The following is a 288,358-nucleotide window of genomic DNA, read 5'->3' on the forward strand; positions in this document are numbered from 1 at the left end:
AGGGTGCCATGGCACCCAAGTTGAGAATCACTGACATAGAGTTTCTGGCACTTCTTTCATTTTGGGATCTTTAACTAGTACTTTCCTATGTTTGAAAATCAAATAAAATAGCTACTGGTAATACAGTGATTGGCTGGCACTCTTAATGCACCTGAGGGGTTCTGTCGTGTATGGAATGGTGCCACTGCAAGCATCCTGTCTCTCTGCAGATGGAACTTGCTGGGTGCTCCTTGATCTGGGTGTACTGTCACATGTGAAGGATTGAAAGCTATGCAGTATTTAATGCACTGGGGGTTCTGATTTTCCTTGTGTTACAAGTCCCGTGCTGCATCAGGGGATCTGGTGCATTCACCTCAGTTGCAAATCCGTTTTGGGAATAAAGGAGCATGGAAAATTTCAGACAATTCTCCTTACTCCTCAGAACACCAAACTGGAGAGGGATGACACAGGCCAGACATCATGCCCCCTCTTGCCATGCCAAAACTGAACAGGACACTGACATGAGACAAACGGCCACGTTATTAATGTTTGGCTTTTGGGATTGCTATATTTCCAAGTCTTTCTAATATAAGATGGAATTTAGAAACCCTGCTGTAATATTCCCCAATGTGAAAGGCTGAACAAGAATGGAATAGTGTAGGGATGGAGCATCAGGACCCCTCAGTCCTGTTCAATCCTGGGGTCATACTATAAGCAGGGAAGGTTACAAGCCCCACACACCAGTCTGATGAACAGTGCTTTTGAGCTGGGAGGAAGCAGTAAGCACAATCCACATGGATGGCACCTTCTCTGTCCCTGTGACCATTGGTTCTATGGTGCTACAGCATAAAAAAACTCCCATTCTGCCCTGCGGTAAGATTGCCATGATGGAGATGGCCAGGCTGTACCACATTTCTATGCAATTCAGGACACGCACCCCAAGCATCAAATCCAGACATTCTTCAATTAAGTTCTGATGAGAGATTTGCCTGAGTAATGCCCACAGGATTTGGCCCTCAAACAGGGATTCCTTACACTGCAGTTCTAGGACTCATTATTTATTTAAATCTGCAATTTTCTCTCCCTGATTCTCATGTATCTATTTGTGCTATTGGATCATGGTAGTGAGAGATGGAAAAGCCCTATTAAATCATTAAGCCCAACCCCTGAGGTGCAGGCTGTATGCTTCCAATCAGATAGTAAGCTGATGCTACAATTCATCTTAGTCAGAAGCACTGTGAACACCCAGATAGTGCCTCTCTCTTAGTCTCTGCTTCCTTGCAAATGATGCCTTCTGTTTAGCTGTTATTTCAGCACACAGTTTCTGGCTTTTTCCAACTGGTGGAACTGGAAAGTCCTCAGTGCTTAATGATGGCCACATTTTTCTATGTCCTGTTTTCTGTCCTCTATTTCTATCCAGGGAGTAAGCACCAGCATCCAAGAACTTAACCCCCTCCCCCCCCAACAATTCAGCCCTAATTCAGAGGAATGAAGGGATGAAAATCCAGTAGAAACTGCCTCTTGCCAGACAGATATTTCACTCCAAAGGGATGGTACAGCAACCGTGCCATTACTTCCATAGTTGTCAACAAGGTCTATAGCTTTCTAGCTACGGAGGTAATTCTTTTGTCACGTGGCATCATGGTGTTAACAGGTTCTTGCTCTCCTAGACACTTCCTGTAAGTGTTCTTCCAATAGGGGAAACTATTCCTGGGCCTGCCATCTCTAGAGTGAGCTAAACCTCAGTGAGCTTATTGTTAATCTGTTTGTCTAATGAAAGCATCAATTCCATGCAGTGATAGCTGTCATTAAATCAATAAGACATGTAGCCTATTATTCTGATGTTTGACATGAACACTTGAATGGTCTGTTAACAAGATTCACCAACACTGAGATCCTGCAGTCCAGGAGTTAGCCAGCTTGCTTATACTGTACATAATGATACTTAGCCTCCACATATATATAGCAACGTAGCCAACCAACCAACAAAACAAACAAAAAACCCACCCCTAAACCCATCAGTTTCCTTCAGTGATATCTATTTTGACCAAACTTTCCATTTCAAAGTTTGAAATGTGTTAAGCAGCTATGAAGGTCTAGTTAAGAGCAAAGGAATCATTCATTGTAGACATCATGCATTATTTCCATGGTTATTCAGATATCACCAAAACAAAAACCTTGCTTGTTTTACTGTGTTATCTTTTTATTGGGAGAGATGTTAGACAAGCTTTCAAGCACAATATTTTTCAAGGTTGCCCTTGTCATCTGGGAAGGAAGCAGGTACAGCCAAGGTAAAGACCAGGTAAAACAATAGCTTGTGTTTAACTCCATACCTAAAAGAGAACAGGCACTTGAAGGAGTGGAAGAGGGCTCTAAACTGAGAGGAGAGAGCAGCTATATTAGAAGCAGCTTCAAAGAAAGAGAAGTTAAAGTGAATAGATAACCTAATTCTGTAAAAGAACAAGACCATTCAGAAGAGAAAAAGGACCATTATTACCTGGGGAGTACTGAGAGGTTAAAAAGACATGCCAGTTAGATTGTGATGAACCACAAAACTACCATCGGCTACAATACTCCAATAAAACAATAGCTTGCCTTGGAGTCTGTTTTCCTCCCCAGTGAAGCAGCCTTGTAAATCTGAAAGAACCCCGCACCATTTCCCACTCACTGTTTTCCATCCCTGATCCTTTTCTCTACTGACATTATTCATGGTTCCTCTCTGGCCTTTAGGGCTCATGACACCCAGAGCCATTAGTGATGGCAGGCCTGCCACAAGCAATCAATCCACAGCTATTCTGTTTGAGTAGTCTCAAGCAGCAAAAAGGGGTAGCTCTGTGGTGTGAGGCAGGTAGCTGCATAGTATGAGGCAAGTTAATATAGTGGACTTAGCCTTGGATTTTGAGCACGGGACTCCTGTGTTCATATCCTGGCTCACTCCATGGCTTTGATTAAGTTAGGCTTTCTGCTTTTCTACCTCAGAGAACACATAATACCAGCAGAGTCTCCCAATGGCTGGAGAAGGATGTCTGAGCCCAAAAGCTTGCAAAGAACTTTTTTCCAACTATTTAGTTGGTCTAATAAAAGTTGTCACATCTACCCAAAGAACCTTGCCTGCCTCAGGCCCCAAACTTGCAAAGACTGACATATTTTAACTAGGCACAGTCAGGACTTGCAGGGTCAAAGCTTTAGCACCCTTAAATAGGGTGAATAATGACTGTCCCTACAGGTATGCTATTGTGATTTAGTTAATTAGTTTATATTTGCAAAAGGTTATAACAGCTACCTGTTATATCGGTGTCTATTTGCACACATACAGATGGAAAGGGCAGCAGAGATATGTTAGAATACAGGTGGAAGGAAGGGGGCCAGGGAGATAAGTGATCCAGAGCAAAGGCAATAGCAAACAAAGGCAGGGGCAATGTTCAAGGACAGAGAGCAAGAGAAAGGGAGAGACAGCAGAAATCACAGTGGGTTATGAAAGAGGAAATTCTGCTTTTTCAGACCGATAAGGGGAGCACTAAAATGAGAGACAGCAGGAAACTGGAATAAGTAAAAAGAAAAGACCAATAATGACTGGGAGTTGGATAAAAACAGGGGAAACACGGAGGAAAAGGTGCGAAGAGGTAAAAGTAAGCAGAGGTGTATAACAGTGGAGCTATAAATGTGATTTATGTCTGCTGCTTGGCCTTCCATGGCAGATGGTCAAGAGCTGGTCAAGAATTTCTGAGAGGGGATTAACCCCCCCCCCCACACACACACAATTTGGTTGAAAGGAAAAATATTTGATTATAAAAGTCCTGCTGTAGGATCTCATGGGAGCCATTTCATGGTGGCTCAGACTCCTCACAATCCTACTCACTTCTGTAGGGTTCGGTACTCTGGTGAGTCTGCATTTTCCACAATGCTACACAGCCATCCCCTTGAGGACACAACACATTGTAGGAGGCCTTGGCCATAGTATATCATGGGGGAGATAGTCTGACTGGGTAACTTCAATAATTGGGGCCCAAGAAAGGACATGAAGGAGAAACAATGAAAAAGGAAATCAAACTGCAACTCCCCCAATGGCATGACCACAGCATTACTGAATCAACCTATTTCCATCTGCAGGCTGTTCCACCACACTGAAAATGGCTCATAGCCATTACTGGGTGTTGTGTTGAGTGCAAGATTCAGCTGGCAACAGGTTACAGAAATCTACCACCAGTCTCTTCCTAGCATGGATAATAGCTTTGATAGCCTCTGGATCAGATGATGAGACAGCAGCAGCAAAAGCCCCAGGCCAAAGGCAGCCATCTGGGAGCTGGCTGTAGTTAGAAGGGCCAGAAAACTTACAAGCTGGGACTAAAAGCCTGAGATCTGGAGCTAGAGGCCCTGGGAGTGGACTTTGCAAGACCTGAGAGCTGGGCAAAAACACAGTTATTTTCAGTAAACCAGCAGCAGCTACAGCAAAGGGTATAGCATCATGACTTATAGGCAGAATGATGGTGAAGACCTTGTTCCTGTCCTGAAGGATGAGTTAAGAACTGTCTGACTGCTACTATAACACTTAAAGTTGTGCCCAGGTGCTTGCACATTTTTTCCCAGGCAGCCCTGGCTCAGCAACCCTTTGTAATTCTTTAGAATTACACATCTGCAGCAAGAGCAGGAGTCTGCGCTTCGAGCCTCTCAGTTCTTGCAGTCAGGGTCAGAGTACACCCAACAGACTGCTAGTCACCTTGGCTAGGGACAGAAGTTACACAAACCAGTTTAAGTGATCAGAAACTGGTTTAAACCTGCAATAGAACAGCTGTTCAGTGCACAACCAATTTAAACCAATTTGGAAATGGTGGAAACTGGTTTGAGATAAACTTGGTTGAATGTAGACTTAACTGATTTGGCTCAAACCAGTTTATGCAATGTCTGTCTTGGACCCCTTGCTGGTTTAAGATAAACCAGACACCCCCAGCATCCTGGCATGCTCTCTGAGCTGGGTGGCCCTCTCTACTCCACAGCAGGGCTGGCCCCTCCCCTCTGCTCCCTGGCTGCAGCTCCAGTAAGAGTGGGGGCTGCTCCCTCCCCCTCACCACTCTCTGCTAAGCAGAAATTCCTCCCTGCCCTCTGTCTTGCTGAGGAGGTGTCTGTGTATTAGCTAGCAGACCATATGCTGTTATGGTCCATGATGAATCAACAGGCAGAATCAACAGGTAGTTGGTAATGTCCCTTTGTTGTTTTCTTAATGGGGTGATAAGCACTGAGTTAGGAGGTGATAAACACTGTTATCAATTCCCTGCTGGGCTAATCAGAGCATCCTGCTGGGCCCTGACCACAGCCCCCCCTTAGCACAGTGCTGTGGAAGGGATGGGAGGGCTGCTCTAGTGCCCCTAGCTTCTAGCCTGAGCCACTGCAGGCATGCATCTTCATGTCTGGGATGTCTGAGCAGTTGCAACCTAGCAAGATTAGGCTAACCTTCAAAGATTGAATCAATTCAGGCTTAGGCTTTTTGAATATCTGTCCCTAGCCTAAGAGAACAGAAACTCAGTGCACATAAACCAGTTTCAAAATGGCTGAAACTGGTTTAAGATAAACCTGGTTAAAGGTAGCATCAGACTTAACTGATTTGGGTCAAACCAGTTTATGAAACTTCTGTCCCAGACCCCTTCCTGGTTCAAGTTAAATCACAGGCTCCCAGCATCCCAGTCTGCTTTGTAGCCCTGGGCTGGGTTGGGCTGTCTGCTGCGGACAGGAGGACCTCTCTGCTCCTTAGCTGGAGCAGTGAAGGCTGGCTGACAAGGCGGTGGGGGGAGGGGCAAGCCCAGCTGGGGGGTGTAGCCCAATCTACAAGGTGGGGACTGTTCTCCTCCCCCCCAGGCAAACCCCAGCTGAGGTCTGGGGCCAAGGAGGGGGAGTTAAACACTCCTTCCCACACTCCAACTTACTGCTGGCTGCAACTATAGACTACAAATCCCAGAGGCACCTGGAAGCAGGAAGAGGAAGTGATGAACAACCCTGAAGAGGCCTGCTGCTGTAATTCTAGACTGCAAAGCCCAAACACCTCAGGGACAGCAGGAAGAGGAAGTGGACACTGCCAGAGAGCCATGCTCTAGCACCCCACAGGGTTCTGGCCTGAACCACTGCAGGCATACGGCTGCATTTCCTGAATCAAAAGTAGATGTCTGTTCACTTCTGTTTCAATTTAATCTGTGCAGCTTAGACTAACCTGCAAAGACTGAATCTATTCAGTCTCTGGCTATTTGACTGGCTGTATCTAGCCCAGAGGTGGGCAGAATGCAGCCTGTGGGCCAGATTTGGCCTGCTAGGTCATTCTATCCACTCCATGGGGCCCCTAAAAAATTTAAGAAATTAATATTTATCTGCCCTAGCTGCCTGTCATGTGGCTTGCCAAAACTCAGTAAGCAGCCCTCCACCTGAAATAATTGCCTGCCCCTGACCTAGCCCTTAGAGGAGTGGTATATCTCAGTATCCATTCTGAGGTACAGTGTGCTCTAAGACCACCAAACCTGCTGGGATTTTATTGTATTAATAATGCGTTGTGTGGACACTTACCCCCTATAATAGTAGTTTAAAAAGACACCTATTTCAAGTTATATTAACATAAGTTTATTAACTCTCATACCTTCCCTTCACCACTGTGCTACTTCACTGTTGTATAGTCCTCACAACATTTATATTTGGAGTAAAACACATCCTGATAAATCACTCCTAAGTAGCTGGTGTCTGCTTTGTAGACAGCATACTGCAGCCGCACAGAAAATAAACTGGCAACCTAACCTTCCTGAGCAATATAAGTAAACTGCTTATCAGACAGCCTTTGGACTGGTATATTGCCCCCTTTAGTCTGGTTTGATTGCTTCTGTTTGCCATCCTGTCCTCTCTGTCTTTCCTTGAGACTGTAGCTATTCTCCTGCCAAATAAACTTAATAGGTGTTAATGGGAAGAAGTGTCAGGTTCATCCTATCTGAAAATCTGAAGTGAAGAAAAGCATCTGTTTATTGCAGAAGCATTAAATCGTCAGGAGAGCATTACAGTGCCAAATACCTGAAATGCTATCCAGTAGGAGGCAGTGTGCCATACATTCACAATACTTTTTTAGCTAGGTAACAAGAAGTCAGCACATAAGGACAGCTGCAGTCAGAGGAGCAGAATATTTGTTCCCTTTTAAAACTGCTTTGTACACATTTTATCTTCTTAATTCTTTCTCATCCTAGCTGCTTGCTATCCCACTTCTATTTGCAAAGCGCCATAACAGCTAAATACCATGTATATGTTTGTTTATATGTGCACATATGGAAAGGACAGCTGAGAAGATGCTAGAATACAGAAGGAACTGTGGGGGCCACAGAAAGAAAAACACATGGAGCAAAGGAAACAGCAAAAAAGGGGAGGAGCCTATAATGAAGTGTGGCCATTACCGATTTTTAAATGAGAATGAAATATCATTTTTCTGTATTAACTCACTGCCTATCATGAAGAGCAAACAGTGCATTTCTAGTGCAGTTCTGTCTGGAGTGGGGCTCTGGATAGAACTACCTCTTAGTATTGTGGATAAGAGATTGGAGGGGAATTAGAAACAAAACCAAGCAATGAAACTGCACCTATGATTTAAATAATTCTAAAAATGCCCACGCAGTGAAACACACCCAGGCAATGACTTTCACAGGCTCTCACTCACTTATTAGCTGCTAATCACATGCACAACCACATTGCCCTCAGGTGGCAAAGCTTGTAAAAGCAAAATTGGACTAGGTTATATTGAAAGCACATTGGTATATTGGAGCGAGGTGATTTTCTGATGGCCCCTTCACTTCCATTTCTCCCCAGAGGCCCTCAGAGTAGTAGCGAGTGGCAAGCCGGAATGGATGGGGCCTCAGTCCAACAGTGCCTGCCCTGAGACATGCTGGATTCAGTGATGTAGAAGAATTATTATGAGGTAGCTATTTAGATTTATATACACGCTGTCCATATGTTCAAGGCACTCTGACAAATGTGCAGTCTCCAACCAGGAAAAATGTGGCTATGTCAGGCTATTAATAATGGTGCAGATGCCTGCAGAGGCCCAGCAGGAACACTGAGGCAACTAGTTGCTTCAAGGGGAAGCTTTCTCCTTGAGGGACAAAGGAGAGATTGTTCTATCTGCCTAGCTCCTCCACAGGCTACCTCCAGGCCCCAGGCAGCCATCTGCACTGGGCCTTACTGGTGTGGCCTCTCCTTTCATCACAGTCTCAGCCCCACAAAAGAAGTCCCTCTAGTGCCATGGTGATTGTCAAATGTGCCATGATAACCTAGGTCTTTGAGGTTTAGGCCCCAGACTTTTGGGCTAAGTACAGACAGTCAAAAAGCCCAAGGTTGAATCAGTTCAGTCTTTGCAGTTTAGTCTAAGATGCAGAGATTAAACTAAAAAACAAATGGACAGACATTCACTTTTGATTGAGGAAATGCAGCCACATACTTGCAGTGGCACAGGCCAGAAGCTGGAGGATGCTAGAGCATGGCTCTGGCACATAACCAGAATGGACTGTGCATTTACTTCCTCTTCCAGCCCCCAAGGTCTCTGGGATTTGCAGTCCACAATTACAGCAGCAGGATTCTGTGGGGTTGCTCATCACTTCCTCTTCCTGCTTCCAGGTGCCTCTGGGATTTGTAGTTCACAGCTGCAGCCAGCAGTAGGGTGGCCATCATACAGGACATTCTAGTTTTTTGATACTCTGTCCTCTATTGATATGAAACCCAATGCCTTTATGTCCTCTATTTTTCTCTTCAAGAAAAAACTAGAGGACATAAAGGTGTCAGGTTTCATATCAATAGAGAACACAGGACAACCAGACTGTCCTTTATGATGGCCATCCTAGCCAGCAATAAGTTTTTAGCAGGGCAGGGCACCTCTGTACTTAGGGGAAGGGAAGTTTAACCTGCCTCCTTGGCCCCAGGCCCCAGCCGGGGTTTGTCTGGTGGGGGGCAGTCCCTGCCTCTGTCCCACCCAACACTAACCCTTCTCTACTAGAGCAGACAACACAGCACAGCCCAGGGCTGGAAAGCATGCTGGGATGCTGGGGGACTGTGATTTAACTTGAACCAAGAAAGGGTCTGGGACAGAAGTTTCATAAACCAGTTTGACCCAAATCAGTTAAGTCTGATACTACATTCAACCAGGTTTACCTTAAACCAGTTTCAGCCATTTTTCAGGCACAAGTGCCAAGGCACGGTTGCATGCCTGAGCTCCCTGACCCTGGGCTGGGCATGTGCAAGTGGGCCCGGGCCCCAGGAGTAGCTAAGCTGCCAGGCCGGGCAGTTGGTCTGCACCACCCCTCCACCCCTCCTGCACTGCCTTGGCATAAAGTAATGGCTTTGAGAGCAGGCAAGCAGATCATTGTATTTCTATCTGCTGGAACACTAGTGGGACTGGAAGGAGGCTCTTGTCATTGTCTTTGCATTACAGAGTAGCCCAGCGAGCCTGTGGGGTGTCCTGCTGCACAGGGAGGGGGAGTTTTTGGCAGAGGGCCCTCCAGGCTCCTGGGCATCTGGGCCAGCTCATTAAGCCATTATTTCTTCTTGGAGACAGGCAAACCTGTCTGTCTTCTGGGGAAGGAAGGGAAAGTCCTGCTGGGCAGCTGCCTGCACTGCCACAGGCATCCAATGCCTACCGACCCCATTGAGGCCAGCTCTGACCAGAATGTGGCCAGGGCAGATTTCCAGGTCCCCTGTGTCTGTGATGAATGTTGATCGATGGCGGGGAGGTGAGGTACCTGTGCAGTGTGTGCCCCTGACTCCCAAGCATGGAGTGAGACTGGATCCCAGTGAGGGGAGGGGGTGCTCAAGCCTCACACCTGCTGTGCCACATTTTCTCAAGGCTGGACTGTCTGGAGAGAATGGCAGAACTGTGGGATGTGTGAAACCATGATGCAGGAAGAGTGAGGCAAGGCTAGGCTCCCTGCTGGCTGAACCACAGAGGCTCACAAACTTGCTGCTGAACCTAGCACTTGCTCTCCGTCATTTCAGAGGGCATCACGTGTTCATTGGTGTGTATTTCATGGACTGAATAGCAGGCTTTTTGTAGTAGCCCTGCCCCCTGCTGCTGATTGGCCAAAGGGCCTGGTGACCCCACCCCTCACTGCTGATTGGCCAAAGAGGGGCTCTGCCCCTCACCACTGATTGGTCAAGGCGGCTGGTGGTCCTGTTCCCCCCCACCGCAAAGAGATGCCCCGTATTCTGAGGATGCATTAGTAGTCACTTTAATGAAAGTGGAGCAGCCAAGTAGCAACACTTCCACTCTTGAATTTTCTGGCAAATGTGTCAGGGAAGAGAAAAAGGGCAAGAATTAGCCTAAATACCTCTAAGGATCTGGACTGAAGTCACTGACAATTAGGGGTGTACGAAGCAGGCCCTATTCAATTCAGATTTGGCCTGAATCAAGGACAGTGATTCAATCCATTGATTTGGATCACTGTCTCTGACTCAATTCAGTCGAATCCAAATCTGAAGATTGATGCTGATTTGGAGAATCAGCGATTCGGCCATAGACACAACTTTAAATGTTTTTTCTACATACCTCGAGGTACCAGCACAGCTTGTGAATGCTGCACTGCTGGCGAGGGGTCCCTCCACGTGCTTCCCAGCAGACCTGGAAGTGGACCAGAAGTGCTTCTAGTCCACTTCTGGGTCTGCAGCCCAGCGCTCTGGGGAGCCCCCCACGCTCCCATGGGACACTCCACGCGCCCCAGCATCACAGCATTCATGAGCCACCTGGTACCTAGAGGTATGTAGAAAAAACATTTAAAGCTGTCTCTAAGTCCGAATCGCCATATCTTTCTGAATCTCTCTGATTCAATTCGGAGAGATTAAAGGGTTCTCTGATTCAGTTTGGATTCAGAGATTCAGCCACCGAATTGGGTTAAATTTCCACTGAATTGAATCAGGAACCAAAGTTTCGCACAGCCCTACTCACAGTGCTAGTTCAATTGGACCTGAAAAAGACCTTGGGTGCTTCTGCAGCAGACAAAGCTACACTATAAATCCTCCTTCTACTCTGAGGAGTCAAAAAGCCTCATTTCACTCATGACCTGAACCAGTAGATAACCCACATTGAGAACTCTGGCTCCTCACTCAAAGGGAGGCATGGAAAAGGATTTCCTAGGTGTCTGGGTTGCTGTAGATTTAGTGGCTTGCAAATGATTTCTAGGTTTTTTATGCGCTAATCCTACATGAGTGCTATAGGCTGACAGAAACATAATCCAGGCTCCTTGAATGAATCTCATGGAGTTTTGTTCTTAAAACAGAAAATGAATTAGGTTAAGCAGGGATTAGGGATGACACAGTGAATGTTTGGTTTGTCCCCAGGGATCAGGATTGTTTATATAGTAAGTGAAAGAGAAAAAAAAAACTGTTTAGAAATATTCATTAAAAAATAAGTTTTTCAGAAGTGAATTAAAATTAAAAAAAAGAAATCCAACAAGATGTGTGATAATTCAGCAGCAGCTTACTCAAGTGACAGCCCAAATATGTCTCTGATAGCCAGGAGTCAGAAGAAAGTGTGAGCTGAGCTAAAAGACTACAAAGTGAAGCCAGCGTCCCTGGAAAAATGGATGAGTGTGATGCTCATGGTGTGTGATCAGATCTAATTATCTAGAGAAAAAAGGGGCCTGACATTTCAGAGCGAGAGTACCTTCTTTTTTAAAGGGTCCTAAAGGGTTATTTTTTTTATCTATTTTCCCCCAAACATACAGGACCTAAGGATTTATGTTTTGTTGGGCAAAGCTCCAAGTGAAATGCGGGGTCAAGCAGGAGTAAGGTAACATGCTGTGGTAGTTGTTTAATCACAGGGGGCCACAGGTTTGCCCTTAAATGCCCAAGGAGGCATACATGGAAGTGAGAACCAAATTAGGCTTTTTGTCTGTGATATTGGAGTAAGGTTTGCTGAGCATTTGGTGAGGTGTAGATTTTTTTAATCTTCTATTTTAAGCCATCTCTGTCAGAGGTAGGGAGTTGAAAGTTGCCATGCCAACAGAGAATTTCAGGCCCTAAAATAGTCAAACTTGTTCCTATCTTCCTGGTGTGTGCATGTGTATATGTGTGTGCGTATAGTGAAAGAGATGAGCAGGGAACTTGTGGCATTGGTTTGTGACAAGGATGCTGTCATTCCTCTGTAAGGAAAAGCATGTCTAGTGAAAAGCAAAGAAAGACAGGCAACTTTCCATTCAGAAATGATCTCCTGAGATAGCGTCACTATAAAATTGCTGTCTTGCATAGGTGTTTGTAAAGGATACACAGTATAAGGCAAATACAGTAAATAATGAATCTGAACAATGGGTTGCGATTGTTTCAATGAAACTTCACTATTGCTGTTATTGTTATTACTACCATATTATTACTACTATGGTACCTCAGCAAAGAATGGGTGCTGCATTGTATTATGCATAGAGCTAGCAAGCTACAAAGCAAACAGTGAAGATCAGAGGGGTCAGGTCAAGGGCGGGCACATTGGCAATGCAATGGGGGTGCACATGGGCAGGGCCGGCCCAAGGGTAATTGGCACCCTAGGCAAACTGTGTACCTTGGCGCCCATACCACTTCCAATATAGAGGAAAATAAGAAGTATAGAATGAACATTTATGGCTCAGTGGGGAGAACAGCCTGGAGACCAACCCCTGCAGCCCCAATGCCAGCCCCAGCTCCAGCCCCATGGGGTGGGTGCACTGGGCAGGAGTGAGGGGCACCGCTGGCCGGCAGACAGGGGCTGCAAGTTGGGAGTGAGGGGCACTAGCAGGGCTGGGGACAGGGCTAGTCCAAGGTGGAGCTGTAGCCAGCGAGGACTGTTATTTAGAATGATATTCCTGTTATTTTGCTTGGCATAAAATTTTGGCACCTCCCAAATTTTGGTGCCCTAGGCGACCACCTAGTTCACCTAATGGTTGGACCAGCCCTGAATGTGGTTTCACTGGCTCTGCAATTGGCTGCTGGGGGATCTCCCCCCACACACACACTGGTCAGCAATCTGGTATCCCCCAGACTTGGGAGGCACCAGTCTCCCATGGGCTGGCAATTATTTTGGCTGGAGGGCCACTTAATGAGTTTTGGCAAGCTGTTGAGGACTGCATGGGTAGCCCCGCCCCTTGACAGTTGCCCCACCCCCAGGTCACCATATTAGGACCAGAAGTCTGGCCCTCCCCAACCCCTGACCTTTGCCACCACAGAAATACTCCTTTTCAGAGGGGGTTTTGCCATCAGAACCAGAAAAAAAAAACAAATCATTCACTAAAAGTCAAACACCTACTAAAATGTATTTTAATTTTATTACAAAAAATATTTGTCATGATTTGTGTTTGTGTAGTGTATATAGAAGGGACTGCATAATAACTAAAAATAAAGTCTTACTCTTATATATTGTGTGTGGTGGGTGTAAGGAGGTGTGTGTTTAAAGTGGAGTGTGTGGGGGTGGCATAGGGTATGTTAGGGTGCATGTATATGTTGGAGGGGGTTGTGGGGGAAGGATGTGGGTGTATGAGGTTTGTGGGGTGTGGGAACCCTCCACACTCCCCCTCATTGTGTGCAGCTCCCACTGCAGGCAGCAGCAGCAGCAGGTGGGGGGGCTCAAGGAGCTTGTGCCCAGCGCAGGCACTGGCACCCAGTGAGGCATGGCTCCAGCCAGCGCTGCACGCGGGGGTGAGGAGCACAGCCTGGCCTCTATCACACAGCTGTGCACCACACCCCTGCAGCTCCTACACTCACACAGGGGAAGCCCTGACCTAGACTCTGCAGAGGAGCAGAGGGTAGGGTTCCCTCCACTCCCAGCAGAGTCCATGGACCTGCACAGCAGGGGATGGGAGAGGGCCAGGTGGGCTCCTGCTGCATTCTGCAGTCCCAGCATTGCAGCTGGGAACCAAGCATCATGGCGTGGAGCCAGTCAGATCAGCCAGGCACCTCCAGGCAGCATGCTGTTCCTGGCTGCAATGCCAGGACCACAGAATGCAGCAGGAGCCAGCCTGGTCCCTTGTTCCCAGCTGGCTCCTGTTGCTGCCAGCCCTGATCCCCAGGGCCCTGCGCTCCTGCCCACTGCCACTTCCCCCCTGTGCCTGCTGCCACTGCCTTTCCTCTGCCTCTTTCCTTTCTTCCCTGCTCACCCCACTGTTCCCCCCAAACCCACCACTCCCCACCTGGAACTCTGGCACCACATGGTTCCAGCTGCAGGACTGGAACCACGTAGTGCAGCAGGAGCCACCTGGGAACCATATTGCTGGCTCCTGATGCACTGGAAATCCTCCCTCCCCACCCCGTCTGCCCGTTCTTATCCGAGTTTTCCTTTCAGGTGGAGGGAGGCAGGGAACAGCTCCAGGGTCCCAGGCCAGAAGCCTCTGCTAAGGCAGAAGCTGGGGGTGGAGCACGGCCCACAGGCCTTGCTGCTGCTCCTGTTGCTGCTGGGTCCTGCTGCTGAGACCTGTCATCTTTGAGAGGCAGCCACGGGCAGATGAATATTAAATTTGTAAAAATTTTTAGGAGCTCCGCGGGCTGGATAGAATTGCCTGGTGGGCTAGATGCGGCCTGGGGGCTGTATTTTTCCTGCCCCTGGTTTAGGTGGAAATGCCGTTGCACTGTTTGTGCTGGGGTTTTAAGCTAAGTACACAGAAGCAACCATGGCATAACGAGTGGCCACAGCTCAGCGTTATGGAACTAATGCTATGCTATGTGTTGCGACGAATGCTGAAACATCTGTGAGCTGGATCGTGTCCCTGTGAGTAGACTTCAGCTAGATCATCCCAGTAATCTGAGGTACTTTGTTACAGCTCATTTGCACTCCCATCAAAGTCAACAGCAAAGCTCCCAAAATTTAGCCACGCAAGACTGAGTCCTTAATACTTTTACTACTTACTCTAAACATTAAATTTGATGGCAAGTTTACAGTAGAATTTAATCTTCTCCAAACCTTGCAACAATTAACTTCCTTGTGTAAGCTGGGTGGTACTCCAAGAGGTACCCCCTCTCCAATTGAAAGGATCAAAGCAGGTGCACAAGCGTTGTGGGAGGTGTAGGGACTCTCCTCCCCCTATAGAGCAGAGCCAGACCACCAATGGGGACTTAACCATATACTTTTTAATACTGGGAACATAATAGGCATAAATCAGAGGGTATAGTGGACACTACAATGCCCCAAGGGGGCAGGATTCAACAAAGGTTAGACACTTACAATCACTGACAAAACAGGATTAACAAAATATAAAACTCAAAGAGCAGAACAAACAGTACGGGTTGGTGAAATATAAAAAGGCACAAAATGCAAAATGTCAAGTGACAAGGAAATATAAGGCCTTGGTACCTGGAGGGGGAGAAAACACAATGGCCCCTTTCTACTGCAAGAAGATTTGCTACTTGTTATCTTGCTTACCCCAAGTCACTTCAGCTGGGACTTGAACCCAGCATTCCCGTATAGTAGGCAGGAACACTGCCATACAGTCACCACTGGTGGCACTATACCAGCCTGCTAGGGGTCTTGATCTTTCTGGAGACCTGGCCTCATGTTGAGCTGCCTGGCCTCTGATTGGAGGAGCTAGAAGCAGAGCTGGGAACTTCTCAGGTCGGTACTCAAATCCTTCCTGGACCAGGGGGACCAGGGGGAGCCTCTCCTGCTGGCTGCAGTTCCTCATAGGGGATCCTGGAGCCCAGTGGGGAGCTTTTCTTGCCGGCCACATGCCACGCTGCTGAGGGTCCCACTACTGCCTGCAGGTCCTGCTCTTTCAAGCTCTTCTGGGGCACTGCTCCTGCCCCACTGGCTTAGCTCTTGCCAGCTCTGTGAAGCTCCCTCCTTGTTACCCCTCACTGGTCTCTCCCCTGAGTCAGCCCACCCTGCCCCTTTTATCCCCCTCCAGGTGACCCAAGGGGCCAATCGGGACACAGGGGGTGAGTCTCTGGGGCCTGATTGGTGCAGAAAGGGAATCCCAAATCCTCCAATCATCGTTTACGCCTTCAAAACTCCTGGGCCAAATCATTACCAGATTGGTGAGGAAAGAGAATCCCAAGTCCTCCAATCATCTTTTGCCCTTTCAAAACCCCTGGGCTAGGTCACTGCCAGCTAGCCCATCACACTTGTAATGTCATTATTATCAGGTACATTCAAGTAGCCCCCAGAGCTCTCAGTTGAAAACTGGTGCCTGTTGTGCTAGATGCTGTATGAATACCCAGTAGGGCTCTGCCCCACAAGCTTACATTTAAATAGATGAGACTGAAAGGAAAACCAGAATGAGAGGTAACTTGCTTTGCTTGTTATTAGCAGGGCTAGGAATAAAACCAATATGTCCTGGGCCATAAGCCAGATCTTATACACTGGGTTTCCATGCCTCTCCCATCTGATGACTGTATTACCTCCCACTAAGAAATGTTAGAGATAGTCACAAGGTTACTGAAAGGATGAAAGAACTATCTAAAATACCAGCAACTGGTGGATCTCTCATAGGACGGTGTGATAGCAGTGCCACTGGTCTCAGCCAAAAGCTCAGGAAGAGAGATGAGAACCTCTCAACTCTCCTTTTATCACCTCCCCTAGCTTGCACAAGAAAGCCACATGCACGAAGTGGTAGCTTTCCCTGCCCAGGGCTGGGTCCTGCTGGATGCTGCTGCCCTGCTGACCCCTTTCTTTTTGCCTCTCTCCTCCCCACAGCTGACTCAGTCAGTTCCCTGTAGGGAGTTATAACCAGCCATAAGAACTGAACTTGAACTTCAGCTGAGTAATCCATTGACTTGACCTCTCTGAGAAAGCTTCAGGGAATTTGACACAAGAAGGGAAGGAATTTTGACTCAGTATTTGGGGGATGTCATAGACTTCCCACCTACCAGTTCAGCACTGCCAGTATTAATGTTGACCTGTTATTTAAAAACAACAGGTCAACATTAGAACATTTGAAAACTGTTATTTAAAAACAAGCTAAATTTCATTATCAGATGACAGAATGGTTAGGGAATACAGCTAAGTTGTGTAGCAGTGAATAACCAGTCCTCTAGCTTTGGCTCTGATACAATCAGCCATGCTGTTCTGATTCTCCACCACCTTACTCCTCATTTCTTTACTTATTAAGGGTGTTAAGACCTAGCAGTAATGGGAACAGAGAGTTCCACTTCAGCAGTGATTTACAACTAACCACTTTGAATGGCCGGCCTCTGTGTGCTAAAGTCGGGCAGCGGAGAGCCAGCCCTGTAATGGCTCACAGCATAAAGCTGAATGAGCCATAGTACCTGCCCCTCAAACCTTTTCTCAGTTCAGAAATTATAAAGATCTACCTGTCAGTTTGATGTTTTAGCTGCCCAAGAAATTCAACACAGTTCCCTGTGAAGCTCTTCTACACCCATCCTGCCATTTCTCCCCGTCCTCACACTGATATCCTAAAACAATAATCTGTTGGCAGCACAGTGCCCAGTCCCCCTTGATTTATAATCCATCTCAGCCGCAACTGGTTTTTCCTTCTCTTTTTAAAGGGGACAGGTGTTCCAGTGAGATTGTACCTTTTCTTAGGGACAGAAATGGAAATACAGCTTAGCCATCTCTGCAAAAGAACAGAAGCAACTGCAGCCCTGATCACAGCCTGGCACTGTAGACATTTAGCAGACACTGATTTAAAATATTAACGTTTCCTTCGCTGGCAAGTGTGGATAAAAAAGCAAGATGGATCAAGGCGTATTTGAAGTAATGGGTTCACCTTTTGGTTTCATGTCAGGTAGAGTGCCTGCAATCTGCCATTCTTGGTGTCTTGTTTCCTTTGTATTTAGCTGCCTTGCCATGGTCCAAGCTTTAAACTTTAATTCTATTGATCTGTGAATAGAACGCCCTCTAGCTCTTGTACACATGGTAAGAGGCTAAGCCCTTTAGGGCTGGGAATTGGATTGAAGGACAATCTGAATGATACAGCTTTTTTCCTGGGACAGCTCTGAAATAAGAATATACTGCAATCCCAGAACTCATTGTGTGTTATACTAGCTCCACTATTGTTTTCAGCATAAACTCTTCCTCTCTTTCTCTTTGCCTTTTTTTATGTCTGGCTGTTCAATAAGCAAATATATATGTACCTTTTTCAAAATATGCAGTTTAATCAATTTTAGGGCAAGAAAGAATCCTGATGATTATCTAGAGTAGCGCTCAACTTTTTTGCTCAGCAAGCTGGATGGGCAGTAGCTGGTCTATCCCCAGGTGGATCTGGTGCCCAAGGCCCCATCGGGGTATGGAGAAGAAGGGGGCTTGGCCTGTCCCCAGCTCACTGGGTGGGGTGAAGGGGCATGGCCAGGTCCTGATGTGGGCATGGTGGGGGAAGCAGGCATAGTTTGGCCCCAATTCCACCGTGTAGGGGAAGGGTGTAGCCTGGCTCCAACCTCTGCCTGGGGTGTGGGAATTTCAGTGTAGGGAGGGTGGCAGTGTTAATTGCCCCCACTCACCCACTGCCAAATTTCCCAAACTGTGGGAAGCCCCAAGTGCCAGATACCATGGCTCCATGCACCACATTTGGCCCCTCAGCTGGAGGTTGAGCACCCATGATCTAGACTGATCTCTGGTATATGAAAGACTAAAGTGCCTCACCTATCACATGTTCACTATCATAGTTGAATGCATGTTATATTACTTCTGTTTCATTATGTCCACTTGTTGATCGGGTGAAGGAAATTAAACACAATTTCCCCAGAAAGAAATCAATAACATAAACAGAAAAGGATCATTTTGTTGCCATTTCCCAGTTGGTCTAATATAAGGTATCATTTTGGAACCAAGAATTCTAGTTTTTTGTACAATAACAAAAGTGATTTTCAATTCCAAATGATAAATATACATTAAACTTCTCTCCACTCCTTTTCACTATACATAGCACAGATGCATACAGTGACATGCACTTTCCTTTTTCTCATATGTACATAACCTCCCCCTCCCCCCACAACACACATAACAAAACCTGTCGTACACAGAGTATGCACATCAGGTTTCCAAAAGGTATATTTGAGTTCATTAGTTTTGTGGTAAAAACAGCCTTCGCTATTCAAGACTTGCCCAGAGCAGTCTGATTTTTTTCTTAACGGTTCACACTTCCCTGATGCCCCCCTCTGCCCTGTCTAATACCTCTCTCTCCAACAACTGTGGTATGGTTCCTCAACTTATTGTCTACTTCTTTGCTTTCTCTCTTCATACAAGTCAAGTTGCACGTGTGCTTAAGTGTCTGTAAAATCAGGACTTAAATCTTGCTCTCCTTATCAGAGATCCCCACTGTATATATCTGCTTTATATTTTTGTCTTGGGTAATTACACAATAATTTCTCTTAAAAAAATAGATACCCCATCTTGCCTAGCAGGGTGCTATATCTTTCTCTGACACTGAGGGGTGCTGTGCAATCAAAATAGCTTCCCTTTGGCTGGCAAGCTCCACGGTAAAAGGATGTTTTTCTACACGATTTTCAATGTCTGCTATTCATCACTGATTACACCTGATAAGCACAGTTAATGGGCGGGAGTTAATAGGGCTCACGGTGGGCTGACAGGATGATATTTTTCAAAGAAAATGTGAACTGATGATTAATAGAAGGATTGAATCATGTTTGTGCTGTGTTTTGCAGGATTTTTTTTCTAGGAATAGGAGGTTTCATTTGGGCAAAGTTAATAATGCTGTTGTTCAATGGTGCTCAACCTTTTTTTTCCTGGAGGGACTGGATGGGCAGTACCTGGTCAGTCTGTGAACTGGAACCAGCCACTAGGGTAGGCACAGTGGCTGTCCAGTTGTGCAGAGGAGGGTGTGGAGGCAACTTGGCCCCACAGGGAAAGGGAGCTGAACCTACCCCTGCAGGTGGATGAGGGTGGGGAGAAGAGAAGAAGGTGGCATGGCCTAGCCCAGTCCCATGCGAGGAGGGAAGGGCATGGCCTGCCCTGATACAACTGCAGGGGGATGAGGCATGGCTCAACCCCTAAGGCAAAGAGATTGCAGCCCCACTCAGCCCCAACTGGCCATGCGGGACTTGGGGTTTGGAAATTTGGCTGGCGAGTGAGAGAGTGAGAGAGAGAGAGAGAGAGAGAGAGTCGGTCAGTCACAGCAAGCAAGAGGCTCACAATAAGTGAGAGAGAGAGAAAGAGAGACCATCAGTCACAGTGAGCTAGAGTCACGGTGAACAAGAGAGAGATGGTGAGTGAGAGAGTGAGAGAGAAGGGGAGATTGTCAGTCTTTTTTTTTTAAGAAATGTTTTGTGTTTCAAGCCAAATCAGCCAAATCAAGTCCAAATCCATGAGTCAGTCCAGAACCATAAGTGGCCCTACTACTGGCAAACATCCTTCACCCCCACCAGGAGCTTCAGATATTTCCAACGTGTTTTGGCAGGCATCCTATGCACAGGCCCAAGCCCAGATGCCCCCGAGTTTCTCCTGCCCTCAGCCATAGGGCTGCAGGAGCAAGCTAGGGAGAAGCCTCCCATTTCCATAAAGTGGGCATTAAGCCCCAACACCTCAGTGGGTACTAAACTACACCAGGAGAAGTTATCCCTGGCAACGCTTAAGGAAAACTGCCTTCATGGACCCAGATACATGGTGTTTCCCCTGCCAGGCAGTATACTTGATCTGGGCCAAAGAGAGAGTGTCCATCACAGTGAGCTAGAGGGTCATGACAATAGAGAGAGAGGGGGCGAGTGAGAGGGAGACAGAGAGAGAGAAAGAGAGAGTGTCAGCCACAGTGAGCTAGAGACTCACGGAGAGAGAGAGAAAGGGAAATGAGAGAGGGAAAGAGAGAGAGTCAGTCACGGTGAGCTAGATTCATGGCAAGCAAACAAGAGAGGGCGAGTGAGAGAGAAAGAAAGAGAGAGTGTCTCTCATGACGAGCTAGAGAGTTACTGCCAGTGAGAGCAAGGACAAATGAAAGAGAGAAAGAGAGTGTCAGTCACAGCAAGCTAGAAAGTCACAGTGAACAAGAGAGAGGGTGAGAGAAAGAGAAGAGAGTGTCAGTTCTGAGCTAGAGATTCACGGTGAGCAAGAGACAACGAGTGAGAGAGAGAAAGAGAGCATCAGTCAGAAAGTCGTGTGGCTCAAGAGAGAAAGTGAGTGAGAAAGAATGAAGGAGGGTCAGGCACAGCGAGCTAGAGAGACAGGGTGAGTGAGAGAGAAATAAAGAGTGTTAGCAACAGTGAGCAAACGAGTCACAGCGGGTGAGAGAGAGGGCAAGTGAGAGAGAGATAGAAAGAGAGAGTGTCAGTCGGAGTGAGCTAGAGAGTCATGGAGATGGAGAGAGAGAGAGAGAGAGAGAGAGAAGCAGCGCACGCAGAGGTAGCACTTGCTGTCCAAAACCAGAGTCTGGCCTGCTGAAGCGCTGCCAGCCAGGCTCTGAGCAGCAGGATTGCTGCTGCTGCAGCCCCAGGAGGCCCCCAGGACCCCAGGTAAGGCTGCTGGGGCTGGCCCAGTGCTGGCCCCAGCCTAACCTACCCCACCCAGGGCAACCTGCCATGTGCCAGAGGGTGCACGGCACAAACGTTTCTCTGGGACAAGTAGCAGCGGCACAAGGTGTGCCACTGCTTCTTATCCCCAGGGGAAATAAACATCCATGCTCATGTGGACACGGCCATGAGGTTCAACAAGGACAAGAGCAAAGTCCTGCACTTAGGATGGAACAATCCCAAGTACCAGTACAAGCCAACTGGCTAAGCAGCAGCTCTGCAGAAAAGGACCTGGGGGTTACAGTGGATAAGAAGCTGAATATGAGCCAGCAGTGTGCCCTTGTTGCCAAGAAGGCTAATGGCATACTGGGCTCTATTAGTAGGAGTGTTGCCAGCAGATTGAGGGGGGTTACGGTATTTTCTCGCGTATAGCCTGCACACTGATATTAGCCCGCACACTGATACAACCTGCACCAATGTATAACCCGCGGAAAACTGTATTTTTGGAAAATAGTCTGTGTACAGACCGCATCCATGTATTCCCTGCACCTGATAGTGTCGGTGCCGGGGGCGATTTTAAGCCTATTAAGCCTGAGAGGTGCTAGCCTCGGCCGCGGGTGCTCGCTGCTGGCGTGTGGAGACCAGACTCTCACCACCCACCTGCAGCTGCCCCCGAGACATGGCCTCAAGCATAGGCACCCCATCAGAGCTCAGGCACTGCCCTGCTGCATGGCTGTGGAGGAGCGCAGTTGGGTGCGGGGCTCCTGCAGGGGGTGGGAGGGAGGCAGCGCGGGCTCTGCTGGGCACAGCTGCCAGAGCCGGAGCTGGAGCTGGAGCTGGCTAAAAGTGGTGTTAATTGCTGCAGGGGAGAGGAGGGATGAGGAGCTGCAAGCCAGGGGGAGAGGCAGCCCCGCTCCCTGCCGCCCGGCTTGCCGCCACCACAACATCAGCCCGCAACCAGGGATGGGTGGGCACAGCGCAGGCAGCAGCGGGGCAAGGGGCCTGGGCCTTGCAAGCGGGGTCTGCTTCTCACCTTGACCCCCATCTCGGGGCTCCCCTCAACAAGTCCTTCACCCAGGTCCTCTGCCCCTGGCCCGCAGTGCCCGCAGCCCCGCAACTGCGCAGCCCCTGCGCCTGCCTCGACAAGGCGGGTTTTTCACACCTAAATCTGATTTTCATTAAAGACTGTTCTAAAGACTCTGCATAACCCGCAGCCTTGTATAGCCCTCACCCATCCATCATGTCTGTAAAAACTTATATAGCCCATGGCCTATATGCAAGAAAATACGGTATTAGTCCTGTCCATCCATCCCTCCCCCCACCCCATATTCTGCACTGGGGAGGCCACATCTGGAGTCCTGTGTCCAGTTTTGGACCCCCCACTACAGAAAGGATGTGGACACGGAGAGAGTCCAGTGGAGGTCAATGAAAATGGTATGAGGACTGAGGCACATGACTTCTGAGGAAAGGCTGAGGGAACTGAGTTTATTTAGTCTGCAGAAGAGAAGACTGAGAGGGGGTTTGACAGCAGCGGTTAACTACCTGAAGGTTGGTTACAAAAAGGATGGAGCTAGACTGTTCCCAGTGGTGGCAGATGACAAAACAGGAAGAAACGGTCTCAAGTTACAGCAAGGGAAGTTTAAGTTACAGATTAGGCAAAACTTTCTTACTAGGAGGGTGGTAAAGCACTGAAATGAGTTATCCTGAGAGGTGGTGGAATCTCCATCCTTGGAGATTTTTAAGACCCAGCTTGACAAAGCCATAGCTAGTTGGGGATTGTCCTGGTTGAGCAGGAAGTTGGACTAGATGACCTCCTGAGGTCCCTTGCAGCCTTAATTTTCTGTGATTTTAAATTTGCCATCTAACTGGGTAGTGTTTGTTATATCTCCAGTATTTTGGGGGTCTGTTGAGGTATCTGTATACAGGGACCCAAAACTGTATACAGATAATGAATGCTCTGCCTGACATAGGCAGAAGTACGTCCAGAAGAGAGGTGAATGGGGTGTGCCCTTTGTCTCTGTCAGAGTGCTACTTGTGCAGTGAGCTCTATGAGCTTACCAGCTGACTGGCATGATCTCTGGCCAGAGCTAATGCTTTCACACAGCCCCAGAGCCCAGGGGGTGAACATTACTGGCACATTGGGTCAAAGCTCAATGTGTACCATGGTTTATGCAGTCATCACCAGCACATTTCTAGATTTTAGAACCACATTTCCTATAGTTCACTGAATTGTAATTCCTATAGCATGAACACCATGTGCCCCCAGAGGCTGGGGGGGGGGGTGCAGTGAGCTCCCACAGGTAGTGGTGGCACTGTCAGCGGTGAGCAGTGAGCTCCCGCAGGCAGCCACACCACTGTTGGGGTTCGGGGGGTGGGGGGTGGCAACCGCCGGCCAGTAGTCAGCAACCACCCGCAGATACCACCAGCAGTGTTGGCAGTAGCCAGCGGCAATCGGGGACCACTCGCAGATGATGGCAGCAGTGTTGGCAGTGGGGGGGGGTGACTGCCCACAGGCACCACTGGCAGTGTCGGCGGTGGTTTTTGCAGGGGGTGCACCGCCAATCTCAGGAGGCGCACATGCACCCTAAATGTTGCCAATTTCCTATACTTAAGTTAAAGGACAGTTAAGTGAAAGACTGCCAATTCTGCTTGTACACACAAAACTTCTCTAGGAAGAACAGCTCCAGGAAATCAATGGTGCTTAGCAGGTATGGATTAAAACACTGTTCCTCACCTAAGAATGCTTCTCAGTGTCCAAAGCACAACAAACATCAAGTTGCAGGTGATTTAACAGTGTAAAAACAGGGTGGAGATGGCTAACTGCTTAGCAAGGGCTGAAAGACCCAAGACATAGCGTTATAAAGAGTAAAATCCTTCATAGGTTGCCAAGGGCAACAACATTCACATTTTAAGACAGTGAATAGGGAGGGTGCAGGAAGCAATGTGGGGAAGTAGCAGGTTCATCGCACCCACTCTAGCATCCATATATGTGCTTGTGCCCACATATGCCTATGGGTGTTGTCCCTCCCTAGCTGGCTTTGCAAACCAAGAGAAGCCAACACTCACACAGCCTGGAATGCTAAGCCTCCCCCAGGCTGTGTCTTGTGATTCAGGCCCTTCTGCCATGCCTTGCAATAGCAAGAGTGCCTCTATTAATGATGATATTGGGCCAAATGCTGTGTAGGACTCCCTGTGAAGGCAGCCCCAGCTTGGAGCACTTGCAGATGGAAGGGATCCCTTTAATAACGCACTTAGCCGCACTTAGCTGCTGGGCTGCTTGGTACATGTCATATGTCACCTAAGACAGGCAAGGTTCTTTGGGTTTATGTGATGTCTTTTATTAGACCAATGGAATAGTTGGTTGGTCTATTCAGTTGGTCTAATAAAAGATATTACATCTACCCAAAGAACCTTGCCTGCCTATGTCCTTAGACCGACCTGGCTACAACCAACAACCCTGCAATATGTCACCTAAAACCCCTTGGGGCAGTATGCTGGCCTCATTTGAATGTGTTTTGCTGTTGACTCCAGCAAATCCTGGATTTTGCCCAGGATCCATAAACTTGTAAAAAAGGTATGTGTGTGTTTGATTAAATGAGTGGTGACCCCACCAGGATAAATGGATGATTTTGGAATGAGAGACAGAGTCTCACCTGGATTCCATTCTAGGTTCTCCAGTCTCCTCTCATAGACCTCACTTTGTGACATTTGGGAAGTGGACGTTTGGCTTAACACTTTCCTGTGGCAGAAAGTGATGGAGTTTAATTCTGCTACGGTTACTATGAGGTGAGAGTAACACCTCAACTTGAGCTAAAAAGGACAATGCCAGCATCCTGTTCAGCTTCTGTACAGTGATGACTTGACATGCAGAATATATATCCACAGTTTGAAGAGGGAAAAGGAGCAATAGCAAAACCATAGACAAAAATTTACTCTCCTCTTGAATTTCCCCTTGTTGACAGACATGTAAATTATTACTGTGTAGGCAGTGTTAATTCTCTATGCTCCTATTGATTAAGAGAGGACAGAAACAGTAAAAATAGATGTCAGATTTTTCCCAGACCGATTGTCTTGGCCATTAAAATGGGGGGAGAGCAGGAAAACCTGGTAGAACTGGTTGGTGGTTGTTTTCTACAATAGACAGTGAACTCAAACAACCTTGCCTCCCTCATGGAGACAATCATTTCAACACCAGAGGCAGAAGTTGGGGGCCATATTTGAGATCCAAGGTTAAATTTGGGAGAATTTTCTCATGTCACTCTCATAATACCTTTTGAAACCACTTTTTCCCAAATTAACCGTTCCAAGCACATCCTATATATATATGCCACATCTGGGACTTTCATGTAAAGATCGCTAGATCAGGTATACTCAACAGTCCAATTCCTATCTTTGAGTTTACATCTTTTTTATATTATGTAGTATGTAAAAATCCCAGTCACCAGTCATATGATACTTTACACATATCATACAAATCTCGCCATGTCTGAGATGCATCTGTGTGTCAATTAGAACTGTATAAACTGTATACACATATGCCTTTCATTAATAATTTGAATTGTCAGTCCACTCAAATTAATAACATATAAACAGATGAATCTGTGTAAAGTGCATTCTTTGCCATGCAGAACACAGGTCACTGTATTTCTACTTGTTTGTTCAGTCTAGACTGGCCAAAGTCCTACTCATTTTTGTGGCAGATATTAGTGCATTTAATGGTCAACGTTTCAGGTGTTACGGTACATTGGTTAAAAAAACTGCAGAGGAAATGTATATGTAGAGATGAGAGGCCAGTGTCTTTGCTGAGCCATGTGCACAATTCAGAATGATATGAATGAAAGGAGACCCATGTGTGCATCTCATAGCTAGATATCTGTATTGTTATTAAGATATAGCTCCAGACATGAGAGGGGTTGTTGATTAATCTTTCAGATGTGTAATGTCTAGATCACTCTGTGACAAAATGTCACAGTCCAAACCGTTCAGAGCCTGATTCTGTGCTGCCTTGAATGCAAAGTTACTTCAATTGTGACAAGAGGGCAGAAAATTTACTGGCTCTTTTGCTGTGTTGGCACAGTTACAAGTGACTGCACAAGTGCAGGACACAAGCAAATCAGATCCTAAAATGCATTTTTTTTTTCCATTCTGCAGTAAGTTAACCAGCACTGAGCACATTCTTGATGATACTTGGTGCTGTGTCTACCATGGGACTTGATTCACAGATTGCTGAGTCCAGGGCGAGTTGAGGCACTAAGTCCTTGGCAAGATCAGCGCTATAGGCTCAGTTTAGAGCATGTTCCCATGTTAAACTGTGGCACGTGTCCATCAACTCACACTTTATGGGGGCAAAGTTATGCACTGCATGCCTTGCAAGTGCTCTTGCCTCTTTACCCCTGCACTGTGCAGGCCTATGTGTGCACAAGCATGTGTGGGCTGAAGCTCACTTCATCAGAAAAGACCACAGTGTAGAGGGAGAGAAGAAATTTGAATACAAAAGACAAAGTGGGGGGGGGAAGCAGGGGAGGGAGAAGGGCAGTGTTGGAAGAGGCAAACAAGCAAGCAATAAATTCGTACAAACAAAGGCGTCACAAAAACAAATCCATATAACAGGATAAGAATTATAGTTTCTGTTTAAACCATACTAAATACAATCCAGTTTATGGGTGATTTCTCTTTCTCTAATTTCCTGTTCAAACTGGTTTTTAAAGGTTTGTTGCCTAAGAAGAGCTACTCTCAGGTCAGCAATGGCGTGTCCAGTGAGGTTAAAGTGTTCTTTCAGATAGCTGACATATTCAGGTTTTGGTCTTTCACTCCAGAATGCCTTGATCTCTATCTTTAATTTCTAGTACTTACACTCTTACCACTGACCAGATCTAAAGTCTGGGGTGGGCTTTTGCCCATGTTGCCCCATGGTGGTGGGATTCTCCAGCCAGTATTCTTCCTAGTTCCAAGAATTAGCTTCCTACCTTACCTGCTGAGGGCTAGATTATGCAACTTGAACCCTTGTCGGATGACTGTGGGTCCAGGTGGGAGCAGTCTCCACCTATAGGGACTCCTGTTCTGACTTGTCCTTGTGCAGGTCAACCAAGAACACAGATAGTTCCTTCCCTCTCACCAGCACCTCCACATGCAAGAGGCTGAGAACAGTCTATCTCCAAGAGTGCGAGTTCATCATTCTTTGGGTAGATTGTGGGCTTTTTGAGGGTTGAAAGGATAAAAAAAGAATAAAAGCATTTTCTGTTTTAATTTTAAAAGCAATTGTAAGGAAAAAAAGAGAGGTGGAGGCTAAGGAAAAGATCAGTGGATAGAAACCTTTCCCCTCAGAGCCAGTGCCTTCCTGTCAAGTCCAGGGAAAAATGACAGGGCCTATAGAAGTTGACTTATAAGGAGAATTGATGGGAATGAGACAAAGGTGGGCAAAGGGAGGAATAAGTGAGGCAAAGGGACAGTAGGCTGCTCTATTACCTTTATCGGCCATGGAAGTACTTTGCATTGCATTCATTTCCCAGCTATTCCCTGGGGGAAGATACAGCCACAAACCCAGACCAGGAATTCCAGTATTCTAGTTATAAATCATTGCCTGTCCTTAACATCCCTTCTTCTTTCTTGCCTCTTGTCTTACAAGGATCATTTCCTGTGCCCCTGGCTGCCTACAGTATGCTCAAGTGAAGTGATAATTTGTAAAAGATAAAGAGACTAGTAATAGCCAAGGTGCCAACACTTTATTTTCCCAAAAGGGTCAAGTGCAATGGTATGTCTACTGTGTAAATGCTGACATTGTACAGCAATTTGGAATTCCTCTCTGAATAAGCCTTCATAAAATGTTTAAATAACCACTGTGTGAGTGACCTGTCAGGAAGGATGCCCGACATTCTCGTGTCCCTTCTACTTCTTAAAACATTCTGTTCACTTCTTTTCTCCCCATTCTTCTTGGCCAATAGCAACATATACCCCCCTGCTATGTTCACCAAATACAGTTCTCTATTTTCTCTTGAACTAAATATTTTTCCGAGCTCTTTTTTCTTCCTTTCACAGTGTTGGCCCTTTCCCCAAATTCAAAGAGCAGGCATTTTGTTTTCTATAGTTTTGCTTCAGCTGAGCATAGTTATTTAATGTTCTTTCTCCTTTCCTGAGAGGTTGCTGAAGCTGAAAGCCAGCCCAGTCCCTTGGCATTTTTTCCTAGACATTAAGTTTCTCTATGTCTTTCTTCTTTTTCGCTTTGAATAGATCCGATTTTATCCTTTCCTCCTCTAGATTCCTTTTTTACATCTACATCTTTTTAATAGCTAGTGTTAGATTCCCAGTGTCCACTAATAGTACATCCATTTGTATTCTGTGTCTATTGAGTGCCACAGTTTTGCCAACTCTCATGACTCAATTGTGTGTTCCTTAAAGCTCCAGCCACAGGAGGCATCTGATCTACTGAGAAATTTAGCTTCCCCTGTGGAAAGTAAGTTCATTTCTAGCCCTCAAGGGCTGTGGGCAGAAACTTGAACACATTATCCAAGTGTACCCCGGAGGCTTACAAAATACACTTCAAACAAAAATCCAGTTTATTTCGTCTTGTGATTTTTAGCCAGTCTCATGATTTTGGGTGGGAATAGATGTATGATTTTTAAGTTCTTGGGGCTGGAAATACCACCTTACTGCTACAGCTTAGTGGTCAAAAGATGACCCTATCAAGCCAAGTTTAATGGGATGCTACTCTTGAACCCCTTTTCAAGTCAGTCCTGCTGAGACACATCTGTGCCATTCCTAGCATCTGACAAAATAAGCTGTTGCCCATGAAAGCACATCCCTCTTCTGAGCTGTTTAGTCTCTAATAAGGTGCCCCCCTGCCCTACCTTCTACCTTCCACATGCCAATGAGTTCTTCTACAGTGCTACCACCAGGAAGAGTTGAAATGCTGCTGTGCTTTCTTTTTTTAAATATGCAGCACAACATGATAGAACATAAAAAAGTGACCTGCCTGACCAAGGGGATACAGAAGGGACACCAGAAATAACACAGGCAAAGGAGAGAAGGGGAAAGAAAGACAGAAAATGAGGAGGAGGAGAGAAGAAGTAATGGGGTTGTGAGAAGAGGAGTAAACAAGAGAAAACAGAAAGAAAAGAGACATTCTCAGTGGCCTTCAATTTACATGAGGTGCAGGTGTGGGAAGGCATCTCTAAGCCCATTTTTGGTCTCTGGATCTGGGAGCCAGGACAAGCCCCAGTGTGTTTTTAAAAAGCCAGAACTTGTTTGCTGCCAGCTCTCCCCCTGCCTTCATTCTCTGCGCCTCCGCCCCAAACTTCTTTTTCTATGTGGAAGGGAAGAGGTGGCCTAGTGCAGATATTCACTACCTGGGGAAAGCTACTCTTTCCCCTCTTAAAGCTGTGCTGGCAGAGTACCCACAGGACTTCTCTAGGGTTTTGGGAAGTAACAGGATACAAGACTACACTAAAGTCAAAGCCAGTCAAAAGGCCTGGAGGCTATTCCTGGCTCTGCTACTGACGTACTATGTAACCTGAGTCATTTCACTTCCCTGTGCCTCTGCTTCTCTGCCTCCCACCCCCTACCAGCTCTTTGGGACTAGAACTGTTTCTCACTATGTTTGTATGGGGGCTGGAACAGTGGGGTTCACTCAGAACATGCTCTCATAGGAATAACAACAGGCCTCACTTCCCACCCTGCACAAACTTCTATGTCCTGCAAAATCCACCTGAGCTGTGTCACCTTTTAGACCAGAAGCAGTAGTATAACCGAACATGGGTTACTGAGCTAAGATGCCATGAGTACTGCCTTTGTTGGGGGTGGGGGCACAAAAATAGATAGGAGTGGCTGGTATGATTGGCATTGTGGCAGTCCAGCACTGCCCCATGAGTCATGACTGCCCCAGGCACAGAGCTACCCTGTTACACTTCTGACCACAGGGGGATGCTCTGGCTCTCCATAAGCAAGTTCTAGGGCTTTTGTCTGTGGACTCCTCTTCTATAAGCCATTCCACAAGGACTCTCCTTAACCTGTTAAAGTACCAGAGGAAGTTAAGTGGCTAGAAAGGGAACAGTACAGAAAACCTTTCCTGCCACAGGCAGTGTTTTGTGACTGCCAAAGAAGGTAGCTGCTGACTCAAGACAAGATGCTCAGGCTGTCACAGATTCAAAGGCTGTAGGGATAATCTAGTCTGACCTCTTGCATAACACAGGCAATAGGCACACAGCTGTGATGGGACAGGACTGAAGCACCTGCCATGACGTAGGGAAATGAAAACAAAAGCAAGCACCACCCCTATATGGTTTCCATGACAGTCATTTTCCCACTGACTTTGTAGGGCAGGCCATCAAGATTCAGTGCATCCCTCTTTCCCCGATGGCTCTGTTTCCTGCTCTCCCCCTCCTCCCTGGTTTCATTCTGAACCAGTTTACAGTGTCAGTGTTCACCTATGGCTCCTAGGTTCCTGTGTCAAGGAACAACCCAGAAGCCGAAGAGCACCCTCTCCATAGACTACTATTTAAAGTATTTCAATAGGTGGGTCTAGACTAGAGACATGTCCAAAATCACCACAGCCAAGGGGGTCTTTGCAAAGGGCTTAATAACCTTCTTGTTGCTCTGCTTGGCAGCTCCAGGCAGGCATCCCACATGCTTTAACAGCACTTTCCTTAGCAATGAAAGGGCTTTCAGTACTCTCTAATAATGAGCTTTTTCCTGTAGCCCTCACAAGGCTTTCAGCCTGCTCCAGCTGCTGCCTCTCCTTATCCGTCAGAAACATGAAGCGGTCATGCTCAGCATATCTTGTGCCTCTAATGCAACCACTCTGTCACCTTAAAAAGGGAAGCCTGGCTTTGCAAATGTTGGCTGTTTGGCTTTCTTCTTTGCAAGCACTGGGATACAAAATGGAGGAGAGGACCTTTGCTATTCCCTGCTCCAGGCAGTGTGGCATGTGGGTTAGCAGCCCATTCTGGTGTCTGGCATGATAGTGACGGGTCAGGGACTCAGTTTTAGTTCTACCTCAGTGCTCCATGCTCCCTTGGGGATGGTTGGTATGCCAGGGTGTACCTGTACTCACCACAGTGTATAGCCTGTATCTCTTCCTCACTAGTCTGAGCAGCCAAGAAGGAGGCACAATGGTGGGGAATGTGGCTTCTACACTTGTGTAGCTGCCAATCATGATTTTGCCCTGAGTTGGGACCCCCATTGCCTCCCTCTTAGACAGTACCTCACCTGAAATGACCACAGGATGCAGGATTGGGTCGCTCGGTCCAGTTCTCCTTTATTTTTCTGGCCCTAATCAAAATGGCTCTAACCCAGCTGGCACATTTGCTCGAGGTCATTGTGACTATTATGGAAAGGATGAAGTTTTGCCCTGATTCCTTTCCCACCCACTGCAAGCTCACTGATGTGACTGGGGCATGAGTTGCCCTCGTCCCATAATATTACACCGACTTTAATTTGATAACTGAGAAACTCCATTAGCTATGACCTCTGCTGATTTCCATGGATTGAAACTGTGCCCTGAGTATTGAAATCAGCAGGATTTAGGGACACAGGTGTTTCTGAAATCCCATTGGGCACCTATCTGTATTTTTAGGCACTTGAAGAGCTTTGGAAATTTGGCCCCAAAGCATGTGACAACCACAAGCTCACCATGCATGGGAAATGCATGCTCAAATGCTCATACAATTTCTCTTCTGAACTGGAAACATCTGTGCAGTACTATGGACAGACTGAGAGGCACTGCTAGTTAACCCTCTTGCAGCACCATGCAAGCTATACCAGCTGATTCAGGAAGCAGCAATGTGACACAGCACAGTATGTTTGAGCCTCCCAGTCCCTGACACACTAATTTTGTGGTGCAAACATGCTGTTAGGCATCAGAGGCACAACAACCCAGCTGGCACCAATGGCAGAGTCCAAATCACAGACTGGGTCAGGGTCCAAAAATCAGAAACTGAGTTACCAGATCCAAAGGGAATTTCCTAAAAAGCCAGAGTCCATAAACAGAGCCAAGCAGGGTCAGATGCCAGAAAACCAGCACATGATTTAGAGCAGACCTTCAGAAGAACTGCTAGCTGGCCTGCAACCTGCTGCCACAGGTTGCACCTGAATGGGGAAGGCTGCTTTCCCTAACAGCCAGTCAGGCCCTACCAATGGCTAGCTGGATCATTAGCTGGGGCAGGGCTGCCAGTTAGAGCCCCAGGCAGATGTAGCCAACTAGGCAATTAGCAGAGGCTGAGCTGTCTGCTAGTGGTGGCAGCTGGGATTTTTTCATGCCTGCCCCTGGCCCACCTGCAACTCTGCCTCCATGTGTCCACACCCCCATCACCTCCCCTCCACCCTAGTTACACTACTGTTAGGCACCATGGAAAACCATGCTATCAACAGCAGTAGGACAGGGCCCATAACCCCTGGCTGCCATGGCTGTGTTTGAAGAATCAACAATACTTTCAAGGTTTAAATATTAAAATGACAGTTTGTTTACAGTGATGAAATGCTATGGTGGGGACACTGGCTCCTACGTGACACGTTATTGTGACTACAAGTCTTCTCCTGTCCTGTTACTCTGACACTGCTTTGCATTCAGGTATCCCCTGGCTTGTGTGCTCCTGCATTTCATCTTCCTCCCAAATATATTCCATTCCCAAGGGCAGCGGTGAGCACACACTCCTTTCTCCCTATCCCTGTGAACAGATTTTGATATCCAGAGTGAAGACATTCATCCTTTATGGATTTTTAAAAATGATTCCTTCACAGAAAAAAAGAGAAAATGCTAAAAACACAGCCTAGGGACAAACATTACACATAATAGTAACATGTAATATCATATTATATATCAATGTAATATATTAATTAATTAAGGGGTACACATAATATAATATAATATAATATAATATAATATAATATAATATAATATAATATAATCCCTACGGCTAGGGACAGACATTACACACAAACCAGTTTAAGTGACCAGGAAATGGTTTAAACCTGTAACAACGTAAGTTCAGTGCACATAAACCAGTTTTAAAAATGGCTGAAACTGGTTTTAGATAAATCTGGTTGAATGTAGTATCAGACTTAATTGATTCGGGTCAAACAGGTTTATGCAATGTCTGTCCCAGACCTAGGGCAATGGTTTTGGTGTTTACATGGAGACTAAGGGCAGCAGGTGGGTGTTTTGTAAAGCATAGTAGTAGTCAGCAGCTCCAGATTCAAATGCAGCCAAATAGCTGGTGTGCACTGGACAGGGGTTACTCCAGGGTGCCCATAAGGCAAAATGCACATTCTGTACCCCTGTGTAGCTCCCACGCAGACCTGCCTATCTGAGTAGGATAGGAATCAAGGCTCTTACTGACGTGGAAGCACGTGGGATCTTGCTTACTGAACCAATTATCTGCCCTGGCTGAAATGAGAGCTGCTTACCAAGCCCTTCTTCACAAACTGATGGCCTGGAAAGTACACCTGCCAAAGGCAAGAACAGCCGTGTGTGATAGGGACAGTGGCAGCTGAGATAAGCAGGGAAGGCCTCCTGGCCCAGCAGGGCCCCCTCCCCCTCCTACTGTGTACAGGCTGCCAAGGCTCCATGTTATACATGAAGGTACAGGATATAATAATGCACCATATCTTATACCTGCAGGTGTAAGTGGGATAAAATACACACAGTGGGTGTGCCTACATGAGTTATTTACTGTGGGGATGCCTCCTACTGTGTACAGGCTGCCAATGCTCCATGTTATATCCTGCAGGTACAGGATATAATAATGCACCATATCCTGTACCTGCATCTGTAAGTGGGAGAAAATACACACAGTGGGCATGCCTACATGAGTTATTTACTGTGGGGTTGCCTAATTAGCTCTGCAGTGAATGTCTTGGCATCTACATGTGTGGCCCTATTAGGCTGCAGGAAACTGATAAATTCCACAGCAGGTTAGTATTTGTAAATACAAGTGCTATCCTGCTGCAGAGTTTTTTACTACACATGTAGACACTGACCCATCTGGCTGCCCGCTGGCTAGCCCTGCTCTGAAACACCTTTGTGCCCCAGCCAGGCCCTCTACACAATGTTAAGCCAGGTCAGAGCAACCCCGAGCTGACAGGTTGACTCCCTGGACCCTCTGCCAGCCAGGGCTGCTCTGACCCGGCTCATGAGCTGTGGTCCTGGATGTACATGTAAACGCGATGTACAGGAGCAATAAACTCCAGCACAATATGCACCAGAGTTTATTGCTTTGCATTAATATACATATACATGTGTAGACATGCCCAGTAATCAGTTGCCTCCAGAAACTCCAGTGTAATCTCTAGCTGGTTTTCTGTCCAGTTGTACAGTGCTGTGTTGGACCTATGCCTGGAAGAGGGAAAGCAAGTGATGTGTGCAAGTTGTTGACTTGTCTCGGCCCCTTCCTGCATTCTCCAGCGCTCGGAGATGGATGATGACTGCATAGCTATTTCATCCACTCTCTTGCCGTGTCTACACAAGACACTACTGCACAGTAGCATCGGGGGGCACTAACTGTGATGCAATGCTGCTGCACAGTAGTGTCAGGAAAAAAACGTGTGGGGATGCTACTGTGCAGTAACACTGGTTATTGTCCAGTCATTTAGTACTTGGTTATGCAAGTACTAGATGATTGTGCAGTAACAACTGCACAGTCTGCCACTCATGTAGACACGGCCTCTGTATGCTAGCCTGCCCAGTGTCTTGCCCACATAACCTAGAGCAGGCTAGAGGGAAGGAGTGCTTAAGGATCTATATAAGCCTTTCAGGGACAGTTTGTCAAGTTCTCTTTGATATCCACATGCCTTAAAGTACTCCACATCAGGGTGGTCCTGGTGATCCCCAGCACACAGGCCTGTTTAACAAGGGACCAGCTCAGATACAGTGCTTGCTGCAGACCAGTGTCTAACATTTCTGGGTTGAGTTAAGCAGTCATACTGCCTAGTATTGATACAATTCTGTGTTATGGATAAGTAAAAAACTAACATTTTCTGTTACTGTCATCACACTGTACCTGCCCTGCCCCCCTTCCCGCCCCCCCCAGCATCCTAAGACATGTTATAGAGGTGCTTATTTTCCTTTCTTTTCCTCCATTTACATTTCACTTTTTCCTTTCTCTGCTTTCTGTTCCTTGCTCTTACCTTCTCATGTACCACAGCTTGAGACATACTTCTTTAGACCTACAGTATATAAGAATAAATATTTCATTTGCCACCCACAATTACTAAATTACACACAAAACCATTTAAAAACAGCCCATAGTATTTTCCCCTAATATAGCTTTATATGGCATATTTTATTCATCTTATGAAAGTCAGGCTTATCAGACACTTTCCCAAAACACATTCAGCTCTTATATTAGTTGAGGTTGTATGGGTCCAAACTTGCACTTGGTGTCAGTCCTCACCTTCTGCCAACTCCAGATGAATACAACTACCTCCTTCTTACCTTAATCCCCATAATGTCAGTGACTTGAATGGGGTTTAGCCATGCCCCTTACTTAGGGGCTGATAGTTTCTCCTTTTATGATATTGCCCTGTCCTGTCTTTGTCAAACTGCATCTTAGTAAAAACCACAGCATGTCAAGTAACAAAGCACGCTCGCTTAGAATTAAGTGCAGTGATTTCAAACCTAACCCTTGTCACAGCCCTGGCAGCATATGGTTCACCTAGGCATGCCCCAAGGAGAAGAAATGACCCCTGTTCATCCCCACTTTTGCCACTCCCATGTTCTGTACTCTCAAAATGCTGAAACAACCATGGCTCCAGTAATAGTTGGAATTGTCTGTTTCTGTTGCAGAGCTACAGGGCCAGCATGTAATTTAAGAGCTAGTTTGTTTTGCAAACCCTCCATTTCTACTACGTGCTGAGGACTGCATACTCATTGGGAGGGGAGTGTGGGCCTCACTCTGCCAAGGTTTTCTCTTTTGGGATGCTATACTTCCTCTTTGCTCCTCTTGCCTGTTCCTTTCCAGTTTCTCCTTGTCTATGAAGGAACAATCTAATGAAAATTCAAAGAAAACCTTAATCCCTTGTATGGCTTTTGCTATGAGGGAGCAGTTGTTCATCAGGACCCTTAGAATGTCCAGTTCTTATTTACACTGTGACCCTTTTACACCATTCAAGGAGGATTAAACTGGATTGCAATTGTAACCCCTTTCCTCCCTTTTGGATTGTTAACGAAGCATAAACGAGCATAAGTGTAAATGCAAGTTAAGCTATTAATATTTCTCTAATGTAATTTTAATTTTTTTTACCAGTAAAACTGCATGACTGGCTAATAAAGTTAAATATTCACCCCTATATCAACTGGCCCTGTCTGTAAAGTTATTATGTAGTTGGAGTTTGGGCAATCAAGTGTTATTTGCAAAGCTACAGTCTGTCTTTGTGTACAATCACCAGCATATTTTCCCAGAACCTTTTTCAGAACGTGTGTGAATACATGGAAAAAGGGAAACCCGCATGTGTCATCATGACTAAATTCCACAAGAGGTGTATTTTAATTGTAAGATGTGTCCTTATATGGTGGGACATCAGAAACGTTCTTGGGACTTCACTTTACTGGGAGTCAGGGTCTCATGGATTCTGTGGCTTCAGATAGCTGGTAACCATGCTTAATCAAATAGTTTGGGTCATTGTGCATGAATAGCTGTCCTCTGTAGATAGAGTACAAGGAGGGCAGGCGGTACAGTGGTACTAGAAAAGTGATTGAAGACAGATCCCTTTTAGGATATTTCCTGCCCTATTTGGGAGGATACCCTTAGGTACCTTACCCTTAGTAGGAAGAGCTTGCGTCACATGTTCAGAATCCATCTGTGGCAGGGCACCTTTGGATGCCTGCCACTTTCAGGGCAGAGTCAGGTGGCTACCAGGTGCCTGATGGCGGCAGCTGTTTTGGGAACCAGGTATAAAGATGCTGCAGTTTGCTGCTGCCAGCCCAGGCAGAAACATTGCCTGGCTGAGCTGCAGCAGGAACATCTAGAAGGTAGGAGCTGGAGGCTCTTGGCCCTGGGCATGATATAAAGCTGCACCCTGCTGGGGATGGGTGGTCTGGTGGGGCTCCTGGTGGTGCAGGAGTCCCCAGGGAATGCCAGGTCAGTTATCTCCCTGGTGGAAGGCAAGTCTGGGCACCTTAACCCCAGCCCCCACAACTTGGTGGGTACAAGGGCCAGGCACAGCTGAGGACACCTGAGCTTGCAGGGGAGGAAAACCCCAGAGGCCCCTGGTGGGGGGGATAGGTGTGTGGCCCTGGGGAGAGAGGGCAGGTGTGAAGGCCCTGAGAGAGCAGGGAAGTAGGGGGCCCTGCACAGAGTAGGGTTAAATGGGAGTAGGCCTGAAGAGCCGTGCATGAGGGTGGCTGAGTAGGGCTGAACTGAGAGTAAGCCTGAAGGGCAGCACAGGGGCCAGCCCCATGAGTAGTTGATTGTGAGGATGATGAGAAGGGCATAGTGTAGAGGTCCTAGAGTGTGCATAGAAGGAACCTCATGTGAAGGGAGTAGGCTAAGGTATGTTTTCAGATACCTGAGGCCATAGCTGGGCCTGAGGCCGAATAGGGTGGCTCAGCCAGGAAGCTAGGGGCGAGTCCTGACCCTGGTAAGTCCTCCACTGCAAGGAGGCCGAGGTGTGGTCAAAATTTACAGCGAGAGCACAATAACAGGCTGCTTCAGGGAGGGAGGGAGTCCCTGTGAAACCTGGGGCACCAGTCATGGTGTAAGGGAACATCGTGTATGTGGTGTGCCATATGCAAGGCTTGTGATGCAGTACAGGGGTGGTTGGAGCTGCATACATAGGCCCAGGAGAACAGGGCCACCAAAGAGCAGCCTCCTGCCTAACTAAAACACCAATTATTTAAAATCAAGGCATGGCAGGAAAGAAAGGCAGGCAGCCCAGAAACAGGTGGGCAGGCCAACTCCTAACCAGTCCCAGGAAGGCCCCCTGTTACACCATCCAAATGTTTTGGCATCTCAGGTAACAATATTGTCTTTTGGCCAAGCTAAAGTCTATACCTTAGGAAGTGCCCTGGATGTTGTCCAGCTTTTGTTAGGTCACTCTGCTAAATCTCCTCTGGGGAGTTGAATTTTCCCCATTTAGAGATCACTGCCTTTCATATGGTCTGTAAATGTTCTCAGCAGTCTCACACAAAGAAATGGCCCCTGGGGGTGCAGACTTTTCTCCAGAACAACTCAAGTTACAGAGCTCTTCTATTCAGGCTCCTTTACAGAAAAATTTTTAGTGGGTAAAATCATCAAACAGCTTCAGACTTCTAAAATGGTCTCAGGGAACGCAAAGCCTGAGCCAAGACAGGTTTGTTTATCACATGGTACTGCATTCTTAGTTATGCCTTAGCAGCATTAAGGTACCAGAGAATAGCTAGGCATGAACAGCTCAGACTTTCTTTGGCATAGGGCAGCTTCCAACTGCTGCAAAACCAGTTTTGCTTGCCTCAGTACATGGGGTATACTGGGGCAGGAAAGAGGGGAGGAGACATGGTTAGAGTAGCCTGTACCCCAGCTATATACAGCTGGCATGAAGTTATGTAGGGATTGTAGACAACTGGCACAGATGAGAGCAGCTCCTAAGGTGTTCTAACCTGTGCCAGGGTGGCACAAATTCATCTAGGGAATCTGGGAACATAAATTCCCCCCTAACAGCTTCCATTCTTTCTTTAAGTGTGACATAGTAGAAAGTCCCAGTCACCTTTCTTTCAGTTTTTGAACTAATTTCATCAAAAGCAGAAAAAGAAGTGCTTTTTATGGAATCCACTGTCTAGCTGATCTCCAACAGAGCTTGTCAATGTATCAACAAATTAAAATCTGGATATGGTCATCGAAGTGATTGTGAAAAAAATCACTCAATTGATCTGCTCACTTCCCTGAACCTAAAACCGAATACTTAAAATGGAGGAAAACTTAAAGCAGTGCACTTAGCATCTCGTGGGTATAGGTCTGTAAGAAATATTTTCCTCTGCCAGCACTGCATAGCTAGCACTCCTTAGGAGTTGTGGGGATTCTTTTCTGTGGTGTGTCTAGCCTTAGCTAAAAACACTATAGATAAGTCAGTACACTTGCATATTTACTTAAATAAAGCAACAAACTTTTTTTTCACTCAATACTTTACTTGATGTACTCCACTCTTTAAAATGTTTATGATTTAAAACACCATGAAGGAACAAACTGAAGTCCATTCTGCCTCCTCCATCATCAACAAAATTGCAAATTAAGTTCTGGTGTATCATTACTAGTTAAGGCAAATAGTGCTGCAACGTTCAAATTTAAATCACAGTATCAAGAGCAGCCATGAAGTTTAGCTCTAGAGCTGGATATGAACTTCCTGTCAAGGAATTTTTGAATCAGGAAATTCAGGATCTAGGCCTTCCCCAGCAGAGTTTGAATTTACATAATCTATTTCCTTGCATGCTTTTCAAACCACTAGGTCATAGGTTAGGCATTATGCAGTTCATTCTCCACTTGAATGGAGGCCTCTAAGCTGAGAGGATATGTGGGGCCAAGAGGAAGAGGGAGCTTTGTCATAGAATACTTGTCATGACCAGAAATTATGAGTTAGACTGAAGTGTGTGGGTGTGCATGCAGCAAAATCTGCTGAAAATCATCTGGACTTCCCCATCCATTCTCTTTCCCTCACCATCCCTAACCAAATACCTGGGCGGAGGGGAGGGGGAGTTTTTCCAAAACAGAAGGAAGAGTATTTTGTTATAAGCAGAGCTGTTCTTGCAGCCTAAATCAGGTACCACCTCATGGACCTGTTGCTGCTTTTCTGGGAACAGTCATGTGCTGTTGAAAGCCCCCTGAGCCAAATAATTCCTTATGTGACCACAGAGAATGTATAAATCCAAATTTAAAAGAGCCAGGCCGAGAGACGTAGTAAACTCATGAACTCATTCACTGGAAAGCTGTCAAGATCCACAGGCACTGAAAAGACAACATGGCATAACAGACTGGTCAGTCTTACCACTGAATAAATCAGCAGGCTTCAGTGCTAATCTCTGCAGTCATCCATGGACTCACACAGAACATAGAGACACAGATAACTTTGGACTTCTTTGGGATTGCACTTGTTTGGATGAAAAAAGGGGCAGCGTGTTTCAGTATTGAAAAAATGGGTGTATATAACTTGTTAGATCAACAATAAAAATGGGGGAAAAAATCATATCTGAACCATGTTCATTAATGTGTTTTTCATTTAGAGCTATAAACTCATATACTATACCCCTACTAGTGAAACTCGGAGGAGAAAAAGATTTCCTATGATAAAATTTGCAATATAGCAGGACAACAGTTGCTGTCCATTGTAGAATAGTAAATCTCTCATCTAAATCAGCTTCCTCCTTGTTTAATCCTTCTTTGCTTAATTCTCCCTTACAATCTCTCCTCACTCACGGTCCTTTGATTATTGTCCCAGGTTTTTGTCTGTCTTGTGTCTCGCTCATCTCTGTGAGCACCGGCTTACAAGAGCAGCCTCACTTAAGTTCCTGGGACCTCTGTCCATGTGCGCCAGGACAAAAGGCAACAGCGAATTTGCTGCTTTTCCACTGCATTTAACCAAAGAACACTGAAGAAGGCAGGTTGATGTAAATGACACATTCCCATTTGGAGATGAAGTTTCATGCTTTATCTGTCTTTTGATCTAGTCAAAATGTATTGGCTGAAAAATGTTTTTTCAAACATGGAATTCTGGTGGAAGATTTTTGTTCTTCTGAATTGTTTGTTCTTTTAAATAGAATCAGAGAATAATATCATGAACCTATTTGTGTTTTCTTTTGGTGCATCATTTTTCCTTCCCTCCATTCTCTCCCTTTTTTTTAGAACAAATGGGAAGAAGGAAAAGTTGAATGGAGGGAAAAAGGAAACAAACAAAATTGAATAAGCAGAAAAAATTAAACGTGAAATCTTCATTAGTATTGTGCTACAGTTAAATGTATTGGAAAATATTAGAAGATCGAATGTTGTTATTAAGTGTATTAGAAAACAAATTCTCCTAAGAAAGTGTACATGTTGGCAGTGGCAGCAATCCCTCAATTTGAGGATGATCTCTACCACTGCTCATCGCTGAGTCTTGAGGTGACTTAAGAGTCCAGTCCATGAGCCGCAGACCTGTCTGCAGAAGTTGCAGGTTTTTCTGCAGGGGAGAGTAAACCATAGGCCAGGATTTCTCCCTTTTTCCTTCCTATGCTCTCTCTTCTTTGCTTCAAGGGTGAGACGCTTTACCTAGAAATGGGCACCTGCTCAGCTGAGGTTGCGGCACCATTGGCAGTGGTGAGCAGCCAGCTTCTCCCCAGCTCTTGATGTTGGCATCTGTTTTCTTGAGATATGCCTTCAATGTATCCTTGCAATGTATCCTCTGGCCACTGTGAGATCTCAGGTCATTACTAAGCTGGGAGTAGAGTACCTGTTTTGGGAGCTGAGAGTCGGCATCTGTATACACTATCCAGACCAGTAGGGTTGGGGCTTGAGGATCATTGACTCAATGCTGATAACACTGGCTTCAACAAGGATGCTGGCATTTGTGTGGCAACCTTCCCATCTGATGTAGGGAATTTTCTAAAGGCATTGTTGATACCTCTCCAGGCTGTTGAGATGATGATAGTAGGTCACCCACATTTCACATTCATAGAGGAGAAGGGGGGAAGATGACTGCATTGTAGACCTAGATCTGGATGTCTTTCCAGATATCACACTGAATAAAGACATGCTGAAGCAATTTTCCAAAGGAGGCACTTGCACACCAGATCCTGTGCTGGATCTTGTCATCAATGTACACTCTCTGAGAGATGGGAGGGAAGTGGTCTACTAAGTCCAGGCTCTTTCCCTCAATGGTAGTAGGGGGTCATTTCATGGCTCGGGGCAGGCTGATAGACCACTTCAGTCTTCTTAACATTGAGAAAGAGGCTCAAAGATTGGTAGGTGTGTAACTTACTTGAGTTGGTGGAGAGGCGGGAGGACGCCACGCCACGCCAGCAGCTGATCATGGCAAGAGTGAAACCACAGCAGCTGGAGCTGCTGCAGGTGAAGATCAAAGGGAAAACCTACGGTGCAGCCAGGAGGCACTGGGAATGCCTCCCACATTTGCCTGGGCGCGCTTTGTAAAAGCGTACCGGGGTGATTGTCTGGGTGGATGCCTGGCGCCAAGATAAAAGGCCCAGCAGGAAAGAAGCCAGGGGAATTGGAAGCAGTGTCTCCAACTGGCTCAGAGGAGCCAGGATGCCAAGACTCTCCTGACGAGGGGCGTGGTGGCTCCCATGCAAGGGCAGCACAACGGGGACACCGGGCCAACAAGGGCCCAAGGAGTTGCTCACGGGACTGGCGTGGACTGAGGACGGTGGCAGCAGTGACTGGGACACCAGCAGGAACAATGGAGATGGAACTCTGATGCAGACGGCAGATGGCAGGTACTGGACCCAGGGAGGAAATGACGCAGCAAGGGGGGTTGAAGCCCGGGCGAGTCAGACACCGCATAAGCCGGAAGCAAAGGGGAGCCGTGGGAGACGTGCAGTACAAATACCATCTTTGGCCAATGACTGCAGCCCCTAAGGAACTGAGCACCAGGGAGGGCCACAACATTGACCCTGACAGACAACACCATGGTTGGCATTAAGGCGGGTATAGGGGAGGTGAAACCCCGAGAAGAAATATCATGAGGACGACCGAGGGAAAGTAACAGAGGAGGCAGGACCAGACATTGTCCTCCTGATAGGAAACTATTTACCATCAAAAACATGTCCGGTAAGACCTCTAGGGGAACTGACCCAAGGTCACTCCCAATAGCCTGGCTGTGCAGCCCAAGACGCCATGGCGAAGTTCGAGAAGAACTCAAATGCACAACGCTCAGGGTATAGGCATGGAAATTTACAGTAGGCTTCTCCAAAAAGATCCAGCATGGTTTCGAGGTTTTCCTTAGTGTGCATAAGAGTAGCACACTTGTTGGTATATTGAAGGTCAAGGGTGATTGTTTTGAGTACTTTGGTCTTTGACCAAAAATGTCCCAGATTGAGTAACTCTCCATCCATTTGGTATTCTGTGTCAATTCCAGAAGGAGTTTATGAGCGTCTTTAATGAGGACCAAGATGACTGCCAAAAAAAAGGGGAGAACAGAGCTGGGGCAATGATACATCCTTGCTTCATCCCAGTTCAGATGACAAACATTCTCTGATGTGCTACACAGAACTGATCCACCTCAAGCACAAAACTCATACATAAAATATGAAGGTTTTGCCATCTGATACCAGCACCTCTTGGTACATCATATCAGACAGGGATTTGCTTCTTGATGTCATTTGGGATTATTGTCTTCTCATAGCCAATCATTTCTGTCTGTGTAATAAGTCTGCAAGCATATTGTTGTTTTTATGTTGAGTTTTCTGCTACTTTACTGTCTCTGCTCTTGCTTGTACTATTTTCTGCATTTTGCTGACATGAGAGGAAAAAATTAACTTTTCTTAAACTCTGTTGCCCGAACCTTTTAGCTGAGTCTGCAAACAAGTACTACAGCACGTAAATGAACTCCAAAGTAAATGTGCGTGTAAAATCCAAAATTGGTTTAGACTATTTTATCAAATCAGAAAATATTGACCAGTTCTGAGGAAGGGAGGTAACTTTTGAGCAAACTAAAATTTATTTTTCAATCTGGGTTCCACATATATTTGCACGTAGTGTTGCATTATAGACCAATTTGAACATACGCAAGGAACAATAGGCTTTACTTATCTATATGTATGCCAGTTCTATGAACTATTTAAATTAATGAAAGCTTCATTTATTTTTTAAAATTGGTGGCCATGTCTCAATGTCTTTAAAGCACTCCATATATTAAACAAGGCCAAGTAACAAACTGGGGCAGTAAATTAATAATAAAAGCTCTGTTACCCAGTATCCCACCACTCATGCATCCTTGCCTGTTCGGGCTGCCACTTCGCCCGCTGTATGCAGGGCATTGCCACCCCTCCTGTGGCATCACTGATCCTCCCGCAGCATCACCCACCCTCCCACAGCATCTTCGACCCTCCCGCCGGCCCTGTGGGCCCCATGGGGCAGGAGGCGGGCCCCGCGCAGCCTGCTATGCCCCCAACCTGTGCGGGCTTAGCAGAGCAGGCTGTTTTGCCCTGAGCTGTGGGGGCTTGGAGAAACTGGAAGTGCAATGGTGGGCACTTCCGGTTTCACTTTACCTTACAAGCTGGCATGCTGGCTTGTAAGGTGCCAGGTACTCTACTGTGACATTGTCAATCACACATTTTTTTAAATGTTTAGAATAATATCTACATATTTTTTTAAATCAACCAAAGCCTCATTCTTTTCTACAAATTGGTGGAAATGAATGACTCTTAAATTTCTCACAGAGATTTTCTTCCATCTTTAGACTAACTCTTGTATCTGATTTCTCATAGCTGACTATCCCAAGTTATATTTTGCACTCAGCACCAGAGCCTTTGACAACAATATATTAGTATTAGTTATTCATAGAACGAACTCTCGAAAAGATGACATTTCAATAGAAGAATACCAAACAGGTAATGTAGCAGTGTCCTTAGTGAGATTCAATTTACAAACAGTTCCATATTAAATATTTTACTGTGTGTCTAAGGCACCAACCTGCATTGTTCCTGTTATAATTTACAGATATAGTTACATTGTGCTAATGCTTAGGGAGCCCAGTCATGAACCAGGACTGCTTTATGTTAGGTGCTGTTGTGCTAGGTGCTTCTGAGATGTGTAGACCACTGGAGTTCCCAGACACACCACTCATGCTTTATGGAGTTCAACAAATAATAAAGCATGTGCTGCTCCTGCTGCCCTGTACCATAGCTCAAAGCAACGTCCTAGAGATGATGTGGGCCATCTTTAGTATTTGTGGAGAACAGCTCCTGTACTCCCTGCGAGGAGGGCAGGCAACTCACAGGGAATGCAGCTAAATAGGGGAATACTGTCTAATGCACAATACTGTTGCCCAGTACTGCAGGCTTGTATATACACATCGCATGCTAAATCTTTGCTGCATCTGCATTTCAGATACAGCCCTGACCCTTGGGATCACCTTACCTTTATGTAACTCCTTTGATTTTTGCACAAGAAAGGAAAAGGGGAGAGTGAATGCCTAAGGCTGTACCTACTGACAAGAGCAGCAAAGTGACATTTCTGATGTTCAGACAGCACCCTGATCCCATTGGAAGTCATTGAGGAACAAGGGGCTTCAGACCCACCTCCGCCAACCACTTATCTCCCTTTGTTCACTTGCCTTCAGTTGAGAAGTACTACTTCCACTCAATTAAAACTCCTTTTCACATTGACTTGCTTACTTATTCTGCTCCTGGCCTCTTGCACCAGATTAATCCCTATTTCATTTGTGCTGAAAGTTTTTTTTGCAAATGGGTTGTTCATTACTACAGATATGTGGTATGATCCTGCAATAGATTCCTTGGGTAAAATTCCTGCTGAAGTCAATGGATCTTTACCTGAGAAAAGAAAGCAGGGTCGGAGCAACATAATTTGAAGATTTGTATGTTGCACTGAGGTGTCCATTGGTGATAAAGCCCTAGCATTTTATCAAAATCCATCCTGGTGGTGAAGAAGAAGAATTGCATTCATTTGGGATTATGCTTCTCTCATAGCCAGTCATTTCTGTTTGTTTAATAAGTCTATTTGAAAAGCAAGCATATTATAGTTGTTTTTATGTTGAGTTTTCTGCTAGACTGCATTTTGCTGACATGAATGGAAATAAAATTTAACTCTTCTTAAACTCTGTTGGCCAAACCTTCCAGAGCTGAGTCTGCAAATAAATACAACAGTGCTTAAATTGGTTCAGACTGTCTCATCAAATCAGAAAATACTGACCAATTCTCAGGAAAGGAGGTAACCTTTGAGCAAACACATATTTGGATTCCACATATATTTGCATATAGTGCTGCATTATAGATAGACCAATTTGATCAAACATACACAAGGGAAAATAGTGTATATCTTTATCTATTGTCAAGTTCTAATGAGAGTGCTTTATCAGAGGATGGGTTATTACAACACACTCTAAAAATGATCAGACATTAGATTAGTCTTGTTTCCTTTGGCAGTTTGTTCCACAGTCATGCATTGCAGGGTTTGTAAGTTGTATTGTCTTAGAGGATCTCAGCTATCTGGGAGACAGTTCATAAAAGAGCAGTCCCAAGGTACCAGAAATTTTGAAAATTCCCCCAGAAGTCCTTCTTAGAATCAAGGACATTGGAGCAGTCCAAAACTGGAAAGTCCTCTGTGGACCTTGTAATATGGATCTACTTTACCCAGTCACAGCTTAGCTGCTACACTGATGTGAGCATAACAGGAAACCTTAAGTTGCCTCCATGGTCAATATCCTTGGGTTAGTCTAACATGTAAGGGGCTAGCTCATAATTTCTGTGTGTCACAACTAATAATGGTAGTGTTTTTGTTCCCATGATACCTTGTCTCTGAAGTTCTCAGTATGCTTCACAAGCATTAGTTTAGCCCCCAAACAAGCACATGAAGAAACAGAAACACTGTATTACAGTCCTTCCTATTTATGTTCATATTCTATATCCCACAACATGTATGTCGACATAAACGGTTGAACCAAAATGAAGAAAGGAAGCACTGGAAGCAAGATAATCACATGAGCAATAGCTGCTTCACTGAAAGCTTACTAACCAGTATGCATATTTTAACAAAACAGTTTCAATTATATTTTTGGATGTTCACACTTGTGTACACTTTCTTTCGAGCATTTATTTTTTAATGCATATAATATCTACTATTTTCATATTCTAACATTTTCCAATACATTTAATAGTAGCTCAATACTATACTAATGAAATAAAAAAGGCAGCAAAGAAACTGTCACCAATTTGCGAACAATACTATTTCTTGTTCAAGTTATTTCAGGATTGTCTGTTTTGTATAGGAAATATATATTTTTCATAATAGGTGTCATTAACCTGTCCAAATGCTGATCTGCTTCCCTCATAATACGACATAGCTGATACTGGACAAAAAAAGACATGTAATTTTTCACACATGCTGACTAGATGAGATATAGGCTTCACAACATAATCCACCTTCTTGCCATTGCTCTGTTGTTTTTCATCTTGTTGGCACTCATCCTGATACATTTGCACTGAAGCAACAATATCCTCATGTGACGGGGCTGCTCTGCATTGTTCATCACTGTATTAGCAAAATCAACAAACTCATCCTTTTCCATACTCAGAACTTCAGATGGGACTGCATCATTTTCATAATGTTGAATATGATCAGGTGAGAACTCAAAAATCTTTAAATTAATTCCTAAAAAATATGCCTAAAACAATTTTGAATGGTTCCTTTTTTCACCAGCAACCAATTTTTCTCAGCTTGTTCAAAGTCCCAAGCTCTGTGAATGCCTCACTTCAATGGCTGCCAACATTTTATGGATGAGAAGTTTCCTGTAATGGTATTTGACATTCTGTGTTATCCCTTGATCCATCAGCTGATTTAAGGCTATAGTATTTGGTGAGAAAAACAACCCTTTAATAGCCCAGAAAGTGTTAATTTTAGATACAGACAAGGTTCTTTGGGTAAATGTGATCTTTTATTAGACCAACTATATAATTGGAAAAATTGTTCTTTGCAGGGTTTTGGGCACAAACACCCTTCTTCAGGCATAGAAAGAGTCTGCTGTTGTTTTGTGTTCTCCTGAATGGAATAGAAGCCAATATGCAAAATGCAGGTTTGTGAAAATGCAAATGCTTGGCAGTAAGGATCAGAAGTGATGGGAGACGATAGGTGTAAGATAGGTAGGTGGAGAGGGAAGGGGGAATGTTGACCTGGTGACACAACATAGCTGGTAAAATGTAGAAAGTTTACCTGGGGTTACTGGATGGCAGGCAGGTTTTAATGTGCCATAAATCCAATGTCTGTATTTTGTCCATGATTTTTTGTATCCAGTAGATTTATGAAGTGAAGTTCGTAGGCTCATCTACATAAGGTGTCTTGCAAATTCCTTTTGAGGATTAAAACTGAGAGCTTGGAGAGAGAGTGGTTGTCTTGTGAGAAGTGTGCACCCGCAGGGAATTGGGTATTCTTGTCTTTGATAGATTTTCAGCGTGTGTTCATTCTGGTGCACAGTGGTTGTTTGGTTTCTCCTACATATTTTCCATCAGGGCATTTAGTGCATTGGATGAGATGTATTACATTTCTGGATGTGCAGGTGTAAGATCCAGGAATGCTGATGGTTCTGTTGTGGGATGTAGTTATTGTGGGGGTGGTGGAGATGTGTTGTCAGGTTTTATGTTTCTTGTTCCAGCTTGGTCTGGATCCATTTGGTGTGCTTTGGGCCATAGACAGTTTGCTTCTGGTGATGAGATTGGCAAAGTTTGTTGCTTGTTTAAAGGCTAGGATGGGTGGTTCTGAGAAGATCTATTTAAGAACTGGGTTTTCTAGAATGGGTTGCAGTTATTTGAAGCTTTTCCATATAGGTTCCAGGGAAGGATGTTATGTCATAACTAATGGTATATGATTTGTGGGGATTTTCTTTTTGTACTGCAGCTATTCTTCATGTGGTATCAGGTGGGTCCTTCAAAAGTGTGATCTGGAGGTGTTTCCTTGTTGAGTGAAAGCCCTTTGTAGATGGGCAGAGCAGGTGTCAACAACTAGCAAAATGCATTAGGCAGTCATTGCCACCTTTCCACCCAGTCTTTGATCTGGTGAATTTCATTTGGTGAAATTTTCACATCACCCCTGCTTTGCTATTCTACCCAGAACTGGTGGATAGGCACCTGACATTTTTAAAGTAGCAAGATTGTTCCATTTGTCCATGGTCCTCTCTTTACATTCTCTCTTTCAGGGTCTCCTTAGCTTACATGATCTCAGCTTGATGATTAACAGATCTACTTCTCCACCTTTGACTTTTCCTGTTCTTCAGGCCTGCTGTCACAGACTATCTCTACACTTCAGTCACTGATGGGATTTCAGCAAATGTACATATACTGGAGTCAGCTGTTCAGGCACCAGTAGTTGCAGCAGCATAGGGTTTACCTAGCCAAGTACACAGCTAGGGTTCATAGTCAGCTTGAGTAGCTTGCAGTGAAGCCCATGCTACTATGGCTTTTGAAGCTGCTGGTAGCTGAGCTAGGCAGATTGCAGCAATCCAGAGTTTGTCTCTACATTACATTCATACTTCCAGTTGCCATGTACAGGTAGCCCCTGAATGCCTTTCTCATATCTCTTCCTGGTTGTTGTCTCATTAACTTCAAAACACTCAGGCTGGATTCCTGACATTTCACCTGCTTTCATTTCTCACATTCTTTGTCTCTTTTGATAATGATGTTGTATACCTTCCTTTCACTCATGCATGTAATTTAGGGGATTATCTAACTCTTCCCTCTCTCCCACCACAGCAAGCCATGAACAAGCATTGCAGTTTCCTGCTGCAGACACTTCAAAGAACTGTCTTCCTCTTTTTGTCCAGACAGCACACAGCAGACCACCATTTAAGGATTCACCGTGTCTGATACCCTCCTCACCTCCAGATACCCATGTCGGACCCCTTGGGTCTGTGCACAGTATATAGTTCCTCAGATGATGTAATATCTTTAGCCCCAACCACCTCATATCCATCTTAAGTTCCATCACTGGTTTCCACTATTTTACTCCATCAAAGTCTGTCTTTTTGTCCTCACTTCCAAGGATCTTCAAGGTCCATTCCTTCCAGCTTGTCCTGCCTCATACTTTTTGTCTTCCACTGGACCATAAGAACATAAGAATTGCTATACTGGCCCAGACCAATGGTTCATCTAGCCTAGTATCTTGTCTCTGAGAGTGGCAGGAGTGCATGCTTTAGAAGAAGAGCCTAAGAACAGGATATATCTACAGCAGGGGTGAGCAAAATATGGCTTGTGGGCTGCAGCCCACCAAAGAATTTTATCTGGACCACCACGGGCTAGGCTCTACCTGGCCCAGAGGATAGTCCAGGCTGTGGCATGTGCAGCTGATCCTATGCAGCAGGGCTGGGGTGGTATGGCAGCTGGACTCCATTTCCCAGTAGCCCTAGTGGCAGCAGCAACTTCCAGCTGCCACTGCCAATGTCACTGTCACTACTACTACCAGACCCAGCCCTGATACCTGGGCATTCCAGCCTGTCTGCCCCGTATCCACTGCCAGGGCTGCCAGATGGAGTGGACAGGCAGGCAAGAGACCATGGAGACCAGTTGGCACCCCTGCGGACAGGGAACGCTTGGCTGGGTGGACAGCATGGAGCCATGGGTGGGGAGGGGGCAGTGTCCAGGAGTGGGATGGGTAGGTCGGGCTGGGATAAGGATCATGGGGCCGTGCTGGAAGCAGGGAGTTTCAGGGGTCCTATGCTTAGGTGAGTGTTTGCAGCATTGCCCCAGCCTTCCAGTTCTCCATTATTTCCACCATCTTGGTGTACAAACATTGCCACCATTAAATGTGGGCTGTGTCCCTGCAAGCTTCCGCACTTAGGCTCTTGAGATCCTGAGTTGTTATGTATAGCAGAAGAGGGTCCTGGAGTCTCTAACAGTTACTTGGCTCCACTTTATACTCTGCTCTATGATGTCTTTTTATAGCATCCCATGAAATGAACCTGGGTTTCTGAAGTTTGTGCTCTCTCTCATATATCTTTTATTCAGTTCATCTGTATGGTGTAATCTACCTGCCTTTCTCCATAAGTGCCAGGGCTCTGAGGGGCTCCTTTGCTGCAGGGCAGACAGCCCGGGCTTTGGGAGAGGGCCTGGGCTGGGCGCCCCCAACACTGCCCAGCTCCTGTCCCACTATACGGGTATCCTGGCACACAGCCAGCAAATCTCTCCCGGTGGCCTTTTATGGTGAAGGGGAGTTGGCAGGCAAGGAAGGGACATGTCCTGAATATGCCCCAGCAGCAGTGTGGAATGAGCCCTGCTTCCCCTCCCTGCTCTGGCCTGTTGTCCTCATACAACAGGCCATTCCTGTTGTCCTCATACAAATGCACCAACCACCACACTGTCTTCCTCATATACATGTACACACCCCCTCTCCTACACCCACATGCACACACCCCTCCAGACACACACGTTCACACACCCCTCCATACATGTACACCCCCCACCCATGTACACACACACACACACACCTCTATACACACATGTATGCACACCCCTCCATACAACCCCCTCCACATGTACACCCCCACTTCTCTAGACACTTGCACACCTCCCTCCACGCACATATACATACACATCCCTCCCCCCACACACAAATGCATATATGCACACATCTCTCCAGACACATGTATGCCCACACACCTTCACACCCCCCTCCCTCCATGCATATGTACAAACACATATACACTCCCCTCCCCACACACACACCTTCAGACACAAGTGTATGCACACACCCCTCCACACCCATACAAACCCCTCCCCCCACATGTGCACACCCCCTCTCCATGTACACTCCATACATGTACAGCTTCCTACTCAGATGCCCTCCCCCCACACATGTATACAACCCGCACACTCAGATGCTCCCCCACACATGTATACACACAGCCCTCCCCCCCACACACACGTAGACCCCCCCCACACACGCAGCCCTCCCCCCCACCTCTCCACACACACGTACACCCCCCACATGTGCACACTCGGAAGTCCTTCCCACATATGCACAGCCCCTTCCCCACTACATGCACGTCTACACCCCCGCGAGAACCTCCCAACACACACATACTAGGACCGTACTACGTACATACACACACACACTCACTCACTTACTTACTAGGACCGCAGTACGTGTACACACACACACACACACACACACACACACACACGGACCGCATTACGTACACGTGCATGTATACACACAGGGACCGCACTACGTACACGTACACCCCCCTCCCACCCCGTACACATACACGTACACACACACACACACCCCCACCCCGTACACGTACACGTACACACACACCCCGGGACCGCACTACGTACACCCAGCCCTTGCACACGACTCCCCCGGCGCCAACGCCCCGACCCCGTGCCTCCCGGCAGCTCAGGAGCGGCGGCGGCGATTGGCTGGGGCGGGCGCGGGGGCGGGGCGCGCGCGGCCTTGCATCATCCCGGGCAGCGCGGGGTCTTGCTGCAGCCGCTGCGGGTCGGGCTGTGGGGAGGCGGGCAGCGCGGCGGCGGCATGGCGAAGCCGGGCGAGAGCCTGAATGGCTACGCGGAGAGCAGTTGCGCCGTGGCGGGGCTGGGGGAGCCCGGGCCCGGGGCGCTGGGCGCGCGGCTGCGGGGTTGCGGGCGCTGGGCGCGCAGGAACTGCCTGGTGCTGCTGACCGTGGCCGGGGTGCTGGGCGGCGTGGCGCTGGGCGCGGCCGTGCGGCGCCTGGAGCTGGCTCGGCCGCAGGTGGCCTACCTGGCCTTCCCCGGCGAGATGCTGCTCCGCATGCTCAAGATGATCATCCTGCCCCTGGTGGTGTGCAGCCTCGTGTCCGGCGCCGCCAGCCTGGATACCCGGGCGCTGGGCAAGCTGGGTGGCATCGCCATCACCTACTTCTTGGGCACCACCCTGCTGGCCTCGGGGCTGGCTGTGGCCCTGGCCTTCATCATCCGCCCCGGGGCGGGCGCTGCGTCCCTCAACACCAACGCCCTGGGGCTGGAGGACACTGTGGCCACCAACAAGGAGACTGTGGACTCCTTCCTGGACCTCACCAGGTGAGCGCAAACACATGGGAAAGGGGTCGTGGGTGAGCCAGGCGGCTGCCCCGGGTCTGGATAGAAAGGGGGCCTGAAAATGGTGAAAATAATGATGGTTATTATTATTGTGATCTCTAGCAAAGGGGGGCATAGGCACTTCACTGAAAATTCAATTCCCCTTATATACAGAGATGATGATAAGCAGACAAAATGCAGGCAGGAAGATGGGAGAATGATTGCATAATAAAAGCAAAGTGATCTGAAAATTCACCCAGGGCCACCAGGAGTCTAGGTATGGTGCTGATGGGGTGCTTCCCCACCCAGTGGCCTGCGCTGCAGGGCTCTGGTGACACCCGTGGGCATGTTGCATCAGCCTTGTGGTCCAGACTCCTGCCTCAGGCTCCTGCCTCAGGCAGCATCAGATGCTTCAGAGGAAGGTGCCAGGCTCCTGAGACAGTCAGGAGAAGGTATTTTTCCTCTTTCCCATGAATTGGAGCCTGACTGATGCTTGGCATCTCAGCCTTGCTGCAGTAGCTGTTGGGTTTGGGGTTTCCTTTGTTTTTAGTCTTGACTCTTGTGCCTCAACTCATCATGCAGCTTAATGTCCAGTCCTCCGGGGATCCTGCTGAACTCAGGGTCTCGGAAAGAGGGCTGGATCTCAAGCAAGGAGTACTGCAGCACAAATGTGTGTGGCGTTTTAAATGTGACATCTGTCTGAGTCGGCAGAGGTGCCTTGCATTATGAATGGGTGAACAGAAGCTTCCGCTCCACCTTTCCCCCACCATTCATTATTCTGGGCGCTGCTCACCTTTTCTCCGCTCATTATGCTCATCCCCTGTGGACAAGATAATGAGACCTGGCCTTTTCAAGCTCTGTATAGAAGATAGTTCCATGCTCCTTCATGGTTCTCAGTACCTGTGTCTGAACCAACTCTAACCCAATCATTTCCTTTTTTGAGACAGAGTGACAAAGACTGAGCCCCACAATCCAGTTAAAAGCATATAAAAGCATTTCTAGTCATCAGTACGTTCTCAGTGACTCTCCATCCTGTTCCTTAATGCACTGAGTAGCTACTGCTCATTAGAGGGAAAGCAGCCACCTGCAAAGTTCCCATCCCCAGCACAGCTGTCTTCAAGGCAAAGGCTCCCATATCTGGTTGCATCAGAATGATATTGTCTTCTTGCAGTGTAGATCTTTAAGCAGAAGCTCGACTGATCTGACTCGGAGGCATTTTAAAAGCTCTTAAAAGACTCATAAAGAGAGAGACTTTTAAAATACCTCACCAAAACAAAGAGCCAACTTTTAACGCTCTCCTATAATTGCTTCCAACTACAGTCTCGTACTCCAGAAGTCGGCAACCCACAGGCCAGTTTGGATCTGGCCTGTGGATGTGGGACTTTGGCAGCATTTTGCAGCAGGTGCTCTCTCTATGCTGGAGACAGTGGCAGGGTCCGTGCACCTGCTTTCCATCACCAACCCGAGCGGGTCATTCCACCCCACAACTGGGAAAGGTTGCCTACACCTGTCCTACTCAATGGCTAACCTTTGTTCTTCATTTGGAACTATGAAGACAGCTACATATTAGTGTTATTCATAACTTGATACTGCCATCTTATTTATACTGAGTAACTGTTTACTCTGCACATAGTTCCTGGTAATGGGACAAAGTTAAATTACTATATAACCTGAGAGAAGCTGCAGGATGAATAAGAATTTACAAGTTGGACTGTACTGTAGTGGCCTCAGATAATTGTTGCCCCATATTATACATATTTATATAGTACCATTACTATGCATGGAAACTTCACTAAAAACTAAATTCCCCTTGTATACAGAGATCATAATAAACAGACAGAATGCAGGTGGGAAGACGGGAGAATGATTGCAGTATAAAAGTGAAGTGATCTGAACACTTTTAAATTTAGCAAGCATCTTACAAGTTCTCAAACTCCTTTTTTTAATAGACATTTTGTTATTATTGCAAGAAATATTGAAACCCTGGATGGAACTGCTGTCAAATCTGATTAATACTTTTGGGTTCTCAAGCTGTTTCTTCTTGTGTTATAAATATGGACTTTTATAGTTTCATAGTTTCTAGGGTTGGAAGGGACCTGAGCAGATCATCGAGTCTGACCCCCTGCCATGGCAGGAAAGAGTACTGGGGTCAAACGACCCCAGCAAGGTGTACATCTAACGGGCTCGCCCATGGCCCATGAGTAGTAATAGTTTGAGGCCGTGAGCAGTAATAGTTAAGGTAATTCTATAAACAGAGATGCTATCCGTACAAAATATCTCGGTAGTATGCCTGTTAGCACCTTTGGCCATGTCCCTGTGAGCAGGAACGTGCAGTTTATGGCACCTCAGAGCCTTCTGAGATGCCATGAAATGCACATAGTACTTGTGAATCGGTTTGCTGTGCTGTATATTTGCAGTGGAGTGGCAAAATGAGATACTGGGAAATCCCAGAATCTAAGTGGGGTGCTGCATGTAGATGCAGCATGTGCCACCAGAAACCGGAGCCTAGCTAGCCATGTTCTGGCTGCTGGCCAGGCTCTGCGTGCCCAAATCGCTGCTGCTGCTGCTGTTGCCCTGGGGGACCCCCAGGACCCCAGGTAAGGCTGCTGGGGCCCCACCAAAGTGTATGTGCAGGGGCGTGCCTGGGGACACCTAGCACAAATATGTGTTGCTGCTAGTTGTCCCTGGGGAAACACACATTCCCATTTATGGGGATGTACCCCTTGAGTCTTTGTGCATCTCGTCCTCTTCAAGAACTAAACCCAGCAAATTGTGAGTGTCTGAATTAAAAAACAAAATAACGGACATGGGTAGAAAGACCATTGAGAAAATTGAAATTGTTGGGGATGGGAGTGCAATAGAAAAGCAGTTGCTTTAGAATATAGAGAGAATATACCTATCTTCAGTAAAATCTGAGAGTCAAGAGGAACTTTATAAGAGTGTGCACTTCAGGTTGCACACTTGTGTGGACTTTGGGCATGGTATAGACTGGTGATTCTTAGCCAGGATGCCGTGACACCCTGGGATGCCACGGGGTGCCATTCAGTGTTAGCACTGTTAGGTAGACAAGCATGTTTCACAAGATAAACCCACTGAATAGAAATTCAGAGTGGTAAAAACCATTATGATCCACTGTGGTCTTTTTGAGTTCTCTGCAACAGCAGATCTATTCTTGTCTATTCTTGTCTTGCAGTCCAAAAACAAGTGAAAACTAGGAGGTGGCATTTTCTGAGGGGAGCCTTGGGTCTTAAGGGGGAAAAAAAAAAAAGGTTGAGACCCACTGGTGTAGACTATAGTAGGGCCTCAGCTGCTTAACAGCGTTTGCTTGACCAAAGCTAGTTTAAGAGAAGAAAAGTCAAAGGAAATGATCCAGCCAGAGGATGTCAAAAGTTGCCAGCTATTTTAGAAAATTCAGGAAAGATGGAATGAGGAAAACTAGGCTAAATGTTGCTCGAGGACACCTAGAGCAGGGGTTGGCAACCTTTTTAGGCAGGGGGCTGGATTGCCCCAATTCAAGTCAGAGGTAGGCTTGTGCCAGTAAATCCAGTACCAACAGGTAGGAGGACCCAGCCTCTGCTGCCACTTTTCCCAGCAGCTGCACAGGGAAAGTGTCTGCAGCCAGTGCTTGCCTCTGGCTGCAGAAGAAATCAACTGTTCCCAAAGCTTCCCAAGGCTGCAGGGAAAAGAACTGGCTGCGGACACTCTCTCCATGGCACCGTGGGGAAAAGCAGTGGCAGGAACTTTCGCTGAGCAGCTGCAGTGGGAAGTAGCAGCAGCAGCAGCTGGGTCTTTGCACCTGTCCACCACGTGTCCCCCAACCCAAACTGGATCCTTCTGGTTACTGAAGCCCCATGTCTATGGGCTGTTTTGAATGGTACCGTGGTCTGGATTCAGACCATGGGCCATAACTTGCTGACCCCTTAGCTAGAGGTTTGATGCTAGATGAGGCTAATTTTAGACCAGATATAGCTCAGATACGGAATAAAAAATAGCCATATGAATATTAGTTAGAGTAATACCTATTAGAAATGCTTTTATGCATATATATTTTACCTTATTTAGAAAATATTTTATATTGAACCAGGCAATAGTGTATACAAATCTGGGTTCATTTCAGAATCTTTGCCCTTCAGCCTTGAACTACAGTCCTTGGTGAATTGCCCATCTGCATGTAACTTTAAAAATAAGCTCTATTTTAAAATTTCATTTGAAAGCCAGGTGAGAAGTCCTTTTGCCTAACAGGCTGGCCACCTGAGAGAGGCTTTTTAAAACTTTTTAGACCTTTAAGTCATTAATTTTTTTAATTCTCTCAAACATTAACCAGATTGTTATTTTTTAAATATTACACATTTTATAAATTTGAATCATTTGCTTGATATACGTTATCTGTACTACTTAGCCATTTATATTGTTTCTGTATTTTATTATTACATTTGACATTAAAAAATTAGGCATCCTTAAATTCGTGAGCATTCAGTGTTGGTGAAACTGGATCTTTGAACCTTTCATGGATCTCATAATATACCTGAGAGTCAACAATGGCTAATAAATGTGGGGTTTTCTTGATAGGCGATTTTGAGTTCTGAATGTGCTGATTTGCCTTTCAGGATTTAACATGTACACTTTTAATTTATACTTCCCAGTATTTTCAAAGTTCTACCTAAGGTTGGAAACAAAATAGAAATTCTTCCATCATTATGTAAATACTAATGTAGAGTTTAAGGGTCATGGATATAATTCAGTTTTCTGAATATGAGGAGGTAAATTGTTAATATAATTTAATCCCTGAAGATAAAAAAAGCCATATGCAAACTTCTAAAGCCCACTGATTTGCACATCAGTGCTACTTGAAGAGAAAGAGCATTGACAACTTTCTCTTGCAATGGTTATACAAATATAAACAAGTGCCCATTTCATACTCAAGATGCCATGGCATCATTTAGTACAATGACATATCCTAATATAGTGGACTGCTTGTCCCACCCTAATGAATAAATAGCCACTTCCAAAAACTGTCCAAAACAAAACACTCCCTAGCACACAGGAAAATACCCCCTTTGATATCTCCACCTGGTGTCATATGTCCAGGAAAAAAACATATTCTGTGTATCTTGATGATGACAACTTGCAGATCCAGGTAACTGATTAGCAGATCCATGCTTTGGTGAATGGAGGAAGGTACAGAATCATAGAAAATTATTGTAGGAAGAGCCTTCAGGATCTAATCCAACTCCTGCTCAAAGCAGGACCATCCCTAACTGTATCATCCCAGCCAAGGATTTGTCTACCCAGTATCAAGCCCCAAAGCCAGTGACCACTAACCCCAGCTGTGCTGTGTTTTCACTTTTTTTGCACTCTATCTCAATGCAGTATCCCACTCAGAAATTTGCAAGCACTATCTCAAGAATATATTCTGGCCATTTGCCATATGTCCAGGAGACTAACAAAAGTGGTCTGTAGCTGACCCAAGGGCATGACTGAATTCCAGGGAGGGACTTCCATAAAAACATCCAAACAGAAAACCCCATCATGCCTTATTATTCCATTTATTAATGTGCCGGGGCTGTTGCTTGAACATCAATGCTGATCTCAGCTGTGACAGTATGATACCGGACAGGAACAGTCAAGTCAGTCTGAAACTGTCAAGGTTTGGATTATTTAGGACAGGGGTCAGCAATATATGACCTATGGGCTGAATTCAGCCCATGGCAGCAGAGATTGGTGGCATGCAGTAGAGGAGCACTTTGCACTGTGCCATGCATTCCTCTGCCATGTGCTGCTGCTCTCCTACACAGTTTCTAGCAGGCAGCTTCCCCAGCCCTCCCTGCTCTGTGCTCCGGGCTGTTCTCTCAACCCATTACTGCAGCCTATGCATACCCTCACTGCCAAATTTGAGACTGGTGATGGAAATTCGTGGTAATTGATGGAGATGGTAAACAGAGGATCCAGTGGGCCAGCATGAGAATAACCCTCAGCATAGAGCAGGGAGGGTTGGGGTACTATGCTGGGAGTCAGTGGCTTGTCGCAGCAACCAGGTCACAAAGGGCAGCCTACTGTTCTTAAAGGGGAGTGGAGCTGGGGCAGGTGTGGGTGTGGGAGCATGATGTGGGCAGGAGTGGGTGGGCTTAGCCCCACGTGGAGCACCATGGGGTGGTTACAGGTCAGGTGGGAGAGCAGACCTCATCTGCACCTGCACTGCCTGGGCAAGCTCAGCTGCACATGGCCTCTGCCGCTGCCCCCCCCCTCCCCCCCCCAGCTGGCTCTCGGGACCTTGTGTGCAGGCAGCCTCCCCATATGTACAACCCCCCCACACATGCCAACTCTCCACATGCCCCCCTAACACCCATCTACTCCCCCCACACACAATATATATGAGTAAGACTTTATTTTGAACTATTATGCAATTATCTCTATATACACTACTCAAAAACGCATAAATCAGGACAAAAGATATATTTTTAAATAAAATTAAAATATGTTGTACAGTAGTAGATGTTTGGGGTTTCTTTTGTATATGCTTTGTTTTTTATCTATAATTTGTTCAGGTGATATCTTGTGGAAGATTTTATGTGGGCGGCCCTTGACAGCTGACTAAAACTCATTATGTGCCCCTCCAGTCAAAATAATTGCCCTCCCCTGTGGTAGACTGACTAATTCGGAGGTGCACAGGTTTTTATGAGCAAGCGCTCACTTCATCAGATGCTAGGCATGCATGGTGAACTCTTGGTGAATGATGAAGTGAACCCTTAATCACAAAAGCATATGCATCTATGGTTCAGTTAGTCTGCCAAGAGCATCTTTACCCTGCCTTCTGCTTGACAATATTCAAAAGACTGGGCATGTCTAAAAGAGATGCTCTAGCTCAACCAGAAGTTATGACCTTAATTCAGGAGTTAGAGTAAAATTCTATAGCTTGTCTCACGTAAGAAGTCAGACTTGGTGATTTGTAGTGGTTCCTTTGGCCTTAGAATCTATGACTCTGACAGATGAAAGATGCATAGATACAATGCAGAATGGCATGATAAGCAATGCTCATACTCTTAATGCATTTTTAGGCACCTGGTAGCCCCGCAAATTAATGTAAACCTTCCTGTAAATGGAAATAATAAAAGGGGAACAGGAATCCAGATAGACAAGTTGGTATGCAATGTGGATTTCTCTAGAAATTAGAAGGGCTATCCTTCAGCCTAGCATATAGTTCCGCTTTTGGAAAGTGTATTGGCTTGGTGGCCAAAGGTAGTTTATTGTATTATCACATTATAAACTTAAGCTTGGCTCAATTCCCAGTCCTGGTCACTCATCTATTCACCAGGCCAGAGCTCTGAAGGGGCAACACATGCACACAAGAATAGTTCCTCAGTTCCTGGGAAATGAGTAGGTCTGTAGTTCTGTAGCAGTGAGGTGACACCTGACCTCCATCAAGCATGCACAGACGAACAGTTACAGAAGTGGGGGACTAGTACTCATGATATTGTCCTTTTCTGTATCCCTGATGCTCCTATATGGACAGGAAATTCAGTTGGTGGGGGCATGCCAAGGGGGAGCTTGTGCTGAGTTAGGCTGATCTGTTTTCACATTTCAGTTGCGAGTGTTCTTTATTGGGTCACTTCAAATCTAATCGATTCGTTTCAAATTAAGAAAGAAGAAAACAGTGGCTGTGGAGGTGAGTCTTCGGTTCATTCCCAGTGTATTGCTGCTGCAGGAATGGGAGCCCAGCTATTCGTTGAGGGACCTGGGTATAGTTGACAGTTTTTAGGCAAGCTCTGTAAGGATGACAGTTGCAGGAAGGTAGGTACAAATGACAAAAAAGTAGATAAAAATCTCATTAGGTTAATGAGCCACAATGGAACCCTAGTATCTTTTATGATAGAAGCCTTTGAAAAAAGGCTTCTTAGTCACCTAGGGCTAAATCCTGTTCCATGTCTGCATATCTAAATGGCACTTACATAACCTCATAACTACAGTTTTTGGCACTTACACATACTTTTGATGGTATATAGCAACACTTGTCTGACACTTCCCTGTCCTAGAGTGGAACAGAATCACTGGGCATATGCACAATGCTGGGTTAGTCCCAAAACTTCAGGCACAGAAAAAATATGACTAGCTGGTGTTTGGAGGAGGTGGTAGCCCCCACCTCTTAGCCCAGTCCCCTGTTTAAGCCATTTGCCCATGGATTGGGACACCTTTAGGCCCCCCTACTCAGAAGCAATTTGAATTCCCATCTCCTGTTTTCTAGGAAAGTACTATACTCACCGGGCCACAGACTAGGCACTCCACTTGAAGCTAGTCCACTGAGCAGGTAGGAGACATGAGAGCAGGTCACAGGGAAGGTGGCTCAGTGAGACGGATCCTTGTGAGTCTTCTGCTCCCTGGGCTAGTGTCCAACTAGGCCAGTGGTTGTCAACCTGTTTTAGACTCAAGGCAGTCCTTTTTAGACTCAAGGCACCTCTCGGAAAATGCCAGCTTTTAGTTTTCTCTTGTTTTTTTTTGAGAACAGAAAAATAATAAAGCAATCCTTCTATTGCAAAGAACTCAGAAAGACCATAACAGGGTAGAATGTTTGTAACCCTATGGATTTCTATTTGAAATCTCTGGTTTAGTCTGGTGATTATGTTTGCACACCTAACAGTACTAACACTAGCGCTGTAATATTAAGGCTCTTAAAAGGATCTCAAGACACCCTGGTTGAGAATCGCTGAGCTAGGCTATGGTTGCAAAGGGGCTGAAGCATCTCACAACCTGCATTTTACTTCCCATAAGGATTTCCCATACCTGGACAATCCTATTCCACCACAACAGAATTCAGTCTCTACGTAAGTGCCAAACACTGCAGTTAGTTAATTATGTCATTGCCACTTAGGTAGTTAAAGATGAAATAAGATTTTGCTCTTAGCGGTTTAGACACTTCTGTTCTTGGCAAAGTTAATTGAAGTAGGACTGGATCTTTCATGAACCCTGAGTCTGGTACAGTTAAGCTTCAAGTAAAGCAAGTGTGTCTGTCGCCTTTTTACTTAACATTTGAGCACAGGCTTAAGTACTTTCGTGAGCAAGCATGACTGGTTGGATCAGGGCCCAAAGAGCAAATGTAGTTTGCCTACTAAGTGTCAGCTGAAAAGTTTCCTGTCTCTAAATATATGATCTGAGTCATAGTTAAGTGGAATGTGGTATTACGAAGCTGTTTTCCATTGGAATTGAATCCAGTTCCTGGAATGAGAGAAGTACAGTGTTCTTTTCTTGTTTGTCCGACAGCAGTGTTTGATTTTAGTCGTATTTGATTTCCTACCATTATTATTGCTTCCAGAACAGAACACCGTATGACAAGATGTGGTGATACTTACCTATTAGTTTGGGTTAAGAAAGCAGTATCTCTTAACATTATTGCTGGATCTAATTCTTTGTAATTATTAGAAAATAGGACAGAGGTTGCTTTTACAAGGCAGTGCATCGGCAATCTATATCAAAGCTTCCAAACAAGGGTCTTTGTTGAACGGAGAAAGCCCACATTTAAGTTCGTCAGTAGATGTTTGTCTCCTTACCGAGTTTCTTTTTTGAAAGGGTTTAACTGAGTGGCAATACTTGCCTTATGGAGGTGTTTCTGAAGCTTCCTTACTATTATAGAGAGTGCAGGTGGAGCTGTTGTATCCTTGCGCAGCCATGTGATAGCTTTTTCTTTTATTCAAAATGTACTGTAGGTTGCAACAAGCGAACAGTTCTCTGCCTAGTCACACCAATTAGCCTGGGTTCTGGTTAGGAAGAGTACATGTGAGATGAAGGAATTCTTGTTGTCAGACCATGGAGTGCATAAAGGCTGAAGTGGCTTTCATTTGAGTAATGCATTCCTCTCTGCTGGGAAAGGGAGGATGTGTGTTATCCCAGGTCCTGTGGTCCTGTAGGAGCAGCTCAGCAGCTAAGTCAGGCATGCACTATCCATTTGGTAACTCTCTTTCTGCATCCAATACACAGCAAACAGTTCCTTCCCCATGTATCATACTGTGGTGCACATTAGCAGAACTAGGAGAATATTTATAATCAGTAGACACCAGGGCTTTAGGGTGGGATGTGTGATGATAATGCACACACATCTGCCCGGGCAAAGCTTAACATGGACTGTAAGGGGTTTGTTCTTTGTTGTTGTTGTTTTCTAAGCAAACCAAATTTTTAGAATTCCAGGTTCAAATAACCCACCAACATAACCCTATTCTCCAAGGTCCCCCCAACATTGTTCACTGGCCAAAGAAATGAGGCGGAAATTGTCAGTTCCCTTGCTGGTGTTCTCTTGAGTTTGCATTGACCCTTTTTAACAGGTTTCTAAGGGCTTGTCCCATGTGGCTGGATCCCAAGTCAGACCCAAATGGCTAGATTGGGCCCTGGCTGGGCCATTGCCATGTGGTGGGATCAGGCCCCTGCAGACCAACTTGGCACCACTTCTTTGGCCTGTGGGGTGAAAAGATTGGGCACCACAGGTACCTATAGATGTGCAGGGAGGCTGCTCCAATGTGCTGTAATTATAGTATGTTGGAGAAAATTTAATTAAGAGAGTCTGCTGGAGCATTCTACTTAATGCATCTCCGGCAGCGTCTGTATCTCATGTATCAGTGTCCCTATACTTCAGAACAGCAGTTTGTTCAACAGGCTTTAGTTAAAGTGCCTCTGCTGCCATTTTGAAGTGCAAGGATGCTGAGGTACAAGATGCTGTGGTGCTTAAATTACAGGGGCTTGGAGCCGCTCTGATAAAGCCTTCCCTTACTGGAGCATGTGTAAAAACACCACTCTGTTCTAAACATTTAGGTTTAACCCTAAGAGTAAAGGGTCTGATCCTGATCATATTTACATCAGTGTAAATCAGGAGAAACTACTGAAGTCTAGAGCCACTAGAAGCAAAATCAGGTCCAGAGTATAACAAAGAAGTTATAGTAATGGCTGTATACTGCACAGGTTACATTACACCTGTCATACAGCGCATTGTCATTATCAAACGAACATGAAATTGTACACTTTTACAAGTTCAAGAATCAGTTATTATAAAGGGTCAGACGCCACGTCTACGTATGTGCTTAACTGTAGAGTAGACTAATTAGCTGAGGAGTAACACATCGCTGTCTACACATGTGACGGTATTAGGCCACAATAAACTAATTTATGCCAAAGTAAGATAGTACTGGGACAGCACTATGTTATGCTGAGATAATTTACTGAGATTAAATGCACATGTAGACACTGACTGCGGGTGTAAATTGCACCTGGTCATCCCAGACTCCTGTCTGCTGCCTAGGCCCATAGGTCTGTGCTTTCAGCACCCTCATGGCCTAGCCAACCCTTCCACCCTGCAATGCTGCCACCCAGAGCCCAGGGCTGGCCCCTTTGCCTCTTGCCTGCCCAAGCCTGCTCCACCTCAGCTCAGATTACTGCTGTCCTGGGTGCACATGTAGATGCTGCACCTGGGAGTAGTTTACTCTAGCTCAAACTGCTCCAGAGTTTATTGCTTTCATTAATTGCATGTGTAGATGCAGCCAGAATGGACTAAGATATGTGAGACCCAAGCTTTATTCCTAGATCTACAGGCTTGGCAGTAGTCTTATGTAGAGTTTACATTATGGATTGTTTAGGATGGTTTGGATAGGAGTGATCTTGCCTCAGGGGACAAGTTGGACTAGATGACTTCTAGAGGTCCCTTTCAGCCCTACTACTTTATGTTGTATGCTTTTATGATGTGGCACTGATTTGCTGGGTGAAGTTAGGCAGGACTGTTTTTTTTAGGTGTTTAAGCAGATTTTACTTGTTGTCGATTGATTAATTGAATTTTTCAAAGTGTGCCTGTTTTGTGATTATATCACAAGTAGAAATTCTGTGTAAAAAATACTTCTAGGGAGGCAGTGTGGGTAGTACCTACTGGTACAGTTCTGAACAGGTATTCTCAAGACCTGGATTTGACTCCTTGTTTTGGCACATGCTGGCTGGGTGACCTTGGGGACTTCATGTCTCCGTTGTAACTTGATTTCTGTATCTGGAAATGAGGGAAAATGATAATTACCTCATTTGTAAGGCACTATATGGACAAACTGAGGGATTATTTATTTCACAAAGACCCATGGAAGTGTGCAAAAATAGTTTAGGAAAAGTATGGTCCAATACCTACATTTGACTTGTCAAGTGCAATTATGCATTCACTTGCTCTTTATGCTGACACACACAGACAGGATCCATATCTGCGCTTTGTTTGTTTTGAAGTTTCCATTCTCAACTGGGGGCACAGTGGACATTGACTCGTAATGACAGAATTGTGTCTGGCTTTCCATGGTGTCTTAGCTGTGCTTTGCTGATCGTGATGGATGTGATCTGTGATAGAAACACACAGTCAGCACAAAGGGATAACCTGTACATTTTCTGACAGCATTATCCATTGGAACGTGCTGGATCCTGAAGTGTTTGCTACATTTTGTGCAAGAGTTCGTCACGCATTCTTCTCATGTTGAAGTTATGTTGTGCAGTCTGAGCTTTAAGGAACAAAACATCCCCATTCCTGACATTTGATAAGCCCTGCTATGCCCATTGTACTTCCAATACTGCTTACTAAAGCAATAGAGAGTTGAAAGAGTTAACACAGCCTGGCTCTTCTGTGAAAGTTTATGTACTTTACAGTATCACCAAGGCTGTGAGAAAGTCCATGTGCTGCAGCTGGATAAGGGAACTCTGTAAATAAAACCAATCTGCAGAGCAGATAGGATAAGCTGCCTTTAATTGGCTTCTCTATACTTAAAAGTTTCCCTGTACAGCCAGACAGGCTGAGCTGAAGTGGCAAGCCTTTCTTGTGTCGATGCAGTTATAGATGTATAAGATGTAGTTATATTATAGATATAAGCATTATATTATAAGCATGCAGAGCTTTTAGCTGTTCATTAAGAGCAGTAGGCTATACAGCACTTTTTGCCATGACACTTGCATCCACAACAAGGGGTTTTGTTAGCATAACTACATTGTAAAATGTCATGCCAATTACTGATATATTGAATTAGCAAAGTTTTTAAATGACCTGGCCAGAAATAGACCCTTTGACAATATTTGCCCACAAGCTCTGACTCCTGGTCCTGTCCTAAGAGATGAGCTCTGCCATTCTCCATCTGAGCTCCTGATGCCATGGGAGTAACTTGGGAGGGCTAAGTGTGCTATGTGTTAGCTGTCTCAAACTTCCCCATAGGATCAAGCCAGTTGTGAGCAGTTCTTCATAACATTGAACCAGAGAACAAACTTATTTCTAAAACTTTACTTCAAAATGATCATTTGCAAAGAGGTGAAAGATCAGGCTAACAGTAAGGGTGCAGACACATAACACATTTACCGTGCCGTAAGATGACTTTACTCTATAGTGAAAGTGAAACAAGTTACACTTGAGACAACCATTTACTTGGTCTCCCAGTTGGTTTAATCCCATCTTGCTGTTTGCTCAATGCAAACTGCCTCCCCCCCCACCACCTAATGGCTGGATGCTATAATAGCACCTATTGAGTGTGGCTGGCATCATAGATGGGGACCTACCAAATTCTCCATTTTCACAGACACTGTGAATTTGGTAGGTCTCCCATGAAAAAGCCCGATCCCTGCAAAAAATGTGGAGACTGCAAAAAAACCCAGTAAAAGAGCCTGCAAATGGGGGGAACAAAAGGAGCTGCAAACAGAGGTGTGAAGTTGTGGTGTCCCAAAGCACAGACGGGGAAGGAGGGAGAAAGGGAGAGAGATTTTCATGATGGCAGCCCCTCCTTCCCCCGTGCCTCTGGCTGGGTTCCACCATTTTTAAACTAGTCTGTGCGCTGAACTTCTGTTCTGTTACAGGGGTACACTGGTTTCTAATCACTCACACCAGTAAAAATATAATATCTGTATCAGGCCTTAGCCTACAGCTGAACCTCTTACATTGGCAGAGTGTAGATAGGTTGTTAAGGAAGAGGAGACCTAGAAACATCCTGTGTCACCATTTTAAATACACCATCATTGAAGTTTTATCTGGTAAACAATTTACAAATGTTCTTGGTGAAGAGAAAGTCACAAATTATCTTAAAGCCATTGTGATCTTCTGGATTTGACCTCCTGTACAACACAAGCCCTAGCTTTCACTGTGGCTTTAGGCTTAGGTCTAACAAAAACCCTTATTGTACACAGATGGTTAACTGATACAACTGGGTATGGAAACTAACAACCATGAAAAGTTATTAACCTTAGGTCAAAGAAGTTGGCAAGATATTAAGAGACATGGAGACCAGGATATAGAATAATACTGAAAGCATTAGGATTTTACTGGATAAACCAGCGGTCTAGGATTTTCTGAAATATTTTGTATGGTCACTCCAATAAAAAGATTACAGAATTAGATAGGGCACAGAAAAGACCAATGAAAATAGAAAGTTTCCTACACAAAGAGACAATGAAAAGGTTGGACTTGTTTGTTTTGGAAAGGAAATGAGTAAAGGAGACATGATAAAAGTACATAAAATAGTGTACAGTCTAGAGGAGGGAGACTATGAGGTTTCATTCAGCATGCAGAGGATCCAGGGGAACACTTAGTGAAATTAAAAGCTTGTGAATGCCAAACAATAAAAGAAAATACTTTGCAACACAGCTTTGGAACTCACTGCCACAGTATGTTGTTAATGCTAAGGCTTTCATCCAATGCAAAGAGGAGCTAGATAACAAAAATATGTTGCATGTAGCAATTGCTCGTGTGCATATTGAAAGAGATGCTAAACATAATACTCCAGGGCTTAAGACAGTTTCTAACCATTAGGAATTAGGAGGTTACTTAAACCCTTCTCTAGACTGAGCATCTGGTACTGGCCACTGTCAGAGACAGGACAGTGGTCTAGATGGACCACGGATCTGATGCAGATAGCTATTCTGATTTCCATATAACATCCCAGAAAGAAAGGTGTCAAGCAACTAATCAGAAAGCAGGTTCAAACTGGGTAGCTTGTGTAGACTTGACCTTCTGTAGGTTATTTATCTGCTGAGAGAACAGAAATGAAGTGTAACTGTAAAAACAATTTGGGCAGGTATAAAATGTAACAGAGGAGTAGCTTATTCTTACATGCTTAGCCAGCTGCTTTTCCTATTATCTTGCTTTGTTTCACGTACATGCACCTACACTCTTGAGTGCCAAAATTAAAACGTATTTTACTCTCTTTCCAAACCTGACATGCAGTTTACACTACAGTGAGTGCATCTACATTTTCATTACTGCACCATAGGTACTGCGCATTTTGTTTAGTACTTCCTTAATGAAGTACTAGCTGAATGCACAGTAACTTTATTTACTGCACAATAGCCTAATAACACTGTGCAGTAGGTTATTTCCACAGTTTTTTATCAGCATGCTATTGTGCAGTGTTATTAGGCTACTGCGCAGTAAGCGTCTCATGTAGGTGTGCCCAGTAGTAAAGCGAGGCATGGTTGAATCTGGAGTATAGGTTGTCACAAGAGTTGCATCTGTTTACACCCAGGATTTTTAACTGTTTGATTGCTGCAGACAGGAACTGTCTTTAGCATTTGTCATGTTTTATGTTTGGATTTTAGGGAAGCAGATTCCTGGAACAGCACACCTCTAAGGTGCATTTTTGTCAATTAAACATTTCTGTGATGTTCTTGCTGTAACAAAACTAATTGCCTCAAAGGTTTTGTATTAATTTAACTTAAATTCAGCTGTATGCTATTCTACAATGAAGAAAGTAACTCCATGTAGGCATAAAAGTAGTGGGAGCTACTGTAACATACTACACTTTAATGCCAAAATATTTGCCTTTGCTATTGTTTTCTCCAAGTTGCCCTCATTTTATAACTTATATGTTTGTTTGTTCTGTTACAGAAACCTGTTTCCATCAAACCTTGTTGCTGCAGCTTTTCGATCGGTAAGACAGTAGCGGCCTTAGGGGAGGGCAAACCGGGTGGCCACCCCAGGCCCCACACTTTAGGGGGCCCAAATTTTTGAGGGAGTGAAGTTTTTTAAGGAAGTGGCTCTATTGGCATTTTAACACTTGACTATTTATTTGATTTCCCCCCAAAAATATTAAAAAGATCCACAACACAACTGTGGTGGGTTAATATAACTGAGTACATACCTCTAAGGGACCCCAAATTACTCTCTTGCCCGGGGCCCCAAACAACCGTAAGGCCACCACTGGGTAAGACTCAGGTGACTTTGAAAAATGTGATGTACTCCGCAGAAGTGCCAAATGCCGCCTTGTTTCTCATAATGAACCTTGAGATGCGTCACTGTAAATAAACACATATGATAAATATAAAAACGACAATTGCAGTGACTGGAATTTTTAAAAGTGTGGAAGATAACCTAAGCATTTAGTTTGTACTACTGAATCCATGGAAACTCAGTGTCTTCTTGCCTTAGGTGTCCTTGAAAATCCCAGCTTGTGAGGATATAGGGTCTACATTGTGGCTAAAATATGTGTAATGAACAGCTGTTTGTGTGGCCTGTAGTTAACAGCGTGGAACTAATCTTGGATTGGACAAAGCTAAAGACCTAAGGGCTGTGTGGGCAGAGAAGAGTTTTACTTGTTGCTGGCTTTAATGTCATGCCTTTCATTATATGACTTGCCTCAGACACAGGTCAGTCAGACTTCTGATATGCTGTGCTGCAAGCTAAATATGATAGTACATTAGCGCCAGATGGTATAGGCTGAATTAAATTAGATGGATATGAACTGTATATTTTGGAGAAGCTATTGGTAGATGTAATTTTGGATGCATGTAAAGGATGGACATTGCTAAAGGAGTTGCCCTAAGACAGGACAATTATTTTAGTTATCTGAGCTGAAATATAACCATTGTTAGTTCCACTGAACCTTTTTTGCTATGAAAGCAAGAAGCATATAAAAATATCAAACAGGGCAAGTCGGTATAATGGATGAAATGAAAATGGATATGACAGCAATAATGTAACTTGGGAAGCTCCTTACTCAAATGCCTAAGTAGTCTATGCTCAAGGCTTCAGTGGGGAAAATCTTACTTCCCTTTGTGCTGTCCTTGACAATTCACAGTAATTTAAATTATTTTTCTATTCTATACAAAATAAAAATTAACAGCCTTGCCCCTACAGTGAGTTTAATTTAGGCATCAAAATTCATTTGTGGCCTTATGTGTTTTAATTCATAGTTTTGACATCTCTCGGCAGCTTACAGATCATCTCAAAGGCTGAAATTTCTGGGTTTTGGGTGGCATCTCTTAGGCTGTGAGCCCTTCAAATAGAACGTAGGTACACTGAGCTGGTGCTAGGATGCACTGCAGCCCCTTAGAGCAAGGACGGGCAGTTGTTTTGTGTGGGGCGCTGCTTACTGAGTTTTGGGAAGCCATCAGGGGCCACATGACAAGGAGCCGGGGGCAAATAAATATTAATTTTCCAAATTTTTTAGGGGCCCTGTGGGCTGGATAGAATGGCCTGGCAGGCCACATGCAGCCTATGGGCTGCATTTTGCCCACCCCTGCCTTAGAGCATCTCTGCTGACTGTCATTTATCTTAACTAGCCAAGCCGTTGCTGCACACTTCTGAAATAATTCTAATCAATTTGCAGTCATAACACCTGGCTGAAATGCCAGCAAAGCTCCATCCCTGTCCCCAGGTAGAGATTGGCTTAGAAAATTTAAGTCCTGGTTCTTCATTTAAAACAATTTTGTTTTAAGCAGTAGGTGTTTTATAGGAAACCTATTGTGAAAATGAGATGGCAGCTCTTGGGTCTATAGGCACAGTGTCAGCTTGAAAGGGGTGGAGTGGAGGTCTGTGCTCCCAGACACTCTGTACACCATTGTACACTGCATGTGTACAAGAAGTGTTTACCATACATTTTGTATCTTGCATCTGGCCTTTCACCTAGCCTGCAGAGCTGTTTTCATAGTGGAAGCAGTTGCATTGGTCTGTGGTTTGGTTGGTTTTTTTTTACTTTTGTAAACAACATTTAAACATGAGGTCGAATTCAGGTTGGCAGTGTCCCTTAAATGGGCCCAATTCTCATCCCCACTACACTGATATAAATTGGGATTAACTCCCATTTATATGCGAATACAGTTGCGTCTAATTCACATATGTGTTGCCCCCCTTCTCTATACCCTCTCCCACCTTTTATGTTTATGGTAATCGTGTTTAAAAACCTGATAAATAACCTACCCTAGATCCAGCCAGTGTTGCGAAATCATACATATGTTAACCCTACAATAGTGAAATGAGATTCTCGTACAGATTTGGTCATGTGGGTTATTTTACAGACGGAAAACTTTGTGGTGTTTTTCTTACCCACAGTATGCAACAGACTATAAGATAGTATCCAGAAACACTACCGCTGGAAATGTTACAGTTGAAAAGGTAAGGCAATCCCTTTCTTGCTCAGAAATGTTATGCAACCAGATACATAAGCATCCTGTGGTTTTTCATGTGTTTATCCTCATAACACCTCTGTAAAAGAGGGGACTGCTGCTATCTCCATTTTGTATATCAAGACCTGAGGCACACATAGGCAGAGTGACTTGCCATATGGTATTCAGGAAATCTGTGGTAGACCAATGAGTCCTAAATGAGTGCCTTAGTTATGACAGTTAATTCTCACTCCATAGTTTCTTAGACTCTTTTCTTTAATAATATGAGAGAAATGCTTTTTTCCTACTTTTTTTCCTACTCTGTAACCTTTAAGGCAGTAGGTTGGTTGAGAATTTTCCCTATTACAACTTCGTTGCGTTTATATTTGATCCAGTGTCTAGTTTAAGGTGATTAAAATGTAGTTCCAGGGATAAATATTATAAGTAAAATGAAACAGAAACACATCTGTGAGTTGCCAGAGCTCCATCTGGTGTGCAGGTGCTGAGGAGCTTTGTTTTTAAGACAGCTTGTAGGATTTCCAAACATGCTTAGCGTGTACCTAGCTGTGTTCCCATTCTCACCTGAAAGGTGGGAATTGCAAAAGTGCTTATTACTGGCTGAACTCTGGTCATAATCATGTTTGAAATCCCCTCTCTATAGGCAAAGTCCCATGCAACTGAGAGCCTGTGTCCCCTGGCACACAGTTAGCTTATTTTCAACAGTTAAGCCCCTGCCTTTCCATGGGATTTGGGGAGGAGAGTGCATATTAGGGATTGGTGTGGGAATTCCTTTTAAACTTATTCATTTTAAACTTTAAGATTAATATAAGAAACTGGAGCTCTGCTGCATCCTTTAGTGATTGTGTTGCTTCATGTGTATTAGAGGCCCTTAAAGCATTGTTGAAATTATTATGGATACCATATTATCTCATACGTGCATGTCCCCAAAGAGAAAGCACACCTGGTTTTGAAAGGCAAAATACATTAAAGATTTTTTGAGAGACATGTTTGCATAGAGCAGGGACAGAGCCTAATATTCAGTTAACTCAGCCTGCCTTTCCTGCATAACTAAAGCCAGATCTTTAGCTGCTACTGAAGACCAGTCTACGCTGTTCATAAACTGGATCTATGATTTTGAAAAAGGCTAAAGAGTTTGAGCTACAAAATTAAAGTGGGTATGAATTAGAAAGACTAGCAGCAACAAGCAGACAGCAGAATTTCCCCAAGAAAGGCTGGCTTTGTTTAGTGGAACAACAAGACCAATAAAAAGGAGAGACAATTGTTAAGATCTGTAGAGTGAAGAACACTTGACTCCCTCAGCCATCTGAATAGTAATACCACAGCTGCTGCACCATGGAGCAGCAATCAAACCAGGGTGCTTCCGTCCCCAGCCAGAAAATCAGCTTCCCCACTTAATACACGTACCCCAGTTTTGGGGGCCTGATTTTGAGGAAAAGGTGTGTGTTGTGTATGGGAATTACTTCAGTGCTCTAAGGTGGCAGTCAGGGTCATGATTCTACTATGATGGGCTCAGTAAAAGGAAGTCCATGTGCTGCAGGACTCCCTGGGTTTTGGCCATGGGTGACTGGTGCCACCTCAGTCAGGAGGGGCACATGTCCCCCAGTGACCGGGGGGGTGTCCCCCATGGCCAATCACGGGACAGCCAATTGCTGCAACCACTTCCGGGAGTGGCTGCAGCTGCTTCTGGGAGCGCAATGGTGCTCCACTCCCCAACCGGTGCTTGCCGGGGGGGCACTGCTGCTCTCGCCTGCTCCTCCGCCCATCGTCTAAGCGGTGAGCGTGGCTGGTCAGGGGGTGCACCAGCGCTCTCAGGGGCTGCACATGCACCCCCGTGCATCGCCACTGGTTTTGGCTAATGTGTTACACTTTCACCGTTCCTATAGGATGGCATTAATTCAGCTCTGAAGCACCTTACTTGACACACTGCAGGTGGGCAGTGAGTGGTCAAAGATAATGTGATTTCAAAGGATCGCTTTCTCCTCTAACATGTTATCTCTGCAGGCAGTTCAGCCCTAAACTGTCATGCCACTAAAGACTTTATTCATCCCTTTCTCTCTACACTTATACATGTACCTTTATTCACATGAACAATGGAATGACTAATAACTTAAGCTGTACAAATGAGGAGCAAAGCAAGATATTAGTGGTAATTTTCACTGTCAAGCTAAGTTCCACCGTAGGTCAAAACGCTACTGAGCTGCATAGGCATGGCTTACCATGCCTGTTACATTCAGAGATGGCCATAAAGGACATTTTGCAGTGTACTGTCAGAGCTTTGATTCTTTCTTAGCAAATTTGAATGTATCTTTTGGCAACTGAAAGTATGGAATTCTTTTCTATTTTCTTTTTATACCTTCCACAGCTCTTATTTGACTGAACAGTGTGCAACTCTAGGACACTGTGAATTATTCCTGGTCTGACACTTAAATCTAGTTGTTATTGCCAATGACTACTTCTGAAGATTTCCCTTCCACCCATTGCTTATGGGTTTTTTCCAATTGTTTGAACTATAGCAGGATTGATAGTTTTTAAATCTAGTGGGCACTCCAAGTTCTCTAGATATGAGTGATCTAACTAAACAAAACATGGTAGCCTGTTAGTTTGCAAAACTGAATTTCAGTGTGGTTTCGTTGTGTGTGGATGGTAACCATAATAATTTTAATGTTGCACAAAGATGAAGTGGTTTTCAGGTAACATTTTAGGAGTGGTATCAAGGTGATACCAACATGGATTCCATGGGGGGAAAGTATGAAGGTGATGCATTGCATACTGGAGAGCAGTAATCTTTGTCATCAAAATATGAAATATTTGATTTAAAACAGAGCAGTCTTTTTTCTTTTGCTCATTTATGCTCTGATATTAATTGCATTCTTGGCTTTTCCAAAGTCCACTGAACTCAATGGAAAGCTCCTCATTGGGTTAGGCACCAGATCAGGCTCTGTATTATCTCTTGATTATGCTTGCGGGGAGCTGAGACATCCGTGTTTCTCCAAAGTTGTGTTTGTTTTGTTGTCATCTGCTCTTATGTCCAGCCCATTTTTTGTTGTTTTACTCTTGAGTCCTGTCTGATTGCCCGCTCTCTAGGGCTGGCACTGGCTTCTTGTTCCATTCCCAGTACTGCTTAACATAATGGGGCCCATGACTGATATCCCTGGATGCTCCTATAATATTGATTGTTAACCAGGGTAACATGGCCAAGTGGTAGATTTGCAAATACCTATACGTGATTCACAAGATAAACCCAGAGATTTCAAAATAGGAATCTAGAGTGTCAAAAACACTCTGACCTATTGTAGTTTTTCTGAGGTCTTTGGAACAGAAGAGTTGCTCTCTTACTTTTTTCTGTAGTCAAGAAATGAGTGACAAGAGCTGGAATTTTCCAAAGGATGCCTTGAGTCTGATGCGGAGTGCCCTGAGTCTACGAAGATTGAGAGCCACTGTTCCAAGTATAAATGATACCAATAATACTTTTAATTGAATACTTCTTGTCTACATCACATTGTGCACCTGCCACTTTCCTTAATGTTTAATTTTATGCAAATATGTAACTGGCCTGAATGTCTATAGCCCCTTTCGGTGAGATAAATTGTGTTCAGTGTGCTAAACTATACCAGGCTCTTCAGAGAGATGTGAGAAACAGAGGAGGTCAATAATGTTTCCACTAGTGCATAAATTAAGACAACATGATAGAAGCCTTGTAGTTTAGCATGGAACAAAGTTCTCATGAAAGCCTTTCTTGTTTTGTTTCATGCCTATAATGCTGCTCTCTGTTTGGCAGTTCCTTAGAAGCAATGCACTGCTGTTAGAGTACAACAGACATTTTAGTGAACTGACTGAAAGGACTGGTTCTAGTAGGAATTGTGAGGGTCCAAATTTGAACTGGCCAGGAATGGAGGGGCCCATTAGACTCTGCTAAAAATCACTTGATTTAAACATTCAACATGATAAAGAAATCTCTAACAGAATGGGTGTAAAGTTTTGGAAAATGACTGAAAAATATGGTAGCACCATGGAATTTTGTTTGTCTTCTAATAATGCCCAGGTTAAATATACTTGGCTTACAATAATACTTGACCATTAGAACTGATTTTTATTTTGAAAAAAATGGCATTTTCTTATGCAAACAAATTCCAGTAGAAGATTTTTGACCAATGGTATTGACAATCTCTGTTTTTACTGCTTGAATGATCAACTCAATCCAGGATTTATGAATCAAGTTGGATTCTTTTTGATTTGTGCATCAACACTAGAAAATATGGGTTCTCCAGGAAATAATTGGAAAGTTCTTAATAATTCAGCTGCTGGTGCTGCAAGGCAGACTAGAATCTCTCAGAACAATTTTGGATCTGCATTACCAACAAAAATAAAAAATAAAAAAGCATATAGCCCCTTAATGTCCATGTGTGGATCTGGGATTTTTGTAAAGGGGTATATGAGACAGTGACCAGTGCTGCAGGGGGTGCTTCACCCCTGCTCCCACCTTCACTTCCCGTCCTCGACAGAAAAACTATGCCACGGGAGCAGCAGCTGGGGACTTTTTTATGTCCCTGAATCAGGTAGGAATCTTCCCAACTGCTCTCTCAGCACTCCTTTGCCTTTTCCTTCCCTCCTGTTTTCCTCCTCCCCTGCCCACCACTTCTGTCCCCAGCTGCCTTCAGGTGGGGGGAGCTCCAGAGCTGCTCCTGCCCTCCTCCAGCTGGGCTGTACATGCTCAGCCAGGGACAGCAGCAGTGGTAGCAGGCAGGTTCTGTTTCCCTGAGCCTGCTCCCAGGCTGGCAGAGAATAACAGGGAGGACTGGAAAAGGAGAAGGAACCCACCTGCTGCTACTGTGCCCCAGTTCTAGGCTGAGCCTGACTCTCTGTGCAGCCTGGCCTGGTAGGAGTGGATCTGAAGCTTTTCTTATCCCAAAGCCATCTGGAGACAGCAGCAGCAGTCAGTAGGGGAGGAGGCTGATGGGAGAGGAGGGAACATGCTGCTGAACATAGAGGGAAAGGGATGGGGGGGATTCTTACTTACTTCTGGGACTTGGAGTTGCTGGTGCTTCCAGAGTGTGGTTTAAAATGACAGTGCAATCATACCACTGTACCCCCTCTGGATCTGCCCCTGCTGATGTCTCATACGCAGACAGATTGACTTTTATTAGTAGATGTTTTGGATGGGGAATCCAGGAAAAAGATGACAAAGTTGAGATGGAAATACAAAGTGCCCGAGCGAGGGACTAACAATCGAGGGATGGGGGAGAGGCGGGGAATGCGACTAGGTTACATACCATACAATGTTAGCCAACTAAGCCTGGGGGTGGGGGGATGTGGAAGGGGGAAGGGAAGGGGGGGGGGTCGCGACGCTTAGAGGGAAAGGAGGTAGATAGATACACACATACCCGTTACAGTGGTCTGCGATGTTGAAGGAAGTGGCTCGGAGAGAGCGTCTCAGTCCATAAAGTCCGATCGCAGGGGTCCTCTTTGGGTGGGGGTCCTCTCGACACGAAGCGGGGGGGGGGGGGGGGGGGGGGGGGCGGTTCAGGCAGCGGTGTCCTCCAGGTCCGGTCCGGCGGCAGCTGGTCTAGAGGGGTCAATGTATTGGCGGTGGCCCGTGATGTGCTCCACGTAGATGTCGCGGGACCAGCGGATGGTGTCGGACACCATGTAATACATGAGTAAGGAAGTCCAATTTTCTAGTTACCTTTTCAACATGAGAAACTTTTAGGTCTTTTAAGGTGTTTGAAACTTACAGAACTAAAGGGGACAAAATATTGATGATACTAAACCTTGGACATGCAGAAAAGCACCATATGTTGTTGTGTTTGGAGATAATATAGTCTTTTCATAGTTTATTTAATTTTGAAAGAAACTGTGTCCCAACATTTTTGTCCCAGGTAAATTCCCCATCCTTCAAGTTTTAAGTCCAATACTTAGGAATAAGTTAGAATAGAGTGGGCAGTGATTGTGAAAGATGAGATATGAAATCTACTAATTTTTCAGTTTGAAATGCCCAGGTGCTCAATTGGTGTATTCATGAACTCTTAACAATTTGTGTTTCCTGCTTATATTTTCTTGTATGTAATTGATGTTTTAATGACTTGTAGATAACACTTTATTTCTGTTTCCAGTTATAAAGAGGCAATTGGAAACTATCAGTTCAGCCCTACACTTTTCTCTAGGACAATAATGTAATAACGGTTTTATTGAAGTAAATTGGTGTTCTGAACTTTTGTACAGTGTTTGTTGTACATTTTAAACTTTTATCTGAGAATATATTTATCTTTCTTGTGTTGAGCCAGCGTCTACTTCAACATCCCCAAGGCCTGAAGCTTCTCTAAATCATCTATCTAATCTGTTGCATAAGCTCATCCAAGTAAAATAAAAATTTGGGACATTTAAGCATGTACTGCCAAAGGGAAAACAGGGTTTGTCAAAATGATTCTATTTTTATTACGTCACGAGAGCAGTCAGTCGGAACCAATTTTGTTAATTCATTAAATGAGTCCTCGGCTTTTCTGGGAGAAGGAGCTGCAAAAGATCAGCAGGGTGGGCTTGTCAGCACATTGTGAACTCTTAGATGAAAATTGAGGTTAGTGTTTTATCCTCTAACTCACACCAATTAGCTGCATTATTTCTGGGAAAGTGGAGCATGTGTTTCATCTGCTGTGCCTCAGCCTGCCTTTGTTCATGGTGAAAGACACATTAAGCACCTTTTCACTGTTTTCTACTTTTCCCTCCCTAAACACCAAATGGCTTTTCTTGTGTTTTCTTCCTGATAGAAATATTTCTCAAAAAAGTGAGGAACAATCTACAAAAAAAGTACCCATAGAAAACAAATGGCCTTATATTAATGATTTATCGAAAGAAGCAGAATAGATATGAGTAACTTTTAGTGCCTCCTTCAGACTCTAATGTTGTTTGGTAGCAGCAGTAGAGCTGAGTAAGTAGCTATGGCTCATACTTGCTCTTCGAGAGTACTTGAGTAGCCATGGGGTTTGTGTTCTTTCCTGAGGAGACATGATACAAACTGATTTTTGACTCATCAAATGACAAAATAAAATACATGGTTGACGTTATTCGCTCCACGCCCCAATATGACATCTGAGAAACACACTGTTTAATTTTTTCACCCCAGGTTCCTATTGGCAGAGAGATTGAAGGGATGAACATTCTGGGATTGGTACTTTTTGCTCTGGTTCTTGGAGTGGCTTTGAAAAAGCTCGGCCGTGAAGGGGAAGATTTGATTCGCTTTTTTAACTCATTCAATGAGGCAACTATGGTCTTGGTGTCCTGGATTATGTGGTAAGTGTAGCTGTAAATACATTACTGCTACAATGTGACTTGGTTTAGGAATGTCCATTTTTCCCCCGTCTAGCTGTGTTTTAGATGCAACATCACCATCACAAATAAGGAGTTCTATGATGCTCGTGTGATGGATCTTCCGTGCACATGGGCAATAACCAGGTCACTCCAATGCAGGGTAATGGCTGCTTGAAAATATCTGAATATCCTCTCAAAAATCACTGACAGGGCTCGATTTCGATTACCTAGAGAAAATAAGTCTTGATTTCTCAAAGCATCAGAAGCCCTTGGTTGTACACAATTGCATGCCCGATTTTTTTTTTTTTTTTTTTTTTTTTTACGTGGAATTACTATGACTGCTTAACCAAATTAGGAGACTGGTGTTAAAACCTGATTTGTGTGCACAGTTGCAATATTGAAATGCAAAACTCTAAAACTCTTGGTTCAGAGACGATACCTTTTATTAGAGCAACTAAGACTTCGCAAAAAAAATCAGCGTGTGCAGATTAGCTGCACAGTTGTGATGGCACTTCTCCATTCATCTCATTTTCTTTTGCTTATTTAAAAATTAGGCCCTAAGAAAGGCAATAGGGCTCATGAAAAACAGACCATGTTTAAATATAACCCATTATAACTTGAGTTCTAGAGAATGTCCTGGCCAGCTAGAGCAGTGTGCTGTCCCAGAACACATGACATTAGTTGGGACAGAAGTAGGACTGAAAACTTCAGTCCCTTTATATAGCAGAGATGGTAGCAATTCCTTTTTGAGTGGCGCTGGGTGAGATCACAACCCTGGTGAAGTCAGTGGGAGCTTTGCCATTAACTTTAGTAGAAGCCAGGGTTTTACCTTAGACCTGTTTCGCCTTGGATCTCAATTCATGTAGAGAAGATCTTTTTCCTGAGTGGGAAAGGATTGTGGGAGCCAGAATTTTCAAAATGGAGATCAGCTGCTTATTGAGGTACATAATTTTCCTAAAAACCCCTTCCATAGTCCTTCTCCCTTTCCTGCGGGGTATTTGTGTTTTCTAAGTCTGAACCTCTGATAAGGGCTTTCTTTAGAGTTTCACAATCTGGGGTACAGTTTCCCCTGAGGGTATACACTGAACTTCTACAGGGTATGTGAAAGGAAGGAATGTGAGAGCAGAAGAAGAAAGACGAAATATAAATGGAGGAAAAGGGGAAAAAAATTAAAAGCAAAGAACAGCTTTCCAGTTTAGATAGTGTGGCTTAATGATATAAAGTGTTACCTTTTTATCATCCATAACACAGGATTATAGGGGTATACAACAGAGTTTAACCAATTAATGAGGGGAACACCACCCAAAAGAGTTTGAGACTCACTGGTTTGCTTTGCCTCTTGCTATAGGCTTAACCAATGGGGCCTTATTTTTACTCATTTCCTCAAAGTCCAGCCACTTCTGCTAAGAGAACACAAAGAGCAGTAGCACCTCCATTTCAGTGCAACACTTGCCCTTAGAATCTAAGGTCCTTGCTATGGCAGGAGGGAGACATAATGCTCCAAATACTAGTGATTTTTTTTTTTTATGTTTTTATGGTTACAATACAAGATTAATGGGACATGGCCAACACAGATTTGACCTGACATTTTACAAAGGATCAGCTCAACTCTAAGAGTTTCTAAGGATCTAGTAAAAAAAAATATATTTCAACAACTGCTATACAATAATTATTACCATGTAGGAGTTGCAATTTTGAACACTGCGATTTTAAAGACTCTGAAGGAAAGTGAAAGCAATCCAATTTTATTTTCATTGTCTGAGCTAAAGCAAAACAAAAGGTAAAGGAACAGCAGAAAGAATAAAGAGAAGTTTTAAAAATAAAAAAAATCTAAGGGTTTATAATTGGCATGGGAAATAGAAGACGACTGTTTTAAGTATGATTTTCAAGATGACACTGCGTGTCTACATGTTCATTTAGTTAGTACTTGCTTAATGAAATTCTAACGAAATGCACAGTAACTACAGTTACTATGCAGTAGCACCAGCACACGGGTTTTTTTGTGATGCTTACTGTGCAGTAACTTAATAAAATGGCGCATATTAGCATGTTTTTGACCAACACACTACTGAATAGTGTTATTAGGCTACTGCACAGTAAGCGTCTCATGTAGATGTGCCCACTGTTTGTCAAAGAATGGATAGATCGGTTGTGATGGTGCAAAGCAAACAAATGGTAATGGATTTCCATGTCTGAAAAGTTTTGCAGAGTGAAAACCCAGATTCTGAGATCCCCGTGTTGGTAGACTAGCATGTTTTATACCAGGGCTAATGGAATCAGCATTGGAGGCCCAGTGCCAGACCTACCAATCATTACTGAGGTTGATTAGGACTGAATGCTTGTGGAAGAATCACGAGGCATTAAGCCATGTCATATTCTTCTTTAAATCAAGCAGCGCTTAGCCCACAGCATCCTATTGTAAGTGTCAGAAGTGCTGTGGAGAAGTCAGAACTGGGGGTTCAAGCAGGGCAAAACGGGAACACAAAACAGAGAGTTTGGGTCTTATTCTTGGTCCAGCTGAGCAGCAGCAGCTTCTCCCAGAGTTGCTCCAAGAACTCTTTCAATTGAGGCTCCCCCCACCCCCTTAAGTTATATATATATGCCTCTTCACAGGTGCATTTTTCCCTTAAGCTTGCAGGTTTTACACTTGCTTTTTTTCTTCAAGGAGTGGAAAGGATTTGACAAGACGTGTGACCTTGTACATACAGACCTTTACATTAGTTACTGTCAGAAGGGATTTACATTTAAAAGTCTCAAAGCTGCTTAAGGCTTTCACTCTTGAGTGTAATTCCTGGGATATCAAACTCTGATAGGTAGGGCTTCTCATACTCCACTCATTACAAAGCTAACACTCCAAGTTAATCAGTCAGTGTGTAATCCTTTGCTTTGTGGATTACTGGAATGCCTTGGTGCCTCGCACAACAGTGTATAGTAATTCTCTCTCCTCCTCTACCCTTCTGTAATACTATGTTCTCTTGTGTCCTCAGAACTACTCAAATCATTCTGGCTTTCCAAGTGGTGGTTAGGGAAGGGCAAAATCATGCTTACACCATAAGAACCTGCTTGCCTCTTCATCCTCATCCAGGAACCAAGCCCTGTGGGTTATGGGCAGCCAATCAAAGGGCCATCCCAAGCCTGTCAGGCTCTCATGGCTCAGGCCCACTAGTGTCTGTAGCTAGTGGCACACGGGAGTGGTGTGGCCACCATCTGATTTACCACTTTTGATTCTTCAGCCTGAATGACTGGAGACTTGTGGACAGCTGAGGCAACCTCCAGCACAAGTCTGGAGTGAGGCTCGAATTCATGCTCAAACTGAGTGGCCTCACAAGGAGAGGAGCTGACACTGAGTGAAGTAGGATACATGTGGAGAATGATGGCAAGTGAAGAGCTTTTAGGATTGGATATGTTTTCAAGCTGTCGGAGGCTTGGCCAAGCTTCCTCAAGTTTAGTTATGCCCAGAGGCAATTGGGGAGATAAAAACATCCTTTAGTTCCTTTGCTCAGTATCTGCTAAGCACACAAGGAGATCCTCCTCCTTCCTTCCCAATGGAAGGTCCCTGTGAGTGCTGTCTTGCTGCACTGTATGTATTGGAGGCAGGATCAACTCTACAAGAGCTAAACTCAGGTCAATGGCTGCAGCTGGAGATGAGGTTTGGACCTACCTGCAGAGCTTCTCCCTTTGTTTCTGACAAAGGAGGCCCCAACGCATACCTGGCCTCCGAAGAATTTGGGTGTCTACAGAGAGAAGAGGCGGGGGCAGCCTTTTGGCTTCAGTGCGAATCGAGAAGCTTGAGGTCTGTAGACTAGTTGCTGAGCTAAATGCTTTCTGTGTGCACCCAAGCACTCATTAGCAGCCTCTGCCATTGTGGCTGACGCAGCTCTTTCTGTCCCGTGGTGAATGGGCTGGCATGCACGTGTCGCTCACTTTGTTCAACAGACTTCATCAAGCTGCTGCCATCAGTCTCAGCTTGTTGGCAGCTTTCCTTCAGCACCCTCCTCCTCTGTCACCACCCCCCTCCTTCTTCCCAGCTCTAGATGTGGCACTGCTCCCTGGTACCTTTCCAGCTCCAGCCTTCCCTGGAGAGACCGTGCCCCTTCTTAGAACTGGGCATTCGCCTGGCATCCTTCCTGAGGGAGTAAATCTCCACATTGCAGTCTCCTTTTACACTCTCCCCTATCAGCATGCTGTCTCCCTGACAGCTTTGGCCAGTCCACACCCGGCCTGGCTGCCTTTCCCCAAGGCACAGGCCTCCTTGAATGTCTTTTTTTCCATCTGCAGGCCAAAAACAGCTTATCCAGCTTGACAACATCCCTTCCAGCAACCAAGAGGTACCCTATTAGTTTCACAGGAGCATGTAGGGCACAGGGCCCTGGGTATTCATTGGTTCTATGGTGGTGGTATTTCAGCAGCAGGGCAAAGCTGGGTTGCTGGGAGATACTTATGAACAGGAAGAATTGGTCCCTAAACAGAAATGTCGTGTCTTTTTGAGGCTGGTCTCTCATGTTTCTTCCTGCTTTGTCTTTACACAGGTATGTGCCTATTGGCATCATGTTCCTTGTTGGGAGCAAGATTGTGGAAATGGAAGATATAACACTTCTGGTGACCAGCTTGGGGAAGTACATTTTTGCCTCGATTCTGGGTCATGTCATCCATGGAGGAATCATTTTGCCACTTATTTATTTTGCATTCACACGCAAAAATCCTTACAGCTTTCTCTTAGGACTTATAATGCCATTTGCAACAGCCTTTGCTACTTGCTCCAGGTGAGCTATTGTGCTTCTTTCTCATACGCAGCCACTGTAAACTAGTTATATTCCATATTTTAATATTTCATATTTTAATTTTATTTAGACCCACATATTGTCTTTGGGTTTGCATAGGATAGTGCCTGGGCATACAGTTCCTCCCCTGCAAAGTCAGTTGGACACCGTGGATGCCTACAGATGTGCTCATTCGCATTCAAATGAGAACATGTCAGAGCAGATTCGGTTCATCGAGTCTGTTCTGCATTCTAATTAGAACGCTCTAGCGTCGCATTACCTGCATGTGTATTAAGCTCCATGTGTTTCAAAATGGCTGCGGACTCGCTTTATCTAAACCTTGCTGAATGAGCTTTAGGGTTACCATATTTCCAGTTCCAAAAAAGAGGACACCTGTTGGGCCCCACCCCCCAAATGTCCTTCACTTCTAAGCTGAAGCCCCCCTGCTCCCCCCAGCCCTACCAGAGGGGGCTGCCAGCTGCCCCATCCTGACTGGGCCGGAACGCAGTGGCTGCGGCGACTCTGATTGTGTGAGTGGTGGCGGAGTGAGTCTGGCCTCAGCACAGGCTGGAGGAACGAGGAGTGGTGGCCTATGGAAACCCTGTTCTGCACTGGGGCTCCTGCACTGTGCCAGACAGCCTGGCCACGACCCCCCTAGGCAGCATCTCCCAGGTGCCTGTCCCTGCGACCATGGGCACCAGCCACTGATGCCACTAGCCCAGCCATGCAGTTCCCTACTGCCCCTGAAGGGCCTGCCCCTGCCCTGTTCCCCCACTGGAGGGGCAGGCACTTCCCCCCTGGCCCTGTGCCCTTCCACAGCCCTAACACCTGGACAGCATCCCTCAGCACTGGCAGGCACCTGCCCTCCTCACACACCCTGGCCCACCAACTCTCCTCTCCCTGACAGTCTCCAAGCTCTGGCCCTGCAATCCCTACACCCAGCTGCCAAGGCTGCTCCCACCACCGTGCCAAGCTGCATGCTGGACACGTGTATGTGCGTGTGCAGACGCATGTGGTGCCCCCTGCCTCCAGTTGCCCTCCCCCTGCTCCGACCAGTGGAGCAGAGCAATATCCTGGACATTTGTTCAGATTTAAAAAAAAACCTGGCAGGACGGAGATTGGAGGACACAAAAAGGACATGTCCTGGAAAACCTAAACATATGGTAACCCTCACTTTAGATAAAGCATGCCACAGCCATTTTGAAATGTGCATGGAGCTTAATGCATGTGACAATAAGCTGCTTTAATTTAATTAGAGTGGCTGTCCAGGAACCACTGTAATTAAAACAGCCTTCTCCCATGCCAGAGCATGTGTATAGGCAGCCCATGTGGAGTAATTTTATGTCCAGGTGTAATTTTTTCTGGAGCTTTTTGTCAGCAGCAATATATTCCATGCACCTCAACAAAAGGCTTTGATGCACCATCCCTTCCTTTTGACTCGTATGGACCTTGGGTTCCAGGGGTGCACGTGCTTCAGCAAATGGATGCAAGACTAATAAGCTGTTTGTTTGTATTCCCGTGTGGGGAAAAAAAAGTACTTTACTGATCATAGCCAAAGAACATGGCAACCTTGTTTTGCCAACAAGGTGTACTTCAGCTGGAAATAGTTAAACTTGGCTACAAGAAATAAGTAGGGACCTACTAAACTCACAGGCCCTGGCGACCAATTACATGGCTGTAACATGGCCAGGGCCCCCGATTTCATGGCTGTATGATGGCCGGGCCTGCCATTTTGAAGAGGGAACAAAGCAGGGCCTCTGATTGGCTGAGGAGCACTGCAAGTCCTACTCCTCCCAGGCACTGATTGAAAGCTGTAGCCCTAACTAGAGCTGCCTGGCTTGTTAATTCATTAATTATCACCCTTCTCAAGGGGGGAAGGGTAATAGTTACTGAGTAAACAAACAGTTTAATAGTGGCATTAACCAGTTCCCTACCCAAATAAAGTATAAAGCTAGCTAGCTATCTGGCTAAAATAAAGCAGGACTTTTCCCTGCTCCCCCACCACTCCCCTTCTGGAGACCAGAGACATGAACTTTCCAGCCTCTCCCTCCACTCACTGCCACCCTCCCCACCCCCCCTTCAGGAGATGGGCACTTTGCCTTTATTTTCTTGTTGCTTCTTTTGCTATTCCCTAGCCCTTCTAGGGGAGAGCTTTTTGCTGGCTTTTTAAACATAGTGGATTCCCCGCGCTTTTTCATGGGGAACCAGCTATTTCATGATCGTGAGAGACTGCCAATTACACGATTTCCATTAAATTGTGTATTTGGTAGGTCTCCAGAAATAAAATCCTGAGATGGCTATTGGGACAGCATAGTGCTGACTAGGAAACACTTGGAGTGACAGAACAACAAAAGAAATCCTCTCCACCTGCCCTTCAGTTGTAAGAGGGGTAATACAGGTGTCCAAGCTCTGTGAAGGTGAAGAAACTGTGGTTCAGGGCTGTTTTAATGTTCCACTTAAGGTCCATCTCTCAGTAGGGAACTGGATTATCAGCTGGTATCAATTGATGCAGTTCTATTACCTTCAGTGGCCTAGGCCAGTTTATACTAGTGGCTTAGGCCAGTTTATATGAGTTATGGGTCTAGCCCCATAATGTTTTATTCTTGATGACCCACAACTGTTTGACTAGTAAGTCTGTTATCCATACCTTTCTTCCCACTGTGAAAACTACTGCAGGAACTTCAGATCAGGACCCATACCTGGTGCTATGTTAGTGCAGGTTTGTTGTGATAAGAGCAGAAGATGTATTGAATGAGGATGTTGTCTGGATTCAATTAAAAATTAAACCGAGGGTTTGCAAAGAAATATAGGTAATTTGTTGAGGCTGCTGCTACAGCACTTTGAGGCAGGAAACTTGAGTTTTAGATTTGAAAGTCATAAAATATACATATTTTCTTCTTTTATAAAAATCAAGAGACATGTTAATTCAGATAAATGCATCACTGTTCTATTTCATGCACGTTTGTATTTATTTTCAAACTACAGTAACACCCAAGCGGGACTGAAACTCCATTTTGTCATGCCCTAGACAAAGTTCTTACTCTAAAAGCTTCTAATCTAAATATACAAGCAGTACCATAGCAAAGGAGGGGTGAGTGGGGTGACCCCCCCCAGGCACTGAATCAAAAGGGTATCAATAGGCGCTGCCTAGCCGAGGTGGGTTGCGGGACAAAGCTGCGAGCGGCTTGTTGGGGGGGGGCGGGTGCAGCTTCCACTGCTGCATGTACTCCTGGGCAAGTGGGGGGGGGCAGGCATGTGCCCCCTGATCTGTGTGTGGGGCAAGGGTGGGCTGCTGCTGAGGGCTTGCCCTGGGCATCAGACTTCCTTTGTACAGCACTGTATATAAGTCGGTCAAAAGTTGTGCATAAGGAAGAGACAGATAAGACATAGAGATGGGAAATAGGTTGCCTGTAGTCGGACATCAGATCAGCGAAAGCCAGGAATGGGCCTTGAACTCTAGCCTCCAGTCCTATGCCCTACCAACGCAACTGGTCTGTACCATAATGTGATTGTTATAGCATGAAAATCAGGAGTTGCCTAAAATTGTAAGCTTAGAGTGCTATTAAAATTATTCAGTATAAACCAAAACCAAGATACATAATTTTCCAATAGTGCCTTGGTAAAAGGGTGCAAGTCCCTCTTGTGTTCTAAAATGTTTGCAAGATGAGTTCAGTGTCTGGGCCAACCAAACCTCTGTGGTGATGTTGGGAAGACTTATGTCATTGCAGACCTTTTAACTGGGCCTCAAAGCTGATTTAGTTCAGCTGTACTATTTCTTCTCTACCAGCATCTGTAAACAAAAAATGTCTGAATTTTATATCATTGGAAAAACTAGCCAGTTAATCCTGAGGCTGACCAGAGCCTTTCCCTTTGGCAATTAAATGACACAATTTAAGGCTCAGATTTTCAAAATCAACTAACAGTTCTGGATAAAACTGAAGCCCTTTTCAGATGTCTCATGTCAGTCTCAAAGCTACAAGTCAATTTTGAAAATCTTGGTATGGGACTGGAAAAGATAGCAATAACTGGAGATGTACATTGAGTCACAGAGGACCTGTCTGATACATGATTTTTTTTTTCTCTTATCTTCGTAGCTCAGCTACTCTCCCATCGATGATCAAGTGTACTGAAGAAAACAATGGCGTGGACAAGAGGATCAGTAGATTTATCCTTCCTATTGGGGCTACTGTGAACATGGATGGAGCTGCTATATTCCAGTGTGTGGCAGCTGTGTTTATTGCTCAGCTGAATAATGTTGACCTCAATGCTGGACAGATCTTCACTATTCTGTAAGTTGTTGACTATTAAGACCACATTGCCTTGGCTCCTAAACACAACATTAAACCTGTAGTCTTCCTGCTTTTTACTGTAATCATTTTTAGTAACTAGCAGTTCAGATTCTAGCCCTCTGGCTATACTGTATAATGATATAGCAGGAGTGTGTCAGGCTGTATAGACCTTGTTTTAACAGTTATTGTATCAATTTGGACACTTAGAAATTTGGAATCTTACATGGTTGCTAGGGATCACAAAACCTTTTCTCCCTTTCCTCCCTCCCATGCTCCCTCCTTTGCTTATTACCAGACTTTGGTAATTGCATGGCCAAACTGACATTACATGTGTTGGGTACCTCAGCAGAGGCTAAGGCAGAGGCTCTCCTTCCTCCCATCCAGGCACTGGATGACTTGCACTGCTGTTCTGTAGATATGAGCTCACTTAACCCAGTAAGTTGGTGTGGGGCCCTCTGGAGTCTCTCTGGTTGCTCTAAACAAGCCCTTTCCCATTTCCCTATTCTTCCTCATTAACCCCTCATTTGCCTTTACTTCCCATATTGGAAGCTGCCAAATCCCATAGTTTGTTTCTTTACCACTAGTCCAAACCCTTATTTTCCTTTCCATATTTATGTTGACATCTGGGTCCCAGCCTTGATAATTCCTGAATCTACAGTGACAGCAGAAAGAGCAGAGCCCGTACTTTATGAACTAGTTAGAGGCGTAAGAATAACAGCACTCGGGACCCATTCTTATTCATCTCCATTTTTGTGCATCAGCAGAAAAAAAAATTACATGTCTGCTTTGGTTAAAATTCCTGCTTTAGGCAAATATATGCTGTGGCTGGTGGGTGAGCATGCTAACCAAAAACTGTGCCAACCTGTTTGAATGCACTTTCAGTGTCACTGCCACTGCATCCAGCGTCGGAGCAGCTGGAGTCCCATCGGGTGGAGTTCTTACCATTGCCATCATCCTGGAGGCCATTGGACTTCCTACAAATGATTTGTCTTTGATATTAGCAGTGGACTGGATTGTGTAAGTACTTCATACATTGCTTACCTGCTGTTGCCTATGCAGGGAAATTACAGCAGTAGTCTTAAAAAATAAAAGCCCAAATCACTCACTTACCAGAAATGTCAAAGAATGATATAAAGAGAAAACCCTTCTCAGTTAAATAAAAGCTGTAGGGCAGATCATCAAGTCCATATTCAGATTATACTATACCTTTGACTTTAGTTCCCTTAGTGGGCATTATTGTTAAGAGTTGGACAAGAGAGTATGGCTAGAAATTAGTTGAAAATTAATTAGAAGGAAAAAAAAAACAGATGCTGAGAACTGGGGAGATGCATGGTTCAGACAGCTCTCTTGGAGAGATTATCCTTCCCACAGCCTGAAAGAGTGTATCCTGAAATTCAACCTTCTCAGTGCTCCTCAATTTGACTTTGTATCTCACTACAAAATAACTCATCCTTCTCCTGGAAAAGTTAAAAGATGTTTCATAGCTCAATTGAGTGACGTGGGAATAGATACAAACACCTAAGAGGTATAAGCAGCATTTCCAGCTTTTTTTCATGGCACTGGAGTAAGCTCTGTGGACCTGGGACTCCCAGCTTGTCCTCTCCAGCACTCATATAAGCCTCTGACCCTTCCCATTCTTCTCAGCAGATTTATAACTAGAGCACGTGTGCAGCTATAGTAAAGCTTTACTTGCTGACTGTTAATCCTTGGAGAGCAGAAAGTTGAATAGCCAATCTTAATATGCCCAAAAGCTCAATTTTAAAGTACTTAGACCCTGACATTTAAAGAGCTAGTGAGATGATCTGCATTCAAGACCACTGACTGGAGAAGGCTGTTGGACCCAATCCATTGGCTGGATTACCAGCGAGTGTACAAGGTGAGGGAAAAGAGCAACAGGCTTTCTGCCTTGAGCATACTTGGCCCTTGTGTAGTGCCTCTTGTTGCCTGGAGCCCATGGTCTGCTCCCTGCTATTGCCCCCCGGGGCAGGAGCCACCTCAAAATATGCAGGGAGGAGCAATCAGAGCAATTATGTGCTGCTTCACATTGGGAACTGCTGTCCTTGCTTCTTGGGGAGTGTGACATTGGTTGTGCTTTCCCATGTACCACTGGGAGCCCCAAGTATCATGGAGTACAGGGCCATGTGGCTCTGAGCTCCAGTTAGTTAATGCAGGCCACCTTCCCTTCCAAGCATTGTGATCAGTGCTGTGTTCTAGTCATGGATGTCAGCCTTGTTGTTGCATCCTGCATGATTGTAATTATAGGAAGAAAAATGGTCCTGTGACATGTCTGCATATAAAACATTAAGTAATCAAACAGTACAAAGTCACAAGTTAAGCACATGATGATATAATTAGACCAGAAAATGACTGAGTGTAGATGAAGAGAATGTACATTTTCTTACCAGCCACCCATCAGTTTAATTATCTCTACCACTTCAAAGTAACCAAATGGCCTTTAAACCTTCTTCCATTAAATTGTATCCATGTTACATTATTTTGTGTGGTATGGCCAAAGGCCAGTGGGATATGACATGGGGCCAAGCTAAGACAGAAGCTCTAGTGTCGGGCAAGGACTTTCTGCCTGGTTTTATGCTTACCTGAACATCAGGGTCTGCAAATTCAGGCAAGACTATTACTAGGTTTCATTGTACAGAGGGGAGACAGCAAAGGCAGAGAAAAAGGATTATGAAAAACTGGGCACACATAGACGCCAGTGAAAATTAGCTGAGTGGCAGAGGAGACCATGAACAAACAAATCCTATTTATGCTCTGTAAGAGAGTATCCACATCCATGTGTGCATGATTGAGCTTGTTATCCCTAATGACAGGCAAGCTGTAGGGCCTGCCTCATCCATAGGCACACTTGGCAACTCGGTGCTGCTTGCAGTTTTGATGGCAGGACAGCAGTGGAATTGAGAGTTTCCAACACAGAGATCAGGGTTGAGAATTGGATTCAGGGCTCTCAATTCCTGTGCTACTGGAGACGGGGAGAGGGGCAGTGGCGGTATTGATCAGTACAGTAAAGGTGCTTGATCTTGAGGATCCGGAAACACAATTGGCACTTGCTTTTCTATGAGATAGGCCAGGACACCTGCTTCAGAGGAGACCACTTGTGCTTCCTCCCCTGCCTGGGGGAAGAGCACTGCACTGGCAGGAAGTGTAGAAACCAAGGTGGGCTTACCCATAAAACACTTGCACTGCACACTGCTTAAACTGTGGTAAGGCATAATGAGAACATCTAATGCCATTGCATATACAGCATGAGCCAAGCATATCCATTCACTATCTCCATTGACTTCAGGGAGTTATAGCAGGGATGCATTTGGCCCTATACACTGAATTGTGCCTCTTAAGTTAAAAGGCTGCCTGTATGCTTTTACCATTGCCCAGGGACCGAACCACCACTGTTGTGAACGTTGAAGGAGATGCCCTGGGAGCGGGCATTCTTCATTATCTGAATCAAAAAGAAATGAAGGACAAAGAGCAGGACCTAAAAGAAGTCAATGTAGAAGCGATTCCAAACTGCAAATCTGAAGGGGAAACATCACCTCTGGTAACACACATGAACCAAGCCTCCAACCCAGCCAGCACGGTGGAGCCACCTTCTAAAGAATCAGTCTTGTGAACTAGGGGCAGCTTGTGAATGCTCATTGTAGAGGTGGACTGCAGACTTGTTAACATGCCTGGACTGTTTGCACTGCAATCTGGGGCTGGATGGATGCTAAATGTTTCAGTTTTGACACGTTTTGAATCTTGTTAGGCAGGTGTGTGTTTGTGCGTGCTTGTTTTTCCCTGGTAAGAGCAATCACCTTGACATGGTATTTTGGGGTTTCATATTGTGTGTGTGTGTGTGTGTGTGTGTGTGTTTTGTGCATGCATACACATGCACACACATATACATATAGGAAAACAATACCATCTGAACTTTTAATTTAAAAAGATAGTCAGCAACAGAGCTTATGGGGGTGGGAAGGAATGAAGTAACCAGCAAGTATTGATGGTAGCTGGAAAACATCCAGGAGCAGACAATTATTTTGGGCAGAGGGATGCTTACTGAGTTTTGGCAAGCCATTGAGGGCTGCATGACAGGCAGCCAGGGGCAGATAAATATTAATTATCTATAGCCATGAGCCAGATAGAATAGCCTGGAGGGCCGCATTTTGCCCACCCCTGTATCACTCGGTATTGTGCTATACAAGGCTGAGGTCTAGCACATCCTTCAGTTGTATTTAGGTACCAGTACTTACTGTGAAATACCAGCTTAGGACTCTCTAGTGAAACAATAGAAAGTGCCATTTTGGTCCCCCAGTCTGTTAAAAACATTATTGGAGACATATGCTGGAAACTTGTTTTGTTTTGGGGTATTTTTTTTTTTTTCAAATTTAGCATGAGAGCCTGATCCTCTTTCCAGTCTCATGCTGTATTACCAGAACATTTGCAGGAAGGCAGACCTCACAGCAGCTTTCACTCTCTACTCCCTCATTTTTGGTGGTGTAAATTTTAAAGGCAAAAACACTGGCCTTTAAAATAAGAGGTCTGGTTCCCAGCTTCCCTTCCAAAGAGGCAAAACAAGCCACTTATAAACCAGTTGTGGTACAGTAAGTACTCTGGGATTGAGAACTTTTATAGCAAGTCACAGAATTGGTGATAACAGACTTGAGACAAAAAAATTGTCAGCTATGTACATTTAAATGTACATGTATGCTCCTGCCACTGCTGTGTTTTCTATTTGTGTGTCTTTAATGGATCAAGCCAAATGTGGTGTGAGGTGCAACTTGCACCATACAAGGTGTTGTCTTAACTCCTCCAGGGTACTCTGCCTGACACTGAGCCAACTGCTTTCTGACTTACCCTCCAGGCTTTGTGAATTTACAAAGCCCACTGAAGGCACTGTAAAGCTCCACTTCGTTGTTGTGGGTCTTGAATCAGGTCCATAAAGCCTCAAAATGAACACTGTTTAAACGTTGAGGTCTCATCTGACTTGTGATGGAAAACAAGCATGACACCTTGCCATGACTTATTTTAGGGTGAGCTTCCCAGGCACATTTAGCACAATCATTGCATGTTTGTGCTGTCCTCACTGTGCCCCTGAGAAAAGTCATTGTTGGCTTATCTCGGCAAGATACATTTGTAGAGATTCTTTCCCTTTTTCCTTCCTCCTCTCTGTACAGGAGAGACAGAGAGAGAGAGAGAGAGAGGAAAGACTTCTATTGCTGGAGTTTCTCATTATGACAGCTCAGATTTACTAAGAGCAGCAGCTTTGGCTCATAAAGTATCTTTCCTCATGAAGGAACACAAAGTGCATTGCAAAAAGACATGCAAAATATATACAGAGGTTACTTCCCCCGTCACTGGAGGGCATGCCAAAGTCTGCACCAGCTTCCGTTTCTGCATAGATGTATGATGTAGCTTTCTATAGAGTGCATTGCAATAATCACATGTAGCAAAGTGATTATATTTACCTGAGTTGGAATTTAACCAAGGCTAACACTCCTACCCTTACGAAAAGATGCCATAGTATTTTAATGGACCAGAAATGTTCAGGACCAATCTTTGTGTTATCCAAGAAACCTGGAATCTTGCAGGCAGCTAAACTCTATTTTAGGCTCATGTGAAGAGCCTGTTCTTTTACATGTGGGCACAACTACACGTACACTTTAATGTTCATTAGCCTATTTTAATGTGCATTAAAGGATCACAAAAAATGCCATGCATTTTTGCTAATGCACATTAAAATGGGCTAATGCACCCTTTTCTAGTCCCTCATAATGGAGGTACTGAATTTTAATGTGCATTACCAAAAACGCATTAATGAACGTGTAGACACATCCCGTATGTATTATTCTTACATAGCAAATATCATGCCTGGGATTTCATGAAAGTTGAAACATTTTTTCCTATCAACACATCGTCTTATGAATTATTTTGTCCATCATCATTGTCATAAGCAATATTTTTATTGGCTGCTTAATGTAGTATTATTTGCTTTCAACACAATGCAGGCCTGTGTGACTATGTTATTTCTGGGTTCTTCCATCCCATTTGTTCTTCGACTTGAGTAAGCTATGCAAAATCATAAAGGCTTCAATGTTACAGTATCTTTACTGCAAAAAAACATGGTATGTGTTAACAGCTGTCCATGGGCCCTGATCCAAAACCTTTCTGAAGGGCAGCATCTTTTTCCATTGGATCAAGCCCTTAAAATAAGGGTGTGAGTTGAAAAAATAAGTGTGTGAAGGATCTTCATAATTTTTATAGTGTAGGAATTGCAGGAATGTTCTGCTCCTCTGATATGATCATTGTCATACAATATGCAGAGATTGCCATGTTTTAAAGCACTTTATGGGATCTGTAGCAAAGGGGCTGCCTATGGGCCAGCCAAGCTGCCACTATGCACAGCTGCACTGCAAGGGAAGCCCATCACAACTGCACTGCTGTCAGCGCAAGTCACCAGGATTTCTTTGTAATATGGACACGATCTCTAAAAATAATTTCAGTGACTTTGAATTAATATATCATTGAGCTGAAAAATGTTACTGCTTCTTTTCTTGGTTCATCTCTAGGCTATCAACGTCCTTTGTTAATTGACTTCCCTTCCACAAATAATATGGATTCCCTGATGAAATAAGACTTTTTTTATGCCTTTGATTTGGAATAGGCAAATCCTGTCTTTTCCTCCTGGTACCAGAATACAGGAGTTTGGTGCAAAAGTACTTCCTGGGGATTGAGGGGTTTTATAGCCCTTACAGACCGTGGGCTATGACAGTCTCTTTTGTGTGTTTGCTTTGCCTCCTTGTTGTAAGGACAGGCCAGTGAGTCTGCATAGTCGTAGACTCGTTCTAACATCCTCCATAAGGCAGCATGATCTCAAGGTAAGTATGGACCTCCATGTTGAAGATGCTTTGATAGTTGGAAATTTACATGAAGGCTTCTTTACTTAAATCTGGCAGTGGAATTTTATTGCCCATTTAAACTCCCAGCGTGGTGAGAATCTGACCCTCTGTCTTCACTTCCCATCTGCAGAATGGAGACTACATAGTAATAATCTACAGCTGTGGTCAGCTGTTGTCACATTGTTCCACAGGTCACTGCAAGATAAAGGGTTCTCTTAAACCATGTAACCCACTGGGTCAGCATATTTAAGGAACACCAGTTTTTGTAGCCACTGACATGCAAAGGAGTGACATGGCTGGCATTGTCTGGCCACTGCTCCCTCACAATGTAAAGAATGAGCCTGAAACACAACTGTGACACAACGGGTGCCTCCTCTACAGCCCACCAAGGTGTCCTTCTGCTTCTCTAGTTAAAAACAATTCCTGTACTACTTGGATCCATCTTCTCCTTTGGCAGCAGTTTTTTTGGTCCTGACAATGTTTTGCTGATCATGTTGAATCATATTGACCAGTTTACAGTTCAGTATTTTGTTGTAAAAGTGGTGTTTGGATTTCTAGCAGTGTTGTGACTGTGGCTACCGGGTGCTGTTGCAATAATAATAATGATTATTATTGCCAGAGTCCCCACCTTGCTGTTGAAAGAGCAGCTTGACACCTTCCTTTGCAGTCTTTCCATCTCCATGTTCACATTGCCCACAGCATTCCCACCCAGACCCTTCCTCTCGTTCATTCTTTCCTCCCTACCCCTCTTTACCACATTGCCATAGGATATTTGTCCATATCTGGGAAGAAGACCCAGCTGTACGCAGTTGAATACTGGTGTATGAGTGTAACTTTCTTGAGAATGCCCAAGTGGATCTTAGGGATGTAGCTTTAGCTAATCTTTTCACAGTTGTAGGCTGAGATCCCCTGTCCAGCCGCCACTTCCCAAGGCTCAGTTAGTACATAAGTTGCCTTGATCAATGACACTATGTAATACCTATGGGTGCCTATAACCATGCTCCTTCGCATTTGAATTAGAACAGGTTGGAGCAGACTTGATCAATAGCGTCTACTCCAGGTTCTAATTCGAATACTGCAGCATCATGTCTGTTAAGCCCCTGCATGTTTTAAAATATCCGCAGGGCACTTTAAATTTAATTTGACAAGGTTTAGTTAGATTCATAGACACTAGGGCCAGAAGGGACCTCAAAAGATTGAGTCCAGCCCCCTTCCCCAGGGGGAGAAGGTCAGCAGGGGTCATCGGATCCCAGCAAGATAAACATCCAAATGTCTCTTGAAGGCATTCAATGTAGGTGCTTGAACCACCTCCGATGGCAGTCTGTTTGAGACCTTGGGGGCTTGGACAGTAAAGAAGCTCTTCCTTATGTCCAGCCTGAAACGGTCATGGAGGAGTTTGTGACTGTTGGACCTTGTCATCCTTTGGGGCGCTCTGGTGAACAGACGTTCCCCAGATCCTGGTGAGCACCCCTCATAAACTTATAGGTGGACACCAGACCACCCCTGAGCCTGTGCTTTTCCAGGCTGAAGAGTCCCATGGCTCTCAGCCTGTTGTCATACAGTCTGCTTTCCTGACCTCTGATCATGCGCGTGGCTCTTCTCTGGACTCCCTCAAGCTTCTCCACATCCTTTTTGAATTGTGGAGCCCAAAACTGGATACAGTAATCCACCAAGGCCGAGTACAAGGGGAGAATGATGTCCTGGGATTTGCTTGAGAAGCATCTATAGATAAAGCATCCCATGGCCATTTTAAACACATGGGGCTTAATACATGTGACACTGTGGCATTTTAATTAGAGTGGATATCCAGGAGCCCCTCTAATTGAAACTTGTCCCCTCCCTCCCACCTCCTAAGCACATGTATAGGTAGCCTATGTCATTATCCTAAGGAAAGAGACTTTTTCTTTGCCTGGGGGTGTGACCAATATTTTCCAGCAATCTTCTGCTGTATCAGGCAGAGGAAGTGCCCGCACATTTTCTCCTGTTAGAAACTTATAATGAAAAGGGCTGTTATTCTGAGTAACCAAGATTTAACAGAGCCTTGCCTGGTGTAGTTGGGCTGTGTGATCCCAGGCGTACAGATATCTGTTCATTGCTGAGAACTTAAAACCCTCTTGAGATGTCTCTTGCAGTTACTGCAAACAGCTTTGTCTGAGAGCAGGCTGAGAACAGACTAGGCTCCTTGGGTTGTGTGAGGCAGGGGCTGTTCTTAATGTGCATTGTACGGTGCTCAGCACATTATTCACCTTTAACAAGTAACAATAAGTGCAGCCAGCCAAGGCCAAACCGGCTGATTTAAAAAAAAACTCTCTCCCTTTTTCTCGCTGGGTAATTCAGTTCTCAGGGAGTAAGTATGCTTATCTGGTGAATCCTTTCTTGTGAAAGGATCTAGGCTTCAGCAGGAAACAAAAAAAGGGGCAGGGTTTTAGGCAGCTATTGAAGGGAGAACTTCCTGCATCAGGCAATCCTTCAACCAGACCCAAGGGCATGGCAGCTTTGTTGCCAGTTACCCCTCGTATATTGCAACCTGTGTCCTTGTAGTACCAGGCTCCTCTGAGGCTCAGTAACACAGCTGCTTTCTGCAGAGAAGCCGAGACTGTGACTGCCCCAGCAGCCTAAGATTCTAGGAGAAACCTTCGCTGAGCTGAGCCTATATTCGTTACTTCCCACAAGCGCAGCACATTTCTGCCTGGCACAGCCCGCTGACAAAACTCCTGATGTTGGAATCCACCCTGGGTCTCCCAGCCTCTATAGATCCTACTCCTAAAATTAGTTCTTCCCTTGACTGTCAGGAATAAAGCCACAGAAGTGAGGCTTAGCAAGAACCAGGGACTGGTGGAGATGTTCATCTATGCATTGACTGCAGTGGCACAATGACATGTTATAGGAGAGTGTTGGGATGGTGCTGGTTACATACACATGTTTGGCAGCTTGGAAAACATAATCCTGATCTCGTGCGTCTCCTCAATGGTCTAATTACAATGGGATAACTGCTGGCATAACTGGAGGGACATCTTAGGAAAGAACTTGAGGAGCCTCCCTGTGCCTGAGACAATAAGCACCCTAAGTTAAACATATGCCTGTGGCCAAAGATGTGATTGATGGGAGATATAAAAGGAAGAGGAGGGTAAAAGCTTTACTGCTACAAAGCTAAAAAGCAAATTGTTCTTTGGTGTTATAGAAAAAAGGAAAAGGAGTGGGATCCTGGGGCTTAGGGGATTAGGGAACACAACAACCAGTGGCAACATGCACGGGATGCACAGGGGTGCATGTGCACTCCCTGACAAGTCACATGGGTGGGAGGGCAGGTGGGAGCATGGTGTCCCCCCTGCAAGCGCTGGCCGATTGCTGCAGCCGCTCCCAGAAGTGGCTGCAGTGATTGGCAGGGATCAGCTGTGGGCAGCAAGAACGGCTGTGGTCACCATCCCCCCTCCCAGTTGGCGGGATTGGCCGTGGCGGGGACACCCCGCCCGGTCAGCGGGATTGGTCGCAGGGGGGCACATGCCTCCCCTAAGGCAGCACCAGTTGCCTGTGACAACAGATAGAGCAGGGAGCAAAACAGAACAACAGATGAGACTGGGAGCTTTGGCAGGGAGCAGAAAGCGAAGAAGCAGATTGAGCAGGGGAAGGAGTAGCTTACCTTGTGGCTTGCTTGCCAGAAAGGTTAGTCTCCTGGAGCAGGGAATGGGATGAGAAGCTGAAGGAAAGGCATACTTCCTTCATGCAACTGGACAGAAGTTGTGAGAGCTACAGTGAACAGTGGCTAAAGTGGTTTGCAATGTGTATAGTAGAGGAAAGGCAGATCCCTGTACTCTGACTGGCCAGACGTTGTGACAGGCTAGTCAAAGCCCCAGGATTTGTAAAGTATAGTTACTGATAAATAAGCATATGATATACAAGCTCCAGGACTCTGAGTAGCCTATACTGGACATTAGCCATGACTACAGAGACATAACAGTACAGTTCTGGGTCAGTGACTGTCCTACATTTGGTTTGCTCAATGGCTGAGACAAATGGTTTTCAATCCAATGCACACTGGTTATTACTATATGAACAGAAAGCAGAGTGTGTTGGTATTACTATTTATGTCAGTGTATTGGTAAGAAACATGTTGATTTGCCAATTCATGGAGGAAAGAAGACGATGAGAAATTACTTCAAATGTTGGACCACAGGCTGAAACAGCTTTGCTTAGATATTTTTCACATCACTATGCAGATCCTTAATCTAGCTACACTATTTCTGTCTTCATACCTCAGCCCTTGGTTGTTAAATTATGCTAAGGGTAATGCTGATATAAATCCTTTACACTTCCATAGTGCTTTTCACTCATTATTCTTTACAGACTTTTGACAAGGTGATGATATCAACCCATTTTACAGATGTGAAGGAGAAATTAATGCACAAAAAGATGAATGACTTGTCAAAGATGACAGCAAAGGTTGGTGGCATAACTTGGGAAATAGTGACCCAGTCCTGATATATGTGACAGCAGATATTTCCTGACATCCAGTCCCATTCACACGCAAGCCAATTAGTAGATGGTGGGTGCATAACTCATTGTCAATCCTTTGCAGTCAAGGAACATTGTCTTCCATGATTGTCTTATCTATGGGTCCAAAGGTGCATAACTACATTCTGGGGATAATAAGGTGTTTGGATGTAAAATGTTCGGGATTGAGGGAGGGTATCACTCTGTTTGTGCTTGGTGGAAACTTAAAAGTGAAGAGCTCTTATGTGAAAATTCATCTTTCCTTCAGGATGGATTTTGTACAGGCTAAGAATCAAATAAGATTCTCTCTCATTTAGCATTTGCAGACTTGGTTGCTTCCTAAGGGGTCTAATTCTGTTTAGGTGCTGAACATGCTCAACAAGTATTAGATCTTGCTAATGTTTTACCACTCACTTCAATGGGAACAGAATCAGGCCAGCTGAAGTCCACAGGAGTTGACAGTCTTCAGCACCTCAAAAAATCTGATGCCATGTACCTCACTCAACAAAAATGCAAGTTTGTCTCCCTGGTTATTCAGGATCTCAAAAGGCCTGTTCTCAGAAGTTGGCTGCAAGGCAGAATAGCTGACTCAAAGGAGATCAAACCTAGGAATGCATAGACAATTCTGTATTAATGCAAAGTTAATGTTATGGTGTAAACCCACAGGCCACGTCCATATGTGCATGGACATTTGGTTCCCTGAGACATCCAGCAGTGGTGCACCTCGGGTTCTGTGGACCACCCAGGGCTGCAGGAGCAGTGATCCTGCCAGGCTCTAGTTACGAGCAGCACACACTGCCCCCACGTGTGCCACTCCCCTTTTCTTTTCCATAGGGTTTTTTTTGACCTCTGCATATCTAGGGATCAAAAAACCCTGACCCCATGCTGCTCCCTTGCAGCACAGAGAACAGCTGAATGTGCGGTATATGGCACTGCAAAAGTGTCTGTGGTGCCACATACCACATGGCTGTGCTCATTCGGAGGCAGCCACAGAGGCCAAGAAATTCAGCATTAGAGTTTCCTTATATCTTTTCTCTTGCAACTATATCTTCTGACAAGGTTGTTCATCATGTGATCCAATAACTGAGCAAAGCAACATACTATTATTTTATAAGCATAAACAGATTACATCAGGCGTGTAATAGATTCTGTGCTAATTGCAGAACAAATTGCAGAAGTTTCATGCCATATGAGATCTTCCCAGAATGCTTTCTAACAAAGAAATTGTACGTACATGGCCAGAGCCACCCCAGAATTGAACACAGCTACACTGAAAGGACTGTATTCCTGTTGTATAACCGTCGTCTATAGTATAACTAGCACACACTGTAGCTACTGAATTGCTGACAGGAACTCCGTGGAGCTGATGGAACTGTCAAACTGGGCCACTCGTGAGCCAGGCTGCTGCATGAAATAGCTCCACGCAGGCAAGACTAGCACTATAGAGGGTCAGCCTTGATATAGAAGAAAGGGGCCTTAATGCTAAGGAGTTATTCCTTCACTTTTGTGTATTCTACCTGCAAAGGCTGCCTACTGCATGGCCAGCGGGAACTGATCAGAACATAGACAAGGGTCTTTTAAAGTATCAGAAAGACACTTACACCCAACACTGCTGACCTGTGCTTGTCTGTGTTGTCAGGAGATGGAGCCACGGATTCCACCTGGGAGGAAGGGGCTGGGCTGGAAAGCCGTTTAGAGGCAATATGCTGTACTTAAGAACTACTTTACTCTTGGGCTCTAAACAGGTTTTCATGGACAGTGGTCCCAGTCCAGCCAGTTAAGCTTTAGGTGTCTCTTTACCATAAAGAACAATAGGGCCCCATGTGAACTATATGGTCGTCCCTCTTGGACCAGTCTAAGCAATTGCTGATCAGTGAAGAACAGGAGTTCACAGTCTGACTTACAGCTTTCCATTATATATTTTTTCATGATTCATAAACCTCTTTTTCATTAACATCTTTCTTTTGTCTGCATAATAGTTTTGCAAGGTATGTACATAAAACCTGTGGCATGTCTTAGGGATTTCCTAAGGCATGGTATGAAGACCTCACTGTGCACCAATGGCATGTTAATGAGAGGTGGGTCACATCCCCTAGCCAGCAAAGTGTAAACCCATTGTGACCTACTCACACTTCATGGGGAAAGAGACTTGATTGGCAATGCAGTCAGAAGAACCAGGCACAGCTCTGAAGGTGGAAGGAATCTCATTCTCAATAATAACTGAAACCTGCCTTATTGTGTTAAAAGGTGCCTTGGGCCAATTTTCTTCTGTCTGGCTATTCAATATTATCATGCATCAAAGTTGAGATCAGTTGAGCCTAGAGGTAAGGGGAGTATGTGACAGTCCTAGTATCACACAGTTTGGCATTTGACTGGAACAAAATTCAGAACAATGGAAAAATTGAGTCCACTGGCTTCTTTATTCTCTGAATTCCTCACTGTTGGTATTTCTGCCTTGGATGCATTTGGAGAGGGATTGTTTTATTTTGTACATAGATATGTGTCCCTATTTAGGAGGGAAAGTTCTTATATTTTTATATGTTAAGCAATTTGATTAATTCTTTTAAAAGAAGATGGAAAAAAAGCACCATCCCCTCCCTGTTCAACGGTATTTCAGTGGCGAGTGAGTCAGTGTCCCTTATATGCAGGTATCCAGTTTTAGACCAAAACTAATACTGAGTGCACTTAAAATGACCACTCCACTTATGAAAAAGCTTACATGCCATGTGGTTGTGCTTTGTGAATGTCTGTAAATAATGCTGTTTTAAAGATCTTCTCTGCTTTGGCCCATGTGACTGCAAAAGCCTGGTTGTTATCTCTAAAGGACAGACTTGTGGCTATATGTGCACAGGAATCAAAGACCATAATATGGTATATGTTGCTATGGCAATTTTGGGTAGAGGTTAGATTTTTGTGCTTTTCATATTGTGCATTTGACTATAAAAGGTCTCCCTGCCTGTCTGATAGGCCTGCAGTGCTAAGAGTTAGAATGAGTGACACACTGCACATGCTCTATCTGTCTTTCATGGAATCTTGTATTTGTTCTTTCTTTTCCTGTCTCTTTGGTCTGCAATAAAGTCTTCTAAATAGAAAGCAGAGTTTTGTTGTTATTATCTGGACTCAGGCTCTAGCCAGATATCCATGCTCAGGATGACTGGGAGTTTTGCCTGAAAAAGACCACGCTCAAAGCCTATAGGAGCCCAAATTTCTATTGAACTCACTGGGAATTTTCCTGACTAAGTGCAGAAGAACTGAGTGAGGGCCTTGAGATTTATCCCCAAGGTCCTAAGACCTTGTCCTCCTTAGTTCCTTGTGCACATAATTTATTCTACCAGCCTTTGCAACCCATTGAGCCAAAGAGGCCATACAGATTATTGCAAAGAGCTAAGAAGACAAGAGCTGTTCTATTCACAGTAGATCCTGCCCCTCAGAAAAATGAGTGGGGATGTAAAATTTGTTCCAGATTCCCTTGTGTTTCATTGCTGAGTTCTGTCAGAAAGCAGTTTATCTTTTGAAAGAACTCTGTCTTTCTTCTGCTCTGCATAAAAAAGCACATGAGATATATGCACCAAGGCAAATGTCCTTCCTGGCAGAAATGTAGCACGAATTGGTATAATGGAAAGATTTTGTGGCTTTGTCCATTAAAAAGAAATTAAAACCTCCATAGATATCCTAGTCATTAACTGGGATGTCCATTGTCATTTGCAGATTAAAAGCAGCCATCTCCCTTCCCCTCAGCCTGTTTCATTCCACAGCAATGTGTTGGTCTCACCCAGACATATCTGTATCAGATTATCGCTTCCTGGGATGTCATTACCCGGGTGTCACTGTGGGCTCTGACTGAATACAAGTTAGAACATGCTGATTTGCCAAATATAAAACCTCCTGGCTGTAAAAGAAAGCAGCTACCAATAATGAAAGGAAAACTCAGGCCAGACTCTGCCTCTGGAGGCCTTGAGATTGAACAGTTTAGAGACCAATTGGTCCAAAGATGCATGAACTTTCCTAGGCTTAGAGCTGCTGATCTACTAACCCTGCTAATCAGCCTGCAGAGTAATGGGGACACCTTGTGGCCACACGAAGGAAATGCAATCTGTTGGATTACCCAGGTCTTTGGCTGATCTGTTTTCCCTATTTGGTTGAGAAATAAATGTTATAAAAATCATTTTTTATTTTTTTAACATTTATTTCTGCATAAGGGAGATAAAGAGAAACAAAATGTGTGATTTCCTAACCTTCTCCAAAGAAAACTGTGAGAAAGGGGCAAGGAGAGAGGCCTTGTCTAGGATTCAATGTTCCTTACCCAGGAAAAGTGTAGAGTAAGTAAAAGGTTTTCACTGTCCATATGGAAGCCACTAATTGTTGGACTCTTCATATATGTTTTCTTGTTCTGGAGCCTTCAGGTCATGTTTTCAAGCTCTTTTCCATAACCAGAAAGGCTAGAAACTTATTTTAAAATATTAAATCTTATAAAATCACTCGACTCCAGGAGCTGGGGATTTAAGAAAAAGTGCCAATGATTGCAAAAACTCATTTTTTGTTGCAAGAATTGTCAACATTGTTAGTGGGTCACTCAATACTTACATCCAGCCCAATGGAAGGGAATAAGATGCTGAAAGATGTAATATTTCATTTTTTGTTAAATTTCTAGACCTTCTGGTCAGCAAGACAAACATGAACATGATCCGCAGTAGTACTGACATCCTGAATCATAGAATCACAAGCTTGGAAAGGAGTTCAAGAGTCTTCTGGTTCAGTCCCTGACATAAATGCAGGCATGCTATTCATGAATCTGCAAACACACAGATTAAATCAGGGATGTCAAACATATGGCCTGCAGGGCAGATCTGGCCTGTGGAGCCATATGATCCTGCACCATGCACCACAGTGGGTCACTCCAGGCGCACACTATTGGACTGACCCATCACATCTGAATATGATTACTCTGCTGAGGGTGAAGTGGCATCTTTTCTCTGACTCCTCAGTAGCCAGGCTACTTGCTAACTGTACTTCTGCCAAAGGGATGTGAAAAGGAGACACAAGATTAACTTCCTTGACCTGTTCCAAGAAAACTGAGAGAGAGAGGGCAGGGAAGGATGGGCCACATCTGGGATTTCGCTACCCAGGAAAGATGGAAAGGGAAAATTAAAAGGCTTTTGTTGTCCAAAGGACATCCAGAAACTTCTTCCCCTCTTGCTGCTTTTCCCTACAGGTGACTTCCAAATTGAATGGCTCATGGGGACAGGGCAAAAAAAAAAATGGGGAAGGAGGCAGCCTGCATAGACAGCAGCTGAAATATGGAGCTGTACCCCTGGGGATGAGAGGTATAATAAATATGTAACATATCAGAGAATGCTGGTAGAGGATGTAGAGGGCTCCTTTTTGTGCCCTGGCATATGACATGGCTCAGGGTTGCAAAAGTTTATCCCACTGTCACAAGGCAAGAGCTAGGGTCCTTGGGCTTCAGGACCTTCTCCCTTAAGGCAGATGGGGACAAGCTAGTGAAGATCCTGGTGCCTTGGCAGCCTGCAATGAAGTGAGGATGGGAAGTGGCACAGGGGGAATTGCGAGCTAATTTGGCCAGACCGGGGGTTCGGGGAGAGGACAAAGAACAGCTCACAAGATTGTGGCACCTTTAAATACAGATCTAATGTTACTTTTATTGAGCCCAAAGTTGAACCCCTGATGTTAACATTAACTGAAGCACATGTGCAAGCCAATAGTAGTAACCACCAGCTCTTGACTAAAGCCCCAGCAGGCCCAATGGTTGGTCCAGTGTACAGAGGGCCAACATATGAAAGTTAATCCAAGAAAGAGCCTGCAAACTTGTCCCTTTGCTACTAACATAGCACATCCAAAGGCTCAGAAGATAGGCAGATCTTGTAATGGAAGACAACTTTGATGCAAGTCATATTTTACCAAAAAGTCTTTGCTGTCCAGTGCACTATATTGTAAAGGGAACTGCTTCTCAAATGCTTGCAAACCTGACCCCACAAAAAGTCATGCATATCAGTAACCAACTGTTGTCAAGAAACAAAGTGATTGCAACGAGGTTTCCTTCTACTGAGGTTTTCTAATATTGATCATTGAAAAAACAGGTCATGAATGAGCCAAGCATTTGCTGATACCACATTAGTCCCAGCCAGTTGCACTATATGCTTAAAATTTGACACTGAAGCCCGTGTAAACATTATACAAGAGTATATGGCGCACATCCAGGCATCAGGTTTCACTGCAGTGCATCAACAATCATGTATCTGTACAGAGATAAATGGTGACAAACATGCAAGTTAGAAAGCAGCTACAGAATTAAAATGTTGAGACCTGATTATGTTCTAGACAATCAGGCATGATCTGTTATAGGCATGCTTAAACCTTAGATTTATAAAGTGATGCTATCTGTAGCCCCACTTTGGAAATAGAAACCTCGATAGTCTCACAAAGCAGGGAGACTTTTCATGAAGTCTGACTCTTTCCAGAACACTCTGTTCATCTTGACCCAACAGCCATCCCCTTCAAATTGCTCCAGAAATGTACCACTCACACTGCCCTGATCACCTTACAAAGGTATTGAATCACATAGTAAATACGGGGATCATTGTTTAAGTGACATGACTGACAGACTATGTTAAATCATTAACTGTTGTAGAGAAGGCAAACTCAATCTCTATGGATCCTTGAGATCTCTGTAAAGAAATAAAACATCCAGATGACCTTTTGCCAGTCCTAAGTGACCTCAGATCGAAATATTAGAAAGGAATATCATCTCAAGATACAGGGCCATCTGATGGGCTCTCATTTGTATAGTGTGATGTTTAAAATGATAAAATACCTATTTCATCTGAAGGATGGTGCCAGAAATCTCTTAACATGTTATGGTAAGCCCATATTAGCCACAAAGCATCGGTCCGGCTGAAAAGATCCTCTATCTTTAGACTCTAAAGGGCTTACTAAGCAAAGCTAACTGTGATTGCAAAGCCTTTTATTTCCATTGGTTGGACATTTGTTATTACACAATATAATCTCCACAACAGAGAGCTAGGAGTAGCATGTAAAAAGAGAAGGTTGACTTTCTCAGTGTAATTCATCTTGTATGTTGGACTCTGGAAGGTGCTCACATGCAATGGTAATAATGGGCATAGGATGACAACCTAGAAAAAACTGAAGCAGAGACTACAGGGGGAGAGTATGGATTTGGATAGTGTAGCAAATGGAAAGACCACTGTGAAAAAGCAGAAGAGACTTCTCACTGGTAGGAAGAGCTATGTAGCTGCTGACTATTTTAGCCTGTGCTGATGACTATCTAACGGAGAAAAATGGGATTTAACTTCCAAAGGAAGTGGGGTTTTCACATCTTTGGTATGGTATATATCACTCCTAAAAGTTTGCTCCACTGACTAGCCCCTTGCTGTGTTTAGCTAACATGTAATCTGGTAAGCATGCTCTACCATGGGTGCAGCCACTTATCTCGGGACAAGGCATGAGCATGCAGACGTGCAGGCCTGTTATCCTGGGATAAACCCTAAACAGGGGTTCCAGCATAAGAAGCACCAGCAGCGTGTCCTAGGACATAGCAAAGTGTCTCGGAATGGTTATGCTGTGGTTGAACCAGTGGCAGCCAAGCTTTTAACCCCTTGCCAAACCCTGCTCAGACCACCAACGTGTGTACATGCCAATATCCCAGGACAACAGCCATGGGGCTTCAGGGTTAGCCTGAGCATAACTTGCTAGAGCACAAAAGCAGGTATGGTACTGGAACCTTTTTAATAAAAGCATATGGCCTATCAAGAATCATTTACTGGACTCAGATAAGCTGCAAGGGGGAATTCCCTTGGGAAGGCAGACAAAGCTACTTCCACTTGTCCCAGGAAAGAGCAGGGAGGATTTCAGGCCAGAAAGTTTTCCGTTTACTCTATTTTCTTGTTATGAACACAGTATTTTGTGCAAGACCAAGGAGAGGCAGGTTAATGTAACAACATCTGTGAGGCAAAGCAGCCAAGGAAAGAAAAACTGTTAACATTTGGACATGACAGATAAATAATATCCCATATGCTGCTTAAATAGGTATAAATAAAATTCACTCAGTTAAAGGAGCCTTGTTGCCCACACATCACCCCTCAGCAAATATATGGCCACAGCCTAAGTTATATAAATCTCTGCCAGAAAACCCAGCTGTTACAAGATTTAATTTCTGGTGGAGGATATAATTTCTTTGTCTGACATTAATACTTGGTTGGCCATCTTAATTGTGCACACTTCTTAGCCAGAGCTCACCACTGAGCTGCAGCATGGATTTACCTTTGTAAAGCTGAGTGTTACCTCATGGTCAATTGCTTGCATCAGAAACACTGAATCATGAGGCTAAAAAATAGCATTGGTCCTGCTTTTCTGGGATCTGGACAGCTTTCAGATCCCAGTGAAATCCAGTTAGGCCAGAGTGCTCTTCATAGCTCCATGGCCCTTCCCTTCCACCTACTGAGCATTTTAACACATGGCTGCAATAGGTTCATGTAGGTATGAATGTGTCAGTTGCCTGCATGCACATGTGTTTCCTGCATGTTATTATTAGCAGGCCTGCTCCTCGCATGTGCAGATTTTGCTGGTACTCTAAGTTCAAGGACAGAAGGCCTTGAAAATTTATCCCTGTACATTTCAGTCTGGGAGATTTCTGGGCCCTGTGCAATCTGGGGGAGAGGGAGAGACAGGGAGAGACTGTGTGTGTAAGTCAGAGAGAGACTGTAAATCAGAAAGAGAGAGAATGTAAACCAGACAGTGTGTATGTGGTGTAAATCAGGTGAGAGAGAGAATGTGTATCAGAGAGAGATTTTAAATCAGAGATTGTAAACCAGACAGTGTGTGTATGTAGATCAGAGTGCATGTGAGGTAGTGTGTATGTGTAAATCAGTGTGCCAGACAATGTGTGTCTAAGTCAGACAGTGTGTGCATGTGTGTGCAAATCAGAAGGAGTATGTATGTCAGTGTGTGTAAGTCAGAAGGGTTGGTTATTTGTGTAAGAGGGTGTGTAAATCAGAGACAGCATGGGTGTGTGTGTGCAGGGCTGGATTAACCCTTTAGTGGACCCTAGGCAAACAAACTTGTGGGCCCCTACTTAGTACTCTATATTTATAATAGTTTTTTCACTCAATAATTATAATATGTAAAACAAGCCCAACGGGCTCCCTTCCTCACTTCGGGCCCTAGGCATGTGCCTAGTTTGCCTGTGTGTTAATTCAGCCCTCTGGGCATGTAAGTCAGAGAGAGTGTGTAAATAAGCCCATGTGCACGTTAAAGCCAGAGTGTGTATGTGTGTGCGTAAGATGGGGGGGGGGAGACAGTGCCTGCATCTCTCTGACTGTCTCTCACACAGACTCTCTCTCCTGATTTACACGCATATACACACTGCCAGGTTTAGTCTCTCTTTCTGACTTAAAAAATCTGACACATGCACGCATACTCTCTCTCCTGATTTAGACACATATACACATTGCCTGGTTTAGTCTCTCTGATTTAAAATCTCTTGCTTTCTGACTCTCTCTCACACACTTATTTAGGCACTTTTTTCTTTTTTTGGTAAAAATATATCTCTGTATTTATGAGGTTATATAGATCTACTTTCTAACCTATTCCATCCCAAAAGGATTGTTACAGAAAACCGTTAGACACATATACACGCTGCCTGGGTTAGTCTCTCTTTCTGACTGAAACTCTCTGACTCGCACACAAACACTCTCTCTCTCCTGATTTACACGCATATACACGCTGCCTGGTTTACAGTCTCTCTTTCTGACTTAAAAAAGCTCTCTCTCTGACACACTCTCTCGCTCGCTCTCCTGATTTACACCCCCACCCCCAGTCTGGTTTACATTCCCTCTCTCTCTCCCTTTGTCTCGTCCTTCCCCACACGTGCCGGCAGCGCGGGTGCCCCCCGGCCGGGGAGGGGAAGGGGGAGGGGAGGCACGTCCCCGCCCCGCGCCCGGCCCGGTCGCCCGAATACGACGAAACCAAAGGGGTGGGAGGCAGCTGGCAGCTCCGCCGCCTCCTCCTCGCGCTGCCCGGCCTGAGCGCGGGGCCCGAGCGGTGGGACGCGCGCCCGTGCCGCCCATGGCAGCAGCGGGGCCCGGGGCCGGGCGGCGGGAGCGGAGGGGCAGGTAGGAGCCGGGCGGCAGAGGCATTTGCAGCCCCCGCATTGCACACGGGCGGGCGCGCGAAGGGGAGCGGCCGGGGAAGGCACTTATCCCGGGACAAGGCCTGTTATCTCGGAATAAACCCTAAACAGGGTTCCTGGCATAAGAAGCACCAACAGCACGTCCCGGGACATGGCAGAGCGGCTCTGCCTGGGGCTGAATGAGGGTTGCCAACTCTCCAGGGATGAGAGGTACATCTCCAGGAGACGGAGCAGAGGGCCTTCATTGGCATGGATATGAAATGTTGACTCTGATTTACATGCTTGCGCGGTGGGTTTTTTAAATGTCACAGTCGTGTGCATTCGCCTTCCCGACGGCAAGTCCATAATGTCCTTATGAAACCTCCCAGAATAGATTCGGACAGAGCTGGTCAACCCCAAGTTGAATCAGTGGCAGCCAAGCCTTCGACCCTGTGGTAAACCCCGCTCGGAAGGGCCGTGTGTGTCCGTGCCAATGTCCCGGGACGAAGCAAGGCACAGCCTTCTTGGGGCCGTCGTGGTAGTGGAGGGGGTGCTGTACAGAGATGGGCAGGGCGGGTGCGTTGTGTGAAATGCAGCCTTCTCGCTGCACATGGTGCTCTGCCGTGGATCAGACCCGCAAGCCGCGGCGCGAGAAAGGAAACGGCTCTTGCCCACGTCACAGTCCAAGTTTGAATGTTTAGGCCAGTGCCTGGGAACCTTCATGCATTTCAAGTCGGAGCCTGGATTAAAACCAGCTAGAGGCAGCTCAGTCACCCCTCTAGTGGGTTGTCCCACAGTGTCCTTTTTTGCAGGGTGTTGATACCAGCCCATAGGAAGTGTCCGAGCATGTGGGGCAGCTTCTGAGATCCGACCGCTCATGTCGGATGTGCTCCTGTTAAAGTTGACAGCAAACTCCCAGTGGTTCCAGTAGCCATTGCATTCAAAATTTCACACCCAGGAGGAACTTTCAGTAGCAGTATCTGTCACGTGGCTGTTCTGCCATCCTATGCTCAGGCAGGTCTGGGGAAAATGGTGGATGTGGCAGTGGCCAGTTGGTACCAGTGTTCCCGCCATAGGTATCACCGGTGGAAGCAGTGGTGAAAAAAAATGAGGAAAAAAATGGTTTCTTTTTAAGACCAGAGGGACTCAGGATGCTTAAGTTGAAATCAAAGTGATTTGAATCTGTATTTTTAACTGTGATTCAAATTAGAGGGCAGGGAATCCTGATTTAATCGTTTTCAATCTGATTGGCATGTATATTCTGTAGTTATTTTCCTGTAGAAAAGTTTTTTACGGTCATTAGTATAAATCAGTGCTCTCAACCCTGTTAGACTCAAGGCACCCCTTGGAAAAATCCCAGTTCTTAGCTTTCTCTTGGTTTTTGCTACAGAAAAATAATAGACTAACTGTTTTGTTGCAGGGAACTCAGGAAGACCACAAAAGGGCAGAAAGTTTTGGACACGTTGGATTCCTGTTTGAAATCTCTGGGTTTTTCTTACAAAGCATGTGTAGGTGTTTGTAGTGCTAATATTGCATGGCTATCTGTGGTGTCCTTAAATGCATCTCAGTACACCCTCATTGAGAATCACTGGTATAGAGGTTGCAACATGTTGATTTGCAACCAAATAAGCTCTGCATCTTAGTCTTTTTGCTAACCAGGAGGATAGGCTCAAAGATGGTTAAACATGTTATTCTGAATTTAGGCGGAGGTAAGGCAAGGTGACAGCTAGAGACACTAGCTCAGGGGTGGGCAAAATGTGGCCCAGGGGCCGGATGCGGCCCTCCAAGCCATTCTGTCTGACTGTTCAGCAGGTTCCTGTTCTCTGTAAATACATGCTGTATCTGTATCTATCTTTCTATTAAGAAAATTAATAGAAAGGCCTGCCTGTCATGCGGCTCTCAATGGCTTGCCAAAACTCAGTAAGCAGGCTTCTGCCTGAAATAATTTCCCACCTCTGCACTAGCTGGTCCTGAGAGGCTTGAGGAGGCTAGGTTTTATGAATACATACTTGCTTAATTCATTATTGCTCAACATGCATTTATTGGGATTTTTCACACTGACATTTTGCTGGTGGGAAAGGGTGAATGATGCATAACTGATGTTCTTGATTTTTTTTATTTTAGGTCTCTGGGTAGAGGAAAATTTAAAAGAAAGTAAAATGTTTGGTAATGGCATGTTTGCAATTTAGTTTTCTCAGTTAAAATAATGTCACTAACATGTTGAATATATGAGGTCTTATTTCCATATCAAAACATGCTTTTCATTAAAATTAGGTTTATTAGATGGTGGCAATATTAACAGTAACTAGTGAACTGAAGGATTATTTCCAGTCATCATGGGGAAGATTTTCAAAGTACTTAAGAGAAGCAAGATTTGCAAGGTGAGGTAGTAGCTTTTATTGGGAGGGAGAGTATACAAGGTTTTGTGTTTCAGTTTCCCTTCATCAGGTCTGGGAAAGACACAGCCACAGTCCAAGTTAAGTTAAAACAATTGCTTTTGTTTACCCTAATTATGTGTTATAAATTTGAAAGGGAAGTGGGAGAAAGGAAGTTAGCAGAGGTCAAGGTGAGAGAGTGGTTATAATGAGCCATAAAAAAACACCTTGTTAAGCATGTGATTTTTTTGATATCCAGAAAAGTCATGTATTTTTGTTGCTAGGCTACTCTTCCAGAGGAATTGTGTACATTTCCTTTGAGGATGTAGGGCATTGAAGCGAGAGGAGGGCTGGTGGTTCTGTGGAAAGCGTTCTCCCACTGGTGATACTGGGAATACTCCTCTCCTTTAATTCTGCTGTCAGAGTTTGTTCTGGTGCGTAGCTGTTGTCTGGTTTCACACAACGACTCTATCAGTTATTTTGGTGGCTCAAGCTGAAGATAGTCACCTTGTGGTATTTTTCAGTGGGCCCAAGCAGATTTAAATAGCAACATCACATTGGTAATGACCCAACAACAAAAATAGTCCTAGAAAAGTACTCTATATTGACTATTCTTTAGTCAGCTAGAGTTTCCCAAAACTGGTGTATTAAGATCTGAGCCACTCATTGTTGAATATACAGTAAGAGCTGCTCGTTGTTCATATGTTGATTGGAAGAGCAAAAAAGAAGTAGCAGCAGCAGCATATAAAACAGAGAGAAAACTAAAAAAATAATCAAACAGCGTGTATTTACAGAGGACAGGAACCTGCTGAACGATCAAGTATTGGGGAATCCAGCATCTCTGGAATAGATTACAGTTCAACAGATGTCTTCTTTATTTATACTTCTGGTTTTGGGCTGTGTATTCAGGGGACACCATTTTTATGGACCAGGGAAATAGTATTCCTCTTTGCTGATCCGATAGTCAGAATAATGCCCATTCAGTTCAAGGGCTTTTTAGGATTAGAAAGATGTTGACATACCAGAGGACATTCAGGGAAGCAAAATAAAAATGATTAGGGGGTGAGAGGGATTGTAACATGGGTAGGACAAATAATTAAGCAACTGGGACAATTCCAGACTGGGTGTAAGCAGGCACAACTAATAGAATTTCACTTGCTTATGCCAGACATGGATTTGGATTTCTTTGTCCTGCTTGTATAAATAACACTTAAGGAATGGTGCTCCCAGTATTTGAATAAAGGAGAGAATAGACTACCAGTGGCTTAGGAGGTGTCCATGTTTGTTACATATGAGGATCCACAGTTAAATTCTGTGGGGATGTTTTTGTGATGGAGAATTAAAAAATACTTAAACCAAAGGCAAAACAGTGTAACAGGGAAAGCACGACTCTGCCAAGTGCTATAACTTGATATAGGAAGTTAGTGCATGGTACCTTTATGTATGCCTAGAAGATTAAATTTTAAAGATTAGTGATCATGGGTTTGTTTTGCACAACAGGCAGTTTGACCTGGTGCCAAAGGAAACCGCCTACTCAAAATAATTTGGTCTTGCTATAGAGAGAGAAATGCATCTCTCTGAAGATTTTCTGAGTGTTTAATTACATATAGCTAGGATTTAAATTGACGATTTATCTGTATAAATGTTTGGATAGTATTAAAATTATCTCCAAAACCAAAAAAAAAATTTAAACAACCATCAAGTTCACTAAACCCTTTTTTATCATATATAACAATCAATTATTTATAACAACCATCCACATTAAAAATGTGAGTGAATACCTGAAGATACCAAATCTTAATATGACATACAAATCCAGTCTCCTTATAAAGTATTAAAAAAGCCCTGTAGATTTAAGCTCTGTGCAATACCTTGACTTAATTCTTGGATTCTGGAGTTTTTATATTGTTTTGTTAATTTGATGCTGGTATCTAATCATGTTCCTTTAAATTAATTATTGTGGATAAGTTTAAAAGTAATAGATTTATTAACTGACAATGGATTTTTCTATAAAGGAGTTGCACTGCTATTTCTTGTGAATAATTTTGAATATGTAATTTGTTTGGAAAGTGTCTAATAATATTGATTTATGGCAAAAAAAAGTGTATGCTTATAGACCTGTATTTGAGGAAGATCCATATTTGCCCTAAGGACCTCTGCATATAGGTTTAGATACTGCGCTATGGATGAAGTGCAGGTAGCAGAACTTGGGGCAAGTGTGACAGATGACTTCAAGACTATATTTCACTTTCCTGATTCTCTTGCTCCTGCAGATAGCTGGTCCTCCTTCACTGAGCTAGAGTCCTGAAGGCTGCAACCAAGAATTTGTGTAGCATAAGGGCATCCCAGCAGTGTAATCTGGCTACCTGTCTCTTACCTTGATCACAGAAGGGAGGAAGAGAAGCATAAAATCATCAGCTTTCTCTCTCTGGTGCTACAGAATCCTCTTTTACAGTGGGATGATCCTTCTAGGGCCAGAAATAAAGCAATTGTTTTATTTTAGGGTCCACATATTCCAGTGCTGCTTTGCAAAGCGGCTGTTTCACAGAGAAAAACTTGTCCTGCAAGCTGGAGATCTCTATTTCAAAACAATTTTTTTGTTTTGCTGTTGTGAGTGTAACATCTATTTGGAGCTAAGGTTCCAGATTAAATCAAAGGAAGTAAAGCAAAGTTGCCCCTAACCACTGTGATTGCATGGGGTGAAAAAGCATATGAAGCATATAAAATTGCATTGTGCAGGAAGAGCCAAAGATTTTCTTTAGTAAACATCAAGGAGACTGGTGGCTTGGTATTCTTTTACCTCTTTCCCTTCAGTCTGTGTAAACTGGGGGATTTGGAGGGGTGTATCTTGTTGCTTGTATCAGTTCTGGTTGGCTTTCTGTGCACTGTGCCCTTAAGGGTAAAGACGTTCCCTTCCCCCCCTCTTCTTTCTCCTGTTGCTGCAGAGACAGCTGCCATTTGTGGCCTCCTGGACCTGCCATGGAGACGGTGCTCAGTGTTCTCCCTGGGGAGGCTGCTTGTGTTACTCCAGGTTTAATTGTTCTCTCCCTATACAATAAATTCTTTCAGGCTGAAACGTGTGGTTGCTCCGTGCATGATAAAGGCAAGAGCATGGCCCTTGTATGCTGAGAAGCTAAAACGGGTCCATCCTAATGAGAACACTGGGAAGCTTGTCGCCTGCCTACCTCCTGCTTCCCTGCACAGTGTGGGAGGGTGGGGGCTGCTTTCACCTGCAGTAGTCCTAGGCCCTGTGTCCTGCAAGTTAAGGCCCTGGAGGACTGGGCATGGGGGTAGGGGAGGGACAACAGGTCCCTGCTTTCCCCTGTGCAGTCTCTGCCGTCTGCTTGGGGTGGCTGCAGAGTACTCTGTCTTGGTATTAGTTGGTAGCATCTGCTGCATTGGTGCAAATGATTACACAGGGTACAAAGCAGTAGAGGGTCAGACCAGATTAGGTACTGCCCCTTTCAGGGGATGGGACAAAGCTGTTGACCCAGTCATTCAGGTGAGAAGGGCAAGGGGCTCAAGTTTCCTTATACTCCTTAGCCTGGGTAGGGAAGATTTGTTTCCCCTGCACTTCTCCAACACAGCCTGTTGCAGAAGTTTGCTTTGTTATTATCATGTATGCTTTGAAGGCTGAACTTCCATTTTACCAGCAGCCCATGTATTGGGGGCTGTGGAGCTTTAATGCAGCAGGTCGTAGAGGATGGGCCAAAATACATTGTGGGGGATGAGGAGGGGAGCAGGATTAGAAAAGGTCATTCTTATTAGGAGGGGCAGAATGTGCTAGTCCTGCATTCTCCCGGGACTGCTGGCCAGGGTACAGAAGAAGTCAGAGCCTTTGCTGGGCAGCCTTACTGGTGTGGAGCGTTGTTGGTTGCACCAGAGATTTGCTCATGTTGGTAAACTTCAGCTGTGTTTCCTCCTGCTTCAGCTTCCCTCTTGGTAGCAAAGATGGGAGTGCTAGTGTTTTCATTGCAGCATCCTTAACTGCTGCTTTGAGCAGGGTAGTGGCACAGTCTGAATATACCAAAGTCCCGCCTATACTGGCAATCCCACTGGAGGGGCTGTGACAGCAAGAGACTTCCTGCACCTGCTGGGACAGAACTACAGCTACTCCTTGCTTAACGTCATAGTTATGTTCTTGAAAAATGCGACTTCAAGCAAAACAATGTTAAGCAAATCCAGTTAGTTAAGTCACAATACTTACCTGCTAGCAGGAGGCAGCCAAACAACATTTTAACTGAACATTGTGTGACTTTCATAGATTGTTAGGGGCTAGAAGCAACCTTGTAGATGAGCAGGTCCACTTTAAACAAGCATGTTGTCTAATACATCAGTGATGCAATAACAAAACAATGTAAGCTGGGACGACGTTAAGTGTGGAGTATCTGTACGTTCCTTCACTCTGTGGAAGGGGTTAGGGAGCGTTACACCACTGTGATACCCTGTTTCATCTCATTTTGCCAGCACAGGCCTGATTAAATTCTGTTAGATGTATACTAAAGATCTGGTTCTAAAATGGCAAAATCAAGCCATGTTATTACAGGGTTAGCGGGTTACAGTGATATTGTAGGTGATGCTGTTGATATAAGTAGGCTGCGTAATGAAGGAATTGTCAGTCTGTGGAGCGTGACTGCCTTCCTTTTCTTTATGGTGGGGTCTAGAAAGCTCTTCTCTTGGAATCGAGGGTTGCTAAAAAGAAAAGGTCAAGAGCCACTGCTCTGACCCATCTGTGATTGGAGCATAAATGAGGCCCTTGGATTCCTTTGCATTTGGGAAGCCCAATTGCCAGGATTCTGTCTGCAGCTTGTGTGTATGGGCAGAGGGTGAAACTGAGGGAGGATTTTGGGTGCTTTGCCTTTCTGTTATGCATTTGCAGGATCTGGCCCTTGATAGTCTTGTTTTGTTTTTTTAACATACCCAGAGGCTGAGCGATGGGTGCATAACTAGAAGGCAGAAACGCTTATAGCTGGGATGGCCTGCAGAACAGATGAGAAGTGACGCCAGACAGATGGTTGTGTCCCTTCTCCCTGCATTTCTCACATGGCTGACGGGTTCACAGATGAAGGCAGAACAATGACAGTTGACATCTTTTAAAGAAGTTTGGTAAATTGGGAAATGTTGCAAGGGGTTTCCCTTTGGCGCTGTTGAATGTGCTGTCATGCTTGATTTGTGTAATGGGGATGGGTTGTGATTTGCAGGTGCTGCAGGCGAAACTGGCTCAATGAGGGCTGCTAATTTAAGGGAAAATAACTCTAAAAATGGTGTTAAGTTCCCCCATCTTTGAATTTGCAGTTAATTTGTTGCTGGCTGTTCTCCTTTCATCCATCCCTAGTACAGCTCTTGTTGAATACTAGAAAAGCTATTTGATTAAAAGGTTGATTAATACGTTGCTAATAGGCCTCTGGTTCAGTTTGATGTTGCTAGAGGAGTGTCAGTATTCATGAAGCCTTGAAAATTGTCTGACAGATTCAGTTGAATACAAGTTTGTCACAGAGCAGTGTACACTCTGCTTAATTAAAATATTGGCAACGTCAGTTTCGGAGTTCAAATTTCCAATCCTAGATAGTTCTCAAAGAATGGGGGAGAGGGGAAGGGGGACACACAAGACTTGGCATTTTAGTCATTTGCAATAATTATTAATCTTTTGTGACGCTTGATAGATTAGCAAATGGTGGCATTGGTTTGTGAATGCTGGACAAAGTCAGGATTACCTAGCTACTTTACTGGGTGAATTTTATTCTACCAGTTCTCCTGGTTAGGTAATTCTCTAAATGCCAATTGCAGTATCCCCAGGCATAACATTGTTGACAGTGGTATGATTGCCTCGTGCCAAGAGAGGTTGCTAAGAAAGGTTGTTAAAATTAAATTTGACTATCCCTGTGCTGTGGTCTTTTTTTTTTTTAAAGATATATCTTTCATTTATTGGCTGAAAAATTCCACCGTGTTCATTCCCCACAGTTAAGATTTTCCCAGGTCAGTTCAGATACAGCTAAACTAATTAGTGGGAGTTTAAAACCAGCAAGCACGCTTGCTAATTTAAGTGGCTTCTGTCATCTGCAAGCCGTTGTTTATGACTTTCTACCTGAGGGATAATGGAGAACTGTCATTTTGGATGCCTAATAACCTACTTAGCTGTGTATTAGTGGGCAAGATTGATAACTCGTGTGATACCTTTTTATTGGATTAATAAATTTTAAAGATACACGAGTTCTTGGGCCAAAGTATTTTCCTTGTTCAGTCATGGTCTTCACCGTGTTGAACTGAACTGCAATACAGTAAAGGTTAGTACTGTGTCGTAATAAAAATAATGCTGGTCTTTTCCTGATTTCTGTTTGTGCTGTTGGGGCGTATCTGTACTGGATATGGTTGACAGGTAAAGAAGCTCTTTGTTATAAATAAACAGTCTTTGCCCTGGAGATCAGCCTGCAGGTTTAGAGCTCCATAAGATCTTTCTTGCCAGCTTGTTTACAAGACTTCTTGGGACCTCACAAAGCCAATTTTGCTAGACCTGCCTGAAACTTATCCAAATCATGTGGCTGCTGCTATGTCCGCACCCTTGAGCTTTGAGTAGGATGGTATAAAAATAGCTGAGAGCTCAGTCTACTGTCTGCTTGGACTTACATGGTTCTTACATTCTCAGAATGATTGATTGATTTTTTTTTTTAAATGGAGTGATTGAGGGACTTTTTTTGTCTAGAGAAGTAACTGCTGCAAGAAATTTCATGTATATGAAAAGCAACCAGGATGGAGCAGGCTGAATTCTCATCTCTGTGACGCTGGGGTGAAGATGGTATGTCCCCACCAGTGTGGCTGGAGCAGAATCTTGCTCAGGGTGTGCAGTAATTTATTCTTTTAGAAACCTGACATAAAAGGCAGCATGCAGCTGCTCCTGGGACTGAGCTGTGACTCAGACTTGCAGCTCCCCTCCTTCTTTGATAGCCCCTCTCCCCCTCAGCCTCTTGCATATACAGATCACATGACACAGAGGAAGTTTAAACCTCTCGACTCCCCTTCCCCGACATATAAGGTGGCCCACGTCTGAGCGTGCAGTCTTCATGTTTTAAGTACAAAACTGTCTATGGTGCCTCCCCCAATATAATATAAGTACCAAGCATTTGGGACCAGGCGATTTTCCCCAGACGGTGTATGCAGGTCTGCTGTAGACAGAGGAAGAGGGTAGGAATCCTTTGTCCTCAGCAGCGTCCTGCACGCACATATAACATGCAGTTGGCCATGCTGTGGGGTTAGGAATTGACTGGCTGAGTGTAGGTGGGGAGGGAGCAGAGTGAGTGGCAGTAGTGGTAGGTGGGCTCCCATGCCCAGGGCTCCAGTCAACCTCCACTACTCCAAAGCCCTTTGGTGCCTAACCTTTCCCAGAGCTGTTCTACAGATTACGGCACTTAAAATGTCAGTGGCTGAGTACAGTAGAGCTCCAAGCCCTTGATGTCTCTGGGGGACACGAGAGGGTGAAAAGCAAGGCAAAAACCTCATTATTGTTATTAGTATTATTTAGATGTGTTTTCCTCCCTATCCAGAAAGCCTCAGGGTGGGTTACAATAAAAGACAAATAACCCACAAGGTAAGAAACAACAACAGACTCCCACAGCAACTCCCAAATGCTCTGCTCTACCCTACCCACTCCTTATAGGAAGTTTCTTAGTTTGGTCAAGGGTGGGGTGGTAGTGGTGTTGGTGGTGGGTGGAATTATGTCTTTGTTCAAGTGCCAACCATCAGTTTGTTGCTTTGCATCTCTGAGACATGGAACCAAGCCAGGCAAGACCAAGTCTGATATTCCTAAGGTAGGAAACAGAGTCTTTCAGCCCTTCTTTGTACAGTGTCAAGAAGCTCACAAGGGCATTCCCTTGCTGCCTTTGCTCAAATTGCATGCGATTGAAAGAGGGCAGAGAGGGTAGCAGTTTCAAAGGGAGAACTTGGGAGGGAGAGGGTGAGGGAGAATGAGCGGCCTCTGGGTGGCAAGCTTGGGGCTCGGCCCAAGTCCCAGAAGCACCTGCTGGCTCAAATAAAGTCATAACGAAAGACCCTGGCCCTCGTGTTGCAGTTACAAATCCAAGCTGCTGACACCTGTTGCTGCTGGCGTGAGGCTGCCCTAAAACCATTTAAACTGTTTTTTTCTACTGTTCCAGCCAACAACTTCTCTCTTTTGATTCATGAATAGTCACTCACAAACGCAAATCAGGAGAATTCATGACTGCTTGTGGTTTTGTTAAGTGGCTTTTTCAGGCAGCAGATGCTGAGCCCAGGCTTGAACTTGTCCTGGCTTGTGGGTGAATTGAGCAGCACCCAAATAGGAGAGAAATTAATGGATTTGCAGGGTTTTATAAGAAAAGCGCCAAAGCAAGATGAATGGCCCCATTACAAAGAGTTTAGAGCAGTAGCTGGTTTTTGCTTCTTGTTGAATGCAGTTTCTGCAGCAAATAATTATGGCCACTTTTAAGTTATTAGGGATAAATTGGATAATATATTTTTAAAAAGCTGTAAAATTGACCCAAGATGTTAAAGTTCAGATCAGGATCCAAAATAAGAACGGTTTTGTTTCTAGGTTTTACCATCTCCTTTTATAACAGTAGAGTTGCAAGAAATGTATTATCATCTTCTTTGCATATTGAAAAATAAGGGTTCACAGTGCTGCTTACTGAGCATCAGGCCCAGATGATGAGACCAGTTTAAAAATAATTTTAAAACCATATGTTTAAGGGCGCTTTCTATTTTCCTTTTCATGTTTGAGACTTTTTCAAGGTTTCTGTTTTCTTTCTTCCCTCACCCAGAAGGTCTAGAAACTTATTTTTCTCTGTGATGAAAGCTGAGATTCTGGTGTTCATGTACTCACCTGGCTTCATGGTTTAGGGCAGTGATTCTTTAACCAGAGTGCTGCTAGATCCTTTGAACGATGCTATGAGGCATGAGGAGATAGGGAGATAAGCATACACTCAGGCTTGTCCATGTCTAGTTGATTCCCTATCCTCATTCAGGCAGTCTGCAAGGAAGTAAGCACTGTAATATCTAAATTAGTTTTGGAAATTGGGTGGGACTCACTTCACAAAAGTTATTTAGGGGCGCTGTGGGCCCCCAAAAAGTTGTGAACCACTGGTCTAGGGCTTTAAGAAGCATGCTGAAGGATTTGCAGGAGTGTCATGGGATTTTTTTAACCAAGGGTGATCAGTAACATAAAGGTATTGGTTGTACAAGCAGACTCTAAGAGGATGACTTTTTATTGTTCTTTACTTTTTCACATTTGGGTGACTTTCAGTCCAAAAAAGTGCACACGTCTCTGTAAAGTACTGGTCTTTCCCATCCCAAGATGTTAGGGGTTCAATTTTCTCACCATTCTATACCAGAATGAAGAGTCACCAGAAAAAGATAAGGGATAGAGATACTGGAAAACAGGTAGAACATTTTTAACAGAAAAATCATTCCCTGTGTGACCTCAGTTCTAGTACTCAAAGGAAATCTCAACACTTTTACAAGATAAGCAGGGGAACAGAAATTCATTGGCCTATGGACACTAATCACCAGGAATTTAACACAGACAATGACTTCATGGTCCATTATAATCTTCCTGATGCTTGCTAACCCCTACGCTTCACGGATGATAACAACCTTACTTAATAAGCTTTTGTTCAATCTGCTTTTTAGCTCTACTGTGTCTGCTTCTGTCTCAGAGACCTAAGGAAGGGTACTATGATACCCAAAAGCTTGCCTTTGTTTATACCAGCCATACAATTGGTTCAGTAAAATATATCACCTGCAAGAATTTTTTCATGAAAATGATGCAACTGATCTTTTTTTTTTGGCCCAGGACAGATTAAAGTTTCTTAGCTGGAGGGTAAAGTATATCCAGTTTCATATGCTAGTTATATAGAGATAGGGAGAAGGAATTATTTTTTTTGTATATATTTCTTTCAGATTCCAACGCTGCATAAATAGAATCTTTTGAAAGGAAGAGGGTTAGTATAAATGGCCTTGGATGTGGAAAAATCAACTTCTGAAGCCTCGCTGAATGTGCCATGCCAGTACAACGGTAGGTGGAACTGCAGAGAACTGGACACTGACTACCCAGAGTTAGTTAGCAGTATGTGCCAGTTCTTAGACGCAGAAGAAGGGAAGTCCTCCCCAGAAGGAACTGAGAGTGCCGCACTGGATGGAAGCAGTTCCCCTGTAACTGGCATCACCCAGCAAAACCCAGGCTGCAGTAAAGAAATGTCTTTACTACGCTCTTCCAGGTTGCCCAGAGCAAAAGTGAAAGCAAACTATGTGGAGAGATGGCCATTAACTGCTAGACACATTTGTGGTACTGATCTACCCCACTGGGTTCACGCCACTGTTCCCCACTCAGGAGGACAGCAGGTGAGCGGGTTTGATATTATTGATATTACAGCAACGCCAGAAGTCTCCCCAGTGAGAATGGGGCCTGTTCTGCTAGAATGTATTCATGCAAAAGTTGAGAGACTACTTAAAAAACTCTTTGGAGCAAGGACTGAGTAGATGAATGGAAATGGAAGCACAGGGAAAAGCAACTTGTCCTGGGTCATCCAGAGCCAGATTTATCAGAAGGAGCCTAATGGCCTCCTGAGGCCTTGACCTTCATCCTGTCTGCTAAGCTGTGCTGACATAAACCTGCCATGCACACACATACACTGAAAGAAAACTCCCCTCTGATCACGGTGTATAAAAAATTAGGCTCTTGAGTCCTTGCCTAATAGATTCTGAATAGTTTGGGCAGCTCCCATTGCCATTATTTATTTAGGAACCCCACTCCGGGCACCTCAGTTTGAAAGCATTAGTATTGGAGAGATGCATGTTGGCACGAGTCCTAGTGGAAACATTTCCCTCATTCAACCCTCAGTCTGGTGGTTGGAAAGGTTTTGCTGCAGCATTTTATCGTAGGCTATAATGGTAAATACAAGTTCAGTACACTGCTCTGAGCACAACAGACCAGTGCTCTGTGATCTGCACTGGCTCCCTGTATTCAACCTCTTTGGGGCTGAATTCATGGTTTACTTTTTAAGTCATAAAGGAATAAATGGTTTGGGACCGAGTTCTGTTATATTCCTGCTGTGGAAGCGGGCAGAGATGCTTCAGCTGAAGCTCCCTCAGTCGGGGCAGCTTGGGGGGGCAGCCATGAGCAGGGCAGTCTTTCTGAGGGGTCCTCTGGGTCTATCACAGCCCATATTCATTTTGATTTTGGACATACTGCAAAACCTTTCTTTTGTTTGCCCCTTTAAATATAGTGGGAGCTGAGATAGGTGTATTGAATGGAAGTCTGTTGTTTATATATATATTTCTTTTAAACCTAGGGCAATGGTTCTCAGCCTTTTTAGACTCAAGGCTCCCCTTGGAAAATGCCAGCTCTCACCTTTCTCTCATTTTCTGACTATGGAAAAATAATTGAGCAATGCTTCTGTTGCAAAGAACTCAGAAAAAACCACACCGAGTCAGAATCTTTTTGACACTGGATTCCTATTTGATACTTGTGAAGCATGGGTTAGCATATCTAATTGCTAATATTGTGCAGCACCCTTGGAAAAGAACTCAAGGCATCCCAGGGTGCTGCAGTACCCTGCTTGAGAATAGCTGATGTAGGGGATAGGGCCCTGCAGCACTGGACAGGCCCTGTAGTAGCAGTTTAAATGTTTGGAGAAAAAAAAATATGGGAAACAATAGAATTCTTTGTGCCTCTTCCCCCCTACCACCGCCCCACCGCCCCCCCCGGCACAAGTTTCTAATAATGTCACTTGCTGACAGATGAGCCACACAACCTCCAAGCAGTCTGTTTGCCTCTCCACCAGAACAGCTATGTTATGAGTCTGGTGTAAATAGATGCTCCTCTGCTGAAGGCAATGGAATCTGTGTGTAAAGGCTTCCTTTCACAAAGTCTGGATTTGGCCCTTTATCACCATATCCCTGCACTGGTGACAACATAATGGGGCCTTTCTCAACACTTATAATACCAGCATTATTCAAAAAATCCTCTTCATTTGCTGAGATTCTCCCCATGGGTTAAATGCAGTTATAACATTGCCAGAGTCATAAGCTGAGCAGGCCTCTAATTGTTGATTGCTTTATTATGTATGCTGTTTTGTTTCTCCCTCTCCCTTACCTCTAGATGCATGTGGTGGAATATTTAGGCAGCGAGAAAAAATTATCAAATACTTCTGAGCTTCTGCCCAGGCTTCCAAACTCAGCCATGGACGCCAAAGTTTCTGATTTGCTTCATGAACTAAGTGCCAAACGTAGGAGCCAAGCTGATCTTCCCGTCTTTTCATCTGCTCTGGAGTCTTTGCCTGATAAAACAGCTTCCAGTTCTGAGACTGTATCCCCAAGGCTGTCTAGCTCCAGCCTTTCCACACCGCCTCCAGAAGACAGTGAGTCTGAGCGGCTGGAGATAAAACAAGCAAGCAGCTTACTGGCTGAAAAAGGCTTGCCTCCATCTGAAGTCTTCACTTCTCGACATCCACGCAGTCAGGGTAGTCCTATGGAGGATGCTGCGCTGTTCATGTGCAGCCCTCTCCTCAAGAACCATGTAGCAGGGGAACACAGTAAAAAGATGTCATCCTTTCAGGCGGATTACTGGGCGTGTGCCATACCTGACTGTTTACCCCCATCGCCAGACCGGCAGTCTCCACACTGGAACCCTAATAAGGAATATGAGGACTTGCTTGATTATACTTACCCTTTAAAGCCAAAATACAAACTTACAAACAACCCCAAGTCTATGTTTCCTAATCCCTTCTTCCATGACTCAGGTGTAGATCTTGACAGCTTTTCCATGTCACCTGAAAGCACTTCAAAGTCCATGAGAGCACAAAACCAGGAACAACAGACTTTGGAAAGCCAAAGTAAGGAGTATCTGATCTCTGCAGGGAGATTTTCAACCCCTGTGTCTAAAAAGCCAGGCTATTTTGGATCAGCTTCTTCCTGTGAACCTTCACCTATCTCTAAAGTGTCCTTTGCAAAATGTGCTTCCAGTACCAACAAACCAGATCCCTCTAGAAGTTTTGCAAACAGTTTGACTTCCTTTAAGTATGTGGGACTAACTTCTTTGAATCCAGTTAGCGCAAATGAGAGAAGCTGCTGGAGTCCAAATAACCACTTTTCACAGTGTAACTTAAAGAAAAAAGGTGCTAGTCATTTCATACCCACAACACAAGTCCTGCCACTAAAAAAGGAATGGGAGAATGATGAAGAGTACCTTTCTCTGCCTCCCAGACTCAAGGAGTTAGAAGGTTTGGCTCAATATTTATCTGCTCTTTCCATAGTTGTGCGGAAACCTGGGCAAGACCATGTCCAGCAAGACCTTCCTTGCTGCAGTGGTAGCAGAGAGAAGCTTTCATCTGACTCTGTCAGTCCTGGTAGCACAGACAGGAAAGTGGAAATGGAGGGCATGGAGGATTATTCTGTTCTGTGTCATGCACAAGTCTCTCAGAAGCCCTATGCTGAAAACATTAAATTGTGTGGCCAGGATTCTGAAAGACTGAATACAACCTCCACTATCAGAGCTCTGCTAGATGGGCGATACCGTGGAGCACTGGAGAGCGAATGGCAGCATCCAAAGGACCAACAGAAAGAATCTCTTACTCAATGTATTAAGGTAGGTTGAAACCAGAAGCTAATCTTCATTTGGAAGATGAAGTCGAGGAGGGACATGTTTACCTCGTAACTCCTCTTGCACGATATTTAAATCTCCTGTAGCTCATGTTCCTACATGATATTGTCAAAACCAACCCTTTCTGTTTCACTGGAACAGATTTGGCTCTGATGGGAGGATGACCTCTGTCAGCAAGAGCTTTCAGAATTCCAGGTAGCTTCTGTCTTTCATGATCAGGCCCAACATTCAACTAAAGTTGTTGTGGAGCTGTCTGGCGTACATTGGTTTTGATCTGTTAACACTGTATTGGAGGTTCAAGTGTGCTAGAGTGCTCAAAGCTTGTGTCTGCATTAGATCTTCTCCCATGACATTTCCCACTGAATGGGAGTACAGGCATAGACAAAGCAGTTTCTATGCCTTGTTTCCAGGCTGGTTCTAAGATCTTTATACAGGCACTTTTGTTTTTTGCTTTTTTTTTTTTAAATGAAGCTGTGCTGGTGACGAGAGAAATTTAGTGCAAACCCAGCTAGAATGAAACTGAACTGAAATTGCCAGTTTTTCTGTTGAATTAGGATGGTTTTGATAAGGATGATCCTGCCTCAGACAGAAGGTTGGACTAGATGACCGATGGAGGTTCCTTCTTGCCCTACTTCTCTGTGATTCGATGAAATTGTACATTGGCTTAATTGTACTTGAAATTTCAACCAGGCTCACTGGAACGTTTTGGAGCCTCTTAATGAACTGTCCCTAACTTAAGGATATTATGAAACTAGGCAAATTTTCTCCTGTTTCAGGACTTGTTAGAAAAGTTGAATGAGTTTCTCTCTCTCTCTCTTTTTTCTATTTTTATTGTTTTGAATGATATCGATTAACAATTCATTATCATTTATAGAACTAATTGAAATGTGGGGAGGGGGGAACTTCTGAACCTTTAATGAAGTTTTGTTTGCACATCTATGGGGCTCTTCTGGATTCTGATGAAAAATTAGGAGAGAAAAATGAAGGAGGAACCTCGTTACACTCTCATTTTATACTGGTAATAATTTATTCTTCTTCCTGTATTATGGGAATAGCTGTGCCAGTATGATTTCAGACATATTGGGATGGGCAGTGGTACCACCATACTGCTGTGGTGAAAACAGCACACCTTTTTCGTATAAAAAAGACCCAGGTGAATTATGCCCAGATCCCAAGCTTAAAGTCAGTAGAGAGAGCATGCACCCCCATGCATAAGTTGCTCAGCATAAACCCCTGTTGGGGCTTAAAAATTAGGTATATGTTTTGGAAATATAAGTTTATAGAGTTCAAAAGATTTGGGGGAAATTCATTTGCTAACTTCTGTATTCTACAAAGTGAAGCCTGCACTTCTCCAGGGAGATGTTAGCAGACTTTATACCTCTGAAGAACTCCATTGACATCAAGACCTTTAATAACAGGCTTTTAAAGATTTATGCAGTGGGGGCCAGCCTTTTTAGCAGACAGGCCACTCCCTTCCTCTTCCCTTGCTCAATCTGTTCTCTGCTTCCTTCCCTGCACTTCCTACCTGATTTTCTGCTTTGCTTTTTGCTTCCTGCCCTATCTGGTGCTGTGCTATCTGTCTGTCCCCTCCCCTGATGTGCTCCATAGCACCCATGCCACAGGTTAGTCATCCCTGAGTTAATACATCCGACCCACTGCAAGTGCTGCTTGACAGCTAACTTGCATGCCATATTTTTTTCAGCATGCTGTTTTGGGTACTAGTATTCATTTCAAAAGTGGTGAACTCAAGCTAACATCTCTCCTTTGTGGCTGGTGGGAAGTAATTGTGGGGAGTGAAGGAAGAGACCAGTGCTCAAAAAGGCTCTTAAAAGTTCAGTGAGTCGAAGCCAGCAGAGAACAAGCATTTTATGAAGTATCATTTGGCCAGGTATTAATGTTTGTTGTATCTTCTTTGTTACAGAAATAAATAAGTAATGCCTTTTATTATCATTCATCTAAGTAGATGTTTTGCTGTCAGCTAGAAGAGCTAATCCATTGGCTGTATACAGTAGCAGAAGTTACAGATAACTGGATTCCACCTCAACCAAATGCTGAAAGTGTGAAAACATCCCTACATCGTTACTTGGTAAGTGGATCTTCTGGCCTTTCCCTTTCCTTTCTCTTCTTGGAGTGCATTTTGTTAGGAAGTACTATGTATTTTCTTAAATACTTCATTATTTTGATTATAAATCTACTGTTTTATTTCCTCCAAAGGTAAAATTGCACTTGCTTGTGCATGAAGTAAAAATACCTAGTTAAAAATGTTTCAGTTTTTTTTTTGGTACATGATTTCACCCTTTGGGTCCTTTACTTGGTTATTTGGTTTTCTTATGGGATCTTGTAAGGGCAAGAGCATTTCAAGGACTTTATCTGTAATTATCAACATATATTTAGGAGAAAAGCTGCTTTACTTGAAATTTGAACCTGAAATGTGGGACTGACTTATTATCAGAACAATATAATACTTATTGGGTGTGATTCTTCCTCCCATACACCATGTTTTTTTGCTTGGTGCTGTTCTAGGGGTCAGAGGCCTAGAACACAGTCCATGATTTCTTATAGACTTCTAGGGCAATCCTGGGCAAATTGCTTAGTCTCTCTGTAGCTCAGATCCTCCTTTTGTTAAACAGAAATAGCACTGTCCTCCCTGCTCCCCAGGGGTAGTGAGAGCATAAATGCACTGGAGTGGGAGATGTTCAGATTTTAGAATGGCATGGCCTTTGCCCTGTGAGTTCCTAAGGGAGATAACTGCTGCCACTGATTTCAGTAGGAGACCAGAAAGTGAGACCAGTGCTGTGTACCCTTTTGCAAATCCCACCTAACGTACATAAGTAAAATGGGTATGGAAAAGAGGAATGAGTTACCTCTGTCAGTCTGGAATCATCAGGCAGCTCTAACTCAGATTTTGCATTCATTGCTTGGGTCAAGGGACCTCATTTTCTATGGATGTAGTAAAATCATTCATGACCTCAAACTGATACTCCTAAGTTATGTGCCATATGGTGGGCTCGGGCCTGGGGACTGTGTCTGACGATACTCAGTACTTTCCTTTCCTCTCTTTTAAGAATATGCCCTATATCAATCTATACAAACTGCTAGAAAGTTCACCGGTTGGAGCCATTAAAGGGTCTCGGCCTAAGTTCTCTCTTCATGGTTGTTTGGAGGGCATAAGAGATGCCCAAGGCTGGATACCGTCATTATCTTGTTCTTTTTTCAGACCACACATGGTTGCTATGATAAGTCTTCCACTCATGGTGGTGAAAAGAACAGACTAGTGCTACTTAATCCTCTTTAAAATAAAACAGTGTTAGATAGAGGGAGTTATTCCTTATCTCCCATCCCCACCTCCAGGACCCTGGGAAGCAGAGTGGTCCTGGGGTACCGTGTGGCACAGGGAGCTTTTAGAACCAGCAACTGGCTGTGTGGCCTTTGCACAGGTTACCTAAGCTCTGATGCTCACCTGTGGGTCTTAAAAGGCTGTTGTGAGGATTAGGTAACATTTATACTTGAGAAGAACTGTGGCTGGACTCAGCAGATAGGACATTTTCCCTTGGCAGTGAGAAATTTATGAATATGGTTCCCAGGGAGTTTCCCTAAGTCAGGACCCGTCTTGGGTGTTGCTCTCACTGGCCCTGGGACAGATCACAGGATCCAGATGCCCCAAAAACTGAAGAGAAGGGCACATCGAGTGACACTAAAGCTTATTGCACTTTCAAAACGGCAGTCATCTGCAAGACAGAAGGTCAGGAATGTTGAGGCTTTTTCAGTTCATATGATGCACTGGCCCACTAAATCCAGGTCCTGCTGTTGTTGGCAGTGTGTCATATTATCCCTTCTATAAACTTAGCAAGCTGTGTCTTAAAAGCTATTATATTCTTCTTTGTCCCGCTTACATCAGGTGGAAGACTGTACTAACCATAATAGCAGTCACTTTCCAGAACCAAAGCCCAGGTTTCTGATGCAAGAAGCCACAGGCCTGGCAGGCATCTAGGGGTACATTTGTATTTCTGCTGATGCTGCCCAAAGTATTTTTTTTTTGGTTTTTTTTTAACAAACATGCCAACAGCCATGTTTTCTTCCCAGGAATTCAAGAAGGATATAGCTGATCACCAGACACTGACAGAGAGTGTGTTACGCCAGGGTGGAATCCTCCTCAGATGCATGGCATCAAATTCACCAGGTAAGGAAAGCTGAAGCCAAACTGTGGCAAATCCCTCAGAGTAAGAGATGATAGACTTTCCAGAAGGTTGACAGAGTAGCTGGCTGCGGCTGGTCCAAGAGCCATAATTTGACAAAAATAGATTTTGTGGGTGAGGTGGGGGGAGAATCCACAGCCTCGTCCAGATTAACTGAACCTTTAAAGAGTGCATGCTTTAAAGGCTGCATGCTACAGACAAATGTGAGCAGTAGTGAGTGTTTTTAAACCAGGGCTGTTTATTGGTGACACTGAACTGCAGGGTTAATGAGAGCTTTTACTTACCCAAGTTTGGCAGCCAGACCAACCTCTTGGTGATGGCAGATAACTTCAGTCATTTGACTACATTGCTCACAAACAAGTCTGAAGCTGACAGTCAATTTTAGGCTAGTGTCATCCTCTCCTTACAGCACCTCTTCTTTGTGTCATTTGTCAAAGGTATTTGTCAGTTGCCTGGGTATGTGGGAGATCCATGTATTTATGCTTCCTGCCAGTACCTCTGAATAATTGCCTCTTGCACAGGCTGTACTTGCCAACTTCATCCCCAGCAAATGCGCAGCTGGAGGCTCCTGACAGATTACCCAATGGCAGTGCCCCTGGCTGCCCTGAAATTTGCAGTGACAGCAGCAGAGGATGATTTGTCTTCTAATTCATAAATTGATCGCCTTGGCTGCTTCCTTTCCCTTCCTGCAGACTGCTCCTTCCTCTCCATTATTGACTTGCATTGCAGCAGAGCTGATCAAACCACATGTCCTTTCTCTAATACAGTAATGCAGCAGCAGTAAACTGTAGCTTTGGTTCTCAGCCACCATTCCCTTAGAATCGTAGGAATGCAGGATGGGAAGGGGTTTCCTGGGTCACCAGGTCCAATCCTCTACATTCAGAAGCTGTCTTTAACCAAAGGAATCCCCAGAATTGCCACTGCAAGCTCTTGCCTCCAACTGCAAGGACATATCCAAAATGCCCAGACACCCTACAAATGTAGCATAGGTAAAAACAGGGTAGATAAGGGCACTGCTTAAAACCCTGCCACTTCAGAATCAGGGAAGTAGTTAGGTATTGCAGACTTGGAGAATCCTTTAGTTTTTTTCTAAGGATTTGATGGCTGTGGCATAGCAAACTCCCACTGAGCTCTGGTTTGGTTTATAGATCTTGTGATTGCAACTAGGAGGGGACAGATGGCTTCCATTGCATCCTTCAGAGTCTAAGCCTGGCCTCTGTTGCACCTTGGGACAGTCAGCTCTGTGTTAAGGAAGCCTTGAATGGACACCTACAGCCCCCATCATAAGAGTTGGAGTATGCCTGTCTTTACCTTATGTACCACACCTCCTGGCCCCAGAGGTTACATAGGTGGACAGAGTGGGCTATTGTGTTTTGAAGGGAACACCTTTCTAACACCTGATGTTACCTGGTGGGGAGATCAACTTGAAGTCCAGCTCTTTTTGCTGCTGCAGATAGGATGGGCCCGAGTATGGTCCAAAATCAGGAGCTGGTTCCTCAAGAGTGTATGGATAAATTTGTTTTAAGGCCAGATTGTTTTGGTGTTTTTTGAATCCCTGAGGGAGTGGGAAAAGAAAGGACCTGCGCCTAGTTTAAGACAAATTTGTCAGCCACTGGGTGATAGGACAATTTGGCTGTATTGTGGACGTTACTATGAAGTAAAGTCTCACTATCCAGGCGGAAGAATGTTGGATTGTTTTGTTCTGTGAAACTTTGCACTTGTAAACTTGAAAATGCTTGGGATGTGAAAGAAAGAAGGAGGGATAATAACAGGGCCTCTGCATGAAAATTACTCCACTGCATAAGGGCATGAAATCAAGCTGGAACTTTATTGAAAGCAATTTACATTAAAAATTATTAGATTTGCAAGCACAAAGTACAGCCCCTTCAGACAAAATGCTGAACCCTCTGAACCAGGAGGCTTTATCCTGGGGATCTCTAAATGCCTTTTTTTTCTATTGTAATATACCAAGAGAGTTTGGAAGAGGCTGAGAATCATGGGACTGTATGTAGGCTTGTAAATATGTGTACTTCTATTTTTAACCCAGACCTGTCTAATGGATGAAGGTAGAACACTTCTTTTCTTTTCTTCATGCTGACTTTGCAACAGATGAATTTTCATGCTTGTAAAACCTTTTCTTTCCTCTTACTGGTTAGTTTTAGAGGATGCCTTGAGTTTGCTTGCAAAACAGTCAGAGGAACTTGAAAACCATGCGGAGCGCTTGTATGAGTCAGTGTTAGCAGCTATGGATACCACTGAAAGCAACAACCTAACAAAGGATGGGAGTGCTCAGCAAACCGTCGTCCAGGCTAAAGAATCCGAGTGAGTAAGCAGAGGGCTACATTAGGATGGAATAGCTTCTCTTGTGTTGCTTTCTGTGATGTGGTATATGCCAAAGTATGCATTTAAAATGAGATGGTTGTACAATCAGACTTTTATGTGTGACTAGAGAGACCATATTTTGCAAGTTCCAAAAGGGTAGATTGGCCCATCCTGATCAAAGGAGGCTCAAAAGTGCACCTCATAACTGTGAGGGGTTAGAACAGAAGATTGTCTGGACTTTTTGTAAATAACTGTCTCTAAAGGAGGGGACTGGACTTAGTGGCCCAGGAGGCTCCCATGAAACGGGTGCTGTGTTCCTTAGCTGAATGGAGTGCAGAAAATGAGACAACATGGGTGGCAAAATGTTGGTGACATGCAGTTGATTGGAATAAAGGAATGCAGGGAACTCCCCAAGGTACTTAAACAGGGGAACAGCCAGCAGAATGGTAGCTGTAGCTGGAAATCACTGCTGAAACATGGAAGAGAGGAATGACCTAGGACAGTAGGACAATGGAGAGTGACCTAGGACAGTGGGGGTCAACCTTTTTGGCAGGCATACCATAAATTGACCCCACACCCTACCCAAGTGCCACTCTGATCTTCTTCCCATGCATGGTCAGCTGTTCTGCTTTCTGTTCCCTGCTGTCACAAACCAAGACTTGGACAGTCTTCCTAATGGCTAACACAAAGCTGGGATCAGAGATTAGAGGACTAGCTGGGTCAAAGCCAAGGGATTGGAGTCTGAGACAGAGCCAAGTCAACAGGTAGAGGCAGAGGTAGGGAGGCAAGCAGGGTCAGTACCTGATGGCTGAGTCCGCGACAGAGCAAGACACGAGGCAGAGACAATAGTGACCTGGGCTGGCAACAGTATGTCAAGCCAGGTGTCAGGAGACAGGAACACAGAGCAGCAGAGCAGTTTGGAGGCAGCAAGAAACTTGGATCCTCTCCTACTGTTTCCCCTTCAGCTACAAGCAGCGGCTTGGTGGAGGTCTGTGCTGGTGTTTGCCTCTGGGACCCTTAGGGCTGATGTTCAAGACTGGTTCCTGACACCTGCCCTATGCTGTCTGCCCAGTCCACTGTTCTTCTGCTCACTGTCTCTTCCTGCTCTTGTGTGCCCCTACACAAAGTCTGTGTACAGGATTGGCCACCCCTGCTCTGGAAGATCCTTCTGCTCGGATCTAAATCACTATGAATGTTGAGGGGAAAAGATTTGGCAATGGTTGTAATGAAAACTTCCCCTTGATGCTTACCAAGCAAAAAAAAGAAGCAAGAGAGCAGTACAAGTGAATGTGTGTAAAGTATGGGATTGAACAACAGGGTTATACTTTCTGTGAATCAGTAATACATCCCAATCTGGTTAGCTTGGGTTCTTTCCTGAAACAAGACTATATACCAGCAGCAGATGACCAAGAAATCCAGACTTTTTAGAGGCATGGAAAAAGTAAATTGCATCCTGTACCACAAAAAAAGATAACTTGAAAGGCAACGTTTTGAAACAAGTGCTATTCATCACAACACTGACCGGACCGATGCGTTGCCACAGGAGTATGATTGAGGTAGTAGGATTCAGGAAATGTTTAGCCAGCTGTGGAGATCCTCCATTGTTAGACCAGAGAGACTAGGCAATAGGTTAAGGAATAACTTTTGATGCGGTGGCTTGCAATAGCAGGGGGCTAATCTCTGCTACTCCCGTGTTCTCCTCTAACTCTATAACCAAGCACAAAGGCAGAAAAAGATCCAGGATTTTACAAAAGGGGTGCGATTGCAGTGACTGGTGCTGCAGGGGTGGCTGCACCTCTCTCCCAGCCTCCTCCCCCTGCTTCCCACTACTAGGGCAGGCAGACAGCACTGCAGGAGCAGCAGCCAAGGACCTAAGCCCCAAGGAAGATAATCACTACTCCCCACTATGCTCAGAGGCATATCCCGTCTCTTTCCTTCTGTCTCCATCCCTTCCCCTCCCATTGTCTACCCTATCTTGCCTGCCACTGCCAAGTACTGTCCTGGGAGTGAGAAAAGCTCCTGTCCCAGTCTGGCTGGGCTGTGTGTGGGCTGCACCCACTGGGCACTGCCAGTGAAGGGGGCAAGTTTCTGCACTCTGCACCTGCTCCCAAGCTGGCAGGGAAAACCTGGAAGGGAGGGAGGGTGGGAGGATGCACCTGCCCACTGCCATCACTGCTGCAGTCCTGGGCTGAGCGCAGCCCCTGCGCAGCCCAGCTGGAGAGGGCAGAAGTTCCTCTCCCATCCCAGTGGAAGGTGATAGAGGGGAGAATGAGAGGGAGAGGGGACATGCTATTGAGCACAGAAGAGAAAAGAGAGGGGGAATACTTACCTTCTTTGAAACTTAAGTCCATGGCTTCTGCTCCAGTAGCATAGTCAGAAAGATTGGCTGGGGGGGGGGTGGTGAGCATGTAGCTGCACCACTGCAGCCCTTATGGACCCACTCTTGCACAGCTATAAGGAAAAACGTCCTTGGTGGGCGGGCTGTTCCCTTGTCTTATACTGCAAGTTTTCTTGGTGTTTCTTCCAAAAAATGACTGCTGATTGATGCTTCAGGGGTCAGACCTAGAACAGACTGGGGTAGGCAAATTTCTTGTCCTTCGCAAGCCCTGATCACACTTGAATGGAGATCCAATGGTACACTCCTTGGAGCTGCATGTGGCTTGCTGTGGGCAGAACTGGAAAGTAGCTTCTGTGCAGCCAGCTTTCTTTGAAGTGTTGCTGAAAATCTGCTGGAGAAGGCAGCAGAAACGGCTGCTAGTAGAAGTAGCATCTCCCCCTTCTCAGCCTCTTTGTCCCTCAGAGTGTGGGCTTGGCTCAGCTCAGGCATGGCTGCCAGAGACAAGCAGAATGGGAGCAGACAGCTGTGTGTGTGTTGTGGGGAAGGGGCAGAGAGGGGAGTGTTGTCTTTAAGAATTACCCCGGAGAACTACACATCAAAGCCTTAGATTACATCAGAGATTTCCCCCTCCCTGATCCCAGGCAGACACAGGGTGGCTGCTACAGGTGTCACCAGTGGAAGACAGAGCATTGGGACTTCTCTGGAACCGTGTTGGCATGTCAGATTATAGGCAAAAAAAAAAAGCCTTTATGACCAAAAAAAGCCTATGCTATGAAGCACTTATTTCTTTAGCACTGCTTCATTCTAATGACCAGTGTAAAACAGCCCAGCATTGTGTTTAGAGGGCTTGGATTTATTTTATTTTCTCTGAAACTTGTAAGTTGCCCTTTTACTTGTTCCACAGAACCTGATGTTCAGCCTGGGATTACAAAAAAAAAACACAAGGCAATAACTTCACCTTAATGGGCTATTGTAAACCTAGCATATAAAATAGATGCATGTGATGACATGCAGGGTTCAGCCTTCATTGCATCTGTTGAGGCATCAGTTCCTGCCTACTTCAGGATATTATCTGAGCTGTTCTGTCATCTTCCATTGTAGTGCTGAAATTATTTGCCTCTTTTAATAGTCACATATCTAACTGCATTTTTAGAATGATTTTTTTTCAAGGGGGCAGAAGGCTGAGGTTTGTTAGCGCACAGTGCTGTCACACTTCTGGCCCATTCTGCGTAAGGCATATGCTTTACTCTTAAGCTATTGATACACAAACATCTGCATGTATAATAACTGTTATAAGAGCTTTAAGGTTGCAAATTGGATGGTGTGAGCAATGGAGGAGGAGGACTATACATTGGGTGTACTGAAAAATACCCAGTTCCCAAGATGCTGTAGTCCTGATCCTCTGACTGGAAATGGATCCATGCTGGGCATTTGCCAGCATTTCAGAGGCATTTCAGCTGAGTAGAGTGTATACCTAAGCAGTCTATACCTCCTTATCCGCTGTTCCCTGCCCAGTACCTTACCTCCAAGATGTCCCGCCAGCCTACAACTGGCCCTCTACAGTTCAGCCATCCCCAGACTCCTCATCCTAACCCAGTGGCCCATTGCACTTTGACTAAACTGCAGCTCTCCAGGCTTTTGTGCAGCTCTGGAGAGCACTTCACTTCCTGGCCCTCTGTGCAGGCCAGACGCCCACTTATCCCCCAACCACATAAACTCTACATCTTATCTCCCTCCCTAGTAGACCACTGCTTCCTCATATGGCACACTACTTCCCCTCAGCAGGCCCAGCTGATGAGTAAGCACCACTTCCTGCTGTTGCAAATGCAGCAATTAACTTGAATACAGAAACCAACTAAGCAACATGCTTCTCTCCCCCTTTGGAAACGCTGGACACAGTTGTGTTTGCTGCCTGTGCCTTTTAACGCCCTGCCATAGCCCACATTATCGTAACAGCGTGTGGTGCCTTAGCCTTCTCACTCCTCCTGTCCTAAGGCCAGAATGTTTTTAGTTGTGTGGCCTCTACCGCGGGGTGTCCCCCTCATTCTTATCCCCTTTAACCTGGGAGAGGGTGTTGGAGTGTTCCTACTGTTTCTTTAGCCTGCTTCTGCCTACAGATTTCCTCAGTTTCCTCCCTGCCTCTTCCTGCATCATGAGGATGTGTCATCATCTTAGGGGCAAGAAGAGGGGGGGAGGGGAGGCACAGCAAGAAGCTCTAAGAGAAAGAGAAGCAGGAAGCAGCAGCCTGCTTTAAAGGAGCACAGCAGGGCTTGCAGCTTCCGGGTTCTGTCTGCTATAAATGATCAGTTCCCAGAAAAACACTGAAGATAAATTGCCAGCAGTCTCAGTGCAGAAAAGCACCCTGACTGGAGTGGGACTTAGGCCTGTGCTGTCCTAAATCAGAGCATGTAAAGGAGTAACTACTAGCAGATGAGAAGGTAGAGGGTACAAGCAGTCATGAAACTGGTGTAATTGTTACCACGCTTCTGTTGACTTCTAACTTCAACATTCAGTTTTGCTACCTCTGCCTTAATTCCTGTAAGATTTCTTCTTAAACTAAATCCTAGAACTGCGAGAGAACCTAACGTTGTTTTGAACCTGCTCTTGTGTGATGGATCTCTTTATAAAGTGTGTACAAGCAAGGCTTTCTAACAAATAAATGCCAACACTTCGCAGGCTGTTGGAGTTAATGCCTGTAGTGCTTGTACGGTATTGTTCCAATTGTAAGTTGACCTATGTTGAATTAGGGGAAACAGTCTTTTCCCTGCGTATTACTCAGCTACACAGAAGGAGTTTGAACAGTTACTGCCCTGACAAAATTTCACGGGGGGAATCAAATAACCAAGGAAAGGACCCACAGGGTTAAATGCCCTTAAAACACCTGAATAAAATCAAGTTCTGACTTGATACTTTTCTTGCATGCGCAGAAAAAATGTGGGGGCCCCATTAGGGTGAAACCTGCCCATAAAGTGAGTTTTTTTATGGTTCTTTCAGAGTGTGAGGGAGGACAATAAGAGATTTATTTACTTTTCTTAACAATTCAATCCCTGGTGCATGCGACTCAAATCCAGCCCTAGCGACTTTCAGTAAATGCCAGGAATTAGCCAGCTGAGTGGCTGTGTCTTAAGTAGGTCTAGGTCACAGCTGGCACAACAACTCTTTTCCCAGGGGGTTTCTACACTTGCATGTTCAGTTGTATTTTTAATAATCTGAGAGCAGGAAAGATGCAAGTGTTCGCCCCGAGACTAAGGACCAATGGTCTGCACTGTCTGTCTCTGAGATTGACATTAGCATAAGACATGACTGAAAATTCAGGTGCAGCGTCCCTGTTGGAGGCATGACAGGACTAGTGATGCACCATCAGGAGCTGGTGGGCAGGCACATAGGCTTATTTTTCTAGTCCTAAACAGGCTTCAGCTTAATCTGTTGAATGTTTTCCAGCAGCTTGTGCCCCTGGGCCTCCTGAGAACAAGAGGGATTGTGCATGCAAGCTGCTGTAGTTTCCCTGCTTTGCCCATGGCAGGTTAGGGTATTATGTCTTGTCTGGCATCATGGTTGATGGTAATTTTTTGAAGAGTTTAGGTTATGGATTTGTAGAGGATGGCTTGGATAGGGATGATCCTGCCTCAGGCAGGGGGGTTGGATTAGATGACCTCTGGAAGTCCCATCCAACCCCACTTCTCTGATTTTATGAAGGCAAGAAGTCTGGCTGGTGCCTACGTAGAGTTTGGTACAGTTGAGCTTAGTCAGCACTTTTGCGTATTCAGTGGAAGAAAAATTTAGCCAAAAGCACTCATCTTCCTCTGCACTCTCCTGCACAGAGCCCCCAAGGACCGTGGGACACAAAGGACAGAATCCTGTTCCACTTTACATGCCCAAATAGCAGTGTATGTAGCTGCCATTTGTGGTCCTTGCACACAGCTTGCTATCCTACTGCATGTGCAGTGTGCATACATTAGCATTCTCATGGCTACTGAGCATACTCAGTGGATTACCTGCTGGCCCAGGGTGTATCCTGGGTAAACTCAAGCAGGGGGACTACTGGTAGTAGGCTCCACTTGCTGAGTGGCTGGGGCACTTGCCCAGAAAGCAGGAGCCAGTTTCTAGTTCCCTGGCATTGAGAGAGACTTTGGAACTCACGGCTCTCTGACTTCCTAGCCACTCTCCCCGAGTCAGACATTATCCAAGTCCCCTTTCCAGCCTATCTTTTGAAGCTATGCTACTGCAACTGGTATTTAAGTCATTAGATGGAGGATAGTAGAAAAGCTTCTGCCCCACTAGAAAGCAGGGGCCCAGGACTAAAGCCCAGGACTTACTCCTATCTTGAGAGTACAGCCATCTCACTTAGCCACACACTCTCTAGCTTGTTTTCTTTTTCCTGGTCTCACACTCCTTCTTGGCTGCCTAGAGGGGGCAGCCTCCAGTTTAATTGCTGGAAGGGGCGGGTTGTGGAGGGGAGGGTGCTCATTGCTTGGTACTGCTCTGATGCACATAGTACTCAGGTATTCAGCTGATGTCAGTCTCATGCAGATGAATTGTTTGCTCCCTATGCTGTGCATCAAGATCTTCCACTCTCCTTGCAGCCCAGTGTGGTAGAGGCCGAGTGCCTACCGTATTAACAGGCATGGTTAATATGCTTCTTTAGCTCATAGCACTTCAGCTTAATCCACAGGAATGTAGCAGACCTAACCTCTTTTTGCTCATCTCACAAAACACTCTTAAATATTAGTTGCAACCAGGAACTTGTTTCCTTCCAAAGCTTTTAGGCATAAGAGCAAAACATCATTTAACAGGAAAAAGATAGTGATAAAAGGACCTGACACTGGCAGCTTTGAAAAGTATACTGGAGATTATTGAACAGTGCAAAATGTGACCTCTCTCTCTCTGCCGGGACTGCAGCCAACTGGCAGTAACTAGCACTCTCTTTGTATTTCAGGTAATGCCTCTAGAAGAGATGGCATGTATCAGGCAGTCTCTGGATGGATGACAGGTGTGTTCCAGCAAGGGACTGAGCAGTACCATTTTCTACTCTTACAGTAATGCCGAAATGAAACCATTCAGTCATGTACAGACCCAGTGAAGCTGGGGAACTTTTTATCAGTGTTTGTGGTGTGAGAGCTATGCCAAAGAGTTATTTGCTTACCATGTTTTTATTTAATTTTGCAGTTTAAGTTGTTATATGAAGGAAGGAGGGACAAGTCCTCCTCAAAAAAGTATTCATTGGTATAGTCTCATTTGCTTTTTCCCTTTTTGAAGTTGCTTGTTCCATTTTAGCACTGTAGAAATGTCACAATCCCCTGGCTTTCTGAATGATGATTCATCCAAACTCAGTGCCTCTGTGTTTTGTGATGCTTTGCCATGATGCACATTTCAATTTCCAGTAATGCTGGGTGGTTTATTTGATCGTTGCTGCATTTATTTTTATAAACTTTTACTATATAAAACATGACAGTAGAGATCAATAATGACTGTATCCTCTTCTGTTTCTCGGAACCAACCCAAGCACTTGATTCATTCTCTCATCAACTACAAAGCCAATTTTGCATGTGTTCACATGTAACTCAAGTGTGTCAGGTCCAATGCAGAAAGGTCATATGTTCTTTGCTAAGTGAATAATAATTAAATATGCCAAAAGCTTTGAGAACTTATTTGGAAGAGATGCACAGAACTATCTTAATGTGAGCTGAAGTTCATAAAACATGGTCACAGATGATGTCAGAGTTTTCTATGAATCAGTAATTTCCCTTCATTTCTTTTTTTATCAGTTTCTGATGGCTTTCTTTGTATTTTCCCTCTGCCTTTTCAAAATAATGATAGTTGACTGATATTACTTGAAGTATGTATAAAAATCATGCTGGAAGGAAGCTTGAGAGATGTACCTATATAAACCATCCTAGCCAAGTGTTTGTCAAAAGTGTTCTCAAAAATATCCAAGGGTAGAGATTCCACAGCTTTTCTGGGTAGCTTCTTCCAATGCTTAACCCAAGGCAAGGAAATTCTTTCTAATATCCAGCCTAAATTTCCCTTCCTGCAATTTGAGACCATTGCTCCTTTGTTCTGTCTCCTGCAACCACAGAGAATAGTCTATCACCATCCTCCATACAGACCCTTTCAGCTATTTGAAGGCTGTTATCAAATCCTGTTTTCTCTCTTCTCCAGACTAAATCCAGTTCTTCCAGTGTTCCATTGTAAATCGTATTTCCCAGACTTTTAATCAGTTTCAGTGTTCTCAGCTGGATACTTCTAATTTGGCCACATCTGTCTTGAAGCGTAGAGCCAAAAATTGAAGTTACAGAATTGGTACTCCAAGTGAGGCCTCACCAGTGCCAAGTAGAGCAGAATTGCTTCCCTTCACTTGCAAATAACATGCCCTAACAGTGTACATACAACTGGCTGTTTTTTGTAACAGGAGCACACTCTCTGACCTTACAGTGGGCCTTAAGCTTATGGCCCACTGTAACCTCACATACTTTTCTGAAGTATTGCAGCCTAGTAATTATTCCTCAATCTATATTTTGTATGTGTTCTAAGTGCAACATTTAGCACATGTAAATGTAATTCGATTTAATATTGTACCATTTACCTTGGTTATTCCGATCATTCTGAATCCTAGCCCTACTCTCCAGAGCGTTTGCAACTCCACCCAACTTTGCCAAGTAGGCACTCATATCTTCTGAACCCTTAATTAGGCTATTAAGCAATACTGGACCTAAGACAGACCTAGGGCAGACCCCACTTGATACCTTCTCCCAATTGGACATTTAGTTTTTGATGACTGCCCTTTAAGCATGAAGATCCAAGCAGTTATGTACCCACCTTACAGTACTTTCATTTGGCCCATTTCCTTAGCTCATTAATGAGAATGTCATTGAAGGGGGCACTGTCAAGAAGGTACCGGGTCTCTCCCCATCCACAGAATCTCTCTCATCTTATCATAGAAGGAAATCAGATTGGTCAGGTATGACTTGTTCTTGATGAAATCAATGTTGGCCGTTTCTGATCACCTTGTTCTCCAGGTGCTTAGAAAGATTCCTTGATTACATGGCCTTTCCAGGGATCAAGGCCAGCCTGACCAGTCTAGTCTGTAATTCTGTTTTTCTTACTAATTTTTTTAAAAGGTGGACACTATTTGCACTTTTACAGTCACCTGAGTCCTCACCCAATCCCCAAGTTACCAGTTATAGCCAATGGCTCTAAAATTACCTCAGCAAATGTCTTGAATACTGTAGGATGCATCCTATCTGGCCCCACTGACTTTAAAATATCCAGCTTTTCTAAATAATCCCAAACCCAGACTCCCAGTACTCCTAGGCTCCTTCTTTTCCCCTAGCCTTGATGCCAACTGCTTTCAACATCTGATAGCAAAACTTGTTCATGAAGATGAACAGCATTATAATTTAAGTCATCCCTTAAATCTCTATTACTAGATGGCCAGCTGCAGTGAGGGACCTACATTTCTGGCACACTTGTAGAATGCCCTTTTGGTACTTGTTACAGCCCTTGCTAGTTGCACCTCAGTTTGTGCCTAGGCCTTCTTGTTTGTCTCTTTTCAAGCCTACACAGTACATTTAGACTCTTCTCTAATAATATGGTCACGTGTCCACTTTTTGGTGGGATTTGAGTCTCTCCTAATTGAAAAATTCACTTTGGGTGGTCGGTCTTTTGTTGTACTTCCTGTCCTTTTTTTGCATCAGAATAGCTTGCTCTTGGGCCCTTAACATGGCCTCCTTTAAGTACATCCAACTCTCCTGTGTGCCTTCTCCCCTCAGACTTGCCTTCCAGGGGATCCTACCCAACAGTTCTCCGAGTTCATTAAGGTCTGCTTTTTAGTTGCTTTCCTTCAGATCTTGAACTCTTATTGTTTCATGGTCACTGCTACCTTTTGTGTGTTCCACCTTCATTCTCAACCACCTGTTTGTGAACAGCAAATTGAGGCGCTTCTTCCTCTTAGTTGGCCTCCCCACCACCCGTAGAAAAAAGTTCTCCTTACCACACAACTGAATGGACAGTCTATGCACTGCTGTTTCCTTCCCAAAAAATGTAATTTAAAGGCCCCCATGGGAACTAGAACCTTCCATTTGGAAACTTTTAGTTAGCTGTTTGAAAAAGCCACATCTGCTGCTTCCTCCTGGTCTGTAGTAGACACCCTGCATGATGGCACCCCTGTTGGTCTCTGCTTTGACACTAACCGAAGAGCTTTCACCAGACGTACCTTCTACTGAGCATTGCGCCAACGCACGTCATACACAGAGCACCACCACTACTTTTCTCTTCTGCCAATCTTCTTTGGGTAAGTTGTACTCATCTATGACATTACCCCCATGATACACAAATGAAATTAGCATATTGTACCCTACGTATGTAGTAAGGGATGGGAACACCCCCCATCCTGTCTCAAAATTGATTTATACTTTTTAGTGAACCAGGTGCCATGGTGGGAGATGCTGATCATTAAAACCAGGCCTACATGCAATCTTGAATTAGGTCACTGTTTATGAAAATTGCTGAGCTGAAATAGAATTGACAGAGGAGAGAGCGACAGCAGAAGGTAACATTGAGAACCCTGTTGTAGCAGCATGAAGCCGTGTCCATCCTGAACTGGTTGCACAAACTTCGGTGTTTTGAGGCCTTAAAGACAGCCTGCACAATAACCAAGCATTGGCTTGCTCTCATTTCGTAACCTGAAAGGGTATATCTCACAGTTTTGCTTCCTCCCTGTTTTAACTTTAGAGCTATAAGACAAGTGTAACAAAGTTTTGAGGATATTTGGAAGCCAGGCAACTGGAATTCTCAGCTTTCATATGAAGGTGTATAGGGATCCATCATTTTTCATGACCCCTCCCCACTTCCTTCCAACTATTGATTTGATGGAAAAGTTTCCCTTCTCAAAGTTTTGAATTGAAAAGTGGACAGAAGAGGGAGCTTCCTTTTGGATGTCAGCTGAACAAATGTTTATTTCATATCCTGTAGAAGCTTATGGGGGGGGGGGGAAGAGGGAAGGAAAGGGATTGTGCTGCCTTAAGATCAGTTCTGAAAGGGGAGAGTGTAAACATTTTGACTTAAATGCCAAAAGGCCCATAGCCTTTAAAATGTTTTTTTTCCGACTGAAAAATAATGAAGGTGTGAAACAAGAATTATTTCTCCTGAATTAAAACACAGATTTGTGGCCAAAATATATTTAACCTGTTTCTAGTTGTAACCCTATAGCCATCCACTCTTCTATCGATGGATTGTCAAGTGAAAGTAAGACAGGCTGAAGTTAGCAGCGCTTCACCCACACTGTTGCATCTTACACAAGGAGCAAGAAAAGGAACCGTTTACTCGTTGTAGGTACATTTAAAGCCAGCTGCAACAATAATTTCAGCAGCTTGTTACATATATGCATCTAGAATACACATAGATTCATGTGTATTTGTAAGCAGGCTGGAACCAACCAATAGCTATTGGCATCTTGCTCTTCCACTGCCTTTAAATAAATTGCCCCATACTAGGCAGCTACATTCCAAATAAATACATATTGAATCCACCCCTTCTTGTAGAGAGAAGGGTCAGCAGTAAAGTTGGTTTTAACACAGGTTTGTACAGTTGTGGCAGAAAGGAACAGCTTTTATTTTGAAAAATCTGAGAAACTTACTCCTTTGTAAGATAAATGTATAAAGTGCAGTGTGGCAGGTAAGTTACCACACTCAAGATCATACACCTCTATAGACTAAATTGCAAAATCAGTGCCAGTGGTCAATCATTCCCAGGGGTTGTCAACCTTTGCACTAGCTCCCTACTCCACATCTGGCCAGCCAGGCAGCACCTAAGTGGCCTGTAGATGGGCACGACTGCCCTCATGCCCCCACCTGCCTGTATGCACCCCCTAGAGCCTTCCCAAGTACTCACAGGGGTACACACACCCCTGGTTGACAACCTCTGGTTTAGTGGAATAATTAAACTAGAGCCTTCCTGCATCTTGCCCTGGTGTAAACACCAGAAGTGAAGGGCAATTAAAAAATAATACAAACAAATGAACAAAATCTCAGCTAAGGTTAACTCTGAACAGAAATCATAAGGAGAGCCCTTGTATTGCTTTCACACCATTATACAATTACCAAATACTTGAAGTGCAAAGGATGGAGCAAAGATGCAGTTACCAGCCCTTTTAAAGGAGACTGTTTGATCCATTACTAACAAGTTTTACTTATTAGAGATGCTTAGACAGTGGCTGTAGGTTCATGGCAAGTCTTCTATATCACTTAAGTCCCTGGGAATAGGGGCAAGGACAGCACAAAAGAGAACAAATGAAGATACACCACATTGATACATCTCGGACATAAAGAACAGAAGAGAAGCTGTCAAGTAGTTTAGAGAGGTGGGGAAATTAATAGGCATTTCATCTTGCAGTTGGGTAGGGAGCACAAGTCAGTATTTAGGTGAGAACTGCAAGGTTTCGGCAAGATGTTGGACTGATCCACTCCTTCAGTTTGAGGGAAATCAGGTACAAGTGACTGCAGTAGTTGACTGCATTTAAGCATGACAGGCTTTCACAGTACTGTAATACGCAAGTTCCTGGGAGCCCTGCTGACTCCACTGAATGGAATCAGGATTCCTTAGGTTGAAAGGGACATTCTGATGTTCTCCATCTCTCTTCTGGCAAGGCTATAGTTAAGTCCCTTCCCCTCAAGTTTTAGCACTCATAGAAACCATAAATGGAACCAAGTCCACTGTAGTCATTTAGCAGAACAAAAACTTAATGGTATAGCCTGAAGTTGGTTTTGCAGTACTTTATTACTGTATATTAACAGTAGGTTTTAGATTGCAGGAGGCAGCCAGTGAACTTGGAGTGGAGGAAGTCTGTAATGGAATGAGCAATCTTCAGTGAAACAAGCACTTCCCCTCTGCTGTGGGTTATGTAGTCCACCATTCTTGACTCCCAATGTTTCAAGAAAAGGACACCTTCATGGAGAAGCAGTTGTAAAATCAGACCCCTCCCAATTTGATGGGACAAGAGAATGGCTTATTGACTTCTGCCACATGACACCACAAAAGGAGGAAAGGAGTATAGCCTGGATGTAGCTAGAGAATTGAGTTCTGGCTGTTATCCGAAGGTTGTAGTTTCCAGGTTCTACCAACAGAATAGTGGCTCAGACTAGGTGCCTTGGATTTGGAAGAAGTACTGTTTGGCTATATCTCAAATGAGCTTTATTCCTAGCAGCATTGTTACAGGGAGCACAGACCAAGTGGAAATACCAGTACAGCTGCATTTAAGCACGACAGGCTTGCACAGTACCGTAATATGCAAGTTCCTGGGAGCCCTGCTGACTCCACTGAGTGGAATCAGGATCCCTTAGGTTGAAAGGGACATTCTGATGTTCTCCATCTCTCTTCCGGCAAGGCCATAGTTAAGTCCCTTCCCCTCAAGTTTTAGCACTCAGAAACCATAAATGGAACCAAGCCCACTGTAGTCATTTAGCAGAACAAAAACTTAATGGTATAGCCCAAAGTTGGTTTTGCAATACTTTATTACTGTATATTAACAGTAGGTTTTAGATTGCATTATTTAGCAGGCATCTTAACACTTAGGAATAAATGAGTTCACTTATGCAGTCTCATTCAAGGAAATGTTTTGCCTGAACCCCTCCTTCAAAAAGATGTGGCTCGTTTCCCCGGTTATATTAGCAATGATCACCCAAATGCCACTCCCGCTTTTTAAAAAGAACAGGTCACTTTACATTAGTATGAATTGATCCAACAAGCACATACCTATAATACAAAGTACACCACTTTATTGCGAGGTTCTTCAACAAAAAAAGAGGTTCAACTTAATCATGAAATACTTACTGACACATGAATTAGGATTGCCTGTTAAATGGATGCAACTAAGCTTTGTTTTTTGTTTGTTTGTTTTTTTTTAAAGTAGCTGTTGCCCCAGAATTTGCTCCCCATATTTTAGAGGAGGGGGTTTGCACTGGTTTATTTCAGTTTGCACCTCACAACATACCTACGCTATAATTTTGCTATCACATGGGGTATATTTCTACTACAAAGGGAATGTCTACAAGGTCATTTTAACATGAGATTATATTTACAAAAAGTAAGCTGAACACTGGAGTTCTAGATAAAGCTGAACATTTTTACCTTTATAGGAAGTGTTATAGGCTAGCTTCCTGTGGCTTTATATATAGTCAGACATCAGGCACTAATGATTTGATTAGTTCTGTACAAAAAAATAAAAAATAAAAATAAAAAAAAGGAAAAAAAATCACATCCCACTGTCCATTTAGTTGCAATAAGCTAGTCACCACACCTTGCTGCTGGTTAACTTCAAATTGTTTTTAAATTAAACTCCTCTGTGTTGAGGTACAGGAGTCTTTTGGTGGATTCCCCACTTAATTGTTTTAAGATTACTCCACAGTTTCATCCCTTCAAATCCCTTTGCAGAGAGGAATAAACTAAGCTGCTGCACTAAGTCAAAAACAGTATTCAATTAAGAGTCTGGGAATAACAGGATAGAAGAGACCGTTACATCAACTTGAATTATTAAATTTGAAAGTCATTCAACATTAAGGAAAAAAAAAAAAAAAACCACCTGTTTTCTACCTCTACACAGCAAAGTAGACAAGAATTCCTAAATTAAGTCCTTTAGAAATAAATTAAAGTTCAGAGACCAAGGTAGGGAAAATACTGTACATTCAGAATGCATTATACTCCCATGAATATTCGTCTTATGTCGTGTTCCAGGTACAGTATACATGCCTAACACACCCTGACAAGTCTTCAGTTGTACTTATTTGCTGGGAAGGGCATTTGGTCTGAGGGTCTGGACTGCCATGGCTGCATATATCAATGTTGGGCACAATACAAGCCTAGTTTCCCCCTTAGCCATAAGAATTAAGACAATATTTAAAATCACCATAGTTTGATATTACTTCCAATAAGTACAATATTTATTAAACATTTCTTCAGTTGTTTGTTACATATTGTGCAACAAATTACAATAGTCTGCAGCCACAAATTATATGCAGAGTATGAAGAAACTATTAATCAGATAGTGTGATCTTTCCATTTATAATTCTACAAGAAGGAACTAGCAAATCAGATCTTACATATAACATCTTACTAAACTTTATGCATGGAAAGTGACAGACACTGTTGTGCTGTTTGATACAAAATGGCTGAACTTCATCTTCAGAAGACTAAACCCGACATCTAAACATGCCAATATAAACATCAAAACAAAAATACGTTCTAACCAACCACGGGAAACAGTCTGGTATCAGGAAAAGCAACGAGGATTACACACATTTATAAACCAGCACACAAAGGTTTAAAACAGTTCTGAAAATGAAGTTAGCTGTCTTGAGTCAAGGGAATAAAAAAAGTCAGTATTGACCATTTACAATCTCTGACCTTTGTGGAGACGGTAAGAATCTGTTGTAGTGCAGCTACATACAGTACAATTCAGGCAATTTTTTTTTCACTTGGGTTCAGATTGCAAATTCATTGTTGTGGGACAAAAAGGGGGAGGCAGATTTTAGCAGCAACCTCCACTAGACTGCTTGACTGGAGTGCTCTGAATTTTAACATTGGACTTCTCTGCACCACCAGCTGTAGCTCCAGGACCCATTCGTTTTTTAATCTCGGCAGCCATGGTCATGAAAGACTGTTCTACGTTTGTTGCATTCTTTGCACTGGTTTCCAAAAATGGAATTCCAAGGGAATCTGCAAATTCCTGTGAATTAAAGTGAATAAAGTTTTAGTACTTTCACTGGAAGGCTCAGAACATGCTTGAAGCTATACAATGTAGTTTCCACACAGGTGTAGAGGAGCTACTGGTTTCATGCCATCCCACTCCCTCAATTTGATCATGTGCCCTGGGCAGCCCTTGAGGACCATGAGGGTCTGCATTTAAAAGGCACCTGCATAGCTTCCATTAGCATCAATCAAGGTGTGCAAGTAGCATGGACTCCAGTGTCGCAAGTCCCAAAAAGCACATTTACATGCTGGTCCTTTAATCTAGCCGACCTACCTTTGCTGTTGTATAGTCTACTACTTTCTTTGTGGTCAGATCACATTTGTTCCCTACCAACAACTTGTTTACGTTTTCACTGGCATAACGATCTATTTCTTGCAGCCACTGTTTTACATTATTGAAAGACTCCTAGAAGATAAAAAAAGGATCACATTAAGGGCATTATCATCTTTCATCTGATGATTTAGAACTATTCAAATCTTGGCAAGTTCGCTGCAAGTACATTTTATGTCCAGGGATGATGTGCAAACAATTCAAACACCTGTATTTTGCCTTCCAGCTGTTAGGACTCCAACACAAGGAGGAGTCTATGCCTCAGTATAAATAACCCTGCCGCAGGCCAGTTCTTCTGGCCTAACCATTGTCCCTCATATTCCAGGGCTTTCAGATACTGCAAAAATAAGTCTTGAAAAGATCCCCAGTACTCCACTGTTTTCCTCCAGACAGAGACAGGACCCAATAAACACTCAACCCCACTGGCTTCCCATACTAGGGCACCAAGCAGTTGGAAAACAGCACATGTATTTATTTGTTCTTTAAGGGCAAGTACATATCAGACCACATGCCAAACTGGAAAAAAGAGGAAGCCCTTTATTACAGGAGTCTGACATTAAAGGAATGTTCTGCCTAGGTGATAGCAGAATCGTACATGAGACTGGGGAGCAGTTAGTCAAATTAGAGAAAGTTACTAAAAAGCCTTGCTTCCTGTGCTGCAAATTGAGCTTACAGAGCTCTAGCCCATCTTCATTACCCTCTCCCCAAAGGTCATCAGAACAGAGACTTTTTTTTAACCCTTACCTTTGAGCAGCTATCAAATTGTTACAAGATTGGTTTGACTGGATATATCTGTTACATTCTGTAGATCTATCAAGCCAACAAGGCTATTTCATAAAACATCTAGTCAGACGTATAACATACCTAGTGACACCAAATCACTCTGGTAGCAGGTTATATCAAGTCTTATCACAGAAATTTTTTATCAAAGAAACTTGTCATAAAGGAGCAAGTGGGCCTTGGAAATGTATTCCTCCACTGAGTTAGGGAATTCAATTTTTCCATTTATCTTTTCATGGAAGCTTGAAGCTTCTGCAGATGCCAGTGCATTAACAATAACCCAGAAGTTCTGCTGAAAGAGGCAACTTGCCTTTAACTGCATATCCCTCCCCTATGGACGCAAGTCACCCAAAAAAGGTGAGCTGTTAAAACGAGACTTAAGCACTAAAGTCTAAGTGGTGCATTATGGAAAGAGATGGATTTTTTTTTTTTTTTTTTTGCAGTAAGGTATCCTTCCTCCAAATACTAGTTCCAAACCCAAAGTATTTCAGTACAAGAGCCAAATAAAGTCACCATCTAAAAGATAACTGGCTTTGTATGCTCAGTAGGTAAAGCTGCTAAGAGAACACTTTAATACTGCATAGTTTAGAACTTACCTGATCTGTAACATCATACACAACTATGATGCCATGGGCTCCTCTGTAGTAACTGGAAGTGATGGTTCGAAATCTCTCTTGCCCTGCTGTGTCCCACTACAAATAGAGTGCAAGTTACACTGAGGATGCAGCTATAATTACCACATGGATCTTGCCATCAAGTATAAAGAAGTAACAGCACTGAAAAAAAGCTGAAGAACTCTCTTTTCCACCCCCATTTTGCTTGATAAATACAACCTTAACTGCAACTGAACACAGCTTAGTCTAATTTCTAGAGCTTCATGTTACTGACACCACCACAGTATTTCCTTCAGCATAAAGAAAGAATCCAATTACTTAAGACATTTTCTGCAGGCCCACTACCAAAACTACAAAACTATTGCCTTGCTAGCATAAAGGGACAAATTGGGCAGTTTTCTTCAGACTTTGAAAACAAGGATAACTAAAGGCAGGCAGGTTATCCCAGGCCAATGTGAAGGTAGTAGTGATACTAAAACAACCCACCTTAAGCTGCCTTAAGGCTTTCAGGCCACAGATCACACTTGCAATGTCAACTACATCTAGAAAAGTTCTAGACCTGATCCAGACTGCTCAAAAAGGAAATAAGTAGTATTTGGGTAGATTGCCTCTGGGACACTGATTTGGAATTAGTTTCTATTAGTCTGTCAGCTTTGACCTTTTTCTATTGTAATAGGACAAGGGCATGCCAGAGACAGATGCAAGCAAACTCAACAAAAATACCTAGTTAATCATTTTAGGAACAAAAAGCCAAAGTTTACTTTCCCTGTAGGTCTTAACATGCTTTTGGCCAGTCACAGTTCTGCTGCAGCCCCTTTGTGCCAGCTAGGCTAGTGAAGATGTGTACCCATCTTATGGGTCCTATTCTCCACTGAAAAATTTATAGGAGGAGATCTAAATGCACAGCACAGCCTAGTTTTGTACTAGCTGACAGCACACTGACAGAAGAGGGGCAAGGCCAAGTAAGTACTAGATCCATACAGGTAAAAAGTTCCTTTAAGACTGTAGAAGCCCCTGCCAATAAAAGCTAAGCTCTCCTCCTCAGAGCAGGGAAGGGGTTGACCATATTCAGTTATCTTCCTAATACAAAAGATTTAGGCAACACAGTGTAGTTTGTCATGAATTCAGACACCTGCTATCCTTCATGTATTAATTACGCAAGTCAAGTAGTTAGAACATTGGAAAGCCCCTTACAGATGCACTTCAATGGTGTTATTTTACCCCTGCAATTGCTGGGGTAATTTCCTTATGTCAAATGCCTTAAATGTTCTAAGCACTACTTCCTTAAGTGGCCAAACTGAATTTCAAGCAGTTTGACCTAGGAGTTTCTAATAAGGTTATTCTTCCGCATAAAGCTGGGTTTTGCTCAAACTGATGCTATATACTTCCTCCTCAAAAAGTTTGAGTTTTGCTCTTACTGTTGCTAGCAGGAGCAACACCCCCTTGTCTTGCAAGCTGTACTTGTGAGAGTCTATGCTAACTGTTCACAGCAAAGTCCAACTTATATTATGCACCTAAGACATTAGAGTTCAGTTATGCAGTAGGCCATTTGCTCATTTAACAAGTTGGGAGTAGCCTGCTATATTAGCCACTGCTTCCTCTAGGTTCAACAGTTAAACAGTTACATTTTATAGGACAAAATTTCATGCACTTTACATGGAGTGCAACTGCTTTGGATGATGCACTATGTTACCCCTATACTTTGGGCTCTTCCACAGTACGACTTCCTGCAAATCATTACACATCTCAAATGGAGAAAGAAAAAACCCTGGTCTACAAAACTTGTCTCTTCCCCTTGAGAATTAGTTCTATTCAAAAGGAGCCAAACAAAAAGAAAGCTAGCAAGTATGGGGGGGAAGAAAAAAAAAAAAAAAAAAAGTCAGGCAGAAGAGAGGCACCTGATGACCAGTCTATCACTAATTTCACAAAGCAGTTTACACCAACTGCTAAAGCATAAAAATTGGCTGCAACATATGTTTGCAGCCCAGCCAAAGGCTTCAGTCCGTTCTGGAAATGCAACAGTTTACCAAAAGCAGAATTTTCCTGCTTCGAACCTGGCCAGTGACAGTCTTAACATTTTTCAGTTAAAGCTGTTCTTTAAGACATTTCCAAATTTGTAAATCTTGAGACCTTTCGCCAATTTGTTTGGCCGAACCCAAACATTTTGTTTGGACATTTTCAAAAAAAGAAAAAAAGTAAAAAAAAAAAGAAAAAAAAAATCACAGATCAGTTTCAGGAACAAGCTAAGTTTTTGTAGCAATAGAAATCCTGAAACATTCCAAGTTGACAGAGGTCTTGACTGATTCTGTCTGGCAGGGAAGTTCGCACCATTGTAGATAAAACATTGCCATATCTGGGAGTAGAGTAGAGTAATTTTTAGATATCCAACATTAGGAGAAGATTTGAAGAGATTTAAACACTTACTAAAACACAAGGACTGAACCTATTAAGCCAAAGAATAAACAGACAGTCATGTAAACAGACATGTCATTGGTGGCACCTTCATTTGTCAAATAATGTTTATAAGCAAGTCTTTCTGGTTTGATGTATGGCTGTCAAGTCAAAAGACACCTCTGATGTATACCCTGCACATGTGCCATAAAGATGCAAATCTGACCAGAACAGAAGTTTGTTATCAGCATGTGGAGGGGAAATTAAACCCTAACAATCCCAGAACACTGAAGTTTAATTTAAAGATTTTTCTGGAGACCAGAAGTTGTTTAAGCTTCCTAGTGAAAGGTGAACATTTAAGTGAAAGGGAATTATAGATTTGCCTGAAACCTGTATTTCACCCATGTCATCCAGAATGCTTTTGCGTTGCTTTGCTAGGATTTAGTTAGGTCTGGTATCACTACATTTGTCAGTACTGGCCAGTATGCAAGCAAATTTCTCCAAGGGTTATGTAATAAGCAAGTGGATACATACAGGTTGCTCTTAATGCTTTAAAGTTGGGTAAGACAAAGTACCAAGCATGAACCATTAAGCCCTTAAATTGGTTTCCCCTACTGCAAGTGAAAAGAGGAAATGAAGTGTTCACATTACTCTAGTATCTGGAAGACTTGATAATTGGGAATTTAATGCTAGCTATGCAAGCCATAGAATTCATAGAAACTAGAATTCAGACAGACATTCTAGTTCAATTTTCTGCAAGGCCTCAGATGCAAGTTGACGCAGGATCATCACTTTGGTTAGTTCTGCATTTAAAAAACACCACTATGAAAAAGGTCTGCAAAAGTTCATAACTGTTATTTGCATAAGTCGCAGAGTCCAGGGCATTTGAAAAATATCATTAGGTGTTGCAGAGTTCATGCCATTTGAGTCTTGAGATCATTTCTGATTTAGCAAACATCGATGTCCTTTAGTAACATACAGGAAAAGGAAAAAAATAAGATAAGGAAGTTTGACTAAAATTTACAATCCCCAACTCCAAGCAGACAAAGTCTGAAGACAAGCATCTTCAAGGACACCACTTGAGCATACTAGAAGTATTGTAATTTGCACAAGTAGACAATCTTATCAAAACAAGATGAACACTAAAATCATGATAAACCTTTGTGTGTAGCACAATTTATATATGTTACATAAACCCTAGTTTAACCACCAAATAAGTGTACATAAAAATAGAGGTCATCTACTAGTCACAAAACAGACAGGCCACAGTGACAAGTCAGACTACTTACTATTTGGAGTTTGATAGTCTTCCCATCTAACTCTATAGTTCTGATTTTAAAGTCCACACCAATTGTGCTGATGTAGCTTTCCGTGTATGTGTCATCCTAGAACAAAAAGCCAAACCTGCATTTAATGATCACCAGAAGTCAGCATATCTTAAATTCTCTCCTGTAAGGAAGTAGGACAACTATACAAGTCAAGCAAAATACATTAATTTGACCATCTTCTATAACATTATGTTTTGGGGCATGGACTATGCTATACACCAAGTGTGTAGTCCAATAGGGCAATTAACAAGGATCCTCAGTCCTACTGACAGACTAAGTCACATTTTAAGAATGTCATTTAGAAGCTTTTGAAAAAGCATCCTACAAAATGCTAAGAGTCTAAATCTTGTACCAAAGCCCCTTTGTCCAAGTTTGGTCAGTCTTGTTAATGAAGTGAAGAATCTGCAAGTCAGTCAGTTGTCCTACTAGAAACCCTACTGTTAGGGATGTTCAGCCATCCCTTCTTTAGGTTCCTAAGCAGTTCTGCCTCCAAGTATCAATTTTATTACCATTTATAGCTGGGACCTAATTTTTTTTTTTTTTTTTTTTTTAAAAAGGCAATTACAGTGGCATAGCTTCTTGAGCTGCATCCTATTTCATTCTACCCATCTTTCCAACCTATCCAGATCTGCCTGCATCTGTTCCGTACCCTCTGGTGTGTCAACTTTGCCCCATAATTTGGTATTCATCTGTGAACTTGGACAGGGTGCTTTCCATGCCATCAATCAAGTCACCGATGAAGACATTGAATAGATCTGGTCCAAGGAGCTATTTTCTACTGTAGTTGGCTACTGTGTAAAAGTTAGTAGAATTATTACTTAATGATATGCAGAAGAAAATCTTCAGTTGGAAAAAACAAACAAACAAAAAAACAAAAACAAAAAATGTGAGGTTCTCTACCTCAGGAGGAAAAACCTGCAGCATCCTTATAGGCTCAGCAGTGCTACGCTGGCTAGCACTACAGAAGAAAGATTTGGAGGTCATCATTGACCACAAGATGAACATGAGCCTGCAATGCGATGCTGCAGCTAGTAAGAGTGACCAAAGCACTGGCTTGCATCCATAGATGCTTTGCAAGCAAAATCCTGGGACATCATTCTCCCATTGTACTCTGCCTTGGTGAGGCCGCAGCTGGAGTACTGTGTCCAGTTTTGGGCCCCACAATTCAAAAAAGGATGGGGAGAAACTTGAGAGTCCAGAACAGCCATGCACCAAAGGGTCAGAGGTCAGGAAAACAGACCTTACAATGACAGGCTGAGAGCCATGGGGCTCTTTAACCTGGAAAAGCACAGGCTCAAGGGTGATCTGATGGCCACCTATAAGTTTCATCAGGGGTGGCCATCAGTATCTGGGGGAACATTTGTTCACCAGAGCACCCCAAGGGATGACAAGGTCAAATGGTTATAAAACTACTGCAAGACTGTTTCAGGCTGGACATAAGGAAGAATTTCTTTACTGTCTGAGCCCCCAAGGTCTAGAATACCCTGCAGAGGTGGTTCAAGCACCTACACTGAACACCTTCAAGAAACATTTGGGTGCATATCTTGCTGGGATCCTATGACCCCAGCTGACTTCCTGCCCTTTGAGCAGGCGGGGGGGGGGGGCCGCTGGCTGGACTCAATCTTCTGAGGTTCCTTCCAGCCCTTAATGTCTATGAAATGTATGAAGTAGTCAAAAAGATAAACTCACAAAAATGCAGCTATTTCACCTAGCTCCTATGATACAGGTCTGCAGTCAGCTGAGGCAACTGCATCCTACTAGAAGTTTAACAATACAATCCACGGAGAATCAGTGAGCTAAGCAATTTATATCTTCATTATCAGCACTGGAGCTGTAGAACAAAAAGCAAACCAACCCACAACCACCATGAAGGGAAGGAACCAGACAACAAGAAGTTAGACCTGAGGATGAATGTAAGCAGCAAACATCTGTGCAGAAGAACTTAAAAGGAAAGAGCAATGGTATTCTATAGTAGCCAAGCTGTGGTACATCTGCCACAAGTAACATGGGCAGCCTGTTTGTGGCATGTGATGAACAGGGAGCAACTGGAGAGTAGACTGTGACAGGCTTTAGAATTAAATATTTTGGCACCAATACAGACATGAACCCAATAAATGGCTTTAGCTCTGTGCAAGGGGCTTGTAATTCTCCATTATACTCCACTATACTCTTGCTGTAAGCCTAGTTTCCTAGATTGTGGCAATTTCCATGTTCTTCCTATTAAAATGGAAGATTTAATTCTACTGGGTGGTTCCTGGCTTGTCCCAACACCAACCAAGTTAGTCAGAAGCACTTAAGGCTTGGGGATCAGGTCAGGCAAACGCCTAGCTGTTTACTGCACTACAGGACCCATAGCAATCCTTGGCATGGAAGGGAACCTCAGAAATGCATTGCACAGGTGCAGGTCAAATCACTAAAGTGATGTTTGCTTTATTGAGAAAGAAGGACTCCTGTAATGTTAGGGACAGAAAGAGTCAAGTATTTGTACAATGACTCGGCAACTGCTGGTTGTACGGATGAGCTTTTCATCATGTCACCATCCAGAAAAGTTTACATTATGCTGCCACCAAAGTATGCTCTGCCCAAGCCAATGTCTATTTGTTCTGACTAGAGTTAAGAAAAGCAATTAATTTTTAGCAGGTAAAGGTCACATTTTGCAGAGGGTGTATAGAAGGCCCTCTTCCACCCCAGGTCCCATCTATTTTATTGAATTATTATTAGTCTGCCATTTCACAGCACTGCTAAAAGTTCAAACAAACCTTTAAGTCAGAGTCTAGATTTTCTTCTAGAACAGAAGTACAGCCACCTCTTTAAAAAAAGGTACTAATAATTGCATTTCAGTCTTTGTTCAGTGTAAATTTTGTTTTTGTCAGCATTTAAAGTGTATTCTCTCAAAGCTGAAGGTACAGTGTTCAAATGTTATCAGAACAATGTATGCAACCTGGAATTTGAAAATACTTGCAAAAATTCTCCTTGATTTCTAAATTGTTTCATTTTAAAAGACTTTGGACAACTTTATCATAAGCACTTTTGCCCAGTAGGTAAATAGTGAAATGCCTGTCAGAGCACAGGTAAGTTAAGTAATTTAAATACCTACACAGACAGAAGCCCCACACACTTGAATCGAGCAAAGAGCTGTTGCTTTAAGTTACACTTGAAATTATGACTTATCCATGGCTAAGAGCAATACATAAATTGATATCATTACTTTATTCTTTTACTCTGTCAGGTGGAGACATGCTATTAGGAATAAACAGAGTACCCCAAGCCCTTTGCCCTCTCTCCCCCATACAAGCTCTTGTTAAGTCATATAGCAGTACTCAATGGAATTAAACTGGTTTTAAGCAGGTGTTAAGACAGAAATTTTGGAAGCAGAACTGAACTTACAGCAAACCTAAGCAGTAGGCAAGATTTCCCAACACCGGAGTCTCCAATCAGAAGTAGCTTGAATAAATAGTCACTGCAAGAGAGAAAGATAGATGTTATACACCACTTAAGATTTAGAGGAGACAAACTCATCTCTCTCATACCAATAGACTGCCAAAGTTTGATCTTCTAAAATGTTTAGAACATTGTTTTTGTTAGTGAACCAGTGATCCCTCATGTTCACTATTCAATTCTTTTGACTTCTGCTTAAATGGTACCAGAGGAAAATGGTTCAAGAATATTGGTAATAAAGATTCAGTGTTGCAACCATATTTTATAAATATGTATGTAATGTTGTTTTATTCATTTTAAATTTTATTTAACACACTGGAACTGTGTCAGCCGAGGAAATTAGTGTTACCATGCAATGGGTATGTTTATCCAGTTTACTAGAAGTTTAATATCCACGTTCATACTAATTGTATAAACATGAACAAAAATAAGGTAGCAAAAAATAAATAAAAAGGCCACATTCTGTTATTAGTCTTGTTGCTTCATATTTGAAAACAAGTGTATGAAACTGCAGTGGATCACACCTGATAAAGAATGAAAAAAGTGTAATAAGATTTAGGACTCAAGCCAGAAGCTTGAGTCAACTCCTGGCTTAGATCAGTACCATATTCCTGGCCAGTACAGAATAGAAAGCTTTAAAGTAAAAAAAACTTGAATCTGTCAAATTTTAGTGTCCATTTTAAACTGGTCCTTAAGCATAGAACTTCAAAAAGAAGGCAAACAAGTAGGTGTTGTACAACTGTTCTGCAGGTAACTAGTCATTGGCTAGTTTGTTTTTATCACAGACAACAGAAAGTAGTTGTCAATATCCCACATTACTCAAACTTCCCATTCAGATCAAGACATGCTTGCTACTGCCTGATTTCTTTTTTTAAGCCCACAAACCTGGTGTAAATTTGGGTAATGCCATAAGGCACATTCATTTATCAGTTGTGATATCCTTACCCTAAACCCTTGTGATCCAAAGCACTGGGTTGCAACTGAGTTAATGAAAGGGCTCCCAAACTTGTAAAAAAAGTATAAAAGCAAAGGATTTCCAGTTACCACTACATTAATGCATTTATATTTTTGGAATCGGCGATATTAAGAAGTCACATCTGAAAACTCAAGTATGTCAACTAAAGCAGATCGCTTTTAAAAGTTATTTTGCTTTTAACACCATGCCAGATTTGAAGCGTTACCATTGCAATATTGATCTTTTGTTAGTTAACAGGTTTTCCTATATTCCATTAACGAATTTTGGACAGCCTCATGTTCTTAGATTTTTACACAAGAAAAGGATTAAAGATACCATTTCATTTGTTTTAATTAAGCTACAATGTAAAGAAGAATGAAGATCAGGTATCAGCAGCAGCAGCAAAACTAAGTCAGGGTCAAGTCTCAAGCTGACTGATGACATCGTAGTCTTACTATGAAATGATCAAAGCAAGATCCATACACTACAGGAGGTGACATCCTGCTGAAGAGTAAGGTTTATGAGAACAAACTGCTAAACAGACTAACACTTTCAACATTGTAGGGTTAAACTAAATTTATTATTATGAATGTTACAGTAGCAGAAAGATGTATGCTTAACTGGTCCTTCACAGTTTTTGTCAAGAGTTAGATATCACTCCCTTTTTTATGCTATCAAATGCAAAACTAGTAGTGACAGTCATGTAAAAAACAACATTTCAGACTGGGTTGGGAAGTCAGTTCAAAAATACACAATGCAGGGAAATAGGGCATCTTTCTGCAGCTACACTTAACACATATATATAGCATTTTATATATGCATGGCACTAGAATTTCCACTAGCATTGGGCAAATTGAGGGAGGGAAGGGGGTGACTATTCTCTCAGATTCAAACAGATGCACTTGAAGTTCTTTATAAAAAGTGATCATTAATATTAAAGTTTAGGCTGCCATTTTAAAAATTAATAAATTGCTTCCATAATAAAAAGGACCAGACAACTTGTTATCTAACCAGAAGATCATTCAACTCAAATCATACACTTTTCATGCATGTCCCAGGATTCAGAGTTCCGGGCCGAGAAGAATCCAAGCATTTGAAGGTACAGCCCTCCAAACATCAAGTTCCACACAGGAGGAGTACTGAATTTAAATTGGTTGGAGGGCTGCATTCCCTGCTTTTCAGGCATCTGCAAGACACCAAATTGTGGAGGCAGCTCCAGGTAGAAAAGCCCTGGCATGGTGGCAAGAATCATGCACAAGGCCACAGGCTAAATGACCCAGCTCATGGGGTAACATTTGAAACTGAACTAAGTTATGAATAAGCTATTCTAAGGAAGCATACCATGAAGTTATACTTCCTTACTAGAGGTACACCAATATATTGGTGTGTCATCTCAGATCAGCACCAATAAAAGGAAAATTAACATTATTAGCCATCAGCTTTTTTTGGCCAGTGTAGCCAATAATGTACTGATAACTATGCATTCTGACCAGGGCCCACAGATGTTGTGTGCATGTACATGGCCAGGAATACAGCTGGGCAGTGTGGAGAGCAGTGCCCTGCAGTAAATCTGTAGAGGGGAAGGGGAGTGGGGGGTAGAGGCCCCCTCAAGTGAGTGAGGGAGTGGGGGCACTGCCCAGCCAGGGCAATGAATGGGAACCTGGGGTTGGGGCAGCTCATTCAGGGGGCACAGAAGCTCCCCACTGTTGTGCACCCTGGGGAGGTATGGGTCCCCCCAGATTTGTGCATGGGGTAGAGGCAGGCTGCCCACTGCAGGCTCAGGACTCTCTACCCTACCACCTTTTATCCCAGAAGCCCTGTGCTAGCCCCACACATTGCCTGCCTGCCCAAGTGGCATCTCCTGCCACTAGATGGGCAGGGGATGCAGCACAACTAGAGATGCATTGGTCCAATATAAAGAAAATTGTTCATCAGCCCAATGGGGCTGATAATTTGGCAGATAAATGTCTGTGCTATGCGCAGCCGCAACCACAGCACAGCACAGAGCAGAGCAAAACCAGCAGTGTGGAGAAATGCCTCCAGCTGGCAAGTCAGGAGAGGCAGATCAACACTCCCCCCCTACCCCACAGTGAGGGAGAGGGAGGGGGCAGGGGCATGCACTGCCCAATCAGGGCAGGGAGGGGCATGGGATGCAGGAACAGCTACTGGGGTGGGGGCAGCTCCCACCACTGCTTGCACCCCAGGAGGGCGGGGGGAGAAACACTGGATCTGCAGTGTGGGGAGGCTGGAATAAGTGCTGCGCAGTGCTTTTCTTGCCAGGACCTGGGCTCAGAGCAGGGTCCAATGGTGCTGGAAGGAGGCTGCAGCCATGCCAAGTTTTGCCACAGCTCTGTTCCCAGCCCCACCTAATGCAGTTGTACTGGAGATCAGATCAGTATCAGTCAATAGGCTTCCTTAAGTATCAGTTACTGGTACTGGCCCCCAAAAATCTGTGCACCCTTAAGCACCATCAGTGCACAGCTCCCAGGACAAAAGGAAGCATGGCAGAGAGCCTGTAGTAGGCAGCCTGCCTCTGCCCTTGCTCCACTTAGCTCCTAAATGCATCCCCGTGCTTAAAAGTGGTGGCAGCAGCACTTGAACTAAAACTTTTCAAATGAGCTTTAGTTCCAGTGTTGCCGCTACCATTTTCAAGTGCTGGGAGGCTGATCCCCTGAACAAGCCTCCACAAACTTACCTGCAAGGTGCTACAAGTATATTAAAGATAGTTTAAGGACTAGCTTACACACATTCCTAGATTCCTGCATTCCTCCTGTCCCCCCAGTTTGGATGCAAGCCCCGAAACATTCTGACCAGTCTACTCTATCCAGCTACTATTCTTCACTGCACTCAAGGGAGCAAGTGGTCCAAGCTTGTTTTGTCAGAAGAGACCCTGGGGTCAAAAGAGAAGCCATATAGACATGATCAAGGTCTTCACATCTTAAGTCCAACTGACAATGTTACTTCTCCTAGCACTACCTCTTAGACGAGCACTCAGCCAGAGTTAGATGTGGCATTTTCTCCATGCCCACACCACTTTAAAAAAAAACAAAAAACTGTAGAGTAAGATTTTGTCTAGGATTTTCACCACAGTGCTGTTTCCAAAGTAGTAACAAGGCATTTCTGCATTGAGCTTTGGCCAGTAAGCATCACTGATGCAAGCTTCAGATCTACTTCTAGCAAAGGTTTCCTTTTTTGTATAAAAGCTATCCACTTCAAAGTCATGTTAGCTGTCCTATATACAGCTTACACACACACACACACACACACACACACACACACACACACACACACACACACACACACACAGAGTTTTTAATCCCATTTTTGGATACTTAAAGATGACTATGTTTGTATAATCAGGAAAAAGTTGGATTTTTGTTTTGCATTAATCCTTGGATATCAAAACACATCTAAATTAGCTACTGATATGAAGTATAGAGGTGGAATATAGGGTATACGAAACATCATCACCACACAATTGGGGTTATTTTGGAGCTCATGTTTGATCTATGGCAAGACCCAAGGTGCAGGTTGGTCTGTGTTAACCAATGCAGCCCAGCAAGTTGTTAAAATGAGTCTAAACAAGGTTTTAGACCAAGGAAACCATAATGGTACATGACTGAACAACTCTTTTGCAGTTCTGGCTCACCCTTCAGCCTTTTCAGCTCTGCTGCCCCATACTATCAAATGATACACACACAAAAAGAATTAGTACACCTACCTTCAAGTAGTTGCCAGTCTAAAGCTAATGGAGTTCTAGCAAGGGGATTGATGCAGCAATTTGAGTTGGGGCAAAGTACATTCAGAAGTGGCTACTACTGGTCTTTCAACCATACAGGCTCACAGGCAAGAAGGCCACTGATATAAGGCAGAACCACTTGAACTGTTGAGTCAGTTGGTTTTAACTTAAGGTGCAAGTGAGAACCTTCAGAATAGGTCTACTATGACCCTTAACAGTGAGGCACATTAGGTCGCTATGAAAACCCCAGAAAAGTCTACTTGCAGTAAGACCCAAATTAGTGCTTGAAGTATTATTTGTGTGCAAATAGTTATGCAGGCACTTAAAGGATCTTGATAACTTTGCAGCCTGTCACAGCCATCATAACACACAACAGTAAAACCCTAGTTTTGCAACTGCCCTGGACTCAATTGAAAGGTACTTACAATTAGAGCACTTGAATATACCTTGACTATTTTCACAAAATGAGTAGCTCAATATTAGCTAGCAGTTTGCAAACAAGAGTTTGTTCATCTTTTATTCAGGAGGGAAGTATTCTTATCACATGCTAGCTTTTTCCTAAAGAGAACTAAAGGAAAGAGAAAGCAGGTGCACTGTAAACATGTTCTTGCATGTTAAGAAACAGTTTTTACTACAATTGCTTGGCTTGTATACACATCATAGATAGAACATACTGAAGATCAACCCTAAGGTCTGATCAATTTGCCTTTACTCTTTTATATAACCTTTTATTAAATTAATTACTAGATTTTGAAAGGTTCCCAGCTGCACATTTCAATCTTTTAGTATCTGAAAAATTAAGTCTGGCCCTATGAAAAATTTTTTATAAAAAGTTTGCTGAAAATTGTTATTTATAATAACTCTTGATAGTACTGGCTTTTTCTTAGTGCTGAAGTCAAAGCAGTAGTACCATGAAAATCTGTCCCAATGATACTTAAGAATCAAAGTCAATTATAATGAAATCAGTTCCCTTAAGAGGAGTTTCAAGTTTGAGTATTTAAAAAAGTTGCATTAGATCTGCAATGATGTGCCCAAGAAGGCTTCTGCAGCTGTCCTGCAGATCTGATGTCTACTTCCAACTCAAAACTTGCCAACAAAATCTCATGGATGCAAAAGAAAGCCCCTTCTATGCAAGGAAATGCTCTGGTGTCCCAAAACACCTTTAGTATTGTAATTATTGCGACAAAGCAGTTATCAACAGGACAGACTCACTTTACCCCTTCAAGCTTACACAGAGAAGTAAAGTGAAGGATCTATATCTATTGCAACACTGCTGTAAGTTTCTACAGCATAGACATTAATCTCCATGTTAATAGCTCAGTTTCAGTCAGCAAAATGGTGACAACTGGCTGGATGGCAGCACTGTGCAGAAGGATCTAGGAGCCTTGGCAGATCAAGAACAGAGTCTACATGCAGTGTCATGCAGCTGCACAAAAGGCAAACAAACTGTGCCACTTCAATAAGAGCATTAGGCACAAGACACTGGAGGTGATATTGCCTCTTCACTATGTACCAAGAGGTTATCTAGGATACAGTGTACTGTTTTGGGCTCCACATTTTTTAAGTGACATGGAGAAAAGTTAAAGAGGGTCCAGAGGCAGGTAAACAGAGGAAAAAAAAAGCAGCACGTGGACAGCAACCCAAATGAGGAGAGGCTGATGAATACGTATATTCAGCTTACAGAAAAGTTACTTGGGAGGGGACATGATAGTAATCTTCAAACATCTGAAGAGCCGCCATGAAGAGGGAGAGCCAGACATGGACCAATGGCTTGAAGTTGCCAAGCAGGGACTGGCTACCAAGAAAACCCTATGTCATTATTAGAACAGTGAAGCAGCAAAATGCACTGCCTAGGAAAGGTGTGGCATCTCCATCATTGGAGATGTTTAAAAAGAGGTTGGACAAACATTAAATCAGTGAATTGCTATGCCTACACTACATGGGTACTTCCAATACTTCTGGACTTTGCAGGTTTCCAGGGAAGGAATATCTATGCTCCCACCCCCTTTTGCTACATATCGGGGGTTTTCCCCCTTCCCTCAACCTTCCTGAGAAGCACCGGGTGTTGGCTGCATCCAAGGATAGGGATTGACAGGGGTGTACCATTGCTCCTGCTAAAATTAAAGCTTGGAGGTCTGTGGATACAGTAACTAACCCTTCCTCCCAAGGTCAGACTTATCACCACATTTGGTGTCAGGAAGGAATTTTACCCCAGTCAGACAGGCACAAACTGCAGATGGTTTCACCTTCCTCTGTAGTACGGAGAGGAACCTTTTTTCTTGAGTCTTGAGCCTATCTTGATAACACCAGCAGCAGCAGAACACTGACCACAACTGTCACCCTGGGGCAAGTTAGTAGTGTTCTACAACCTAGAAAAAGCTTATGGTTAAAATATAAGCAGAATGTTGTACTGTTTGGTACAACTTAACTTACTGGTAAAGTGACCTTCAAGCCAAAAGTCAATTAAAATGAGTCTACTGCACTCCTGCATAAGGAAGCCAGTGTTACTACTCATTTGGGAGACCACAAAATGCAGGTTGGCCTGTAGCAGCAACAGCAGATGGTTACCATTAAGCATCGTCAAATAATGAGAAACCAAGCTTTTAAAATCTCCAACTACTGGGGAAAGTGTCCTTCTTTCCATCTATCCAAAGTGCATTCCATGTGGAAGCAGCCTTATTACCAAAATATCTCAATAAAAAAAAAAAAAAAAAACCAAAACAAAAAAAAAAAAACAACCAACCAATTTTGTAGACTAGACATTAAAGAAGTAATAATGCTTTTGTCAGTGTAAAAGAAGTGCACAGAGTCTGTGCCTATACAAGTCCTGTTATATTTAGTTAATTTTCATGTTTCATTCAACTAGCCTCCAAGTTTCTAGTCTGTCAGACATTAGGACTGCCTATGCACATGCTGGCTCATGATTTAATTGAGTCTGCTCTGACATGTTCCAATTAGAACACTCTAGCATGGCCTCGCATGGGTGAAAAAAAAAAATGGCTGCTGCAGCACTGTCTAAACCTCATTCAATGAGGTTTGGATAAAGCACCCTGCAGCCATGTTTAAACCCACAGGGGATCAATACACTAGGTGGGGAGGTATAATTAGAACAGTTCTTCCAGGAATCACTCCAATTAACCCCCCCCCCCAAAATCACACACAGGCAGCCTAGATGACCCTTTCACTGCCCTCTATCCCCCCACCCCCTTTCACTGCCCTCTATCCCCCCACCCCCACCAACATTTAGGCTTATAGGGAATCTTTGGGAGAGATTAATAGAAACTAGAGGGTCCAAGGGGAGGGTAAAATATTAGGAACATACAAACAGATCCACTCCCATCTTCTCTTGCAGCCTTCAGGAGCTATGCATGAGTACACATGGACACACACTGGGAGCAGGGATATTCATGCACCTGAGTGATAGTGAAGGAGTAACCAAGTAGAGAGCAGACCATGGGCTTCTGTGCCAACCAGCACCCATTTGTTAAGAGAATACAAGCATAATCCAAATCTGGTTGGAAACAGGACTCTGTGGTCACTCCATGCATTTTTGATGCTCAGTGACAAGTCATGAGATTTGCAAACAAGTAAAAGCCACCTTTAAGACACTTATCTAGGAATACTTATTTATAGAACTTTTGCTACACAACTTTAGGATCCTTATCCACATTAGAAAAAAAAGTCCATATGCACCAACAGTTGTTACTAGTCAAGTTTTATCCCAATGCGGGCTGGACCTCAGATATCATAATTCAGTTTCCCTACAAAAGTCAAGGCTGGTATGGTACTGCATATGTACTCTCAAGTCTGCATTTGCAATGCTTTCCTATTTGATGAACATTGTTTAAACAGGAGCATTCTTTGAGCAGTGAAACATATTGCAATATCAAAGCCTCTCCAGTCTTTATTCTGTTATCCAACCAACTAAGAGGTCTGTTGGCTGGGTCATTTTATATGCACTCATTAAACTTTTTGCTAAAGAAGCAGTCTAAGTGATATACCACAGAAAGAAGGAAAAAGAAAAAAAAGAACACATGCTATTAGCTCCATCATAGCAGAAGAATTTCAAAGGTTTGAGTGAAAGATGAACAAAGAATCTTATTCAAAGGGCACAGAGAAATGATCACATTAAAGCAAGTTAGGAAGGGGGTAGGTTTACCATCGAACAGCTGACATGCAGCAACAGTTCATGCCCCACATTTGCACCAGTTTTCACCACATGAACAGTTACCATGTAACAGCTATTCTATTAGTAAAGCCTCAGCCCATTGTCACATGCTTCAGTCTGATTGACTAGTTCATCAGAGAATAGATAATCTCTCAGCTTTTTTGTCTACACTTTACAAGCAAAGAGCCCATAATACTTGAATTTTATTTGAATTGTGTTTGTTCCTCAAAATATTTTTGAGCAGGCATTCTTGCATTTATTATCCATAAAATATCCAAGTAATGGGAAAAATTAAAATATAATAAGCATTAAAAGAATCAAAACAAAAACAAAAAAAGCCTCTTGACCACTTCAACATAAATTCTAGGAGAATTCTGTTTTCAGACCAAGAAATTGAGGTTTCTAAATTAAAATATTTTGCAGAATTCCACAGTGCAGTTCAGTTCACAGCCCCTCTCAGAACTAAGACTTAAAAACTTTCAAAAACTGAGGAAAGTGCATTGTTTCTCTCTAAAATAAAATAGAGGACAGTGTGGAATCTTCCCCACACTCTTTTTCCAATAGCTAAGGTTAGAAGATGCACAACTTGCAATTCTCTTCTCTGAGGACAGTTGAACCGACACCTCTCCAGGAGCGATCTAATCCCCAGGGTAAGGATACAGACACACCTCAAGTTGAGGCTGTTCCATGTTGCACTGAATAATTAAATATTCCCTGGGTCAGAGAGAGAAAGCATGCACATAACTACAGCCAATTCATTAGGCTATTTATCTAGATGAGAGGATATTTAGGCCCTCCTTCAAGAAATATTAGAATCTCTTCAATGTAGAACAACCCTACAGTCTGGTTGCTAGGTTAGTCTCCTGGGAGGCAGGGTATGCAGGTTCAAATTCTCTCAAGTGAGAGAAGGAATTTAATCCGGTCATTCATATCTTGGGCAATTAATTTAACCCCTACATACTGGATAAGGGACACTCCCCCCCCACCTCAGGTTAAGCATAACCTGGAAACACCTACTAGGCTCAGTTTAACAGATCAAGGCCCACAGGAAGAGATGAGGAAACACCTATTTGTTAACTGTAAGAGGCTTGAGCATGATTCAGACAGACAGAAATGTCTACTGATAAGACTGAAATTGCTTCAGCACATGCAACCCCCCCTCCACCCTCACCCCCAAAACCTTAAGTTTTAAGTATTTGGTACCTCCAACACAAAGCAGCATAACAAGGACCTGAAGACATAAGCCCTAAGCAACCCAAGCCTCTGGTAGATCTAGCCCCAATAAACTAGTTAGAACTTTGTTGCCTTAAGTGGCCAAGCCAATGTCACATTCTTGAAACCTGCAGGAAAGTGCCTTCTCATGAAGACCAAACACCCTCTTTCCAAGCCCCAGTAATGTGAAGAATTTAGACTTCATCTCACCTTAAAATTAATACAATGCATAAAGATACAAGCAATCCCAAGCAAAAGCTTTAAGTAGTACCAAACTAGTTTGCATTCTGACCTGAGCTGTTTGTATAGGTTTCTTCATAGTGAAAGTGGCTTTTTAGTAGTAAAGAAACCAAGATAATGCAGAAATACCACACTGGGTCACTTCCTAGTTACATATAAGACTTTTCTGACAGAGAGGTAATTGTTGATCTCCTATAACTGGGAATACAACTAGGAAGAAAGACTGCTACATGAAAACCCACTACCTGTCAACAGTCCATCATCCCCTGAAAAATACTTCTCTCAAACTGAAGTAGCCCATCGCTTCTGCCTCCTCCAAAAAAGCAAAAAAAACAAACCCCTTAATAATTCTTGCACTTCAAGGGTCTTCATATTAGCAAGTCCCTCATCTTTGCTTTGTTACTTTACTTGTCAATTTTCTGAAGTTGCCCCTTGGTCCCTTAGAACTAGTTAAGTTCCACTGCTAAGGGGCCCCACAAAACATTCCATCTTAAATCCTGCTGTATATTAAAACACCCTAAGCAAGTTAATTTCACTGCTGAAATGAGCTTGCTGAAGTGTATTTACTGAAGGGTATGGAAACTTTCAGAAACTTTCCCAAATTAATGGTGCCAAGTAGCTTTTTCATTGCCTCTAGTATTTGAGTACTCATAACAATAAACAAAAACAAAAACAAAAAAACAACACAGTTAACAATCCAGAATGAGACCAGAGCGATAGCAACTGTGAAGGCATCCTGATATTCTGCTAGTCCAACTTGATGAGAAAGAAGTTTAGGTCAATGGTTTCACGGAAACCATACCAGCAACTTTGTTATACTCTCTTCTAAGGGTATGTAAAGTCTTGTCAGCTTCAGAGAAGTCATATTCTAGTTTTCAAGAAGCTTTATTTTAGATGTAGGGTCAGATTTCCAAGTTAATGTCCCATGATTTACACTTCTCCCCACAAGATCACCGGCATGCTTCTAGTTATCACAAGCAGCAAGGAACTCAAAAGCCAGTCGCATAGGGCAGCAGCCACTAGCTGCAGAAGGGCAAGCTAGGTAAAGGCATTCATTTCTTGATTTTTCATCTCTATTAGAGAAACAAATATCAATACATTAAATCCACAATTTAAAAAAATTACCTTTGCATGCTGCAGTTGTGCTAATGACAAGAAAGCAAAACTAGCTTCACCACATACAGCAGGATGAAATGCAAGTGAACAGCCATCATCAATGATGAAAGGAAGGTAGTCAAATTCACCAAAACACCACCATACTAACAACTACCTTATCTGTAGGCAACTCTGAAAGCCAACTCTTAAAATTCCCTTCTTTAGTACACTTAAGTGGACACAGCAAACAGGAAGGATCGTCTCAAGCAAGAGGGGGAGGGCCCACACTGCTTTGATTGTTGCCAGGAGACCAGCCCTGCCAGAGGCCCCAGCCAGCTCCCCACCCAGAGCAGGGCAGAGGAGGACTCCGTGTCCAGCTGAATTCCACCAACTTTATGTTTTGGGGGTTTTTTTTTTTGCTCTTGCTCTGAAGTGGAAACCCAGCATTTCCCATTCAGAAGCGCTTCCTCCTCCGGGGTCGGCTGCTCCTTAGGTGCCTTTCCCTACAGCAGCCGCACTATTGCCAAACCGGCCAAGGCCGAGTGTTTTGCAAGACCCATGTGACACACACATGACTTGCAGCTAGAAGAAAGGGTGGACCCGTGAGCGTCCCAAGCCGCCTCCAACAAGGAGGCAGGGAAACCCAGTCCCGCCCGCGGAGCCGGCTGCCCCCGAGGCCTCATACATTTATTCTCCAATCGCTGCCCCCCTCCCCCGGCCAAGGGCAGAAGGGCCCGGCAGCCTCCCCCTTCCGGCCCAGGAAGATAAACATCATTAACTTTTCATGGGCCGCCGGTAACCCGACCCGGGGCAACCGCTGGGCCTGTGCGCCCACCTCCGGCCTTCCCCTATGCCCCGGGGCGCCGCGCCACCCGGCCCAGCCCAGCCGAGCCCCGCAGGGCCCCGCGGCCCGGCCCCGCCCGCCGGCCTCACTCACTACTCGGGATTCATGCTGGACATGTCAGTGGGGCCCCGCGGCCTGAGGAGAAGGAGCGCGCTGGGCGGCGGCGGCCGGACCCCCCGGCGGGTGCTGGCGTCCGACGGGGCAGCGGCGGCTACGGCGCGTCCCCCCCCTCCCCTCACGGGCGGCCTCCGCTCTCGCTCCTCAGCCCAAAATGGCGGCCAACTCCCAACCAGGAAACGGGGCCGCCTCTCGCCGCGGAGGCTTTACATGGCGGGGGGGAGGCCGCGGGGCGCGCTGGGAAAGCGAGTCCTCGAAGGCCCGCCCGGCCGTGGCGACGGCGGGCGGCTCGGACTCGCTTTCCCGGCGAGCCCCACGCCATGCCGCGTGCATGCGCCACACCGCGCCTTTCTCTCTTCGCCTCGCTTGACTCTGCTCAGCTGGCCCAGCCGGGGATTGGCTGAGGGTGAGCCGGCCGGGTGACGTCAGCTGTGAAACGTGGCAGCTCGGGCGAGTCACTGACCGGGCAGGAAGGGGAGGGCGTGGCGCACTCGGGCAGGGGCGGGGTGGGCCGGGCACGACAGGTCTCAGAAGCCCCGCCGGGGGGGAAGGGGTTGGCAGAGGGAAGGGCATGGAGGGCTAGCCTGGGACAAAGGGCAAGGGGGCACCTGCTCAGGCAGGGCTGGTTCCCCTGAGATGTACCAGACACCATTAGGGCACTGGAGGGGAGCCTGGGGGGAAGCTTGTAGGCTTCTGAATGCGTGCAGAGGAGGGAGAGGGAACTGGCATTCATTGCCTCTCACCACACAAAGTAGGAGGTGGCCCATGACACCGTCAGGCAACTGTCTTAAAATAAACACACGCTGCTTTTTATATACCCTGCATCAGGGGCAGGTGGGACTTGCTGGCATAGGATGCTAAGGGGGCCAGGAGGGCTCCCCAGGGAGGAGGCCAGTTTGTGGAGGACAGGTCCATTGGGGCAAGAGTCAAGCTTGGGGCATTGCCTCAGGATCTGACAGCTAGCAGCTGGAGAGATCTGACGGGTGCCACTCTACATGTGCCCTCTTTTTTCTGCTCAGCCTTAGTCAAAAGCTACTTGCTACCATTGGAGACAGGGTGAGATGGACCCTGAGTTTGACCCAACTGGGTGTCATAATAGGTGTCCTAAGCCCATCATACACATAATATAATGACCCAGCGGTTCCCAATCTGCGGTATGCGTACCATCAGTAGTACGTTGACAACCCATCACTAGTATGCGTTAACAGATTTATTATAATTATATGACAAAAATTTGCTGGTGGTACTTAAGGTTGTATCGTTTTACATTGGTAGAGTGCAATCTGTCAGAGTTTGGGAACTGCTGGTAGCCACTGCCGTCCTGCCATGCGCAGGCCACTGCTTATGATGTCCCTCTGCTTTTATCCCCTTCTTGTTCAGGAGATGAATTTGCTGGACCCAGTCACCTGAGCAGATGCTGCTGCATGCTCCACAGAGCTTCCTTTGCCAGTAGCAGCTTCAATAGTAAACAGGAAGCTAACTATACTCCAGTTGCTCGTCTCAGAAAAAGGGGTTCTGTGAAGATGTTGATAGCTACTCTGAAAGGCAGATCTAGGAAAGTGACATAATCCAGATCAAGCCGAACTCGGACATTTTGAAGGTCTCAGGTATCCAAAAGAGGCATCCCTCAGCCTGACAAGAAGTGTCACGCATGGAAAAATTGAAGGAGTTAAGGTTCAGTACAGTCAAGTCAGCACAGCACGGTTAAAGGAGAGTTGGGAGAGTTACAAAGCAACGAGAAAAACATGCATTTTCTGTGTGTGTACATAAATGACTGGACTGCCTACTGCTGCTTCATTTCACTCTGCACTGATTATACCTCCTTTACTATTAGGCAAAATGCAGATAACTGCTACATCAGTCACCCAACTTTACTTTCCACCTTGCTTTCAACCTCAACAAGGCAGCAGTGCCCTTGGCTTTCGCAGTCTGTGAATGCTTTTGTGATTCACAACAAAAATGTGTATAAGGGTCACTCAGAGTTATAGTGGGGAGTCTGTACATCAAAGCCGGTGCAGATCTGTGAAAAGGCAGTTCTCTGACCGTTAGGAAATTCATTATTTTTAAGGTCTTGCACGTCATACCACGGTATATGCACTCAGCAACAGTTCTGTTTGTCTACACCTGGGCAGAGACAGTGACATACATTCTTATAGCCTTATAGTCTTGGGACTGCAATTATTAAAATGACTCAGTCATCTTAGGTACAGTGGCAGCTTTGATCAAGCAACCTTGAGAGCACCAACCAGGGACTTTCTGACTCTAAACTGTTGCCAGTTGTCCGTTAATTCTCTGGAGGAGCTAGCTTCTGTTGCACTAATCAACAGGTTCATAGGGAATGGAAATTATTGCCCTCAGGGTTTTGTTAGGGTTTTGTAAAATGAGTGTAACAAAGAGGTAGAAATAAGTTTTTTTTCTTCATTTTCTTCTTCGTGTTAAACAGCCACTGTTCTCTTTCCAGATCTGGAGGTACCTCTTTCCCTCCACTCTGATTCACACCCAACAGCGGCACTGTACCTACAGTGAACATCTTTGATACTTTCCATACAGAGATAGCTATTTGTCTGTGCATGAGAGAGAGTGGGTGGAAGAGAGAGAATTTCAGAAAGAAGTTTGCTGCTGGCTCTTCCCAGGTACCATAACATTATCCACTATATTGTTAGAGCCATCCCAGCAACATCACGACTACACGTCAAAACTCAAGCATAGCCTTCCTTGCTGAGCAAGAATCACGAGCTGAGTGTGCATCCTGTCCTCCATTTTGAGACCAGGGCTTAGAAATGCGACCAGTTCCTGAGAATATAGAGACATTTCCAGAAACAGATAAGAATCTAACCATTTCTTTGGCAGTCCCTCTGGACTTGTAGAAGATCTTTTACAGCCTCCCACAAACTCCTTTTTTTTTCAGGAAGCTGTGCTAGGAACTGAGAGCAAGATCCAGGAAGTGGTACAGTACAACGTAAATGAGTATGTAGAATAAAACTGTGCCCAATATAGCAAGGCTAGTGTGAATTTGTGGCTGATTTTTACAACAGCATTCTTATAGCAGTCCTATTACCAATTACTTAGGTTTCTATTGTTGATACAGCCTCACAGTGTAGCTGGTTAACAGGACATTTGTTTTTCTTTATCTTTTTCTGAAAAAAACATATCTCTGAATTCACTAGCCAAATTATTTCATAGATTTCATAGATTTCATAGACATTAGGGCTGGAAGGGACCTCGGGAGATCATCGAGTCCAGCCCCCTGCCCAAAGGGCAGGAAGTCAGCTGGGGTCATAGGATCCCAGCAAGATAAGCATCCAATTTACTCTTGAAGGTGTTCAATGTAGGTGCTTGAACCACCTCCGCTGGCAGACTGTTCCAGACCTTGGGGGCTCGGACAGTAAAGAAATTCTTCCTTATGTCCAGCCTGAAACGGTCTTGCAGGAGTTTGTGACCGTTTGACCTCATCATCCCTTGGGGCGCTCTGGTGAACAGACATTCCCCCAGATCCTGGTGGTCACCCCAATAAACTTATAGGTGGCCATCAGATCACCCCTGAGCCTGCGCTTTTCCAGGCTAAAGAGTCCCATGGCTCTCAGCCTGTCATCGTAAGATCTGTTTTCCTGACCTCTGATCATGCACATGGCTCTCCTCTGGACTCTCTCAAGCTTCTCCACATCCTTTTTGAATTGTGGAGCCCAAAACTGGACGCAGTACTCCAGCTGTGGCCTCACCAAGGCCGAGTACAAGGGGAGAATGACGTCCCGGGATTTGCTCGAGAAGCATCTATGGATGCACGCCAGCATTTCGGTCGCTTTACTAGCCGCAGCATTGCATTGGAGGCTCATGTTCTGATTAAACCTTTTCTCTTCTGTCTTCAGGTAAATTTATCCCCTAAGGTCAGCTCATCAAAGAAAGATTTTAAGGTGACTAGTGATACCAGCATCCTCCCTTCTGGGTACCCAGTCCTTCAAAATGACACAAACAGAGCATTCAAAAAGTTGAGGCCCCTAAAATGATTATTTGCTTTTGAAAATATTTGGGTATACATGTTTACTTTTTTTCTGAGTAGCCATGAGCAGAGTATGCTGCACGGGGATTTGTTAGAAAGTACAGATCATCTTTAAACAGAAAAAGCTTTGAAACATTTTACCTCTCAATGTAAAAATATACCTGCAAACAATTTAAAGTTATAAATCAGGGCATTTGGAAATAAAAACAAGTAACATTTTCAGCTCTACTGAGTGAAAAAAATTGGATCACAGGTAAAAACGGTAAACTACTGTGCTAAAAACCAGGATGATTTGGTTGGGTTGACTGCGGAAAAAATATGTGAAGTAGGTTTGGCAGTACAGTGTACGTGCACAAGCTGGGATTTTTTTTGTAGCAGCGCTAATAGTAATAATAATGATGATGATGTTGGTAGTGATGTTGATAATGATAATTGCACTACAAGAGCACCTTTTATCAAGAGACCTCCAAACACCGAAGCACTAATTAGTTACACCTCACAACACTCTTTGTCATGCAGGAAATACTACAATGCTCACTTCAGAGTTGGGAAAATGGAGGCCTGGAGAAAGTGAACAATGTCCCTGAGATGTACAGCAACTCAGCTCTTTAGAATAAGAAGATCTCAGGATTTCTGATTCATCATCTGGGACTTAAAACAAGTCCCTTTGACTATCAAGCTATGTGTCTGATCTTAGTTATTCCTCATTTTGTGCTTTTTATTTTTCCAGTGAAACAGTTATCCAAGATGATCAATAGGAACAAATCATTTAAAAATAGCCACATAATGTGTTAATATAGTTCATAAGACATTTCTAAACCCTGCGAGTCTGAATAGCTCCTTTTAATCATCTCAGGAATTTAAATCCCTACTAAATGCATATTATCTTATGATGTTTCATTACAAAGGGCATAGTATAAAACACTGGCCAAAGTTTATCTTCCAACTTGCACTAATCAACAGGTTGATTGCAATATTATAACTGGTAGTTCTTTTCATCTTCCCACCACAAATTAAAAGAGTAACTGTAATAGCATAGCTGGTAATCACTGATATGGTCAGTATCACAAGTCTGCAAACCATTATTTGTGGAAGCAGACCCAATGATTATTCAAAAGTTTGCCAGTGATGTGAGTGGGAGTTGCTCAATTGATAGCAGTGGAAAATGGACCACGAGAAAACTGAAACTGCACATTATTATGTAACTTCTTGTTTCAGGAAGATAGGGAAAAATCATACCTTTAAATGGCAATTTTGACTTCCTTTTAAAAATCAATCAAAAGGATATTTTGAAAGAACTACAAACACTGAACTTATACTAAAAAGTTGAGGGTTTCTTTACATTTATATTCAGCAATGCAAGCTACCTTCCCCCCTTCTTCTCCCCCATCCCCCCCCGGTTAAATCCTTATGATTACTTGGCTATTAAAAATCTTGTAAAACCCTTGAACAGGGGTGCTCAACCTCCAGCCTGTGGCCAGATCCAGGCTCCAATGCCATGTCATTTGGCCCATTGGGTCTCACAGGTCCATGCAGGCTGTGGCCCTGTGCATTTGATGAGAAGTGCATGGTGGCACAGGGCATGATCCTGTCATGTGGGGGTAGTGTGGGACCCAATGGGGCTAGTCCTGGGCTGTCATGGGAGCCAGGCAGAAGCAATGCAGGGCCCTGATCCTAGCATGTAGTAGTTCTAGGGGGTAATAAAGTAGGTTACCCAGAGAGGTGGTAGAATCTCAAAGCTTTGGCTGGGATGATCTAATTGTGGATGGTCCTGCCTTGGGCAGGGGGTTGGACTAGATACCTCCTGGAATCCCTTCCAACCCTCATTTTCTATGATTCTAAATGGGTCTGGATGGGGGCAGTACAGGGCTTTGGGGCTCCAATTTCTGCATGCAGGACCAGGTAGGGGGACAGTCTGGGTTCTTGGGACCCAATTCCATCATGTGGGGCCAGACAGAGGCAGCACAGGGCCTGAGAGCTTGGTCCTGCCTCAGCAGAGGCAGTGTGGGGCCTCAGGGCCTGATCCCCACAAGTGGAGCCAAGCAGAGGCAGTACTTGACCCTAAAGCCTGATCCTGCCTGTGCGGGGGCAGCAGGGGCCCACAGAGCCCAATTCCAGCATGCAGAAGTCAGCTGAGGCTATGCATAGGCCAATCTTGGCACGTGGCCCTGATCTTGAAACATGGGGTCTGGCCCATGGACCAGCCCTATGCCACTCATCTGGCCTGCAGGGCCAAAAGGTTGAGCATCCCTGCCTTAAAATATCAATACATTAAGGAACCTGCATACAACATGGAATGTATGCATTATATATTAGTGAGGATTGTCCTAGGATGTTAAACTTGTTTAGCAAACAGAACATTTTAGTTGTCTTTCAGGGATGGGTGTATGCTTTTATACTGAATGCCTGTCTGCTGAACTGACTGATTTCTGAAGTTGAATTTTTAAATTTAGAATATCAGGTCACACTTCTTTTTTTCAGCTACTCAACTGAAATGAAAGGATCCAATTCAGATACTAGTTGTTGTTACTGGTAATGATTATATGGAAGTATAGCTTGAAAGCTACAATAAATTGGGTCTCATTGTACTAGGCACTGTATAAATGTATCCTCAGTTCTGCCCTAGATCAATTTACAGAACATGAACATTAGCTCAGAACGATTACTCAGCTGTAGAATTTAATCAGTGCAAATCACATATTATATTTACATCTGAACTAGTGCATAGGTTAGTGGAACAGGAGGTGGGTATTTCATTTTAGATGCATGAAGTGGCATGCTATTCCTTTCCCAGTTGTCTAAACATCCAGATTCGATAGTCTACATGCTTTTCCTGGTTGTTTGAGTGCCAAAATGCAATTTACACCCCAGGTGGGAATTCTATTTCTGGTTGCATGCCTGGCAGACATAGACAGTTGTGTAGACACAGACTCTGCATGTGTTGGCAACAAAATAGAATGGGGTCGGGGGCAAGAAAGCCTGCCCATCTTTATAACAGAGTGGCTAGGGTGCTTGCCTGGGACAGGAGAGGACCTGGTTCAGTGAGATGGCTACTAGTCAGGCAAGAATCTGGCCTTGAGGTCTAGCTGGGATTCTTGCTCATGGTGAGGCAGAAACTTACACCCTATGCTATCCCCTCTGCATTTTTTCCAGTGACTATAGTAAACACATGGGGAAGTGGCTCAGCTTCAAACAAAGTGCCAGAGAAAAGCCTGAATTGTTGCATGGGGGTAGAATGTCTTGTGTTGGGACGCAAATTACCCAGGTTCAAGCTTCTTTTATGCAAGCAGTGGGGCCTAGAACCCCAGGACCTCTAGCTTCTTAGATGAGTGCTGTAGCACTGAGATACAAGGGCCAAAGCTAGGAAATATTTTTCTCCTAGCCCTTCTCTGTTTCTAAGTCCTGCTCCTCATGAGTTATTTTCAACTGCATTTTCAGATGTTATATGCCACAACATGTCCATCCACAAGGGACATGCACACAGGCTGTGTCTGCATGTGGCCACAGTGTAGCCTGCTGTGCACGCACAGTTGTGTACATGCAAATGTTACATAGCCAGGAACAGAATTCCTGTCTGGGGTGTAAGTGGCATTTTTGGAGCTAAGGCAACCTGAAGCACCATATGGAAGACCAAATCTGGACACTCAGGTGACGAAGAAAGGAACACTGTATTTACTTGAATCTAAGTCTATCCAGAATTTAAGACAACCCCCTCAATAGATTCTATATATGGAAAATTCCTAAATTTGTTATAATTTTCCAGCTACAGAATCTGATTATCAGAGGGTTGTCTTAAATTCGTCCCTCTCCCACCACAACAGGGAAAATAGTGGCTGGGGCAGGAGTTAGGTTGCCTGCCTGTCCCTACAATCTTTATCCTCTCCAAGTAACTGGCTCTTCCCCGCTACCCTTATTATCCAACTCTGCACAAGCTCTGTTCCTCCCTGGAGCACAGCACGTGGAAGTTTGACACTTGCAGGGCCAAGCAGTCATGTCAGTGCATCTCACCGGCTGTGCAGGCACCACAGGCTGGACAGGGGACAGAGTTTCCATGTGCTCCGTGGTTGGGAGGGAACCCAGCCCAAGCCTCAGCTGAGTTGTGCCTGACAGTGAGGAGAGGGGGTAAAAGTTGCAGAGGGCAAGTGGAGGGTGGCACAGGAAGCTGCTGTGGGTCTGACTCTAGCTCCGACCCAGACTCAGAGCCGGAGTCAGAATGGCTGCAGCCACTTGCTCTCTTCCTCCCCTCCCCCCCCCCCCCATGTTGATGGTGAGGGAAACTTCATCTTAGATTTGAGTAAATAAGGTAGATGACACCCCTGATAACTTCCACTTGAAAAGTTTGTATTTGAGATACTGGCCAGAGAAACAGAAGAGCAAAAATGCAATCAGTAGTAACCTAGCACTCGAATCTGGAGCCACAAGTCAATCTGGTTTATTGCTGGTGCCAGCTCCATGTTTGTACACATATCACCAACCAACCAACCAGACACCTAACCCTGTTTATTTCCTAAACTGAAAATGAGAAGCACCTAACCCTGTTTATTTCCTAAACTGAAAATGAGAAGCAATAATCTCCACCTCTCGGCAGGAAGAAGCCCAGACTATTTTGAAGTTAGGGGCACCAATATTATTCAGACTTTCAAGGGATGAGTTCTCTGCTGACTTGGGGTTAGAGCTTGGGCTTAATGAGATAAATTGCAAAGTTCTCTATTCATCCTTAAGGGCAGGATAAGGCCTTATTTATGTTCACCCCCACTACAGTAAGTGTGATTCTAAGGACATAAGCCAATGAATAGTTTAGATTGAGGAAAGCATTAACCTACACAACAGCCATCCTTCCTCTTAGGCTGAAGTAAACATTTTCTTGATAATGCAAAAGGACTTAGGCTGTCCTGGATGTATTCATAATGATACACTTTCGTATGTCTATACTATTAATATTTTTCTGTGTTAATATGTTCTAAGCAATTATTACTCAAGTATTTTTGTATGCTATGGAACTGTTTTTGATCAAACGGTAACATAAATCACATTTGTTAGTCACAAAAAACCAAAAGCTGCCTGCATATGGGAAAGGCAGTGCATAATTATAAACAGCCCACGTTAATACTCCAATAGTAAGCTGTGATTATGCCCCAAAATGTCAACATGTTTTCTCTTCCCTATTCTTTGTATAAAAAATGGAATAGCTGAAAATGCTTTTGTTTCATCTGCATATAATCCACCCATATTTGGCAGAGAGGATCACATGATAGTGACCACATTGGAAAGATCACATATGTTGAGATGTTGCAAAGAATTCAATTGATAGCATTAAAAAGATGCTGATCTGTACATCAAAGGATTGGATGAAGTTTGGGGTTGTCAGCCGGGGGTATGCATACTCCTGGCACCACTCATCTACATGGGGATATTTAGAAAGCTGCTAGGGCAGCGGTGGGCAAAATGCAGCCTGTGGACCAGATACAGCCCTCCAGGCCATTCTAGCCAGTCCACGGGGCCCCTAAAAAATGTAGAAAATTAGTATTTATCTGCTCCTGGCTGCCTGTCATGTGGTCCTTGATGGCTTGCCAAAACTCAGCAAACGGCCCTCCACCCAAAATAGTTGCCCACCCCTGTGCTAGGGGATACATGTGGGTGGGGACAGAGTGCTGCCACCCTGCCTTCCAGGAGCAGCCAGGGGGTGGGGTGGTGAGGGTAGCGGCTTCCCTCTGCAGGTCACACAGGCACTGCCCAGCCAGTCGGATGCAAAGGGTCGGGGGGAGCTCACACACACTGGCTGCCACCACCCACCGCCCTGTGCTGCCGCACAACACACACGACTCTGCGGGCTGCCGATGGGCAGTACACAACTGGCCAGGTGCAAGGCCCGTCAGCAGCCTGTGGAGCTGCATGTGCAACCGGCTGTGTGATGTGCAATTGCTGCCACCCCCTACCTCAGCTACATGTCTGGCTACTGCCACAGAAGAGGTACACTCCTTAGAAAAGGTTGAAAACCCCTGGATTAAGTGACTGAAGAATCATGAAGTACATGGAGTCCTGGACACAGTGCTTATTTCCATCTAATGTAGGCCTTTTCTTTTGCTGACTCTGGCATGGTTACTCATACCTTTCTGAACTTCAGTGTGGTTTATTCTGGGCATTTTATTGAAAAATACCCAGAAGCTTTAGAAAATACAGAATGTGGTCTGTGTGAGGACGAGGGTACCACCAGTATTTAGCATTAAGGACCAAATCCTGCCCTGCTTCACACTGACTGGAACAACACTAAAATCCAAATAGCCAGGGGCAGAATTTGGGTGCTTTGAAACTTTATTTTTTCTTTTGCACTAGACACGTATTTACACTGCAGTGTAATTCATTATGTTGGTTAGTATCTGGAAACTCTAAAACATCTGGCACCAGTCATCTACATGGGCCATTTCTCTTGACTGGATCTAGGAAGCGTGATCAGTTTATTCAGAATACTTACGTTGGTTTGCTTTCATTTAATATGGAGCCTGGCACCCATATAATACAACCTCCTTCTGAGGGTCCCACTACAACTTTTTACCTAGAGAGGTGCTGGAATCTCCATCACTGAAGATTCTTAAATTCAGATTAGGCAAATTCTGGGTTGGGGTAGTTCGGATAGAGGTGATCCTGCCTTAGGCATGGTTGGACTATAATTCAGGGGTGCAATAAAAGCAAGGATGGAATTCAAGGATCTTTCAAGGAGCCACTTATGTTTCTGTAACCAAGTAAAATAATATCTGCATCAGAGAAAGATCTGAGATCACACAACTTTTTCCATCCCCCACTGCTGCTGTCTTTTGCCCTATACCAGATTAACCTCCTGCTGAGGGGGCACATCACTACTCTGCTTGGTATGCTACTTCCCCTTTACTTCCCATAGGTTAATTTTTTGGATCTTACTGCTATAAGGGGGCAACTGGGGTAACAATCTTGAGCATGGAGGATAGGAAAGCTGCCAGGCAGCCACCACTGCTACCCTATGCACTACCCCATTCACTGCCACTGCCCAGGGTGCAAAACTGCCCTATTGCACCTCTGCCCTATATTTCTTCTTCTATCCTATTGTCACTCCTTGATCCTTATCTTATTACTTATTGGGCCAAGTAATAAGATTACTTGTCCCTTGATCCTCCCTGGTGCTCTGGCCCCAAATCTCTCTCTCACAAACCAGTATGTTTGTGCTTTTTGCCCACCGTCTCTCTGTCTGCTTCCCCAACTCAGACTCATTTATGACCAATGATAAAAAAAATTTCTATGCACCAGGTCTGCTTACTGTGATGTCTCTCATATTAATCCCTAAAAGGAAGACTTAACTGGTATACAAACCTCATACTGGACCTCTTGCATATAGGTGAATTTCACCTCAATGGCTTTACTTGAGTCAGTATTGTAGGACTTGGAATATTTATGATTTGGAGAGACCTGAAAGTATATTTTCCTAATTGGTTTATCCTACCAGTAATTATAACAACTGGATATCTCCCTTAGCGATAGACTAAACCATACATGAAGTCACATATCAAATTAAACTAACAATCAACAAAAACCAGATGGATGTTTTTTCTGTTATTATTCATGAAATTGTCTTCAGATTTAATAAGAGCCAGAAACAGCTCAGACTTTGGAAAAAATCTGTTGAAAAGTGTAATGTTATCATTATTTTACCAGTGCACTGTTGATATTAAGCAGCTATAGCTTATAGAACTGTAGTTAATAACTGTATTTAAAATGCTTGTTCTGTTAGTTCAGAGAAAGAGTTGCATATTATTCCATTTCATCTCCTTAATCAGATAAAGTCTTTGAATTTGCATATTGTCCTTTGTATACTGAGAAAAACTGTTGAAGTCTTTTAGTGAGAATGATATTGACTGGTTTAAATAAATCTTTGAATTTCATAGATTTTTCATAGATTTCATAGACATTAGGGCTGGAAGGGACCTCGGGAGATCATCGAGTCCAGCCCCCTGCCCAAAGGGCAGGAAGTCAGCTGGGGTCATAGGATCCCAGCAAGATAAGCGTCCAATTTACTCTTGAAGGTGTTCAATGTAGGTGCTTGAACCACCTCCGCTGGCAGACTGTTCCAGACCTTGGGGGCTCGGACAGTAAAGAAATTCTTCCTTATGTCCAGCCTGAAACGGTCTTGCAGGAGTTTGTGACCGTTCGACCTCATCATCCCTTGGGGCGCTCTGGTGAACAGATGTTCCCCCAGATCCTGGTGGTCACCCCTGATAAACTTATAGGTGGCCATCAGATCACCCCTGAGCCTGCGCTTTTCCAGGCTAAAGAGTCCCGTGGCTCTCAGCCTGTCATCGTAAGATCTGTTTTCCTAACTTCTGATCATGCGCGTGGCTCTCCTCTGGACTCTCTCAAGCTTCTCCACATCCTTTTTGAATTGTGGAGCCCAAAACTGGACGCAGTACTCCAGCTGCGGCCTCACCAAGGCCGAGTACAAGGGGAGAATGACGTCCCGGGATTTGCTCGAGAAGCATCTATGGATGCACGCCAGCATTTTGGTCGCTTAAGAGAAATATTTTTGAACAAGCTATAAAATATGAGTACAAATTATTTTATGTATTTATGACACATGCTTAACAGATTCTGAAAATCAGGATTAATAAAAGGTTACCTATCCTTAGAAGATCCAAAAAACATTAACTCAACAACTTTTTGTGGCAAAGTTCCAATAAATAAATTTCAGTACAAAGCAAGAATTCCAGTACATTTCTTTAGTCCTTAAAGCATAGTTCAGTTATAAAATGAATCTAGCCTTTGGTTTGCAATACTTGCAGGAATGCAACAAGTAAACCATTAATTCAATTTTAGTCAATTAGTCACTTTAAAATCTCATTTGATTTTGTTTTATAATATCCACTACATTTCTGAAAGTGAATATAAATGTAAATCCTTTAGTAGGGTTTGACACAGGTGCAGAATAAGGAATTAAACTGCAAGTTGAGTTATGGGTTTTTATTCCATTTTGCTTCTTTTTTATTTCATGTGAACATGTGATTTCCTCCCATACTTTTTAAAAGGACTGCACTGTATTGCATTAAGCTGTGTTTTGGTAGATGGCCATATTCTTATATATACAGAAAAGGACTAAAACAAGCAACCCTCAACTCCATTTTCCATCAAAAGGCAGCAGCAAGAATAATTAAAACCCAATTCTGCTATCTGTATTTACTGGGATTAGTTGTTGGGTGTATCTACATATGCACTTTTACTATGAAGCTGCCTAGCTCCACAGTAAAGCATTACTTTCTATATGTGTGCCCATATTAGGGGGCAGTAAATTAATTAACTCCGCTGTAGGAAAGTATTGTCTAAGATGAGTACTATCCTGCAGTGTAGTAGTTACATGTGCCAAAAATGCACATGTAGACGGTAACCAGAATTGGCTGGGGCAATTAAAGTGCTACAGTGTGGTGACTGCCTGCTGGCTACCCTTGCACGGTAGCACCCTTGGGCATTTATACACACATTTTTGTGCTGGGACGTGCTGGAGATCCAGCATGTTGGAGCACACTTGATTAATCGACTCTGTTCCACATGCAAGTTGATGCACACTGCGCTGCATCACGTGTTTATAAGCAGCAAAATGCACATCAACATGCAGAAAGTGGCAGCAGTGCACACTGCCACCATTTTCTCAGCGCTGACATATACGTTGCTGCTTTTAAAAGCACCTGGCGCTGCAGCGTAAATATGTGTACAAATGCCCCTTGTGTCCTGGTCAGCTTCTCTGCAGCATGTTGAGCTATGGCAGAGCAACCCCGAGCTGGCAGACTGACCCCCCAGGTTCTCTGCCATCCAGGGGCTGCTGTGTCCCAGCTCAGTGTGCCAGGTGCACACGTAAAACGCTGTGCCCAGGAGCAATAAACTAGGGCGCAAACTATGCTAGAGTTTATTGCTGTGTGCTAATTGCACATGTAGATGCACCCACTGAGTAAAATACTACTCAGTACAAGAAAAAATGACAGACTTGGGCTCCAAGTTACGAGTCAGTCAGAAAACTGAAAAGTAATTAGTGGCCCAATAAGTAATAAGATGCAAGGCAGACAGTGCTTACTTGTGGCATGATGTAGGACTAAAATATCCCAGCTAAGATTTTTTTTTTTTAAAGATGCATAAAGTTAAGCTCCAAATCTAATATCCATGGTTTATCAGTCAGGTTTTCAGGAGTAGTGAGCACCCTGTAGGTCTTGGTGGGATCTTGTACTTGTACTGCTTACCATAGCAAAGACAAGGAAGGGGTTCACAATCTGCCCTATATGACATAGACAAATATTCTTGTAGTGTACTTTTTTCACAGCTTGCAGGGTTGTTGCATTAATTCCTCTATGGAATCCTGTCCTCGAGACCAGATGCAGTATGGAAATGGCATTGATGAAGCAGCTCCAGCTTCTCCCTGGAACAAAAAACAAAAGGGCCGACAAATATAGAATTTCAAGAGTTACAAATTCATCACTAATAAATTAAGAACTACGTACATTTCTCAGGCTATTATGATAAAAATAATTAGAATGCTGTTCAAGATAGCATACTGAAATTATTTGTTCTTTTAGCTTTTAAAATCTATTTAAAGATCTGGTAATGTACAGTTAATGAACTATTTATGTAATTAACTAATAAGATTCTTTTTATATCATATAAAAAGGTCATATTTTGGAAATGAGAGCACTTTAAAATATAATTCAACACAATATTTCACAGTGTAAAATCTGTTCCAAGGACTGTGTTTTATGTCAGATAAAAACTTTAAATATTAGATTTCAATACATTCACACCAATAGATGTCTATAACAAGTAAATTTCCATGTGGGGAAGGGGCAAAAAGCCACTAAAGCTTAATACTGGTTACATGAGACATTCCTTGTAGAAAATAAATCTACACACACACAAACACACACACACACACACCCACCCATGGTAAGGCTCATTTTGCCATTTGATGTCCATCACAAGCTTTTAAGAAGATGGAATATACCACTGTTATTTAGACAGCATGCCCCTTAGGACCAAGGAGTGCATCTTTCTAATCTCTAAGTTGAACTGCATTGTGTGTGTGCAAATAAATGCATCTTTAAAAAAGGGTATTTTAAAGAAGCACTCTATATTCTTTTGCCTAATTCCCTACATCTTGAAAACTATTATGATCTTATGAATACTTGTGGGTACCAGGAAAACTAGGGCAGACCTATAATGTAAAAGCTGCAAGTGATGCCTCTTCACTCTTCTTCTTCTTGGTCACTGATAGTCCTATGGCAGTGATTAGTGTGTCTGATCAAAAAAGCTATGTAAGAGTGAACTGCAATTATACCAGGCTTATTTTAGCCCTAGCTTGTAGCCTTTGAAATGCCAGTTTTGGCCCAATGGTGCCTGTGAACCCAAGGAACTGGACTCAGTGGCCTGGAAGGCCCCGTCTAGTTCTGTGTTCCTAATAGATCTGTTAAATCAGGGCAGAATTGACTCACTTATTTCTGCTATATTGCCCATATTCCAGAGGACTTGGAGAGAGCAGTTAATGAAGGCACAATCGTGCAATAACTTTGTAAAGGGAAGTGTTTCAGGATATGTGATAATACAATTAGCTGTACCTTCATATTCATTGCAATTATGCCAAGTTCAAACATATTTTCCTTTCCTACTCTCTGGAGTATATCCTCAAGCACAGTCTGACATGCATCCATTGGAGACAAACCCTGAAAGAAAAACAGTAGATGCAACCAATTTGAGAAGTAAGACATTTATATTTCTGTTATACACTTTAATCAAAGTAACTTTAACTACTAACCCCAGACCCACATGATGTTAGACTGCTAATTATTTAAACTGATCAGAGAGAAGCCAGAGGATATGAACTGTTGCATTCTGCCCCTTGCTGTATTTCATTGCATATGAATAATCACCAGGTACTTTAGACTCCTTCCTTTAACTAGACACAATGCTGAATATTTGAGATAGCATGTAACCTTTGTGTCTGATTCTAGCAGTTCCCTGTACCCATTCCAGTCCTTGCTGGTTTCAGTGGGGCACCACCCAAGGAAAGCTCATGGCAGTCAGGTTCTTAATTCTGAATGTCCTTTTAACAACTTGATTAGATGTTATTATTTAAATAGCTTTGGTTTTGCTGGGGGGGGAGAGGGAGGGAAGGAAGGGGTATTAGTAAAAGTATTAATAAAATAAAAATCTTCCATTGGAATTAGAATAGCCAGTGCACTAATATCAAGAGAAAAGTAATTAATATACAATGAAAATATGAGAGGCACTTTGACTGACATGATCACAGCTTGCTAAAATGAAAGTGTTCCTTCAAATAACAGCACTTGTAATGACAAGGTAACAGCTTACAGGAATGGGGGTAATATGTGGAATTTCCAGGGTAGCACAAAACAGAAACTGTCCAAGCTAGATATCAGAGTTATTCTGTTTCATTTTTATTGCAGATACTGCAGCTAGGACAACCAAGATCATCTTATACTGAAATCCCAGGGGAGCTGAGGAGTTTTCAGGATAGGACATTTATACACAAACATTTTTGTGCTGGGAAACATCGGAGATCCTGAAATCGAGTCCGAAATCAAGATCCTGAAATTTTACACGTGCTGTGCTGTGTTGCATGCAGCTGTATTAAGTGGCCAAATGCATGTCACTGTGCAGAAAATGGCGGCGGTGTGCTTTTGAACTAAAACACCTTTGATGTGTTTTAGTTCAAAAGCGCACCACTGCCATTTTTTCAGCGCTGATGTGCATTTTACCACTTATACAACTGCATGCGACACAGCACCAAGTACATTTAAAAGCACCTGGCACTGCGGTGCAGGCATGTGCACAAATGTCCTAAAGTGTCTAATGAAGAGAACATATTCTGAATGGCATGGGATGGTTAAAATATGGCATTGTTGCAGGACTGGGAAAGAAAAGAAAGGATGTTTTACCATTCTACAGTACATGTAATTGTACCTTTTAATTCGAACTGGATAAACATTGAGGCTAGGGACAGAAATTACACATAAACTAGTATAAGCGATTGGAAACCAGTTCAAATCTGTAACACAACAGAAGTTCAGTATACAAACTGCTTTCAAAATGGCCAAAACCAATTTAAGATAAACCTGGACAGATGTAGCATTAGGGCGCACACAGAAGTGCAGCTCCTTACTGTAACTGAGAATGCTTTGCAGGATGCGTTCTGAGTTACAGCAATCTCCCCGACCAAACAGAAGTTCACTGTAGGTACCAGGGGGAAGGGGAATGTAGCTGTTAGCTGCAAGACAGCAGCTGGTTTCCCCTACCAATGCCCTTCCTCCCTGCCAGTCAATACTGTTTTCAAAATGGGAGGGGGAAAGGGAGCAGAAGGAGCTCATTCTAGGGGTTCTCCAGATGGTGCTGGAGGGTGGGGCAGGTGTATTGGAGCCCCCCCCACTTTGCTGGGGCGGAAAGGGGGGCGGCTCCAATACACTCATCCCACCCTCCTGTAGGGGATGAAAAGGCTCCAGACTGAACTTCTTCCAAACCCTTTTCCCGCTTCTGTTTCAGTTTGGAGGCTAGTAGGCAGGCAAACACAAGTTACAGAATATTCTGAAATGTCTTCATCTGAACCCACATGCAATGAAGTGGTCTGCAGCTGTGCACTTACGTTTGGTCACAGCAATAGACTGCTTTCTGTGGCCAGATTGGGCAAAAATTGTCACTTCTGTCTGCGCCCTCAAATGTTACTGATTTAAGGTAAATTGGTTTATTGAACTTCTGTCCCAGATCTCTTCCAGATTTAGATAAACTCACAGTCCCCCAGCCCAGGATGCTTTGCTTCTCCCCTGCACCCCCTCTTGCAGGGTGGGTGGGCTAGCTTTGGCCCAAGCCATCTGCTCCAGCAGAGCAGGGAGGCATGCTCTGATGCCCCCCACCCCAATTCTGGCCTGGGCCACTGCAGGCATGTGGCTACATTTCCGGAATCAAAAGAGAATGTCTGTTCACTTGTTTATCAGTTCAATCTATGCAGCTTAGACTAACCTGTAAAGACTGAACTGATTCAGCCTTCAGTGTTTTGACTGTCTGTACTTAGCCTGAGGGGTCTAACTAATTTACAGTGAAGTGGAGGTAGGGCGACGAAGTGGTTCAGACATTTCACTGTGGCTCCAGAAGTACGAGTTGGAGCCCCACACTGAACTCAAGCAAATGCTATTCCTCATTGACCTAACGAAATGGGCAGCTGGATTTTTGGGCTGAGAGCTCACTGGCAGCCAGATGTGATGCCAGCCACCTCACTCTTATGTGCTGTTGGCTACAGAAACTGATGTGCCTTAACCATGTCATAGATCCATAGATTCATAGATGCTAGGGTCGGAAGGGACCTCAACAGATCATCGAGTCCGACCCCCTGCATAAGCAGGAAAGAGTGCTGGGCTTACATTACCCCAGCTAGATACACATCCAGCCTTCGCTTGAAGACCCCCAGGGTAGGGGAGAGCACCACCTCCCTTGGGAGCCCGTTCCAGACCTTGGCCACTCGAACTGTGAAGAAGTTCCTCCTAATATCCAATCTAAATCTGCTCTCTTCTAGCTTGTGGCCATTATTTCTTGTAACCCCCGGGGGCGCCTTGGTGAATAAATACTCACCAATTCCCTTCTGTGCCCCCCTGATGAACTTATAGGCAGCCACCAGGTCGCCTCTCAACCTTCTCTTGCGGAGGCTGAAAAGGTCCAGTTTCTCTAGTCTCTCCTCGTAGGGCTTAGCCTGCAGGCCCTTAACCATACAAGTGGCCCTTCTCTGGACCCTCTCCAGGTTATCCGCATCCTTCGTGAAGTGCGGCGCCCAGAATTGCACACAGTACTCCAGCTGCGGTCTGACCAGCGCCCGATAGAGGGGAAGTATCACCTCCTTGGACCTATTTGTCATACATCTGCTGATGCACGATAAAGTGCCATTGGCTTTTCTGATGGTTTCGTCACACTGCCGACTCATGTTCATCTTGGAGTCCACTAGGACTCCAAGATCCCTTTCCACTTCCGTGCCACCCAGCAGGTCATTTCCTAGGCTGTAGGTGTGCTGGACATTTTTCCTCCCTAGATGCAGCACTTTGCATTTCTCCTTGTTGAACTGCATTCTGTTGTTTTCTGCCCACTTGTCTAACCTGTCCAGGTCTGCTTGCAGCTGCTCCCTGCCCTCCGGCGTGTCCACTTCGCCCCATAGCTTAGTGTCATCTGCAAACTTGGACAGAGTACATTTCACTCCCTCATCCAAGTCGCTGATGAAGACATTAAAGAGTATCGGTCCAAGGACCGAGCCCTGCGGGACCCCACTGCCCACACCCCTCCAGGTCGAAACCGACCCATCCACCACGACTCTCTGGGTGCGACCCTCCAGCCAATTCTCCACCCACCGGACTGTGCAGTCATCCAAGTCACAGTCCCTTAACTTGTTCACCAGTATGGGGTGGGATACCGTATCAAAGGCCTTCCTGAAGTCCAAGTATACGACATCCACCCCTCCTCCTGCGTCGAGGTGTTTTGTAACCTGGTCATAAAAAGAGACTAGATTGGTCAGGCACGATCTGCCTACCACGAACCCATGCTGGTTTCCCCTCAGCTTAACTTGCCCTGCCGGGCTCTCACAAATGTGAGCCTTGATAATTTTTTCAAAGACTTTGCCAAGGATGGAGGTGAGACTAACTGGCCTATAGTTGCCCGGGTCCTCCTTCCTCCCCTTCTTGAAAATGGGAACCACATTGGCCCTTTTCCAGTCCTCCGGGACTTGACCCGTGCGCCACGAGCATTCAAATATTCCCGCCAGTGGCTCTGCAGTGATGTCGGCCAGTGCCTTCAGTACCCTCGGATGGAGCTCATCCGGGCCTGCCGACTTAAAGGCATCCAGTTCTTCCAAGTGACCCTGCACCACCTCAGGGTCCACGCATGGAAGTCTGGTGCCTTGCTGCTGCCTCCCTACACTCCCAGTGAGAGACTTGTCATGCCTCTCGCTTAGGAACACTGAGGCGAAGAACTCGTTGAGGAGTTCAGCCTTGTCCCCTCTGTCCGTCACCAATTGTTTCTGCCCATTTAGCAGAGGTCCTATTCCTCCCTGGGCCTTCCTTTTACTCCCTATATATCTAAAAAACAATTTCTTATTGTCTTTTACTTGGGTTGCCATCCTCAGCTCCATGGTAGCTTTGGCCTGTCTAACTGCCTCCCTACAAGCACGAGCAGAAGAGGTATATTCCTCTTTGGTGATCTCTCCCTGTTTCCACTTTTTATGTGCTCCCCTTTTGGCCCTTAGTCTGCCCTGGATTTCTCTGGTCAGCCAGGGAAGCCTCCTGGCCCCTTTCCCTCTTTTACCTCTCACGGGGATCGTCTCGCTTTGTGCTCAAAGGATAGTTTCCTTAAGGCACAGCCACCCTTCTTGGGCTCCCATCATTTCAAAACTACTACTCTGTAGTGCGTCCTTCACTAATCGCTTGAGTTCACTGAAATCAGCTTTCCTAAAGTCCAGCACGTTCACCCTACTAGTTACCTTACCCACTCGACGCCTTATGTTGAATTGTATTTTTAGGTGATCACTGTCCCCCAGATGGCTACCGATCTGTAGGTCCCCTACTATGTCATCCCCCGTTGCCAATACCAGATCCAGTAAGGCATTCCCCCTAGTGGGACCATGTACCTCCTGCGTCAGGTGGAGGTCCTGTACACAGGTTAGAAACCTGCGTGAGCAGTGGGACTTTGCTGTCTGTGTCTCCCAACAGATGTCCGGGTAGTTTAGGTCCCCCATGACCACCGCCTCTTTAGCTTTTATGGTCTCCAAGAGTTGCCTCAGGAGCCCCAAATCTATTTCTTCCCCTTGATGTGGGGGTCTGTAGCAGACCCCTACCTCCAAATCCTTTTCTCCATGCCCCCCATTTAGCCTAACCCACAGTCCTTCTACTTCCTCATCCTTTGATTCTGTCTTGATGAGGGTTGATGTATATTGCTCCTTAACATAAAGCGCAACCCCTCCCCCCTTTTTCCCCACCCTGTCCTTTCTGTACAATCTATAGCCCTCGATATGTACCGCCCAGTCAGTTCAGTGGGCTATTAGGTTCTGGTATCTGTTTGACCTGACTTGATTAATTTTTAAATAGGGGTTCTTTCTAGACAACTGAGATGAAATGGTACAGATTTCTGATTTCAAAACAAACTCTGTCATTTTTTCATTTTGTAGGTCAAAAATCACCAAATAGAAAGATAAGAGCCCAAGCAAATGCAAAGGGAATGTGTGAGGTGGTGGTGGGGTCAGGCATTTGTGCCCACAGGCTGAGCTGGTCCCGCATTGTCGTAGGGAGTCATGGTCTCATGCTGAATGAGACTTAAGTGCCTGAAAGGTCCTGGAGTGAAAAGGCCATGTCCTTTCTCTGCTTCAACAGGCAAAGAACACACTACCATTTTTACAAATTGTAATGAAGTTTAACCCCCTGAATATACACAACAAAGCTCCTAGCGAGCCTCCAGGGATATTAGTTGCATGGTACCCCTCCAACAATACAGGACAAGATCTTGCCATAAATAAAGAAATGAAATACTTAAAGGCCTGAGATAAGCAACTGATAAGAGACGGTAACTGTACACATCAGTCTGCACTGGGAGGAAAGGGACTTCTGAAAAACTGTAGTTTTGTTAGAGTCAGTAAGAACCAAAAAAAGTACTCCTATTTTCTAGGAATTTGAGATGGTAGTTATTGTAAGTGAAAAGATTTTGTATTCCATCAGTAAGATCTGGTCATTTTATGCCATATCTGCACTAATATAAACATACATATCTGTTACATATTTTTATGCAGCATATTGCCAAGTTACAAATGAACTGAGATGATTTATATCAGCTGAGGATCCAGCTACACTGTTCTGAGTTTTTGTCTTACATAATCTCTTTTGGTTTTAGTTTCCTATATCAAGAAATAATAGTAAAATTAACAAGGGCTGATTACTGTTCGTTCACTAGACTTTTTAAGTACCACAGTGACAAATACGTATTGTAGATTTGGCCACGTAGTCAGGATACAAAGACATCTGCCTTGATTTTAAGCCACACAAAATTACCTGTTTCATTAGCAGAACTACATGAAAGCATGGACAGAAGCACATGATCTGGTCTCCATCTCCTGTAGCTAGTAGGAAAAGAAAAAGACACACAACTGTGAATGACGTACTTTGTATGCAAGTGGATGATGCTTACTTGCACTGTTTCACTGAGGGTAACATCCTCAGACTGCACGTAGAACCAGCTAACGGAAGTTTTTGCAGCTGTGCTATGGTGTGGCCATTGGGAACAAAATACATCCTACACAACTGCTTCTTCTGCAACACTCTCCCTCTTATTCTGGCCTACAGGCTAGAGAAGAGGCAACTGCCTATCTATACTGCACTAGAGAATGGAGGGGAGAGGGGAAGAAGCCGTAAAATGGCAACCTTATTTTACATGATTGTCTTCCTTCACTAAAAATGTATAAAAGAGGGCAGGCACTTAAGAAAGCATAGGAGGAATCTAGTTTTACTGTATGTCTGTGTTATTTACAATTCAGTCTGTATAACTAGAACAGTTCAAAGAAAAAAATGGCAAAATAAAAATCCTTTTTTATTATAGAGGACTTTTTGAGTAAGTGAAGAGTACCCTGACAATGCACAAATGGCTATCACTGGGAGCCTAACAACTCTTCTGCTTTCTCAGCACAAAACCAAAAGAGGAAGCCAAACACTACTACTTACATGTAAAGGGCTGCCAAGTTCCCATTGCTATCAAAATCCAGTGACATTTGGAAAGGAAATGACTGACTGCTGAAAGGCATAACTAGCAGGTGCAGATGGCATTAGAACAAGTTTTTCAATGACTAATCTGCTACAGTCACAACACAGAAAGTACAAATAGTTTTAAGGACAATCATTCAGGTCCTGCCAGCTTTACTGCAGGTCGTGGAAGGACTTAGTTCCAGTCTAGCATGCAGTGTCTCTTAACTTCAATGATGTGTCAAATGAATTCAGTGACATACCCACGCAGTACAGAAGGACTGTATAATATACATGTCTCATATATAAATATGTGCTAAAGCATCAAGGGAATTCAAGTGAGAAAGGTGATAATGTAAATCTAAAAATTCTTTAACACAGTCAGAGCTTTCATAAAAAAGCATCTGTTTGCCCTAAAGCATGACACAATCTGTACAAAGTTTCACAATAGTAGGCTACCGCAAAAGTGGTAAGGAAGTTGGAAAAGGAAGTGCTAAGTGTTCAGGAGATTCTATCCAGCACAATATTAAGCCAGTCATTTGCCCTATGGTTTGCTGTAGTGGTGTCAAAAGAGTCTTCAACCGATTTACACAGAAACCCAGAGCGCTAAAAGTGTTTTTGGAGAATGCAGTCTGGGATGCCAGCACCTTGAACATGCCAAATGAAGACCATGATGGCTATGGATATTGTCTGTGCTCTAAACTCTGTATGGATTTGGTGCATGCCTGAAGCCTGCTTGCCAAAATTAAACATCACTTTTCATTTATTTAGCCTCTCAAATCACACCCCTCTGTATATAAAATACTGAGGAAAATGAAATCCTCTGCTGTATTATAGGACTATATGCCACACAGCAGCATACATGTAGAATAAGAACAAATAGTACTTCGATATCTGAAATATGTTGCTGCCCAGCCTGAATAATTAAGGAACAGCAGGAAGAAGATTTCCAGTAGCAAAAGAGTTCAACCAGGCCTTCTTTCCTTTAGGGCCCATTAAGAAAAGCTAAAAATCAAATTAAATCTATTTGCCCTGTTCCTCCCTTCAATAATCTCACCTCCATAGACTGAAGCATGGCAGAATGATTTCCACTTTTGCACAGCTTTTCATTTTCAAATATTCTAGAAAGACATTAAGTTGACATACTAGTCGGTCATTTTTGAGATCTGAAAAATCTAAGCTTTGTAAAACAGCATTGTGGGATTCATGTTTATTGCCTCAATAATTTTGCTATACAGTGCATTTATTTTTCAAGACAAAAAATGGTTCTCCTAGTTTCCTGCCCTGGCTTTTCATCCCTGGCTCTGAAAGTCAAGCTAAGTATTTCTATTGGATTCTGATAACACCCTACAAGAGTGGCTGCAGAAATCCATACACACTAGCCCTCTAGAAGAATGAGGTTACCATTTTGTGGAATAAGACCAGGAAATAAAACTAATTGTACAGAAAGCATTGTCACAGGCAAAGGGTTAACAGACTAAGGCAGAGGGCAAAAAAAAAAACTTCCTAATCTCTCAGTTTTATTTATCTAGGATATTTAACTTGTAGAAACAACAAACAACATCTTCCAGAGAAAAATGTGGGTTTTTAAAGCTAATATCATCCTTTAATATTTTCAGAACAATACACTGAATTTTCTGTACACTTTATGCCTCTGGTGATGTGATTATATTTTCAGTATGGAGCTATAATTAAACTCTCTTCTGTATTATCTTTTCCCTTCCTGCACAGTAATATGGTACCCAAGAAAGATCTTTATCAGACTGACCCAAAGCAACTGTTAAAACCACATTCCACAAATGCTTTCCTCCTTTCCACCCACTGTGCATGTACCCACACCTGCTCCAAGGGTCGCAAAGAAGTGACCTTTCTCTACTGTCCTCTCGGCATTATGGTTAAGGTGATTCCTCTAATTTACTGCAACTAAGAAAAAAGGGCATGTGGAACCACACACCCTTCAGGATTCACAGGACACAGTCTGTGTGAGCAAGACAATTAACCAGGCTCTGGAAACGGAAATATGAGCTTCTGTTTTTTTCTGATGTATAAAGACCAGAAACATATTCACATTTTTCTCGACTGTTTTGTTTAACACTGAAAATTTAGGTACTTTTTGGCCTTTCAAGCAATCATATAGCCTAGAAGAATGTGATGAAAGAAAGGTAGTGACATTACACGCAGCCAAAGAGGTGACCTTTTGAGGGGAGAAGGCATGGTAATAAAAATGTTTGCAAATCCTTTGCTTTCATTAATATATTTAATATTAAGCTTTTACATTTTAGCTAGTTTTTAAAAAAATATATACTTATTTTAATACTTTGCTTTGCCACCTAATGTTTTGTGAAAAGACTCAGTTAGGCATTCTCTTTAGTTAAGGTGTGGCAACTAAGGATATATATAATCTGAGATCCCAGGTTTTGATGGGGGACAACTTCAAAGATGATATTCCTAATATTTCCAAGGTAAAAAATAAGTGGGAGCCTACCTCTCTTCTGCCAAGTTTCTCCAAAAAACCCCTTATAGCCTTTCTTCACATATCATCAAGTAACAAAAAGGTAAAGACTACTACTTTTAAATAATTTTCAGGTCAAGATTAAAATCAGTTTTTAATATTTTGCAAGCACAGAATTTCCTTAGATATATTTCTTGTACTTCAGATTTTAAAAATAGTCAGTTTTCCTGAAGAACAACAAAGTTTTCATAAAAACCAGCAAGAAGGACCTTTACGTGACACTCGTATTAAGAGACTGTTCTACTTTCCATATACCAGCAGTTGGGCTGGAATAACTTTTTACTTTCTGACGTATGAAAAGGTGGTCTAGGTAAAGCCTAGGGAAGGCTGACACTTTACCTCAGCATGTTCTACACTAAACTTTCAGACAGAATTAATCATCTCATATAAATTACCACATTCTAACATGTTTATATCCCAATTTAGAAAAGGGCACTAAGAATACTAAGGCAATCAAAGCCTTGACAACTGCTGAGGCAGAATAATAGAGTTCTGATGTAATCAGAAACAAATTTGGCAAATATGTAGATAAGAGGTATAGAAATAATTCTGGTTCAGATTATATGCTTATTAAAAATTATTTAGATGCATGTTTATGTGGATTATTTGCATATCTTTTATTTTATTTGCCAATACATACCTGCTGCAGCTCCTACCTAGAAAAAAAAGAATTATATTACTTGGGAGACCATCTGGAATGTATAACAGCAGCAACACTAGCTGAACAGAACGTTTAAAAATGTATTATATATTTATACCCATACCAAGAATTCTTGCTAAATACACTTTCATCTTATAGTTATAAATAACCATGTTTTAAAGAGAATCAGAAGTACAATGTTATGACCTCATCCCCAACTCTGCACTTTACAAAAGTCTTAAGGCCCACAAAGTGAAAGCAGAAGGGAACAGTGTTTCTTTCACATACCTCTCCTTTGCTAACATATACACACAAACTAAAATGACTTTGCTAGGGAACCATCTCATTACCCTTTGGTCTAAATATACTGCTGGATGGTCTCCTTTCCCTGTTCCTTGTTTCACCTTCTGTTGGGCTGTTCTAGGATGCAAAAAACTAAGACTAGAAATAGACATTGCCAAATGAAGTGAATCAGCTGTACCAGGATGGATCAGCTGTCAGGGACCCATTCAATTGGGCAAAGTGAATGTTGCCTATTGTCCTGCAGCATCAATGCACATGACAACAGGCAAATTGTTCTCCTGGGACTTGAGAGCCCCACTTATACGCACCCTGGGAATCCCCATGCAGGATCAGGCCCCTCAAGCCCTGGGAGAGCCTACCTGGCTTTCACCGCTTACCCAAATGCACCCTGCATCTGGGTAAGTGGGGAAAGCTGGACAGGCACTCCCATGGCCTGAGGTGCCCAATCCTGCTCAGGAATTTCTGTAGTGCCCAGGACTGGGCCCCTCAAGCCCCTGCCCAGAGCAACTGGAGAGCTTGGACAGCTCTTGGCTACCCGTGCTATTCCTCTATAAAACAAAAAGACATCTGCCTCAATAAAGTGGCAAAAATTATCAGTAAATCTTTAGGATTGGGAATCTAAAAAAGATGACAAAGCCGGTAGGGAAATACAAATTGCCCGTGCGAGGGACTAACAATAGAGGGATGGGGGTGGGGAGGGGAACGCAACTAGGTTACAGGAGATACAACGTTAGCCAACTAAGCCCAGGGGTGAGGGATGGGAGGAAAGGGGAAGGGGAAGGAGGGGGTTTGCGACGCTGAGAGAAAAAGGAGATAGATACACACAAACTCGTTACAATGGTCTGCAGTGGTGGAGGAAGTGGTTCGAAGGAAGTGTCTCAGTCCATATAGAGTCTCATTGTGGGGGTCCTCTTTGGGTGGCGCGGGGTCATCCATGGTTGAAGAATCTTCTCAAAAGTGAAGGTCCATCTAGTGCATTTAGGCGGTCCCCTCCGGGTCCGGTCCGGGGGCGGCTCATCTGGTGGGGTCAGAGTACCGGCAGCGGCCCATGATGTGTTTCACGTAGATGTCGCGGGACTAATGGATGGTGTCAGACACCATGAGGCAGCACATCAGCTTGGCATAGCGGCTGGAGATGCGACAGGCACGCAGGATGTTCTTATGGCTGGGGTCCCAGGCTCCCAGCGTTCCCACGATAAGCGCATCGACTGTCACGTTGTAGCCATGGCCCCTCAGGGTGTTGGCTAGCGGGGCGTACTTCTCCCGCTTGCGAGTCTGGGCATCGGCGAAGGCTTGGTGCCAGTTCTCGAAGGGGATGGTGACATCCATGATCATGACCTTCTTGGCCTCTTCATTGGTGATGACTATGTCGGATTGCATCTCGCAGCCCGGGACGGTGCTACCTTCCATCACAGCCACAAATTTGGGCATTTGTAGCTCAACAAAAGGTATGAATGCCTATTTGCTTTCACTTTGTACCACCACAAAATTTTTTATGGCAGCACAAAGGCAAGGAAAAGCATGCTCTGATTCCACCCTAAGGGTGTGTCCACACATGCAGGCACATGCGCTTGCAGCAGCTCAAACAGTGGCAGCACAAATTTGTGCCTCGGCACACGTGCCTGAACATGCACTTTGGTGTGGGGCAACTTGTGCCACTTGGGGCAAACTGACCCTGCCCAGCTCTTCCCAGATCTTCAGCCAGGGGGAGCCAGAGGCTGGGGCCAGTACCTGTGCTGGCCCCAGCAGTATAAAAAGCTGCCCTGGAGAGCAGATCAGGGCTACTTGCCCTCAGGAGCTTCTGAAGCCCAGTCAGTTGGTACCTGGGGACACTAACTCCTTGGGCCTGGTGAAGCAGCCCTAACCTAGAATGGTCCCTGCACCCTCTGCCTGGCTGTGACCTGCTGCCACCTGTGGCAGCATCTTCCCCCTTGGACCTGCAGCCCCAGGGCTATGTGCCTGTCAAACCCAGATGGGTTCCGCACAACCGCTTGGGCTGTGATATGGACACTGCAGCAGAGCTGCCTGCATCTCTGGGCTAGCTGCCAGTGGGCTGTGGCTGTAGAGCTGGCCTTCATGCAGCACTGCTATCATCTCTTCTAGTGTCTCTGCCCTGCCATCTGGGCAGCTATCAGCCAGAAGATGTGCCTATTGCAGAGGCCCACTTTGAACTGTTGAAGCATGTCCTCCTGGCCCCAAATGGCCAGGAGGTCAGCCACCTTGTCTGCCCTCCAGTTGGGCTGCTGGTGCTGGCCCCGAGCAGGTTTCTTGGCCTGGGTCTTGCCACTTGCCTCATCAGCAGGAATCCTGGTGTTCCCTGTTTAAAAATTCCAAATTTTCTGATATAAAAACCCACATTTTCTCATTAAAGAGATGGCCATGGCCCCCTCCCCCCCATTCCAATCGATACGTCACTGTATGAACAGCATTAAAAAGTTATTGTATGGCATGATTTTTATTGTGTGCAACCGTGCATGCACGTAGTTCAGAGGGAACTGTGGAGATGTGGGGTTGGAGGGTGGGGAAAGAGCTGTGGGGGAATGGGTGTGGGGTTTGTGGGAGCAGTGTGGGGCTTGTGCAGAGGTCTGGAGTAGTGTGGGGTTTGTGGGTGGATTGTGAGGGAGTCTGTGGGTGTGAGGAGACTGCTTGGGCGGAGTGGGTCCCCTGCCTGTCCCCCCTGCACACTGTACCACAGCCCCCCCTGTAGCAGCAGCAACTGCCACTGGGGTACTCATGGCCTGCTCCTAGCAGAGACCCTCTGTAATGCTGCCTCAGACCCAGGAGCTACACATGGAACAGAGTGTGCGTCTTCAGGCAGAACCAGGCCATCTCTCACCTAGGCTCCTGGCACTGCAGGCAGAAGCCACATGCTATTGGGCCAGGCCAGCTCCTGCCTCCATGTGGCCTGCACCCCAGCAGGCCATGATGGCTCCATGGAGGCAGAAGCCAGCTTGGCCCAATATGCTTAGCTTCTACATGCAGTGCGAGAAGCCCAGGTAACAGAAAGAGCTGGTCTGGTTCTACCCAAGGGTGCGTACCAGCGGGATGGGATGTGCAGCACTTGGGTCTGAGGTGGTGCCACGCTGTTGGGGGTCTCTGCCAGGAATGGGCCATGAGTGCCCCAACAGCTGCTGCTGCAGGCAGGACTGTGCACCGTGAATAGGATCAGCTCTCCCAAGCAGTTCCGTCCACTCCCATACAGTCCCTCTACCCACAGTCTCCTCACCCCCATGTCCCTACTTATCGGGCACCCAACCTGGGGTCCGATCCACGCTGTCAGCCCTGCCCCACTCCTATCTGCCCCAGCATGGTAAGGCAGCATGCTGGAGCAGCAGGGGCATGTGGCAACCATAGAGACACTCTGGCCATGTGCTAATGGAAGTAGCAACCTCTGGTTGCTTTAGGGCACTCTCTAGGAATGCACCCTGCACCACTTTTTCCTAGTGTGTTATTTTTTGATACCAGGATTTTCTGGTATAAATTTTAGAGTCTGCGCTGCAAATATGCAGTGCAGGGAACATTTTTTCATTCTTAGCATGCATCTTGCAGCATCTCAAACTGCTCTGAGGTGCCGCAACAGGCGCATGCTCATTCATCTGGAAGTGGCCTAGGAGTGCATTTGCTACATGTTTAATGCCCCTCAACAATATGAAATTATTCCACTATATTCCAAATGCTTACTTCTAACGATAATTCTAATTGGCACTTGCTTTCTGGGATCCAGAATAAACTATTGCCTAGTGCTTCATATTCTCTGATAGAATATCAGAGATATTGACAGTCTCCTTCTGCTATGGAACTTCCTTGAATAGGAAACCATTTTCATAAGTGGGCTGATGGGGTGATTCTGCTCATTAATATCACTTTTCAGAAGTCTTCTTAGTTTTATTTGTTCAGTTTAGACAGATCCCCAATGGTTGGCAGTGAAAGATGATCAGCTAAAGACAGTTAGCAGCAATGTCTAGGCTAACTGGAGCAGAAACTGATGCAGAAGAATCTGTAATAGACTCTTCAGAGGAAGATTTGTACCTTTCCCTTTGACCAAAAATTCCCAGGTAATAGTGGAAACACCAACCTGAACCCCCAAATCTGGTGCATTTAGTCATAGCCAAAATATATTTTAGTTCATCTATTGTACCCCCAGAAACATTGCAAAAGTGAAAGGAAAAGCATTTAGACTCATGAATGCAAAAATGTCTGCTAGAGTAATGAGAAGTTTCACTTTCTTCTTCTACAGTTTTGTAGGCTATATTAAAAAAGATGGTCACCCTGACCTTGAAAAAAGCCTAAGATAGCTATGGTTTAAAAAAACCTGAAACTTGGCGTATGCATTCTGAACAAGGACTAATACTGTACTTTGTTTTTATTCAAACATCTAAAATTACAGACGTGCAAGATTAATGCATTAAGCACACAAAACACCTTCAAATCCTTAACTTCAGAAGGATGTAGGAAAGTTTAAAAGTTTGGTTATCTGAAAGACTGTAAAATCTAGAGGCCTTCACTTGCACACATGTTGCATGATATTAGTTAGCTACACTTCACTGTAAAAAAGGTTTTTCCAGTAACATAGTCTTCCCCACAAACTTTAGGTAGAGATAAAGCATAAGTCATTTTTACCTCAGCATAACTAGTTGAGGGAAGAACTATTTGTGTTTTCTCTCAACTAGGATTTAGCAAGGAGAGGATGCTTTGCTTTACAATGAAGACACATATTAACTCTTGATTATACCTCCCATAGGTGAAAGGGATGAAGAAATAAAGAAGAAGACTGGTGACCCAATGTGGCAGTCTGAGGAAAAACAGCTCCCTGTTAGTAATACAGCAGAAGAGCCTCTGAGAAAATTAAATCACCACACCCAGTTAGTTATTAAAGGATAGGGTGGAAGCCCCAAGTGGAACCTTGTTTAGGTAAAACCATTTGTTTAACAAAAGGAGCAATCTAAAGGTATCAGAGCAATTCCTACTATGTCTAGATTCTGGTCCTGCAATTGGATCCATACAGATAGATCTACGTGCCTTTGGGGTAGAAGTAGAATGGTGCCTGCACAACCCAACTGCAGGATTTAGGACAGGGGGAATATGTTGAAAAAAAATATTATTATACCCAAAGCTTTAGGTAGAAATCCTTGTTTAGCTAAATATGTTTTTGTTCTAGTTCAAGGCTTAAAACTCCTATGTATTCAGCTGTTAGTTAATGTGGCAGCAAGTGAGTCTGTTCAGAGATCTCTACCTTCTAAATCAGGGAGTTCTTTTATCATGCATAAATGCTGCTTACACCTTACCTGCAACAATGGGTGTATACAGAAGTGCTCTACGCACGTTTTACAGCGCTATAATTTAGAGCACTTTTTCTAGTGCTATAAAGTTACAGTACTCTGTCAGTGGCCTCTGAACCTCCCTGCACTTTCCAGGCAGCAGGAGACTATGGACAGCAGCAGACCAGTGGAGAAGACGGAGCTGAGATGACAGGCTGTTACTCAGCCTCTCATCCTACCCAGCCTCCTCTCCGCCCGCCACTTCTTCCCTTCCAGCCCTGGGAACAGACATTGCCACATGTCTGCTCCCCAGCCATGCAGGGTCTCAGGTTGTGTGTGTGGCCACTTTCAGCATGCATCATAACCCATGCCCCTACATGCACACCACACCATGTCCTAACTCCCCTCCCCTTCCAGGGTCTTTTGCTCATTCCTCCAACCCCACACCCCAAAATTTTGCTGGTGAGTGCTGATTTGTTAAAAGGCAACATGTTTTGACACTGACCATCTGGGGTTGGAGGAGCTGCACAGGGCCTGGGGGCCCTCAGCACAGACCCAGTTCTTCCAGCTGCAGAGCAAGCCGTGCTCCTTGGAGCTAAGATGTGCCCTCCCCTCTTCCCTGGTGGTGCCGGGGAGCACTAACCAAGTTTGCAAAGCTCACAGGATACTGATGGAATTGCCAAAAATTTGACCAGTGTACAAAAGTTATTTACAGCTCTGTAGGTTGCCAAAGTGCTGTAAAATACAGTAGGCCTGTGGGAAGCAGCAAGTATTCGATTTGGCTGAATCAGAGGGACAGTGATTCAATTTGGTGATTTGAATCACTGTCCTACTTCAATTCGGCCAAATCGGATTTGGAGAGTTGGCTGCCAAATCGGGCCTAATCTCCTCTGAATGAACAAGTGGCGGCAATAGGGGCATGGCAGTGGCAAGTGGGGCCCCACTGCCTGCCCAGTCCCCCAGCCTTCTCCCATGGCTGCTCTGCCTGGCCCCAGCATCCCAGTATTTAAAAAACAAAACAAAATGCCCCGCACTCAGTGGCTGCAGCAGTGGCAATCAAGGCCTCTCGGAGCTTGTGGTGGAACCTCCCCATGCAGCACAATAGCAGGGGGCAGCGGTGATTGTCCCACCCTCTGGCACCCGTGCGGCAGCTGTTGCATTCTGTGGGAGCAGGGCAACGAGGCAGGGTGCTGCACATTGCCCTGGAGCCTGGCAGCACTTAGCCTGAGTGGCCTCGGCTCCTGGACAGTGTGTGAAGCCCCATGGCACCTGGCAAGATGTGCTGCACCTGCATGATGCAACAGCTGCTGCACGGGTGCCAGATCAGGGTGGCCAATCCCTGCTGCCCCATGCTATGCAGGGGGGCTCTGCCATGAGCCCCCAGAGGCCCCGATAGCTGCTGCTGCAGCCAGTGAGTGTGGGGCTATTTTTTTTTTTTTTCAGTGCCGGGGCACTGGGGACAGGCGAGTCAGTCATGGGGAGGGGCTGGGGGAGTAGGCAGGGGGTGGGGCCAGGTGGGGAGGTGCACAGGGGGGGCTGGGGTCAGACAGGGGTCCCTCTATGGTCCCCTCCTCCAGCCCCCACCCTGCTGCTTACTGACATGGAGCCCAGGTCCAGCTCCCTGTGGTGGTGAGAAGGGACTGCCCGAATCTCTGAATCAATTTGGAGGCTTCCAATTAAATTTGGATCTTTTAATGGGTCTCCTGATTTGATTCAGATTCGGAGATTCAGCCACTGTATCAGGCCAAATTGAAATTGGCTATTGAAGCTTCACACAGGCCCAAAATACAGCACTTCAAATGTAATACTTCATTTACCAAGGATTAATTTAGAAGTGCTGTACCCATTTTTAAAGTGCTGTAAAGCCATGTGCTTCTGTTAAGTCATGGCAATAAAATACTTTAATGATGAAAAAAGCAACTTCTGTACACAAGCAATAACCTTCCTCTAGAGGCCTGACAAGATGGAACAATGCATGCTGGGATGTGCAGACAGATGTGCAGGACAGATTTACATTAAAGACAATATTGCTAACTTCAAATGTTCACAAATAATCAGGCCCCACAAAAATGAGTGGCTTAAAAAAGTAAGCTTGGGTTTCTCTCAATCTTTCTTCTGGTTTTTGAGCCTTTATATTACACTCAGACAATTTTCAATGTTATTCCCACTACAATGAGGGTTAGAAACGAACTTAAAAAAATGAAAGCAGAGATTCTCTCCTAAACAAACACCTTCAAGCCCTAGCACTTTCGCAAAATCAACAAATATAACAAGCCTTGCAATAAAATGTATAAGTGGCAAGGCTACAGATACTAGGTGGAACTTAACCATGTTGCAGAACTTGTTGGACAACCTTTAGTCATCCCAATGAATGATACAGTTAAAATTCTTCAACAAGATAAAGACCAGGATGTTGCTTTCACCAACTGCAAAATCCTGCTGTTTTTATTTTTTACAGCTAAATTTCATTATCCAGTTCAGAAATGGGAAGAAAGTAACTATATCAAATAGTCCTTCTTTGTGACAATGAGAAAATCATTGTGGGTTCTGCACTGTTAAATGGGATTAGAAAGTTCCCATCAGTAACAATTTTAACAACAGTCTGAGTTTCTACCACTACTTTAGAGTGTACAAATCATTGAGGACTTTTTAGTACCTGATGACTGATGAGGATTTAAAGTACCTGATTATCTGCATAAAGACCGCATCCTGGCAATGGAGAATCACCTACCCTCCCAGGATATTTTAAAGGAGCTCCAGAAGTAGATACACCTATTATTAAACAAAATTAATACAACAACATTATGAAAGTAGATCATGCTCCCCATTTACATAAAAACAATGGGAAAAATGTTGAATCTGGTTTAGTTCTGCTTGTCATTTGAGTCGCTATGTTTTTTCTTACCCAAATTTTTCTAACTAGTGAGAAAAATAGGAAATTGCTGGAACACAACATTGTCACTATTAGATAATGTTGGTATATTCCTAGATTTTTCAATCCAAATGTTAACCAAGTAGAAAAGTTACAGTGAGCTGAAGCTATCTCTAATATCTAAGCTGCTCATCATCCTTGTATATATGAACTAAGGCCTAGATCTTAAAAGCATTTAAGGCTGTTTATAGACATTAAAAAAAGTGCTTTACCAGAAGAAGCAGTGCATTACTTAGACCCAGCTCTGCAGTTTCTGTATAGATCGGGTGCTTCAGTAGGGCTTTTTGGCATTTGTATCTAAAGCTGATTTCATCAGCTATTAAAGTACCAAAAAAGCCCTGCTAAAGCACCTGATCTATACAGATGTCAGGCAAGCCAGGTCCAACTAATATTAAGTCTCTTCTGGGGGTGCGCTGGGCTAGGAACAGGAGTATGCTGAGTTTAAGGTAAAGCGGAATTTTAGCTTTGCTTTTTTTTTTTTTAAATAAACATCGGCAAGCAGCCTAAATGTACTTAAGTTCTAAGTCCTGTTGCAATCAGAGGGAGGCAGACATCTAAATGCTTTGAGGATCGGGACCTAAACAACTATAGGTAGCAATGACCTGGTGCTCAGAACTGCCACCTCCTGGCCACATTCCCCACTCACATCCAGTCCAACTGTTAGTCAGCACCAGCAGAAATGCTTCCTGTCTTACCCTTCACATCTAATTACCTATAAACAGGAAACAAGAATTTCACAAAAAAAGCCCACCCCAATTATTCAGTTAGCAGCAATCACATGAAATAAGAAAGGACCAAAGTTAAACAGTTGTATGATATATTTTGATTAATCTTACCAACAGTTATATTTCCATGAATATCCAAGGCAATTAGACCTAATTAAAATATAAAAAGAACAATTTTACTTCTCAAGCAGGACCATAAATTGTTTCACAAAAGATTAGTCTGTTTTATTATGCAGATTAATTAGTCCCCAGAGAAACATGTTAAACATTTGAAGCATGTTCTTGAAGTAATAAAATATTAAAAGGACAACCAGAAAAGAAGAGATTTTTATACCAAGTTACAAGTGGCACCTAATACTGAAGTAACTGAGAAATTATAAGAATGGCTTTTGCCATTTTTCCAGGTTTCTTTCTTTTCTACTTAATATATTCAACAATGCTTGGTGTCTAGTCCACATAATTGTTTTCTCCCATGTATAACTGATTGTGCCCCGATCCTAAAAATGTCTGTTCATGTGCGCAACTACTGTTGTAAGTAGGCCTACTTACATCAATTAAAATTCATGTGGCTGTGTTTTTGCAGGTGAGACCTTTATTTGCCTCCTTACAGGGAAGCAGAAAGAAAAGGTCTTATAAAAACATTTTGATATAGAAAATAAAAGTCAGAACGGCTTATTTAAAGAATGATCTACTTTAAACTGCATTTCAAAAAATGTGACTACTTTAGAGGAAACTACTCAAGAGGAAGACATGGGAAATATGAACAAACATTTGTTTGATAAGAAAACACACTTTAGCCACCTGCCTGGAGTTGCACCATAAATAACAAAAACGTAAATGGTTAGCATTTTATTAAGAGGCCTAATAAAAATAATTTATTATGACAGCCTATAAATTGCTTCATAAAGTCTGAACAATTATCAATGTAAAAAGGCCCGTCCATTTAAAACAAACTAGAGTAGTCTAAATACACAGTAGCGAGTACATCTCTGAAGAACTTCACCCTGCTTCATGACAGGCATTAGTCCTGTCACTAACTTCAGTGGCATAAAATCAAGCCCTAATAGAATTATTATTTCCTTTCCTAGATGATAAACACCACACTACCATTTTTGTTTTCTGTCAGACACTAATAGTAACTCTGTTTTGCTAAAGTGGTTTATGAAAATATTGCAATATGACAAGGATTTCTCAGGGCGATATCTTTTATTGAACGAATTATGTAGTTGGGATACAGTTAGACAAAACAATTCAGATGAAAGAATCCTTGACTTAGAGCAAGAATAAATGTAATATATGAACAAAGCACCCTGGCCCTGTGGTGCCCCTCCCCTCCACTCACAACCCACAGCCCCACTCCTCCCAGCCCTGCTGGTGCCCCTCACTCCCAACCTGCTGCCCCTTTCCCCACAAGCCCCAGCCCCGCAGTGTATGGGGACAGCAGGTGGGGTGGGGTGGGAAAGTATGGGGGGCTAGTGTCCCCCCAGATTTATGCACTCACAGGGGGCACAGGGCTGCAGCCTTGCTGGATGAGCATTGGCAGGAGCTACCTCCACAGCCCAGCAAGCAGGATTCAGCGCAAGAGGGCAGAGCGGGGCAGTGAGACTCATTGCTGCCATTGCTTCTAGAAATCCCACACCAGCCACGCCTCCAGCAGCATAGGGAGTAACAGAGAGAGGCGGGCCGCACTACCCTCACCTTCTCCCTCCACCAGCCATTCATGCACCACGCTGCAGCTCCACCCCACCACCATGGCCCAGCCGTTCCCCTCAGGCCATGGCTCCATCCCAGAGAGGAGGTGGGGTGGCAGGGAGTGTCGCCTGTGTGCCTTCTACCAAAGACTTACCTGTGGGGTGCTACAGGAGCTGCCTGACTGCCATGCACATATGGTACCCCTTGCCTGATCACCCCCTTCCTACTCCCCACAGGAGAGTGCCCCATGCACCCTGAAACGCTGCCAGCCTGCAAGGAGAAACTTGTGGTTTCCCATGTTTTTCTCTTTTAAAGGAGAATCCATTTTTAAAGTTTGCCGATTCATTTTTTGTTAAGTTTGTTCACAACTCTTTCATATATTCCTGCGATCTGCTTTTGGGTTATGACCCATGGGTTGAGAAACGCTGAACTAGATGACTTCCTGAGGTTCCTTCCAACTCTATTTTCTATGATTCTATATAGGAGACAGTTATAGCTCAGTTAAAAATTTCACCCACAGTTAAGTCCTTACTTAAGGCTGTTTTTTTGTGTTGATTTAAGCATAATTCCATTTAAGGAATTAGCAGTACTAATACTGGCACTCTTCTACTGATGTAATTGTCTCCACTGGACAATTGGTTGTACTAGCTTAACTATATTGGTTTTTAATATAGTCAAATCAGTACAAAAAGTGTGTTGACAAACCCAAGCTAACCTCCTATCAGTACGCTGAAGCATCTGATGCTGGCTACTATTGGATTTAGGATACTGAATTAGATGATAGATCTAATGTGGCAGGGAAATTCAAATGTTACCAACTTCAAAAGGAGATTTGCCTGAGTAAGGACTGCTACAATAGATGCATTACTGCTCTGTTGTTATAGCCCTTAATAGGCATAAAGTAGTTGCCATGATTTATACTTAACAAAATGTTATATTAAGAACCTATGTTTACAAATAAATTAATTATTAACAACTTTCTAATGAATTCTTCTAAATATTTGTGATAAACAGGTTTAGTAGGAAATGTATGCAGGTTAACTTAAACCATTAACATTTATGCATCTCAGACTAATGTATTCTATATAACTGCATTTTCATACTAATAAAAAGCATTTATAATTTTAAATAAATTAATTTACGGGCAGTCCTTGACTGAAGACGTTTCGAGTCACAACCAACGGCACTTAAGACATTTATAAAGTGACACTTTCTTTCAACTTTGACATCTGTTTCGACTATACAATGCTTGATCCAATCCCACGCTATGCCACACCAGCGAGTAAGTTCACTGCATTGCCCATCTCCCCCGAGAACATCCGTCTAAACTTCCTTAGACACTTTCTTTAAGAAAGCAGACAAGACACTAGAAAAACCTGCAGACAAGACTCCTGAGAAGACTCCAGCCAAGAACCCTTCACAAAGTCCAGCAGTCAGCTCAAAGAAGTCCTTCCAAATCAATATGATTGCTATTTACAATATAAATACATTAATGTAGCTATATTACACACCTATAATTGATTAAGTACAAAATTCTGGGTTATTTTTGGTGAAAATAGGGTATCAGGCCTTGGTTCAGGAACCAATTCCCCATTTATAACATCGTTCCTATAGAAAAATCGGTTCTGAGTTGCAACGTTTCAACTTAAGATGCGGTTTTCAGGAACCAATCGTGTTACAAGTCTGAGGACTGCCTGTAGTTGTTTTTTGTTACTTTTCATATAGTAAACTGTGTAACTATTCAAGTAGGGTAGGAGTGTTGTTATAGTTGTGATGGTCCAGGAAATACATGAAAAACAATGTTTTTTGTTAATCTCTCTTATTGGGGCAACTGTATAGTCAGAGAGATGTTAGACATGCTTTTGTGCACGAAGTGCCCTTTTTCAGGTCTGGGAAAAAAGCAGGCACAGACTGTTCAAGGACAGCAAAGGAACAGAAGGGGAAGAACAATTTTTCCCCCTCCACATGCACAACTTTCATGAGAAAGCCGCAGTAGTATTACTGCCTTCTAGGTAATGTTAGTCTTTTACTACCTGTAGGTGGCTCTGTTTGAAATTATTAGAACTGGCTTCTGTTATTTTTTCAATATAGTACTTCAAATACAAATCAACACTCACTTAACATTCAATGATGTTTCTCCATTTCATGTCACTAGCCAACATATCACATATTCAAGAATCTACATAGTTATTCATCACAGGATCTAGGCTCTTCAAGTGTCACAGAGACATTTGTGTTTGATTTGTAAGGTCTAACATGCAACTGGTAAAAGGTTTAACATGTCTGTGGGCAATAATTAACACACATCCTTTACATAAAAATCCCTGTAAAATATTTATTGTATATTTCCTTTGAAATACAAGGGAAAGAATTCTAGGAACTGCTCAGCACTCTTTTCAGCATGAGAATATATGTCAAGAGACTCTCAGGACATAAAAGCAATGGCACATCCCTTTATTCTGGCTGTCATTTCCCTGTATCGTTCTCAACTTCGGCATGCTTTTGACTTCAACCAAACCATGGTATCTTTTAGATGCCAGGAAAAGGAACTCCACAAACAACATGTGCTAATTTCCTCTTTGAGACTGAACGTATTATTTCATTTGTGCTTTGACAGTCTGAGCAGCAACAAACTTACTACAGGTTTCAAAGCAGCAGCTCTTGCATTCAGAAGTAGCACGGAATTATATTTAAAATATTTATTTAAATTTTACATAAAGCTATTGGCAGAAAGTCATTAACTGAAACAAAGAAAATGAATAGCTGGTTTTTAGGAATTCTGAACATCTGTTTTTTTTTCAGCGAAAGGCTCAGTACCTCTGAAAAGCTAGGTCAAATGTCTAAAACAAGCTAAATGTCAGGTCATTAATATCTAAAGTAAGTTTAGGGCAAAATGCTATTTTACTTTATGTACAGTTTTTGTGCAAGTAAGGCAGTTTTAGATTCTTTTTCACCTTTTTATGTGCTGTGCCTGCTAGAAGCAAAATGGAGGAAAGCCTTCCCATATCCCCATCTCAAACCCATCTGAACTCTCAAACTAGATCTGAATCATAAGGAGCCTTGTGAGTCAGATCAAGACCTAGAGGTAGTGGGACAGCAAGTGGCAGCACAAGGGTAACATAGCTGACACTCCTCTCATACAACCACTAACAGATATCCCCAGAAAGCCTCTGTGGCTGAGAATCTGGTGACAGGCCTTGCTCCAACCTGCCCTTCTTAACTCCTGGTACCATTTGGAGCCCCACAATCCAGATGAAACAATTTCTCCAGTGGAATCCCACCCACAGGCCGCATGTCCAATGTTTCTGTTTTAACCCAATTGCTTAGTGCTCAGGGTACTTGCCCAGTGAGTGGCAGACCCAAGTTTTAGGTGAGGGGAGACCTAGAAGGGGTTTGAACCTACCTCTCCTGTTTCCTACTAAAGTGTTCTAACCACCAGGCCACAGGTTGGGCAATATCTGGGCCTTCTCCAGCACTACTCTTGAGTCTGACCCACTGCACCTTGGATAAAATGGATAAGAAGCAGTGGGGGGGATTTCTACTCCATTGGGAGTAAGGGTCCAAGGTAGAACACAAGGCTCCCTCCCACCTAAGGTAGCATTCATCTTACTCAGCCACATACCCTCTGGCTTATTTTCTTCTTCCTGGCCTCATATATCTCCCTCTTGCTGCTCAGCATGCAGTCCCACTAAGCATATGCACACTTTTCACTCCCAGACCTGAACTGTAAACTGTGCATAAAAAGCCAAAAACTGCAGTTGAATGGCTGTGTATTTAGGCATAGAGAGAGAAAAAGTATTTAGCTTTTAGTCTTCATTAGAAAATGAAGACGTATAAAACTGCAAGCCTTAAGTGAGATGTGAAAACACCAATGCATGGTCATACCACTGCATAGTCACTTCCTTCTGGGAAAGCTAGTATAATCTTCAAGAAATGAGGAACTAACAGCAGTAAGATTTTGTACTTCATTATTTTACTTCTCCCTCTTTAATGAGAGAGCTGAGCTGAGCTTGTTGAGCCTTGGAAGAACCCTATGGAGCTCCACAAAGATAGAAGAACAAGACTAATTTCACTGAGCAAGACAAAGTGGAGAAAATAATGCAGAACTCTCCACCTGTAGAATAGTTTCACAGCAGAATCTTGTGCATGTCCATCAAAGAATTGGTAGGAGATTCACAAACGCATCTGCCAGCAAAACCCGGCAGGATTCTCTCTCTCCAAGTTTTCCATATACTATTTGCAAGTCTGTCTGTGTGATCTACTTTGACTCAATTTATTTTGAAGTGCCTACCTATATCTTCATTTCCATGTTTCAATTACTGTAATTCTCAGCTTTCTCTTGTATGTGCAGAATGTCTACCTTTTCACATGTGCTGAAGTATGGAATAACATAACATGATTTCTAATCCTTCATAAGCTATTTCACCCCAACCATCTTGTGCACTTGGAGCTGACACTTGGTGTAAGAAGGACATCCTTGCTCAGGAAGCCACACCTAGGGAGACAGCTAAGGCCCTTCTGCATTTGCAAGAGCAAGGACAGGATCTCTACTAAAATTTGTATGGACTATGAATTCACCTCTGTGAACTGCTTCGGAAATAGCAACACAGAGACCAGGCGGAACAGCTCTTATGACTGGAATGTCAACACTGAGGGTTGCACTGTTTTGAAAGGACAGGGCCAGGAGAAAAGGTGGTGCCTTGCATGTCAAAAACATGTATCTGTTCCCTGGTTCAGGAGGAAGACAGCAAAACAGAATTAATTTGGGTGAAGATGAAAGATGCAGCACTGATACAATAATGGAGATCTATTATAGGTCACCTAATCAGAAAGTGGAGGTAGATGAGGCATTCTTCGAGCATGTGACAAATCTATCCCAAAGCTATGGAATGGTACTGATGGGAGACTTCAGTTTTACAGGCATCTGCTTGAAGAACAATGGAGCCAAACATAAAATGTGTGTGTGTGTGCAGGGGGAGCGGGATAAATTTCTGTTCCAGAAGGTAGAGGGTACAACTAGGGGATCAACTATCTTAAATCTTTGTCTTTACCAACAGGGAAGAACTTGCGGAGGATGTGAAGGTAATGGATAACTTGGGAGGAAGTGATCACAGTATGAGAGAATTCCAGAACCTGAGAAAGAGAAAGCACAAGATCATCAAAATCCAGATGCTAGATTTTATCTGACTCAAGGAGTTAATAGGCATAGTGCCAGGGGAAGACAGACTGACGGATAAAGGCACCCAGGAGGTCTGGGAGCTTCTAAACGGCACAGTATTGGAAGCCCAATGAGAAACTGTGCCAACACAAGAATGGCAAGAGACCAATGTGACTGCACAAGAAGCTTCTAAGATGCCTCAAATGCAAAGCATATTTAGCTGAAAGGTCTTGCCCCTCCATTCAGGGTCAGACGATCAACATATCTGGGGTCAGAAATTTTACCCCATAGTCAAATTGGCATGCACCTTTGGGATTTTAGACTTCCTCTGCAGTGGTGGGTTTGTGGCTCTCTACCCAGGATCTTCTGAGCAGGACATTGAAACAGGACACTGACTGCCATGGCTCCCCTGTTTTAACTGTAGCAGATTATGGTGTTATGTCTGTGCTGTGTCAGGGCTGATGGCAGAGTTTAGCTTATGGATTGTATAAAATGGTTTGGATAGGAATGATCCTGCCTCAGGCAAAGGATTGGTCTGGATTACCTCTGAAGGTCCCTTCCAGCCCTACTTCTCTATGGGCGCCTATACACGTGCAGGGAGGCTGCTATGACGTGCTGTAATTACAGCATGTTGGAGCAGACTGGATTAAGAGACTGCTGGAGTGTACTGTGCTCCATTAGACCTCAGCATCATGTGCATCAGCATCCCTGTAGAGAAAAATGGTGGCAGGGGCGCTTTAAAACTCATTCAAAAACGTTTGCTACACATAACACCCTGGGCACTTTAATTAGAGTGGCTCTCAGAGCCGTTCTAATTTAAGTGTCCCGTCCCTTCCCCCCCTACTCCCAGAGCACATTTATAATGCCCATATGATTCTATAATTTGGTCTCCATGGACAGCTAATAAGTATATAACTACCTATCCACCACAATATGTTTGCTACTGATGATAAAAACTTTTAGTTAACATACAATAACCTCTAAGATTACATACAGATGTAGAGAAAGAGAAGCCAGTTTAACAATGACTTCATTATACAGGGATTACTTTAATACAGAATCTTTATACTATTTCATAGATTTCATAAACATCAGGGCTGGAAGGGACCTCGAGAAATCATCGAGTCCAGCCCCCTGCCCAAAGGGCAGGAAGTCAGCTGGGGTCATAGGATCCCAGCAAGATAAGCATCCAATTTACTCTTGAAGGTGTTCAATGTAGGTGCTTGAACCACCTCCGCTGGCAGACTGTTCCAGACCTTGGGGGCTCGGACAGTAAAGAAATTCTTCCTTATGTCCAGCCTGAAACGGTCTTGCAGGAATTTGTGACCGTTCGACCTCGCCACCCCTTGGGGCGCTCTGGTGAACAAACGTTCCCCCAGATCCTGGTGGTCACCCCAATAAACTTATAGGTGGCCATCAGATCACCCCTGAGCCTGCGCTTTTCCAGGCTAAAGAGTCCCATGTCTCTCAGCCTATCATCGTAAGATCTGTTTTCCTGACCTCTGATCATGCACGTGGCTCTCCTCTGGACTCTCTCAAGCTTCTCCACATCCTTTTTGAATTGTGGAGCCCAAAACTGGACGCAGTACTCCAGCTGCGGCCTCACCAAGGCCGAGTACAAGGGGAGAATGACGTCCCGGGATTTGCTTGAGAAGCATCTATGGATGCACGCCAGCGTTTTGGTCACTTTATTACCCGCAGCATTAAACACAGATTAATTAAAAAACCGCATTACAATTAGTTACCTAAGGTATCGTGTCCTTTGGGACTTTTTTTCTTCTCTAGATATTCCTATAGGAGAAATGTAGAATAAAATAAAAGCTAGTTTGACAAGGCAAGGAACATGTACATAAATACTGATAAACACTGGATTTTAAAATCATTATTTAAAAAGATTGAAGCAGTGTACTAGAAGAAATAAAGCTATTAAAACTGTGACCTTTACTGAGCACTGAGCATAAATGGACTTCCAAAATCTAAACCCCTTTTATGATGCGACAAGAGAATGGACTTCAGCAGTCAAAACTTCATCTAACATCAGTGAATCAAATTTAAATAATAATCATTGTACATTTTGGGTGAACTGTGAAAAATTCCACTTTTATCTGAAAATGTTTGCTTCAAATAGTATTCAGAGTCAAATGATCTGGGTTCTACTCCTGGCTGCACCACAAACTTCCTCTAAAGTCACTTAAGACTACATTTCCAATAGTGCTATCTAATTTGGAGGAACCTAATTTTCAGCTGTCAAACTTTAGACATCTTGTGTGTGATTTTCAGAAGTTAGGTCCCAGTGATTTCAGTTAGGGTTATGGTTGTTTGGCACCTCTCCAAATCAGATGTTAGGAAGCCTGATTCTCTACTGCTGTGAAGTGTGTATTTTACACCTATGCAAAGTGGGATTAAATTATACTAATGATATGAATAAAGAATTCTAATTTGGTAGTATTTTGCAACTGCTTTGCATAGGTCTCAGTAAGTACAATATAAGCAGTTCAAGTCCTGAGGGGCATAAAGGCCTTTAATGAACCCTGTGCAGGTGGATCACTGTGTCCATGCCAAGTTAAGAGTAGGATTTAAGGGCAAAACAAAGCATTCAAAGAAAGAGGCCACTGTTGAAAAAAATAGGCTTTAGCTTTTTTGTGCCTTACTTTCATCACCTATAAACAGGTAATAATATTTACCTATCATATTACAGTGGCTGGAAAGATATTTCAGAGGGTGGTTGCTTTAACAAGTGGGTGGCCACTTTTACCCCAGCCCACACCACCAGTCAGACATAGTCACCACTCCTCCCTCCCTCTCTATCCCCATGCCAACACTGCTGCTTTACCCCACTGCCTAGCTGCCACTTGGACAAACCCCCTGCTGCTAAAGTGCCCTGTGACCAAACCACTGCAGAAGCTCCCTAGATCCAAGGCCAGATAAAATGGCTCTGCAGGCCAGATCCAGCCCATGGGCCATAGGTTGCCAATCCCTGAATATGGTATTCAGCATTCATTACTGTTTGTATTGTCCTAAGTTGTGTAAAGTCTGCTACTTTCAATACTGCTTGTAGGTGTTGTAAGATCCTGGGATGTAATATACAACACAGAACAGCAGCAATGCTTACACTTTAAGTAGGAGTGCCCAACCTTCTGGCTGGACAAGTAGTGCAGGGTCAGGGTCTATGCACCTGATCCAGTGCAGGGTTGGTGTGTGGGTTTGGTCTACAGGTGCCAACTAGTTACCAGCACGAGCCTACATGCCTAGATTTGGCCACACAGTGGCCTGACACCACATGATCAGTCCAATCGCAGAACAACTGTGTGTGCTTGCCCAGCTGGGCCAGCATGATCTACCATGCAAGGCCACATTATCCAGCCTGCAAGGGTCCCAATGGGACCAGAAATTTGACATCAGTGAAGCAGCAATTAACACTGCCACCACTCCCACACTGCCAACTTTCCAGACCTGTGAGGAATCCTCTGGGCCAAATGAGATAACTCCATGGAGCAATTATCCAATACTTGAAAAAACAGATCAACTTTTAAAATCTTCCCTAGTGTTTCAGTTGAAACCAATAAAATAAAACATTCTATAATCCCCAACACTGCAATATAAATATGCTACAGTCCATGAAAAAATGTTCTACAAGAATAAAAATTCCTTCTGCATCTTAGTTAGGTGGTAAAGTCAGCCTGTTAAGAATCTTATGGTATGTGCACATTGCTCAAGGCAGTAAAATAGAGAAATACCTGAGCCACCCCTTTTCATGGAGGTACAGTGTGGACACATACTTAAGGATGGACCTAAAACAGTGGTGCCCAAACTTTGCCCACCACAGCCAGATGGGTGGTGCTAAGTCCGTCTGCAGGAAATATCAAGCATGCAGTACAGAAAGGCGGCGCCTGATCTGGCCATGTGGGAGGAGTGGCCCACCCTGATCTGGCTGGAAGGAGAAGGGTACATGACTGACCCCAATGTGGCTGCGTGGGAGGAACGGAGTGTGGCCCAGTCCTGATCCAGCTGAGGATGGGGGGAGGGGAATGTGGTCCATGGCCCCAATCCAGCCATGTTGGGGGGAAAAGGGGGAGAGAAGGAGCATAGCCCAGCACCAACCCAACTGTGGGAATTTGGCAGAGAAGAAGGCTGGTAGTATTAATTGCCACTGTTCCCCCACCACCAAATTTCCCAACCAGGGCAGAGCCCTGCAGACTGGATGCCAAGGCTCCAGGGGCCACATTTGGCCAATGGACTGGGGGTTGAGCACCTCTAATCTAAAAAGAAGGCTGCAATAGCCAAGGAAAAGTTTAGAGCATTTAAGTTTGTTTTTAAGTATCTGACCAGTTTAATGTAACAGAGAAAGGAAAAGGCCACACAGGTCTAGAATTGTAATCAAAACTCTTCCTTTTTTACTTAATGGCAATCAATACCTTACATTTACAAAGAAAATAAATATTATTCATCTATCATAAAATGGCATTCCGTAAACATTTTAATATAATGAATATTTGCAAAATACAATCAGATATGCCCATGACTCTCTCAAAATATTCAAAACCATTCATAAATAATAATAATAAAAAAAATCAAAAAAAATCAGAGCTCCATTATAACAAATTTTAGTTTTTAGTACTTCTTATTTTCCTGAGATTTGGGAAACTAAGAATTTCATTTTTACACCAGGGGATCATACGGTGTTATTATAGCAGGCTGACCTGTTCCTCCAGTCCATGAAGATAATGTGTAGCCACATCTCCTAAACAATCCCAACTTATTTTATTATTTCACAGTCCAAATACCACCCAGTGATTTGTCAGTTTTAGGGTTATTTTTGGACTATAAAATCTATTTTTAGTGAAGTTGACAATATTTAATGGTGATCTTGGGAGCAGAATAATATAACACAGTAGAAATGGTAGTTCAATAATAAGGAAAGATGCATAATTAAAACTCAAGGCCCAGATTCTCTTCCTCCCTCTGCCAAAAGCACAAACTGTTCTGTAATAACTTCTACATACCTGAATGCACTCAATAGTTAAGAGGGCTTGGTGAGGTACAGGGGTAGAACTGGAAACAGGGGTAGAACTGTGGCTGCTTTGTACTGTGCTCCAGCAATCTTCAGCGGGCAGATAGTCCACCAATGACTGTTACCAATTTGCAGTTTAGACCTGCTCTAAAGCTCTTCTAAACTCAGCTGGGGGTGACCAAACATTAATGGGTGCATAATCAGTTTTTCTGATGCCTAAATGCTTTTCTCTGCTATTATGAACAGAGCATAATGACAGCAGTTTTCGACCCTTGGGTCAAGGGTTTATACTGTCAAAGAATTGTGCAAGGGAGAGCTTCAGTGAACCACAGCCTGCCCACTCTATGCACCCTGTAGCCCAGAACAGATGTACTATAGTCACCTAAAAGAAGTACTAGGCCTCCATCAATAAGTACATCTGAGATGGCAAAATTACTGGCATGCACCCAATGTCACCTTCAGACAGCATATGGTGCTTCACTGCACCTCTCCTTAGCCTCGTCTAAGAAGTGATACAGACTTCCCCCCCAAAATTTGTTCTCTTTTACGTGTATGGGTAATTCCTGCCCATATTAGCATGATCTCCATATGAATGCCCATCAAGATAAATTAGAGACATCTTCATATGAAAGTCCACTCACAACAGGTATACTGGCTGTAGACAGTACCTTATAAACTTCTGCACTCCATTCAGTCATCATACTTTCATTGTCCTCTACAACGAAGCCCTGCTCTCTTGCAAAGGCCGCTGCACCATCCCCAACCAGGAAGCTGTGGGTATTTCTCTCCATGACTTTACGAGCTACAGCTAGTGGTGTTCCAACTCTTTTGCAAAAAAGGGAAGAATTATACTTTTATGGAATTTTTATGTACTGATTATTTTTTTTCAACTCAGTGCAACAACAAAAAAAAGTGCCAAAAATATAGGAAGTTAAAAACAACAAAAAACCAATTAGATTCCAAGCATAGGACGAGCATAATTTGTTAGTAATTATCTTTTTACTGGAACTTTTTTAAAATCTTAAAGCAGTCTGAACAGGATATACGCAACCTAGACACCCAAATTAGTGCTGTACTGTGTTTCCCCTAAATTTTCCTATTTCTAATTTTTTCTTTGACAGATTTATCCTTTGACCATAAAAGCTGTCAGTTCCTTTCATATCATGTATTGTTCAACTAAGCCACCTATTAGTACGATTCAGCAAAAATGCATTGTTTCTTTAACAGGGCTCAAGCACCCAATAAGTGTTAAGTTGCCAGAAGGACTCTGGATTTTTACACAGTTACTTGGTTAAAATTAAGGCCCCATTATTCTCTACTGATGGTGTAGCAGTGGAGACACTACTAAGCATAGAGAAAGCTCAGACCCTTTTTATTCTGGGTTGTCTAAACCTATTCTGCATTTTAATCATTGTAGCAATTCCTGACACTCCTTACTACTTGAATCATTTTTAACAGAGCTGCACTCATTGTAAGTTAAACATCCCTATTTTCCTATTACAGATGTTTTCATTATTTTTCTTCTCATATTTTAAATTAACTTGTGAATGTGAAGTCGGGCTCCAGCTGAATTAAACTGGTAAAAAAACACCTTAAAATGTCATTCAGTTCAGAACACATTAGCTTCCTTCATTATACCTGTCCTATAACAAAGCATAAGTATCCCATAAGACCACTCAATAACCATCAGCAGTAGTTAGCACCAGATATAGCAATGGATTTTAATTGCTATGCTGTACTATACACCTGAGGTCCTCCTTAACAGTCCTATTTTCATCACAGAACTTGCATCCCTTTGACGTCTAATCTTACTTGCTGCATCAGATTTAACAAAATTAAATGGTTACTGGTGTATTAAGCCAGGTTTCAACATTACCCTCTTTACACAAAAATGTTTTCAATTACTGTGTTATGAATTAGAGCATGGCTTGCTTCCTTAGTAGCCCAATTACTGCAAAAACCCCCATTTACTAAAGTCATGGGGGCAATGCTAAGACTGACAAAAGATAATTTGCATCTTCAAAGTGACCTAGTTAATATACAGCACTTGCATTAGTTAATCTTTTGCATTAAACACATGAGGTTTGAAATCTAGCTTACCTTGATTGGACCATACTTTGCCATCATAAAGCAATCATTGAAAATTACTGGAAGCTCGCATGAAAATTAGTTGCAGGATATGACCCAATGGAAAATAAACGTGTGTAGTAGCATTTTCATCCCCTTACCTCAAGAACTTTACAAACATGGGATAAGTCTTTGTTTGTGGGATAAGTTTGTAGACAAGGAAATTGCCAGGTCAAATGACTCATCCAAGGTTGTGTATGTTAGTCAACTGCAGACCAGGCAATAGAGCCCAACTCTTGTGCCTATCAAACCAGTGTCCTATCTACAGGATCACAATGGAAAACAAGTCAGATGATTTCAGTTTAGTTAATATTTCAGGCTTGATAGGAGGCTTCCACTGCAATTGCTTATTGTGCTTTATCCAGCAATTCAAATCCCTCACTTTTATGGACATAACACCTTTCCACATATTTATAAAAATATATGCATGTTGCCGCAGGTAGATTAAAGCACATTACATACCCAGACAGAGCTGCTACTGCTCCAAAATGACAAGGATGCCCTTCCATTATAGCAGCATCACACTGGATTAATCCATCTTTGTTTGGGTAGCCTCCTCGTCCTACTACATAACTCCCCGTCTCCTCATCATTTTCAATATCTGAAGTTTAAAAATAGTTAAGTTAGACCCAAGTTTCCATTTTTTTTAAATCCAAGGGCGTCCCAAAATCTCATTAAGAAATTGAACAGTACAGAAGAGTCAAAATGAACACTATTTATGGGGGACTGACATACATATATGAAAGAGTGACCTACATCCCCCAGGCTGTACCCCATGCATACAGATAGGCACCCCCCATCCTGTTAAAATGGGGAGGTGAGCAACCCCACCCTATTATGCAGTGCTGTGCCTCACCGACAACTCCCTGTGGACTCCTCGGTGGCACTATGCCACAACAGTGCTCTGGGCTGCTAGCTCCCTTGACACCACAGGTGGAGGGCGGGGGGAAGGTTAAGCTGGACCACATCATGTCCTTCTTATCCCCTGGGGGTAGGTCAGGAAGTGGAAACTGGGGGAGGGAAGGGAAGCCCCAGGATCCCATCTGCTATAATAGGGGCAGCAATGACCTGGTGGAAGTCTGGGGCAGCACCATACCTAAGACTCATCGTGGCCCCAGGCAAACTCTTCATCAATGATAACAACAACAGGAAAACAGAAAAATGACCATTTTGGGCCCCCTATCTGTCCAAGCCCTGGGCAGCCGCCCAGTTCACCCATGCCTGTGTCCGGCCCTGGTCTGTGGGCTGCATGTGAACCCTTCCTAAACCATTTGCAGGCCATGGGCTGCCAGCTGGACAGCCCTGCCATAAACAAAGGAATTGTGCTCATGTGCCTTTGGCTACACTGAAGTCAAAAACATTCGTTCTAACATTAGGCAGCACTAGCGATACAGGAATTATCTAAAAAAGCCGAACTGCATTTCTGTAGCTTTATTTCAGTTGATGGGAAATTTGGATACACAAGCAAAGCAGTTCTAGGCCTAAAAGACAGCAAACTCGATAAGACCTCTGTCTGTCTGTTTCTTTAAAAAACAAACACCTCATTTACTCAGAAGGGGACAGAAACTGGCAAGGGAAGGGGGCTGATGGGGGCTCCAGTCAACCTGGAAAAGTAACAACTGCCCCAAAATAGTACAGGGTACTTGACCATGTATTTTTTAACTCCATGAGGGCAGACACTTAAAGCCCTGGCACTTTTATACGCAACGTGCCTTAAGTTTGTGTTCACGGATGCAAGGTCATGGGACAAATGAACTATGCTGGGATGCACACAGAGCAGGGGCTCTCACCCTTCCCACACTCAGGGTGACATTCAGAAAACGCCAGCTCTTAATTTTCACTCACATTTCCACAGTGGCTGAGCTGAAGCCTTAGGAGAGCCCCTAGCGGGACACAACAGATATAAAACCGCTGGCTTGAAATCTCTGGGTTTCTGTTAGGAATCAAGGGCAGATCCAAAAGGGGGGGAGGGGGTATTAGTGCATCTGTGCCCCCCACCCCTTTAACCCCTGCTCCACTCCAAGCTTAAAACCACCTGCTTAGCAGCAGCAACAGCATTTCTAGTCAGATAGCGCTGAGGGAAGCCGCTCGCCTTCTCGGCGCTGTTCCCCTCCAAGCGCTTCACTCTCGGAACGTTCACGTCTGTCCGCGCCTGTGAAGCGCTACCGCCTCCCGCCCATAGGGCGCGCCCGCCCCCTCCCTCCCGCCGCACCGCGCCTGCGCCCACGACTCCTTCCTTCCCAGCAGTGGGCGGCGTCCGGTTGGGCTTCCCTCCGACCCCGTGCGGCCCATCCCCCTCGAGTCCAGCTCCCGTTGCTTTTCAACGGGGGGAAAAACAAGCAACAACCAGGTGTAAACGCCTCAGCGCTGCTGCACTGGGTCTCCCCTCACCTGCCATGGCTTCCTGTACGCAGTCCGTGGCACTCGCGTCGCGCAGCAGCAACGCCCGCATCTTGTTCAGGACGGGCAGCGAGAAGGCCCAAGTGCCCGCGGCCGCCGCCATGTCAACGTCTCGGGGAGGTGGGGGAGGGGGTGAACCTGTAGACCGGCAGAAAAAAAAAAAAAGTGGAGACGGGGGGGAAAACGACGGGCAGAGCGCTGATTGGCTGGCGGCGGCCTGTCCGTCAGGGCGCGCCAGGGGCGGAGCTAGTAGCGGTGGCTTCCGGTGTGCGCGAGGCCGGCGGTTGAGTGGGGCGTTTGGCCGGGCGCGGACATGGACACGATGGGCAGGAAGGTGGTGGTCTGTGACAACGGCACCGGGGTGAGTGGGGGGGCCCGGCCCGGCTCGGCTGGGCTCCCGCGGTAGTATTGCCTGCTTCCTGCCGGGGCTCCCGACCCCGCCCAGGGCTACCCCACCCCCCCGCTGCCGTGTCGCGGCGCCCTGAGGCCCCGGCTCCGCTGCCCCACCCCCGCTCCGTGGTCCCCCCGCCGTGGCGGCACCGCTCCCCCACCCGCCCGGGGCTGTGACGCAAGGCGGGGCGCCCCAGGGCCCAGCAGGCGGGACTGGGGCGGGGCGCACGGGTGTGGAGGGCGGTGTTCCTTCCCCGCCACTTCCGCGCGGGGACAAAGAGGGGGCGAGGGTCGGGCCTGCGAGCAGGATCGGGGGGCGGTGGGAAAGGATCCGGCCGTTTCGGGATCCCGCGGCCTCGTGTTCACAAGGATGCTGAGCCTGGCGCCCAGCGCTGCTTTAATGTGCAGGTGAGCAGCCCCCCCTGCGGCTGCTCTGAAGTGGCTTGCCTAGGAGCCGAGGCAGGAAACACACATGCAGTTGTATACCTATGTACGGGTGTTTGTGTGTGCATGTGCACATATACAGCTACTACTCACTTAAGGTCATCTCCGTTAACTTTGGTAATTATGTTGCTGATCTACTAGAGAACATACTGGCTTAAAGTTGCGCAATGTTGGCTTATAACCACCGCCTGCTAGCAGGTAACTACAGTGATGTAATTGAATTTGTTTAACAATGTTTGGGTTAAAGTCACATTTTTCAAGAATGTAACTATGAGATCAAGCCAGGAGTAGCTGTATACATAAGTGTGTGTGTATATTTGCGTATATGTATATTTACATGCCCCTGCCTGAGGTGCCCCGACCGCCGTGTCACAGTGTATATGTGAATTTTTACATGTGTATACTTACATGTGTGGGTGTACACATGTATGTACACATGTAACACCCTTCCTCCCCCAGGTTAAATGGCTGAATCACAAGCTCCAAAAACAGGCTAATGAGAAGAGACCTGGAGTTGTTAGTTTTATCCCTTGTCTTGTGCTGTAAATCCTTGCCTTGTAATGTAACTGAAAACATCACCTACTGTGCACCAAAAATTAGGCTAGTGTCTTAAAAAGGAAAAACAAAAAGTTGGTGGCTTATAAAAGGTTCCCCCGCCTCCTTTTTTTCTCATTAGAAACTTGGGTACCCTTTAAAGTTTGGAAAAAAGAGCTGCTTTTCAAAATGAGATGAGGTTACTTGAAACACACTCATCACGTAGCTGTAGTCTAGTACAGCAGTTTTCAGCCTGTGGCCTGCGGACCACTGGGGGGTCCACAGATTGTCTAATGGGTCCACGGAAGATGCCTGCGTTTAATTAAATGTATGTGAATATCCACACTTAGAATTCAGAGGGGTCTGCACATCCATTCTAAATTGTTATGGGGTCCGCAAATGAAAATAGGTTGAAAACCACTGGTTTAGCACCTCTGCAATTATTGGGTGGTGGTATTGTAGCCTTGCTAGGTCCCTTCTTCTTGGGAACATTTAGAGAACTAAAGAAACTGACATTACCAAGGGTGGAAGAACTTTTGAATCAAGCAATTGGGGAAGTAATTTTTATTCAGACTTAAAAAAAAAAATACTCCTCCCCTTTAAATAATGCTGAAAGCTAATGAGCACATGAGACAAAGTACATCTTTGTTGCTGTTTCAACACTGCTATTTTAAGACTTGAGAACTCTCAATAAATAGTCAAGTTCCCTAAGGAAGTGCTTCAGGAACGTTAAGGAAAAGAAATAATTTTCTATTTAATAATGATAGGGCATGGAATTTTTAGGTCATCTTTATTATAAAGAAAAAAGTAGTTTGCTGTTTTAGAATAATTATTTCTAATATTTTTTTCTGAGCTGTGTAAGCCAGTGATGCTCAATCTTTTGGTCCAATGGATCAAATGAGTGGTGTGGGGCTTGCCCATGGTCCCCTGCACCAGGACTGGGGCCTACAGTACCTCTGCCCAGCCCACACACCTGGATTGGGTAAAATACAGACTTGCATGGCCCCTTTGCCATCCCTGCCTGACCACATACATTAGGATTGGGCCCCATGCTGCCGTATGTGCCTAAATCAGTGGCATGTGCCACTTTGTTGCCACCAAATTTTTGGACCCGCAGGGAGTCTCACAGGCTGGCTGACATGGCACCAGGGTTCACATGTGACCCATAGGCCAGGGATTGAATGCTCCTGAAGTAAGCAACAGCATCATTATTATAATTTTAAAATTGCCTAATGAACCCAAGGATTTGACCATATAAGTAAGAATTATTTTCAAGTTATAGTACAGGTTTCCCTTGCCAACCACGTTTTTGACTGACTATGCTTCAGAGAAGGTGGGGGATACAGTTGGAAAATACCCCCCATGCCCCTGGTCCTGCTTGTGCCTCTCACTCCTCCCCCCTCACCCAGCCATGCTGGTGCTCCTCACCCTCTACCCACTGCCCCTGCTCCCCCAGCCCTGCCAGTTTTGCCGACCACAGGAACCTAACCCCCATGGTTGGAGAGGGAAACCTGTATAGCAATAGATAGTACTTTAAATTATAGTATTTTCAACTTAAGTTTTATATATACTTATTGAAGACCTTTTATTCATCTAATGTTTAAATGCAGCCTGGATCGGATCGCAATCTGTTGTTTTACAAAGAGCATTTTAATTGTATTCTCATGACACACATGATGTAGGAAGAACTTTTGAAAAATTCCATAGAAGCATTTTAAAATCTAGAACATTTAAGCTGCATGTTCTGTGCTTTTCTATGGCAAATGGTAAATTACTTTAGACCTGGAATTTTGTCCTAATTATATATTTGGAATTCTTTTGTCTGAGTTGCATAACAGTATTTTACCATGGAGCCAAGATTGTTCAGTATGAAACTTGTCATAAAACAGGTTTGTGAACAGATGTAGATGGTGTTCTTATTTTTATTTAAAAGGAGTATCTTTAGCCTACATGCTCTTACCACTTGATGACTCAGTAGGAAGTGAGAGAAGTCATTTCGACCACAATGCAATGAAGAGGAAACTATATATGGTAAAATAATCTCTTACACACAGTATCTTGCACAGATCAGGCAAACTAAGAAGCTGTTCTTAATACACTCCCTTGGATTATAAGGTGCAACCTTTACAGCTTGCAAAGGTATGGAGGTTTTTCAGTGTCAGGTTCTTCACTGTGTAAAGATGGATGCAGTCATGTATTTAAATGTTAAAAATCTGCTGCACCATGCTGAATTCAGATGACTGTTACCACAAGGAACACATACATCATGATGTGGTATATCAGGATCTGTGCCTTTGTAAATGTTTTATGAGGGAGTTCCAGTTTCACAAGAGTGGTGAATACTGTGTGTTTAAGCATTAGTGAAATGAAAATTGATTATAATTCTTGATCAGCTTAGTTTTTGGGGGGAGGGGTGTGCCCTCTATTATAGAACTTGATGCTCTGGAGAGTATAATAATCTTTGGGGAAACTAAGTGCCTGTCGTCTTTTCTTGGACATCTGTGATTTTTTTTTTTCCTCCTCCTTTGTAGTCTTTTTATCAAGAAATCTAAAAGGTCCAGGGATCTGTCCTTTGGTCACATTCTTGCTGCTTGCATTTTGTACATCAGTTACCAGTTGCTGGTTTGACAGGACTTTTCAGCTGGAAATCGCAAGCATGTACCAGTCTGAACCTCTTGAATCTTACTTGATGATACAGAGTGATAATGGAATTTATATTAATTGCTTCAAGGGAAGCTGAAAAATGAGGCTGACTTTTTCATTTATCTCATTCACTAAAGCTCCTTGCCCACTATGAACCTGGGGGCAGAGAGCTTCCTAATCTGGGTAAGAGGAGACCAGAAGTTGAAGCATTCTCTCTTCTAAATACTTTCCAGTTCCTGTGGCACCTGGTAAAAAAATTATCAGTGGTAAAAATTATCAATGCTGTCAGCCAACACTAACCTAAAAGAAGAGGTGGAAGTCATCAGTTTCTGAACATTCTCATCTTCCCATTTTCTCAAAAAGTTAACAGAACACTTAAGATCACTTCCTTGAACAGTGCCTAAAATGGCACATCTCAGTCTTACCACTGCACCATCCTGTGTTTCAGAATATCTAAATCTTTTTGATGTTCTCTGCTCTCTAACCACTGTATGCTGCAGATCCAGGGAATGAATCCAGAGGTCTCTGGCTTTCTTTTGCTTACTAGACAGTAACCATTCAGTTTGCTGGGAAGAGGCTTGTCAGGTTGTTCTCTAGTGGCTGATATAGGAAAAAGTCAGCAGATATTGTAGAGTTTGTTCACACAGAAGTTTGAGGGGTGCAAACTAATGTACAAGTTATTCTGGTGTATGTGGTTCAGATTTAATTGTTAGCTGTGCGAAGTGGCTAGTATTCACTTTGGATTCGGCCAATTCAGGGGACGGTGATTTGAATCATTGTCCCAAATTGTTTTGGCTGAATCTGTTTCAGAGATTCGGCTGCTGCAGATTTGGCTGACTCTCCAAATCAAACAGGCCCTGCCTGCTTTCCCAGCCCTGTCAATGACTGCTCCGCCTGGCCCCAGCCTCCTGGCTCTTTTTTTAAAGAGCCCGGGGCACTCACCAGCTGCTGTCAGGCTGGGGGGTGATCCCTGCTGCCCCCCACTACCCCGTGCTGTGTTGGGGGCTCTGTCATGAGCCCCCATCCCCCACCTGCTCTCTCAGCCCCAGCATCCTGGCTCATCCTTGTTCTTTAAAAGCTTCTACTCACTGGCTGGTGCCAGGTGTGGGGACAGTCCCTGCTGCCCCATGCTGTGTGGGGGGCTCTGCCATGAGCCCCAGCCTCCCCCCCCATGGTTGCCATGCCCACCCCAGCGTAGGCTCTTTAAAAAAAAAAAAAAAAAAGCCCTGCACTCACCAGCTCCTGCCAGGCAGGGATGATCCCCAATGCCCCATGCTGGGGGGGTAAGGGCTGTGCCACAAACCCCCAGAAGCCCCAGCGGCTGCTGCAACAGCTGGCGGCGAGTGCAGGGCTTTTTTCTTTAAAGAAGCAGGAGCTGGGGCTGGGTGGGGCAGCCATGGCTGGAGGGGGTGCTCGGTGGGGTTGGGGGAGCAGGCAGGGGATGGGGTCTGGCAGGGGTCCCCCATGGTCCCCTCCTCCAGCCCCACCGCCTCCCCCCACTTACTGTCTAGCTCCCTGTGGTGGTGAGCAGGGGCTGCCTAAATCTCCGAAGCTCTCTGAATCTTTTCCAAATAGATTCATACCTTTTTATTGATCTCCTGATTCGATTAGGAGATCCAGCTGCTGAATTGGGCCAAATCTCCTCAGAATCAAATCCGCACCTGAAACTTTGCATGGCCATAATAACTGTTACATTTTTCTGTTTCTGTATCAGTATAAATGGAGCTGAACAACTGCAACTTTAAAGTTGTTTTATCTCTAGCTCAAATGAAGGAGGCTTAAAGTTATAGTGGACTATCTTCACTTATGCTGATATAAGAATGGACAGATATAACGGTTAAATCAGAACTGCTGATGAGCAGTCCAAAGTGCCAATTAATCTCTCCCATTTCAAGTGGTATCTGTCTACAGCCCTTTGTAATGTTATTAGATTCAAATGCTGGTTACTGCTGCATGTGATGGCCTAACTCCTCAACCAGTGTGCCAGAAAAGGGTATTTACCTTCTCAGTCCTCAGGGTATGTGAAACGCTGGCAGCTCAGGTTGAGAGAGTCGCACTTAACACTAGTTATAAAGACCATTCTGCTTTTTAAAGCATCCTGCATATCAAGTTTCAAGTGTGCAGGTTATATTGTGAGGGAAGGAAGAAAGCAATATCCACATCTGTGGATATAATGCTGCTGTTTTTGGTTTTGGCTGTAGGCGTCCAATTTCACAGATCTCCATGAGAAGCTATGAAATGTGTTGGGCCATGGATGATACCTGCTCCTTCACAGAATTTCCCTCCAGCTGACTTAATTACATTAAACCAGGAGAGTGGTACTTTTTAAACAGGGATAAAATGTTTTTATGTGTTTACGTTTCTGGGGCATGCCAGCTGTATAAAAAGCTATAAACCCAGTGAACAAAGCTAGTGACAGTTCAGATGGATGCAGGACCTTTAGAAGCATAGAAATAAGGGGAAAGCATAATTTAAAAAAATTAAGTTTTATTCTGCCCACAACATCATTGACAATAGACTCAGATGCTCCCTAAGGCTTTTTGCTTCATCTCTAACGGTAATGTTACCCCATTTTCATCAAGCCTATGCTCTGTTGCAAAACCTGGTTATGTTGAGGCAGAATAATATTCTGTAACTTCACAAGTGCATAGGAAATGAGACAGTCCTGCTAATCTGTTGCTGTCTGTTGGATTGCAAGCTTTTGGGGGAAGGGACTGTCTCTTTGGGGCATCTGTAGGATCCTGGTCTATGATCAGGGTTCCTAATCAATATAGTAATACTGTATAACTAAAAGCAATATTGTGAGATTGCTGAGGTTTTGTGTATGGTACCAGTTTGGAGTAATAGACTTGTAAGGAGCTATTCTTCATTAATCAGTGTGTCCTGAGAACACTTCAGGCTTTCTTAAATACCCTTTCTTAAGTGTGAAAACACACAAACAGATATGTTTTGTGACACTACCCAGTTCAGCTAGCAGACCTAAAATAACTAATGCCCCTGCCTTGCCCTCAGCAGGCACCACTTTCTTTTAGATGTAGATCAGATTCGAATAATTTCTAGATATTTGTGGTCTCAACACAAGCAGAAGGGATTGCAAGAACTTGCATTTCTAGTTTATTGTATATTCCTGGAAAGCCTTCTTCTACTTGGAAATGAGTTTTGCCTTTTGCAGAGGAGACAAAAATATTAAGCAGAGCTCTTTCGTTCCTCAAACTTCAAAATGGGTCTATTGTCGGAGCTGACAAAATAAAAAAAAGTGTGAAGCAAAAGAAAAGCGAGATCAACCACACGCAAAAAAATACTTCCCCCTCTCTTGCTTTCCCATGGCTGGCTGTGGAATGAAAATTAATTTTGTTCACTAAAATGTGAGTGTTTACTTTGCCTAATAACCAACTCTGTATGGAGTTTGCTTGATGGGAGCTATCCTGTGGACAGAGGATTGGGTATGTCTTCAATTTTTTAGCTGTAGTCCAGGGAATTTTAATTAAACTACCAGTTGGCTCTTTCCCATAACAAGTTTCATATCCTTTTTCTAAACAGAAATGCAGTACTACCATTTTTGATAGAGAAGCAGATTCCTCATTGTTTTTTTAGAAAATCTCAGTTGATGTGAACTCCAGAGAAGCATGAATTAGTACACATGTGGAGCTATAGTAGTTATGGTCATCATCTTTATAGTCTAGTTCAAAAATCGGATAGAGAGAAACTTGGGGGGGGAGGGGAAGGGATGGAGAGGAGTGACTTTTGAAAACATGGGTATACCACTACTAATCAATAAAGTCATTCATATTACCAGTAATAGGTTTACTGAGTTCAGGGACTTTGTAGAACTTGAGACTGCAAAGCAGATTGCATGCATTTTGGGATTGGATGGGTTTGACATTGTGCACTGATTTGCTTCTATGAGCGATTTAAAAGAAACCAATTATATGTAAACTGTAATAGTTAGGGTTGCATTGATAGAGATTTTTGGGGCCGATACTGATAGCCGATTTTTAAGGCGGCATGTTGGCTGATACTGATCCGATTTCCTATACCAGTCCGGCAGTTGGGAGAACTACATGCAGCTGGTAAGTCTGGTGTGGTGGAAGGGGAGGGGCAGGGAAGGGGTGTGTGGGGTGCAGATCAAGGCCCCTGCAGTGAGGGAGAAGTGGAGCAGGGGCTGGGGCAAGCGCTGCCTAGCCAGGGCAGGGTGAGCACAGGACAGAGCCGCTGCTTGGCCATGGGGCTGGAGGGGTGGCTCCTGCTGCTGCGTGCTGCTGGTCCAGCACTTGCCAACTGGTCTGGCAGCTGCTAGTGCTGCTCCCGCTGCTGCTTATCTGAAATGACATGGTGGGGTGGGGGGTGAGGCGCTGCTCATTCAGGAGGACATGGGGGGAGCCTGTGCCCCCAGATCTGCATGGGGCAGGGTGGGAAGAGCCCTGTGCAGCCCCAGCCCTCCTCACGTTGCCTTGTGCAGATCCAGGGGCACACGCCACCCTCCTGGACGAGGGGCGGGAGCAGTGGCAGGAGCCACCGGACAAATAGTTGAATGCTGGACCAGAGGCTGCTGGACGAGTGGCGCGCAGCGGTGGGAGCTGGCTCCTCCTCCCCATGCCCGCTGGACAAGCTGTTGCCCTGGTACTTACCCACCCTGCCCTGCCCCTACTGGGTAGTACTTGTCCCAGTCCCAGCCCCACTCCTCCCTCACCGTGGGGGACATTGATCTGCCCCTCCACACCTTTTCCATCCCCCCTCCCCTTCCACCACATCAGACTTACCAGCTGCATGCAGCTCTCCAAGCTGCCTACGTACTGCGCTGCAGCTGTGCACACGCACGGGCATTAATTGGCCACAACAGGCCAATTTCCAATGCGATCAATTTTTTTCATATGAGTACTGATCTGATATTGGACTGTGCACCTCTAGTAGTAGTCACCCAAATAGTATAATTAAATTAATTACATTTTTTTTGCCATGGTATATATAGCTTTTAATTTACCCAGGTATTTCCCAAACTACTGAAAGTTTAACCTTTCAGGAATATACACCCGAAGTATAGATGTCTCTGCAGTTCTACAATGCATGTAAATTAAGTTGGCTTCTCTTTTAACACTTGTCATCTGGACAGTCACTTCCTGTCATTCCTTTGGGGGTTGCACACCACGTTTTGAGACGTATTAACATATTCATCCCCTACCCTCCTTACAGATTTTGTACAATGCTGTTATTTTAAAGTATCTTGGGAAGTACAGTTAGTCTTTCTCTCATCATACCCTCAACCCCTTTCCCAACATGCATGAGAAGTACTGACTCAATTGAAATTCAAGCATTAACAGCATTTTTACGTTGTAACTTGTAACACTAATGTTTTTCCTCTGGGTTTGAGAGAGGATGGGGTGGGAGGGCAGCATTGTTTGGGGTCCCCCCCCATTAGTGGGTCAACCCTGAAAGATGATCCATTTGAAAATAATCAGTCTGTCTAAATGTAGAGTCGCATGGTGTGGAAGGGAACATGAGCTGTATAATTAAGATCAGTGCGTCTACCAAGTGAAATCAGTGTTCTTTTCAGAATCTGCTTTAGAAACAGGGTTCTAAAAAGTACTTGTGTGTGTTGCTGTTCTAGGAGGAGTAATTTTCCTACTGACTCTCACTGGGTCTTGTTCTCTTCAAATTTAGAATTTCTTCCTACATGTAAGCTTATTTTTAATAACAAAGCAATGCACTACATACGTGTATTATTCAAACTATGAAATTTCTTCCCTGTTTTCAGTTTGTGAAGTGTGGATATGCAGGCTCCAATTTTCCAGAACACATCTTTCCAGCTTTGGTTGGAAGACCAATAATAAGATCAACTGCCAAAGTGGGAAACATTGAAATCAAGGTAATATTTTTTTTTCTCCTATAGTGGGCAGAAACATTCAGAGTAGCCTTTCAGTTATATAATGCATGAAAATATGTTTTCTTCTGGTTTGTCACCCTCTGGCAGTCCTTCTGATTCACTGCTTTATTGAACTATGAAACTTTTCTCTGTTGGGTCATTATGTGGTAGTCAAGAGGGTAGAGAGATGCTACTGGGGGGAAAAATTCTTGGGATTTGGGTGGGGTTCAGATATGAACAGAAGGGGCCTCAAATCTTGTGAATGGATGTGGGAAAATCAGGCAAAAGCAGTTGTGTTGCCATTCAACCTTAATTCAAGATTATGGGAAAACAGAAGCAACTTAATGTGAGGTGGAAGATGGCATGGCTCTACAGTGTGTTAGCTGCTTTACAGTAGCTGCCCGTGTTCCTGCACTTATCACTGTAGTGAATGAAAGTTATTCCTTGGCGGCTTGCCCTTCTTTCACTAATTTTCATTTACCCGAGGGAGATGCCCCTTGTGAGCTGCTCTTCAGTAAAGCCTTTCTCAGTCTCCCAGTAACTTGTTTAGGACAATGCATAATGACTATAACTGTCAATGTCTTATTTTGTGAATAGTAAAAAAATATATATAGCATAATAAAAATTAGTTGTAAGCCAGACCATCTGATCCTGTGTGAGATGCTTAACCTTGCTTGTATTTATTTTTCCTTATGCTTTGATTACTGATAGTAAAGTTAGTGCTTTACAAGGCACAGGGAGACACCTGGTCCCTATTCTGAGGAGCTTACAGTCTAAGAGCTCTGGTGGTATTTCACGTTTCGAAAATAAACCTACATATTGGCCCTCACTGGGAAACTTCCCAGCGAACTTGGGAGCCTAAGTTTCTGCTTGGGATTACAAAGATAACATTTTGTTTGTCAGTACATGTGGTGCAGATTTCTTGAGTCTGCAAACAACGTTCGATTTGTTTATTTTCAGTTTCGATTTTTGCTGAACTTTACCTAGCAATGCAGCAGCAGAGTGAAGTGAGCCATTCCATGTCACTAATGATAAACTGTATAGACAGCCGTGAAACTACCAGTTATATCTTAGTTTCCTGCTGCAGAAGACAGCGCTAGTTATTCCACTGAGGGGAAAGGTCTTACAAAATGCAGATAAGAAAGCTAGAGTAGCCAAGAGATCCTTCATTTAAACTTCCTCATACAGTCAGAAGCTGCAGAGCAAGAGATTTGTTCCTTTCACAGTAAGTAGGAGGATCTGGGCAGAAAAAAGGGAAGTGCCCCATCTTTTTAGCTGCTGTACTAGGGTTTGTTGAAGCCTCATATTTCTCAGACATCTGCTTACAGGAATGTGATGTGAAAATTAAATTCCCCAAGCAGAGTCCAGCTACAGTCCTGGCAGAAATTTCATTGTCCTACAGAACAGCTGGATGTGGCAAGGAGCTGAACTTCCCAGCAAGAAATTTCCCCTGATTTTCATTGGTGGAGCTGCACCTTGCTTAGACCAAAGGCTTTAGGGTTCTGATATATTTTTTGCAAGCGCTTACTTTGCCAGTGCAGCCATCTGGCTTTTGAACATGTCAAAATTTGATTTGGTGTAAACAAAGGTGCTAGGACCAGCTGAAGGAGGTGAGGGTTCTTTCTACACCTACCCACTGTATGTGAAGCTTGCCTTCCCAAACATGGAATCACTCTAATATGTTTTAATGGGGAGCAGGGCTTTGTGCTCTGATCTTTTTTTTTCTTAAAGAGTGTACAGCAATTGTTGTCATAAGACAAAACAAAAAAAAAAAAGAAAAAAAACACTTGAGAAGGAAGCCATGTGATGCACCTCTCATCTCCCTTTCTGACCATATGGGGGATATTTTTGGTAAGAAGTTTGACCTGTCAAATTTTTACTATTGCTGTTTAAAAAAAATTTAGAAAAGTTATACTAACACTCAAATGGATTAATTTAACTACAAATGGTAGAGTTCTTTATGAATGTTTTAGAGTCCTGAGTATAGAAGGCTGACGAGATTTATTAATTTAACTTTTTGAAAATATTCTGCGAAGGTTTGGCATTTGTGTTCACCATATGCAAGAACTGAGTGAAATGGGCCTCAAAGAAAGGCTTTTTTTAAATAACAAACTCACAACCCCTCTTCCCCCCAACCCCCGGGGAAAAAAAAAACAAAACCATGTTTGACAACATCTTCATCCTCCATTTAGGAAAAAAAAGAAAGAAAGCTGTTTCTCATATTCACAGCCCCACAGTTCAGAGAAATAAGTACACAATGGTTCAGTTTTCCCTGGCACAATTTCCCCCGAAATTCCAGCTTGGCTAAAGCAGTGGAGTTTGGGTATAAACCATGCTTTTGGCACTTGTTTATTCATACAGCTTTTGAAGTATCTTCAGCAGTTTTTGAACCTGGTTTGCTGAAAATGTCTGGCTCAGGGAGCCTGAACTATGCCAGGGCTTCAGCTGGATTTAAAAATCTGTTTTGCTTGGGCCAGTGTTTAAAAACAAAACAAAACAGAACAAAAAAACCAAACAAACAGGAGAGAGAGAGAAATTTTGGGTAGACAATGCCAAACTGTTTGGTTCAGTTCTTCCATTTTTATTTCTAGTTTGTATACCAAACTAGAGTTCTCAGTTCCTATCAAAGGAAACCCATGTCTGCACATTTTGATTAGGTGAGTAAAATGGTCATCTCACCTAATATTTTTTCGCTCTTCTGCTACTGGACATGGGTTTTCTGAGTGCTGCCTGTACACCGTAATTGTCCTGATATGCTTACTTCTAAACAGAACAAGTAAATATACCTTACTGAAGCTGATAGTTTTCAGTAAGTGTACATGACCAAAAGGAGACTCTTTTTTGGAGGGGGAAGAAATCCACAAGTTCAAGTAGCTTTTGTGTCATCTTTGTCTCTGCTTGTTCACAAAAATGCATATCTCAGAGTACCACAATGGTGGGTAATTCTCCTTAACCTTTTAGCACAACAGGCTACTGCCTGCCAGAACTTTCCCAAGTCATTGTTTTACTACTTCACTTTATGATGATGTGTTTCAGTTTGAAAAACCAAACCTGTGATATTTAACCAAATATGTTTGTTGGTGGATTCCATTTGCTCATAATTCAATATGTTGAAGGAGCTACTTTTATCTTAATATATGTATTACTATTGTAAAATTCAGCTACCAAGGAGTGAGATGATAAACATCTTACACACAAAAATAAAGATTAGTAAGTTTATTTAGCAGTCCGTTAGCAATTAGTTACCTTCTAATACAGCATGTAGTTTTGTCTGTTCCAGATATACCGTCCACCTTGGATGAAATTTCATTATAAAGGAAAATTGATATGTAAAGGATTCTGCTTCTCTGAAGAGATAGTATCATACTGTGAATAAAAATGAGATATTGGTAACTAATGGAAACAAGTCCCTCCAAGTAGCCATTTCTGTCTGGGAAGAGCAGCAGTATCACTGAGCATAAGCTCATCCCTAACTACACTAAGTCAAAACGCTTCTAGCTGTACATCTCTTTTCTGCTTTATTTCTGCTGTGTACTTTGAATAATTTGAGGATTTCATTTAGGCCTTTTCTGACTCTCTTGCTTCTACCTTCTTTCTTCACCTTTCTTGACCTGTTGAAGTAGAATAACAAAAAGATGGTAAGTGAGGTGCCCCCTGTGCTGTTTGTTTCCCATTTTTGCTTGATGGGACCTGGTAGCTGTTATGTTCTTTTGATGCTTTTTAATGTTTTGTCTTGTCCCACATTTTACATTCGAATACATACTTATTTTAAACTTCGTTCATTGCTTTTATTTAACAGCAACTTTTTCCATAAGATTATCTTACTGCTTCTGAATGTGACATGACCTCTAGTTACATGTAGATGCAAGAATAACACTTTTCTAGGGTGAAAGTCAGCTTGGTGTTCTTAACACTTTAAACTGTTTGATCTAATATAACAAAATGAGGGTTGGAAAAGATTCTCAAATTTCAGCTATCCAAATATTGGTCCTAGTACAAAGGGATGAAAAATATTATGTACCGTGACACTGATCCCTATTTAAGAGTTTAATGCTACTCTTCCTTCTCCCATGGGTTTGTGTGTGCGGGGTGTTTTTTTTAGCATGCTCCTGAAGAGAATTGTTTTTCCTCCCTTTAATTTTGTTTAAGATGGTTTGAGGATTTTGTGTGACTTTCATCGTGCTTTAGAATTGCAGCTTTTCCTTTGGCCATGTCTATTCCTAGGTATACAAATCCAAAGCAAAACAAATTTCACTGAGGTCCTTTTAACTGGCAACTGTTAAATCAAATCAGAATTATGTAAATGCATTTGATAGTTGTAAAGTAACTTGATAATAGGTTTGGAAGGCTCATCCAGTCATGAACCTTCTAAAGCTTAGGAGGTTAGATTTCTAATTTCTTCCTATAAAAGTGCTAAATGTTCTAAAAACAATCTATAAAATCCAGAAAAGTTAGTAAGGGACTCAATGGGGGGCACTTGATATAAACCACATTATAAACTGCTTTCCTTACTTGCTACCAGTAACTCCTTAGATTATTAAAGCTAGAAATAGTTTTACAATTCCAATTAGATTTTTCAATGTATACTTATCTTGCTTCTCTTGTCTTGGACAGAGAGATCAGCTGAGTCATGTTCATGCTGAGACTTAGGTTAGTCCCACAATGGTTGCAAGCTCTGTACCAGAACAGCTCTTTGTTCAAAAGCGGCTGTTTTCCTTTTTACATTGTAAATGGAATTCATAGAAAGAAATTCGTAGAATTGAATGGAAGTAAAATTCATAGAATTCTGCTGGTATCAGTACTTATAGAACATGTTCTTGGAAAAGAGGATGAAATTTGAATTTTCTTTTTTAAATACAGTATTAGGCCAGGTCTTGAGACTTTTCTGGAAGAGTGTAATAAGCTGTAGGGAAGAGGGACCAAAAGTAACCTTTTTTGTTCAGCTTTCCTTTATACTTGTGGCAAATACATTTATTCTTGTACTGCTAGCTTAGATGTGCTGTGTTTTGCATAACTAAGTTCCAAGTAAAGAATAAATATAAGGGCTATTTAATCAGTTTGGAAATTACTGTGCAAACTTTATGCCTACATGTGATTCATAAGAAAGTATCTTACTGGGTTTTTTTGGCTTGGGTTATTTAGTTTTTGGTGTGGAACAAATTGGATATAATTGGGTTATAATTATCTGTCTATTCTCTTAAAACCCAACTTGCACAGGCTTATCTAGACCACTGTTTCAACGTCTAGCGTGAAACTTCCAGTCCCTTATTTGCTTTTGCTACTGTTCTGTATGCTTATGCATCACTCATTATTCCTATTTTGGTAATGTGCACAGAAGATTGCAGCATGCATGGAAAATTACTCTGCCAACCCCACCTACTACCCGTATGTGCTATTTCACATCTCAGTCTTTTCAAATATGAATATTTGATAAAGGAATCCTGGAGATATCAGTGGTGAAGAGCCTATACATACTAAGGTCTATTTAGTGTTTCATTGCGACAAAATACACTGTGTATTGGCAGCTTCCTAAGGTAAGATTTATTTAAACATGTAAAATTTTCCAAACATGGCTCAAAGTAAAAAGGCCTATTTAGTGTGGGTGTATGCCAGCTTGATATAGTAAGAGAAGAATTGTTCCAACTTGCATCTGATTGTGTGTACTTAGACTGTTTCATGCCTTGAAATTAGCTTGTTTATACTTAAGTGAAGAGTGCATAAAATATTCAAACTGCAAAAGAATAATTAAAAACTTGACAAACTTTGACACATCCCTCAATATTGTGACTTTATAGGATCTTATGGTTGGTGATGAAGCAAGTGAATTGCGTTCCATGCTGGAAGTTAACTACCCAATGGAGAATGGCATAGTCCGGAACTGGGATGATATGAAACACCTCTGGGACTATACATTTGGACCAGAAAAACTTAACATCGACACAAAAAACTGTAAAATATTACTCACAGAACCACCGATGAATCCAACAAAAAACAGGGAGAAGATTGTAGAGGTATGATTTTTACCAGAGAATGGGGAATCTCTGTAGAGAGCAACAGCTGATGATGACAGGTACTAAGGTATAGCTAACAGGTACAACTGTATTGAAATAACTTAAGAGCTATTCAGTGTCACATTTTTCCCCCTACTTTCTGGCTAGAAGTTATCTTAACCCAGTTTACTAAACTTGATTTAACCAAGGTCAAACAGACTTCCTTAATTCTAAAGTTTAAGCTGGTTTTCATTCTATGTAAGGTTCTTCACCAAGAAACTACTGAGCTCTAGGCACTGAAAGTTTGGATATTTTGGTATGTTCATTCTTATTTGTGCATAAATAGCCTGATGCTTAATATATAGGTAAGGTCTTCCCAAAAAAGAGGTTAATCTTCATTAACCTCTTTTCCCTCAGTGCCATAATCCTGAAGTATTCTGAGCAGATCTAGTTTAGAAAAAAAGTTTAACAAATTCATGCTTGCCTTCAAGTGTGGGAGCAGTCATGCTGATTTTAATATATTGGATCAGTAAAGGAGACTTCCTTAACATCCTGGCAGCTCAGGTCTTAAAAAATTTAATTCCAGTTGTTTTTGGTAGGCCAGCAATGCTTACAGTAGAAAGAGTAGAATATTAATGTTATAGATGGGGAAGTAAGGAAAAGTTTACTTGGCAGAATGCGTAGTGTTGACTCAGCTGCTTCCAGCAATCACCTAACCTTTACTAGGTACTTGGGATTATCCAGTGGGAAACCATTTGAAAAAAAAAAAAAAAAAAAAAAGGAGAGTTTGCTTCTGGCCCTTGAATGCCACATTGCAGCCTGAAGTGGGAGTGATCATTTAGGGTCTATTCATAATTTACACACCAGGGAATTAGACAATTATACACCCATATAAACTTTCACATAAAACATGACTGTGCATAAATCACATAATTCCTGGGGTGTAGCTGATGAGTGGGAAGAAGACCTCCTGCATACAGGAGAGGGGAATTGGGTGTGGAGTTAGTGGGTGGGTGTGGGCCACCCTGCCCCATTCCCTTCCCCACCCCATGGTGGCAACAGCTGGTGGGTGACCCTCAGGGTGCACCTGGCCAGGGCAGGCAGAAGCCCTGGCAGTGTGTGGCTGCAGCTGAGTGCCTGGGGCTGCATGTGGTTTCTACCTGCAGTGCTGTGAGCCCCATGTGCTGCCATGAATCCAGCCCAGTTTGGCCCGAAGGCCCTGCAAGCAGGCTGAACTGGGCTGGCTATGTGCCACCCCCAGGATTTGCCAGAGCCACATGCTGCTTGGGACTGCTGTGGTAGAGGTGTGTAGGGAGGGGCATTTGGCAGAGGAGCTATACTGGGGATGTGCATGGGGTGGGGGTGGGTAGCGGAGTGGGGAGCCCACACCCACCCATAAACTCCATATACTCCCCAACAAACCTCACACATTCCCATATCCACAGCCTCCCCCCCACACACACTTTCACAAGCCCCTCCACACACACACACACACACACACACACACACACACACACACATTTCTAAAGAAGGTACAAATAGTGTTATATTTAGTTTAATTTGTAAAAATAATAATAATAATGTAATTTTGCCTACTTTTGAATTGTCTGCACAGAATTTTAAATTTTTCTGTGCAGAATTTCCTGAGGTATAATAATCTGTTACAGGCTTATAAGTGCCTCATGAAAAGCCTACATTGTTTTGGTTTCAATTTTTAGTAATTTTGTCTTAAAAGCAGTTTTTTGAAGGACGGTAATGTGAGAAAAATAGATAATTCTGGCAACAAAACTTGCTCTTAATAGAAGGAAAGCTGCTTCTGAATAGAATAATTTTGTTACCTATTAAATCTGTCAACATGTATTTGTCATGTAGTGAAATGACAATTATAAATGTTAGAGAATAAATATTTGCCTTTGCAAATTATTTTTTTCCAATTTTAGAGTTGTATTGCAAAGTGTAAAGGAAGTAACCAATATGCATATTTTACTTGGTTACTGACAGTTTAAAATGTTACATACCTTTTTTTCTGTAAGTGTTTCATTTATAAACTTAGTTTGTACTTAGGTTGCTTACAGGCCTCGACTGCCCTAGGTTAACAACTGTTGGCAGGCACTTACTGCTTAAATCAGGTTACTTATTTTTGCCTGCTTAGTTTTTCCTTGCTTCCTTTTTACAGTAAAATGCTATATATCTGCCTTTTTAATTTAGGAAATTATTTTGTGTACAGGCTAAATAATGGAAGCTACAGAAGCCTGTTATTAACTAGTGGTAATTTGAACCCTCACCATCAACCTGGGTATTTTGCCACATTTGTCTTCCATGTGAGGAAGCTCATCCATTCTGCCTTGCAAACATTTATAACTTCATGGCAGGGTGATCTACAGCTTGGTCTTGGTATGTTCCTTGGACTTGGTGTCTTCAACTTCTTTTTTCTCAAGTGTGCTCGCACAAAAGTAGTTTAGAAAACGTTGGTTTTCCTAGTTGCTTGCAATGTGCTTGAGCTAGCTGAGTTAAGGCTTTAATCTTGTGCAAATATACTGTTAAATTGAGGCATAACAATACTGCCTAGTACCTTGACATGTGTTCATCAAAAGATCAACATACAGAAGTATTTTAGATATGTTCTGGTTCTCTTAAATATAAAAAAAAATATAATTTTTTAATTTTTATCTGAATCATTTTTCTCCCATAGAAAAATATTACTATTCTGTAGCCTACTCACTGACCTAGAAAAGTCCCCTTCCAGTTTATTCTTTTCTAAGGCAGAAATGGCAGTAAAGCACCTAGCTCCTGTTGACTTTCATTAGGAAAGTGAGCTTCTAGTTTAATCAACTTAAGATGCTGAAAGCTACTGAAAAGGCTTCAGAATACCACAGTGCAAATGCCGCTGTTCTGTGCAAGTTAACATATGTCCAGGTATTCTTCGACTCTTGTAAAAAGCCTGAGATGAGGTGAAATGGTCAATTGCTTCTGACTCATAGCTGCAAAAAAAATTGTTTCCTTTGCTTTTATTTAAGTTGTCTTCAGTGAGGACTAGATTCCATGAACCACTATCCTCTTATATATGGAGTCTGTTTCTTTAGTACTTAAAATATTTTAATGATTTATAGAGCCTTGAGCCTAAGGTAAGTACTTTTCTTTCATAGTTTAATCTATATAAATAAAGGCTTTTGAGTAGCATACAAGATGGTATGTACAGGGACTAAATAGAGATCTATCTATCTATAGTTAGCGTAAAGCATTGCTTTGCCATTTTTTTTTCAATCCAGGAAATCTGTTTGCCTATTCCAGGTGGATGTTAGTGGATTTTAAAGAGTTACTTTTACCTTGCATTGCATGCAATAAGTAACATTAGTGAACTAAACTATTTGTACTGTATTTATTCCAATGCAAGAAGGTGTTTTTCCCCCACCCTCCATCAGCAGGGAGGGGAACCCCTCATCTTACATTTGTGTACAAGGAAACTTCACTAAATACACTGTCTATCATTAAACTGCTGCCAAAAGCAGCAGGTGCTTAGTAATGGAAACCAACTACAAAGTTGATTTAAACACAGCTAACACTGAGCATGACCATAGAACACATAGCCTGTATTGGGGAAACATGCTGATTAGAGTCTACCACAAGGATAGGTTAGTACAGCTCATCTAAATAAGATGGTGCCTATTGAGCAGACTCCCCCTTCTCCCCCTCCCGATTTTTACTTTTTCTGCTGTAGCAGTGGGAGGTAGACAAATTCAAGTTAAATCTCCAATAATTAGGTTCTCTGTCTGGAAAATCGTAACAAATTTATAAATTTTCCAGATAGAGAATCAGATTATTGGCCGGGGTCATCTTGTATTCAGGGTTGTCTTTATATTCAAGTAAATACAGTGTATATGCTCCATACCCTAAACGTTAGAAACTCATTAATAAGGCCCCAACATTCATAGAACTTTTTATTTTTTCTTCTCTTTTTTTTTTTCCTTTTAAGGGGTGGGAGGGGTTCATTATTTGCCACCTGGTTTCTGACCCTATGGCATATATTTACATTCACATTTTCTCCATGATGACAAGGTGAGGAACTTATTTTTGTAATGAAACCTGATACTGTTTTGCATTTTACATTTCTGAAGGATTTGTTTTCCTAAGGCACCAAGTCATGAGACCACAATAAAATGAGCTGGCAACACTGTGTTCCTTTTTGTCTTCACCCAAGAACATAGAGCAGGAAGGAACAGCTGCAGGGAATAGCATTGTGGTATTTGCACTCACACTCACAATTGGTCCTGTGTGCAGATTTATTGAAGCTTGGACCTGTTTTATAGCTTTCAGCAGCCTTCTTGCACATTTAACAAAGGCTAATTGAATGAATGAATCAAGTAATTTTGGTACCTGAAAAAAGTTAGCTTTATAACTTCAGTCATAGAGGTATATACACCTTTAACAAACAATTCATTCCAAAGTCACACTTCAGTAGTAAAGTACTTGGCTGCTCTACAATTGTTACCTCCCACTCATTGATAAGGTTTATTTTCAAAGTTTCATCAACCCACAGAGAAGTTTTTTTTGTTTTTTTTTTTAACAGCATTAACCCTTCCTTGTTAAGTTGTCGAATGCCTTTGTCAACTTTAATTGGTATTATTATTATTATTATTATTATACTTGCATTAACAGCAACTGCTGTGTAAAATTAAGTATTACTTGTGGCAAAGTAAATCATGCTAACTTTCATATGGTGAAAATCTGATTTCATATTAGCATTCCAAAAAGTTGGTAAAGATTGAAAAGTACAAAGGATCAACTTCTGGTCATTGCCCCAGGTTGTGACATAATGATGAATGCTGCAAAATACATATGACAGTAAAGATTAGATTATGCAATATGTGAATACTAAGTTAAATGCCCTTTAAGATTATATAAAGGTTTAGCAATTTTTGTACTTATTAGGTGTTTTCTTTTTTAGGTAATGTTTGAGACTTACCAGTTTTCTGGAGTATATGTAGCCATTCAGGCTGTCCTTACTTTGTATGCCCAAGGTAGGTAAAGGTAACTTAGAATGTTTGATTTCTTAATGTGTTGTTTGGCTGAAGTTTCAGGATGGTGTGCAGAAAAGACCTTGGGCCTAATTGACTACATACAGGGTCCTTGTGTAATTTAAACTTTAATAAATTTGCTTTTAAATGCCTTTTACAGATTTTTCTATCATACCTACAACCTAAGTTATTAAAGTTTTAGGATGACTAGAGTACACAATACTAGACTTCAATATAACCACCATTCATCATGATACAGTGCTCAATCCTATCTTCCAACTCCTTGAAAATGTTTCCCAGTTGCTCTTGAGTTACTGCACTAATTGCATTGGTGAACCTATCCCTAAGTTCAACCGAAGAACGTGGTTTTGACAAATAAACTACAGTTTTAACGTGTCCCCATAAAAAGAAGTTGAATGGCGACAGGTAAGGTGAACGAGGTGGCCAAGCACTTGGTCCACCTCTGCTATCCACTTCTCTGGGGAAAAAGTAATTTAGGAACTGTTGTAAATTCAGAGCATAGTGGCACGGAGCTCCATCTTATTTAAGAATAAATTTGTTATTACTTATAAAGTCTAGCATTGTGTACTCTAGTTGTCCTAAAACTGTAATAGATTTGCTTTTAAATGCTGTTTACAGATTGTTTCTATCATACCTACACCATAAGTTATTAAAGTTTTAAAAGTGCTTTATGAAGGCCCTGTATAAGTAAGCCCAGCTGACTGGATCTTCAATATTGTAGGGTTTATAAGGAAAAACAGACTATCAGAAGTACTTGTTGCTTGTAATTTATTTCTCCTTTCCCTATAAAGCAAAATATTGTTATTGTTAAAATGTAGTCAAACTGTCCTCACATCTCTGACATTTGAAATGTAATTTTCAGGGAGCCCTTAGTGTATCTTTGGATTTCAAGAAGATGCTTTAAGACCAACACCATTATCTTTGACTCCTTCTAATTGAAGCAAATTGCAGTGAACTCTGGTTAACTTTCTGTGATGGCTTATGTCCCAATTGTTCTGATTCCTTAGTGGTGCTGCACCCATGTTCCCTGCAACCTAAAAGTTACTGAGAACTGGTTGCATTATTTGCATTCCCTTTGGAGTGCAAATTGACCCACTGTTTCTTGGTATTCACTTCTTAGTATTTACCAAACAGTTGTGAAAAGGTTTATGTGATTTGGGTTTATTTTAGGTTCAGCAGAGAGAATAAGGTTGGCTACTGTTGACAAGCTGAAATAAATCGGAGTGGAGGTGACATTCTGTCTCCTTTGACTTAAGTGTCAGTTTGCTATTAACTGCAGTAGGACTAGGATTGAAAGAGTAAATTTCAAGCATGCATGTTAACTTGACTCCTTTCATCTTTTCTCGTTGTACTTACCATGGTTCATGGTGAATTTGACCTTTTAAATGGTAGGCTATGGACCATCTTCTCCCAATAAGAGCTGTAACTACAACTTTTAAGTCAAGAACAGTAAACTGAGAGAACTTATATATGTTGGTCTGTTGTGCTACACGTGTTGGATATTAGGAAAAACTTCTCACTAGGAGGGTGGTGAAGCACTGGAGCAGCTTACACAGAAAGATGGTAGAATCTCCATCTTCGGAGGTTTTTAAGGCGCAGCTCAACAAAGCTTTGGCTGGAATAATCTAATTGGGGATGGTCCTGCTTTGAGTAGGGAGTTGGACTAGATGACCTCCTAAGGTCCCTTCCAATCCATATAGTTTATGATTAAGAACAAGATATTAACAGCTGAACATGGATATGTGTACAAACTATGTGGACAAGGCTGAACTCCTCAACGAGTTCTTCGCCTCAGTGTTCCTAAGCGAGAGGCACGACAAGTCTCTCACTGGGAGTGTAGGGAGGCAGCAGCAAGGCACCAGACTTCCACGCGTGGACCCGGAGGTGGTGCAGGGTCACTTGGAAGAACTGGATGCCTTTAAGTCGGCAGGCCCGGATGAGCTCCATCCAAGGGTACTGAAGGCACTGGCCGACATCATTGCAGAGCCACTGGCGGGAATATTTGAACGCTCGTGGCGCACGGGTCAAGTCCCGGAGGACTGGAAAAGGGCCAATGTGGTTCCCATTTTCAAGAAGGGGAGGAAGGAGGACCCGGGCAACTATAGGCCAGTCAGTCTCACCTCCATCCTTGGCAAAATCTTTGAAAAAATCATCAAGGCTCACATTTGTGAGAGCCCGGCAGGACAAATTATGCTGAGGGGAAACCAGCACGGGTTCGTGGCAGGCAGATCGTGCCTGACCAATCTAGTCTCTTTTTATGACCAGGTCACAAAACGCCTCGACGCAGGAGGAGGGGTGGATGTCGTATACTTGGACTTCAGGAAGGCTTTTGATACGGTATCCCACCCCATACTGGTGAACAAATTAAGGGGCTGTGACTTGGATGACTGCACAGTCCGGTGGGTGGAGAATTGGCTGGAGGGTCGCACCCAGAGAGTCGTGGTGGATGGGTCGGTTTCGACCTGGAAGGGTGTGGGCAGTGGGGTCCCGCAGGGCTCGGTCCTTGGACCGATACTCTTTAATGTCTTCATCAGCGACTTGGATGAGGGAGTGAAATGTACTCTGTCCAAGTTTGCAGATGACACTAAGCTATGGGGCGAAGTGGACACGCCGGAGGGCAGGGAGCAGCTGCAAGCAGACCTGGACAGGTTAGACAAGTGGGCAGAAAACAACAGAATGCAGTTCAACAAGGAGAAATGCAAAGTGCTGCATCTAGGGAGGAAAAATGTCCAGCACACCTACAGCCTAGGAAATGACCTGCTGGGTGGCACGGAAGTGGAAAGGGATCTTGGAGTCCTAGTGGACTCCAAGATGAACATGAGTCGGCAGTGTGACGAAACCATCAGAAAAGCCAATGGCACTTTATCGTGCATCAGCAGATGTATGACAAATAGGTCCAAGGAGGTGATACTCCCCCTCTATCGGGCGCTGGTCAGACCGCAGCTGGAGTACTGCGTGCAATTCTGGGTGCCGCACTTCAAGAAGGATGCGGATAACCTGGAGAGGGTCCAGAGAAGGGCCACTCGTATGGTTAAGGGCCTGCAGGCCAAGCCCTACGAGGAGAGACTAGAGAAACTGGACCTTTTCAGCCTCCGCAAGAGAAGGTTGAGAGGCGACCTGGTGGCTGCCTATAAGTTCGTCAGGGGGGCACAGAAGGGAATTGGTGAGTATTTATTCACCAAGGCGCCCCCGGGGGTTACAAGAAATAATGGCCACAAGCTAGAAGAGAGCAGATTTAGATTGGATATTAGGAGGAACTTCTTCACAGTTCGAGTGGCCAAGGTCTGGAACGGGCTCCCAAGGGAGGTGGTGCTCTCCCCTACCCTGGGGGTATTCAAGAGAAGGTTGGATGTGTATCTAGCTGGGGTAATGTAGGCCCAGCACTCTTTCCTGCTTATGCAGGGGGTCGGGCTCGATGATCTATTGAGGTCCCTTCCGACCCTAGCATCTATGAATCTATAAAGTTATAGCAGAAGAACAGATGAAACAACTTCATCTAGTGCCAACTATGATTCCTGACCCCCTTTTTGAAGAGGGAGTAGGGGAAAAACCCAAAGCTTTTGCAAAGTGCAAAACTTATAAAAGAGAAGAAAACTGAAAAATAACATTAATCCAGCTGACATTTATGTTGCTTGAGTTCAGGTGGTGCCAAACCCCCTCCCTCAGTCCCTTTGACTGAGTTACCTGAACAATAGAAATTCTTTCCAGGCTAAAATCTGATGCACGTGTTTAATGGGGGTGGGAGGATTTTTCTTTTGATCCATTTCCTTCACTTAAAGGGAGATGTACTCGGCATTCCCGCTTTAGCTTAGGTTAGGGGATGGCTAACCTGCAACAAGTGGCATGGGGAGTTGTCATGTGGGGTACGAGTCCCAGGTGTTCAGTAAAGGGAGTTGCTAGAATACAGGCAGGCAGGCAGGCATGTCTTCGGTTGCATGGAGTGGAGCAGGATCAGGATGTTGCTGCAAGATGGTGTCAGGTGTCCCCTTCCCTGGCCTTGCAGCTGCCACGAATTTCAGGATTTAGAGTTCTTCTTCACTACGTAAAACTTGTAGTGGTTGGCAAAGCCCTTGAAAGGTTAACCTGGCTCTTAGCAGTGATGCTTCTCTTACAGCAGTGTCTTCCTTTGCTCCCCATGGCTGTTAGGCCCTTCTGCCTCTATACCAGAGCCTAGGACACAAAATCTATCATGCATGTCTCTGGGGAGTGAGGATCAGAATGGCCCTTGGGGAGGGGGCTGGCCTTAACTTTTAGCAGGCCTGTCAAAAAGGTTAGCTATCACTGGCTTACGTCAGCAGTTCTCAGACCATGTTCTGAAGAATGCTGGGGTCCACAAGGAGATTGGAAGTAAGAAAGAAGTAGCCCAGGCAGTCTGCTGCCAGACTTTCTGCATCAGCTCACAGAATAGGAAGTAGGGGTTCTGTGGCAGAAATGATTTGAAAGGGTTCCATGACTTCAGAAAGTTTGAAAACTACTGATTTTAGGTTATAAACTTCTCCATTCCTGATCAGGGAACCAAATCTCACGCTACTTCCAGGCTATGAGACCAGAAGTCCTAAGAGCGTAGAGAACTGCAGCCATTTTCTTCACACAGCATCAAGGGATGGATGGTCTTGGAGGTTTCCACTGAATATGGCAAAAGTCAAGGCTTTAAGTTATAATGGTCTGATCATTTTTGGGGACGTCTTCCCTTCTCCCCTCCCACAGTGGTGATGAACACTTGCCGTTCTCTTTGTCAGCTGGAGCTGCAGGTCTCAACACATGAAAAATCAGGTTCCTCTTTTTTGTTAGCTTGATGGTTAGGGAAGAAGGTTTGGAATATAGTCTGTGGGCCCATATGGATGTCAATGAATGCTGCTCAGACCATTACTATACAGACAAGTTAGCTATCAAACAAAGTAGAACGCTTGCAAACTACCAGCCAAACAAGTGTTTAGGACCTGTGAGACTTCTAAATACATAATCCATATCCAGAAGTGTTAAGTCTAGTTGGTGTTGACAAACACAGTGTTTATTCTTTGAAAGATATCCATGTTTTCCTTTTACATGCCCTGTTTTCCTACAAATTGCTATGCAGATGGTATGTAGTATTAGTCACTGCTTTAGAGACCTTTTGTAATATCACATTATACTTGTTTTTTGCCTTCAAATTTAAAGATTATTTCAGTGCATTATGTGGTTGCTATTAAATGTTGACTGCTAAGTGTAACTGCTGCTTTTACCTTAAGTTTTGGGTCATTTTAATATTAAAATAACAAAAGATTTAATTTTTTTATTACCAAGATTCCACAACAGTATTAGTTAAGTATTCTCTTGTGATTATGACTAGTTCTTTTCTTGCTGCAGTGATAATTTTGTTCCATTTTAGTCTTCTGGAGGAATATTTCATTGGTAAATTAGTTTAATTATTCCAGATTACTTCTTCTCATTATGCAGTATTGGGACAACTCCTGTGTCCTTAACGTAATTGATTCAAAATATCCTCAGCCTCAAAGGGTCAAGACTCAAGAGTGACTTATGAAATCCAACATTTTATCAAAATCTGAAAGATCTAGTATAACCTGTCCTAAAAACCATATTTAAAAGACATTTTCAGGTTAAAGATCTCTAATTTTGCTTATGTTAACATGTCAGAAACAAAAATGAAGGATTCTGCATCCAACTTATTTTCCAACATTTGTTCACCTTCCATTCTACACTTTGCTTACTTGACCCCAGTAGAAGCAAGTTTCGCTTTCTGACTGGTCACATGGTGTTGTATCTTCTCAACAGAAATACTCATTGGTGTAGTATTAGATTTCCTTAGGGTAGGAAATAAGGGTAGGAAATTTCTAAATTGACACTGTCCTTTGAAAAACTACAGTACAACCTATGAACTGGACAGTTTTACATTTCAGTTTTCCGAAGTGACTTTGGCCTAAAAAATTCACTATAGATTTAGAAAATCTATTGCACTGGAGCACAGACCAAAACATTAAGACTTTTGCTTTTAATTATTTGGACAAGCTGAATTGCCACACGAATGAGCTCCAGGTAACCACTGTTTAGAAATGAGGCCAATATTAAATTGCACATTAGTGCAGAAAACAAGAAGCTTGTCCTAGTCAGTATTTAACATGTTGAGTGTTCTCTATTTAATTGGAATACAGATTGTTGGGAAGTTGGGGAAGTTCATACAGAATTGTCAAATAAACCTTGAAAGAAATGGGTATAAAATAGAGCACTTATTTTAACTCCACACTTTATTTTAATGTGAGAACAGACTTCCCCAGAAAGTCAAGGAAATAATTTGTCTTAATTAAGCCAGTTCTTTCATCAGGATGTTAGCATGCCTGCCAGGTTGCCTTAGTTACAGGGGTGTGAAATAACGCAATTAATAATCTTTGCCTCTGGATCTAATATCGTCCTATTTAGGTTTATTGACTGGTGTTGTTGTGGACTCTGGAGATGGTGTAACTCATATTTGCCCCGTGTATGAAGGTTTCTCTCTTCCTCATCTCACCAGAAGACTAGACATTGCTGGGAGGGATATTACCAGATACCTTATCAAGGTAAACTAGAAAAAAAAGAAAACGTGAGTTTGTCCATGTGTTAATGAAAGCACATTTATATTGTCTTCATGATTTGGATTTTAAAATCAAATACTTTGCTCCACAAATACTTTGTTCCACAAGCTAGTAAAAGTTGTTCAGAAAGAAGAATGTTTCCTAGCTATTATAGGAAAATTTGCTATGAAATCTATCTCTTGCTCCAGAATCCTCTTTTAAAATACAATTTTAGTCTGTGGATTACATCAAGGGTGTCAAATTTACAGCCTGTGGGCCAGATCCAGCCCCCAGGGGTACTCTTATCTGGCCTGCCAGACTGCCAGTTGGTCACTAGATTTTTGGGTAATGTAGCTGGGAGTAGGTTGTTGCAGAATCCAGGGCTCTTGAGCCCTGGTGTCAGTGACACTTAGTAGCAGGAGAGGGAGTGAAGGCTGACACAACCCTGTTTGCCCTCCTTTTCCTTTGCCTGTCTCCACAACCTCAGCCATACCTTCTTGGCCACTGGCTCCTGCCATGTGATCTGTGCTAGAGCTGCCACAGTGGCACAGAGCATTCAGGAGCAGCCTCAGCTCCAGTTCCAGCACAAGCATGTCTCGGGGGGCTCACATCACTGCTGCATACTCTTGGTCAGAGCCAGAGCTGCTAATGCCACTGCCACGTACTCCAGATTAGAGCTGGTGCCACCATTACCTCCTGTCCTGGGCTGTATTTGGCCTGCACAGAGCCCCACAACCCAGATCCAGCATGGGACACAAAGTGAATTTGACACCCCTGGGTTTATATAAACCACATTCTAAATATAAACAGCAAACTGATTACAGCTGGGGTGTTCCTGGATCGCGTCTGCCTCCCAAGAGAAACTAGGCTTGAGATGTGGTGTACTAGACGACATCGTGTTTCCTTAGAAATTTCCAAAATAGGCTGAATTTATACTGAGATTCAAAGTTTCAGTTTGAATTGAAGTATAACTTGCACCTTCTCCTAGTTCCTTAGGATAAGAAGTATTATTGTCTGAATTTGGACTCCACACGGTCCAGTTTCACAAGATGGGCAAATCTACTCCTGATTCGAATTTAATCATTTAATGACAGTATTATAAAAAAAAAAAGATTTGTCTTATTTGGCAAAAATACATGCTTCTTGACCTGCATATTAAATCTAATATTTTGCTGTGGTGTAGGTTGGGATTTAGCCAGTCTAGTGATGGGGGCATTTTCTGTGTTTGTAGATCTTTAAAATTGGAGTAAGATTTTCTAAAATGTAGAAACAGCTTTGCTAGCTTTTTCATATGGCTCTGTAGAAATAGCAACTCTGGTCCAATTAAAGTGGTCAAATTAAAATGAATTGTGCCATTATAAGCGATATTAACACACTTGAACTCTGAGGGCAGGGTGGCACCTAATTAGTTCAGAAGAAGCAACTGATTTTTGCCTTGCTTTTTCTTTTGTTTGAAAAAATCATTTATAGTGAACTGTAGTGGTAAATGTGATTCCCAGTTTCTGGAGTAATCCTATGATTTTTCTGCTGTTGGAAATGAATAATTTGACCACTGTTCTTATTTTACTTTACAAGCATGATTTCTTTGACCTCAGCCACGTTTGCCATTGAAGTCAGTATGTCCCTGAATAAAAAATCAGTTAAATGTATGCTCACACTTAATCACTGATAGAAAACTGAGTCACTCCAACTTTACTTGAATATTTTCAAACAGCTGCTGTTACTGAGGGGATATGCCTTCAACCATTCTGCTGATTTTGAGACTGTTCGAATGATCAAGGAAAAGTTATGTTATGTGGGATACAACATTGAACAGGAACAGAAATTGGCATTGGAGACCACAGTATTAGTTGAGTCTTATACGGTAAGTAATGAGACAGAGTAATTTAGGAATAGAAAAATCATAGTTTTAACTTAAATACTGGTGTTCTTAAAAAAAAAAAAAAAAAAAAAAAGTAACATTATAGATGCAAAGTCATAAGCTTTTCTAACGGACAAAAAAAACACAGGAACAGTAAAAAGGAAACCTACTGAAGTCCAAAATCTCTCAAGTGTATGGACATCCATTTATTTTTTTTTAAATGTCTTTCTCTTTTAACAGCTGTGGTTCTTTTTCTTATGTCTTTACCTTTTTTTTTTTTTTCCTTTTCTGACAGGATGGTTTATGAGAGGAGTTGCTTAAATCTGCCTTCTCTTACAGGGTGTACCATGTGTGTCATGCCAATGTTGTCCTATCAGAATATTCTAAGTGGAGAGGTATTCTCCAGCGAAATTACGATTTTTTTTTTGTCAATGAGATTTTTCTACTTTTTTTTTTTTATCAGTAGTTGAAATCAAATTACTGTATTACCAAAACAAACTTGGAGAAGATAGAAAACTGGGAGAACAACGGATTGTTGCCAGATCTCTAGCTTCTTACATCTAGCTGTTTGAGACATCCCAAAAACTGATATCTGATTCTGACTAGTGAAAAGCACAATGACTTTTCCTACTGCATAACTCATGATAGTTAAAACTAACTTTAAACTGTGGTATGTGGCTAAAACTTTAAAAGTTTCTAACTTCTGTATATAGCTGGAAAAACGCATAAAATTGGTTGCAAGACTTGGTATTGCTGTTGCAAATTTGGGCAAAGATTTATTTTCTGTTACATACTGTTAAGCAGTGTAGATGTTTAAAATGAGGTTAAAATTGTGCTCTCTTTTCTATAGCTCCCAGATGGCAGGATTATCAAAGTTGGTGGTGAACGATTTGAGGCCCCAGAAGCCTTGTTTCAGCCTCATTTAATCAATGTAGAGGGGGTTGGTGTTGCTGAATTGCTGTTTAACACCATCCAGGCTGCTGATATTGACACCAGGTGAGAGCAGAACATTCAATAATACTTCTCTCTAACTTCTGTCAACAAAAAAGGATAGACCAGAACAACATCAGTTAAAGAACAAAAGTTACAGTGCTTAGAAGTAAATAACAAAATCGTTAGGAGAGGAACACCTACATGTGCTTAAGATCTCTGCTCTCAAGGACAGTATTCATGGAGAGTTTATACTGAGCAGGAAAAATATAGCTGTTTTACTGTTGAATGTATAGGCTTTGTGTCAGTGACAATTGTCTGTATTTCTTGGTTTTACATTTGTTTATACACTGGAGTATCTACTAGTTATACAAGGAGACACTAGAAAGAATGCTTTTTCTTTAGGTCTGAATTCTATAAGCACATTGTGCTGTCTGGAGGTTCCACTATGTACCCTGGGCTGCCTTCACGGTTGGAACGTGAACTTAAACAGCTGTACCTGGAGCGAGTTCTCAAAGGAGATGTGGAAAAACTTTCTGTAAGTAATGATTTTATTGCTTATTTGTAGCCACAGCCAATATCCTGAATTACCACAAGAGGGAGCCAGATGGACAGGAATAGAAAAGAACAGTTCCTGCCATGTATCACTAACGTTCTGTCTTTCTAACTATATACCGTGTTTCAAACTGTGTAATACAAGCTTTCTAGTGATTTGCTTAAATGAATTTGAAATAAGGCCATACTCTGGTATTAAGTGAAGTTTGAAATTTGGGTTAGTTTCATGTAAATTTGTTCTTAAGCTTTAGTGTTCCAAAGCCCCACTGCATCTTAATAAAATACTGTTACATGAGCAAAATCAACTGAATTTTTTTTTTTCTGGAGCATTGTTGCATGCTGCATATCACAGGTATGAATTTAACCTCTGAGTAGCCAAGTTTTTCTTTAACAGTTCTACCATTATTCTGTGCAGGTCAGTTTTCTGTCCCCCTTCCCTTTTATTCATTGATTACTGTTATGGTCAGATAACAGTATTGCTCACATGTTACAGAACTAGACCTGTATTGCATTGCTGCCTGCTTTTTAAGATTTTTTTTATAGAGGAAATGCTTTATGCATGCTGTTTTTAATGTTGAATTATGTCCAGATTTTTCAAAAATATCTTTATTAAAACATCTATTCTCTAACAGCGTATTTCACCCCCCCAAAAAAAGTTCAGTTATTATCCAGATAATCTTTTAAATGTACAGAATATTAACTGTATCAAAATAATTTATCTTCTGAACCTTAACCCAACTTTGAGACTTAGTCTGTTTTTAATTTTTAACAAATAGCACATTATTTGGAATTTTTTTAATTTGGTTCATTCTTCTACAGAAGAGTTTAAAGTTGAAATCCACTAGGAGAATTCTTTAGGTTCTCTTGTAGTCAGAATATATGCATAAGACTGTTCCTTTCCTGTTGTCTCTATCCATGATTTAGCCTAACTTTGCTTATACAAACCCTGCAGTATTTTGTGAACAAGTCCACTCTTCTGATAATCTTAGCCACCCACTGGAAAAAAACTTTAGAAATTCCGTGTTGTTCATGAAATGCTAAATTCAAAACCCATGTTTTACATTTGAATGCTGGGTGGGGGGGGGTGCATTGTGTGCATGTTGTTTTGTTTTTTGTTTTTTAATGGATAGTTTGGCGAAGTAACTTTAGGAAATACATCTCTGTCTGTCTTTAATTTCTGGTGCATCATAGTTATTTTCCTTCAGATTGTACAAGCTGGAAGCTTGCATGCTGAGTGCCCTCAGCTAAGCCCTCTAGTTTTGTGTGCACATTCTCCGTATTGAACAATTCCTACTCCACTGTTGTAGCAAATGGCATGGGTTTTTTGTGTGGTTTTGTGTTGAGTCCCAACAATATGGTCTCCCTTTTCCTTCCTAGAAATTTAAGATCCGAATTGAAGATCCGCCTCGTCGAAAGCACATGGTATTCTTAGGTGGTGCAGTTCTAGCAGACATCATGAAAGACAAAGACAATTTCTGGATGACCCGACAAGAATACCAAGAAAAAGGAGTGCGTGTGCTGGAGAAGCTTGGTGTGACTGTTCGATAAAGCTCAGTGCTTATTCCTGTCACATGTCTAAAGCTTTTTTTTTTTTCCTCTCCCCCCCCCCCCCCCCCCTCGCCCCCTTTCATTGCCAATCTGAACTCACTCAGCTACATGACATGGGAAAACCTGTCTATGGGCTTTGACCCAAAGGTCAGATTTTGTTCTGGTTTCTTGGGGTAGCTGTTGTTTAATGTTTCTTAATGTGGCTAAATTTGCCTATTTAAATTCACCATTTTCCTGCAAACAGAACAGAGCAAGAGTGGCCTGTCTTCCTCATTGTTTCCTCCCAGTAGGCACTTGGGTAGTTTGGTAGGCTTTTCCAGCAAGGTTTATTGTTGTAATACTGCTAAGCTTTTGTGTCTAGCTCCCTGAGGGTGGCGTGCCTTTTTAACATAAGAAAACTTTTGAGCCTCAACTTTTACCACCTGTTATTCTCATGATTACCGTTGTATCATTTGGCCTTCATCTATGTTGGCATTTCCTTACCACAGTTAGAAATTTTCATTTAAACACACAGCTTAAGCAGCCAAGTGAGTACATATGGATGTTCTATATGCATTAGCCATCTAAACTGGCTAACATTTACTTGGAACTATTTAAAATAAGTGACTTAATAGATCGGAGTTTTCAGGCTGAACTTTTTTCGTGAACAGTGAATATTTAATCAGTTCCTACCACAAAATTAAACATTAAGAAATCTTGAACATTTTGACAAATTCAGATTTGTGGCCTTGCAGTTGTTCACAGCTGTGTTGCTTTTTTGCAGTGGAATGCTTGGAGTCGATTTAATTAGCAAATTCTTTTCTTTTTTTACAGTTAAGTTTTGGTACCATCGTGTAGCTCTATATAGAGAGCAAGGATTGCTCTATTAAATTATTGGCTAACAAATTTAAATGATGAGCTGGGACTGGAGCCTCCAAAGCCTTTCTTTTTTGGTGGACATGTTAAAAAAAATGCTTGTGAAAATTGTAATTATATGTGACATTAAAACCCCAACAAAGTTATAGAAGTTTGACATTTCTGTAAGTGCTTTTTTGTATATCACAACTTAGCAAGTACATTAACTTAGTGCCAAATAGTTATTGCAAATTAACCTTTCACATTACTGACCAGTGTTTGTTAAAACAAAGAGATATTTATAAACAGCCACCGGCAGTAGATTATAAAGAATGACCTATATTTGTTGCAGTTAAAAATAATATTGGAATACGAGACTTGTGGATATTTACCAACTAGTAACAATTCAATCTGTCCAGTCTTGATTTTTTTTTTTGTTTTTTGTTTTTTTTTGTTCTATTCCTGTGGAATTGGGAAGGAAGCAAAACCAGCATTGGGAAGTCTTTCTACAAAAGCACATTAAAGCTGAGTTCTACTGAAAAATAGGTATTGTCACTGGTCATCAACAGCTGTGTCATTTGAGTATAGTTATCAGTATGTTTTTGTTTGTAAACAGAAATATTAGTAACATCTTCAGAATAAAATCTGTTGCCTTGATGTAAAGTTTAGGAAAAACTCCTTGCATATCTGCATGCCAACCAGATAGATTGAAGCTATCTTTTTCTCAAATGTGATAAGGAAGAAAATACCTATTGTGTTAGTTCCATGAAGAGTGAAGCAAACTTGACTATTTCAGAAGTAGGAACTAGACTTTCAGAGTTCAGTATGCATTCTGTTGGCATGCATCTTAGTGGTACACATCTTTTGATATCAATATTTTGCCCTCAAACCTTCCTTTTAATTTCAGAAAGTTTTCTTTCATAAGTTGATGGCAAGACCTTTCTTTTGGCTTAGAGGACTAATATGCAGAAGGCATAATGTCTACGTTTCTTTTAATGCTAAGATAGTCGCTGAACTACTGTTAGTGATGACCATTTAATTACAGGAGGGTGTTTTTTCAGCAATATTTACCCTCAACTTGAACAATATGAGTTTATAGGCATGCTGGTCATGCCTCAAAGCATACCTTTAAAAGGTTGTTAGATTTCTGGGGACACGAATGTAAGGGGTACTCTGGATTCCTATAGTTTTCTGTAAACTCAATACACAAAAAATCCTTTTAGAAATGCTATACAGCAGACAGTAGAAGAGGACTTGCTTTTAGAACATATTAGCAGCAATGGCTTCTCATGTGGTGTATATTTCTGGGCTTGTGGACACGGTGTTGGGAACCATGGGAATAAACCAAAGAATGACATAAGGACTTTCCTTTTAGAATGACAATCTGTCATCTGACTTCAGAAATATAGGGCCTGACCCTGCAATCCTTTCAGAATCTGGCCCTTGCACTGGAGTACTTACAGTACCGTGAGCATGTGATGAGTGAGAGGCCACTTGATTGTGCGGTAACTTGGGTTTCTGTGGAAACTCAGCATAATTATTTAAAAGAAAATAATTAATACTTTAAATGATTGCTACCCTGGATATGAAAGACTGCTGTTACCAACTTGCCATTGGGTAACGTTTGTGTTGAACAAGTGTTTCAGTTGCTCTGGGTTCTCTTCCTATCCTGTGTGTGGGCTGTCAGTTTGGACCTTTCCTATTGCTGCAAAAGCGATCTGGTTTTAAACCTTTTTGAAGACCAAATGCTCAAATTTGCAATATGCTTCAGCTCCCGTTAAAGTTGCCTCTGCAGTTGTGAGAGTTCTTGGAAACATCCTATTTTTAAACTTAACCTGCTTTGAAAATGCAATGTTTTAGGATGTTAACCTATGTAGTAAAACAAATGGCTTTTTATATAGTTCTGAGCAATGTTAAAAACAAACAAAACACACAATGCCATATGAGAGATCATGAATGGAAACACCATTAAATTGACAGGTCTTTTCAATTACAAAAAAATAAAATCACATTTTTCAAGGTGGCTTGTTTTCTTTGTCTCCTTTCAGAAATCACAAATCCATCACTCTTTTTTTTTTTTTTTCCTCCTGTAACTAACCTTTTCAATATGAAACATTACAGACTGGTAATGTTGTCAGATTCCTGGGGAATCTGACGCATTGAACTAACCCACTTCTAATTGCTGCCGGTTATGCACCACACCCTATGTTCAGAGGACTTATATGTTTCTTTTCCAATCACTTAAGAAACATAAGTGGAAAGGAATCTTGTCAAGACTCATCTCCCAGTTGAAGGCTAGCAAGGGTTATACTTTCTGTACATGGTAATGTGTGAAGGGGTGCTAAGACCTCTCAGCTTCCATTGACTGGAATACTCTGAGAAATGTACTTACCCCAGGTCACGTTATACAACAAAATGCTTCACAGTAACATTTTCATTTTGGGGGAAAAATCTTCTCCTTGCCTTTAACAAATTCAGTTGCTGCTAAATGAAATAAAATTGTGTTCATTGAAGGTGCACTTGTTCAAAACAGCTTTATTTGGGAAACTGTTCATGTTGGTTCTTTTAATTCTCTAAATTGCCTTGCAGATATGGTGAAGACAGGATCCTCTGCTTAAATTGAACTGGCTTTGGTAAGTAATTAGCAAGGTGGTTGGCTTTTAAGCATGGTTTGTGTCCACATGGTAATATCAGCGTAACAGCACGTTGTTTTATAGTTACTATTCAGTATTAGCTGGCACAGTATTTCTTTTGTAACTGTGTTGGCATGTGGAACAGTACCCCTGACTGTACCCGTGTTAACAGGCCTGGTCAACCTTCCTTTCTCCCAGGATGCTGTACATGTCATTCTGTGTGTGAGTTTTCCATGCACTCTGCCCCCTGCTAAGGAATTATAGGAAAACTTTTTTCCAGACTTCTTTTTTCTAGTGTGAACTAATACCATAGGCAACATAAGAGATGATGACACATTTGATGCTACAAAAAATGCTGTTCTGTCTTAAATTGGGATGAATATCATGGCACAGGCAAATACTTCTATCCAGCACCTTAACAGAGGAGGGGGAGGGGAGTACTTTACAGGATCTTGCCACAATGCATTCTGGAAAATTATGCTTTACCTTTGCTTGCTTGTTTGCTTAATAGTTTTCCAGATTCTTTGTTTGGCCAGTGTGTCTGTATGCCTGATTTAACATGGCTTATTTGTGTTTACAGTTGTTTCTGTATAGCTCATCTCTGTGTCAACATGTACCTAGTTGGGTGAAAGCTGAGTAGCATTCCTCCCTATAGGGGGTTTTCCAAGAGAACCTCTTAATAAGACCCAAGCTTTGGTACCAGTTCAAACATTGCATAGAGTGAGCCTTTTAACTAGGTGTTTGTTTCCAAATTTGTCTCTTTTCCTATATTCTGTCTAATATGAAAACTGCTATAAATTAAGAGATGGTTAGAAAAATGTGTTGCATACTAACATAAAGTACACTTTCTTTTTTTTCCGGAACCCATAACATTTGGGAAAAACCAGGGAAGAAATGAATGACCATGAATACCTTTCTGCCAGCTTACCATTTTTGCTTGATGCTGCAGAATCAAGCAAGCATCTAGGAAAATCTCCTTCATTTCAGTATTATAGGAAGACAAGCACCTCCCACTCATACCTCACTTAAGTAGAAGGAATGAGTTTTGCCTACTACCGTCACTGCCTAAGGTTGTAAAAGAGTTGGCTACACGCACAAGGAAAGAAGCAAGCAGTATTGCATAGCTTCTTATATCAACATGTATTCGTAATGTTTAAAAGCACTTCTAACAAAATATCATCCAAGGGAATATGTGTTCCCAAATGGCCAGTGTTTACAACGCAGCTGAAACCCCTTTTAACAGGAGAACGTGGAGCCACATGATTGATGGACAAAAAGCTGCAACTGTCAAAAGTTTGACAGTGTAGAAATTCTTTAACCTAATTGCACCTTCCCCAAATCTAAGGACATGGTTTTGGCCTCAAGGGGCTAGGAGGGGTATTTTAGGAGCAGAGGGAACTACCACAGCCACAGGCAGATCTAGAATTTTGAAAAGGGTGGAGGAGATCATCGCATGCAAAGCAACACATTTTTATCCAGTTAAAATCAGATTAGACACTGGTGGGGAAGTGGGGGACCTGGAGGAAGTACAAGGAGGGAGCAACAGGGGACCCCCCCCCTTATTCTTCCTGAGAAAGTAGGGCAGTCAACTAGTTTCCTCAAGTGCCTGTAAACGAATGCAGAGCCTGGGAAGCTAGCAGAAATTTAAGTCCTCACACAGTCAAGGAACTATGACATGATTGGAATAACAGAGACTTATTGCTCCAGTCATGTGAGCTATCCCACCATCATGGATGGGTACAAACTGTTCAGGAAGGACAGGCAGGGGAGAAGAGGAGGAGTTGTGCTATATGTAAAAGAGCTGTAAGATTGCTCAGAGCTCCAGTATGAAACTGTTGAAAGTCTCTGGGTTAAGGTTAGAAGGGAAAGCAACATGGGTGATGTCATGGTGGGTGTCTGTCTGCTATGGGCCGCCAAACAAGGAGGATGAGGTAGATGAGACTTTCTTCAGACAACTAGCAAAAGTTTCCAGATCACAGGCTCTGGTTCTCATGGGGGGACTTCAATCACCCTGACATCTGCTGGGAAGGCAATACAGCAGTGCGCAGGCAATCCAGGAATTTTTTGAAGAGTGTTGGAGACAATTTCCTGGTGCAAGTATTGGAGAGAGCAAGTAGGGGCCATGTTCTTGAACTGCTGCTCACAAACAGGGAAGACTTGGTGAGGGATGTCGAAGCAGATGGCAACTTGGGCAGCAGTGACCATGAGATGATTGAGTTCAGGATCCTGACAAAAGGAAGAAAGAGCAGCGGAGTATGGACCCTTGACTTCAGAAAAGCAGACTCTCTGACTCCCTCAGGGAACTGATGGGCAGGATCCCCCTGGGAGGCCAGGCTAATGGGGAATGGAGTCCAGGAGGGTGGGGTGTATTTTAAAGAAACCTTACTGAGGGCACAGAAACAAACCAGCCTGATGTGCAGGAAAAATAAATGTGGCAAGCAACCAGCTTGGCTTAGCAGAGAACTTTTCAGTGAGCTTAAACACAAAAAGGAAGCTTACAAGAAGTGGCAGCTTGGACAGATGGCTAGGGAGGAGTATAAGAATATTGCTTGGGCATGCAGGGGTGAAATCAGGAAGGTCAAAGTGCAATTGGAGTTGGAACTAGTAAGGGACATAAAAAGGTAATAAGGGTTTCTGCAGGTACATAGGCAGCAAGAGGAAGATCAGGGAAAGTATGGGTCCCTTACTGAATTGGGGAGGTAATCTAGTGATGGATGATGAGGAAAAGGCTGAAGTACTCAATGCTTTTCTTACCACAGTCTTCACAGGCAAGGTCAACTCCCAGACTACTTCACCGAGCAGCACAGTTTGGGGGGAAGGTGAGCAACCCTCAGTGGTGTATGATCAGGTTAGGGACTATTTAGAAAAGCTGGTTGTGTACAAGTCCATGAAGCTGGATGGACTGCATCTGAGGGTGCTGAGAGAGTCAGCCACTGGCCATGATCTTTGAAAACTCATGGTGATTGGGGGAGGTCATGAATGAATGGAAAAGGGCAAATATAGTGTCTGTCTTTAAGAAAGGGAAGGAGGAAGATCCAGGGAATTACAGACCAGTCAGACTCACCTCTGTAGCGGGTAAACTGAGTTATGCTCAGGTTCTTAGCATAACTTTAGGCCTTCCCAGAACCAAGCAATTAAATTGTAGAGAGTGCCTTATAAGGCACTGGGGAAAAATGAGTGCTGTGATTGGTATGGTGGGCTAACCAGCTACAGTAGTTCCCCTAGAAGAAAAGAAAACCATAAACAGAATAGGATTGGAGTACCTTATCTAAAAGGATGAGGTAAGAAACTTGAGGATTGGGCAGTTTGAGATGAGAAAGTTACAAACGTAGTGAACAAACAAAGAGACCGTGTGTGTTTGTGTTGCCACCCTGGTTAAAGACAGGAGTAGCCTGGGTATTCTTGTTCAAACAAGGAATCCGGAAACTAACATCCCACACACCCAGCAGAGGATCTGAGGCCAGTACCACCGACGGTTGCTATTGTAATGTCTAAGGAACCACTTGCCAGGTCGTATTGCAAGGATAATTATCTTGTAATAAGCCTACAGGTTACTAATAAAGTTCACTTGATACCAAATCAGACGAGGGGCCATGTCAATCCTTGGGGGTCTCTGGTTAAAGGAATCCTGGGGCAACAACCTCAGTCCACAGAAAAATGGAGCAGGTCCCCAAGGAATCCATTTCTAAGCACTTGGAGGAGGAGAAGAAGGTGATTTAGGAACAGTCAGCATGGATTCACCAAGGGCAAGTCATGCCTGACCAATGGGATCGCCTTCTATGATGAGATGGTTGGCTCTGTGGATGTGGAGAAAGCAGTGACTAGCAAGGCTTTTGACACAGTCTCCCACAGTGTTCTTACAAGCAAGCTGAGGAAGTGTGGATAGAAAGTTGGCTGGACCTTTGGGCTCAATGGGTAGTGATCAGTAGTTCAAGGTCTAGTTGGCAGTGCCCCAGGAGTCAGTCATGGGGCTGGCTTTGTTCAATATCTTCATTAATCATCTGGAAAATGAGATGGATTGCATCCTCAGTAAGTTCACAGATGACACTTGGCTGGGGCAAGTAGTAGATATGCTGGAGATTAGGGCTAAGATTCAGAGCAGTCGAGACAAATTGGAGAACTGAGCCAAAAAAAGATCTCTTAAGGTTCAACAAGGGTAAGTGTAAAGTCCTGCACTTGGGATGGAAGAATCCCATGCACCGCTACAGGCTTGGGACCAACTGGCTAAGCAGCAGCTCTGCAGAAAAGGACCTGGGGGTTACAGTGGACAATAAGCTAAATATGAGTCAACAGTGTGTCCTTGTTGCCAAGAAGGCTAATGGCATACTAGCCTGTATTAGGAGTGTTGCCAGCTGATCGAGGGAAGTAATTATTCCCACCTATTCTGCACTGGTGAGGCCACATCAGGAGTACTGTGTTCAGTTTTAGGTCACCCACTATAGAAAGGATGTGGACAAGTTGAAAAGAGTCAATGAAAATGGTTAGAGAGCTGGGGCACTTGACTTTTGAGGAGAGGCTGAGGGAACTGGGTTTATTTAGTCTACAGAAGAGGAGACTGAGGGAATTTAATAGCAGCCTTCAAGTAACTGAAGGGTGGTTACAAACACCATGGCAGTAGACTGTTCTCAGTGGTGACAGATGACAGAACAAGGAGCAATGGTCTCAAGTTGCAGCAAGGGGAGTTTAGGTTGGAGAGTGGAAAAATCTTTTTAACTAGGAGGGTGTTGAAGCACTGGAATCAGATTACCCAGAGAAGCTGTGGAATCTACATCTCTGGAGATTTTTAAGGCCAGGCTTGACAAAGCCCTGGCTGGGATGATCTAGTTGGGGTGGGGGTTGGGCTAGATACAGGGTTTGGACTTTGAGCAGGGGGGTGGGCTTGATGACCTCCTGAGGTCCCTTCCAACCCTCATTTTCTATGATTCTGATTCTAATATGCTAGGGGTGCAGGGCTGTATTATTCAGTTTAAGATGGAAGCAAAAACAAATACAACTTCATTGGAATGTGGAACAAAGTTTTAAAAAGGATCAGGTAGATTCTGGTGAGCCATAAGGTCAAGTGACTCAGAACTTCTTGACTAGAAATGCTGCTGCCACTGCCAAGCAAGTTGGTTTGGTTTTTTGGGGGGTAGGGAGGGGAAGCGGGGGGCAGGGAGGCAGTGCAGCTGCTCTGTTTTATGCGACTCTTCATTTAAGAGCAGACCGTTAAGGAAGTTTTGCATTCTGGCTTAAGAGGAGAGAGCACTCAGTAATGGGGCCTTTTAGGCTGGTAGGATGAAGCAAAACCGACATGGTACTGCTTAACTACAAGATTGAGAAGGAAAATGGAGTCCTGCCCCTGCATATTCCAGGCCTTCCCTGTCCCACACTCAGGAATGTTTTCTATGTAGTTCAGCCCAGTTTAGCAAATTCCAGCTACTAAGAGTATTGAAGATGCTGGGCCTCCCACCATACTCCCCCCCAATCTGATTATTTGCCCTGGAGCTTAGCTGTCTTGGGGATCGTCCTTCTGTACCAATTTTCTCATAACCCTCCCTATCCAGAAACAACCATTTTAAATCTCTTCAGGCATTGTTTTAATTGCTCCATGCTGACATCAATGCTAAACTAACAGCACATGCTGGACTTGCATCAGGCATGCTGTGACTTCCAAGCTGCGGGCGCAGCGTTGGGGTTGTGATTCTGAATCTGACCCTTTTGTTGTCGCCTTTCCTGGCCAAAGCAGAAAGTGGGTTGGGAAGCTTAAAAAGACCTGTTCCTTTTTTAAAAACCTGGACAGCAGTATCAAGGAAAAAAGAGTTGGAAGTCTCCAGCCTACCCTTGGTCTTACCTTCAGCCACAAAAATGCTAAAGAAAAAGTCTCCCCTCCTTTGGGGAACCCTGTGCCAACTATGTACTAGAACATGCATCTTTGACATTATAGTCTGAATTACCATTCCTACTTTGAATGTAAATCTTAAACAATGCAAATCAAGTAAAAGGTAATTGGATGTATATGAATTCTAATGCTAAGTTTCTCCTAGTGGGCAAAAGATTTTTTTTTTTTTAACATAGGATGTTAGAACTGCAAAAAGTTAACTATCCAGGTAATGAATTACCTGTAACTAGAACCTCTTAAAATATGGTCAGCACTAAAGGGTAGATAGCATGCAAATTTATGACCCACATTGGAACAAAGTACAAACTATAGTTTAATAGATAGTGATCTAATTATCCAAGACATTACAGTGCTGGAGGATGCACATCTCAATTTCTTTGATATTATTTCAGCTTGTTCTATTAATGCTTCCTGTGAAGCTTGGCTAATGGCCTGTGTATCAGTTAAGCCATGCTCAGAAATTATTGATCTGCACCTTGATACTATGAACTTGTCTTTAGTTTGGTCATTCAGTAGCATATGGTGAATAAGAGAGTTCCTGTTTGCTGTAAGGTAGCTAGCCTGTCAATGAGACTGGATCTCCTTGTGACAAGTTGCACTTCAGAAAGACTTCAGCTGAAATACCTGTTTACTGAGTGTGCACTCATTAAATTTATGGATGGCACCATAGTGGGTGAGATAACAGACACTCTATAGTTCAGGATTCAGATTCAAAATTACCTTGGTCAGCTGGAAAAAAGTCTGAAATGCATAGGATGAAATTTTATAATGACAAACACAAAGTACCACACCTAGGAAGAAACAATCAGATGAACAAATACGAAATGGGGATGGGCTTACTGAGTCAGTGTAGTCTTGTTGCAAAAAGAAAAAGCAAGCTGGGGTATATTAACAGGTATGTTGTATTCAAACCCTGAAAAATGCTTCTTCCCTGCAGTGAGGCCTGAAGTAAGGCTTCACTTGGAACACTATCTAGTTTTGGGCACCACATTGAATGAAACACACAGACAAATTGGAAAAAAAAGGAGAGCAACAGAAACAACTAGAAGTCTGGAAAACAGAATGTATGAGAAAAGATGAAAAAAACTGGAATTCTTTGGTCTGGAGAAGAGAAGACTTAGCAGGTCCAGCTCTATCTTCAAATACAAAAAGAGTTGTCTGAAAGAAGGTGATCAGTGATCCACAAGGGACAGGATAATAAATGAGCTTAAATTGCAACAAGGGAACTTTAGTTGCCTATTAGGAAGAACTTTCTAACTCTGAGGATGATTTAAAAGTGCAACAGATTACCTAGCAAGGTGTTGAATCTGTCATTGGATGTTTTTAAGTGCAAGTTAGACAAACGTGTTTAGGATGGTTTAGATGGGGATAATCCTGTTTAGAGCCAACCTTCTAAACTCACTTCCAGTCCTATTTTTTTTTGTTTGTTTGTTTGACTATCAGTGTATGAGAAGTTGCAGAACCAGGCAGTAGGTGGCCAGGAGATCAAGTTCCTTTGGTCCTTTCTGACTGTGCTATTTCAAACATTAAGTTGTAGGGTTAAGATGCAAGAATCGTTTGCTTGCATTATGCAGGTGGTCAGATGGAAGATTATGACGATCTCATTGGCTCAGATCTACTAAATAGCCCTTAAAACATGTGAGTAGGCTAATCTATTAGATTTATCTATTTGCTTATGCAGAGATTTACTTTTCCAAGGAAGAGTTAGTTGTACAGCACTTGTTCTCAGTACTGAAATGCAATATGAGAAGAAAATGAAAAGTAGGGAAACAATAACTTTTCCTGTACCCAACATGCATGCCTGCGCAGCATGCCACCCAGGAAAAGCACTGCACGTGGAAAGAGCAAAAGGGAGTGCTCATACTTCAGATGAAAGATCTGCAGCGCTTCCAACAACTGCCAGCAGGAGCATTAAGAACAAAAGCAGAACGTGCCAGAAGTCTTGTTCTGTTTTTAAGGCACTTGAGCACTTAGCTGCTATTTTCAGTGCTTAAGTCCAAAATTAAAATCTTCAAAGCCCTCATGCAACTGTCACTTAAACCTGGAGATATGTAAATTCTCTAGGGGCCTAAATTTCTTCTGACTTTACACCCAATGGGGTTCACAAACTAGGTATTCCTTCACCTCATTTGGCTGCAGAGTCCAAGCCATCAAGTTGGTACCAGAACAGATATCACGAAATTCATCCAAGAGGAACTCCCTTAACCACCAGTGCCCTTGTAGAACTCCCCTGGTATATGGGAGACTTGAGTTCAAATCCTCCCTTTGCCTAGTATGGATTTAAATCCACATCTTATGCCACTTAGGAGTCTCCTTACCACTGAGCTATAAGATATTCTCTGGTGGGGGAATCTGTGTTGTGGAAAGTACTCACTAGGTATTCACTAGTTGCATCCACACGTGTGGATGTTCATTTCAGCAGGAACAACTAGCAGCAGTGCACATTGTGCCACTGCTAGTCCCAAGGGACTGCCTGTGCCATGCACCCTCTAGTGTACAGCAAGTTACCCTGGGTGGGGCCAGACTGGGCTGGCCTCAGGCATCTTACCTGGGGGCCTCCAGGGGCTGCAGCAGTGGTGATTCTTCCCCGTGGAGTCTGGCCAGCCAGGCTCTTGCTTTGAGCAGCACACACTGTCTCACACGCACACCCCACCATACACATGTACCCACACCTCCCACACACTGCCATACACATGTACCCACACCCAACACCCCCTCACATACCTCAGCCACCCTCCCCATCCCCCTCACAACCCCCCCCAGCCACCCTTCCCTCACACATGGTGCCACAAACCCCATGCTCACCCACACACCCCACACCTATCCACCCTCCCACAAATCCCACACCCCACATGCACACCCACCCACAGCCCCCCACAAACCCTGTACCCATTCAACCCGTACCCCCCCAAGCCCCTCCATATCGCCTCACAATATACAAACGTAAGACTTCATTTTAAGCTATTATGTAATCACCTCTATGTACACTATGCAAACGCATATAAACCAGGAAAAAAATACTTTTTGAAGTCAAATGAATATACTATAAATTGTTTGGTTTTTTTGTTTGGTTTTTTTAAATATAGTTGGTTTTTTTCTGGTTCCAAGATGGCAAAAACCTCCTTGCCAAAAGGAGTCCTTCTGGAGGCAAGGGGAGGAGCTTCTGGTGGCAAGGTCAGAGGTTAGGGGGGCAGGACTTCCAGTTCCAAGATGGAGACCAGGGGTGGGGCACTTCAAGGGGTGGGGCTACCCTTGTGGCCCACAGCAGCTCACCAAAACTTGTTAAGTGGCCCTCCAGTCGAAGTAATTGCCTATCCCTTTTTTATTGTCTGGTGACTAGGAGGACATCCTTGTTTCCATTACATTTGTTTTATGTAAAGTGCAACAGCTTCAGCAGGACAGACTGAGAAACCTGCACTGCAGTTTCCCTATAATCCAGTGGGTAGCGCACCATGCTTCAGAGGAGCCAGCTTTGGGATTAGCATCCCTGCTTCTGTTCTGTGCACAAAATGCCTGATCTGGTTTAAACAGCTAAATGCTAAGAAGAGAAGCAGGCCTTCAACCCTGTACTCTGCCCTCCCCTCAACAGGCTACCTCCGTGGTTTCCTACTTGGTATACGGGTTTTACTGTATCTTTGTCTCATGTGCCTCTCTCCCCGTCCACTATGTGCAGCCCAGGCATTACCTTAGGCCTGTGGATAAGAGCATTACAACTCCTTTGAGGACATGGCCCTTAGTGACTACTTTAAGCCCTATTATGTCTACTGACAGGCCTTCCCCAAATCTATGGCGTTCAGGTTGAGGTTCTGCTATAAAATTTCTGCTTTAATTTGTGGGGTGGGCCAGTTGCTTCCAGAACAGAATCCTTTCTATTCTTTGAGGTTTTGTTAGGGAGAGGAGAGGCTCAGAAGGAAGTGACTCCCCCTTCCCTCACTGCTACATTTTAGTACAGTTGTTGCTTTCAAGAATATGTATGGTCTGTTTTCTTCAGACTGTTGGCTTGTCTGGTAAAATAATTAGCTGTTAGGCAGACAGAGGGAAAGGATCACATCTGCACAAGACAGGAAGACTGGGACAGTAGAAAAGGGGGAGAAAAAATCCCTGCTTGAATCACAGCTGCCCACCATGCACAGTAACAGCACTTGCCAAGAATATTCACATTGATTTAGGGAGAAAAGCTGAGGAAACCATTTTAACCCCAGCTTGCTTGGACTGGTGACAGTATCTCTCTAGACAATTCCTACTTGGGCCAAAAGGCGGCTTTTCAGCCATACGTCCCACCTCCCCTCATCTTATATTATCAGCATAACACAATATGGAAGAATTGTTGGGGGTTTGTTGTTTTTGTTTTAAAGGGCTGTTTTGCAAAGCAGCTTTCCAAACTGAGCAATGTGAAGGTACACACATTTATTCCCCCTTGATAAAATTACAGGTATTATTTGGTCAAAGAGCTGGGTAGATCATTCAAAGGTAATTTCCGGTGATGGGAATATTTGCATTACTGCAATAGTCTTTGGAGCAGAGGTTTATTCAACAACTTTTGTTTCTGTTTACATGCTGTCTATGAGCAAAGGTTGTTTTTTTTAAAGGAACATTAATCCAAAATTATTTCTGTGCATTACTTGTAGATTGTTCACAAGCAGTTACCTGGGAGTAGTTTATATTCACATTTTTCGTTGGTTGTTTGATTAGAAACTTAAGTCACTTGATGAAATCCTGTTCCATAGTTAGATGCACATAACAGCTTGATCACGTTTCTGGGATGGATATTCCCATTTAATACAGTTTCTTGTGAATGCTCTGCCATTTTTGTTTGAAGTTTGCTGTTTTAGTGGACTGCTTTGTCAGCAGGAGACCTCGGTTCAGTTCCCAGCTCAGACACAAGCCTCAGACATTATACCTTAAGTTAAATCACTTAGTGCTAGATCCCTAAAACGACTCGGGTACCTAAGACCAGGCCCAAAAAAGGTGGGGAAGGGGAGGGGAGAATTCAGGTACCCCAATTATAGGGATTGCAATGTTTAAGCACCTAGTCCATAAGGTAAAATCTAGAATCCTAATGACATTTAATCCCATTTATTTATTCTTTGGATCTGGTCCTTAACTGCTTTTTGGCACCCAATTTCAAAATTTCTATTCTCAAAACCTCTATTCAACTGCTGACTAATCATGCCAAAACCTAAAGTTGCTAGCTGCCAAAATGTTTGCCAATAAAGATCCCTCTATCTCTTGATGTCTACTGTTTGGCATGCAAGGGGTCACCTAACTCTTGCGAGTGCTGATAGGTAACCTGCTGCCTCCTGCCTGAACTCTGATTCTCTCAGCTGGTGGGCCTGTAGAGTAAGCAAAAAGTAGGCCTAGGAAGAAGCGGGCCCAGCAGTCCCATAGTTGGTCATATATTTCTTAGGTAAATTATGTAATCTCCAATCAGTAGAGTATTTTGAGGTGGGTCTCTCTCTCTCTCTTCTCCCCACCCGCCTGTTCAAGATGTTCCTCTTTGATCATAAAATACTTATGTATTAACTGAAGCAGGGATAGGAACCAAGATCTCCCCTCTTCCTGGGTGAAAGCCCTAACCACTGAACCATAGAGTCACTCATTCTCTCTGGCCCAAAGACTATGTAGCAGAGTGAAAATTACCCCCTCACTTCAGAAAACCTAGCTGAGGAAATCTAATTCCACTGAGAAATCTTCCTAGGAAAGAAGGAAGTGTGGGTTCAAATTCAGGTTCAAGTCCTCCTACTCCCCAACCTTCCCATATTCAGGATAAATGCTCTAAATAACAAGCTTGTTGGGGTTTCATAGTTTCTAGGGTCAGAAGGGACCTGAACAGATCATCTAGTCTGACCTCCTGCCCTGGGCAGGAATGAGTGCTGGGATCATAATACTCCAGTCAGATATCTATCCAACCTCCCCTTGAAGACCCTCAAGGTAAGACTCCATTGTGTTGTAGGCAGGGGCTGGTTGTTGTAGGCAGGGGCTGGTTGCACCTCCAGGAGTGAGTTCATGGCTGTGAATTTTGGGGATGCAGGATGCAGCTCAAGAGTTGAGGGACTGGATTTAAGCCTCACCCATCTCAACATCTGTTGCTTAGCTGGGCAGTCCCTGTTCACATGCTGGTCAAATGGATTCTTAGGTCCTTAAGCCTAGGTGTTTAACTCTGATCTGTGGGTTCCATGAGGGGACAAGGCACCCTCTTTCATGTAGATAGCTCAATCTGCCCTGTGCTTTGGTTCCCTACCGATGGAACGGGGGTCATCCTTCCTTCCACTGCTGAAGTGCATGGGTGTAGGGAGGAAAAGAAAATACAAATCCTTGTGAGGCACTCAAATACTATGGTGAGAAGGTGTATATGCTGTGTTCTAGCAGAAGAAAATATGACCTATTTGGGAAAACTGACAGGAAAGAGGTGTGAAAAGAACCAATGCAAAATTATTTCCACATTCAAACAAGTGCACAACTTTTAATTTATTTTGGTGCAACTTCACCTGGCTCTACCTGGAATGCCTGAAAGCCTCTGAGGCAGAAGGAGTCAAATAATGCAACAGTCCAAACTGCAAGATACAACCAGGTGAGAGGCCCAGTCCACTATGGCCATTATACATAGAGGTGGCAAGTTGCTTTCCAGGAAATGGTAGGGACACCAAACCTATCCTTTAACAATGGCAGATGATTTGGCAACATCCTGAGCACAGACTGTGGAATAAGAAATGTCCAGTTCAGAAGAAAGGCAAAGGAGGCAGGGTTGTTACTGTGATTTGGAGATTGGAGCAGAGATCTGGGATTCAGAAGGCCTGCCTCCTGGTGACAGTTCACTCCTACTGCTATCTCCTGCAGTTGCACTTCATGACCAGCGATGTCACTTAATGCACCGGCACCAGGTTAAAACAGGTATCACAGTACTTCCTGGCCACATGTAGTACTTGTGAGAACCAATTAATACCTGGGGCCTGAACCAGTTCCTGCTAGAATCAGTGAGATGCTTTCCACTGAATTCAAAGGGACTTAGATTGGGTTACTGAAGAATGGGTTAGGTGAATGGTGCTAGGAGGAAGAAAACATCAGCTTGTTGGTGCTTCTTTTAATTCTGTTTTTCACAAGTACTTCCCCAATCAAAATCACAGCCTCAGTTCAGCTCTTCTTTCAGGGGTCATGGTCACATGACAGGATCATCAGGACAAATGAACAAGTTCTGGGCACTCCCAAGGCTGGTTTTAATTTCCTTGCACTGCTTGCTGTCTTGTGAGTCCTATTTTGAGGGATCTAAGGATGCAGCCATGCCATGTTAGTAATTTACATCAGTCTTTTACACATCTGTCCATCGTACCAGGTGTCAGAGTAGACGGATAACTTCCCCTCCCAAGATAATGGCGCACAGTAGATGTTATAGCACCTTCCCTCTAGGTGGCAGGTGGGGAGCAGGAAATAGTCTGCTTTTCTTGAGCAGAAGATTACCCCAGGATGGGATGGACATACATAACCTACCCTGGTGTAAACTGCACCATAGTTAGTACATTTGCCTTTTGTAAGCTCACTTTACACTTAAACTGGTGCAGAACTGTAGGGTGCTGTGTGTCCACGACACCTAAATACATGGTGCTCCAGCGAGGTTCTGGAAGACAGGAAAAGAGCCAGCATGGTCCTAATCTTCAAGAAAGGAAGGAAGGAGGATCCAGGGAATTACAAGCCTATTAGTTTGATATTGATCCCTGGAAAGATCTTGGGAAAATCATCAAGGGATCTATCACCAACAGGCTAGTGGAAGGCAACCTTCTGAATGCCAGCCAACATGGCTTTGTTACTGGTTGGTCTTGCCTGACCAACCTCGTCTCCTTCTATGACCAGGTGACACATTGCCTGGACAAGGGAGACGAGGCTGATGTCATTTATCTGGATTTCAAGGAAGCCTTTGACTTAATTTCCCATGATGTCCTCATGGTTAAGCTGGGGAGCTGTGGCCTTGACCTTCACACGGTCGGGTGGCTGGGGAACTGGCTTTGTCTGGGGTTGTACCCAAAGAGTACTAGTCGATGGGAGCAAATCAGTATGGCACAAGGTGACAAGTGGTGTCCCTCAGGGCTCAGTGGGGATATCAGGACCTGGGAGAACAGTTGTGGGTTCAAATTTAGGTTCAAGTCCTCCTACTCCCCAACCTTCCCATATTCAGGATAAATGCTCTAAATAACAAGCTTGTTGGGGTTTCATAGTTTCTAGGGTCAGAAGGGACCTGAACAGATCATCAAGTCTGACCCCCTGTCCTGGGCAGGAATGAGTGCTGGGATCATAATACTCCAGTCAGATATCTATCCAACCTCCCCTTGAAGACCCTCAAGGTAAGACTCCATTGTGTTGTAGGCAGGGGCTGGTTGCACCTCCAGGAGTGAGTTCCTGGCTGTGAATTTTGGGGATGCAGCTCAAGAGTTGAGGGGGGGTGCATCAGGACCTGGGAGAACAGTTGTTCAGCAAGGCTTCCCCGGGGATAACAATTGGTCTAACAGCCACAAACTCCTGGAAGGCTGATTTAGACTGGACATAAGAAGAAACTTCTTTACAGTCCATGTGTCCAGGGTCTAGAACAGACTTTCCCCAGAGGTGGTGCAAGCACCTTCTCTGGACTCATTCAAAAGGCATCCGGGTGTTTATCTTGCTAGGATCATCTGACCCCAGCAGACTTCCTGTCTATGGCAGGGGGGCTGGATTTGATGATCTTGTGAGATCCCTTCCGGCCCCTGTTGTCTATGGAAAGGAAAAATAGTCTGGTGTACGTATATCACTGGTCCACACCACAAACCAACCCCTCACCCCCTGTACTCCTTCCTGGTTGGTTTACCTAGCTCAGGACCATGAGTTGCACTGAGCAGCTGAGCATGTAAGAATTAGGCATTATAATGCCAAAGTGCCTTTGTGGATCCAGCCCAGATGCTGAGCACCTGTGGGAACTCTAAGGTGCTTGACTTCTCCCAGTTATACTTGTATCAGCATTGCCTTTTGCACCTTCTCAGAGTAGAAGGGAGCAGTATTTATTACCTATTATTAGAATGCATTACTTACTTTTGGTATACGCACGTAAGATGGGAACAATAGGACATCAAGGTAGATCCTGTTCCTGCCAATCGTTATGCTTTTCAGTGAAGTTACCCAGATGACCTGTCTCAGCAGCAGTGGGGATGCTCACGTGCATAATTGTTTGCAGGACTGTCTGCCTCAAGCTGCTAACACTTCCACTTTTTAAGGTCTAGGAGTAATGATTTAATCTCAAAAGAACTGGCTCCAGATGGAAGCTGTGTTCTGAGGCCCTTCAACATCTTTGCTCCATCTGAATAATTACCAATGCCTGTCTTTAATCTATTTTCAAGAGTTGTTGGGGTTTGTTTTGTTTTGTTATGTTTTAAATGAAGTACAAAAGAAAATGTTTCTGTGTATATATTCATGGCAACGGAGCCACACAGAGATGTAAACTAATGGAAGGCCCATATGTTGAAAGAATATCGCATGTAATGAGAATTACTGCATTTTTGTAAAATGTAATGGGACAGATATGCAGCAGCTGTGGGTTACTCAAGAAGCAGTTAATTTAGCAAGCTGAATTCAAGGATATTTCCCAGATCTCTGAAACAATGAATAGCAGTGTTGTTTAAGATTACCATTATGGCTTACATCCTCCTTTGCCTGGAAGCAGGGGGAGGAAGCCTTTATCTATGCTTTTGGGGCAAAAGTACATGATTAGTGGCTAGCCTATCAGAGGAAGCCCCAGGGGAGCACAGGGGACTGGACTTGAAGGAAGGAAGGAAATTGTGTAGGATAAACAAAAAAGAGCCTCAGGAAAGCACTTGAGATGGGCAAGACTTGGTTAAAAAAAAAAAAAAAAAGGAAATGCACAAGGGATCTATTTGAGTTCTAGCTAATATAAAACTTTGAAAAAAAAGGAATAAAAAGCTTAAGCAGGCAAGGTTTGATGCAAATCTGCATTAGAAGCTTAGCAGATCCATGTTTTTGTGTGTTTAGGTATGTTCGAAGCTGATGTATTAATCAGTTTAGATATAAATAGCAAGTTTTAGACCCCCCTGTTCATTTGATTTGAGTTTCCTAGGGCTCAATTAGTCCTGAAAAATATGTGAAGATACAAATGGACTGTAATTAGACAGGAGTTGTTATTTTTGTATAAGAGTATCACTGAGAGGCCCCAGCTGAGATGTAGGCCACACTGTGCTTAACACTGCACAAACACAGAGCTGTAGGAGACAGTTCTTGTTGGGAAGAGCGTAGGTTTGACACAGCTGAGATACGCAAACGGTAAGGCTGAACTAAGCACAAATCAAGTTACTTGCAGAATAGTGCATTATCCACTATGCACACCATCTTTGCTGACAGTTAAAATTGGATTATAGCGTTTCAGAACAGGAAAGTGGAAAGGGAAATCTGAGGATTTACTTGGGGGGCTCTTTCTTTGCCTTCAGCTTTCAGAAGGAATCGGACTGGAAGCTACTACTCCACCCACTGAAACAAATTATTGCATGCTTCCTCCAGGTCCTGGAAAAGGTGCCAGTTCAAATGCAGACTCTCCCTTCTAAACCCCAACCTGTGATTTTCTGCAGCAAAGGCATTTCTAGTAAGACTATTGCTATGTTATTAAGTGGTCCCACCACCAAGAGTGAATGAGGCAAACAGCTTGGTGCAGTTCAGATTGTCTTGATGCAGCTGTTCTTGTCAGGAGGAGTGGTGGGAGGGACTGGCTAGTGTTGTATCCAAATTTGTTGCAGGTTTCTTACATGTAAACAAAAGAGGCCAGGCAGACAATCTGGGGCCTTGTTAAATTAGCTCCAAGAAGATCTGTCAAATGTAACTCAAAATTCAAAAAAAAAAAAATTCAAAAAGAAAGAGGCAACTCCAGGTAATAATGTTTTTAAAGATTTTTTTCAGCTAGTAGTAATTAAGCACATATTTGAAAATGAGACTACCATACTGAATTGTGATTTTTCAAGATGGATCGTATTTATTGTGCTTGATTCCCCGCACATGATGTTAGAGTGCTCTGTCACCGTACTTTTCAGATCATGGAAAGCTTCATCTACCTGTTAAGCTACTTCATTTCTATACAGACAGTATAGTTTATACAGAGAAACAATAGGGAAATCCATCTCTTTGGCCATGTTCTGCTCTCTGTTTTTCCAGAGTAAATGAGTTGTGAACTCACTGAAGTCAACCGTTTCTGTGGACTTAAAAGTCATGAATCAGAGTGCAATTTTGTTCTTTGCTAGCACAACTGCTGCATTAAAAGCTTGGCTTTGAGAATAAATTAAATGACAAGGTAATTTTCCCCCTCCAAGCAGATATTTTGGAAAGGACCAGAAACTGTATGACATTTCACGGTGAGGGGTTGATTATGCTTCCACTGAAATCAATGTTAAAATGTCCATTGGCTTACTTGATCAGGCCCCAAAGAGCATTTTGACAGAGCTCAGCTTGAAAAAGCAGAAAGGCTATCTTTGGCCAGAGACCTTGCTTGCTTTTCCATATATGTTCTCTAAGACATAAACATGTCTGGGATGTAATTCTAGTATAAAAGTCTGAGCTCAAGATAGCTAACTGAGCTAGAAGCCTTGGAACTACCTGCTGTATATTTTAAATATACAGACACATTTCCTTCCTAAAACTATAAGAGCACCCCCTTTATTTTTGGAACAGACACCATATTAAAAGCCAGGCACGCAAACACCCTGGCATTCTTGTGTCAGAACAAAGCTCCAGGCACAGTACAGACTGCCGAGTCGGGATGCAAGCCCACAGCCTCTGTGCAGTCACTTATTCTGAGTGTAGTCAAGCATACATAAGCAGCACCTTCTTACTTGCACTCAATCATGTACAATCACACCACATCACCTGCCGCTGATTTATGGCCAGTCTAAAATAAGGCCTCTGTGCTGCAAGCATCAGTGAATGAATGGGCCTCTTACACTTATAACAGGCCTCACTGCAGTCTGTGGTGCTGTGCACAGGACCAGCTTCTGCCTGTGCTGGGTACCCTACAGGGCCTTGTATTACACCATCTCTAAGGCAGATCTCTCAAGTATGTACTAAAAAAATTACTTCCTGTCCTTGCAGTGGCAGGCCCTTGATAGTACTCTTGTCCCCTGTTTTACCGGTGGCAAGTTAGGGTGTTCTTAACATTTGCGGGCATTGTGCCTGGTACTTTGTCAAGGGAGGTGTTCATGCAGTTTTGTTTGGAATAATTTACAGACACTTGTATAGGAAGTGTCAGTGTAGACTAGTGTTAGATATGGAGGATCCTTCCTTGAGCTGAGGGCTAGATTAGATAACCTCCTGGGCTAGGGACAGACATTCAAAAAGCTTGAGCCGGAATTGATTCAATCACACATGCCAGGATGCTGGGGGTCTTGGTTTAAGTTAAACCAGACAAGGGGGCTGGGACAGACATTGCATAAACTGGTTTCAGCCAAATCAGTTAACTCCTGATACTACATTCAACCGGGTTTATTTCAAACCAGTTTCAGTCATTTTGAAATTGGTTTATGTGCACTGAACATCTGTTCTGCTACAGGGCTAGGGACAGACATTACACATAAATCGGTTTAAGTGATCAAAAACTGGTATTGTCTGTCCCTAGCCCTGAGGTCCCTTCCAGCTGTACTTTTATGTGATTCTGGGTGAATTCCTGGCCATACCAGAACTAATGAACTTTTGCTGGCCCCAGGATTTCATCCTAGGTTTTTGTAAAGGTGCAACAGACTTTTGGGTGCAGCATAAATAACAGAAAGCAAATGAGAAAAGCAGAACAGCAGCAAGCCTTTAGGGGAAGAGGTGAAAATACCAAGTTGGCTGTTAATAAACAGAAACCTTTTTTTGTAGTTAGCAGCAGACGGTTCCCTCAAACAGCACACAATAGAATTACACTCAAAAAAGGATACCAATGACTCCCTATAAGCTGCATCGTGGTACACAGAAGTAGTGGTACACAGCGGGGACCACACAGTCTAGAAATATTTCTGCAGAGAAAAGTTGCAGGTTACCTTAATTTGAAGTAACAAGTTACCTGAAGTTACCCATGCTAAATCTGAACAGCTGCTAAATTAAGGAAAAGACTAGTGACTAGAAGCTAGAGCAGAAAGATGCAAGAGAGGGCCTCAGGAGCCTGTAGCTTCATTTATAGATGTCTCAGTTTATCCAGCTGTAGGATGGGTGTAATCATTTTTGGTGCACTACAAGGGATATAATACAAGTTAGTTATTTTCATAACAAGTGTAAAATACATAGCTACGAGATTTAGGCTGAATTGGAAAGAATGGCTAAGCTTTATAAGAACATCCAAGATCAGCAGCATCCCAACCTTTCCTCATAAAAAAAAAAAAAAAGACACATTGATTTTCAAATCTCTAAACCATAGAGAGGTATGTATTAGGGCTGTGCAAAACAGCATCATTTTGTTTAGACATCCATTTCACCGTTTCGAAGGTACAGTGTTTCGTTTTGTCATTTAATTTTGTTTCGAAGCACTGCTCTGTTTTGTTTTGTCGAAACTGTTTAGCTGTTTCAATACATTTCAACGTTTTGCCCACAGGCTATAATGGGGAATCATGAAAATGCCTAAAACATTGTCATTTCCTGCCTGCTTTCGATGAAAATTGCAGGGATGAAGGTATCCCCTTCTGAGGGTATGAAGCCGGCCAAGTTTCAAGGAGATAGATGCAGAGGTTTCTGGGAAACAGCACCTCAAACTGTTCAGAGCAAAACTCCTGACACTTGCCGGCAGCGGCAGCCTCCTATCATCTGGCACGTAGATCTGGGGGCCCATACCCCGGGTAGGGCTGCAAAGCTGTGCTGGACTTCTCCTGCGGGTGCAAGCCCCCAGATCTGCACGCCGGATGACAGGAGGTTGCTGCTGCCGCCTGGGACCAGCACTGGGCACAGCCTGTGGAAGATTGCTGCTGCCACTTGCCCCAGGCAGCAGTGGTGGTCTCCTGTCATCCCACATGCAGATCCGGGGGCCTGCACCCCTGGGAGGAGTCTGGCAGCACTGGGAGGGCAGGTTGAGCTCTGTGGTCCTGGCAGAGCCGCTCGGAGCGCAGCCCTGGCTCTCCCCTGCCTCCTGCCACCGGGCTGCTTTGAAATTTGAAACGTTTCGAAACTTTCAAAACGTTTCGAGTGCCCTCATTTCATTTCAAATTCGTTTCAAAGCTTTTTGTTTTGTTTCGATTTCACTGTTTTGACCTTGAAACGCGTCAAAACAGCTTCAAAATGAAACACTTGGCGAAATGTCGCACAGCCCTAGTATGCCTCTGTCTCTTGGAATAGAGAGACACTGAATCATAGTCTGTGAAGCAATAGCATAACTGGAAGGGGGACTGGCTGGTCCTGCTCCATGTGGTGCCAGCACCAAGAGTAAGGAGCAGCTCTGTTCTACTTCTGTGACAGGGTAATGGGTCGGAAAAGCATCTGAAGAGTGCGACAGGGAAGGGGTAAGGGGGAGGGGAACACAAGCCTACAGGCCTGTTTTGAATTGCACAGGGAAGAGCAGATGATAGCATTGCTTAATTTCACAGACAGCGATTTAACAGTCACCATAAGGAACAGCCACGAATAGAGAACAGCAGACAAAGCATAAATCATGTGGCTAACTAAAAGAAGACTATGGATCATACACTCTTTCAAAAGGCAGACCAGATGTCTTCAGAGGCATTCTGACTGCTGAGGGAACGGTTGAAATCCTTTCAGGACTGGCATGCTTGCTCTGCTTCGTTGAATAGAGCGCCTCCAATGTCAAGAGGTGCCTCTTTCAGCTACCAGAGCTGCTTACAGCTAAAAGCCAACGTATTAAGGACAAAAAAATAGCTGTTGGTTTGTCTGACAGAGGACCCAGGTGCCTGGAGATACAATTCACCACCATAGCTGGCCTGCACAAATCAGGGCTTTCTGGATAAAATCATCTGAGCACAGAGGTGTATACTTCTTTAGAAATACAGATCACAATAGCATTTAAAAAGTCCTTATGTTCCCCACCCATCCTCTTTGTAGTCCCGTCTTGCCACCTATTTGCCACTTAACCCCATTCTCTGTTTCAGCACCAGTCTAGTCAGTTCTAAAGAGGATTACTGCATTTTGTTGGATCAGGCTCACCCCCCTATTTAAGTGGATTATAATATGGGTTAGCTCCAATTTAGCCCTGTGCAGCATTAGACAAGTCAACATTAAGTTCCGTACTACAGGCAGTATTTTTTTATTTTATTTTGCTTTCCCCTTGTCACAGTGTTTTTTAATAGATTTGTGTGCAAAAGCAGCTTTGCAAAGTCTCAGGCTTCTGGTTTTCCACTTAGAAGATTTGGCACATCAAGAATGCTGCAAATATTAAATCTACAGTTTGGTTTAACTCGCACACAGCTGACAGTAACCCCCTCTGGACTTTGCTAAAACCAGACCTGGGAGACTGGCATAAATACACTATGACTATAGGAGTGCTCAGTCTCCAACAGGCTTTCTGTACTCCATGGTCATCTTTATTCTGTGACCAAACATCAGGATTCATCTGCAGTGAGAAATTATATACTGGGAGTGAAGCGTTTTGTTTTTTTTATCAGAAGACGTGTTCCTTCTAACTTACTTTGGGAAAGTGAGGGAATGAAGTATTGCAATGCACTGCCCTCTTGTTTAAAACTCTCAGTACAATTGTGCTGGACTAAAGTCTTTAAATACTTTTTCCTGTCCTATCTAAAATACAAGTGCAGACATGACAGGGAGGGGAGACATTTACAATATCATCATGGCCCATCTTGGCTAAAACCTGGTTCAGATATTTTAGTATGCTATTTTATGATATATAGTTTTTATCATTTAGGTACAGCTTTACATGAAGTTGAATTCGGTGCCTTCATGCTTTTTAGATACATCCGAGAAGTATTTAAATAAGAAAAGGCATTTCAAATTTTTAACTTTGGGACAGAATTTGCTATGTTAAATAGTATATTACAAAATACAGCTATATAAAGTCCAACCTGCATGAGTTTAAATAATACTAGTGTGAGCAAACTCGACTTACAAGGTGGATAGCCTTTGCATATTTAGGTTTGGGTCCTGCAAAACATACACTTAACTTTATGCACCATATGAATAACCTCACTGACTTCAGTGGGAATACTCACAGCACAGTGAATTACACCTGTTTGGCATCCTCAGCCATAAATGATCTCACATAGTGAAGATCTCAATACTACAACTCACCTGATAAATAGTCGTCAACATCAGTGTCCCTCTGGACCATGTTAATGTGATTGGTTCAGATCTCAACTTGGAAGGAAGCATCTCTCTTCCTAAATCACAACCATCACCTTCATGCAGCTGCTGGGTTTCCTTGGTGTATGAAACAGGTCCTGAGCTGTTTCACAAATGAAGTCAGAGGTGATCAAAGTATATAACCGCAGGCCATATTTAGCAAGGTAATAAGCTCTGTAAATTAATCTGCTATTACTCGTATGTGTTATTTTGCTAATTTTTCACCCGTATTCATTCACTCAATTATTATTAATAGCAACACCCAAGTATTAGGTTGTTATTAATAGTAACATCCAAGCTTGTTGGAACCCAAATATACTTCTTATTATTGAAGCAAAAGCATTAGGAAATCTCCTGATATCTCTGACTTCTAGACTTCTTCCATTTAATTTCATATATGGAAAGAAGTCTATATTGATAAAAAGGATGGAAAATTTTTGGAGCAGGGTGTTCATCTTGGCAACAAACAAGAGCAATTCATCCACCTACAACAATTCAAAGCAGCAGCCAATAATCATCAGGCAAATTAACTAATTAGGATGCTAACCCTTAACAGCTAGGGACAGACTGAAGAGTAAAAGGCATTACTTTTTAAGTGTTTCTTTCCAAATGAAGAAAAAGTTCTCACATTCCATCCTATAGACTCATTACTGGGATGTGTTTAAAAAAAAAAAAGTTATATCTTGAACATGTCTTTTCATTCAAAGAATCAAGAAGTTCTTTACAAATGCATCTCTGCCTCAGTGATGTAGGGACAGATCTACTAAGACAGAGAAGTAAAGAGCTACATTTTCAAACTCAATTAATTTTAGATGTGAGCTGGATCTCTCTATATCTAGTGCTAGATGGGTGAGAGATGCTGTTCATGACCATCAGGATCTAGGCCTGGTGTTTGTGGGCACATATGGAAATTTGAGAATTAACTGACTTTCCCAAGATCATCTCCACCATCAGTGCCAGGCAGACCTTGTGAGCAGATCAGGGGCTGTATTGACCCTACCAGGTTCTTTCACCTCAACTGACCTCCATACAACTACTCCCAGGAAGGCAAGCCAGAATAGGAACCTGCTCTTTACTCTCATTGAAGCCAGTGGCAGATTTTCACTGATGTCATTTGGGAGCATGGTTAAAGCTTCAGCCTTTAAATAGACTGTGATAGCAACCCAGACTGCAGAAATTAGAAGCACATTTGCCTTTTGTTTGCAGGGACTGGGAAAGAGGGCTTTACACAAGCCTAAAATAAACACAAAGAAGCATTTCTTTATTGTCCTGTTATATGTATTGGCCAGGATTTAGAAAAATAACTGCCTAAAATTAGTCTAAGTCCATGTTTAGGGAGGGAATCTATTAAATAAGTCCAGATGAAATCTTATCTGTACTGAAGTCAACAGCAATTTTGTTTTTGACTTCAACTGGTCCAAGATTTCACTTCTGATTTGTAAAGCCACCTCATGGCTCCTACATGATGTCATCAGTACCTCTGAAAATTAGCCCATTTTTATTTAGAAGCCTAAATACAGACTTTGGAGATTAACCTTAGGCACCTGGAGGGATAATTTTGCCCTGATGCACGTTTTTAGCATAATTAACTATGAAATTAAAGGGTATATGAGTCCCAGGAAACAAGTGTTTTAAATGTAACTTCAGCTCACCCACTTGAAATGATAACTAAAATCAACATGTTCTGAACTTGCTGCCTGCCTTATATTCCCATCTCACCTTGTTTTTTTGTCCTTTTGACAGCAAAGAACATGTGGAGAAGCTGTGTAAGAGCAAGATTACGCTATCTTCTCATCAATTAGGAAGGGAAAACTGAGACTCACGTTAATAAAAATTAAGCACAACTCACCAGTGGAAGGGAAGGAGGAGATACCGTACCAGCAACTTGCAAAATGGCTATTACTGCTTATGTCTGGTAAGTTTATAGGGCCAATAGTAGAAAAATCAGGCTTGGAGAAAAGTCTCTGCTAGAAGGCAACCAGGTGTTCATGGTGGAAGAGTTGCACTGGTGTTCTGTGTTTTGGAGCCATCACATGTGGTCTTCATAAATCAGATGGTATACTGAATGAATAAAACCGCATCACCTTCATTAGGGCTAGTTTAAAATGCTGGTATTTTATCAGCTAATTCCCTTTTCGAGAGGATGTTGGTTTCATTTTAAATACAACAGCAGATTAAAATAATGGGAAATTAGTAGTAATATCCATGGAAATCTTCATCTTTATATTCATTATAGGGGAGTTCTGCTTCTTCCCTACCAAATGCTTGCTTCGCTTCCATAAGGATGTACTTTTGTTCTTTGTGATGGTTCTAACAGAGAAGATGCCATGTCATAGTATTGTACAGATATATTCTTCTTTGAATACATCTCTGCTAGATTACTTTCAAAGGAGTCACTCCCATCTGCAGATTAATTCCTTCCATTATGAAACGTGAAGCTTCTAAACTGTGAGAATTTTTCTACAAGTTCAAAATCTGTTTCTGTTCTGCATCTGTATTGTCTTTCCTTTGTATCGCATCTTCACAAGTGCTTCCTTCAGGCATTTGCAATGCAGTGAGCACTGATGATGACACCTTTTGAAACAAGGGTCGGCAACTTTTATGAGCAGAGTGCCAAAAACACCCATAACCTCAACTTGTAAGATGGGATAGCGGTGGAACTGTGAGGGTCTGAGGCTTGTCATGGTAGTGCAGCCCCAACCCCTTCCCCACAGTCTGCCCCAAGGCACACATGCCAAACAAAATGCCTTTGTGTGCCGTGCTCTGGCATCCATGGTGCTGGGGGTTGCCTACCCCTCTTTTAAAATGTAGATATTCAAACACTCAGTACGTTTAGGTGTAATAAAGTGACTTTACGTAGTAAAAACAGAGAGGGCACATGATGCACAATCTTCCTGCATAGTTTTAAGTCACTTGAATTGAGAGTAAAGTTACCCCATGAAAATGTCTAATAACTGTATTTTGCAGTGAAGGTATCATATTATGTGTTGTGTGTCCACAGCCTTCATTCAGTTTAATTCTGTGGTATCCTTTAGTTCAAGGCATGAGAGCTCTCCAATCACTTAGTAGCCTGAACCTGTAAAAGCATCTATTGCAGGCAGCCAGGTGGAGAGCTTCTTGTATGCCCACTCTTTACGACATAGTAAGTTTACTATGGATTATAAATCCAGGGTAAATTACTGCACAGTATTTGTATTGTGTGTCCACAGCCTAGTTTGGGTGAATGGGTTTTAAATACTTTTCAAGGTTTCAACCTCTTTTCAGTGCATCCTTCTACCCCATGCTATAGCCCTGTGTACTTAGACCTTTATCCACTGTTTTTTGTTCTAAAGAATGGCTAACCTGAAATTTAGCCCATTATTAAAAAGTAGTAAAAGGGATGTCACCTGCTGTGGAATGCTCATGGCAATGTCTGTGATTTTAATTATTACTTATTATTTATTCTTATCACTTCCCTGTTGGTGTCAGTTGTGCAAATAAAGGAATCTGGTTGGAAATGGTGAAAGAGAATATCTGAAAAGGGCTCTCTCTTGCAAAGTAAACAGAAATACAACCTCTAATCTCTCTCACTTCATTTCCCATTTTTGTACTCATGTCACAATCTTAGGCATCACTTGTAACAACAACAGGTAAATCTTTTTGGACAGACATGTAATTTAAATTGATAGTGCCACTTTGACTTTTCTGTCTTACATCCTGTGCTCCTTTCCTTGCAGATTTAGTTGGCAAAAATACTTATGCTTCAACAGAGCCTTGGTCCTTTTTTGCAGAGTGTTTACTACCTCCAAGTGGATCCCAGGCTGAGATCATTACACTGAAGGTGTGGCATTCCATAGCAGCAGACTGTCATCACCCACAAAGTTATGACTTTACAGCAGCATCAGGAAGGAGCGGAAGGTGGTTTTGTTTCAAACAGAACTCTTTAAGGATAAAAATGAGTCCTTAGTGTATTATGGGCAACCTTTTTATGGACCATGACTGTATCATTACTGCAGCCCACAGAAGGAGGGAAAAGTAGAGTAGAAAGAGAAGAAGAAAGAATGGAAGTACCATTCATGGAGTTCCCAATGAATATGTCTTTAAGGAACAGGGGTCTTGTGACCACAGAGAAGGCATCCAAACCCTATAAATCCCAGAGCTGAACATGGCCCAATTGCAGTCCATGGGGCTTTTGCTATGGCCTTCAACACAGTTAGGATTTCACCCAAGGGGTGCATGGAAAATGGAAACCCCAGCCCCTTCAATGATTCTTTCCCACCTGGTATTGGGAAAAATATGTTCATTCAAAACCAAAGGGGAAAAAACAGGCTCAGGCACCAATATGCATATTTTTACTACATATTTAAGTTTAAACTAAGCTTGACAGTTTTGTCACCAACTAGCCAAGATCTGTCATTTTCTCCTATTTCTGCTCTCTGGAGATCTTCAAAAGCTCTCTCTGCTCTTTAGTATCCTTGTCCTGACCCTGTGAGATGCCAAGGGCAAAATATACACATTTTATTAATATTCCATGAGCATTTGCTCTCCCTTCAGGCTGATTTCCATCTAGCCAGGAAGGGAAAAAGTGATGTGGGATTCAAACAGCTCCACATGCTTGTGGATGAAAGACACTCTACCTCAGTAGTCCTAATTGGGTACTTTCATAAGGATTATGTTTACCTCACCAAGGTTATCCTAAAACGTTCCTTCAAGTTAGATAGCTGAAGGCAGAAACCTTTATATTAGCTCAGATCTTCACAAGATACAAATTTCCTGGTGCAACCACAGCAAAATTACTGTGTTGTTTCTTAACCTTGGCTAAAACTGGCTCTTCTTGGCTTTATCTGTGCTCCTGATCTGAATTTCCAGTCTGGGCTGCCTGGAACTATAGCACATCTCCCCTTACAACTTCCCAAGAAATCATATTTTAGATGCAGATGACATTTTCTATAGGGCTGTGCAACTTTAGGTAATGTAACATTTTATATAATAACGGAATGGGTTTTTTTATTTTTAACAAATAATAGTAAGCACACAGAAAAAATAACATTATTTTAGTCCAAGCCATCAAGAGACACATTTCCTGGCACAACCCCAGCCTAGTCACTGCATCTGTCCATGGGTAAGTAATTGTAGTGGACATTCAGCAGTGAGATTTCACTTCAACCTGATAATTTCCTGGCTAGATGATAGATATTTGCTTCTTCAAATAGGAAAAAAAAAGTGGTTCCCATTTTGGAAGACTTCCCAATTTTGTGGATGGGTCACTGGGGCTCTTCCCAATGGGTTTGTGTCCCTTAGAGTATGTTACAAGTAACCTGAGACAACCAGTAGCAATGCCCAGTATGGGCTCTTGTGTAGAAGGACCCATTCATTATCATCAAGCCACCAGTCAGCCTTAAGCCTGGATTTTACCTATTTATTTATTACTTGGATATTCAGCTCATCTTGATAATTTTGGGGTTCTATTTTTTTTAACCTTTAGCCATCTGAACCTTACCATAGTCAATCTGTAAACTGTCCTCTGAGGATATTGACATCAACCAAGAAGAGGAAGGGCTGGACATGGATATTGAGAGAGACAGTACAGAATGTGCATGTGGGACTCTGACATTACCTTTTGTTGAATCTGTTGATGGTACTGAATATATAGTTTTACTTATATATGCTCACGATATATTCCATGCTTTCCAGCCTGGCAGCACTCTTTCCTACATTTGGGGTTGAAGTAATTTATTTTGGAATGTCCTTGGATAAATACAACACATGCCATAGAAGCTGCTGGCTGTTCAACACTTGGAATACCAGGCTCCTTGGTCAGTGCCTATATATGAACTCAAAAGCCTATCTTTGGACACACTTTTTATAAACTTGGGCCTGTATTTATATGTATATTTTATATCTGGCATGGACGAAACTCTACACTACAATTAACTGAGTTCCAGTTTTCATTACTTGTAATTATCTTTTCTGGCCACTCAATTTTCTGCAAAATTTTTCTTGTGTTTTGCAATTTTCAGTGCACTGACAAGTTTTTGAAAAATTGGAACATACACAGTGGACCTGTTTTCTGAGATGTGTCCATTTTAACTACAATTTTTTGCAAATCATGATCACAGTTTGAACTTTCTCAAGTAGCCTCCTTCATCTGTTTTGGTAAATTGTAAAGAATAAGCCAAGTTTGAGGATGAATCTGTTGAATACCACAGTTTTAAAATGTGCTTTTAAAATCAGAACTGTCACATGGTGCTCAAGTATCCAGGTTGTATTGGTTTAGAGGCAAAAGGAATCAGAACCCGTGGTAGAGCTGGTATCTTTTATTAGACCAACTAGATGTTTGCAAAAAATGTTTTTATTTGCAAGCTTTTGGGCATGAGTACCCTTCTTCAGGCACAGATTGTAAAAGAACTTTTTGTTGAATCTGATAATGGTATTGAATGTATAGTTTTACTTTTATATGTTCACAATATATTCCATGCTTTCCAGCCTGGCAGTACCCTTTCCTACACTTGGAGGAGTTGAAGTAATTTATTTTGGAATACCCTTGGATAGTCTCTTATGCCTGAAGAAGTGTACTTGTGCCTGAAAGCTTGCAAATAAAGAATTTTTTCTGCAAACATCTAAATGGTCTAATAAAAGATATCATTGCTACCATGAGCTCTGATTCCTTTTACATAGCAATTAAAAATTTTGCTTGTCTATGCTTTTAAAAGAGCTTGAATTTTTAACACACTCAGAGTTTGCACCAGTCCACAGCGAAAGGCAACTGGTATTTAGGAATCCTCAGAATTAAGATGACATGCATTTGGGAAGTTATTATCAAACTCCATAGTCCAAGATTAAGAAAATTTACAATCCCCATTGATGATTTTGTCTTCGCTTTTCTGTTTTTGGATACTTGAGCAGAGAACAGACAGTGAAAACTCACTCTTAATATTGTCGCTTCCCTTAAAGTATATTTCAGGTAATTCTGAAATCCGTGGCAATTTAACTTATGTAAGTGTTGAAGAAATTCCAGTTTATTTATTATATGATGTACCTGACAGATATAATAGTTGAGGGAAAAAACGTATTTGAAGAGCATGTAATGGAAAGGGGAGAATTCGGGTTAAGTTTTCTGATTTACTGAGTTTATTGACATTGAAGTGTTCAATTTTTGTGTATCGATGCACAGTTATCACACAAACATACACAAAGAAACTTCTGGTTTTCTAGAGCTTAAAAAACCCCCTGTTATCCCAGTCAAAAGTACTGCTGTTGTCACTTTATCTCAGACTACATAGACAGTGGGTTGGAGTTAGAAGCCTAATAGAAATCAGACACAAGTCTGTCAACTATTTCTAAGTTCATTTACAGGCAAGGAACAGCAGGAGAAACTGAATGACATTGACTGGCTGTACATGAATGCTGGGAGGCAAACTAAATATATTTTGAGAGATTCAAGTGTGCTGCACCAAAAATACATGCATACTTTCCACCATTGTAAATAACTAGTCTCTGTTCAGGAGCCAAGCATTTTTATATTTATTTCCACTTGTGCCATCAAGCCATTGAGGAGTTTAATCTCATCATTCAAAGTGTTTAGAAAACAAACAAAAGTGTCAGCCTCTTGAGCATGGAGTTGAGGAATTAGGAGCACACTAACTTTTCTAGTGTCATGTACTGAAGGCACAGAACGTTTTCTGGCATTGCAAATTGCAAGCACCATTTGTTACATTGTTTGCATAGAAAGAGGTTGCGTGTGTCAGTCATTTACAAAGCTAAGTTTTAACACCAATGGAGAACTAAGAATGCACATGCCACAGTGCATCTTGAGTGGGTTTTTCATGCATGAATTTAAACTGCCATGACAGGAATTAGTCGAGGATGGTGATTTACTAGTTCTCTACTCATTGGGAATATTTTTTAATTTTATGATCTATTTAAATAGTTTTTTGGATAAGCCTAAACTTCTCAGTCAGTCCTTATGGTTTCATAGAAAGTCCATTTGAGGACTAGGATAGGTTGACAGAGGCAACAGTCCTGGGTGCTGAAGGGAATGAGGGGGTGAAAAAAATGGCTCTCACTTTGCTGCAGCTGTAAGATTGTGATTGCAGTGGCAGCAGCAATCAGAAGTCACCACTGCTCCTGTGTGCAGCAGCTGCCCCAGACACCTGGCTGTGTCCTTACACTGTAGGTTAGAGGCAACAAAAAAGGGCATAATGACTAAGGTATTAGACTGATTAAGTCAAGTAAGGGGAAATACCTCTGTTCAATTTCTGGTTCTGCCACAGACTTCCTATGTGACCGAAAGCAAGGCACTTAAACTTTTTCTACCTCAATTTCCCACCTGTAAAATGGAGATAAATAATACTTCCTTTGTCTGTCTAGTGACTCTAGCCTATTTAGTTTATTTGAAAGCTGAGCTGTCTCTTATTATGTGTACATACAATGCCAAAGACAATAAAGTCCCAATCTTGGTTGAAGCCACAAGTAACATGAATAGTACGTAGCATGTAATAATAATTAGCAATGTTAGAATATTTGGTTTTTGTGAGGAGAGGAAGAAACCAGCCACTGACTTTTGGAGAGAGACAAAGACTGAAAGCAGGCAGAGCCATGCTAGTCCAGGCTAGCATGTCTACACATTCATTAATGAACCTTTGCTACTACTCATTAAGTTTAGTACCTCTAATATGAGGTACTAGATGAAGGTGCAGTAGCTGCATTAATATACAGTAGCAAAGGAGAACTTTTTTTGACACAATGTGCAGTAGACATATTCTACTGAGCGTTAGCACGGTTTTTGCTGTGATGCACTTATGCACAGTTGAACAGTCCACTGCACATTAAGATATATCGTGTAGATGTGCCCAGAGAGAAGGGCATTTATAATGAAAGCGAGATGGGTACGTACAGGAAAAGATTGTCAAGGATTTGGGCAAGCATTTTTTTCCACCCAAAACTCATGGGTTACCAGCCCGTTTTTACTGTTTAAAGGTTCTGAAAGTAGCTTTGGGTTTTGTACCTACTGGTTAGAGGGTTCTACATCGTAAGGTAAGATTGTTCAATAAAATATGTAATAGGCATGTCTACGCAACATGCTAAAGATGCAGTAGACTAATTCTACTGTGCATTAGTGCAGCTGGCAAAAACTATGCTAATGCGCTAACGCACAGTAGAATTAGTCTACTTTGCATTAGCGTCAAGAAAAAAGTGTGCACCAGCACTACTGTGCAGTAGCGCTGATTATGGCACATTAAATTTAGTACCTGTAATTACGGTGTATTAATGAACTTGTAGACGCACCCAGTGATAAGGTAACCTTAAGGATCTGACATTCAGGGGAATGCCACTGTTTTTTTAACGGAGGCTATATGGACAGGCAGACGTATTAAATAGCTATGCATGTTTGAAAGGTTTAGCTTCTCTTGCCTTTGATTTTGTGTTCTGGAAGCTTCCTCATACACTCATACTCTGCCCACTTTCGCTTTAGGCAATCTTCCAAGTCAGGCAGCAAACCTATCTCCTGGACCTTGTATTTAGATTCTAAATTCCTTGTCTGTAGATCTTTTCCTCCCTCAGCTGCTTCTTTGAATCAAGCACCAAGCTCACTTTTTTTAACCTTGTTTCCCCCTGAAAGCATCTGCCTTTTTGAATGAATTAATCTCTAAGGTACTTTCTTGAGGGCAAGGGTGGATGGAGGTGCTTGCACGTCTTCTGAATGGATCAGGCTTAAGGTGTTTGTCTAACCTGCCTCCCTACAAGGAAATTCAAGGGGACAGGAATAAGAGATGGTCTAATGTGATATCT

General features: G+C 43.4%; 5 protein-coding genes across 21 annotated transcripts; 3 read left to right on the forward strand and 2 right to left on the reverse strand.

The window, feature by feature from the left end:
• The first annotated feature begins 52,400 nt into the window (after positions 1-52,400).
• SLC1A4 (solute carrier family 1 member 4) lies at positions 52,401-102,205 on the forward strand. Its single transcript, XM_090050688.1, has 8 exons — positions 52,401-53,011; positions 68,862-68,904; positions 71,304-71,366; positions 78,495-78,661; positions 83,209-83,442; positions 87,534-87,728; positions 88,611-88,745; positions 91,119-102,205. The coding sequence occupies exons 1-8, from the start codon at positions 52,488-52,490 to the stop codon at positions 91,351-91,353; spliced, it is 1,596 nt and encodes a 531-aa protein (XP_089906814.1). The 5' UTR covers positions 52,401-52,487; the 3' UTR covers positions 91,354-102,205.
• Positions 102,206-109,099: 6,894 nt separating this feature from the next.
• Positions 109,100-139,825, forward strand: CEP68 (centrosomal protein 68). 15 transcript variants are annotated; one of them, XM_090050776.1, is made up of 11 exons: positions 109,106-109,260; positions 110,677-110,764; positions 114,577-114,662; positions 116,556-116,737; positions 121,559-121,673; positions 121,876-121,999; positions 123,759-125,243; positions 127,222-127,344; positions 129,342-129,438; positions 131,611-131,776; positions 139,051-139,825. In XM_090050776.1, the coding sequence occupies exons 5-11, from the start codon at positions 121,660-121,662 to the stop codon at positions 139,052-139,054; spliced, it is 2,013 nt and encodes a 670-aa protein (XP_089906902.1). In that variant the 5' UTR covers positions 109,106-109,260; positions 110,677-110,764; positions 114,577-114,662; positions 116,556-116,737; positions 121,559-121,659; the 3' UTR covers positions 139,055-139,825. The 15 variants fall into 15 exon arrangements, with proteins under 15 accessions (XP_089906884.1, XP_089906835.1, XP_089906843.1 ...); XM_090050709.1 differs by having other exon boundaries at positions 109,103-109,260; positions 121,559-121,999; XM_090050815.1 differs by lacking the exon at positions 121,876-121,999 and having other exon boundaries at positions 109,107-109,260.
• Positions 139,826-145,603: 5,778 nt separating this feature from the next.
• On the reverse strand, positions 145,604-169,312 carry RAB1A (RAB1A, member RAS oncogene family). The gene is made up of 6 exons (XM_090050846.1): positions 169,083-169,312; positions 156,686-156,758; positions 153,260-153,355; positions 149,562-149,657; positions 148,129-148,260; positions 145,604-147,831 (listed from the first exon to the last, which is right to left on the reverse strand). The coding sequence occupies exons 1-6, from the start codon at positions 169,103-169,105 to the stop codon at positions 147,634-147,636; spliced, it is 618 nt and encodes a 205-aa protein (XP_089906972.1). The 5' UTR covers positions 169,106-169,312; the 3' UTR covers positions 145,604-147,633.
• Positions 169,313-181,665: 12,353 nt separating this feature from the next.
• LOC149873754 (uncharacterized) lies at positions 181,666-220,848 on the reverse strand. 3 transcript variants are annotated; one of them, XM_090050890.1, is made up of 10 exons: positions 220,617-220,848; positions 218,688-218,826; positions 216,767-216,923; positions 212,833-212,878; positions 204,349-204,387; positions 203,264-203,352; positions 195,020-195,035; positions 191,184-191,251; positions 184,716-184,820; positions 181,666-183,526 (listed from the first exon to the last, which is right to left on the reverse strand). In XM_090050890.1, the coding sequence occupies exons 1-10, from the start codon at positions 220,726-220,728 to the stop codon at positions 183,425-183,427; spliced, it is 873 nt and encodes a 290-aa protein (XP_089907016.1). In that variant the 5' UTR covers positions 220,729-220,848; the 3' UTR covers positions 181,666-183,424. The 3 variants fall into 3 exon arrangements, with proteins under 3 accessions (XP_089907016.1, XP_089907007.1, XP_089906999.1); XM_090050881.1 differs by lacking the exons at positions 203,264-203,352; positions 204,349-204,387; positions 212,833-212,878 and having other exon boundaries at positions 220,617-220,802; XM_090050873.1 differs by lacking the exons at positions 181,666-183,526; positions 184,716-184,820; positions 191,184-191,251; positions 195,020-195,035 and adding an exon at positions 195,043-197,639 and having other exon boundaries at positions 220,617-220,826.
• ACTR2 (actin related protein 2) lies at positions 220,849-255,818 on the forward strand. The gene is made up of 9 exons (XM_090050859.1): positions 220,849-220,986; positions 230,389-230,499; positions 236,292-236,507; positions 241,432-241,504; positions 247,937-248,073; positions 249,782-249,931; positions 250,779-250,924; positions 251,264-251,396; positions 252,791-255,818. Exons 1-9 carry the CDS (start codon positions 220,939-220,941, stop codon positions 252,959-252,961), a joined length of 1,185 nt encoding a protein of 394 aa, XP_089906985.1. The 5' UTR covers positions 220,849-220,938; the 3' UTR covers positions 252,962-255,818.
• The last annotated feature ends 32,540 nt before the right edge of the window (positions 255,819-288,358 follow it).

This window comes from Crocodylus siamensis, chromosome 1 (genome assembly GCF_052110815.1).
Source record: "Crocodylus siamensis isolate JL-2025a chromosome 1, ASM5211081v1, whole genome shotgun sequence".
NCBI classification, from domain to species: Eukaryota; Metazoa; Chordata; order Crocodylia; family Crocodylidae; genus Crocodylus; species Crocodylus siamensis.

Coding starts and splice junctions, on each gene's coding strand:
- SLC1A4 (XM_090050688.1), top strand. CDS start 52,488: ATGGCGAAGCCGGGCGAGAGCCTGAATGGCTACGCGGAGAGCAGTTGC. Junction 68,905..71,303: donor TTGCTGCAGCTTTTCGATCG/GTAAGACAGTAG, acceptor TCTTACCCACAG/TATGCAACAGACTATAAGAT. Junction 83,443..87,533: donor GCCTTTGCTACTTGCTCCAG/GTGAGCTATTGT, acceptor TTATCTTCGTAG/CTCAGCTACTCTCCCATCGA.
- ACTR2 (XM_090050859.1), top strand. CDS start 220,939: ATGGACACGATGGGCAGGAAGGTGGTGGTCTGTGACAACGGCACCGGG. Junction 220,987..230,388: donor TCTGTGACAACGGCACCGGG/GTGAGTGGGGGG, acceptor CCCTGTTTTCAG/TTTGTGAAGTGTGGATATGC. Junction 248,074..249,781: donor TTACCAGATACCTTATCAAG/GTAAACTAGAAA, acceptor ATTTTCAAACAG/CTGCTGTTACTGAGGGGATA.
- LOC149873754 (XM_090050890.1), bottom strand. CDS start 220,728: ATGGCGGCGGCCGCGGGCACTTGGGCCTTCTCGCTGCCCGTCCTGAAC. Junction 218,827..220,616: donor CGTACAGGAAGCCATGGCAG/GTGAGGGGAGAC, acceptor TTTAAACTTCAG/ATATTGAAAATGATGAGGAG. Junction 216,924..218,687: donor GCAGTAGCAGCTCTGTCTGG/GTATGTAATGTG, acceptor TTTTTGCAAAAG/AGTTGGAACACCACTAGCTG.
- RAB1A (XM_090050846.1), bottom strand. CDS start 169,105: ATGTCCAGCATGAATCCCGAGTA. Junction 149,658..153,259: donor AGACTATCAAACTCCAAATA/GTAAGTAGTCTG, acceptor CTCTATTTGTAG/TGGGACACAGCAGGGCAAGA. Junction 148,261..149,561: donor TGTATGATGTTACAGATCAG/GTAAGTTCTAAA, acceptor TTTATCTTCTAG/GAGTCTTTCAATAATGTAAA.
- CEP68 (XM_090050709.1), top strand. CDS start 121,610: ATGGCCTTGGATGTGGAAAAATCAACTTCTGAAGCCTCGCTGAATGTG. Junction 122,000..123,758: donor CCCACTCAGGAGGACAGCAG/GTGAGCGGGTTT, acceptor CCTTACCTCTAG/ATGCATGTGGTGGAATATTT. Junction 125,244..127,221: donor CTCTTACTCAATGTATTAAG/GTAGGTTGAAAC, acceptor TCATCTAAGTAG/ATGTTTTGCTGTCAGCTAGA.